Raw genomic sequence first — 288358 nt, forward strand, 5'->3', positions numbered from 1 at the left:
AGTCTATGTCTAGTTCATATCTAGAGTGTTTATACTGTTTATATTGTCTGTTTGAGTGTTTAGTCTGTGTGTAGTTCTTATCTAGTGTTTCTACTGTTTATTTATACTGTTTGAGTGTTTAGTCTATGTCTAGTTCCTATCTAGAGTGTTTATACTGTTTTTTTTCAATTATTCTATTTTTATTCTATTTTTATTTATTGCATTGCCTGTTTGCACCGTGGGTCAGAGAGGACTGAAATTTCATCTGTGCTGTATGTCGAGCATGTATAGCATATTTGACAATAAAGTTGACTTGACTTGACTTGACTTGAATTTCAATGAAATTATTGAAACCTCCAGAATGAGATGGAATCAAAACATTGGTTAAAAGCATTTTAAAAAAAAGTAATAAAATGTCAGGTTATCTGGTGGAGGGAATATAACATAGGCTGTTATAGCACGAAATGTTTGCCCTCTCATACAGGCTATTAATGGATTTCTGCTAAATTGTTGTCGAAACACAGAATATTTGAGTTCAGTGATGTGAGTCAGAACATGGAGATAAATATAGTCTATATATATAAAACGAATAATGTGAAGATGGTGGTAATTTTGGTTAGCTGTAATGCACTGTAAAGGACAACACACACACAGATAGAGAGAGAGAGAGGGAGAGGGAGAGAGTTTCGAAGCCCCGGTAAAAAAGTTTGTGAAGTGGCCTGACGTCACACTCCCACAATGCTCGCGCCCCAGAACTCTGGCGCTGCAGCCTGAGGAGAGCGCGCGACTCAGGCCCCGAAAAAAGGCAAAAATTATAGAAAAATTGTGAAAAAATATTAAAACATCCGATCCAGAGGAGAAAGCCTGGAAAAGGTGTCGTGGGATCTCCTGCGGTAAGTTAGCGCTCAGTCGGTGACGGAATGTTACCGGGTTTCCTTCTGAAATTGACTAATGCGGTGCTGGAAACTTTTTTGCTGGTGAACTGCTCACTTTTCTCTCTCTCTCTCTCTCTCTCTCTCTCTGTCTCTCTCTCTCTCTTCTGCAAGTCTTCAAAATGTGGCTGCACGCTCTGCTCTAGGATATGCATGCTCGCTTTTTGTTTGTTTATTATTATTTCCTCCCCCCACATCAGATCTAACCCTGGGCTATGAACTCATGTTAATTTGGGTTATTTTCACTCGGTACGACGTCATTTATTTGTTCGCTCGTTTTAAGCGTCGGACATTTAATTTAGAAGCACGCGACCCCGCTCGCGCTTGCAGAAAAACAACAAACAACAACTTGTTCCATGATCAAATGAATAATTCAGTCAGTAAACAGAATGCACTGGCGGCTTCATCTCTGGCTCGAACCGTGCACTTTAGAGTCTTCTGAATAATTGCTCGAATCTCCCAGCTCGTGTCTGTGCTCCGTCCGGGAAACCCACGAGTTCTGGTACCTCTCAGATAGGAGTTGAGTCTCCAAATTTGTCCAAGTCGCACTTTTAATGTCCTGTCGCTTTGCTCGAAGCCCAATCTGAAAACTGCAGTAGGTTGTTTGTTCCATGCTGCAGATCTGTAGCCACAAGTATCCTCTGTTTTAGCTGGACACTCAACTTTTTTTTTTTCTTCTGTGTGGTTCTAGAGGGGTAAATAAGTTATAAGGGATGTCAGATTTTTTTTTTTGCTGTTGCTGCTGCTCCTGGTGGGGGTTGAACCTCCTTATGCAGGAGATTACCTCATTCACTATTCAGTTGTTTTTCTTCCCTGGTGTTGCACATGGTGTGGCTATTTAGTGGTTTTTGCTTTTGCTTCAAGTTCAATAACATTATTAGAACGAAGCTGCTCTGCTTCAGCAAACAGGCTGAGGCTGGTTTATCTAGTGATCAATAAGTTAATTCCAGGCGTGCACTGCATTCAACGCCACATTAAAAGAACCAAAACATGGCTTTTGATCTCATCTGTTGCAGATTAAACGTGTCGGTTCGTTCAGTTTATCTCGACCCATTAGTCTCTCGCCTGCAGTGGCTTTATACACTGATACGGCGTGATGACAACTTTATAATCATGTAAATGTGCCTACAGCACCTGGAGATCCTTTACTCATGATGATGATGATGATGATGATGGTGACGATGATGAGCTACAAGGTTTACACTTATTATCATGTTACTCAAGTCACATTCACTCCCTTTGCTCTTCTCCCTCCCTTCACCCTCATCCCTGAACGTGAGAAGATGCTCCAGCTTTCTGAACTCGATTCCTGAGAAAAACACGGATGGATGTGTAGCAGGGTGCGAGCTCTCTTTCCACTTCCACTGCCTCGAGCTGCAGAATAAGGAAATGGAAGCGAGGCGCGTGACGAGCCTCTGCTTTTGTTACTGCCGCTTTGTGTGTGTGCTCGTCATGAGAGTCCTTAATGTGTATTACTTCAAACAAGCTGTAAAATATGTTTAATGTCTTGAAGTACCTTGGGAATTTGATATTATATGAATATATCTTTCTGTAGAACACATACTTATTTGCCTTGCACTGATTGCATCCAGAGTGTGTTTATATGGAGGAAATCTAGATTTAAATCACTTTTCGATGTCATTTCTCCGCTTCTTCTTCTTCTTCTTCTTTTGTCCATCCGTAGCTGTGCACCTCCTGAAAAGTGCAACGGTCTTGTGAATCATGCAAACATACATATGTCCAGTGATGCATAGAAAAAAGAAATTCCCCAAATCTCTCACATGGTTAACGGACAACAGTTGATACTTTCTGAAACTTTCGCTTGTTCAGGCATGGAAACTCGACTCTTATTAGTTAGAAGTTTGCAGTTCATTTTGCAAACCTGTTGTAACCGATGCACGTGTTACAGGAGTTGTGCCGAACATCGATGCCGGCTCTGGTTCGTAGCAAAACGGCATGGACATTTTAGTCACCGAAACAAGTATAAACGTTTCCCAGACTTACTTTTCCTCAGCGTGAAGCGGAGGATAAGATCATTGTGATGTTGATGTGTAAATGGTTCCTGATCTATAAATGGTTATTTTGTGTAATGATGTATGTCATATCACGGGACGTGTGAGTGTTGGAGCACTACATGTGGGTAGTGCTGTCTATTCATTCCAACAAAAACTGCCAGAACTTTTCATACTGCATCTGTCCATGTGCTCCCTGAAAAGGCAGCACATTACATGCCTGATTCAGCGTGTATGTGTGTGAGGAGAGAGAGAGAGAGAGAGCATGTGTGTCAAGAGTTTTTTTTTTTTTACTCTGAAGGCTTTGCACAATCCTGCAGCACCTCAGTGGGGAAGCAGGCTGATTAACATGAGAAAAGTGCATCACAGGGGTTAATGGGTGGAACAGGCTCTGGAGCACACAAGCGCTAGTTAATAACTGAGCATAGAATTGAATTTAGATTTGAGAGCCTGAAGAAAGATACTGGTGTTTTGGCTTTGGGTATTTAGACATCGTGTCTGTATTTCTGTGTGGGTCGGTGTATCTGGCCAATGAGAATACGTTATGTATGTCAGTTGCTATTCAAACAAGGCACTAGGGAGTGTTTATTTGGCTTAGTCCAGTGTCACTGTGTTATGAACAGTAGCGGTGACTGTTGAACCCTGTGGGTGCCCTGGGTCACCCCATAAAAGAGAGTAAAAAGGACGGAGGGAGGAGAGAAAGAGAAAAATAAAATCAGGCCAAGTTCATAAAGCCAGTGTAACTCTTCCTCATGTCAGGATTTTTTGCTTTTTGTCTCAGAGGAATGAAAATGGCATCGCTTCACCTGCAACGTGACAAATAGTATTACGATTACAGTATATATTTTTATAGTAGTATATTTTTCGAACATCTATAAAGAAATTACTTTGTGTTGATTTATTTATTTATTTTCAAAATTTCAGCATAATAAGCTTGTTAACAAGTAAACCAGTTCAGCCACATTTTATGAAGACGTTTGTGATAGAAGCCAGAGGTATTTGGGGTTTTTTTTTTTCTGTTTAATGAACCAACAGAAGTATTTATATCCACTGAGTTTTTATAAATACGTGAAAATCAGTTTTCTTTGGGTACTAATTTTCTTTATAACTTCCTGTATGTACTTTATTTGAGCACGTCAGCAAATTAAAAAGTCCGTGAAGTATGGAGCTGCGCTGCTAATATTCATCAGAGGAGCTGCAGGAAATCAGATTAGCGAACGAAATTGTAGTGTACTGAGCTTGACAATATAGCAAATATTAATACAGGAAGTCTGACATGTTTTCAATATGCATGTTATATATAAAGCTATTGAGTAAGTGGCTTGTGTCGTCACGCAAATATTCGGTTTTGGGTGATATAGCAAGAGATTTTCAAGCATTCTGTTTCGGTGCTGGCTGCTTTTCTCTCTCTTCAACAGTGTATATGTTCCAGTGTGAACCGATATACCTTTTTGGAAATAACTGACCTGGTAGAAGTCCTCGTACTCTGTCAGCAGGTTAAATGTAAATAAACAGAAGCTGTAACTGAATGAAAGCGTAATCTAATAGACACTTTAATTGTGATGATTGGCCGTAGCTGTAGGCTATAGTAATGACACAAAAGAAGTAAAAGTCTGTCCTGCGTTTGGGCTGGGACTTGAATGCAGCACATGTATGTGAATTGAGCTGTAGTGAGAACAAAATCCTGAAGTAGTTTATGCAGAAAATATCCAGTAGACCAGAACTTTATAACAAACCTATCATAACACAACTCACACTCTACAACTTCGTAACCAGATTATATGAATCATTTTCTGTGAGGCAGCTTTTAAAGGAGAACTGAAGTCATTTTTAAACTTGCTTTGTTTCTTAATTAACATGCTATTCAATTACGTTTTCGGTTTTAGTAACCTTATATTGTAACTCGTATTGGCAACTAATTCGGTTTTTAGCCATGTTGAATGTAGTTCGTTTGGTCCACGGCGGGCGTCACTTAACTGCGCGATCTTCACGAGACTTGTGCGAGACTTTGAAACGTCAAGTGTCAGCGCCGCCATTTTGAAAACTGTTTTCCGAACGAAATATTGCACAAAAACGAGTTTAAATGACGATTACTGCCTACTTTTTTTAAACTTTCCTGATTGCTATCAGAACAAACAAAACTTCCGGCTTGATTACGTCAGCATTCGAAAGAGGGCGCGCGCGTCTTTTGACAACGTCGGCAGATGTCAGTCACTTTGATTTCCGCTGTACGTTTTACTTCCGTCCTACGATGTCTCATAAGCGAATCTTGTTTACGGCCATTGCTTTGAAATATGGACTGATATATTCCATAGCATATTTCAAACACTCATAACTTGCTATAGCAGTGAGAAAATAGCGATCAAAAATGCATTTCTATATTTAATAAAATGAGATAAATAGAATTTTGATCATAAAAAATTTGCCTAATATTAAAAATGTTTTTCGACATCCAGAAAAGATTCATTAAAAAAAGAAATGATAGAAATAAGATAAAAGACTGCAAAGCTCACTGATTACAAAAATCTAGAGGTGCCTGGTCACGGCCAAATATTCTAATGAGCACATTTGATTGGCTGCCCACTGGCCAAGATTAAACGCCTGATCTGCCACTCAAGCAGAACTCCGTGTAACAGCACAAGCTGTGATTATTGAACTCTACAAATACAAACGGACTGAATTACCAAATGGTTACGTTGATGTGCATGCTAGCTTTAGCTTGGTAGTTGCTTGCTTTTGCTCGACAGGTCGCTCAGACTCAGAAAGACCGTTCTGGTGTGAATGCATAGTTTCGGTAAATGCGATGTGGGAGGGACAGCCTACATCAGCCTTGTGATTAGAGAGGATCAAGCTTAATTAAGCCTTACCCAGGAGTAGGACTGCCAGCTTGTATCAATAGGGGTGGAATTCTGGCAAGTAAATGTAGACATTGGAAAGTCACCAATTATTCATACTTTGTACATGCATATTTTGTGCCCACAAGACCACCAGTAAACTTAATGAGAAAGCGACCACAGATTTAGGCTTTAAATGCTTGAGTCCCCTGGAAACCTACACCACTTTTGTAAACAATCCTGAGTCGTTACGTTCCTTCAAAACGGTGGATTTTATACCAACATAATCCAACCACATTTATTTACATCCGTACACGATTATGTAAACATTTCGGAAAATGAGAGAATTTTTTTCTTCAGTACCGTTTACTAAAGTTAGATGGAAATTCATTCACGCTTTTTTTTTTAAACAGCTAAATTATTAGAAACAATTTAAAGACGTATACTGTTTCTGTTGTTATCGTAGGAACTTTTTAATAATATTACCTTATCAAATATAAATTGTAGAGGAATCTTAGTTTATCGATTTAAGCTTTTTTTTTTTTTTAATTTAGCCAGTGAGTAATTGAGATGAATCTTCATATTTAAAGCCTGTGTCTGAAATCACTCACTCGTTCACTGCTCCCTACTCACTACCCTGGGAGTTCTATATAGAGGACTATATAGTGAGCTCATTGGTAAAATGAAAAAACACTTCCGAACACTACTCCGCCGCGCCGTCATTACCGTCGCACAATTAAAACGTGCCAGATCAGTCGGCTGGTGGGTTTTCAAAATAAAATACATGCATGTATTTTTGTGATAAATACATATTATACTGAGCGTATTTCCCAAATTAATAAATACTTGCGTCTTTCAGTTCTTTTAAATCAAGGCTGAATACTTCCTTCTTTGCCGCTGCCTTTTATTACATCAAATTTGAGGCTTTTGATTAAGTCATCACTCTGCACTTTAACTTTTATTCTTGTATTTTATCTGTCTTATTCTATTTTCGCTTTATTTTCTATTCTCTTGCTGTTTTTAATTGGACTTCAATGTCTGTTTATAATGTGTTTCTTCCTCCGTCCATTCACCCAACACACTTTTTTCTTTCAGCGCGACTGCAGTGCATGATGGGATATATTGCTTGGTTAGTGACCATCGGTTGTACACTACTTTTCACCGTGCATTATGGGATACTATGAGTGCACTATATAGGGTGTAATAATTCTTACTGTACATTCGGACAGCACTACAAAACGGTGAACTCACTATATAGTCCACAATATAGTGAGTAGTGAGTGATTTCGGACACAGGGAAAATTTGGGATGTTTTCCCAGATCCGTATTGTTTTAGTTTTAGTCCGAAGCAATGAATGCTGGGTAATAATTATTTATTTATTGTTATACCCTTATACCATACGTTTATTTTGGCTGAATCTTCATGAGCTGAATAGCCAGAAATTTAAATACTTTAAAATTTCACTTTGCTAAATTAATAGAAAATGAAACCCCTTCTCTTTTGTAGATTCATAAAGTTATTTCTTTTTTAATCCTTATTTTCCAATAATGCCCGTGGTCTTTAAAGTTCTGATTATAACCACGGTGTGGAGATCCGGCAGAAGGGGTGAGGATCAGAGTTTTATGAGGCAGAGTGGGCCGCTGCCTCTGGAGCGGTGTTTAAACACTAATGGCCAAAACTGCAAATCTGAACCCAATTAACCTCGCTGTTATGAGGGGAAAATCTTGAAATAACATGCGCTAACTTTGGCACTGCTTCTCTTCTCGTTGACTGGTAGTGATCTGGGGGATCGAGAAATTGAGCTTTACTTGCACAACAACTTTCCTTATAACCACCTGATTGCAAAGTCACATTACCAAAAACAGTTAGGTCACATATCAGATCACATATTCTCAGCAAACACGCAGTAACAAGCACCCGAAGGTCACGTAAGCATAGCTGCAGATGCCCGCCTTCCTGGACTGGCACACATTCTGCCTGCACTTGCAGTGTGTGATGTTCAGAGGTAGGGGGAAGATGTTAGATATTCGAAGCACATCCTGAGCTGAAACCTGAATTTTGAGCACAGGCACCCATCTGTGGCAGTTTACGGGCCATAACTTAAAGGAGAACTGAAGTCGTTTTTAAACTTGCTTTATTTCTGAATTAACGTGTTATTCAATTACGTTTTCGGTTTCAGTAACCTTATATCGTGACTCGTATTGGCAACTAATTGCAATTAAATATTATACTTATCGGCCTATTCGGTTTTTAGCCATGTTGAATTTAGTTCGTTTGGTCCACGGCAGGCGTCGCTTATCCGCGCGATCTTCACGAGACTTGTGTGAGACTTCGAAACGTGAAGCGTCAGCCAGGTGTCAGTGCCGCCATTTTGAAAACTGTTTTCCGAACGAAATATTGCACAAAAACGAGTTTAAATGACGATTACTGCCTACTTTTTTCAAACTTTCCTGATTGCTATCAAAACACACACAACTTCCGGCTTGATTACATCAGCATTCGAAAGAGGGCGCGCGCGTCTTTTGACAACGTTGGCAGATGTTGGTCGCTCTGATTTCCGCTGTACGTTTTACTTCCGTCCTACGATGTCTCGCACAGGTCTCAACGAATCTTGTTTACGGCCGTTACTTTGACATACGGACTGATATATTACAGAGCATATTTCAAACACTCATAACTTGCGATAGCAGTGAGAAAATCGCTATCAAAAATGCATTCCTATATTTAATAAAATGAGAGAAATAGAATTTTGATAATAAAAAAATTTGCTTTCAGTTCTCCTTTAATTCTTCATGAATCATCATGTCAAAGACGAGTCTTACGCCTCTCCGTGTTCCATACAACTCTTTCCCTGGCTGTGATTTTTCGTCTCGGATGTAACCCTGTTGCTGTAGTGACTGGATTGATGTACTTATAATTATGGAGCTGTGCAGTTGATTCTGATACTGATACTGAAAATCTTTAGCTCTAAGTGTTTTCTGGTGTTTTATTCCAACTTTTTAAAATCATTCTGAGCTTGTAATGTGTTGTGTAATATGTTGAGAGCAGTCTAGGATTTCACAGTCTTCCATGATGCGTTTAGGAAGTAGTGCCTGCTACAAGGTTTAAAGGCGAGCTTAAGTTTGGCAGGAAACGCAAACCCAACGAGGATTTCTGTCAGAAATGTTGCAAGATGTTGTCAGGTTGAGACTGTTGCATTAGGTAATTATTCCAGTGCTCAGAATTCACAGCAACGTGACTAAAATGAAGCATCACAGATACTGAAGAAAGAGCCAATTACAGATTTCAGCAGACACTGTACTTCATCTCGACAAAAAAAAAAAAAAAAAGACTATGAGCTGAAATTTGAGCTGGGATGAACGGGAAACGAGCTTTAAACTGTTTTAGCATCTGTTTACCATTCCCTCTGGGGAAAAAAGTCATCGAACGAGCTGCAATAAGAGATCAGAGAATGGGCAATTTTAAAACAAAACCACCCAAAATGAGCAGCTCCAGAGTTACAGGAACACAGTCATGTGCTGAGAATGTGGCAGAATTCTAGTGCCCTTCTTCTGAATCATCAAGAAGCAGAAAACGGAGCGAGGAAAAGAGAACGGGAGGCAGGTTTGGGGATCATTACAGCCCCAAAGTCAGTTCGAGTCATGAGTCATTCGACAAGCAGGGAAGATTTTTGATGACTTACTTTCTGTACTTTTTTTTTTTCATAAACATGGTATCTCCACCTCACAGCGTAGTTCCAAATGACTCTGAGTAACAGCTCAAAAACCGAGAAGCCTTTTGGAGGTGATTCACAGCATCATATGCGTACATACAGGATGCTCGAAATCGAAAAAAAAAAACACCCAAACCTTAAGGTTCTAAGAAGAAGAAACCTTTATTTGTCACATCCTCTGCATTTAACACAGCTGAAGCAGTGAACACACACACTCACACACACCCAGAGCAGTGAGCAGCCATACTACAGCGCCCGGGGAGCAGTCAGGGGTTAAGTACCTTGCTCAAGGGCACTTCAGCTCAAGGTCGCCCCACGTTAACATAACTGCATGTCTTTGGACTGTGAGACTTTGAGTTACATGTTGATCCTGGGATTGAGATGCTGGCCTCTTCTGCCCCTCGGACCTGCTTGATCCATCCTGGTGCCCTGTGTCTGGTCGGAGTTTTATCGCACCGCTCCTGTGAAGGACGGCCCCATGAGGACAGTTGAGGGTTATACCTGTTAAAACTGTTAATATTATAGTCAGGCTGTCTGTTGTTGCCCAAATGAGGATGGGTTCCCTTTTGAGTCTGGTTCCTCTCGAGGTTTCTTCCTCATGTCGTCTGAGGGAGTTTTTCCTTGCCACCGTCGCCACAGGCTTGCTCATTGGGGATAGATTAGGGATAAAATTAGCTCATGTTTTAAGTCGTTCAAATTCTGTAAAGCTGCTTTGCGACAATGTTTATTGTTAAAAGCGCTATACAAATAAACTTGATTTGAGGGAAACCGGAGCACCCGGGACACGGGGAGAACATGCAAACTACGCAGAAAGGCCCCCGCTGGCCTTGAACCCAGAACCTTCTTGCTCTGAGGTGACAGTGCTAACCACTACACCACCCAGATGTGTAATGCCGTCTCATGTATAATTTGCTATTACTCCACGAAATCAAGTTGTACATGAGTTGCTAGCCGACGATGCGCGTAGCCCCAAGTCAGCTATAAGCCATGTACGACAAGATTGAGTGGAATAACTGTTTTATTTGATCCACATTCACTGGATTTTGAGAAACCGAGCATTCTTATTTTTATTCTTTGCAAATTCGAAAATCATTTCCGCTTAGAATGTAAACAACCCAGCGAAATCACAGGAGCAATTTGTGAAAAATGCTCTAATAATTCTTTTTAAAGATTTTTTTGGGGGCTTTTTTCACCTTCATTATTGGATAGGACAGTGTAGAGACAGGAAATGAGCGGGAAAGAGAGACGGGGAGGGATCGGGAAATGACCTTGAGCCGGAATCGAACCCGGGTCCCCGGATTTATGGTATGGCACCTTATCCACCTGAGCCACGACGCCCCCATGCGCTAATAATTCTTGAAAAATAAAAAAAGATACGTTCTTACCATCAAATACTTTTTTTCCATATTTTGTTGCTTTTTTTTATTTTTTGGGGGGTTTTGTTTTCAAGTCGAGTTTTTATTTCGTCCTCAGTTGTTTCAGCAGCACGCTCTGCCATTTTGTTTTTCTCTACTCACGGGATATGAGCTGATATTCTGGTAGTAGAGTAGCCAATCAGAACGCACGATTGCTCATATCCAGTCAATGTGGATAGAATATATATAAATATATATGGATTTGAGTTTGTGGAGCATAATGAGAAGGAAAGCAGTTGATATAAAAAGGGCGAATGATTATTACTGAATGATGACTGAGCGATTTAGTCCGATATGGTGCAGACACACATTTTTCAAAGTGCGCAGATTTAAAAGCTTTTTGTCATTGAAATATTTTCTTACACCAGATTCTTACACAAAATGAATTTTGTGAGTTTCGTGAATCAGACGTTAACTGTTTTTCGAGAAGTCGCACTGTGTTTAGGGACAAGGATGTGAGTAACTTTGAAACTGAAGACCGAGAATAAGAGAATACAGTAAATAGGGAAGGATATCTGGACGTCAAGCAACTACATCATACAACTCTCATACTGACTGCAGTTCACACACACGTACTTCACAGCAAAACGTACACTGATTTTGGGCATTTTCAGTGATTTGTAACACCATCCCCAAGATATTTATATGTATTTCCCCAGACTGAGACACACATGAGTATTAAATGCTCTGGCCTGAGTTTCCCAAAAAACATCGTAGCACAAATATCATCTTTAAATGGTAGCGCGAGCATCACAATGAACACTCTCTCTCCTAGTTAAGCTGCTCTTAGCGTTAAGAGGCTTTTGGGAAACCCACCACAGATGTGTACATTCTCAAAATGTGCTTGTGAATGAGTTCTTAATGAGTGTGTTATTTTAGATGTTTTCTTTTTTGTGGTTCTCTTGGGTCATGGTCCAAAATGTGGAAGGTACTCTAGATGCACGAGATACACTTTCTTTGTTTTAAAGCAGCTGAAGTCATTTTAACTTGCTTTATTTCTTAATTAACGTGTTATTCAATTACGTTTTCGGTTTTAGTAACCTTATATCGTGACTCGTATTGGCAACTAATTGCAATTAAATATTATACTTATCGGCCTATTCGGTTTTTAGCCATGTTGAATTTAGTTCGTTTGGTCCACGGCAGGCGTCGCTTATCCACGCGATCTTCACGAGACTTGTGCGAGACTTCGAAATGTGAAGTGTCAGCCAGGTGTCGGTGCCGCCATTTTGAAAACTGTTTTCCGAACGAAATTTTGCACAAAAACGAGTTTAAATGACGATTACTGCCTACTTTTATCAAACTTTTCCTGATTGCTATCAAAACAAACAAAACTTCCGGCTTGATTACATCAGCATTCGAAAGAGGGCGCGCGCGTCTTTTGACAACGTTGGCAGATGTTGGTCGCTTTGATTTCCGCTGTACGTTTTACTTCCGTCCTACGATGTCTCGCACAGGTCTCAGCGAATCTCGTTTACAGCCATTGCTTTGACATATGGACTGATATATTGCATAGCATATTTCAAACACTCATAACTTGCTATAGCAGTGACAAAATAGCTATCAAAAATGCATTCCTATATTTAATAAAATGAGATAAATAGAATTTTGATCAGAAAAAATTTGCCTTCAGTTCCCCTTTAACACATCTCAGTCGTAAGGGGTTTGAAACAGGGCTGGGCGAAATGATGATATAGTATTAATATTATAATAAATTATAATACACATTCATGAGATATTGTAGATTTTGTAATGCTATTTTTATTACATTTCTTTTTTTAATAATTAGAAACTGATTGGAGGTGACTTAATAAAATGTAATAAAAAAAAAAACAAGCAAAAAAACCCAACAACAACATTTTACAGGTTTTTAATTTTGTTCTCATTTTTAGTGTAAAATATTTTATGTTTATATTTTATATAAATAAGATTGTTAATTTTGGAATATACAGAATAAAAAAATACCTTTCTTTATTATTAATAAACAAATGTATTATTATTTATACATATTTTCTTAATGCAACACTACTGTATTACTGTCAGTTTGGGAGAAAACGTATATTCTGTGCTACATGTCATATATCATAGAAATGCCTTTGAAGATTATGTTTTTTTTTTAATCATTTTGTCCACTCCTACCTTGAAATTAGTTGATGAGTCGAGTCAGATTTGGATTATTAAATGAAAGGAAATATCTATTATTTGCTTTAATGGGCTGTAAATCAGAACGCGGTTTATGGTTGTGATTTTAAGTTAGACGTTAAAAGAAGCCGTCATTAGAGTGAACAGATTTTATTATCGTTAATACAGATTATTACAGTAATATAGTTTATACATAAACAGCGCCATGCAAGTCACGTACAGAACGTCTGTAAAGCACTTTAAATATACTTTTAAAAATATCAAAATGAAAGATTGTTCATGTCAAAGCATTTTCTCTAAAGAGCAGTAAACAGTCAAACAACTAAATCAAATGAATATAATTGTCTTTTAATTACCTTTAAAACAGCACCGGTTCTCTTCGGTACACTGACAGGCAGCTTTATACGGAGAATCAGCTGGTCGGTTGTTTCAAGCATCTCAGATAACCTGCTACATTTTTTTTTCTCTGATTGACGCTGTTTCATTGTTCCTGTATTTGCAGGCTGCATTCAGCCTTGAGGATGTTTTTATCTCAACTAAGATAAGATATACTGCTTTCTTTAACAAATGAATTTTCCAAAACATTATCTTTCTGAAACAGTCATCTATAATAATTATATCTAAGACATTTGCACAACCCAGTACACGTGTTAGACGTTAGGAAGAGCCCATACGTTTCTAATTAAATGTCGGGAAACACCAGAATGAAAACTCTGGGCTAATAATAATGGATATTTTTCATGTTTCTGTCTGCCACTAATCGTCTCAAATGCAGAACTTGTTGTTTAATAGAGTTTGGAGCGTCACCAGTAAACATGGCCAAGAACCACGTCCTTTCACAGAAAGAGGCGATTTTAACTGACACGGCAGATGAACGACCACAAACCTTTTCCCTCAGCCCATCTGCAAACATAAGATTATCTTGCTGCTCATGCTGTGATCTGTTTTCCAATCTGGTGACTGTGTCTTGCTCCAGAAAGCTCATTGTCTCAAGCCAATCAGATTCCACCCTTCAACATCCTGACGCCGCTCGTGGGCAGAAATGTGCACAAAAGATATCAAACGGAGCGTCAGAGGCTTAAAGGGGAACTGAAGGCAAATTTTTTATTATCAAAATTCTATTGGTCTCATTTTATTAAATATAGGAATGCATTTTTGATCGCTATTTTGTCGCTGCTATAGCAAGTTATGAGTGTTTGAAATATGCTCTGCAATATATCAGTCCATATGTCAAAGCAATGGCCGTAAACGAGATTCGTTGAGACCTGTGCGAGACATCGTAGGACGGAAGTAAAACGTACAGCGGAACTCAAAGTGACCGACGTCTGCCAACGTTGTCAAAAGACGCGCGCGCCCTTTCTCTTTCGAATGCTGATGTAATCAAGCCGGAAGTTTTGTTTGCTTTGATAGCAATCAGGAAAGTTTGAAAAAAGTAGGCAGTAATCGTCATTTAAACTCGTTTTCGTGCAATATTTCGTTCGGAAAACAGTTTTCAAAATGGCGGCGCTGACACCTGGCTGACACTTGACGTTTCGAAGTCTTGCACAAGTCTCGTGAAGGTCGCGTGGATAAGCGACGCCTGCCGTGGACCAAACGAACTAAATTCAACATGGCTAAAAACCGAATAGGCCGATAAGTATAATATTTAATTGCAATTAGTTGTCAATACGAGTCACGATATAAGGTTACTAAAACCGAAAACGTAATTGAATAAGACATTAATTAAGAAATAAAGCAAGTTTAAAAATGACTTCAGTTTTCCTTTAAACTAGCTCACAGCAACGTCAGTCTCAGTATATTTGATTTATCAGGTATTTATTACGGGTATTGACTGGACACTATCAGTGCCAGACTGCTTGAAGTCCATGCAGATGACTGGTTATGTGTAATATTTTATCATATTATTGTGTAATGTTTTATGAACTAAAACACCAGTAATGGTCATTGTGTGTTTAGGAACTTTTGTTCAGCATTTGTAAAACGCTAAGTATTTAATGTAGAAAGAGAGAGAAAATGAAACCATTGGAATGGTCAAGTCAGTTAGAGTCAGCAGCGAAGGCACAGATACCTGTCAATAATAATAATAATAATAATAATAATAAATAAAATGTGCCTTACCATTATTAAACTAATAATGCAGGGTGTTTTTTTTTTAAATTTATATTATTTGAGATGTAAATATCCCAGAAACTACATAGTCGAGGCAAATTAAACTAAACAGGCTTAATGTTGAGCAATATAAGATTTATTCCTCAAAATTTGAACGAGAAATTCAAAGGTGTGTGTATTCCATGAACGATTTCACAAATTTTCAATATTCGCGAACCCGCTCGAGTATCTCTTCCGATGCTGGTGGTCGTCCAGATCCTTTCGCCCTGCACACACAGCCTTCCTCTTTGAACTGTTTGTGCCGTGTCCAAATCTGCATTGCAGTTGGTGCATTTTGAGAGAATTCTCTCATAAATGCACGCTGCACAGTCTTGTTCGACTGTGTTCGAGCGTACTCTAACACACAAAACACCTTTTCTTTTCCAGTGAATGGCATTTCTATACCTGAAAAGATATAAAAACATTAAACATAAAATTTTTACCTGTTTCCACACATGCTGTTAAAATTTGAGGTCAGTTGAACAAGAATTGGCAAAGTTATTAGATTGTAAAATGATATCAAATTTTTTGAAACACCCTGTATATTGTCATATTGCCCAGCCCTAGTGTTAGCTATTTATTTCATATTGCAGTTACAACAAAACAAAAGCATCGATTACTGATTTGTAAATGGGAAATATTTGCCTTTACCAACTTTTCCATCCAGACTTATGCGCTTCACAATGATGGCTGTTTAAAGAAAATTTTCCACTCAAACAAATTATTATTTTTTCCCGAACAAAAATACTTCGAATTAGAAATACTTTTTAAAAATAACAGTATTTTTAATGAATAATATTTGCTCTCAAATTTAAAGTACTGTGCCAAAATCTTAGGCACTTTTAAAGAAATAATGCAAAGCAAAGACGCCTTCAAAATAATGAAATTACTTTTCGATATAAAAACCATACTATAATGATTATAAAGAGCTGTAAACAAAACAAAGTCAGTATTTTGGTGTGATAGCACTTTTGCTTTTTAAAAATGCATCGACAGTTGCACGTATGATTTGTGGCTTTTTTTATATAAGGAAAAATTGGTGAAATTGTTCTGAGCGTTTTGGAGAATCTGCTAGAGTTTTTTTGTTGACATCAGTTTCTGTTTTTGCAGGTACATTCGACAGCCTTTATTATGTTTTTTTTTGGTGTGTGTGTTTCATATATATTTATGTATTACATATATTTTATATTATTTTAGAAATATTTTGCTCCTAGTTTGCAATTGTACAATTTTCATTCGTATTATTTGTTTATTAGATAGACATGATTATATACGTACAGGACCTCTCTGAAAAACACCATGGTGGTGAGAACCTCCTGTATAATTAATTAATGGTCTATTATCTAATATGTTACTTTCATTCCTGACAAACATTTTTGTGTCATTTTTTTGGGTGGAAAAATAATATTTGGAAGTCTTTCTTTTTTTTTTTCCTGACTCAGTAATGCAGACGTCAGAATTTGTATTTGTATTAAAGCCTAAGACCTTTGCACAGTTCTGAATGTGGCAGAATTACTGAGGAATATTTTTAAATAAATGCAAACAAATTTTTATTCTTGAAAAATGTTATTATTATTCTTTTGGTCTCAGTCTTCAGGAACCCTGTTGTTTCCTTTAACCACATCCTGTTTCCCTTGGGTATAAATATGAGGTTGCACACATGTAAATTCCTTTGGTCATAACCATGGGAAAACCCCCCAAAAACATGCAACACAAAAGAGACAGATTGTTTTTGGCTTGCTCAAATTAAGTAATGGATATTAAAAAACCCTAAGGAGTTAAAAATACCATTAAGCACAATTACGGCCGAAACAAAACGTTTCACATGTGAACCAGTTGGAAATGTGCCAGGAATTGGTCCCATGGGCACACTGTCTCTCACATAGTGAAGAGGATAGTGAAGAGAAAGACTAAAGATCGCAGCTTGTGGTTGCTAAGTTTCAAAATGCAACTTTCATAACAGCAAGTTGTTTGAATTTGTTGCAAGAAAGAAGAAAAAGTTTCTTACTGAGAGCCTCTCACAAAACCGGCTTCGACAGCATCAAAAGAACTGAAATGTAGATGTTGAGGTGAGACAAAAGATGCCCATGTTTGGTAACAAAATGGGGCTGTATAGAAAGAAAAGCATCTGATACCCCACTATAAAATACGGTGGAGGCTCTTTGATGCCTTGGTGCTGTTTTGTGGCTGGCGATTGCGAAGACTGATGCCATCATGAACTCTGTGTGAACCACCAGAATATTTCAGACCCAAACCTGTCTGCCTCTTCCAGGAGGTTCTGACTTGACCACAGATAGAGCTTTCAGCAAACTGATGAGCCAAACGTACATCCAAATCAACATCCAAATGGTTCAAGAAACAGTAACCCAACACTTTGCGATGATCACGCCAGTCTTCTGATTTGTTAAACGTTAAAGTCCATGTGGTGCATCGGGCGGCGTCGATCTCTGTTTCCGTAGCCCTCGGCCTCTTGCCTATTACATAGCTAGGATTACAGTGGGGGGCTAGTCCTCTGGTAACCACGAGAGTTTAACTCCCCACTCGCATCTGTATTGCAGCGTGCCTTGCCAGATGGTAGTAGGTACCATTTTTATGATGGTCTTTGGTGTGACCCGACTGTGAATAGAACTCACGATCTCCTGATCGAGAGGCTGACACACTAACCACTAGGCGGTAGTCTTCTGATTTGAGCCCTTCTAAAAACCTGTGGACTGAATTGAAGGAACACACAGACTTAAACACACAGTGAAATTTAACCTCTGCATTTAACCCATCTGAAGCAGTGAACACACAAGTGAGCAATGAGCACACACACATAACCAGAGCAGTGAGCAGGCATGCTACAGTGCCCGGGGAACAGTTGGGGGTTAGGTGCCTCGCTCAAGGGCACTTCAGCCCAACCTCAGCCCAAGACCACCCCATGTTAACCTAACCGTATATCTTTGGACTGTGGGGGAAACCAGAGCACCCAGAGGAAACCCATGGATACACGGGGAGAACATGCAAACTCCGCACAGAAAGGCCCCCATCGGCCACTGGGCTCAAACCCAGAACCTTCTTGCTGTGAGATGACAGTGCTAACCACTACACCGCCATGCTGCCCGGCGGTGAAGACGGAAGTCCACGTGCATATACATACAAAGGAGCCTAAAACGTTCTGTAAGGAGGAGTGTTCCTACATCTCTCTATGTGTTTACGAGTGTCTCCGACCTTGCTAAACATTATAGACTTGGTGCTGTGAGCTTCTCTATGGGAGGTGTGGGTTTGTCTTTCAAAATTGTCTCTCAAAATATAACTGCTAATAATTAAGTTATTCCATGAAATCAAGTCGTACATGAGCTGATAGCTGACGAGACGTAGAGCACCGAGTCGGCTATAAGCCATGTACGACGAGATTGAGTGAGTGGAATAATTGTTTTATATTATGCACATTCACTGGATTTTGAGAAACAGAGCATTTTTATTTTTTGCAAATTCGATAAATAAAAACTTTGTACAAAACGTCGGACAAAATCATTTCCGCTTCGAATGTAAACAAACTGGCGAAATGACAGGAGCAATTTGTGAAAAATGCTATCATAATAATTCTTGAAAAAAAAACAAACCATACGTTCTTACCATCAAATATTCTTATTCCATATTTTGTTGCTTTTTTGTATTTTCTTTGCAGTTTTCTTTTTGAGTACAGTTTTTATTTCGTCCTTGGTTGGTTCAGCACCATTTTGTTTTTCTCTACTCAACTCACGGTATATGAGCTGATATCCTAGTAGTAGAGTGGCCAATCAGAGCGTGCGATTGCTCATATCCTGTGAATGTGGATAGAATAATTAAAGATGACTCCAAACCGACAGGTCAGAATGGTTATTTAACATCCACTGCTTGTGCAGTGTCTTGAGCGAGTCAGTATCCCATTTTCTCCTCCACACTTTCGTCTCTCCATTTTTCTGTTGCTCTTAGCGATTTAGTGGAATAAGGGGAATCTAAAGTGATGCCAATAGCTAATATTTGCTCCTACCCAGAAATTTATAAAATGTAGAAATGGGTACTAGATCTACCTGAATTAGGATTGTGGAGATTTAAAATGTAAGTGTGTAATAATTAGAACACAACAATTAAGACATCTGCTGAACCATAGACACCCGTCAGTGCAATAAATGCATTGATATCAGGTTTGAATTATTGGTCAAACCTATGCTTTGGCCAGTGCGATATCGGGTATTATTGTGCATCCCAGTGTGCTCTCTTCTTTCCTTTCTGTGCAACAGTCCGAGATTAACCACAGCTCACCCCAGTGGCAGTAGTGTGGAATCATGAAAAGGGAAGATATATGGACACCCCACTGCCCTGAGAGGGAAAAGGGGGGCTACGAATGGAAGGAACAGAGGGAAGGAAGAGGATAAGAAAAGATAGGACAAGTCCCAGTGTTAACAAATGGTCTTTCTTTCTTTCTTTCTTTCTTTCTTTCTTTCTTTCTTTCTTTCTTTCTTTCTTTCCCTCTCTCCATCCCTTTCTTCTTCACAAAATCTGGAACAACAACAGGAGGAGGAGGAGGAGGGTGGGGGGGTTGTGGAGAAGAGGGAGAGAAAGAGAGAGGGAGTGAGTAATGAAAGTGGAGAGAGGACTGTGGCTCTCTTTCTGTGTGCCCTCCAGTGCCAGTGTGAAGTTTTCAGTTTGATTGAAGGGCCCTTTTCTCTGCTGTGTGGTGTGAAAGCTGTCCTAATTGAATGATAAAGTGGCCTGAGATGGAGTTCGGTGAATAGGCAACAATGCGCAGCCTGTGTGTGGTAGAGGGGTTTTTTGGTCCTTATCCAGGCTTCTCTCTCTTTTTCTCTCTCCCTGTGCCCACCACTGCAAGAGGGGAGGCCTATTATCAAACTCTCGGCTGGATTTGGTCACGTGACCCGCCCACCCCACCCACCCCGCCATCCCACCATTCCCTTTCCTAATCTGGACGGACCAATCAGAAGGCAGCAGTGCTGGTTCTCACCAACCATGTGGTTCAATGGCCTCATTTAGCAAGTGGCTGACTCGCAGCACATGTCCCGCTCTCACCTAAGCTGTTAAGCATTGGTGACAGAGAAAAATCCATGTGCATGCACTTTCACTATGTGTGCACATGAAATGCTCTCCGGAAGGCACTGTGGTTGGATTATGAGGTGCGAAAGATGATGGAAGACACATGAAAGAATGAAACTCTGTATAGATCTTCGCATTATATATACACAACATGCTATTAACTGTATCATAAGAAAAAAAAACTAGCACAGAGAATAAGAATATTTGAAGAGAATGCGTTTGTAACATTGGCTTTAGTCTAAGTTAGCTCTGAAAACGAATATACTTTTTCTAAAACTTGAAACATTTTCAAAAATTAAGCTGAAAAAGGCACAGAAGGCGCATTCTTGCATTTGAAGGCATAGATAGAAATATACTAACCCTTCTCAACTTTGATTGCTACATTATCCATAATATACTACATGATCTTTAAAAATGAGCAATCTAAAGTGTGTAAAGTGTAAAAAAAAAAATGAATCTGGCTCGAAGGTAACATGGCTCCAAACAGTAGATGGCAGCTCTTTAGAGGAAGTAAATGACTTCAAATATTTGGGGTCATGGGTTCAGAGTACTGAGCAAGATATCAAGGTTAGAAAAGCGTTGGCATGGAAGGCATGCAACAAACTAAACAAGAAGACAGAGTCATCTGTATCCCCCCCCCCCCCCCCCCCATATACCAACTACATACCAAGTTTCAAGATATTATTTGCCACATTTTTCAAGTTCTGCTGCAGGAAACCAACCCTACCTCTTTACACTGACCTCAGCAGCCCATGGCATAAACCCACCGGACCTTTGGTCCAGGTGAGCTAAAAATGAAAATTTCTCACATTTCTTAGGATCAAAAGGCACATATACATTACTTACTCAACACATATACCAACTTTCAAGACCATACCACTCATAGTTTTCAAGTTCTGCTCCGGAAACAAAACCTACCCCTACGACTAACCTGAGAGACAAAGTCTGAAATTGTTTCCATGGAAACATGAAAAATTAAAATTTCTCAAATTTCTTAGTATGGAAAGACACATCTACATCACCTACTTAACATGCATACCAAGTTTCAAATCCGTATCATGAATAGTTTTGGATATATGCTCCGGAAGCGAACACTGATCTTAGAAACCAAGTCAAAATCTATTTTTTATGTCAAAATTGGGAAAATACTTTAAAAAAAATCCAAAATAGCAAAAGGCACCAGTTCACTTGTTGCTTGATATTTGATATGTATACAAAGTTTCATGAAGATATCTTCAGTAGTTTTAAAGATATGGCCCGGAAACGAAAACGTGACCGGACGGATGGACGGTCAGACAGACGGAACCTGTTTCTATATCCCCCGCCAAACTTTGTTTGGGTGGGGGATAATAAAATATTTAAGTCTAACCTCCTAAGGCCCCTGAAAGTAAAGCTATTCCAAGCCGCAGTTGAAAGCGTGCTGCTATATGGTTGTGAGACTTGGACCATTACAAAGAAAATCAGGAAAGCCTTGGACGGGTGGTACACCAGAATGTTGAGAGCAGTTTTGAATGTGAGCTGGAAATCACATATATGACCCAACAAATAACTATATGGTGACATACCTCATCTCACAACTAAAATTGCTACCAGGAGACTGGCTTTTGCAGGATATTGTAAAAGGGCAGAAGGAAGTGTGGTGTCAAAATTGGTTAGATGGCAGCCTACACAAGGGAGGAGAACTCAAGGGCATCCCGTGAAGACCTACATTGACTTACTACAGGAAGACACTGGCTGTGAGATCCAGGAGATTGAAACCAGCATGCAGGACAGACATTTTTGGAGAGCCATCACCAATGCCTGACAGCAAGAGTCGATAGAGTGGCGTGGCTCGAAGGTTTAAATTCATTCATTCATTCATTCATTCATTCATTCATTGTGCGTATTGATTCAGTCATTCTATACTAGTGACTCCAGTCCTACACATACATACACCAAATAAATGGTTTGATGATGGAAATAAGGATATAAGGATGGTGGAAACTGGAGAGAAATACCATGGCCTTTACAGTCGCCAGAGCTCAACCTTATTAAACATGTTGCAGTGACATGTTAAACAGTGCTCTCCAGCACCGTGATCAAAACAGAAAGAAAAATCAAGGAAATATATTTTGGAACAATGATGTTCGTTCCTTCAGGACAGTTCCAGAGACTTGGAGAATCTATGCCAAGAAGCAATCAAGCTGTTTTGGCAGCCCATGGTGGCCTAAAACCTTACTCTATACCACTAAATGGTGATTTTGTTTTCTCTTTAATTTGTCACCTGTCTGTATATATTACAGGGCTGAAACATAGATCCATTTGACAAATTTGATAGATAGATAGATAGATAGATAGATAGATAGATAGATAGATAGATAGATAGATAGATAGATAGATAGATAATTAAATTGTATAATTCAAATTATTCTATCCACATTCACTGGATATAAGCAATTGCGCGCTCTGATTGGCTACTCTACTACTAGGCTATCAGCTCATACACCGTGAGTTGAGAAAAACAAAATGGCGGAGCATGTTGCTGAACCAACTGAGGATGAAATAAAAACTCTACTCGAAAACAAAACCCCAAAACTACAACCCCGATTCCAAAAAAGTTGGGACAAAGTACAAATTGTATATAAAAACGGACTGCAATAATTTACAAATCACAAAAACTGATATTGTATTCACAATAGAACATAGACAACATAACAAATGTCGAAAGTGAGACATTTTGAAATTTCATGCCAAATATTGGCTCATTTGAAATTTCATGACAGCAACACATCTCAAAAAAGTTGGGACAGGGGCAATAAGAGGCTGGAAAAGTTAAAGGTACAAAAAAGGAACAGCTGGAGGAGCAAATTGCAACTCATTAGTTCAATTGGCAATAGGTCATTAACATGACTGGGTATAAAAAGAGCATCTTGGAGTGGCAGCGGCTCTCAGAAGTAAAGATGGGAAGAGGATCACCAATCCCCCTAATTCTGCGCCGACAAATAGTGGAGCAACATCAGAAAGGAGTTCGACAGTGTAAAATTGCAAAGAGTTTGAACATATCATCATCTACAGTGCATAATATCATCAAAAGATTCAGAGAATCTGGAAGAATCTCTGTGCGTAAGGGTCAAGGCCGGAAAACCATACTGGGTGCCCGTGATCTTCGGGCCCTTAGACGGCACTGCATCACATACAGGCATGCTTCTGTATTGGAAATCACAAAATGGGCTCAGGAATATTTCCAGAGAACATTATTTGTGAACACAATTCATCGTGCCATCCGCCGTTGCCAGCTAAAACTCTATAGTTCAAAGAAGAAGCCGTATCTAAACATGATCCAGAAGCGCAGACGTCTTCTCTGGGCCAAGGCTCATTTAAAATGGACTGTGGCAAAGTGGAAAACTGTTCTGTGGTCAGACGACTCAAAATTTGAAGTTCTTTATGGAAATCAGGGACGCCGTGTCATTCGGACTAAAGAGGAGAAGGACGACCCAAGTTGTTATCAGCGCTCAGTTCAGAAGCCTGCGTCTCTGATGGTATGGGGTTGCATTAGTGCGTGTGGCATGGGCAGCTTACACATCTGGAAAGACACCGTCAATGCTGAAAGGTATATCCAGGTTCTAGAGCAACATATGCTCCCATCCAGACGACGTCTCTTTCAGGGAAGACCTTGCATTTTCCAACATGACAATGCCAAACCACATACTGCATCAATTACAGCATCATGGCTGCGTAGAAGAAGGGTCCGGGTACTGAACTGGCCAGCCTGCAGTCCAGATCTGTCACCCATAGAAAACATTTGGCGCATCATAAAATGGAAGATACGACAAAAAAGACCTAAGACAGTTGAGCAACTAGAATCCTACATTAGACAAGAATGGGTTAACATTCCTATCCCTAAACTTGAGCAACTTGTCTCCTCAGTCCCCAGACATTTACAGACTGTTGTAAAGAGAAAAGGGGATGTCTCACAGTGGTAAACATGGCCTTGTCCCAACTTTTTTGAGATGTGTTGTTGTCATGAAATTTAAAATCACCTAATCTTTCTCTTTAAATGATGTATTTTCTCAGTTTAAACATTTGATATGTCATCTATGTTCTATTCTGAATAAAATATGGAATTTTGAAACTTCCACATCATTGCATTCCGTTTTTATTTACAATTTGTACTGTGTCCCAACTTTTTTGGAATCGGGGTTGTACAAAAAAAGAAACCCAACAAAATATGGAATAAAAGTATTTAATGGTAAGAACGCATCTTTTTTATTTTTGAATAATTATTATTTTTATAGCATTTTTCACAATTGCTCCTGTCATTTCGCCAGTTTGTTTACATTCTAAGCGGAAATGATTTAATTAGACGTTTTGTATAAAGTTTTTATTTATCAAATTTGCAAAGAATAAAAAATAAAAACGCTCTATTTTTCAAATTCCTGTGAATGTGGATAGAACAAAACGGTTATTCCACTCAATCTTGTCGTACATGGCTTATAGCCAACTCGGTGCTCCACGTCTCGTCAGCTATCAGCTCATGTACGACTCGATTTTGTGGATAACTGTTAATTATTGATATTTTTATCACCAATGTTAAACTCTTCTATTTCCTCCTTGCCAGATTTTTATATTTCAGTCCATCTAAGTTGCTCCACTAAACTGAAAAATTAGCACAGAAATCAAGATGGTGGCGGCACGGTGGTGTAGTGGTTAGTGCTGTCGCCTCACAGCAAGAAGGTCCGGGTTCGAGCCCCGTGGCCGGCGAGGGCCTTTCTGTGCGGAGTTTGCATGTTCTCTCCGTGTCCGCGTGGGTTTCCTCCGGGTGCTCCGGTTTCCCCCACAGTCCAAAGACATGCCGGTTAGGTTAACTGGTGACTCTAAATTGACTGTAGGTGTGAATGGTTGTCTGTGTGTCAGCCCTGTGATGACCTGGCGACTTGTCCAGGGTGTACCCCGCCTTTCGCCCGTAGTCAGCTGGGATAGGCTCCAGCTTGCCTGTGACCCTGTAGAACAGGATAAAGCGGCTAGAGATAATGAGATGAGAATCAAGATGGTTGGCAAAACATCCTTAATTTGGGGAAGTCATAATGCTTTGTGGTATTAATAATGAACTACAGAATATGGGGATAACTAATGCACTGTACTGTAACACATGGTAAACTTTACGGTCTCATGAAACACAGCCACTGGGCTGTTTAAGCTAGCATGCCCTCATTTATTTCAACTCAGATTGCATTTTAAATGTCTAAAGCTTTTTTCACATACAAAATCTGTTATTGTATGAGGTAAAAACAACACAGGATCTCAGTACTGTAGTCGAGTCTCTAAACCTCGAGTCTGAGTCCAGTCTCGAGTCCCCAGTGTTCAAGTCCAAGTCAAGTGCAAGTCATTAAAGAAAATTTCAAGTCGAGTCCGAGAACAAGACTCCAACCGCACTATTTAACGGTGGCTGTTGCTGTGTTTATGTGAAACCTTCTTTGCTACTGTGCTGGACTAATGTTACTGCTTGACTGCCCCATGTTAGCTAATAGGCTACGAATAAAAAGCTTGTTCATCACTCAGCAAGCCCCGCCCACTATCAACAGGGCAAATAACACAAGAGAGAGTCAACACTAGCTAGTTCATCACTCAGCAAGCAAGCCCCGCTATCAACAGGGCAATGAACATAGCGTGTCACTTCCTTCTCTGGGTGTCATCTTGCCAAATAGCGATTGAAGGTCGAGGTCGTCCCTGTCGTCTCCTCGATAGTTCTTCTACATATGGAATACGTAGCAGTGCACTTTTTCCCACTGCATGAGGAATCTGTATAAGCATAGCTGACAATCCTAGGGGTGTTCTCTCCAGGCATTTTAGCACCATTAACGTTAGTTTGTTCTTGAACATGACGGATGAACAGGTGAATGTGCATTCTTTTGCACGAAATTAGTCTCATCTCATCTCATTATCTCTAGCCACTTTATCCTGTTCTACAGGGTCGCAGGCAAGCTGGAGCCTATCCCAGCTGACTACGGGCGAAAGGCGGGGTACACCCTGGACAAGTCGCCAGGTCATCACAGGGCTGCACGAAATTAGTATAAAATTTAATGTAGCCATAAATATCTTATACCAAATTATTATGACGTTACAAAAAATAAAGAAAAAATCCAAGTCCTCATCTCCAATTTACGAGTCCGAAAGCAGTTAATGCACGAGTCCAAGTCCAAGTCATCAGTGCTCAAGTCCAAGTCAAGTCACGAGTCCTTAAAATTAGGGCACGAGTCAGACTCGAGTACTAGAAGCCTGCAGGATAGAAAACACATTTTCATTCCAACTCAGGCTTCCATAATTGAAAAGTAACAGATATTGTTTATTCTTACTTGACTGTGTTGAATGGAATGCTATGTAACACGAACCTCTGCAAGATGTGTGAACCATGCGAGACGGGATATCACATATAATTCATGAGCAGACAAGTCTGTTGTTGTGAAAAGCCCAAGCTGAGATATTAGCTAGTTAGCAGCATGGTACGAGTCAGGCTGCATCACGTGTCTGTTGAGAGTGTTCTTTTCCTGTTTCTGAATATTTGTTTTGTTCAAGCAAAAGCTATTTATCAAATTTTTTCTTAGATATCTGTGGATGTTTTGAATTTTTTGCCGGTTGCTTCACACTGAGGCAGTAATGACGAGTTCCTTTACAATATCGCTACATCATTTACATCAACATCATGACCGATCACAACACATAAATCTGGAGATTACCGTAATTGTTACTAGGACACCAGGAGATAGATTAACGTTTCGACTTTTTCATTTTGCTTCCATTCACACACACATACACACAATATCATTAGAGCCTAATAGCGGAACATATACGGATTTCAGTTTTGAGTTTATGGGGACGAGTAATCTCAGCAGTTTTGCATCTTACAATGTGGTTAAACTTGGTTTTACTAATGGCTACGTTACCACTACTCATCTCCCCTTTCGGCACAACCACAGGCGCTGTTTCCTCTTTGGGGTTGCTCACTCATGCAAGTTGAGATGTTCCAGCCTAATTCATGTTTGCATAGACGATACTGAACTCCCATTATATACCGTTATATGCAGGGGAGTCACTATTTAAGCGTGACCGTAACCAATATTCTCAGATATGTGGAAATGTGTGGCTTGTGTACATGTTTGGTGATTAGAAATATAGAAAGTTTTCCTCCTTTTTATCAATTTGCTCTGGCTTGTTGTTTTTCGGTATGGGTAATTTTTGTGACTTGCACTCCTCGAATACTAGAGAAAGATAATAATCAGTAGTGTCTAACCCTGACTCTAGAGGGGTATTTCATAGAGCTCATGTTGATGGAGTCATGTGACTGTGAAGACCGTGAACATATTTTAAAGGAGGACTGAAGGCAAATTTTTTATGATCAAAATTCTATTTCTCTCATTTTATTAAATATAGGAATGCATTTTTGACAGCTACATATTTTTCTCACTGCTATAGCAAGTTATGAGTGTTTGAAATATGCTCTGTAATATATCAGTCCATATGTCAAAGCAATGGCCGTAAACGAGATTCGTTGAGACCTGTGCGAGACATCGTAGGACGGAAGTAAAACGTACAGCGGAAATCAAAGTGACCAACATCTGCCAGCGTTGTCAAAAGACGCGCGCGCCCTCTTTCGAATGCTGACGTAATCGAGCCGGAAGTTTTGTTTGTTTTGATAGCAATCAGGAAAGTTTGAAAAAAGTAGGCAGTAATCGTCATTTAAACTCGTTTTTGTGCAATATTTCGTTTGGAAAACAGTTTTCAAAATGGCGGCACTGACACCTGGCTGACGCTTCACGTTTCGAAGTCTCGCACAAGTCTCGCGAAGATTGCGTGGATAAGCGACGCCTGCCGTGGACCAAACGAACTAAATTCAACATGGCTAAAAACCGAATAAGCCGATAAGTATAATATTTAATTGCAGATTAGTGGCCAATACGAGTCACGATATAAGGTTACTAAAACCGAAAACGTAATTGAATAACACGTTAAATAAGAAATAAAGCAAGTTTATAAATGACTTCAGCTCCTTTAAGTTGAAAGTTTTATTGCACGGATGCGTGTTCAATAATGGTTTTATTACATGCAGTAATTATCAAAGTCATTTGTAATTTCTGCATTTTATTTATCACTTTTCCTACCAAATTATTTTAGTATTATTTGATTTATGAACTGAGACATGTTCATTCATTCATCTTAAATAATTGCTTTATCTTGGTGAGGCTTAATGTGGAACAAGAGGATATTTCAGGCACTAATACTGTACATCCTCAGTTCTTCGTGTGCAACCACGTGATAAAAACAGTGTGATGTAAGCACCCGCTGCCATGTCGGATGATATACAAATCCAGAATGCAAGGACATTTACATAAGTAGGATATTTTATTAACATATTTAGATATTCTAATTATTCTTGTTTTTATATTCCAGGGTTTCCCATACATAGACCATTGTGTGGCGCAGCGCCACACAATGGATTCCTATCGCCACACAATCAGACTCGCGATTTTGAAAAAAAAAAAATCCTTTGTGTATCGTTCCGTTCATTCATAGTGCTCTTTCTTTTCATTCACACGCGCGCACACACACACCCACACAGAGAGAGAGAGAGAGAGAGAGAGAGACGAAGAGGCGTGTACACAGGCCTGCCGTTGCACATATACCTGGACTGCAAGTAGGCCTGTTAGGCTAATTAAAAATAACGCAGCCTTCCTGATTCGCCTTCCGACCCCTTATTTTAAACGGTAGCCTGCGTCGTGCTCGTGATGAGCTTTATCATAGCCTTCTTGGCTTACAGGAAACGGACATCCCTGAGTCAGGCTATAAACCAATTTTGATGCATACAGCAGCAGCTTGACGCGAGGAACCGGCCTTATTGCATTATCCCGTTTATCCCGCTTCAGCATTCATGCAAGTTATTAATAATGGCTTGACAGTCACAATAAATAAGGATTTCCCACTAGCCTAAATAAAATGTTGTTATACTCGTGGGGATGCCTAGTTGATGCTATCTATTTTATTATTATTTTGTTGTTACATTATACTATTTATTTCATTTTAGTATTGGTTGAGGTAAGTGTTGAGTTCAATATTTAAAATAAAAACCTCCAGCTTGTTTTTTGCAATTTATTCCTTGAATGTCAACTAAAGAATGATTGAAAGATTGCCACCAAAAAGGCAAAAAACTAAGGTAAAAACTAAACTTTAACTTCAATTTTGGTGAGTAATCTCATCTCATCTCATTATCTCTAGCCGCTTTATCCTTCTACAGGGTCGCAGGCAAGCTGGAGCCTATCCCAGCTGACTACGGGCGAAAGGCGGGGTACACCCTGGACAAGTCGCCAGGTCATCACAGGGCTGACACATAGACACAGACAACCATTCACACTCACATTCACACCTACGGTCAATTTAGAGTCACCAGTTAACCTAACCTGCATGTCTTTGGACTGTGGGGGAAACCGGAGCACCCGGAGGAAACCCACGCGGACACGGGGAGAACATGCAAACTCCACACAGAAAGGCCCTCGCCGGCCCCGGGGCTCGAACCCAGGACCTTCTTGCTGTGAGGCGACAGTGCTAACCACTACACCACCGTGCCGCCCTTGGTGAGTAATTTTCATAAATTTAAAAGACAGGTTTTCCACCAACATCAAGCCCAGCAAACTAATGGCCTGCCCTGTAATGTAAAGTTGGGTCGAGGAATGAAACCAGGCAGGGTTCTGGTAAAAATTGTTTTAGGTGCTTGCTGACTGCCGATATTTATTAGTTTGGTCCCGCATTTCCTTTCCTTCGCAACATAACGTCTTTTCTTCTCGCTTTCCGTTACTGTAATCAGTCTTTCACGTTTCATTCGCACACTCACGTCCTCCATTTTCCTCTCCCGTTTCAAATTTGTATCCCACAATGCCTTGCGCAAATGGGGAAAGCCCTCCATGTGATGCATGACGCAGCATCTTGAATTGGGTCATGGTGAAGCAGGAAAAAATAACGGAGAATTTAGGGCCATGTGGCCGTAATTCATTAATTGTTCCTTATTTTTTCCTTAAAGTGCATATCCTGGACCAATTTCGGGGTTTTTTTATATGAAAGAATGTCCCTTTACACACTCATCCAGAAGGGTAATTTTGCACAAGGCCATCTGTCTACAGCAGAAAAAAATAAAATAACACGCGTCTGGAAAAATCCCAAGGGAGTCTGGAGCCAGATTCGTGACGTCATCTGCGGAAGCGCCGGCAGGCTGCGCGAGCTTTGCACGGTTTCAGTGCACAGCCTGTGTAGACCAAGCGCTCCCACTTCTCTCTCATCGTCCGGTCTTTTGGGAAACGATGAGTACTAATCCCATCAAGATTGGTGTTGCTACACCCTCCTACGATACATCTGTTAACCATTTTAATAATTACGTGATAACGTTGAAGAAATTTGCAGAAAACCACCTGGTCGTTTTCTCATAAACAAACCAGCGCTGACGTAGGATTCAGAGGGAGGCGTCCCGCACGCGACGTCACGAAAATCAATGTTTCCTGGGAAATCCAAATGCCAAGTTTTTTCAGAGGCGGACCAATTCGCCTCAAATGGCTTGATTTCAACTGAATTTTTCTGGTATTGTGCAAGGTAAAAAAAATTGCACAAAATGCAAAATGTGACAGATATTTGACCAAAGTTTAATATAAAATAGGAGAACTACATTGATCTTGCTCCTGAATTTACCCGTGATATGCACTTTAAGTCTCACCAGTTCACAAGTCATATCTCTATTGCACTGCTCCAAGTTCCGTCTGGCACCACTTTCAGTGTCAGGCACAATTTCTTTTGACTCCGGTACGTCTGTAAAACAAAAGGTGTATAAGTAAACCGAAGTTGCTGGGTTACTGGAACAGTGTCGCTAATATCTCACCTGGCAAAGTTGACCCACACTATTCTCCTTGTGTATCCAAACTCGCTAAGGTTTGCGCTGCTTCTAATCTGGCTTTCTTGGCAGAGCTTTCATTTCTCCTGTTGCTTCTTGATACTGCGAGATGAGTTTTCGTCTTGATCTTATCGTGTCCTAATGTGAGTGTTGGTGCCCGATCTGGATTTATCACGTAGGTTTGCCGCTGCTCCTGCAAGGTGAGAAGCAGGGTGTTTGCGCTAAAGCTCAAAAGTTCAATTTAATCAGCAGAAAACGTAGCTTTCATTAGCAATGAACTCTTACCAGATATAAAGTGGTCACCACATACGCAGGTGCAATTAGCTTTATCCTCAGTTAAGTCCTTACGATGCATGTTTTTGAACCACAGCACACGCACGGCGTTCTCTGGACAGTTCTTCATCTGTTTTGTCACTGTTTTGAATTATTTTGGGAATTCTGAAGAACCGTTTCTCTTTGTCACGAGTAGCGTTATTACCGCAATTATATCCCACACACAAAGACAAAGAAATCAAAAGAAAATCATGAAGCGTTGCAGCAGCTCACACGTGAAGCGCTGGTTCCTGGTTGTTGTTTGTCATCCAACATGGCGGACTTCTGGGTTGGAAAATAAGCGTGACGTCACTTGTACATGAAGAATGTCAAACCATTGCATGGCAACAGAAGGTGCTTTCAGACCAGAGGAAGTTTTTCGTAGTTCTTAGAACTCTTGGAGGTCGTTCTCCTTCTTTTTGTGTGTCTCTCCACTGCAGGAACTGAGGACAATCGTAGTTCTTAGAACGTTGTTTTGAGGGACCTTTTTAGCTCCTACTTCAGGGTAGGTACTCTCTCGGCACAAGAGGAACCATGAGTGATGTAAGTGTATGTTGACTGGCTGAACATGAGCCAAAGCAGCATCTGCAACCACCCTTTTATACAAATCCATTTCAAACGTTAGCCGTGCAAACAACAGCTCTTAATGTTAGCGTTAAAAAATGAAAAAATAAAATACATGGACAAATGGCCTGACAGTAAAGTCCAGGCTTTATTGTGCGTATATGCAACATAGGAATACAGCACGATTTTGACGCGTTGAAGCAAAAATATAAAAATCTCACAAGCATTTCTTGCTAACGTCATACTGGCAATCCGGTTTACAGTGGTGCTTGAAAGTTTGTGAACCCTTTAGCATTTTCTATGTTTCTGCATAAATATGACCAAAAACATCATCAGATTTTCACACAAGTCCTAAAAATAGATAAAGAGAAGCCAGTTAAACAAATGAGACAAAAATATTATACTTGGTCATTTATTTTTGAGGAAGATGATCCAATATTACATATCTGTGAGTGACAAAAGTATGTGAACCTTTGCTTTCAGTATCTGGTGTGACCCCCTTGTGCAGCAATAACTGCAACTAAACGTTTCTGGTAACTGTTGATCAGTCCTGCACACCGGCTTGGAGGAATTTTAGCCCATTCCTCCGTACAGAACAGCTTCAACTCTGGGATGTTGGTGGGTTTCCTCACATGAACTGTTCGCTTCAGGTCCTTCCACAACATTTTGATTAGATTAAGGTCAGGACTTTGACTTGGCCATTCCAAAACATTAACTTTATTCTTCTTTAACCATTCTTTGGTAGAATGATTTGTGTGCTTAGGGTCGTTGTCTTGCTGCATGACCCACCTTCTCTTGAGATTCAGTTCATGGACCGATGTCCTGACATTTTCCTTTAGAATTCGCTGGTATAATTCAGAATTCATTGTTCCATCAATGATGGCAAGCCATCCTGCCCCAGATGCAGCAAAACAGACCCAAACCATGATACTACCACCACCGTGTTTCACAGATGGGATAAGGTTCTTATGTTGGAATGCAGTGTTTTCCTTTCTCCAAACATAATGCTTCTCATTTAAACCAAAAAGTTCTATTTTGGTCTCATCCGTTCACAAAACATTTTTCCAATAGCCTTCTGGCTTGTCCACGTGATCTTTCGCAAACTGCAGATGAGCAGCAATGTTCTTTTTGGAGAGCAGTGGCTTTCTCCTTGCAACCCTGCCATGCACACCATTGTTGTTCAGTGTTCTCCTGATGGTGGACTCATGAACATTAACATTAGCCAATGTGAGAGAGGCCTTCAGTTGCTTAGAAGTTACCCTGGGGTCCTTTGTGACCTCACCGACTATTACACGCCTTGCTCTTGGAGTGATCTTTGTTGGTCGACCACTCCTGGGGAGGGTAACTATGGCCTTGAATTTCTTCCATTTGTACACAGTCTGTCTGACTGTGGATTGGTAGAGTCCAAACTCTTTAGAGATGGTTTTGTAACCTTTTCCAGCCTGATGAGCATCAACAACGCTTTTTCTGAGGTCCTCAGAAATCTCCTTTGTTCGTGCCATGATACACTTCCACAAACATGTGTTGTGAAGATCAGACTTTGATAGATCCCTGTTCTTTAAATAAAACAGGGTGCCCACTCACACCTGATTGTCATCCCATTGATTGAAAACACCTGACTCTAATTTCTTCTTCAAATGAACTGCTAATCCTAGAGGTTCACATACTTTTGCCACTCACAGATATGTAATATTGGATCATTTTCCTCAATAAATAAATGACCAAGTATAATATTTTTGTCTCATTTGTTTAACTGGGTTCTCTTTATCTACTTTTAGGATTTGTGTGAAAATCTGATGATGCTTTAGGTCATATTTATGCAGAAATATAGAAAATTCTAAAGGGTTCACAAACTTTCAAGCACCACTGTATGTCGCTTCAGCATTCCTACTGGTGGTGCCAATGCAAACAGAAAAAAAGCCTTTAAAGCGATTAACCAGGAAATTTTGAAATTACGGGGTTATGAAATGTCATCATTATATATTCATACAAGATGTTCTAGATGAAAACAATGAAGCGGACTTTTGCTTAAAAAGCATGTTTAAGTTGTAACATCAGTTCCTTCAGCCATTTCCCAACGATTATCCGAGTACATGGATGTATTAGGAGACGAAAACGAAGGTGGCGTGGCGTGACATAGGATTCCGCACGACAGCATACCATGTCACGCATCAAACGGATGGAAGATACTCAGGTGCATATATTTTTTTACCCCCACTCTGGGGGGGGGGGGGGGGGGGTGTTATAATATATTTTTTTTTTTACCTCCGTCCATATCTCTGTATTTCTGGCCGTCCGAAACACCCTTTTTCTCAGCAACCACAAATCATAGCCACTTGGTACCAAACTTCAGCTTGGGGTTCTGTACTGTGTATACCGTTTTCAGGTCTGTTGTACATCAACTTCCTGCTTACCTACCGAATGTATTTACGAAACATATAGGGTGGATTTACAAAATTTTTGTAACACTTTTCTCAACAATTACAAATCACAACTGCTTGTTATTTGGTGCTGAGCTTCAGCTTGGAGTTCTATACCGTGTATACCGTTTTCAGGTCTGTCGCACATCAACTTCCTGTTCACCACCTGAATGTATTTACGAAACATGTAGTGTGGATTTTGACGCTATTTCAAGAAGCAAAATGCTATTTCAAAATGACAGTTTATCAGGATGCTATTTGAAATCCCTGGGGAGAACACTGCTCTTTATTTACTTGTTTCAGGGTTAATTATTTGTTGAAACATTCATAATAAGTGTCCTATTCCTTCGATTGCTTGCATTCTGATATAAGCGAGAGCGGGGGGATACGCAAGTGAGCAATGGCTCACAGTTGATCTTGTTTTGAAATAAACAGGCAATAAACTAGCCACTACTTTATTTTGATTCCTTTTCTAATACTGCATTGCTCTCATTTTTGTGGAGAAATGCAACAAATTGACCGAGAAGTCACGCCAGACCATAATATTATTCTATAGTCTAGTTGTCACAACAGAAGGACTCTCAGGCATGCTCTGGACAGCGTGTGCTCCGAACTGACTCACGCACGCGCCGTGAATGACACACACCTGCACAGGATTGAAACGCAATCAGCGATCTTAAATAAGGACTCAGAATGCAGACTTATGCCGCTTTTCCACTACAAACGCGGCTGTCGGGCTGAGCCGTGCCGTGCTGAGTCGGGCTCAGCGGGGCTGTTGGAGTTGCATTTCGACTACAACCGTGCTGAACCGTGCTGGCTGGAAGTGGGTGGACACATTGGGTGGAGTTAGCGAAAGTGGGTGGACGTCACGTGATGTCGTTAAGCAGCGCAAACAGTGACATCAGTGAGCTTTTAAGCGGTAGTCTCACGACCCGAATAGTAAACAATAAACATGGAGGACATGGAGTCGTTAGTGTTGCTGGTCTTGGTGCTGTGGCTTGTTGTCACCGACAACGCGGACAGATACTGGCAAGAGCGTATAGATGAGGCGAGGTGCATAAGGCTTCAGAAATTCTCGTAATTCGTAATTCTTCTCCTTCCGGGTTTACAGTGTTTACAGATCCCAGCGTGCTCGCGGGGTGTGTGTGGGCATGTGAGGACACTCCTCCTCACCAATCAGTGCACAGGGGAGTGTCTGCTCACGCCCCCAGCCTCACTCGGCACGGTTTGGCTCGCTTCAGCCCCACTCCAAAACGGTGCGAGTTTTAGGGGCTAAGCAGGGCTGAAGCGAGCTGAGTCGTGCTGGTTTTTGGTAGTCGAAACGCGAGCCGTGTCGGGCTGAAGTGAGCTGAAGCGAGCTGAAGTGAGCTGAAAAAGGGTAGTGGAAAAGGGCCATTACTTTGCGAAGTATTGCGTTGTTGCGACACATTACCGAGCCTTGTTTCTTGACTGATTTCCTGGTTTCTGTTTCCTGTACCTCGTTTTTGACCCTGCTTCTGTCTACGATATTCTGTTTTTGCCTCGCTCGACCTTTTGCCCGTTTTACCGTTCATTATATAGAGGATGTGCAGTCACGTGACCCGTCCGTGTTTACTCTGCCATATTGGACGGCTTCAGGATTGTTTACCTTGCGTGAGCGTAATGGATCCAGGGAGTAATCCCCAAGAAAATTCGGAAAATACCCCATCTACATCGCGCGATAACTTGTCTAAGTTTGTTCAGCATCTTGAAGATGACGTGAGGCAGCGTTACGTGGAAAAGTGTTCCAGGTTGGGGATTGCAGATCCGTACAACTTGCCGCAATCCTTGTTCAGGGAAATTCGGAGCTGCGGTGCCGGCGATTTGCCCGATCTGGTCTACCACGACATTTACAATTTTCTTGTTAATTGTGAATCGTGTTGCACTGGCAAAGCCCTCAAAGCTTACAAGAGCCTGGAAGCTTATAAATATTTTGTTGCGGGATGGGTATCCCAACTATACCTCTGGAAGGTTCTGAAGAAGAATGTCTACTTGATAACCTCACGGGTAAGTGGCATTAAGACGTTTATCATAAAGAGACTATGCAGGACGTTTTATCGTAAGAATGTTCGAAATCTAAACTCCGTTCCAGATAATGACAGGGTTGTAAATATGTATGTTTTTGTCTGAAAAAAAATCACCGACTATGCAGTTATCATTCAATCCGAAAATCAACTTAACAGATGTACTAGGAGTATTGAATTAGAAGATTACACCTACCTGATATGAAGTGTTCACTACAAATTCGGCTGGTAGAACTGGGGTACCAGTTTTCTCTTCGCACAGCGGACACCCATTTTGCGTGTCTCTCCTCGTCTGCGGGGAATCTATAAAATGACAGGTCCTGCTTTTGGCCCTGTCTATTGGTACAACCAAATGCTGAACAAGATATAACCATTCTCGAAAGATCTACTCCCACACACTTGATAATTAGAACGGGTTCGTCTAAGTTCTATGTGCGGCCATGCTGTCCAAGATGGCAGATAAACAAATATCACGTGACCTTGTGACGTCACGTGCATGCTCTCTATACGCCTGTCGATTTGGACTGTTTGCACTTTTCTTTCGAATGAAGATCTTCTGCAATTACATCCGTCTCCAACCGTCCCGGACAGAATACTGTGCCCCGCTGACACTAGTATAGCATGCACTTGTATACCTCCGCTGTGCTCGTGGAAAATTACATCACTCGCGATGGAGTTATGGCGGCCTCCCTGACAAAAAATAGTCCTGTCTATTTTCATCACGTTAGTGGTTATATCGTTCAGAACAAATTCAACATGCAGCTTTTTATAAAGGACAGACATAAAGATCGACTTTTAGCTCAGTTTGTTTATTTGTGAGATATTTTCTTTAAGGTATGTAGCTCTCAGGGGCGCTCCCCAGGGGTATTTCCGCTCAATAAGTCCCTAGAACTGTTTGGCCCAGAACCTGAAAGCGCCAATACACACACATTCACACACTCATTCACACCTAGGGGTAATTTAGTGTAGCCATACAGACACAAGGAGATCATGCACACCTCCACACAGACAGTAACCCGAGCTCCGAATGGAAGCAGGGACCCTGGAGCTGTGAGCCGCCAACACTGCCTTTCATTCACCACCATGCCGCTCTACCCTCAATCAATTTAGTATCAGTTTCCTGTCTGTTTTATTGATCTGCTTGGGTCATATGAAATTTCTCCTCTGCATTTAACCCATCTAAAGCAGTGAACACACACATGCACACACGCAAGTGAGCAATGAGCACACACACACCCCCAGAGCAGTGGGCAGCTATGCTACAGCACCTGGGGAGCAGTTGGGGGTTCGGTGCCTTACTCAAGGGCACTTTAACCCAATCTCAAGCCATTGCTGCCCCATGTTAATCGAACCTTTGGACTGTGGGGGAAACCGGAGCACCTGGAGGAAACCCACGCAGACATGGGGAGAACATGCAAACTCCGCACAGAAAGGCCCCCGTCGGCTGCTGGGCTCGAACCCAGAACCTTCTTGCTGTGAGGGGACCGTGCTAACCACTACACCACCGTGCCGACCAAATATTAAAGTTGTAGGAATGCAACAAGTTTGGTATTCCTGTATAACTGCAATCTTTTCATTTACATCAGCTAGGTGGCAGTGCTCATCTCATTTCGGATTGGACTGTGTGTGTGTGTGTGTGTGTGTGTGTGTGTGTGTGTGTGTGTACACATGTGTGTGGTGAAGTTCATCTGGTAATCAAGAAAATCTGTTCACTATTTCACCCTTCATCTGAAAGCTAAACTTAAGCACACACACACGCACGCACACACACACACACACACACACACACACACACACACACACACACACACACACACACACACACATTGACAGATCCTAGCACACAGTTCTTACCAACACTTTCTGGTTGTTTTGATTATGCATTTCTGTAATCATACTAGATATAGTATTTAATAAGTTCACACAAACTCAGAGCGCAACTATTTATCCGTATGTGTGTGTGTGTGTGTGTGTGTGTGTGTGTGAGTGAGTGCAAGAGCTGCTGGAGGACCACCCTGCGTTACTCAGCCCATTGAGCGGCCTGAGTGTGTTTTTATCTCCGGAGACTGAGAGAATAGAGGGGGAGAGAGCCAAAGCTCTCCAAAGGCGTTAATGAATAACCGCACTGCTACAGGGGCTTTTTACCCCACAGTCCTCGGGGAGTAACACACACACACACACACACACACACACACACACACACACACACACACACACACACACAAATTCATGCATTCGCACATGCTTAGCCATGCATGAAACACTTTGTCTCCCTCCATAGGATTTTGTTGGATATATAAGCGTGTGTGTGTGTGTGTGTGTGTGTGTGTGTGTGTGTGTGTAATGAGTATCCCCCTTGTTTGTGTGTGAGCTGGGTAGTGGTGAGCAGTAGTGTGGAGCTGATCCCTATCTGACATCAGAGATGCGAGTGGTAGTCGGGCATTGCTTTAGGGAGAGGCAGTAGAACACTACACTACACTACAGCCAGTCACAGAATCGCTCTCTTCTGATCAGTAACTCAATATCTGCAGCAACAGCGACGATACAAAGCCCCATTTATGTTTGTGCATGGATGATACATCCCCGAGACCATACCTGACTTATTTACTCTTTGTTGTCCATGTCTGAGTTTCTTACAACTGTACATATTCAGGCACCTGGGACCATCTCACAGCGCACATACACACACACATATGCACACACACATATGCACACACACACACACGCACACATTAGTTGGAAAAGAAACATAAAGACTGTGTCATGTTTTCACTTCCTTCTTATGCAGGAATGTTATTTTTCCAGCTCTGGACCCGACTTCAGGAACAGGTATGAACAGAAGGAAGGAGGAGGTGGGATCTGTTTCCACACTGACACTAAACACCAAAATATGAGCGAGAGGGAATTGATTGACCTGAAGGAGGCAGGGTCTGTTGAAACTTGTCCGATTTTTTTATTTTTGTGTGTAAACAAAAGGGTTGTTTTAACAATGTGAGTTGTTTCAGGCTGTGCTGACGATACTGAAGCCAGATTTTGTTTGTTGCTGACCACATTTCTGTGTCTGAGAGAGAGAGAGCAAGAGACAGAGCGAGAGACAGCAAGAGAGACACAGAGAGAGTGAGCGAGAGAGAGAGAGAGAGAGTGAGTGAGAGTGAGCGAGAGAAAGAGAATGTGAGTGAGAGAGCGAGCGAGAGGGAGTGAGTGCATGAGAGAGAAAGTGAGTGAGAGAGAGACGGAGCGAGAGAGAGAGTGAGCGAGAGAGGAAGAGTGAGAGAGAGAATGAGAGAAAGAGTGAATTAGAGAGTGTGAGCGAGAGAGAGAGAGAATGTGAGCAAGAGAGAGGGTGAGCAAGAGAGAGTGAGCAAGAGAGAAAGAGAGTGAGAGAGAAAGAGACAGAGCAAGAGACAGAGCAAGAGAGAGTGAAAGAGAGTGAGCAAGCAAGAGAGAGTGAGAGAGAGTGAGCGAGTCAAAGAGAAAGAGTGAGTGAGAGAAAGCAAGAGAGTGTGAGCGAGAGAGTGACAGGTTCGGAGAAAAAACCCTATGGAAAGGTGTTTTGAAGTACTTCTGGTTATTCCCAGTACCTGAGTAAGATATTTTTTTCTCATGTAATTTGTCGCCCATCCACATGATACTCGATACAGTAGTCTAGGAAAAACACATCACTTTGCTGTTACTGAATTTTAGTAAACAGCCAAATTAAATATTTTATTATATTTGAATATTTTATTTTCAGATTTTGGCCTCATTTGTGTTTTTCTATCTGTTACATATATTGACATTTCATTAAAAAAAACCTTTAAGAAATCTTGTGTGTGTGTATATATATATATATATATATATATATATATATATATATATATATATTACAATGGACATGAGCAGTTGCGTGCTCTGATTGGCTACTCTACTACAAGGATATCAGCTCATATACCGTGAGTAGAGAAAAATGGTGGAGCGTCAGATATACATCATAAAAGTCAGATATATCACTTTGTTTTCAAGTACTTAAAAGAAACAAAAATAGCTAAAAGAATATAGTCCCCCCCCATATTGCCTGTTCCACACTCCAGCCCAGTTGGTGGCACCAAACCGCCAAAAACCCTGAAGAAGAAGAAGAAAATGGCAGACCATGTTAGTGAACCAACCGAGGACGAAATAAAAACTGTACTCGAAAACAGCCCCCCCCCCAAAAAAAAGCCAACAAAATATGGAATGAAAGTATTTGATGGTAAGAATGTATATATATATTTTTAATTTTTTAAGAAGAATTATTATTATCGCATTTTTCACAAATTGCTCCTGTCATTTCGCCGGTTTGTTTACATTCTAAGCAGAAACGATTTTGTCAGACGTTTTGTTTATTGAATTTGCAAAAAATGAAAATAAAAATGCTCCGTTTCTCAAAATCCAGTGAATATGGATCTAATAAAAGAGTTATTCCACTCAATCTTGTCGTTCATGGCTTATAGGTGACTGTCTTGTTGGCTATCAGCGTACGTTACACCATGGAACGGAGGTGGATTGCGAAGTAGAAAATACAAATTTTGGTTGACAAAAATATTGAACTGCACAAACCTTACTGCAGTGTCCAGCTTCGTGTCTCCAGAGGAAGCAGGTTACTCTCGGGGCAACATCTAACTTCTGATGTCATCTAAAACCTGATTGGTTGAAATGACTTTCTCCCCTGTCCCAAATCTCCCCGCTCTCCCCTAAATGCTGTTATATATGCATATCATAGATTGTTATAAGTACAGATAATATACTATACTGTACATCTCAGTTTTGCTCTATTATCTCAGCTGGATGTTGATAGGCCGCGGTATTGAGCTGAGCAGGAGACGAGAACCTTCCAGGTGTTTGGAGGAAAGGATTGTACCTGTGCTACACACTGCCTCGCAATGAGAAATTCTTTATACAAGTGGTAAAAGTATTCATTATTCAAGGTTTTTCCTTTTTATCCCTAAATAATTTTAAAATGACTTTGCATTATTCTGATGGTCATAAATTGCTGATAATTCTGGATTTATTGTAGGTAAAATGTCAGCTCATTTTGAGTAAGGCATTAATCTGGCATAAGGTCAGTTCAAGCTGATGAATTATTGCTGATAACGTTTATGGCTTAATGATCTGGATGTGTAAAAGAGGGCGCACATGGCTGCCAAAAAAAAAGGGAGGGATGAATGAGAAAAGGTGATGAAAAGGAGGTTTATAAATAGAAACAAGAAGGGAGAGAGAGAGAGAGAGAGAGAGAGTTGGCAGGCTGCCAGTTGGCACGGTGCCGCAGCTCCAGAGTTCCGTGTCATAGACAGCACTTGCAGCCAGAAGGGGTTCCCCCGACTCACCTCCACATCGCCAAGCTACCCCCCACCCCCACATCCCCGCCAAACCCCTACACACACACACACTTACAGTACCACATAATAATCCCACAAAAGCAAACACTTATTTACAGAGCCACACATAAAGGCACACTGAAACAAACATGCAGACTGCAGACACACAGATTCCCCTTTTCCTATTTTTGATATGATGCTCAGCTGTTACTCATCCAATACATGACATGACATTACATTATATGGCATTTAGCAGATGCTCTTATCCAGAGCGATGTATGACAAGTGCAAAAGTCAGGTACACGAAGTGCTGAACTTCTAAACAAGAAAGTTCGAGTGCCAACTGAACAAGTGACCATGATACCGAGTGTAATATTCTGTTGAAATACCAAAACTCAAACAGCCAAGGAAACCATATAAAGTACAACTAAGAGAACTCAAAACAGTTAACCCCAGGCTAGACCATACACAGTCTGGGTTGGTCAAGACCGAAACGCAGTTACACAGTGGGCAGGGAAGCAGGGGAGGTGAGAAGAGGTGAGTCTTCAGTCTGCGCTTGAAGGTGGTCAGGGAGTCAGCAGTTCTGACCCCAATGGGAAGATCATTCCACCAATGGGGAACCAGGACAGAGCGTAGTCTTGAGTGGGCTGGGCAAGAGAGGAGAGGAGGAGGGGCCCGGCGACTGATAGTAGCGGAGCGTAGGGATCTGGCTGGCATGCATTCAATACTGACATCCTCAAAGAAACCAAGCTGACTCTCTGACATCGTAACGGCAATCTGTTTTAAGACAAGTTGTGTCCGATGTTTATGTGGAAGATGTATGTTTACAGTTCCACATGCGTTTATTGCAGAAAATTTGCCAAAGCTGATTAGATATCCATCCATTATCCGTAACCGCTTATCCTGTGCAGGGTCACGGGCAAGCTGGAGCCTATCCCAGCTGACTATGGGCGAAAGGCGGGGTACACCCTGGACAAGTCACCAAATCATCACAGGGCTGACACATAGACACAGACAACCATTCACACTCACATTCACACCTACGGTCAATTTAGAGCCACCAGTTATCCTAACCTGCATGTCTTTGGGGGAAACCGGAGCACCCGGAGGAAACCCACGTAGACACGGGGAGAACACGCAAACCCCACACAGAAAGGCCCTCATCGGCCACTGGGCTCAAACCCAGAACCTTCTTACTGTGAGGCGACAGTGCTAACCACTACACCACCAATTTGAATATTACATTAGCCTTTAGGTGTCCGTCCGTAAAGTTGGATTTACGCTCTGTGATTTTCAACCCGAAATTTTCTGCAGACACAAACTGCAACAGAATTGAAATTGGTGATGTTGGAACATATAATATGACGTCATTTGATTTTGTGCCACTGTGACCAAAGATAAAGTTCTGGCAGTGTCACAAATACTTTCTTAAAATTTCAGCACGACCACTGCTGCGAAGTTTGGCTTAAAACCACCAGCAGGAGGACGGCACAGGATTGTGCAGTACAATAGTAGCAAAGGCGAAATAGAAACAAAACACGCTAATGGGCAAAATATTATTACCTCAAGCTTATTTTGAAGAATGATTGTTTATGGAAACCAATTTTTGCATGAGCTTGGATCACTCTGACGAATTAAGCAGAACGTAGCAGTTAACTCATCTGGCCGTAAAGCCGATGAGCTGTTGCCATGGCGTGGTGCCCGTTGTCCGTCTGTCCGTCCGTTGTCCACAATTCAGTTAAATCATATCTCCTCTGTCAGTTCTCCACGGATTTCTGTTCTGATTGGTTTTTTGAAAGAGCTCATCACTCTGCACAAAACTTGGTCGTTGTTTTGTTATATTTTTTGCTAACGAGTTAGTAATTAGGCTAAATTAACAAATTTTCCAGGCCTCTCACTAGAATTGTATCTCCTCTCTCATTTCTCATCCGATTTCAGTTCTGATCAATGTTTTGGTAGATCTTTCTCATCTCATTCTCATCTCATTATCTCTAGCCGCTTTATCCTTCTACAGGGTCGCAGGCAAGCTGGAGCCTATCCCAGCTGACTACGGGCGAAAGGCGGGGTACACCCTGGACAAGTCGCCAGGTCATCACAGGGCTGACACATAGACACAGACAACCATTCACACTCACATTCACACCTACGGTCAATTTAGAGTCACCAGTTAACCTAACCTGCATGTCTTTGGACTGTGGGGGAAACCGGAGCACCCGGAGGAAACCCACGCGGACACGGGGAGAACATGCAAACTCCACACAGAAAGGCCCTCGCCGGCCCCGGGCTCGAACCCAGGACCTTCTTGCTGTGAGGCGACAGTGCTAACCACTACACCACCGTGCCGCCTGTTGAGTTTCCTGTTGTAAACAATTTGTTCATTTTCAGTTAAATCGTATCTCCTCCCTCAATTAGGGGTGGCACGGTACACAAAACTCACGGTTCGGTACGCACCTCGGTTCTGACCCTATGGTTCGGTACATTTTCGGTACAGTGCAGGAAAAAAAAAACATAACCAAAAGGCTATCCTCAAAGGCAGCTTTTTATTGTTTAAATCCCCAGCTGAGATAGCACCACACTGAATTGTCATATATTGATATACATGAATAGTCATATATTGATAGGTGCATCAGTGCAACACATGACCTTTTTGGGTACTTTAACATACAATACGCACGAGTGCCTAAACACTTTTTTACATTCACATAGCTCAGTGAACATAAGTATAAGTATGAGCGCGGCACACTATCGTCCTCTTTAATCCCTCACGCCCGAGAAGTCCATGAATCCGTGGTGAGCGCAATAGAATGGGCAGCTTTTAACCCCTGTTCCACAATTTGTCTCGTTCTGTTGTATAAGGCTGGCACTACTGATTCTCTTACATGGCTGCGGGATGGAGGAGTGTAGCGAGGTTCGAGCACATGTAATAAATATTTGAATCCCGCCTCTTCTACAGTGGAATATGGGCGCATAGCGGCTGCGATGTAAATTCCAATTGCTTCGGTAATTTTTTTTTAGGGCGGCACGGTGGTGTAGTGGTTAGCGCTGTCGCCTCACAGCAAGAAGGTCCGGGTTCGAGCCCCGTGGCTGGCGAGGGCCTTTCTGTGCAGAGTTTGCATGTTCTCCCCGTGTCCGCGTGGGTTTCCTCCGGGTGCTCCGGTTTCCCCCACAGTCCAAAGACATGCAGGTTAGGTTAACTGGTGACTCTAAATTGAGCGTAGGTGTGAATGTGAGTGTGAATGGTTGTCTGTGTCTATGTGTCAGCCCTGTGATGACCTGGCAACTTGTCCAGGGTGTACCCCGCCTTTCGCCCGTAGTCAGCTGGGATAGGCTCCAGCTTGCCTGCAACCCTGTAGAACAGGATAAAGCGGCTAGAGATAATGAGATGAGAAAAAGAGAATTTTTTTTTTTGCTCTGCATGTATTTGTGTCAAGGGGCTGTTGTAAGAGATTTGGGAGACGTAATTGGACACTTTTCTTCCGTCTCGTCCCGGTGATGGGGATGTCTGGGTGGTGTCGCCGGATGTGTGTTAACATGTTTGAAGTGTTCCCACTCACGTAATGAACAGATGTCGAACAACGACGGCAGACCGTCTTTGTTTTGTCAACCACTCGCTCTCCATTGCTGTTATAACTCACGGGGAACCCGAAGTTATCCCGCACCACTGACTTAAATGATGATGGTGGGTCTTCTAGCTCTTCGCCACTCACCATTGTTAGCCCTCTCTCGCAACAACAACAACCTAACAGCGGTACCTTCCCACAGAGCAGAGTTTGTATTTGAAGGTGGAGTTTGTCTATGGATATGTCTATGGACCAATCAGAGCTTGCAGGTGGCAGTGGTTAAATGTGTCCTGAAGGAAACTCTTGCGAAATAACAGATCCGCGTTCAGATCAATATTAAACTTCTGTACCGTGTGTATTCTCCGTGAAAATGCGTGCACCGAACCGTGACCCCCGTACCGTGACGGTTCGGTACGAATACATATACCGTGCCAGGCCTACCCTCAATTCTCAATGGATTTCAGTTCTGATTGTTTCGTTTGAAAGAACTAGTTATTCTGCACAACACTTGGTCGTTGTATTGTCAAATTTTTGCTAACGAACTGCTAATTAGGTCAACTTAACGAATTCTGGGACTTCTTGTTAGAGTTGTGTCTCCTCTTACAGTTCTCACCCGACTTCAGGTCTGATCGATGTTTTGGTAGCTCTTCCCTCGGGGAACAAAACTTGGTCGTTTGTTTATTGAATTTCTTGTTGTAAACAATTTGTTTACTTTCACTTAAATCGTACATCTCCTCCCTCAGTTCTCGCTGGATTTCAGTTCTGATTGTTTTATTTGAAAGAACTAGACCTTCTGCACAACACTTGGTCATTGTATTGTCAATGTTTTGCGAACAAATTAGTAATTAGGTCAATGTAACACATTTTCTTCTGACTAGAATTGTATCTTCTCTCTGATTTAACGTGCGATTCAGTTCTGATTGATGTTTTGGGTCGAGCGTCCCTCGTGGAACAAAATTTAGTCCTTTGTTGGTTTTCCTGTTGTACACAATTTGTCGTGGAGGTTGGTCCTCTCTCAACCTCCATGACAAGGGCGTAGTAGATGAGCTACTACGCCCTTGACATTCTGGTTTTCTTTTCAGTGCAGGTCTACCAGTGCTTGTCACATTTCAGTTCTGTTTGATGGTTCAGTACTCGTGGTTGTTTTGACGGCAAACCAGATGAGCTACTACACCCTTGACGTTCTGGTTTTCTTTTCACTGCAGGTCTATCAGGAGAGGATTTTCATCGAGAACACGTTACCTTATAGTCTGTCAAGATTTTATTGGGATCATCTCATACAGTGCGACAAGCAATAATCTTAAAAGACTGCAGTAATCACATGTTGCTTATGTATACAGGACAATCCTCATGTGTTTTTGTTTAATTTCGAAATATAACTCTGGACTTGTACGCTTATCTCTCTTCCCGAGTCCCAGATGCACTCACAAGAACTAGCAAACACGCTCATAAAACCTAATGATTAAACAAATTCCTTTGGCAACTGAAAGTTTCGCTTCACAGGTGCATGGCTGGCTTTCCGAATGCCTCAAAATGAATTTGTGTTTTTAGTCATAAATTATAATAGGGGAAGTCCCAGGGATATCGACAGCACATCTGGCAACACACACACACACAAAAACATGCACAGTTTTTCCTGTTGTACTGGATTAAGTAATGGTGCTTTTAGAAGCTGTTGAGACACTTGGTCGAGCTCCTCTTGCTTGACTAAACTCCTCTGGTTTCCTCTCCCATTGTTAGCTGATACACAGAGGAAACCACCTCTAACTGACCTTTGTTTGTGGAAAATGTTCATTTTCTAATAGCTCTTTATTTTTTCGTATTTCTCTCTCTCTCTCTCTCTCTCTCTCTTTCTCTCTCTCTTTGAGGCAAATTGTGGACAGTATAAGAATAAAAGAGAATAGACGCAAGTTTATACTGTATATATTAAACAGTTATTCCATGAAATCGAGTTGTACATGAGCTGATAGCTGACGAGGCGCGTAGCAGCGAGATTGAGTGGAATAACTCTCTTATTCGATCCACATTCACAGGATTTTGAGAAACAGGGCATTTTTATTTTTTGCAAATTTGATAAATAAAAACTTTATACAAAACGTCCGACAAAATCATTTCCGCTTAGAATGTAAACAAACCTGTGAAATGACAGGAGAAATTTGTGAAAATACTATAATAATAATTCTTGAAAAAAAAAAAAAACCAAACCATACATTCTTACTATCAAATACTTTCATTCCAGCGCGGCACGGTGGTGTAGTGGTTAGCGCTGTCGCCTCACAGCAAGAAGGTCCGGGTTTGAGCCCCGTGGCTGGCGAGGGCCTTTCTGTGCGGAGTTTGCATGTTCTCCCCGTGTCCGCGTGGGTTTCCTCCGGGTGCTCCGGTTTCCCCCACAGTCCAAAGACATGCAGGTTAGGTTAACTGGTGACTCTAAATTGACCGTAGGTGTGAATGTGAGTGTGAATGGTTGTCTGTGTCTATGTGTCAGCCCTGTGATGACCTGGCGACTTGTCCAGGGTGTACCCCGCCTTTCGCCCGTAGTCAGCTGGGATAGGCTCCAGCTTGCCTGCGACCCTGTAGAACAGGATAAAGCGGCTAGAGATAATGAGATGAGACTTTCATTCCATATTTTGTTGCTTTTATTTTTGTATTTTTTAGGGTTTTGTTTTCGAGTCGAGTTTTTATTTCGTCCTCGTTTGCTTCAGCAACACGCTCCGCCATTTTGTTTTTCTCTACTCACGGTATGAGCTGATATCCTAGTAGTACAGTAGCCAATCAGAGCGTGCGATTGCTCATATCCAGTGAATGTGGATAGAAAAATACTATACCGTATAACCTCTAATGAACACCCCCCATATTTCGGAAAAAAAATAATTCAAAATTAATGCTTTAAACGACTGACATCCATCTTCCTTATGGAGCCGCATTGCCTCCATTTTCAGCGCCTTGCCTGTGACCCTTACCCCAAGCTTCCCTCCTTTGAAAGAACCACCCAAGAAGTGTTTTTTCAATGGCCGCATACCGCAGAGGCCGACCTGCACCACTAGCCTTTTTCTGCCCGGCTGCCAAAGTTTCAATTTTGTGTTTTTGTTGGCACCATCCACAGACTCGTTTACGATCGATCTTGTAGAGTTTAGAAGCAAAGTGCTTTCCTTTCTCCTTCGCCGTTTTTACGACTTTTAGCTTAAAACTCGCAGTGTAGGATTTGTGTTTTTCAACACGTGTGTCCATCTTTACGATTAGAAACAGAATGATCGGATCAAATTATCTGGGAGGCGCGTGACTTCTGCAAAAAGATCAAAGGTGTCAAGTCATCTGACACGCGAGCTATATCTGGGCTGTTTCCTCGCCGAATGAACACCTGCATTACCGTATACACTCCAGTAAGCGCCCCGAATAATTAAAAAAATCAATTTTTAAAAACACTTAATTTGACAACTTTTCACTGAGAAAACGTATGAAAGTTAGGGAAAATTAGTAGGGCAGTTATGTTAGGGTTTGAAAAATTCGATCAACTGTGATTTTTTACCCCTAATAAACGCCTCCCTTTTGAAAAAATGTAACGCCCCCAGGGGCGTTCATTAGAGGTTATACGGTATATTCATTGATAATAATTTGATATCACTTCATTAGCTCACCCACTCCGCAAATTAGAGCGCCAGTGTGCTAACCAGCCCCATGTTTTGGTGAGCTAGCTAGTGAAATGCATTAACACAGACTCGTAGATATGATTATTGTCCTCTTCTAACAGAGTTTCTAATGTAGCGCATTGTGTTTGCGACCCAGAGAAAAAAAGTCAGCAAGTTGTTGATATGAACTTTCAGCTAAGAGATGCCATGTTTGGTCCTTGTAAAACAAGTTATTCAAGTCTGGCTCGTGGCTTTATTTTCTCCTGATATGTTTAACTTCAAGGTGACTGCATGCAGTCAGCAGGAGAGTTAAGGCCGATTTATACTTCTGCATAGAATCTATGCGTAGGTACAGAGTAGCCATAATCTGATGTGCACCTCCTCAGAACTGTAACTACATGTCACGGTGACTGTGATTGGTCCATTTGGTGGCATCACATTTCCTCCCAGCATTTCTGGCTGCTTCTTCTTCTCTGGGAAAATTCAGAGCCTCTACTATCTCCTGTGACCGCGAGTTGGCCTAGTGGTTAGCGTGTCCGCCTCTCGAACGGTTCTACTCGCGGTCGGATCATGCCAAAGACCGTCATAAAAATGGCACCTACTACCGTCTGGCAAGGCACGCTGCAATACAGATGCGAGTGGGGAGTGAAACTCTCACGGTTACCAAAGGAGTAGCACCCCACTGTAACCCTAACTGTATAGGCAAGGGGCCGAGGGCTGTGGAAACGGAAATTGGCGCTGCACCCATACACCTTAAAGAGTTGGTTAGTACTGGGACAGGAGACTGACTGGGAAGACCAGATTCTGGCATGAGAGGGGCTTTGACTATTTACCGTCTATGATAACTATCATGATATAAACCTAAATATATAAAGTGTGAGGCTCTGTAGTAGCTGTAGTTCATTATAATGGCCAGTTTAATCCTATCACACATCACATCTCATCTCATCTCATTATCTCTAGCCGCTTTATCCTGTTCTACAGGGTCGCAGGCAAGCTGGAGCCTATCCCAGCTGACTACGGGCGAAAGGCGGGGTACACCCTGGACAAGTCGCCAGGTCATCACAGGGCTGACACATAGACACAGACAACCATTCACACTCACATTCACACCTACGGTCAATTTAGAGTCACCAGTTAACCTAACCTGCATGTCTTTGGACTGTGGGGGAAACCGGAGCACCCGGAGGAAACCCACGCGGACACGGGGAGAACATGCAAACTCCGCACAGAAAGGCCCTCACCGGCCACGGGGCTCGAACCCGGACCTTCTTGCTGTGAGGCGACAGGGCTAACCACTACACCACCGTGCCGCCCCTATCACACATTTTCTATCTTTTTTCTTTTCACAGACTCCCAATAAACACAGCGTTGGTGGTGTAAACAATAACGATTCAATAAAAATAATAAAGCATGCTTCAGTCAGTGATTGATAGAATTGTGGATTTAAACACTCGTTCTACTGAAGTGCTTCGAGACGCTTGTACCGCTGAAAACAGACGAGTTAAAACACATCAGAAATGCTTTCAGTGAAAATTCGCTTGGTTTATAATGAATCACACGGGGTTTCTTTTTTTCTCCAGTAAATTTGTTTCAAAACACCATTTTGTCCATGCTATTTTATTGTTTTTATGATTCCTACAATGAAACACAGAACTTGCATTTTTTTTGTTTTTCTCGTTCTTCTTCTCCTGTCAGTAAATTCTGGTGCTTCATGTGACGCACCAGAAAGAATAAAAGATACACTGAGCTTGCACGAAAGTATTAATATTTCACCCTGTGTGAGCATCAGTGCCAAATAACGTACGATGTCTAGTGTAGCTTCTACACAGAAGTATAAATAGGTGTTTATGTGACAGCTTTGTGCTGAACTATTTTGCTTTGTTTCGTCAGTGTTTCCATATCTGCATGTTCCTGATTCAGAAAAGATATACATGTTATTTACCAGCTGGGAGGTCCGTATCGTGAAATACCGTGACCGAGGTCTTGAAAGTACTGAGCGAGGCTCTCTGGGCCGATGTCAGTATTCAAGGCCGAGGTCACGGTATTTCACCACACGGACCGACCTTAAGCTGGTAAATAATATATTTATTTTTTTCTTTAACAAATTCTGACAGAAAACGAGAGCACCCGAAAGGGAAAACCGAGCCGAGCCGCCATTTTGAATCCTCATTCACGGCTGTAATGCAAATGGCTTCCTCCTCGGTATACAAGTGCACTTCCATGGCAGGAAAAAAAACTACATTTTGCCGCCTATGTAGTCTCCTGTTTATACAAAATTGAGTCATTCAGGATTCAGCCATGTTCTTGCTCGGCGTTAACAACAGTTACAGGTTTTTAGCTTTCTCCTGAAATGTTTACTTTTATTTCTTCTTCCTCAGGGTAGTAAAACTCGCTTTCGCTGTGAACACTGTCGTTATCGCTATCCATGATGTAAAATTAATGCTATTATGCTGAGAAATGCTGGCAAAAATTTATAAGATTTTTGAGAATCTTAAAAATAAATCTTATAAAAAAAGATAAATGTTGACAAAAAAATTCTACTATGTTTGTTGTTGTTGTGAACTAGCGAGTCGCCAGAGGTCCGTAACCGGGCTCGGTATCGTAGGATACGGACCCGCTCGCCAGCCAATCAGAGCGCAGAATTTGATGGAAACCAGACCGCGAAAAAAATAAAGTCCGTTATCCATTTGCATGAAATAATTCACCTAGTAAAACCTTTTTCCCATTAGTCAGACTGCGCATTGACTGATATATGTAGTGCAGCAGGTGGTGGGATTCTGATGGTACAGCAGCAAACTGCATCACACCACAATGAAGAGTATAATGTTTAAATATACATACCAAATAAAAAACTCTGTTTTATGAACATCCGTAATAACTGAGTTTTGTTTTATGTCCAATGGACAACTGTGAATAAAAATCTAATAACCTGGAATCTGCTTGGGCTAGTGGGCTAGTTATAAAGTACACTTCCTCTTATATTTATCCATCATTGATGTCTCAGTTTTACCAACAGGTAGCGTGATGGAGCATATTCTCCACTGTTTATTTTCCCAACAGTGTGATGCGTTTGCGTTAAGCAAAGAAAAGTGAGATAAAACTGGAAGAGAAAGGGAAAGGAATTTTTGTGAAGGGTGAACTGATTTCTGTGTTTGTTTTGGCGTAATGAAGACAGGATGACCTTCGCATCCATCCACATCCTCTTTATAACTGAATCATAACCAAACATGCTTGAAATTAGTCGTGGTTTTAGAAGACAATCTGCACCTTCCAGTCTGTCATCTTTTTCGCCTCTTTTGCATGAATTTTGGCTAATTATTATATCAGTTTGAGCATGATCAACCTGTCAGTAATAGCGGTTGGGAATGATCAATAAGAGACTATTTCCTGACTTGTAAAACAGTTTGACTAAAGCTGTGGCTGTGCCTGAAACTCCACTGACTACTTTCACGTTACCCATAATGCTTTGCGCTTTGAGGGGTAACCAAAATATAAACAAACTAAAACAACATGGCGTCGCACACTGGCAGTAATCTTTTGAATTTAAATCTCCCTAGAACCTACAAAGAAGTGTCAAAACCAACTAAACCAAAGCTTAAAGAAATCTGAAAAGGCTTTTCTGTGGACTTCAAGAAATCAATCGGTAAAAAAGCGCTTGTAAATATCGTATCGAACGCTTTGAACATCTCTACTTCAGGTGACAGTCAGCAGCCTTCTTTGTCTGTCAACACGGGTGTTCCAACCCATACGAAAAAGAACAGTAAAGGACTTATAAGAGTTTACCACTGTCTTAGTAGTAAATCCTTATAAATATAAGGATAAATCCTTATAAGGATTTATAAATAAATATATATGCCATGTATGATTTACTCCTGAAAGTGGCCCATTTTGCATTTTCCTCATACAAATTTTTTATGAAAATCTAGTATGTATGAAGTGAACATTGTGCATGGTTTTTACAGATAATGTGTATGATGAATTACACCGTCTTTGTATGCTTCATGTAATGTTTGTAGTTTTAAATTATATTTTACAGTTTAAAATGTATATATGTAAATCCAACACAAACATATGTGGATTTACATATAAAAGGCATATACATTTTAAACTGTAAAATATAATTTAAAACTACAAACATTACATGAAGCATACAAAGACGGTGTAATTCATCATACACATTATCTGTAAAAACCATGCACAATGTTCACTTCATACATACTAGATTTTCATAAAAAATTTGTATGAGGAAAATGCAAAATGGGCCACTTTCAGGAGTAAATCATACATGACATATATATTTATTTATAAATCCTTATAAGGATTTATCCTTATATTTATAAGGATTTACTACTAAGAGAGTGGTAAACTCTTATAAGTTCTTTACTGTTCTTTTTCGTATGGGAACAATTACTGACCTGCAGAAGTTAAAAGATTGGCAGAAGAGCTTTGAAAGATCGACACTGATCATAGCAGAACCCACAGTAAAATCGTGTTTGTTGGGTACTGGTTACGACGAGAAAGCTGTAAGAAAATACAAAATGGTTTGTGCATGGGAACACAAGCAAGGAATTCACTCAGTCAAGTAAATACTGTAAACACAACAGAGCTGTCAAATTTATTTTGAAGTCGATTTTGATTTCCTTCACTCTGATTTTCCTCAAGCTCATACACTACCACAGGGGGTTTTCAAAGTGTGGGAGAGTCAGCCCCCCTCGGAGAGCAAATAAACAACAGCGCCCCCCCTTACAATTTTTGTTGTTGCTATACTTAATGTTCCATTCGTATTTATAAAAAATGGTTGTTGTACACATTTTTATTTTTTTCTTTTACACATTTTAAACATCTGTGCTTTTTTTTTTTAAAAAACATCTTGTTTTACACATTTTAAACATCTCATAGCATCGTTAGCTAGCACCTCTTGGCAGACAACACACTGTGGCAGTGGAGCATCTTCAGATCCAGTCCATGAAATTCCAAACTTTAAATAATCGTGGTCATACTTCCTTCTTTTTACAGTCCCCCCAGGATTTTGCGGGCCTTTTTTGTGATTGTTGCGGGCTAAAATGTCTGATGTTGCGGGGGGGTTTCCAAAACATTGTGATGAAAGTTGCGGTGTTTTTTAGGTTTTTGTTGCGATTACATTGCGGGAGGAAGTGAAAGTTGCGAGAAATTGTTGCGATTTTCTCTTTTTGTGATTAAAATTGAGTGATAAGTTATTACTGAAAAACTATTGATTAAAAAAACAAAGACACTGAGAAATGGTCCTATAAACAACTTTACCAATATAAAAGATTACCAAGACTACAAAAATGCAGAAAAATAGGCTTTACTTATCCAAATGCACCTGTTGGTTCAAAAGTTAAAGTACAGAGAACCTCACAGCACAACATGAAGTTACCTTAAAATATAATATAAATGCCTCAGCTTTCATGTAAGAAAAAAAACTATTAATACTAGTACTGTGTGCAGGCAGTCTCTCCTGAAGACTAAATTAAACAATAATTATAAACTAATAAAATAAATGGCTCAGGCTTCATAGAAGAAAAAAAAAAACAATTTGAACAGAATCTCACAGTATGATGCTGAAGCTGCCTAAACAATGGAAAATAAAATACCATTTTGGCAAAAATGTTGGCATCCATTAATTTCTTGTATTAAGTAAAAAAATAACGTAAAGTGCACACAGTCCTTCACTGTAAACATAACACACTTTCAGTAACAGAATTGAATCCTATATAAACACTGACTCGCACACAGTGTTGCCAGATACTGCTGACGTTTTCCAGTCCAAAAAATGTTCAAAACCCGCCAAAATGCACTTGAAACCGCCCAATCTGGCAACACTGCGCGCATGCTGCTTCTCTTGAACATATACACGGAAGTAAGGCGGAAGGTAGTTTGTCGACGTCACCTCAAGACGACGCCAACGATTGGTCAAATTTGCAGGAAAGTTGCGGTGATTGGATATAATTGCAACACCGCCCTGAATTTGCAGGGATTGGTTGAATTTGCGTTGAAGTTGCAAATCGCAACATCGTGAAATCCTGGAGGGTCTGTTTTTTTTGCTTGGCCCAGACTCTGTCTCCTCACTCACTGTAGCTTTAGGTACTAAAAATCGGTCCATTTTGTCTCTGGCAAAGGCTAGCTGAAGTTCGCTAAATGTCCGCAATAGTAACTTATGCCGCTTTTCCACTACAAACGCGGCTGAGCCGTGCCGTGCCAAGTCGAGCTGAGTCGAGCTGAGCGGGGCTGTTGGAGTTGCATTTCGACTACAACCGCGCTGAACCGTGCTGGCTGGAAGTGGGTGGACACATTGGGTGGAGTTAGTGAAAGTGGGTGGACGTCATGTGATGTCGTTAAGCAGCGCAAACAGTGACATCAGTGACAGTGGCGGAACAAGTCAGAGCCGGGCCGGGGGCGGGGCAAATGACCGGGCCCTTTATTAAAGCTTATCATAACATCATTTTAGGCTAAAAAATGTCCGCAACTGCGGTGTTTACCAATTTCAACACTACCGGGTGCAAATATGTTATTTAGTACATCAAGTCCTTCAAACGAACATGTAACTCAGAAACAAAAAACATTAGGATACTGTACATGGCTCATAATAAAACATCAATAGCCTACTGCGCGCATTATTTGAAGGGCATACGAATGAGCGCTCAGAGGTTGCAGCGGTGACAGGAAGAGTCAGAAATAAAAGGAGGGCGGTGCAAACCTCACTGAATGCACTGTGTTTACCAATTTCAACACTACGGGGTGCAACTATGTTATTTTGTACATTAAGTCCTTCAAACGAACATGTAACTCAGAAACAAAAAAAACATTCGGCGACATACTGTACATGGCTCATAATAAAACATCAATAGCCTACTGCGCGCATTATTTGAAGGGCATACGGCGAGCCTTGCGCTCCGCGAACTCGTCCACGATGCTCTGTATGTCACTGATTCAGTGACCTTTTAAGCGGTAGTCTCACGACCCGAATAGTAAACAATAAACATGGAGGACATGGAGTCGTTAGTGTTGCTGGTCTTGGTGCTGTGGCTTGTTGTCACCGACAACGCGGACAGATACTGGCAAGAGCGTATAGATGAGGCGAGGCGCATAAGGCTTCAGAAATTCTCGTAATTCATAATTATTCTTCTTCCGGGTTTGTGGTGTTTACAGATCCCAGCGCGCTCGCGGGGCGTGTGTGGGCATGTGAGGACACTCCTCCTCACCAATCAGTGCACAGGGGAGTGTCTGCTCACGCCCCCAACCTCAGTCGGCACGGTTTGGCTCGCTTCAGCCCCACTCCAAAACGGTGCGAGTTTTAGGGGCTAAGCAGGGCTGAAACGAGCTGAGTCGTGCTGGTTTTTGGTAGTCGAAACGCGAGCCGTGTCGGGCTGAAGTGAGCTGAAGCGAGCTGAAGTGAGCTGAAAAAGGGTAGTGGAAAAGGGCCATTATTCTGGTTTATTTTTCCTCACGTTGCGCCCCCCTCCCCGAAGAACTCTGGCGCCCCCTAGGGGAGGCGCGCCCCACACTTTGAAAAGCCCTGCGCTACCAGATTACAATGATCTTTGGGCTGTTAGAGGAAGCTGTTAGGACTACAGGGTCAAATACTACATTTGATCTACTGACAAACACTAAAAGGGAAGTACATGTAAGCTTACATACACTGCATCATTTGTGATTTGTTTTGGGAGTTGATCCTTCAATAAAGTTGTCCTTTTCAGTTCTCTGACTTGTCCTTGTTTTTCGGTTTTTGCACTTTTTATGACTAAACACAAAGACAGAGGGGTTGTAGGCTTTGTGACTTGGATCATCAGACTTTACTCCACCACTGAAGTGTGCAGAACACAGTCGCGTGTTGTCTGTCGGTGTAAAATTTTGACGGCGAATTCTGTCTAACTACGCTTTTCGACGCTTAGCCTCTTTAGGTATTCTATAAAACTTTAAATCAGGCAAAGTCATTTATCCCCCATGTGAATTCAAAGAAATGACTGAAGTTATCTGACTTAGTAAACAAACATAGTGCCTGGTTACCCCCTAAGGCTCAAAGCATTATGGGTAATGTGAAAGGAGTCAATACTGGTGTACTACTACATTGCATAGTGGCCCAGTATACGCTGTGGACTGCACGTATAGTATGCAGGTATGACAACATCCATGCCGTGTACTATAGATGAGTACATCCCTGTTGTCACAGTCTACATCACACAGGGGATTTATGCTGCGTCCATGAACTTTCGACTTCTAAAAAACGTGCGTTCACTTGACAGGGCTCTACATTAACTTTTGAAACCACTTGTCCTGTCGGGCAAGTTGAAAGGAAATTTACTTGTCCGAATGTGAAGTTGACTTGTCCGAAGAAATATTTGAGAAAAAAACCCCACAAACTATTTGTAACCCAACAATCTTTATTGCATTTGTTTCCGAATTCACAACATATGCATAATATCTATGAATCAAAAATAATCAATACATGATATACTGAGGCAAAAGTTCAAAAATATAGTAAAACAGACTGATTGATACCATAATTCACCAATTATTCTGCTGAAGTTCAGAAGCAATATATTCCAATAGAGTAGAAATTATGAACATAACATTTTAAGAGCAAAATAACTAACTATACTACAAGATCCAGAAACACTAACCATTATATACACACAGATCAGTAGTCTGCAGTTCAGTAACAAATATCACAAAAAGTAACATTATCATAAAATTTATGACTTGATGAGATATCACTAGTTTGGACAAGAGAAACAAATAACAATGCTACAAATAAAAACAACTGATAACAAAATTGACTGATTAATACTGTAAATCACTGATTATTATACACTGAAATCTAGTTATCAAATGACAAGATAATATATCTTGTTATGAAAACAAAATATTTCTTGTTATGAGAAAAAAATTGGACTCCATCAATCATTAATTTACAGTGGAGCAAAAAAGTATTTAGTCAGTCACCAACTGTGCAAGTTCTCCCACTTAAAAAGATGAGAGAGGCCTGTAATTTTCATCATAGGTACACTTCAACTATGAGAGACAAAATGAGGAAAAAAATCCAGAAAATCACATTGTCTGATTTTTAAAGAATTTATTTGCAAATTATGGTGGAAAATAAGTATTTGGTCAATAACAAAAGTTTATCTCAATACTTTGTTATATACCCTTTGTTGGTAATGTTGGTCAAACGTTTTCTGTAAGTCTTCACAAGGTTTTCACACACTGTTGCTGGTATTTTGGCCCATTCCTCCATGCAGATCTCCTCTAGAGCAGTGATGTTTTGGGGCTGTCGCTGGGCAACACGGACTTTCAACTCCCTCCAAAGATTTTCTATGGGGTTGAGATCTGGAGACTGGCTAGGCCACTCCAGGACCTTGAAATGCTTCTTACGAAGCCACTCCTTCATTGCCCGGGCAGTGTGTTTGGGATCATTGTCATGCTGAAAGACCCAGCCACGTTTCATCTTCAATGCCCTTGCTGATGGATGGAGGTTTTCACTCAAAATCTCATGATACATGGCCTCATTCATTCTTTCCTTTACGTGGATCAGTCGTCCTGGTCCCTTTGCAGAAAAACAGCCCCAAAGCATGATGTTTCCACCCCCATGCTTCACAGTAGGTATGGTGTTCTTTGGATGCAACTCAGCATTCTTTCTCCTCCAAACACGACAAGTTGAGTTTTTACCAAAAAGTTCTATTTTAGTTTCATCTGACCATATGACATTCTCCCAATCCTCTTCTGGATCATCCAAATGCTCTCTAGCAAACTTCAGATGGGCCTGGACATGTACTGGCTTAAGCAGGGGGACACGTCTGGCACTGCAGGATTTGAGTCCCTGGCAGCGTAGTGTGTTACTGATGGTAGCTTTTGTTACTTTGGTCCCAGCTCTCTGCAGGTCATTCACTAGGTCCCCCCGTGTGGTTCTGGGATTTTTGCTCACCGTTCTTGTGATCATTTTGACCCCACGGGGTGAGATCTTGCGTGGAGCCCCAGATCGAGGGAGATTATCAGTGGTCTTGTATGTCTTCCATTTTCTAATAATTGCTCCCACAGTTGATTTCTTCACACCAAGCTGCTTACCTATTGCAGATTCAGTCTTCCCAGCCTGGTGCAGGTCTACAATTTTGTTTCTGGTGTCCTTTGACAGCTCTTTGGTCTTGGCCATAGTGGAGTTTGGAGTGTGACTGTTTGAGGTTGTGGACAGGTGTCTTTTATACTGATAACGAGTTCAAACAGGTGCCATTAATACAGGTAACGAGTGGAGGACAGAGGAGCCTCTTAAAGAAGAAGTTACAGGTCTGTGAGAGCCAGAAATCTTGCTTGTTTGTAGGTGACCAAATACTTATTTTACCGAGGAATTTACCAATTAATTCATTAAAAATCCTACAATGTGATTTCCTGGATTCTTTCCCCCCATTCTGTCTCTCATAGTTGAAGTGTACATATGATGAAAATTACAGGCCTCTCTCATCTTTTTAAGTGGGAGAACTTGCACAATTGGTGGCTGACTAAATACTTTTTTGCCCCACTGTATTTATGAGAAATTGAAAACCAGAAAATTAAAATTATATATATTTTCATTTTTAAATTATAAACTTTGAATATATATCCTCCACTGATTAACTGTTGTTGTCTAATTATTCAGTGTGGCTCCTGTATGGTATTTAATGGTAAAAAAAAAGACAATTAATCATTTCAAATAATCCATAATTATATCTAAATTATAGAACCCTATGTTTCAAATCCCTAAACTCCCATTACTAATTAGTTAATTAATACAGCCGGTAACCTAATTAGCAGCCATTTGACAGCTTGGTATTTCATAGATAACTTTCCCCACTCCTACCGCACTCCCTGTCAATCCACACACATGCAGGCGCACATTCCCCGCCAGCACACCCTGCCACACACGCTCGGCTATATAATGAACACCATCAACAACAATTCAAAGATTTGGAAATTACCACACACTCAACGTAAATATACAGTTGAATAATGATTCCGCCAACAGAAATGTCAACAAATCCACGTGTATGACACGATTAAAACCAATCATAAACGACCGTTTACTTTTCAGCTCAAATACACGAAGTGGTATTGGCCGGTTTCGCAAGTGGAATATTGCGCATGCACACATCGCTCTTTCCGAATAGAAACATCCGGCGATTCATCAAAACAATATGTCGAGTGAGATGCTTCGGAAATCATGTGAATAAACGGATAAATTTGATATGTAACCCGAATATCGGCGTATTTTGGCACTTGTCCGATCGGACAAGTAACTGAGACGATGAACTTGTCCGACATAAAGTATCACTTGTCCCGGACAAGCGTTAATGTCGAGCCCTGCTTGATCAACCTGGAAAACAATATAGATGCCAGTAGCAACATCTGTCATCTCAACTGCATGGCCTCTGAAATACGCTAACTTAATACACTTATGTTTATTATTATTACACTTTCTTACACTTTATTCAAGGAATTATTTATATTTTCCCAATTTCTGGCATGTGTTACATGCGAAATTCATACCTTTGAAATCACCACTGCATCATGAGATACAGTAGATGACAAAGTGAGCTCTGGCAGTTTACTGGAAATTTTAGTAGGATATCATCCAGGGCACTAGGTTGTACTGCAAAATGTTTATTTTTTATATACTATATACAACTTACAACTTTTCCAAGATCAGTATACGAGCAGTATCCAGTACAGAGTTTCAGACACAGCCTCGAACTTTGTATCAGGCTACCCAGGATGCTTTGCACTTTACACCTCGCATCCATGGAGGGTTGTTACTGGGGTAATCTGGCGTGATTTATTAGATTTAGATTAGATTCACTTTATTCATCCCACATCGGGGCGGCACGGTGGTGGAGTGGTTAGCGCTGTCGCCTCACAGCAAGAAGGTCCGGGTTCGAGCCCCGGGGCCGGCGAGGGCCTTTCGGTGTGGAGTTTGCATGTTCTCCCCGTGTCCGCGTGGGTTTCCTCCGGGTGCTCCGGTTTCCCCCACAGTCCAAAGACATGCAGGTTAGGTTAACTGGTGACTCTAAATTGACCGTAGGTGTGAATGTGAGTGTGAATGGTTGTCTGTGTCTATGTGTCAGCCCTGTGATGACCTGGCGACTTGTCCAGGGTGTACCCCGCCTTTCGCCCGTAGTCAGCTGGGATAGGCTCCAGCTTGCCTGCGACCCTGTAGAAGGATAAAGTGGCTAGAGATAATGAGATGAGATCCCACATCGGGGAAATTCACGTGTTACAGTAGCAAGAAAAAGTCAAACAGATAACAAATAAAACTGAAATAAAAATTAGACAAACGAAGGATTAAATACAGAGGGCTATTTGCATCATCTACCGTGAAAAAGTATAGAAAAGAAAAAAATTGCCTTATTGAGAGGCTCAGATATATACATAACATTTATTTATATATACACACACACACAAAATATATATATATATATATATATATATATATATATATATATATATATATATATACACACACACACAACCATTCAAAAGTTTGGGGTCACTTTGAAATGTCCTTATTTTTGAAAGAAAAGCACTGTTCTTTTCAATGAAGATCACTTTAAACTAATCAGAAATCCACTCTATACATTGCTAATGTGGTAAATGACTATTCTAGCTGCAAATGTGTGGTTTTTGGTGCAATATCTCCATAGGTGTATAGAGGCCCATTTCCAGCAACTCTCACTCCAGTGTTCTAATGGTACAATGTGTTTGCTCATTGCCTCAGAAGGCTAATGGATGATTAGAAAACCCTTGTACAATCATGTTAGCACAGCTGAAAACAGTTGAGCTCTTTAGAGAAGCTATAAAACTGACCTTCCTTTGAGCAGATTGAGTTTCTGGAGCATCACATTTGTGGGGTCGATTAAATGCTCAAAATGGCCAGAAAAATGTCTTGACTATATTTTCTATTCATTTTACAACTTATGGTGGGAAATAAAAGTGTGACTTTTCATGGAAAACACAAAATTGTCTGGGTGACCCCAAACTTTTGAACGGTAGTGTATATATAAATATAATAATATATAAATATAAGTATGCATAAAAATAGTTTAACATAGTTTATGTTATCTGTGGGCGGCACGGTGGTGTAGTGGTTAGCGCTGTCGCCTCACAGCAAGAAGGTCCTGGGTTCGAGCCCCGGGGCCGGCGAGGGCCTTTCTGTGCGGAGTTTGCATGTTCTCCGCGTGGGTTTCCTCCGGGTGCTCCGGTTTCCCCCACAGTCCAAAGACATGCAGGTTAGGTTAACTGGTGACTCTAAATTGACCGTAGGTGTGAATGTGAGTGTGAATGGTTGTCTGTGTCTATGTGTCAGCCCTGTGATGACCTGGCGACTTGTCCAGGGTGTACCCCGCCTTTCGCCCGTAGTCAGCTGGGATAGGCTCCAGCTTGCTTGCGACCCTGTAGAAGGATAAAGCGGCTAGAGATAATGAGTTGAGAATGAGATGTTATCTGTTCTTAGTAGTCTAGTTTTTCATCGGTGCTCCTGATCCATGTGGATTTAGCTCCAAAATACAGGGTGTTAAAAAAAAAAAAAAAAGATATTTGAGATGTAAATATCCCAGAAGCTACATAGTTGAGGCAAATGAAACTAAACAGGCTTAATGTTGAGCAATATAAGATTTATTCCTCAAAATTTGAGCGAGAAATTCAAAAGGTGTGTGGATTCCATGGACGATTTCACAAATTTTCAATATTCGCGAACCTGCTCGAGTATCTCTTTCGATGCTGGTGGTCGTCCAGATCCTTTCGCCCTGCACACACAGCCTTCCTCTTTTTGAACTGTTTGTGCCGTGTCCAAATCTGCATTGCAGTTGGTGCATTTTTAGAGAATTCTCTCATAAATGCACGCTGCACAGTCTTGTTCAACTGTGTTTGAGCGTACTCTAACACAAAAAACGCCTTTTCTTTTCCAGCAAATGGCATTTCTATACCTGAAAAGATATTTAAAAAAAAACAAACATTAAACATAAAATTTTGACCTGTTTCTGCACATGCTGTTAAAATTTGATATGTGATTGATACCTTACTGTGACCATAACAGTCATTTTTTTTTATTATTATCTGTGAGTGTATCTTACTATTAAAATCATGTCCTTGTGCTCACTGTAATTACAGTACACGACACAGGATTGTCATTTACTCTGATAGTCCCACTGAATAAAACGTCATTAAAAACCTGTGAGCACGATGTGTGTAATCCTGCTGCTCAGCTCACTTACACAGATTTATGAATTTGAATGCAGTTCTCTTAAATTATAGTCCCTCATATAAACAGTAGGCAGAGATTAAAGCTTCGGATAACAGATCCCGAATTAATCATCACAGTGCAAACCGCTTCTTTTATTTCAAAAGGTTTCCTTTTGTACCAAGGTTAAGGTTCGATTTAGCAGAAGGCATAGCATTAATTATTCTATCTACATTCACTGGATATGAGCAATCATGTGCTCTGATTGGCTACTTTACTACTAGGAGATCAGCTTGTATACCGTGAGTAGACAGAAACAAAATGGCGGAGCGTGTTGCTGAACCAACCGAGGACGAAATAAAAACTCTACTCGAAAACAACACCAAAAATTAAAAAAATATATATATGGAATGAAAGTATTTGATGGTAAGAACGTATCTTTTTTTTTTCCCCAAGAATTATCATAGCATTTTTCACAAATTGTTACTGTCGTTTCGCCGGGTTGTTTACATTCTAAGCAGAAATGATTTTGTATCCAGTTTTTATTTATCGAATTTGCAAAAAATAAAAATAAAAATGCTCTACGCGCCTCGTCGGCTATCAGCTTTCCACTGCTCACTCCTCTTTTGTAGAATTTGCAAAAAATAAAAATGGTTCTACGCGCCTCGTCGGCTATCAGCTCACGTACGACTCGAGTTCGTGGAATAACTGTTCGTTACTTGCATTAATAATAGTTAAAGGGGAACAGAGGGCAATATATAGAGTAAATATAACAATAAAAAACACATTAACGAACCTTATTCAAGACTTACAAAAGTTTTTTGTTCTAAGGTTGGAAAGTTATAGTGTTTTGAAAGTAGCTCGAGCAAACTATTTCCGCAGTTTGAACAGCCCGCCATGATATTAATTTTATCCAATCAGAATGCACGTTCATTTTCTCTGCGTAACACTCATGACGCATGTATGTGCCCAGTTGTGTTGGCTCATTGAGGTTGGGAATAGCACGTGTGAATCGGAAAGTAGGATGAATTGTAAGTGATCGGCTACACAATGCCACAGTGTGTTGCTTTCGGGTGTAATAACAGGACCGATGGAAAGCATAACGATCCTCCAGACGTGTCTTTTCACTCGTTTCCGCTGAAAAACACCAAGCGAGTTCGAGCTTTCTTCTCTTCTTTCGTCATCACCGGAGTCGAGAGTACCTCTCCTAGGTTCAAACTGGTACCCTTCTAAGCCATAGCCTGCTTGCAGTGTGTCTTGCGGGATCTCTTCGTATGATTCGACAGAGCTGTCGCTTTCACTTGATGCGCCCGACGCCATGATTACACGCTTATCTCCTCCTGCAGTGGGTAGGGCTGACGTCACGGTCTTTTAAAAATGGCGACTCTTGTGCCGTTTAGCGTACCGACTATTATATTTACAATTACCAAGATATTTCATTGTTTTCTAGTATATAAATTTGATAGAATACTTAAGAATATGTTACTTTGTCACATCAGCAAATGTATATATTATATTTGGTACCTCTTTAAACAGTGTGTCTATGGGTGGTGCAGTGGTTAACACTGTTGTTTCACAGCCAGAAGGTTCTGGGTTCGAACCTCGCAGCAGATTGGGGCCTTTCTTGCGTGGAGTTTGCATGTTCTCCCCATGCCTACGTGGGTTTCCTCCTGCAGTCCAAAGACATGTGGCTTCTCTACAACTGAATACTCTAAATTGCCCCAGAGGTGTAAGTGTGAGTGGTTGTTCATGTCTGTGTTACCCCACGATAGACTGGCAACTCACCCAGGGTGGACCCCACCTGAAGGCAGCTGGCATTGGTTCCAGCTTCCCCATGATCCTGATGGATAAACGGTATAGATAATGGATGGATAGTGTGTGTGTGGCCTCAGGACGGGAGCAGCTAACGTAATCCCATATGACGTACAAAACACACACCTCTTATTGCTGTCATTGTTAAAGGAACAGTCCACTGTACTTCCATAATGAAATATGCTCTTATCTGAATTGAGACGAGCTGCTCCGTACCTCTCCGAGCTTTGCGCGACCTCCCAGTCAGTCAGACGCGCTGTCACTCCTGTTAGCAATGTAGCTAGGCTCAGCATGGCCAATGGTATTTTTTGGGGCTGTAGTTAGATGCGACCAAACTCTTCCACGTTTTTCCTGTTTACATAGGTTTATATGACCAGTGATATGAAACAAGTTCAGTTACACAAATTGAAACGTAGCGATTTTCTATGCTATGGAAAGTCGGCACTATAATGACAGGCGTACTAACACCTTCTGCGCGCTTCGGCAGCGCATTGATACGGAGCTCAGATGTCAGTGCGCTGCCGAAGCACGCAGAAGGTGTTAGTACGCCTGTCATTATAGTGCAGACTTTCCATAGCATAGAAAATCGCCACGTTTCAATTTGTGTAACTGAACTTGTTTCATATCACTGGTCATATAAACCTATGTAAACAGGAAAAACGCGGAAGAGTTTGGTCGCATCTAACTACAGCCCCAAAAAATACCATTGGCCATACTGAGCCTAGCTACATTGCTAACAGGAGTGACAACGCGTCTGACTGCGTCTGACTGACTGGGAGGTCGCGCAAAGCTCGGAGAGGTACGGATCAGCTCGTCTCAATTCAGATAAGAGCATATTTCATTATGGAAGTACGGTGGACTGTTCCTTTAAAGCAGAAATTTGCTCTGAATCCTGTTAGAATACATGAACAAAGTTGGTGCTTGGTGCGACATACCTGGGTTTAAGTAGGTTCAACGTTTATCTAAGGAGGAGTGGATCAAGGAAAGAGCTTTCAGAAGATTCAAAAATCTCACTCTTTGTGTGTGTGTGTGTGTGTGTGTGTGTGTCTGTGCGTAGAGGTTACAAGCAGTGTGGCCACATCCCGTGCTGGCAACCAGACGTATTAGGGTCTAACTGTCATGGATGTGATTTGGCAGAGCAAACACTGTCTGTGTGCACGTGTGTGATTTTGTGTGTGCGTAATGGGGGCTTTCCACTGCTCACTACTCTTACTGAGGTCCAAACAGACATTCACAGAGGAACTGAAACTTGTCCATTATTGCAAATAACACACACTACTCTCATTGGGGTTTGGGGGGTGGGGTGTTGTTGGTGTTGACGCTGGCACATGCCCGTCCTACCCAGTACCTACCCCTTCTACCCTTCCTCCGTCTGTCAATTCTTGTCCCTGTAGTCAGTAAGGCATGACTCTACGTACATCCTCTTCCCTGGTACGTAAATATCACGAACTAAGAGCTCCTCCCTCTCCTCATTTCCCCCCACTCCTTTATTTCTCACCTCTCTCTCTCTTTCTCCATCTGTCCCAGTCATCCATTTCACTGCATTCGAGTTCTCACCCTCACGGTCTCATGTAGTGTGACAAACACACCAGGGGGCTATTTTCGGTTGCTGGATTAATTTTTTTTTTTTTCAAATCACATTGTAAGTCATGTGATCAGCTCTTCCTCCACCGACCTGCTCTCAGTCCTGATGTGTTATTTGAGACGCTTTTAAAAAAGGCTGTAATTGTAGGACACTGTACGCACACTTAACCCAGATTCATAATTTTATGTGATTGATCGTTTCTCTGTGTGAAGTTTAAAAGTGGCTTTCCGCTAACTCCGTCGCATTCTAGTTTCAAATTGGCAGCGTTTTCATCTGTTTTGCATGTTGGTGCGCACCAGATGAAGCTTGATCTACCATGTCACTCAGAACTATTTCTGTCCGCTGGTCCCTCCTACCCGAGGAAGGTGGAACGTAAATGTACTCACTGACCTTAGTGGGCCTCTCTGATCGGAGGACACGAGTGCTCATCTGCATTCTGACCTCTGATTGGAGCTTTTTGGATTCAGCGTTCAACTGTTTGAATACAGTAGTAGAGTAGTGTGGGTTTGGCCACCAAATTTCATAAGGATAATCAGTATCTTGGAACAAGAATAATAATAACAGCAGCAGCAACAACAGCAAAACCTTTACACGCACTGCATGGGGAGAATGTGATGGTTGTAACTTATAGTAACCTCCCACCACCTAAACACAGAGCCGGAGCCGTGTTCCCGTTATGACATAAGATTGAAAGAACACCTCTGTTTCTATTTAAGGCGGATTATTTTGTTGAAAGAAGGAAGAAAATAATTAGTGCTCTGTTTTGAACGATGCAAATCCAGCACTGGATTATTGTTTTTATTAGTTCACTCACCGGCGGCACGGTGGTGTAGTGGTTAGCGCTGTCGCCTCACAGCAAGAAGGTCCGGGTTCGAGCCCCGTGGCCGGCGAGGGCCTTTCTGTGCGGAGTTTGCATGTTCTCCCCGTGTCCGCGTGGGTTTCCTCCGGGTGCTCCGGTTTCCCCCACAGTCCAAAGACATGCAGGTTAGGTTACCTGGTGACTCTAAATTGACCGTAGGTGTGAATGTGAGTGTGAATGGTTGTCTGTTTCTATGGCTACGTTTACATTACGTCGAATCAGCGGATCATCAGATTAACGTTCTTAAAACGATTCGCGTTTACACTAAAACCGTTAGCCGTGCACACAGCAACGCCAATACGCGGATACGCTAATCACATGACTTTAGACGGCGCGTAACATGATCCCAGTGCATTTAGGGCATGCGCAAGGCTCACCACTTGCAAGTAGAAGGATGGCAAGCCTAATACACGGATACGCTCGGCTCCGCAGGCATCCTGCGCTCCAAATCACTCCGCCCTGAACAGCGAGTGCCCTCTGGAGGGTGCGCACTCCGGCCTTGCGCAGCTCACAGAGCGCGCGAGTGAAGTGCACAAGCTGTGATTCAGACGGCGCGTAACATGATCCCAGTGCATTTAGGGCATGCGCAAGGCTCACCACTTGCAAGTAGAAGGATGGCAAGCCTAATACACGGATACGCTCGGCAGGCATCCTGCGCTCCAAATCACTCCGCCCTGAACAGTGAGTGCCCTCTGGAGGGTGCGCACTCCGGCCTTGCGCAGCTCACAGAGCGCGCGAGTGAAGTGCACAAGCTGTGATTCGGGACTGAGCCGCTGTGTGTGTGATCCCAGCGCATATCACTTAATACTTGCAAGTGGAAGGATGGCAAGCCTAAAGACAATCATAACTACACAATGGGCAGTATTTGCATCAGTATTTGCAGCACACACGGACTGGCCAGCGGGAGTTTTCCCGGTGGGCCGGTGGTTCAGTGTGGGCCGGCGGAGAAAAAAAAAAAAAAAAAAAAACAGTTGCGCGCTGGCCTTTAATATGATAAGCAATGTTAACAGCTTATCATATTAAAGGCCAGCGCGCAACTGTAATAAGCAATGTTAACAGTTTCTTAAAGAAACTGTTAACATTGCTTATCATATTAAAGGCCAGCGCGCAACTGTTTTTTTTTTTTTTTTTTCTCCGCCGGCCCACACTGAACCACCGGGAAAACTCCCGCTACTCCCGATGGCCAGTCCGTGTGTAATTTGCAGTATTTTCATACTTTTATACTCTTTAATGAAAGGTGATACAAGGCGGAAGTCCGCGCCGTTTTTCAGCAGTCGCCTCACATGACCAACGCCAGCGAATCAGGAAGGTGGATGTCACAGTGACGTTGTCCAACGCCAGCTAGAGCTCAGCACAGCGTATTCTCAATGTTTACACAGCACCGGAGCTGACACGATCTGGATTGAATACGTGGACGCTGGCGGATTCCCGTTTCCTGGCTTTTCTAGGGGGTTTAATGTAAACGGACAGTGCATCCGCGAAGAAAACGAGACAGATACGGTCTAATGTAAACGTAGCCTATGTGTCAGCCCTGTGATGACCTGGTGACTTGTCCAGGGTGTACCCCGCCTTTCGCCCGTAGTCAGCTGGGATAGGCTCCAGCTTGCCTGCGACCCTGTAGAACAGGATAAAGCGGCTAGAGATAATGAGATGAGATGAGTTCACTCACCGTCCACTTTATTAGGAACACACGCATATTCATGTGGCAGCAGCACAATAAAACAAACACACAGTTACAGGACAAGAGCTTCAGGTTGTGTTGTGGGTTGGAGGTTGTGACTGCTGTGTGTGACGTTCCCAGGAGATCAGTAGATTTTGAAACACTCAAACCAGCCCATCTGGTGCCAATATCCACACCAGGATCACAGTCACAGAGATCACACACTGTTTTCTTCATTGTGATGTTTGATATGAACTTTAAAGGAACAGTCCACCGTACTTCCATAATGAAATATGCTCTTATCTGAATTGAGACGAGCTGCTCCGTACCTCTCCGAGCTTTGCGCGACCTCCCAGTCAGTCAGACGCAGTCAGACGCGCTGTCACTCCTGTTAGCAATGTAGCTAGGCTCAGCATGGCCAATGGTATTTTTTGGGGCTGTAGTTAGATGCGACCAAACTCTTCCGCGTTTTTCCTGTTTACATAGGTTTATATGACCAGTGATATGTGAGCTCCGTATCAATGCGCTGCCGAAGCGCGCAGAAGGTGTTAGTACGCCTGTCATTATAGTGCGGACTTTCCATAGCATAGAAAATCGCTACGTTTTAAATTTGTGTAACTGAACTTGCTTCATATCACTGGTCATATAAACCTATGTAAACAGGAAAAACGCGGAAGAGTTTGGTCGCATCTAACTACAGCCCCAAAAAATACCATTGGCCATGCTGAGCCTAGCTACATTGCTAACAGGAGTGACAGCGCGTCTGACTGCGTCTGACTGACTGGGAGGTCGCGCAAAGCTCGGATAGGTACGGAGCAGCTCGTCTCAATTCAGATAAGAGCATATTTCATTATGGAAGTACGGTGGACTGTTCCTTTAAAGGGGAACTGAAGTCATTTTTAAACTTGCTTTATTTCTTAATTAACGTGTTATTCAATTACGTTTTCGGTTTTAGTAACCTTATATCGTGACTCGTATTGGCAACTAATTGCAATTAAATATTATACTTATCGGCCTATTCGGTTTTTAGCCGTGTTGAATTTAGTTCGTTTGGTCCACGGCAGGCGTCGCTTATCCACGCGATCTTCACGAGACTTGTGCGAGACTTCGAAACGTGAAGTGTCAGCCAGGTGTCAGTGCCGCCATTTTGAAAACTGTTTTCCAAACAAAATATTGCACAAAAACGAGTTTAAATGACGATTACTGCCGACTTTTTTCAAACTTTCCTGATTGCTTTCAAAACAAACAAAACTTCCGGCTTGATTACATCAGCATTCGAAAGAGGGCGCCCGCGTCTTTTGACAACGTTGGCAGGTGTTGGTCACTTTGATTTCCGCTGTACGTTTTACTTCCGTCCTACGATGTCTCGCACAGGTCTCAACGAATCTCGTTTACGGCCATTGCTTTGACATATGGACTGATCTATTCCATAGCATATTTCAAACACTCATAACTTGCTATAGCAGTGACAAAATAGCTATCAAAAATGCATTCCTATATTTAATAAAATGAGAGAAATAGAATTTTGATAAGAAAAAATTTGCCTTCAGTTCCACTTTAACTGAAGCTCTTTTGCTGTATCTGCATGATTTTATGTATTGCACTGCTGCCACATGATTGGCTGATTAGATAACTGCATGAATGACAGGTGTTCCTAATAAAGTGGACAATGAGTGTATATTTAAAATATTATTGAGTGGCATCTCATCTCATTATCTCTAGCCGCTTTATCCTGTTCTACAGGGTCGCAGGCAAGCTGGAGCCTATCCCAGCTGACTACGGGCGAAAGGCGGGGTACACCCTGGACAAGTCGCCAGGTCATCACAGGGCTGACACATAGACACAGACAACCATTCACACTCACATTCACACCTACGGTCAATTTAGAGTCACCAGTTAACCTAACCTGCATGTCTTTGGACTGTGGGGGAAACCGGAGCACCCGGAGGAAACCCACGCGGACACGGGGAGAACATGCAAACTCCGCACAGAAAGGCCCTCGCCGGCCACGGGGCTCGAACCCAGGACCTTCTTGCTGTGAGGCGACAGTGCTAACCACTACACCACCGTGCCGCCCTATTGAGTGGCATATTAGATATATTCCATTCAGCTAGCATGATGCTGAATGAGTCGAAGATGAATTCAATATCATGCTAGCTGAATGGAATATATCTGATATACCACGAAAAAAAGCCAGCCAATATTATTATTATTATTATTATTATTATACATACACGTTCCTTTCAGGTGTTCAACGCATCTTTCGCTGTCAAAATTCTTTCAAAATCTTCCGTATTTAATGAAGCAAACCTGGCGGCCATGTTTGTTTACAAATGATCACAGCCGCTCGCTAGCGTGGAAGTTTTACGTATCTGACGTGTGACGTCGTGTTGTCTTGACAACCATGCAATATCATAAACCATATTCAATGCTCATTCTCCACTGGGTAGAGTGATGTAGTACACGTAGGGATAAGTGATATGCTAACAATATTGCATGCTATCGAACCAAATTAATTAAACCTGCTAGAGGGGAATAGAACACATTTTTATTGCATCGATAAAGTGTCCTGTATGTATAATAATTAAATAGTATTGGCTGGTGTTGAGTGGTATATCAGATATATTCCATTCAGCCAGCATGATATATGTGATATACCACTAAAAAAAAAAAAGCTAGCCAATATGCTTCTTCTTCTTCTTATACATACACATTCAATGGAACAATTACAGATCTTACAAAAAATTTAGCAGAACTTTGGCAATATTTCAGCTATTGTTCTCTTTTCCAGTTTTTTGATGTCTGTTGGCATGTTTTTCTCTTGTAAATATGCATGAAGAATATCTAATGAAGTTTTGGTAGCCTTTCGAGTGTTCAATGCGTCTTTCTTTTTCAAAATTCTCTCAAAATCTTCTGTATTTAACAAAGCAAACCTGGCAGCCATATTTGTTTACAAATTGTCACAGTCGCTCGCTAGCGTGGAAGTTTTACATGTAATACATGTCTTATGGCATTTTCAATTCGCTGTGACCGTTTACTGCGGGCGCTGCCAGCGAACAAAGAAATGCTTCTGCGCATGCGCAGCAGAAAACTCTCTCATTGGATATTCGTATCAGCTCCGACATGTGACATCATGTTGTCTTGACAACCATGCAGTATCATAAACCATATTCAACACTCATTCTCTGTTGGGTAGAGTGATGTAATACACATAGGATAAGCGACATGCGAACAATATTGCATGCTATCAAACCAAATGCATGAAACCTGCTGGAAGGGAATAGAGTACGTTTTTATTCCATCGAAAAAGTGTCCTGTATGTCTAATAATCTGTTATATTGATTGAAGGACAGCATGCACACTTGTTATAGTACGTATAATGTGCACAATATGTCCGACTTTCATAAGAGAATAAAATAAATAGTTTCCAGCCTTTGTGTTACTGATTAACTAAAGCTGCATTATATGGACAAAAATACCATAACGTGAATTTATTGGTACGGCTCACTATATGAAGAAACAAAAGTGACGAACCCATATGTTCATAACCTAATCCCATAAGTCTACATTAGTTTGACGCACAATTTTGACCGACACACACAGAATGTATCAGGATTGTCTGAGGTTCGATGAATTTCTAGTCAGCGTAATCACAAAAGCAGTCAGGAAAACTTCAGTTGATTAAGGAGCTCATTTGTATTTTGCAGGACATTAACGTGATTATGGTGGTTACTCCGACTGCACGTTATCCTGCTTGCAGTTCTTGAAAGACCTTAAAATAATAGTACGTTGTTATTTTTTTAAATTTAGCCTCATCTCGAATTGAGAGTCATTTGTAGATCAATACACTTTTAAATCATATTTTAAAGGGGAACTGAAGGCAAATTTTTTATGATCAAAATTCTATTTCTCTCATTTTATTAAATATAGGAATGCATTTTTGATTGCTGTTTTGTCACTGCTATAGCAAGTTATGAGTGTTTGAAATATGCTATGGAATATACCAGTCCATATGTCAAAGCAATGGCCGTAAACGAGATTCGTTGAGACCTGTGCGAGACTTCGTAGGACGGAAGTAAAATGTACAGCACAAATCAAAGTGGCCAAGGCCATTATTAAAAAATGTTCTGTTTCCGGTCCACCGGCCGGGTGAGTGCCGTTTGTGCGGTTGAAATTTTTTTTTTTAACGCTGGTCTTTCAACATTTTTTTCGGGTTCGTAAATCTAAAATCGAACTTGACATTTCCGCATTCCCAGGGCTTTCCACTAAGGCTCATACTAGCCAGCCATGACAAATAAGTAGCCAGCCCTGGGGGGGAGTAAACACAAAATAAACTCCTGTGCACACAGTTCCCAGGATTAAATGTATTTTCCACAGACCATTTATTTATTCACTTTACTCAAATACAAAGTAAAATGGCAGTAAATCTTCTTTCTTTTCTTGCGTATTGCATCATGAGGCGTTCCTGGCTTGTAAATCTCTTATTTTCGGTGCATGACACATTCACGCAGCTGAGCATGCTATGAATTAACAACGACAACGGTCTGCAGTGGGGCTACACAATTACACACTCAGCGAACATTTCTCCATTTGTGTATGAAAATACACTCCAACCACTCAGTTTGGCTTCATTTACAACCAACGGTGTCTTTTGATGCCAGCACGTAATTGAACGAGAGAAGACTGGTTTACCGGAGACAAAATAAGCGTCATCTCTGCTTCTGTTCCCTCCGATGTCGCCTCCGCCGAGTGCGCGTGCGCACGCACCGCATGTCGGGGCCGCAGATGAGTTACTCTCCCTTGATTAACGAAGTCTGCGGGGAATTTGTGGTTATTATCGGCACAAACAGCGTGAATCACAACTTAAATGAGTGCGGTTCAGTTTGACATTATTGTCAGTCTGTTAGATAAACATTTAATTTTATTAAAATCGAAAATTAATATTTAGAGCCTGTGGGCTACAAAAATAATAGTCATTAAAGTAGCCGGCTGGACTTAATTGTGTAGTCGGCTGTATGGCCGGCAGCCGGCGCTTGTGGAAAGCCCTGCATTCCGCGCAGAATATAGAACTGAATCAGCTCTGCGCATGCGCCGTGCGGCACAAAAAAATGTCAGCCACCATGAAGGAAGGAGATCCGGAGTTTTCAAACATTTGCTTAAGTGTGAAATCGCAAAATGGTATTCTAGCGAACAACAAAATAGTAAAGATTCAGAAAAACAAATCATTCAGTGATCATTTTAATAGTGTAATTTCATCCGAACTAGGCCTAACGCTCGATTTAGAACTACAAAAAGTCCGTGTGTCGGAGATTTTAAGTACCTTTGTAAAAGTTTTGCAAATGTTGCAGTCAGCATTTAAAATGCTAACTTAAAGTTTTTGTACACGTTTCAGTTGATTAAACCGTCATATTTTATTAAATGTGTCTGCTTTTGTAATAAAAAAAGTACTGAAAGAAAAAGCAAACACAGCATTGCGATTTCTTATCCATCCATATACCGTATATATAATAAAAAAAAAATCCCTCCCTCCTGACTGAAAATTTTTTTGCTCACCCGGTGGACAGGAAACGGATTTTTTTTTAAGGATGGCCCAACATCTGCCAACACTGTCAAAAGACGCGGGCGCCCTCTTTCGAATCCTGACGTAATCAAGCCGGAAGTTGTGTGTGTTTTGATAGCAATCAGGAAAGTTTGAAAAAAGTAGGCAGTAATCGTCATTTAAACTCGTTTTTGTGCAATATTTTGTTTGGAAAACAGTTTTCAAAATGGCGGCACTGACACCTGGCTGACACTTCACGTTTCGAAGTCTCGCACAAGTCTGGTGAAGATCGCGCGGATAAGCGACGCCTGCCGTGGACCAAACGAACTAAATTCAACATGGCTAAAAACCGAATAGGCCGATAAGTATCATATTTAATTGCAATTAGTTGCCAATACGAGTCACGATATAAGGTTACTAAAACTGAAAACGTAATTGAATAACACGTTAATTAAGAAATAAAGCAAGTTTAAAAATGACTTCAGTTCTCTTTTAAGGAGCATTCGTGCAGTTATTTTGGAGCAGATTTAAACAGCGGATGTCTCACAGGGTAGAGCGTGTTAAATGTGAATGCGAGAGTCTGACCTTTGACCTCCAGGCCAAAGGAATGTGGAAACCCTTTAATCTCAAAACAAAATGTCAGATGCACTTCTGCAGTCGGTGTGCACTTCCAGATCCTCTATGCGTGTATAAAATATTTTCTTAACACGGAATTAAAGAGGAAAGGCAAATATCTGATGTCCTTGGCTGAAACATATTAATATGAACAACTATCTGTATGTGGATTTTTTATTTTATTTTTTTGCCCTTTAGGAAAGCAGATTGACTATGGTCTTAACTTTTTTTTTAAAATTGGAATTTAATTTTTAAAAATAAATGTAAACATGGGCGGCACGGTGGCGTAGTGGTTAGCGCTGTCGCCTCACAGCAAGAAGGTCCGGGTTCGAGCCCCGTGGCCGGCGAGGGCCTTTCTGTGTGGAGTTTGCATGTTCTCCCCGTGTCCGCGTGGGTTTCCTCCGGGTGCTCCGGTTTCCCCCACAGTCCAAAGACATGCAGGTTAGGTTAACTGGTGACTCTAAATTGACCGTAGGTGTGAATGTGAGTGTGAATGGTTGTCTGTGTCTATGTGTCAGCCCTGTGATGACCTGGTGACTTGTCCAGGGTGTACCCCGCCTTTCGCCCGTAGTCAGCTGGGATAGGCTCCAGCTTGCCTGCGACCCTGTAGAACAGGATAAAGCGGCTAGAGATAATGAGATGAGATGAGAAATGTAAACATAAAGCATACTGGATTACACGTGAATGATTTAATTTAAATATGGGTAAGGGTTTTATTTTCACACATTTTCCAGGATTGATTTTCTCTTCAGAGATGGAGTTGGGAGTCGCGGTGTCATGGTGTGCTGAGGGTTGGGATAGTTTGTCTGTATGGCTATTTGTGTGTGTGTGTGTGTGGGGGGGGGGGGGGGGGGGCACACGAAATACATACTGCAAGTATGATGGATTGGTTGTGTGTCACTGTGTGTATGTTTGCATGTGTGTGGAATGTGTGTGATGAAGAGGCATGACAGTGAGACAAAGCATCCTGGAGGTGCTGAAAAGGAGGAGTGTCAGCCACTTGCACCCTCCCTGCTGCGTGACGGCTACAGTCCTGCAACACAGCTGTCAGTTACCCGAATATACGCACCGACAATAAACCAGATCGTATGCTGGTTTATACAATACTGAGATTTCCTGCTTATGAACTTGAGTTTCAGGGTTTTGCACTGACCCACTTAGATCAGACTTTGCAGGTTGAGACGCTGCTGTCAGCAAAGGCATCAGACATCCAAAGCATTACTTGGAAGAGGCGTTCAATGTTTCTGACCACCGTCGTGGCTGTTTAATCATTTCGCCATTCTTAATTAAAAAGATCTTGCAGAAATGTTTTTGGGAAACGTGGTTTCTGAATTGCATGTAGTAACGTATGTTATTTGTAGTACGTCCTGAACTTTAAATAAGGGGTATTATAATATGGCATGAGGTAAAATCATGCACTCTGATCGGTTCCTTGGCGGGCAGCATTTTCACGTAATGCCTGTGGGCGATTACAGACTTTCTTTCCAAGGTGCCAGCTTTCAATGTTGCAAAGAACAAAAACAACACGACAAAAAAAGATTAAGTGCAAATCAAAAACGGCCGAAACACAAAAGACAAAACAAAACAAGTGTCACGGAGTTCTTCAGGAAATGAGCAACGAAGAGCATTCAGTTTTGAAACCGATAGCCGTTTATTCTGCATGCGTGACTCAGCTACGTTACAAATATGACGTGACGGAAAGCAGCGTCACGCCTCATTATAAGCGGAGAAATTTAAAAAAGCCATATAATAAACTCCTTATTAACCTCACTTGCTCGGTCTTTACAGGCCGTAAAAACCTTGCACCCGGTTAATAACTAGTTAATAATTACATTTTGCTGAAGACCGTGTTTGTATCCTCATCTATCACTTTACTTAGGCCAGGGGTTTTCAAAGTGTGGTAGAGTGAGCCCCCCCTCGGAGAGCAAATAAACAACAGCGCCCCCCTTACAATTTTTATTGTTGCTATACTTAATGTTCCATTCGTATTTTTTTAAAAAATGGTTGTTGTACACATTATTTTTTTCTTTTTCACATTTTAAACATCTGTGCTTTTTAAAACATCTTGTTTTACACATTTTAAACATCTCATAGCATCGTTAGGTAGCACCTCTTGGCAGACAACACACTGTAGCAGTGGAGCATCTTCAGATCCAGTCCATGAAAATCCAAACTTTAAATAATCGTGGTCATACATCCTTCTTTTTCCAGTCCCCCAGGATTCCGCGGGCCTTTTTTGTGATTGTCGCGGGCTAAAATGTCTGATGTTGCGGGGGGTTTTCCAAAAAAATTGCAATGAAAGTTGTGGTGTTTTTTAGGTTTTTATTGCGATTACATTGCGGGAGGAAGTGAAAGTTGCGAGGAATTGTTGCGATTTTCTCTTTTTGTGATTAAAATTGAGTGATATGTTAAATATTAAGTTATTACTGAAAAACTATTGATTAAAAAAACAAAGAGAAATCATCCTATAAACAACTTTACCAATATAAAAGATTACCAGGACTACAAAAATGCAGAAAAATAGGCTTTACTTATCTAAATGCACCTGTTGGTTCAAAAGTTAAAGTGCAGAGAACCTCACAGCACAACATGAAGTTACCTTAAAATAGAATATAAATGCCTCAGCTTTCATGTAAGAAAAAAAACTATTAATACTAGTACTGTGTGCAGGCAGTCTCTCCTGAAGACTAAATTAAACAATAATTATAAACTAATAAAATAAATGGCTCAGACTTCATAGAAGAAAAAAAACAATTTGAACAGAATCTCACAGTATGATGCTGAAGCTGCCTAAACAATGGAAAATAAAATACCATTTTGGCAAAAATGTTGGCATCCATTAACTTCTTGTATTAAGTAAAAAAAAAAAATAATAAAGTGCACACGGTGCTTCACTGTAAACATAACACAATTTCAGTGTTGCCAGATAATGCTGACGTTTTCCAGTCCAAAATATGTTCAAAACCCGCCAAAATACACTTGAAATCGTCCAATCTGGCAACACGACGCGCATGCTGCTTCTCTTGAACACACGGAAGTAAGGCGGAAGGTAGTTTGTCGACGTCACCTCTAGACGACGCCAACGATTGGTCAAATTTGCGGGAAAGTTGCGGTGATTGGATATAATTGAAACACCGCCCTGAATTCGCGGGGATTGGTTGAATTTGCGCTGAAGTTGCAAATCGCAACATCCTGGAGGCTCTGTTTTTTTGCTTGGCCCAGACTTTGTCTCCTCACTCACTGTAGCTTTAGGTACTAAAAACCGATCCATTTTGTCTCTCACGTTGCGCCCCCCCCCTGAAGAACTCTGGCGCCCCCCAGGGGGGGCGTGCCCCACACTTTGAAAAGCCCTGACTTAGGCCATTATTAAAAAATGTTCTGTTTCCGGTCCACCGGCCGGGTGAGTGCCGTTTGTGCGGTTGCAAATTTTTTTTTTGACGCCGGTTTTTCGACATTTTTTTTCGGGTTCATAAATCTAAAATCGAACTTGACATTTACGCATTCCCAGGGCTTTCCACTAAGGCTCATACTAGCCAGCCATGACAAATAAGTAGCCAGCCCTGGGGGGGAGTAAACACAAAATAAACTCCTGTGCACGCAGTTCCCAGGATTAAATGTATTTTCCACAGACCATTTATTTATTCACTTTACTCAAATACAAAGTAAAATGGCAGTAAATCTTCTTTCTTTTCTTGCGTATTGCATCATGAGGCGTTCCTGGCTTGTAAATCTCTTATTTTCGGTGCATGACACATTCACGCAACTGAGCATGCTATGAATTAACAACGACAACGGTCTGCAGTGGGGCTACACAATTAAACACTCAGCGAACATTTCTCCATTTGTGTATGAAAATACACTCCAACCACTCAGTTTGGTTTCATTTACAACCAACGGTGTCTTTTGATGCCAGCACGTAATTGAATGAGAGAAGACTGGTTTACCGGAGACAAAATAAGCGTTATCTCTGCTTCTGTTCCCTCCGATGTCGCCTCCGCCGAGTGCGCGTGCGCACGCACCGCATGTCGGGGCCGCAGATGAGTTAATCTCCCTTGATTAACGAAGTCGGCGGGGAATTTGTGGTTATTATCGGCACAAACAGCGTGAATCACAACTTAAATGAGTGCGGTTCAGTTTGACATTATTGTCAGTCCGTTAGATAAACATTTAATTTTATTAAAATCGAAAATTAATATTTAGAGCCTGTGGGCTACAAAAATAATAGTCATTAAAGTAGCCGGCTGGACTTAATTGTGTAGTCGGCTGTATGGCCGGCGCTTGTGGAAAGCCCTGCATTCCGCGCAGAATATAGAATTGAATCAGCTCTGCGCATGCGCCGTGCGGCACAAAAAAATGGCAGCCACCATGAAGGAAGGAGATCCGGAGTTTTCAAACATTTGCTTAAGTGTGAAATCGCAAAATGGTATTCTAGCGAACAACAAAATAGTAAAGATTCAGAAAAACAAATCATTCAGTGATCATTTTAATAGTGTAATTTCATCCGAACTAGGCCTAACGCTCGATTTAGAACTACAAAAAGTCCGTGTGTCGGAGATTTTAAGTACCTTTGTAAAAGTTTTGCAAATGTTGCAGTCAGCATTTAAAATGCTAACTTAAAGGTTTTGTACAAGTTTCAGTTGATTAAACCGTCATATTTTATTAAATGTGTCTGCTTTTGTAATAAAAAAAAAGTACTGAAAGAAAAAGCAAACACAGCATTGCGACTTCTTATCCATCCATATACCGTGTGTGTGTGTGTATATATATATATATATATATATATATATATATATATATATATATATATATATATATCCCTCCCTCCCTACTGAAAATTTTTTTGCTCACCCGGTGGACAGGAAACGGATTTTTTTTTTTTTTAAGGATGGCCTTATGGTGCCAGTTTTCAAACAAGGTTTCAAGTTTTGTTTATTTGGTACAGAAGAATCATGCTAGGAACTTTTAATGCTGAAATGTTTTTCAGGCAAAAACGATTAAATATGTGAAAATCACAAATATAAAATGTATTAAATATTTTGTAACTCAATAAGAATTTACTGTGTCTAGTTTCCTGACTTTTCTGTAGTTCCATACTAATACTATATCTGTGTTGTAGAACAGGTTGTTTAAACCATGTACTAAAAATTTGAAAGGACCACATTTCAAATAACTTCAAAATATAATACACGGTGGATGTGCTAATGTTTGTCTATGATTTCATTTTCCTGCAGAACAATCAAAATGAGCAGTACCAATATCTCCTGGACGCCACCCATGTCATTTGGGACTGGGTGAAAGAAAGGGAGAGTGCGCTATTTTTCTGGAAGTTCTGAACCTCAAGAAGGGTAAGTGGTAGGCATAAAGTGCTTAAAGCGAGACGGCCTTTCGATTTCATAAAATCGGTGAAATTTAGTCGCTTCTGAAATTCGGTCATTGTGATGTGTTTATTTCTGTAATATCTTTAAAAAAAACCCAGGCTATTCTGTGGTGGGGAACTTATTTAATTTGGGGGGATTCCCGAGCAAATAATGTGCATGAAATCACTCCCTTTGCGCAGTCAAGCAGACAGAAGAAGTCCGTGTGCACATACGCAGGTTTACCTTTGACCGTGCACTGAGAGTTCCATCATTCTGTCGCTAAACGAACAGCTGATCACACCGAGGTGCTCGCTGACCGCCGATATTTATTAGTTTGGTCCTGCGTTTCCTTTCCTTCGTATATAACATAACGTCTTTTCTTCTCGCTTTCTGTTACCGTAGTCGGTCTTTCACGTTTCATTCGCACACTCACATCCTCCTGTTTCAAATTTGTATCCCGCAATGCCTTGCGCGGACAGGGAAAGCCCACCACGTGATGCATGACGGAGTATCTTGAATTGGGTCATGGTGAAGCAGAAAAAATAGCGGCGAATTTAGGACCACATGGCCGTAATTCATTAATTGTTCTATTTTTAAAAAAACTAATAAAATTGGAAGTCTGTGATTCGAATTCAGTAGCTTTCGGTCCACTAAACAAAAATAACCGGGTGTCGGCGAAAATTCTTTTTATGACCTACACTTGAAAAATCTGAAAGGCGGTCTACCTTTAATGTAAGACAAATCATAAGGACAGTTTGTTTCATATAAAGCGATGCATTATATGAAAGACGAGCTTTAGGTGTTTGCTTATTGTCCATTGTAGATTTTTCAAAGGAGAGACTGCATAATCCCGAGAACCCACCCCTTTAAACTCCACCCCCAGGCAGGATCCAAACAGAGCCTGGAAGGTAGGACAGTCACGGCCGGGGTTCAATGGCAACGGCACCATAGTGCTGCCATGGCAGCAGCTGCCACCGATGCCCCACACCACATAACCACACTGACGCCGGAGGACGAGGACCGACGAGCTGCCCCCAAACTGTTTGGAGGTCCAGCTCAAGCGAGGACGGACAGTGAGAAAGAGAAGGAGACAGAGAAGGAGGAAAGCGGCAACGAGTGTTTGGTGTGTGGCACCCTCTTCAGCTCACAGGATAAGCTTCAAATCCACACATTCAGTCACACAGGGGAGAAACCTTTCCACTGTTCCCAGCCCCACTGCCACAAGGCCTTCAGCTCCAAGTATAAGCTCTACAGGTAGATCAGTTTGAAAGCAACCTTTGTCCACTTAGATCATCTAGGTGCCTCATTGTCTATTCTATTGAGAGTTCCTTTATACGCATAAAGCACAGGTCACATTGCACGAGGCTGTACAATAAATCTTGATAGTATGGGTGATTATAGAAAATCGCACGTGCCGATTGGTCGAGAAACTCAGACTATTTCTCAATAAATCACCTCGAGCGACTCGGCAAAATGGCAGTCAATCGCTTAGTCGCCGGAAGTGAGGAAGAATTAGAAATTGTGAAAGAAAATACTGTTCCTGAAAGCATTAAAGATGCTACGAAGTTTGGTCTAAAATATTCAAAAGGTAAAGTGGAATTGGGATTTATTTTATCCATTTATGTGACAAGTCATAGATAAGTGACAAATCTGCGCTGTGCTTTTTTTTTTTAGTAAAAAAGCCTTTATTACATTTGCATGCTGCTTTTGAAGTTTAAAATAAAAATGAAAACAAATTATGCGATTTTTACAATGTTTTTGGAAATAATCACCTGTGTATTTACACTTAAACAATTATCTGCCTCAGACTTGGTGAATATAGGCGAATAATTGTTAAATAATAGCTTATGCCATTGTATTCAGAGACATTTAGAGGTGGGTGTATATAATATACACCCAATCTACTATTATAGACTCATTTTGCCAAGCTGTGATGCATGGGTTTATAATACACAGACATTACAGCTTGGCAAAATGAGTCTATCAGGGATGCACTCTCAATACTGGAAACTGCTGGCTTGTGAAAACTCAACCACTGTATCAGACCACAACAGTAATATTAATAGTTTGGATAATAATGTGAATCATGTTTACTCAGTGTTCTTCCTCAAGTTTTTTTTTTAAACCCATGTTTACCTCCACTGTAGGCATATGGCCACACACTCCCCACAGAAGACCCACCAGTGCTCATTCTGTGAAAAGATGTTCCACCGGAAAGATCATCTGAAAAATCACCTGCAGACCCATGACCCCAACAAAGAAGCTTTTAAGTGTGAGGAGTGTGGCAAGCACTATAACACAAAGCTAGGCTACAAGCGCCATGTGGCCATGCACTCTGCCACAGCAGGAGACCTGACCTGCAAGGTATGCTTGCAGAGCTACGAGAGCACTCCTGCCCTCTTGGATCACCTCAAGAGCCATTCTGGCAAGTCTTCAGGTGGCACCAAGGAGAAGAAACACCCATGCGATCACTGTGATCGCCGCTTCTACACCCGCAAGGATGTCCGTCGACACATGGTAGTGCACACGGGTCGCAAAGATTTTCTGTGCCAGTACTGTGCCCAGCGCTTTGGAAGAAAGGACCACCTCACACGACATGTGAAGAAGAGCCATTCACAGGAGCTGCTGAAGATCAAGACAGAGCCTCCAGATATGCTGGCTCTGCTTGGCTCTGGCTCGCCAACTTGTGCTGTGAAGGAAGAGCTCAGTCCTATGATGTGTAGCATGGGCCCCAACAAGGACTCCATGATGACCAAACCTTTCCGCAGTGGCACACCTTTTTCTATGGGCATGTACAACCCACACCACCTCCAGGCCATGTCCAGCCCAGGAATGGGCCACCATCACTCCTTGGTTCCTGGGTCACTGTCTGCTGCTATGGGTATGGGTTGCTCCATGGAGCCTCCTTCAGCCTTGCACCACCATCATCCACATCACCACCACCACCACCACCCACACCATCCTTCCCCTCCACCTCCACCACACCAACAACAGACTCCACTGCAACCCCAACCCCAGCAGCAGCATTCCCAACCTCCCAAGTACCAGCTCGGATCTACCTCATACTTGCTGGATAAGCCCCTAAAGGTGGAGATGGAGAGTTACTTGATGGATCTGCAGAGTGGCTTGCCAGTCCCACCCCCACCTTCGGCTGATCCCCATTCAGCTGCCTCACCTAATAAAGATGGTCTGGAGCCACCACCCAGTTTAACGGATGAGCTGTGTGGGGATCCACTCCTATCTAAAAGCCCTGCCGTCATTGCTGAATCTCTGTGTGCTGCTAACATGGACTTCTCCCATTTACTGGGCTTCTTTCCGCTAAACCTGCCTCCCTATAGCACCCCCATGAGTTCGGGAGGCCTGGTGATGGGTTACTCCACCTCCACTGCCTCTTCTTCCTCATCGTCAGCGTCTTCGCATGCTGCCGACTCTCATGCTGCCACAGCAACAGCCTCAGTGCCTCTTACCTCTTTGCAACCTCAACCTCAGGAGCAATCAGGCTCCAGTGGAGGTCTTGGTCTTGGGCCCCTACACCCACTCCCACCAGTGTTTAGCTCCAGCCTTAGTACGACCACCTTGCCTCGCTTCCATCAAGCCTTTCAATGAGGCTCCCACCCCACCCTGGCCTGTCACAGGCTGAGACAACTGAGGTGGCCCAGGGAAGAGGGGCTTTAGGGCTCCCTCTAGGGGTGGGAGAATGAAACACTTGAACACATAGAAGCCTTAACTGAAGCGCACAAATGCTTTCAAATGAGCCTGGAGAAAACCATTTATTTTCAAAAAGGAAGTAAAACATGGGGGGGGGATAAGAATACCGTGGAGCTTTTATTTAGGCTTTTCCATCTATATTTTAGTTAAAACCTTTCCTTCAACCCTTGTCTCACCAATTCCTAGTTAGGAGGCAGCATCAGCAGGCCTTTAAGGCATGGTACCGCATACTTTATAAAGTAATAATATGATTTGGAGAAAGGCAAAGGATAGTGTATAAAAAAATGTCTTAAATGTTTTTTAAGTCTCTGAAAGAATAGTTTGAAGTTAAGCTTTTTTTTTTTGCTTTTACAAATATGAGACTTAACTTATATTGTCTCTATTCTATTAAAAAGTCAGGTATCACTTATTCGCCCTTAAACTAAAACTTCTTTGGCAGCCAGGAGAGAAAAATTAGTGGAAGAATGAAGTTGTGGGGTTGCATAAAAAAAAATATCTCTCCTCTTTCACAGCCAAAAAGCAAATTCATTATAAAATTATATTAAAAACGTCCCTGTAAAAAATGTATTAGTCCCAGTTGTTTAGATCTTCCACCCCCAGTATATGACATACTTTAACATTTATACAACACACTTTTGTATAAACAAGTTGCCCCATATAAATGCACACTGCTCTTCTGAAAGGTATTTATTGAAATACAGAGATTGTGTGCAAGAGTTACTCGTATAGAAGCAACATAAGGGATACAATAAAAGGAAGAAGGCAAGAAAGGCAGCAAAAAAACAACAAAAAACTGCACAATTTTACAATCCTGCTTTTATACACTGTGACCATTCAGCTCCAAGGACAGATAAAAGGATAATGTAAAAACCGTACAGGTTTATGTTAGTCAAAGGAAGCACTTTGTTTACAGCAGAAGGCACTTGACCTTTCTGGGTTCCCATGGTGACCAGCTGACCCTCAGTTCCCTACTTCCTGACCCAATGTACCTTTTTCTTCCCCGCCAAGCTTCTTTCACACAACCACGTCAAGTATATTTAAAATATTCTCAAGTATTTAAATCATGAAAGCGCTTCATTTGGTTTCCTTCTTCCTTCCAGCACTAATTTTAATATCTCCATGGCAAAAGTTTTATTACCTCCAGTTCCTGCCCACCTCATTCTAATATGTATGTTAGAAAACACAAAGACTTCAGGCAGGCTAATAGAGTTAATAGTTAACTGGTAATAATCACCCTGACATATGTGAATAGAAACGAAATGACAAGATAGGGAAAATATCTACAAGAGTATTTTTGCAGTGTACGAAATACCACATCGAAAAGAAAATATATAATTGCTTTTATTTTAGTAAAATGTACTTTAGATAGACGTATTAAAAATTGCTGATGGAATTTTTACAAAAAAAAAAACAAAAACAAAAAAATAAGTCAGGTTTACATAAGTATGTATGTAACCTTGGTCAAAAAATGGATGAAGTAATTGCTTTTCATTATAGTCTTCCCTGTACTATTTTATTTGTTCTTTTTTTTTTTTTTTGGTATATGGGTCAAAGGATTATATTTTGACCCAGGTGTAATAGACTATAAGTAGAATAATCAAGTAGAATGAACTACTCTTTAATCTTTAGTGTTATGTAGAGAGGCCCGTAATGTGACCCAAGTTTGATCAGAATTATTCTCTTTCAGTATTGGAACAGACCCGACAGATGTCTTTAGTGTGGCTCGCATCCTGTGGTCCCAAGACTATTATACTTATCAATTTATTGCCCAGGAGAGCATAGCAAAATCCTAAATCAAATTAATCAGCGCACTACAAAATGATGTGCTAATAATTTTGTCAAAAAAAAACCAAAACCCAATATATTTAACAGGTTATTCAATGAAATCGAGTCGTACATGAGCTGATAGCTGACATTCACTGGATTTTGAGAAACGGAGCATTTTATTTTTTGCAAATTCACTAAACGCTTTATACAAAACGTCCTACAAAATCATTTCTGCTTCGAATTGGCGGTGGCTGTCCATCACTAACGATGATGACCGCTTCATTAGGATGCGCAGAAACGTAGATGGGCCGCGAGACCCGTACCAGAGCGACAGAGTCGTCTGCAGCGGTGGCATCAACAGCCTAGTTGAGCTGCTATGGAATGTCTGGTTTTGTGAGCTCTCATATTCTCCCCTTGACGCTTGTTTTCAGGTGCAGACACTGAGCTTTTAACTATGCTTCGCCATGTTGCTCTATCCGAGGCATCCCTTTCCCACGTCTGATCGATAATTCCGGCATTCTTCATGTTCCTCTTCAAGACGTCTTTGTACCTCAGTTTCTGTCCTCCTCGTCTCAGTCCTTCGTAAAAAAAAAAAAAAAATAGCTTTGGGAAGTCGCGTGTCAGTCATGCGCCAGATGTGTCCAGCCCAACGAAGTTGGGAGGCTGTGATAGTGCCTTGCACAGTAAGGTAAGACAAACGATGTCATGCCCCCCCATCGTGTTGTCTCTCTGGACCTCCAGACCTGATGCCAAGTGGTGCACAAAAAGTGCCACAGATCTGACGGGTATGGAAGTTGCCCCGCAGTGACAACTGACTTGCTGAGTGATGCCATCTGTTGGCCATTTGAATGGCTTTTCCACATGCCATCTGGTGGTGTGCCATTGACCCTTTTGGGTTCATCTGCCACATTGCACCGAAAAGCGCCCTGCTGCCAGCGCCTTATTGGTGATGTACTATTTAACCCATAGCTGGAACCCAAGCAGGGTCAGAGCGGACCTGGGGTGCAACGATATTTAAGGGGCAACTCCACTTTCCCCCAATACTCAAGTTCTCCTGGACCGGAGACTCACCACCGGTTGCAGTTTAAAGTCATACCCAAAACTAATCCGCTTAGAATGTAATGTAAACAAACTGGCGAAATGACAGTCGCAATTTGTGAAAAATGCTATAATAATTCTTGGGAAAAAAAAATAGGTTTACCATCAGATATTTTCATTCCATGGTTTTTTTTTTTGTATTTTTGGGGTTTTGTTTTCGTGCAGAGTTTTTATTTCATCCTCGGCTGGTTCAGCAACACGCTGCGCCATTTTGTTTTTCTCTACTCACGGTATACGAACTGACATCCTAAGTAGAGTAGCCAATCAGAGCGCGCGATTGCTCACATCCAGTGAATGCGTGTAAAACAAAAACCGATGTGTTCGAAAGAGCGGCAAACGGATTCCTATAAAACGCTGCTGATGAAGGTGCCGTTTTCTCCACCGAGGTAGTGCAGAAATCCACCTTAAATAAAAGCCCGTGACAAATGATCAGACTATAAATGAATAGACTTTGCCCATTCCTAGCCTTCTAGTAAATGCGAAGGTCAAGTTGAAAGAATGAAATTGCTCAAACGCGAGGCCACACCACAAAATGAATCTGAGAAAGTTATGATGCTGCTTTAGCGCTATGGTTGGCAACAGTCATAGACCACTTCTGCAGAAATCCTCCTGCAGAGCTCTTTAAACTGAATACGTGAACTGTCTGTCCATTTCTGTTCTCCTTTAACAGCTGCTTCTTCAATTCAAATGAACATTTTTATCAAAGGGTCTGAAGAAAGACAAAATACCCAGAACAAATAAGTCACCAGACTGGTCTTTGACATTCAAAGCATGGGACAGTTGATTGGGATATTGCCTAGTCGTTTGTTGTCATATATATATATATATATATATATATATATATATTCTGTTTGTTGAAACAGGACCTCAAAACAACACAACACATCACCTCATTTAACTTTATTATACTTTTTTTTTCATACCAAAAACCTGGGGAGAAGAAACATCGTTTTTTGCACAATTGCTAAATAAAAAGCTAATATTGAGATTTTATTTTTTATTTTTGCATATACTGTGAGCTGTAAGAGCGATCGCTACGACTGGAAGGTTTTGACTGAAAAGAAGAAGAAGAAAGCCAAATATGCATTTGAATTCCCCCCCCGCCCCGCCCTTACATTCCTGCATTTACAATTGGATAGTGTGAAATCTTGTTTCAAATTTTAAAAAGACAACTTTGTGTTTGGATTGCATCAGCAAAAAGAGTTTTTTTTGTTATTTTTTAAAGCATTTATTCCCCTTTCTATCACTTTATTGGTGATTGGTGAACGGAGGAAAAAAAAAATATATTTGACAAGCACTTTGAAATATAAAAAGTTTTTTTTTTTAAACATTTAAATGTCCTAAAAGTCACATTAATGTGTAGGAAAAATGACCGTTAACAATCCTAAACAGGTCTAAAACTGCATAGGCAGTATAAGTCGTAAAGCTAAGCAAAGCTATGCATTTTTCTTAAGAAAGAAAGAAGTGTGATTTTAAGAAAACATGAGAAAAATATTCACCAACAAGCTATTGGCAACTTCTGAGTTTGTCCTCCCCGGGTTTTCTGTGAGCTGATCTGAATTCTAGCACTTTTAAACCTTTGAAGAGAGTATTTTTTTTTTCCTTGAAATATCAGCCTTATATGTCTGTATGATGATTTTTTTTTTTTAAATTTTGTATTTGACCTTGTACATGTATGTGCCATTAGTTCAATGTGTAGAATTTATTAATCTATATGTAATTTTTCCCCTCCTCTTCCAAAGGAGTAACAGTATTTTTTTTGATAGACTAACTAATATTTGCTGCATTTTGCCCCACCTCTTCTTTCTTTGCGGATTTTAGGAACAGCAAACGTGCTTGTGCTTAGCTTATCTCTGAAGCCCTTGCTGTAAAAGTCAGTTTAACACAATTCAAAGCTGCAACTTGCTATTTCTGAAAAAAAGAAGGGAGCGAGTGAGAGAACAAAACATCAGTTCCTGTCACAAGCTATTTTTTTAAAATCAGCTAAATATTACAGAAGTGACAGATTTATTTTTATAACATTTATTACCGGATTGAGTGAACCCTGTGTACAAAGATATAAGCACAAACCAGGGTGGAGCTCGGATGTCAGGGGGATTTTGGCAAAGACGGTGATGCGTAGTCGAGTTCCTGACAGAGGCATTCAAGCAGTGCAGCATTTGTATCTCGTCGTCAGTTGTACTCGAGGTAAAGAGGAAGCTTCAAAAAGGCGAAAGATTTTTTTTTTCCAGGCCAATCTCTCAGATGTGCTTCTGCGCCCTTTTAAAAAGAGGCCTCTCACCCACTGAGAACTTTTAGCCAATATCCAAGTATACTTAAGGGAGAAAAAAAAAAACCCAACAACAAAAAACCTCAAGCGGCTCCACTTTTAGTCACCTGCGATAGTTCAGAGTCCATTGGAAGAGAGGAAAAACAAAACAAAACTGTGTTGTGCTGAAGGGAAAGTTTTTGATTTCCAGTTTGATACCCTCTCTATAATCATGTATCCTGACTTCCTTTGATTTAAAAAAAAAAAAAGTCCTTTATCTCCATTGCACCTACTAGGGATGCACTTATCTTATTTCTCCCAACATGCGTAGGTGTCTAAGCTATTAAAAAGAAATTATTAAAATATCACTGATGTAAGGACGAAAAAAAAAATTACGATCCGACTTAAGGAAAGAAAGACGTTACTTTCTTGAAGAGAAAAATATGCTGTCTGTCAAAAGAGACATCAAATTGTAGTTGCATTTATTTTAGCTTAATGTAAGTCTTGCATTCCAAGCTCTTTATGTATCTTGTTTAGCAACATAGTCCTCTTATCTTTAGTATTTGTTTATTACTGCCACCCCGGGAAAGGGAAAAAAAAAAAAAAAGGCGAAAGAACAAAAATGGGACATTTTCATTTCATCCTTACACTATTTTATATAGCATGGGATTTATCAGCTACAGGGAGAATTGTATTAAAAAAAAAAAAAGTATATGACAACCAGTCCACTTTGTATCACCTACAATCAGTTGCTGCAATGTAAAGAGACAGATATGTATATTGGTTGATCCAAAGAGATGACATTACAACGAAACCTATTTACTTATTGTACAGAGCATTGTACCTTTTGACTTGTAATGTATGATGTTAAAATCATTAAAAAGACAAACCCACGGTTTTATACCTTCGTCCCCTGCCCCTGCTCCTTCTTTCACTTCTTCCTGGGGTGATTTCCTGCTGGCTGTGGTGGGAGAGGGTGCTAGAATAAGCAACCCAGTTTATTGCTGAAAACTGCCATTCGCATACCATGCAGCCAAGGCAGGAAACCACACCGCTGCACACAAACAAAATGGAGAGAGAGAGAGAGAGAGAGATGTGAAGGCAAAGTTCCAAGTGATAAAAAAGCAGAGCTTGGCTTTAAGACCTAATTCTAATTATACCGTGATACCTCAAGCCTATACTTACAGGTCCTGAGACTCTTGAAGCCCAACGTTCTTGCAAATGCGCAAGCTGGAATAAAATAGCATGCAATCATTTCTTAGATGTAAAAAGACTCGGATTTGGAGAAATTTGAGGCTTTACAGTCTTTCTCTGGAGTTTGCTGGTGTACAGCCTTAACCACAGCTGTAGGAAAGGGGGAAAAAAAAAACACACAAAAAACGTCAGAACAGAGCCAACAACAGTGTCATACATTTTTGAAAATCAGAACGGACGTTTTTCCCCATTTACAAACAAGCAAGTGTTTCGATGCACTGCATTTCGAATCGCAATGTATCGCCACTTTTATTGTTTCATACATTATAGAACTTGACATTTGTTTTAAGGAAGGAGGGCCATCAGAGATTCTTTAGAAAATAAAACAAAACAAAACAAAACATGCTTTCAGCTTAAAACAAGAACACGACCGTACAGACAGACATTCACAATGCAACGATACAAAGCCGTGTATTTACAACCACTGGAGACGTACGCAATAACGCGCACTCAACAGGCAAGAAAAAGTACATCTGTAGAAAATATTTTTTTTTAATAATCCTCAAACCCCCCACCCGACACAGATAATAGTCTCTAAGAAACGCCTGCTGTAAAATCAGCTCCAGATTAATACAGAATGTTTCGATAAGCATTAATTAATCATGTAATGGAAAACCAACTCGCACTGCTTGTAATCCTGGCTACTTTTACCTCACGGCCGTTAACTATTAATGCTGGTGGATCTCCAGAGGTACCGAGATCTGCTTCGATTCCTTAATCACTTAGTGGTATACTTTATACCAATACTTCTATCTGTGATCGATAAAAACATCAGCCGAAAGAGCAGGGAGGGAATAGAGGTCGTGTAGTACAGTACACTAACAGGGAGTCTGAATTTAATCTGGACTAAACCATTTATTTAACATTAACATTTCACTGCCTTAAGGCAAATTGAGATTTAAATTGATCACAATCTCTCTCACACAAAAAAAATATATATATATACTGACAAAAGCAGTAGCTCTCACACACCAAGCAGACAGGGATTTTAAAAACTGCTACCTCTGAGCACCCAGTGGACTTCCTGCACTTCCGCTAGCTTTAACGCACACTTCTGTTAGGTGTCGAGTGTTTCCGCTGGACTGCCCTGCCTTCATTGCTGCAACAACACCACACGAATAAGGGAACTGTCTGAAGCTACTGAAAGCTCTATACCCTTTAACAGTGGTCCTTCAGATGCTTTTTTCCTCTAGAAGAAAGAATACAAGATCGAACAATTTGGACAGAAGTACAGAGGAAAAAGAAAAACTTAGAATAAATTCACCAGAAGTCATAACTGAGATCTGCAGCTATGTAAATCAGGAATGTGCTTTCAGAATATACAGGCAGCTCTAGAATTATTGGCACCATTGGTATATAAAGATTTTACACACACACACAACTGTGCAGAAGTCTTAGGCACATGTAAAGAAATGCTGTAGACCAAAAATGGTTGAAAAATTAAATGTTTCAACATTTAAAAAAAAAAAATCTACAGAAGTAAGCCATAATAAATGGAAAAGTCAGTATTTGGTGTGTGACGACCCTTTGCTTTTTAAAAAAAAAGTCTCAGGTACAATGAGTGCAGTTTTATAAGGAAATGAGTTGTAGGTTTTACTGAGCATCTTGCAGAACCGGCCACAGTTCTTCTGGACACTTTGACCGTCACATTTGCTTTTTAATTTTGCAGCAAAACCCAGCAGCCTTCGTTATGTTTTCTTTTTTAATCTGAAAAGTGCTCTCTTATGTAATATGCTGCTCAGATACAAACCCCCCCCCATAACATTTAATTTTTGTTTGCTGTAAAACAAATATTTGGAACTCAAGTGTTTTTGTACTGACTCAATAATGTAGAAATCCATCCATTATCTCTAGCCGCTTTATCCTGTCCTACAGGGCCGCGGGCGAGCTGGAGCCTATCCCAGCTGACTATGGGCGAAAGGCGGGGTACACCCTGGACAAGTCGCCAGGTCATCACAGGGCTGACACATAGACACAGACAACCATTCACACTCACATTCACACCTACGGTCAATTTAGAGTCACCAGTTAACCTAACCTGCATGTCTTTGGACTGTGGGGGAAACCGGAGCACCCGGAGGAAACCCACACGGACACGGGGAGAACATGCAAACTCCGCACAGAAAGGCCCTCGCCGGCCACGGGGCTCGAACCCGGACCTTCTTGCTGTGAGGCGACAGTGCTAACCACTACACCACCGTGCTGCCCCCTAATGTAGAAATCATAAAATAGAAATCTATAACAAAGTTTGTATGGAAAAAAGACTTTTGCACAGTACCGTGTGTGAGATACATACATAAATAAAACACATTCAAAAGTTTGTACACACCTACTAATTTTTCTGTATTTTGACTATTTTCTACACCGTAGAACAATAGTGAAGACATCAAAACTTTGAAATAACACATGGGACATATATTGGATGTTAAACAAACAGTGTTAAACAAAATGCGTTTCATATTTTAGATTCTTCAAAAGTCGCCACCGTTTACCTTGATGACACTTTGCACACTATTGGCATTATCTTAACCGGCTTCATGAGGTAGTCACCTGGAATGCTTTTCAATTAACAGGCGTGCCTCGTCAAAAGTTAGTGTGATTTATTACCTTCTTAATGCGCTTGAGGTCAAACAGTAAATAGTAAAGAATAAAAATACAGCAAATAGCCCTATTCTACAACTGTAGTAATCCATATGTCAAGAACCGCTCAACTAAGTAAAGAGAAATGACATCCATCATTACTTTAAGACATGAAGTGACTTTTAATTCAAAAGAATGAAGAAAAAAAAACACTGAATTAGAAGCTGTGTCCAAACTTTTGACTGGTACTCTGTGTGTGTAGTTCTGTCTGTCTGTCTCACGCACACACCCCTCCATGTCCATCCATCCAATCGGCCACATGTTATAAATGAAGGCAACATTTCAGAAATTTAAAACAAGTCTAGCCTGACAAGAGGATGCAAGTGTATTTTCCCCTGTACATTTTGAAAGAGAAAAGGAGAGAAAGGAAAAAAAAAAAAACCTCTCCGAGGATCAGTTTATTTCACTGCCATACTAACAAGCTGTTTGGAAGATGTGCCATAAGAAAGCCTTCTCTTTTCTTTCATCTATCCACAAACAAACATAAATGGGAAATTTACTGTAATCCTGTTCTGGAGTTTGATGAAACAAAATTCAGATTTTTGATCCCGATTATTAATTATGGTGGAGAATGCGTCATGCTGTTGCAATTAAAGCTCATTTTTGTTTCACTGGATCACAGAAGCAGGTTACAGTCGAAGTTCTAGTAATATCTAGTGACCTCCTGGTGCTTACGTTTGCGATTCGATCAATTTACTTCTGGTAAAAGTTACATTTCTAGTGCAAGATTATTTTTTTCTGCAACCTATTTGCCCAAGTTCACCAATATCTCTGGAGCTGCCTAAGATAACTTTGAAAAAGAGAAAAGTTTAGATTCTTTATAAAAGTAAAGAAATATTGACTGGGGCTTGTTAATATGCCCATAAATGGTACAGGGAAAACACCAGTATGACAAAGTTGTTATTTTTAATCTCATATTCTCAGTGCAACATGATTTTAGCATTAACTCCCACGCCTTCTGCCTACAGACTTTTGCCTCCAGCATGCTGCACACGCACGCACACACACACACACACACACACACGTCTGTACAACGAATGAGTGTTTGAACCGAATACTCAGGAACAGGTTCAAATTACACATTATTAAGAATATTTTAAAAATGACCATGGTTTGTAAAAGGATATACTATTAATCATATTCACCATCTTTACTCTCTCATCCTCATTTCAATGACAAAACAAACAAACAAACAAACAAAAAAACCCCACAAGTTAATATCACATACTTTGGCCCTCTGATGTGTGCAACAAGAAAGTCAGAATTAAATAATAATAATTAAAAAAAAAAATATTCCAGAAGCCAAAACAATGAAATCTGTGTTCCAGTGGAGGAGCCACTGGGTGACTGGCTGAATTTTCTGTGCACAAACCACCTGTATGTTTCTCCTCCAGTCCACAGGGGGCGTAGCTGCACACAACCCGCTCCATGATACGGCCACATACATACACTCGCTAGTTTCAGTGCTTGCTCGCCAAACCAGAAGGTAAAATAAAAGAAACGAATAAAAGAAAAAGGTAACAAAATAAAGTGGGATTGCAGCTCAGTCGATTTTGACAGCAGCGTATATTTTGCGGATGAACATGTAGGCTGCGTAGAAGCCGATTGTCCCCGTCAGGAGCCAGAAGGATAAAACCATCAAGGTTGTGTAGCCAAAATACAGCAAGGAGGGAATGAACTCCACAATGTCCAGCTGGAAGACAGGGGATGACTTGAATTAAAAACTGAATTCATTAAAAACATCTAGCAAATTTCACATCGTTCTAATATTATTCATTACCAGAGCAATAAAAAGAACTAGAAATATATTTTCCTTTTTTTTTTTTTAAGAACTGAGGCCTTGTAAATACACACACATGGTTTTGTTTAAGCAATTAAAATTACACACACACACACACACACACACACACACACACACACAAGCAGAGAGAGAGAGAGAAAGAAAAATGTTCCCTGTGGGTGCATGTTAAATTGCATTACATTCATTACAGTTATAAATCCTGGCTGCTTAACAAAACATAAAACTATATAAAAAAAATTTGTTGCATTACATCTTTGTCTAGTTATTTTACTGTATTTTTTAAAAAAAATTATTTGGTTTTACAGCTTCGAAAATTGTACAAAGTCCAGTCTTTTATCTGTCACAGTAGATGATGGTATTTTCCCAGTATAAAATATACAAAGCCTGGCTCATTGGTTCAAATTAAGGCATAAACCTCTTCGAGTTCCACCCAAAATTCCATAAAGACATTAAGGCAAGAAATGAAATGCTGGGAAGACGGGGAAAAAAAAAAAGTCGTAGAGCATAACATTACAGTATTATTACCTTATTAACGAAGTAGAAAATGGCGTAGATGAGCACATAAAAGGCAGAACCTCCAGACACTATGAAAGTCCTCCACCACCACCGGTAATCCTGCAGGTGGAGGAAGGAACAAATCTCAGCACCATTACAACTCCACGCATCAGCTGACATTTTAAACCGAATTCCCTTTGTACTTCAGTGAGGTTACTTTATACACTGGCTAATACTAATTATTCTATCCACATTCACTGGATATGAGCAATCGTGCGCTCTGATTGGCTACTCTACTGCTAGGATATCAGCTCATATACTGTGGGTAGAGAAAAACAAAATGGCGGAGCGTGTTGCTGAACCAACCGAGGATGAAATAAAAACTACTTGAAAACAAAACACCAAAAAATGCAAAGGCAACAAAATATGGAATGAAAGTATTTGATGGGAAGAACGTATCGTTTTTGACTTTTCAAGAATTATTATTATTATTATTATATTACAGCATTTTTCACAAACTGCTACTGTCATTTCACTGTTTTTTTTTTTTTTACATTCTTCATCTTTAAGCACTAAAATATGATTTTAAAAAAATTTTTTTAGACTGGTTCAAAAGCAGTTTGAAAATAACAATCACTGAAATATTCAAGGAAGAATGGAATAAACGTTAAAACTATTCCATACCTCGGCACGACAGCAAAATGGCACTTTCTACAAAAAAAACCTAGTCTGGTTAACACCAGACCATATCACAAGTGAAATATGGTCTGGAATCCGCCTATTGAATTTCTCGTAGGGGAGGTGTGGTTTACGATTGTCAACGGCCGTTTATTGGACGTTGCAAATGTCTATCATTTGGCGTATACGTAGCCCATGGCCAATCATGGCAGTTGTACCCGGTGACATAGTTAGAGCAACGAAGAAGACGAAGAGGCGAAGAAGAGAAGGAAAGAGAAAGAGAAGGCAAAACAAAAATAGGAAAACAATGGCACCGAACGATTACTGCCACTCTAAACTATTCAGAACAGTGTCTAAAGCTTGATCGAAAGTTTGGTTTGTATCGCTCGCCGCCATGTTAAATGTGATCTGTAAACAGTCCCAAATAAATTACAAGCTTCCGTTTGTCGAGTAGTACGTGTCACCGTCTTTCCACCCCTCCCCACTCTCTGATTGGCTCCCTAACTCAGGCGAGCCTTTAGACCATAGTTTCCATGCTGTCTTTTCAGATCGGAACGACTGTGCAAAGCAGCATGGGATTTCCCAGGCTAAAAAAACCCACCACTACAGACAATTCGTACAGCCATTGATAGGTTAAGAAGTCCGCCTGAGTGGAAATGATTTTGCCGGACGTTTTGCATAAAAGTTATTTATTTATTGAATTTGCAAAGAAATAAAAATGCTCCATTTCTCAAAATCCAGTGAATGTGGATAGAATAAAACAATTATTCCATAAAATCGAGTTGTACAGGGTTTATAGCCGACTCAGCGCTACACGCCCCGTTGGCTAGCAGCTCACGTACGGCTCGATTTCGTCGAATAATTGTTAAGTGTTTGATGTCAAGGCAGCCCTGCATACTGATATGATCCAAATATACAATTTGGATCAAACTATCATCAAAAATCCCCCCCAAACTGTGCACTGGTGGGAAACCTGGCAAAATTAATCTATCATGTCTGAAATAAACAAACATTCAAAAGTTGACTTGAAAAATCAAAAAACATTCACTATGGACACAAAGACTCGCAAACCCCCCCCCCACACACCTCTGCACAGAGCTGGAAGTAGACCATGACGATACTGATCTGGGAACAGGACACCACCAAGATGATGAAGACCAGGAAGAGGAAGCCAAACAAATAGTAAAATTGGTTCTCCCAGATAGCCTGGTTGGGAAGAAAACACATCTCGGTGTAAAGTAGAAACATCAGACTCGCACTGCAGTACACAACCAACGCAGACAGACCAAATCGCAAATGTGTCGTAAAGTTGAGTTACCATTCTGAAAACTATTAATACAGATACAATTCCATTTCATCAGAACACAAACACTCCTGCACACTACACAGGCTGTGTTTCAGCTGCTGTGCCAATAATGAATATAAGTGAAGAATAAAATCCAAATAACTCCATCCAAATCACATTTACCTTCTATAAGCTGGAAAATCATAATGCGAGATAACGTTATGACTGCGGTACATTGCTACAGAGAAGCGTGTTTGTATATTAATGACACCAAATCACAATCAACACAGAACCGCACTGGAAATTAACTGCTGACCCAACTGCATCTGCCCTAATATTTTACTAATACTATTGTACTTTTGGGCATGAAGTGCTCCGTTTTGTCTACAGCACATATGGAACACAAAGTGGTGAAGGAGGTCACTCACAAATCACGTCTGGTAAGAACTCTAGGTTGGTCTATCTCAGCTCAAATCAAAGAAACTCTGTTCTCTCTAAATTAGGGGTGTCATGGTTTATGGAATCAGTTTTCAAAATGTTCATACGATACTTTTGAAATATCAAACAAAAACGACAAATCAAAATACAAAAAAAAAAGTCAATTTTTTTAGACTGGCAAACAAATTATTCGTGTAATCGTGCAAAATATCAGTCTATTACTCTTCAGAAACCTTTTATTTTTGTTCCGCGTCTTTCTCAGTTTTGTTTGACGTAATTTATTTTGGTTGCGATTCCAGCTTTCTCGTTTGCCCTCCCTGACTTTTTGCTTGCAGTTTTGGCACAAACTTCACGTGTGGGTGGGCTGTCCAGGAATGCATTCCTATTGGGTAACTTGTGTTTGACTGACAGCTACACTCAGCCATTCCCCGGAGGCTGTTGCGGCCATTTCCTACTCGGATTCTGGCGGACTGTTTGACGAGTGACCGATCCATTGGCGGTACACAAGGATCGAGTGGACTTCAGTGGCGACTATGATATTGAATTAATTCAACAAAGTACGGGACAAATGTGTTGTATGTGTTGCAGTAGTACACAAGTCCACTCGATCCTTGTTTGCCGTCAAAGGATCGGTCACTCGTCAAACAGTCCGCCAGAATCCGAGTAGGGAATGGCCGCAACAGCCTCCGGGGAACGGCTGAGCGTAGCTGTCAGTCAAACACAAGTTGCCCAATGGGAATGCATTCCTGGACAGCCCGCCCACACGTGAAGTTTGTGCCAAAACTGCAAGCAGAAAGTCAGGGAGCGCAAACGAGAAAGCTGGAATCGCAACCAAAATAAATGACGTCAAACAAAACTGAAAAAGCCGCGGAACAAAAATGAAAGGGTTCTGAAGAGTAATAGACTGATATTTTGCACGATTACATGAATAATTTGTTTGCCAGTCTAAAAAAATTGACTTTTTTTGTATTTTGATTTGTCGTTTTTGTTTGATATTTCAAAAGTACTGTATGAACATTTTGGCACAAAATTGATTCCATAATGGTTCGGCATTTTCACAGTATAATAAACCTAAAGATATCATGGTTTTATTAGTATTAAATCAAGCATTTAAAAACCTTCAAAAGTGAATATTAAAGGAAAAAAGCATGACAGAATCTTTGTACAAAACTCTTTTCTTTGCACATCCTTGTACACAAACCAAAAAAAAAAAAGTATACAAAAAGATCAAATCCACAAAGTTATTTCTGAAAGAGATTTTTCAGACTTCTCCATAAAAATGAGTACAACGTTAGTATTCATCATTATTTATTGTTGCTATAAGATGAAAGAAGCAGTAGCTATGAGGATATCGTTCTTCTGGGCATCGGATAGACACTGTACACGATAATGTTGTTAACATGCTGGGAGTCAGCGGCAGAGGAAGCAATATAACGTGTTTACAACAGGAGCGGATTACACAACCAAAGGACTGATGGTGCAGTGCAGTCTGCATGATTTAGGGCGAGTCCAGAGGAAGGGAGCTGTGGAAATGTTAGGCAATCACAGCCAGGCACAAAAGGGATAAGAACCACTAGAGTAAGGGTTTTCATCGGGGTTTAAGAAAAAAAAAAAGTCAGCGGAAATTTATTTTAAAGCTAGACGGCCTTTCGATTTCATAAAATCGGTGAAATTTAGATCCCTCTGAAATGTGGTCATTGTGATGCATGTTTATTTCTGCAATATCTCAAAGGAGAAAAAAAAAAAAAAACAAAAGCCATTCTGTGGCAGGGAAATTTTTTAATTTTACAGGATTCCCTAGCAACTAACGTGCATGAAATCGCTTAGACGGAGGAAGTCCGTGTGCGCATGCGCAGGTTTACCTTCGACCCTGCCTTGACAGTAGAGCCCTGCAGCGCGGGACAAATTTTGAAAGCTCATTGCGGGCGGGACCGGAAGTGCACATATGTGCGCGCGGGCGGGAGCGGTGATAAGCTGCAGTCCCGCTAACTAAAAACGTGTTTGAAATAAAATTTATAAATTATTAATTTATGTCTATCATATATAATTTGTGCTGGATATTTTATTTGGCATTAATAAAAACATTTTAAGATGCCTAAATTTGCAGAAAGAGTCAGATTGCCAGATTGAGTGAGGAATAGCATCTTAAATTTGCCATTGATCACCCTAACGGGAAATCCTTTGATCATTCTAATGACTCGCAGTTTACACCCAGCTAGCAAGAGAACCATGAGTGAAGTGATTTACTGCTTGAGTTAGTCTACAACTCTAATCAGAGAGACAGGTTACACAGTGACGGTAGGCTTGACTCAATGCTATCCCAGAAATCCTTCCTGTAATATGCAAATTTGGCTGTCCAATCAGAGGCGGCCAAAGTTGCATATTACAGGAAGGATTTCTGGGATAGCATTGAGTTAAGCCTACCGTCACTGTGTAACCTGTCTCTCTGATTAGAGTTGTAGACTAACTCAAGCAGTAAATCAATTCACTTCTCTTACTAGCTCTGCTTTGCAAAAAAAAAAAAAACATTGGTACAAAGCAAGCCCATTCACTTTTTTATGCTGATCAGAGAATTACAATGGTTTCTCATGTGATAAAAATGTGCGATTCGCGATTAAATATTTTAATCGCTTGACAGCACTAATTATTATTATTAGAGAATCTACATGCTGAATTCAGAAACGAGGTAAATAATAACAAATGTGAACGTGAGCTGTAGATATTTATGCTCAAATCCACTCAAAGTAGGGGGCGGGGCACCATCACGCTGTGTCAAGACAAGAACTTTCCTGAGAAATAACGCGAACATCTGCATCATGCAGGATTTGCGGGCGGGAGCGGGACAAAATATGGCAGGCGCGGGCGGGAGCGGGACTGAAAATCATAATTTTTTTGTGGCGTGGGCGGGAGCGGGACTGAAAATCATAATTCTTTGCGGGCGCGACTGCACAATGCGGGTGCGGGACTGAAAAATCCGACCCGCGCAGACCTCTACTTGACAGTTACATCATTCTGTCACTAAACGAACAGCTGATCACACCGAGGTGCTCGCTGACTGCCGATATTTATTAGTTTGGTCCTGCGTTTCCTTTCCTTTGTATATAACATAACGTCTTTTCTTCTCACTTTCTGTTACTGTAGTCGGTCTTTCATGTTTCATTCGCACACTCGCATCCTCCTGTTTCAAATTTGTATCCCACAATGCCTTGCGTGAATGAGGAACGCCCACCACGTGATGCATGACGTAGTATCTTGAATTGGGTCATGGTGAAGTAGGGAAAAATAGCGGCGAATTTAGGGCCACGTGGCCGTAATTCATTAATTGTTCTACGTTAAAAGAAACTAATAAAATTGGAAGTCTGTGATTCGAATTCAGTCGCTTTCAGTCCACTAAACAAAAAAATAACTGGGTGTCGGGGAAAATTCTTTTCATGACCTACACTTGAAAAATCTGAAAGGTGGTCTATCTTTAATTAGCCTTTTGAAAAATACCAATCCTATGCCATTTTGCACTATTACCGCTTGTGTGTGCGCGCGCTTTTTTTTTAAAAATTTGTTTTTGTTTATTCATGTTTACACCGCAGATCTGGGAGAAACGATATTCCAATCCCATCCGTGTCCTGTACATATAGCAGAACTGATAAAGTTGACTTGACAAATTGAGGTAACGGTTCAAGCATACACCACGACTAACTGTGAAACGAACAACTCTAATCTGCACTAACTACGAGGTAGAGTTGAGCCGGATAAAGCACTTTTGCCGAGTACGAGTATTATACGAGTAATACGATTAAATATCTGTGCTCAGACTGAATGAAAATCCTCACACAGCGACCCTCCCCTACACACACCGCTCTGCTCACTCACTCAGAGAACAGCTCTCTGTCTCTCCCTCAGTCACTCAGGTTCGCGGGGCTTTTCCGTTAACGTTTTGGGTTTCTTCAGCTTCAAGTTAGTTTTTATTTCAGTTTGTACTTACTTATAACCAGTAGAGTTCTGGTAAACGTGGGTTCGTTCAGACGTGGTGCTTGGTAGAAAGTGACTCGTGTTGCATCTCTGCCTGTTGGAGATTTTTTTTTTTCTTTTTTTAACTGTCAGTTAAAAACAGTTTTTTTGACTTCACGCACTGAGTGTCTGACACTTTCTTGCTGTAATTCATGTAAAAATAAAAGGTAGTAGTGGTACAAGTATTACAAATTAAGCTACACACACACACACACACACACACAGCCGGTTGTCGGAGTTTTTTTTTTTTTTAAACCGTCAGTTGGCTCTAACCAGTTTTATTTTACTTCACGCACTGAGTGTCTGACACTTTCTAGGTAGTAGTGGTATAAATAATATTACAAATTAAGCTACACACACACACACACACACACACACACACCTGGTGTGGAAATAAAAAAGAACCAAAAAAAAAAAAAACACAGATCATAAAAAAAAGTTAAAAAAAGAAAGTTATGTTGAGTATGAAAACTCTTGTTCATTACATTTCATAATTGCAACCGCATGTGTTGTATTCATTGTTGCAAAACTTGTTCTGTAAATAGTTCGTTTGCTACCGTGATCAAAACCATTGATCTGAAGCTCAATGCTGATGCTGTCCTGTAAATAGTTTTCTAATCAGCAATAAATATAACAATTTCTGATCAACCCATATCAATTGCATGCTTAAAATAACATACTGCTTACAGCCCCGCCCGTTTCAAGACGACCAGACCCACTTCCGGGTTAAATCACGCCCACTTCCGGGTACGGATACAGATAATTCATATGATTAACAGATACAGATAATGGTGTACTCGCTCATCCCTACTACGAGGTATCCGTTACCGTTAACTGCTGGTGTACCAACATACCAAGAGGAACAACAGTATTAGATCATATTTTCATTCCGATAATGTTAGGCAAAATGCAAAATTCGCATAAAAGCAGGTGCTCACTTGCAAGTCAAACTTACACTGAAGATGAAGAAGAGCTCAATAAACATCGCACCGAATGGGAGAATGCCAGCCATCAGGATCCTACGGAAAAGACGGCAGATAATAGTGTCAGTATAACATTAAGCCAGGTTAGTGCTTTTCAGCCCTTGGCAATTCAAGAAAGTGTTTAATTGTTTACATTGGTTTAATGTTGAAGTGTTTAATGTTACGCAGCTCTGATTGGCAAGTACGAGTAAGCTCTTCCAATAAACTTGCGCAATTTAATTTTTACACACCAAGTAGGAAAAGGCCAAACTTACCCTACAAACTTGTTCATATACCAGCGCTGCTCTGGAACCTGGCGTGGGATCTGATTGGTGCGCACTGGGTTGTCGTAGGGCTGTTTGCGGAAGCCGAAGTAGTAGCCCAAATAGACCAGAGGCATTGAGATACCAAACCACATACACAACAGAGCCAGCATTGTGGTGAATGGAACCTGAGACAGGAGCGAAATCTTACTGCCTGCATCAGCCAAATCACTTTTTTTTTTTTAGCGTTTAGGTCACACCAATTTAATTAGTTGGTTCTCGGATTTTTTCAGGAAAAATATGAAGCGAGCGTGCGAAAAAAAAATGCTCTGATGGTAAAATTAGCGGTGGAAATAGAGGGCTTTCATAACAGAGAAACAAAACAAAGACAATACATTATTGTTACACATTTCATATGGCTCTTTTAATAGCTTATCTTATTTCCACCCAGATGCATTAAGGGCTAGCTCTGGCTGCACGTCTTATCAGGCAAACCAGATAGGCTAAATAAACGATTGAATTACAGTCAATTGAACATCTACAATGCACAGAAAAAAAGATTTGACCCGGAGTAGGCTACTTCTGATGGCTAAATACTTCGAATGATTTTTTGTTTGCCCCTCACATCAATCAGTGAAATATATAAATCAAACCCACCTCCACAGAGTTGTAGTCCAAGTTGGCACATCGCAGGATAACAAGCTCACAGCATCTTGAGTACAACTAGGGCTGTGCGATATCTCGAATATACTCGATATATCGCCGAAAATTCTGTGTGCGATACATAAAATTATTATATCGTAACTATAGAGTATTTTATGGTCATCTTCCGACTTGCGTTCGTTTCGTGTTTGTTTAAAACATTTCCCGGTGGTTTTCTCCCTGTCCCTCAGGCAGTAACGTGAGAGGCTGCCTAAGGGTAAAGAAAACAATAACGTCACGCACTCGCCAACCAATCCCGGGCGACATCTCGGTGCTGAAAGGAACTTCCGGGAAGATTTTCTAGTTTCGGTTGTGTTGCCAGATTGGGCGGTTTTAAGTGCGTTTTGGCGGGTTTTGAACATATTTTGGGCTGGAAAACATCAGCAGTATCTGGCAACACTGCCGGCGGGAAGATTTCCTAGTTCTGGTTTACAGCGCTGACTCAGTTCGTGCAATCGCTGGTGCTGCATAGGCTACCGTGTAAGCTCTGTCAATTTCAGCGACACATTAAAAATGGAAGCGGACGAACTGGTTCCTAAAAGAACCAGTAAGGGGTCAGTCATCTGGCATTTTTTTGGATATCGCGAGGAGGACGTGGAACAGCAAATGCCAGTTTGTAAAGCGTGCAAAAAAACCTGTCGTCACGAAAGGCAGCAGCCGGAATTCTACACATCTGAGAGGCAGAGCCAGAAAACATTCAGTTCAAAAGTGTGCAAAGAGAAAAATGATGTTTTGCAGATCTCTCTCTCTATTGTAAATATTCCAGTATTTCTCAGTAGTCAGGTTAATAGCTTGGAGATCTACTTTTTTAAAATAATTTAATGAATGAGCACTTTTCTTATTTAGGCTAAATGTCTTTCTCAGTGTTGAGCTTGCACTTTATTGGTTTGAGCTCTGAGCAGCTCTGTATTGTTTTGCCCCTTTGTTGCAATTTTCAAGATTGTTTTTGCAGTTTGTGCCACATCTTTGTTGAATAAAAATAGTCTTATTTCAATTCAATTGTGATTAATCACCAACATGAAAATTTAAAATGTGTTGTTGAAAACCACCTGTAAAGTTAACCAAGAATGTTATTTAATCTGCAGGGATTGTAGTGAAAACAGTAAAGAGTAAACGTTAGATTTCATGGGGTCCTTTAGAGATTTAAATATATCGAGATATATATCGTATATCGTGAAATGGAGAAAATGTATCGGGATATTCATTTTTTCCCATATCGCACAGCCCTAAGTACAACTGTGCAAAGTTTTCCCCCCTCTTGAATTTCGACACACCTGTCAAAGAGTTTACGCTTCTGTTCGCTGAGTATACTAACAATCACAAACAGGCTTTGCAGGATTCCCCTCCACAGGCATGTTTCTTCCACAAGTCTTTATCTAAAGGGAAAGGGGCAATTTGATTGGTTTTTGACGTCACGTGACCTCAACCTGCAGTCGATTTTGATTTTTTTTTTTCATTTTGCATTTTCTTCAAGCGGCGATTCCGAGAACCAACTAATCGAATTGGTGTGGCCTTAAATCAGTGGGATGTGTGAATCGGAGTGTCGGAATGTACAGATACTCACAGCCCCTGAGGAGTGCTCTCCCCAGATAAAACAGTTCAGCACGAAACAGATTCCAAACACAACTGCAGGGTACAGGGTTGCAGTCTATAGGGAACACACACACACAACATCTGACATAAATTAGCTGGTTTCCCAAGACGCAGTACAGACCATGACTATCAGTTTAAAAACAGTGTTAAAATCTGCACTGAGGCACATATATACTTCACTTGCACTAAATATACAGCACGTGTGTACGCAGCAGTTACGTTCACATACCCAGTTGTAGATCTTATGTGTACCTGAAAGCGATGTCCACTAGATGGAACAGCAGAGTCATAAACATCTCTGTTCGTCTGGTTTCCAAATCAAACTGTAACGTTTACAAACTGACAAGCTCCATTTATCTTTCAAACTTTCTGCCATGGGTGTGATTATTATTGTGAGCCAAATCTCAAATCCTTTCACTGTACATTCAAAAATATTTATGAATCTAGAACATCCCAGAACACTGGCACTCAAAACGGACCTTTTGGTAGGTTTAAAGGAACAGTCCACCGTACTTCCATAATGAAATATGTTCTTTTCTGAATTGAGACGAGCTGATCCGTACCTCTCCGAGCTTTGCGCGACCTCCCAGTCAGTCAGATGCGCTGTCACTCCTGTTAGCAATGTAGCTAGGCTCAGTATGGCCAACGGTATTTTTTGGGGCTGTAGTTAGATGCGACCAAACTCTTCCGCGTTTTTCCTGTTTACATAGGTTTATATGACCAGTGATATGAAACAAGTTCAGTTAAAAAAATTGAAACGTAGCGATTTTCTATGCTATGGAAAGTCCGCACTATAATGACAGGCGTACTAACACCTTCTGCACGCTTCGACAGCGCATTGATACCGTGACTCCTGAGTGAAGGTATCAATGCGCTGCCGAAGCGCGCAGAAGGTGTTAGTACGCCTGTCATTATAGTGCGGACTTTCCATACCATAGTAAATCGCTACGTTTCAATTTGTGTAACTGAACTTGTTTCATATCACTGGTCATATAAACCTATGTAAACAGGAAAAACGCGGAAGAGTTTGGTCGCATCTAACTACAGCCCCAAAAAATACCATTGGCCATGCTGAGCCTAGCTACATTGCTAACAGGAGTAACAGCGCGTCTGACTGACTGGGAGGTCGCGCAAAGCTCGGAGAGGTACGGAGCAGCTCGTCTCAATTCAGAGAAGAACATATTTCATTATGGAAGTACGGTGGACTGTTCCTTTAAGATTTTCCTTCACTATTCGTCGCGTACGGATAGTTAACAGCAAGGATAAACCAACCCGAATTAGTTTTTTAATTATTTGTTTCAAAGATCAACAGCCAGCGTAAACTCTGCTTCCTACAGGCTTTGGCAAAACATCAGTTTGCTTTTGGTGTGGATGTTTAAACGCAACAGACTTTACCATGGTGTGATGCGCTTTAATGATGTAACCATTGCACATGCTTCAGAATCCCATCAACTGCTGCACGACGGTCACTAGACGGCCAAATTTGTCTACAAGTCTAAAGTCCTTCCTTCCGGTGCATTGGGCGGGCTCGATCTCCGTTTCCATAGCCCTCGGCCTCTCGCCTATGCAGCTAGGGTTACAGTGGGGGGCTGGTCCTCTGGTAACCATGAGAGTTTGACTCCCCACTCACATCTGTATTGCCGTGTGCCTTGCCAGACGGCAGTAGGTACCATCTTTATGATGGTTTTTGGTATGATCCGACCATGAGTAGAACTCGTGATCTCCCGATCAAGAGGCGGACATGCTAACCACTAGGTCAACTCGTGGTGCCAAATTTGCGGACACCTGATAATCACGCTCATATGCGGATCTTCCCCAAACTGTTGCCACAAACTTGGAAGCACACAATTGTATACAATGTCTTTGGATGCTGGAGCACGACTATTTTCCTTCATTGAAACTAAGAGGCACAAACCTGTTCCAGTATAACAATGCCTCCGCACACAACGTGAGGTCCATGAAGACATGCTTTGCCAAGGTTGAAGTGAAAGAACAAGTGGCCTGCACAGAGCCCTGGCCTCAACCCCAGTGAACACCTCTGGGATGAAACTGAACCTCGACTACTTGCCAAGTCTCCTAATGCTGATCTCACTAATGCTGTGGTGGCTGGTTGGGAAAATCCACTATGACGACGCCCCAAATTCTAGAGAAGATCCAAAATCCTTTTAAGAGGAGTGGAGATTAATACAACAGCAAATCGAGGACTAAATCTGGAAATGGAATGTTTATTTTAAAAAACAAACAAAAAAAAAAAAAACACACCCACATATGAGGATGATGGTCAGGTGTCCACAAATTTTTGACCAGTGTATAGTATACATCAGCTGATGTGGAAACACTGAAGAAACAGCATAAAATATAGCACAAAGCTATAATAAAGACGCTAGACTCAATGTATTTATATCTAATGTGACATTGTGATTTCTTTCAAGGGTGAATTTACAAAAAAAAAACCCAAAAAAAACAGGAGACGATAAGAACATAAACGCACATGACCAGTTCACCACGTTTTGTTTTTTTTTTTAATTACTTTTGCTGTCTCTTGACCTAGTCACAGTGATGTCCACAAGCACACAGATGGTCTGAACCGGCTACTCAATCCCAGAAAAAAATAAAAACTTGCTTTTCAACATTCAAGTGATTTATATCGTCTCCACTGCAAATCCAATTATTTCACCACGAAATTGTCTTCGACCCGGGTCTAGCATGACCGGAAGCGACGCCATATTTATTGAAAGATTCTTGCACTCTGATTGGCTGAGCCGGACCACGCCGTCACAGACGACGGTAAAGACGCAGCTGGTGATTGCTGCAGACGATTTCACTCGGTTTTCACGAAATGCCACCGAAGAAGAAACTAAAACCTTCCATGGGCCAAATAAATATAAAGTCTATGTTTTCTGCAGGTTTGTTAGTCTGGTTAACACCAGACCATATCACAAGTGAAATATGGTCTGGAATCCGCCTATTGAATTTCTCGTAGGGGAGGTGTGGTTTACGATTGTCAACGGCCGTTTATTGGACGTTGCGAATGTCTATCATTTGGCGTATACGTAGCCCATGGCCAATCATGGCAGTTGTACCCGGTGACGTAGTTAGAGCGACGAAGAGGCGAAGAAGAGAAGGAAAGAGAAGGCAAAACAAAAATAGGAAAACAATGGCACCGAACGATTACTGCCGCTCTAAACTATTCAGAACAGTGTCTAAAGCTTGATCGAAAGTTTGGTTCGTATCGCTCGCCGCCATGTTAAATGTGATCCGTAAACAGTCCCAAATAAACTACAAGCTTCCGTTTGTCGAGTAGTACGCGTCACTGTCTTTCCACCCCTCCCCACTCTCTGACTGGCTCCCTAACTCAGGCGAGCCTTTAGACCATAGTTTCCATGCTGTCTTTTCAGATCGGAACGATTGTGCAAAGCAGCATGGGATTTCCCAGGCTACAGGTTTGTACATAGAAATTGCAATTAATATTTTCATTTCTAAGAACTGTTTTCATATCCAGTGCCTCAGTTCCCATAGAGATGGGTAGTTCCTTAGCTAAGAAGAAGAAGAAACCTTTATTTGTCACATGCACACTTCAAGCACAGAGAGATTCATCCTCTGCATTTAACCCATCTGAAGCGTTGAACACACGCACACACACCCAGAGCAGTGGGCAGCCATACTACAGCGCCCGGGGAGCAGTCAGGGGTTAAGTACCTCGCTCAAGGGGACTTCAGCCCAAGGCTGCCCCACGTTAACCTAACTGCATGTCTTTGGACTGTGGAGGAAACCGGAGCACCCGGAGGAAACCCATGCAGACACGGGGAGCACATGCAAACTCCACATAGAAAGGCCCTCGCCAGCCGCTGGATTTGAACCCAGAACCTTCTTGCTGTGAGGCGACAAATAACTAAGTGGGTGCAAACATTTATGCTGAAATTAAAATTATACAATACCACACCAGAAGCACATCAAGTACATTACATATGCACCAGATAAGCTCACCCATGTAGTTATGTTACAGAGCCAGGCAGCGTACTACAGCGGGGGAACTGAGAAAGCCAAGGACACACATCTGGAGGGAAATTTCATACACATTTTGCAAGTATTTTACAGGGAAACGGTTAGTAATTTATGAGCTGAGAATGCACCAGAAGCCACGTAAATGTCAAAATTTTTGGGGTGGGGTGAGGGGATATGCCCCCAGCATTAGTGCGCCTTTGCCACCACAAATTCCAAAGCCACCTACTACTTGTTTTTTTTTTTTTTAGCCAGCAACTTCAGATTTTCTGGAGAATCCTGTAGTCAAATACGTTTCCAGGCAGCCAAAACCCAGGACTGAGCAGCACACTTGCCCAATGGACTAGCTAACAGATTGAAACAATTCGTCTGCCCGTGAGATGGGATGAAGGAGAGTGGTTTCAAGATTCAAACATCTCCCAAAACGCAAAATGGAAATACGTTCTTGCCTGTTGTAGCTATGGAAAGATTGCTTTACTGTATTAAGGTGCAGTTACTCACACAGAAAGCTCCTTTCTTCCATCTGTGACCTTTCAGCGTGCGATACAGTCGGCCAGCAAAGTAGCCTCCAAACACACTGGAGAAAATGATTAAAAAAAAAAAAAAACCCACACACATTAAAACAACTAGGAACTGATCTAAAATCTCAAACGCATGCTTCACACACAGGCATGTGGACATACACAAGCACATGGCAAACATATACACATACAGAGTTACAAACATGAGCTCATCTTACCCCATAAACATAAAGAGGAAGCAGGCAGTGGTCATCAGAGCCCCCCGACTAGATGGAGACAACATGCCTAGCATGGCCACGACTTTATCACACACAAAAACACCACTGGTCATTAGTGTTTCTCTCACTGGCAGCGTTATTATAATGCTTTCCATGGATCTTCATTAATCTGTCCTACTCACAGATAACAATGAGGATCATACAAAAGAGCTGAATCCCAGAGCCGAGCAGAGAACTGAGAATCATGGGATACTGAGGTGGGCGGAAAACATCTCCATGAACGTTCTTCCAGCCAGATTCCTCCATGGTGTCCTCCTGAAAGACCGTGACGTTAAACAGCATTAGGAAATGCAAACCGAGAAGACGACTTCAATGCGAGCACAGAGGCAGACAGGATTCTCTTACAATGTCGTCCTCTCTGTTGTAGTTCGCGATGTCTTTCCTCAAGGTCCTGATGATGATCATACTCAGGATGCCTGCAAACACGGAAACGCATTCACCGATGAAGACATCAGCTGCTGTAACAAGAAACCCTGGTCTAGTAGTACAACCCCGATTCCAAAAAAGTTGGGACAAAGTACAAATTGTAAATAAAAATGGAATGCAATGATGTGGAAGTTTCAAAATTCCATATTTTATTCAGAATAGAACATAGATGGCATATCATTTAAAGATAAAAATTAGGTGATTTTAAATTTCATGACAACAACACATCTCAAAAAAGTTGGGACAAGGCCATGTTTCCCACTGTGAGACATCCCCTTTTCTCTTTACAACAGTCTGTAAACGTCTGGGGACTGAGGAGACAAGTTGCTCAAGTTTAGGGATAGGAATGTTAACCCATTCTTGTCTAATGTAGGATTCTAGTTGCTCAACTGTCTTAGGTCTTTTTTGTCGTATCTTCCGTTTTATGATGCGCCAAATGTTTTCTATGGGTGAAAGATCTGGACTGCGGGCTGGCCAGTTCAGTACCCGGACCCTTCTTCTACGCAGCCATGATGCTGTAATTGATGCAGTATGTGGTTTGGCATTGTCATGTTGGAAAATGCAAGGTCTTCCCTGAAAGAGATGTCGTCTGGATGGGAGCATATGTTGCTCTAGAACCTGGATATACCTTTCAGCATTGATGGTGTCTTTCCAGATGTGTAAGCTGTCCATGCCACACACTAATGCAACCCCATACCATCAGAGATGCAGGCTTCTGAACTGAGCGCTGATAACAACTTGGGTCGTCCTTCTCCTCTTTAGTCCGAATGACACGACGTCCCTGATTTCCATAAAGAACTTCAAATTTTGATTCGTCTGACCACAGAACAGTTTTCCACTTTGCCACAGTCCATTTTAAATGAGCCTTGGCCCAGAGAAGACGTCTGCGCTTCTGGATCATGTTTAGATACGGCTTCTTCTTTGAACTATAGAGTATTAGCTGGCAACGGCGGATGGCACGATGAATTGTGTTCACAGATAATGTTCTCTGGAAATATTCCTGAGCCCATTTTGTGATTTCCAATACAGAAGCATGCCTGTATGTGATGCAGTGCCGTCTAAGGGCCCAAAGATCACGGGCACCCAGTATGGTTTTCCAGCCTTGACCCTTACGCACAGAGATTCTTCCAGATTCTCTGAATCTTTTGATGATATTATGCACTGTAGATGATGATATGTTCAAACTCTTTGCAATTTTACACTGTCGAACTCCTTTCTGATATTGCTCCACTATTTGTCGGCGCAGAATTAGGGGGATTGGTGATCCTCTTCCCATCTTTACTTCTGAGAGCCGCTGCCACTCCAAGATGCTCTTTTTATACCCAGTCATGTTAATGACCTATTGCCAATTGACCTAATGAGTTGCAATTTGGTCCTCTAGCTGTTCCTTTTTTGTACGCTTAACTTTTCCAGCCTCTTATTGCCCCTGTCCCAACTTTTTTGAGATGTGTTGCTGTCATGAAATTTCAAATGAGCCAATATTTGGCATGAAATTTCAAAATGTCTCACTTTCGACATTTGATATGTTGTCTGTGTTCTATTGTGAATACAATATCAGTTTTTGAGATTTGTAAATTATTGCATTCCATTTTTATTTACAATTTGTACTTTGTCCCAACTTTTTTGGAATCAGGGTTGTAGAACAGGATATTATTTAACAGTTATTCTCGAAAGGCAAAGTGAAGATATTCACTGAGCCTGAGGTGGATAATTGGTGAGTATTTAAAAAAAAAAAAATCATTTCAACCTTCAAAAGTGGCATGCAAATGTAATAACGGCACGGCGCAGACTTCTATCACTTATCTATGCCGACTCACATAAAAATACCTTGTTTTGAAATAAAGAAAATCACAATTCCACTTTACCTCTGAATAGTTTTAGACCAAACTTCGTAGCATGTTTAGCGCTTTTAGGAACAGCGTTTTCTTTCAGGGCTCCCTCATGCCTGCGTTACCTTCTGGCTCTCCCCTTTTAGTTATGCTGTCATAGTTAGTTTTGCCGGAGTCCCTGCTTGTACTCAGTGCAATATGTATACTGTTCCTACTTATTCAGGTGACACCGGGCATACCTAACAACCTGTGGGTTTTTTTCCTCCCCCCTGCCCCCCAAAATCTGTCCCTCTGAGTTACATGTCGGTCCTGGGATTGAGATGCTGACCTCTTCTGCTCCTTGGACCTGCCTGATCCATCCTGCATGGATGCAGACGGCGCGCCTTTTGGCGGATGCCGCCTTTTTCACGGCTGTCTGGGGGACTTGTGTGAATCGCGCAGATACGATGAGGTTTTTTTTTTTTTTTGGGGGGGGGGGGGGCGTTGGAGTGTCTGATTATAATTTCATCAAAGTAAATTCTGTATTAAAATTACTAAATAAGCAAATGCCGTTACAGTCCATGAAACATAGGAAGTATAAGAGAAGAAAACAGTAAATCAGAAAGCTGCGCACGTAAAGCCAATTGGCTGCGCGCCATTATCTGCTGCTGGCTGCACTTCACTGCATGCGCAAGGATTTCCATCAGTCCAACGTAAGTTACGCAAGTTACGTAATTGGCTTTACGTGCGCAGCTTTCTGATTTACTGTTTTCTTCTCTTATGGACTGTAACGGCATTTGCTTATTTAGTAATTTTAATACAGAATTTACTTTGATGAAATTATAATCAGATACTCCAACGCCCCCCCCCAAAAAAAACCTCATCGGATCTGCGTGATTCACACAAGTCCCCCAGACAGCTGTGAAAAAGGCGGCATCCACCAAAAGGCGCGCCGTTTGCATCCATGATCCTGGTGCCGTGTCTGGTTGGAGTCTCATCGCATCGCTCCTGTGGAGGGCGGCCCCACGTGGACAGTTGGGGGTCGCGCCTGGAGGATGCTCTGGACTCTTGCAGTGGTGCTTTTTGTGGCTGGGGACTGCAGTTGACTTGCTGACTTTGGGACTGCGGTTGTCGTGAACGGTTTTGCGCTCGGGTTTCCATCAGTGGGGGGTTTATAGAATCAACGAAGCTGACTTTATGTTAGGACTGTTAATGCTATAGTCATGTTGTCTGTTGTTGCCCAAACGAGGATGGGTTCCCTTTTGAGTCTGGTTCCTCTCGAGGTTTCTTCCTCATGTTGTCTGAGGGAGTTTTTCCTTGCCACCGTCGCCACAGGCTTGCTCATTGGGGATAGATTAGGGATAAAATTAGCTCGTGTTTTAAGTCGTTCAAATTCTGTAAAGCTGCTTTGCGACAATGTTTACTGTTAAAAGCGCTACACAAATAAACTTGACTTGACTTTCATCATTTGTAATTTTCCTCACTTACGCCGACAAAGCGATTGGCTGCCATTTTGCCGAATCGCTTGTAGTGATTATCGAGAAATAGTCCGAACTTCTTGACCAATCAGCACATGCGATTTTCTATAAAATCACCTGTGTATTAATACTAAACCTTTTCTTATCATCACTAGCCTTTCTGTAAGCAGTGTCTGTGGATGTGTTGCATTAGAAGCAGAACGAGCAAAAGTGATTCTGAAGCTACTATTGCTGGGTTTCCAAGTGCGGATAAAACACTGAAGCGTAGCGGTGTCAGAATAGAGGGCACCCAGCTGTATTAAAGAAATGCTCAAGCAGTTTTCCAGCCTAATCTCTATATTCAGCATCGACAGGTGACTGATTACCATAAGAATTTCAGCATGATGAGTTCATACTGACGCCAAAAACAAGTCACCTGAATGGACGTCGAATGAAAATACACAACGTTAAGCTCTCTTTCACAGAACGGACTATGTTCTGGATACAATCATGCATGGATCAGGAAGCCTTACAGAACATGCAAGTGATCAGACTGACTTTTGATTGTATTGTTCCAGTGTTGGAAAGCTGACCGAAGCTACATGCTTTAATTTGGTTGAATGTTCCTTCACATTATTCTAATACCTCACACCACCCACACAGACGCTGAATGTGAATGTGTCAGTTGTTGCTGATATGCTGTATTTCCGCACTGGGTGCATGTGTAAATGCGTAAAACATGCATTTAGGTGCATTTGTTCTGTATATTTAGTGCCTAAAGTAGTAAATTTTTTCAAAGGGATCATTAAAGTGTCTTTATATACTAGGGCTGTGCGATGTCCCCTTAATTGGCATCGACGATGTTTACAGTGCAAACATCATGATGGACAATCATATCATGGGGGGGATTTTAATACCACATTATTAAAATTTTATTATTATTATTATTAAAAGTATTAGATACTCATCCGAGGCTTTGGCACGTAAAGAAAAAAAGCGCTAGGTGATGTGGAATATTTGGCCTTGATAATGGATATGTGGTCCAGCTGCAACATGATGCCCTACATGTCAGCTACCGTACATTATGTGGACCGAGAGTGGGCAATGCAGTCCAAATGCCTGCAGACGAGTTTCATGCCAGAGACACGTTCAGCGGACAATTTAGAAGATGCGTTGCGCGAGACACTTGCCGAATGGAAAATAGAGGAGAAAAAGATCGCCTGCATAACAACGGGGCGAATATTGTCACAGCCATCAGGCAATTGAAATGGCCGTGGTTAAGTTGTTTTGGGCACAATTTGAACCTGGCCATAACCAACTTGCTTGCGCAACAGAGGGCCAGTACAGACCGAGCGTTTGGAGTTTGCCGAGCAGTCAACACTGCGTTTGCACACAGCTGGCTTCGGAGAAATGAGCTGCGCAAAGCACAGGTGGAAATGAACCTCCCTGAGCACTCACTGATCACGGTAAGATATTAATCTGCTCTAACAATGAAAGACTAGTATTCAAATTATGAGAAAAAAACTACACTTAAGCTATTACTCATTGTTTATTTACACCATAACAATTGAAGATGCGTTTCGGCCTTTAGTGCGCACTTGAACGCGCTAATTTTTCCAATTTATTAGTGTTTGAATTATTGCACCAGCTTTTTTTTTTTTACTGTCTTTACATTTATCAGAATCACCTTCATTCTTCCATTTGGTCTGACATTATGGCTTAGAGTGGACCATTTTGTGTCTGAAAGTAGGCCTATTTACCAGATTAAAGTTATTTGACTTCTGCCGAAGTCTGCACTTCACTGCCGTTTGATAAGGTGCAATATTTCCCGACTGAAGTCGTTAATAGTGGCTATTTGTTTGAACAACATGACAAATTTTACATTAAAAGTATAGTGTAGGCTAAAAAATGAAGTCAAAATGTATTATTAGTAGCATACTGTATTTGTGTAACCACATGTTATGTTCACTAGCACGTCCCTGCACCATAGCCTACGTGAACAAGCGGTAATAGGATATTACTTTATAATGATTTATATAATTATGTATTTATATACAATTATGTTAGATAATATATTTATATATTAAACAAAACTAACTAACTAAACTAACAAAAAACTAACTTTTTAGGTTAAATAGGCCCAGATGATATATACATGTTTATGACAGGAGGGGGCGTGGTATCACGATGGTGGCTCTCCATCGTAATGGATGACCACCATCGTCGATGGACAATGGCATCGTCTATCGGCACAGCCCTATTATATACACTATCTACCTTTTATAGTCTAGCTATATAGATCTCGCGTCGACACAACATTTAACGACATCTAATAGGGTGTGTTTCAAGATGACAGATTTTCTGTCTCAGTACAGGAAAACATAATTGCTCATGGACAGAAAGGATTTAAAAAAAAAAAGCACTGGATGAAATATTCCTTTGATATTCTTGCTGAAAGGAGAACTGAAGGCAAATTTATCATCAAAATTCTATTTCTCTCATTTTACTAAATAGAGATGAAAGTGGAGCAAAGAAAAAACATCCTGAACTTTTGAAAGTCAAACTAAGATTGGGGGGGGGGGTCCCCCGAAAAAATTTAAACAACATAACACGCAAAACCCTGCATTCTAGTACTTTTCACTGAAACAAGTTATAACATTTAAGCCTTTTTCTTTCATGTACATTAATGATTAACATGTCCAAAAAAATATCACATTTAATTCCCCTAGTTAATGAGTAATTTTCAGGAGTACATTGTTCTAAATTCAGAATTTTCAGTATTGGATGTCAAAACTTATTTAAAGTGATGCTGTCACATCTTATGTGCAATACTGCATATCTCATCTCATTATCTGTAGCCGCTTTATCCTGTTCTACAGGGTCGCAGGCAAGCTGGAGCCTATCCCAGCTGACTACGGGCGAAAGGCGGGGTACACCCTGGACAAGTCGCCAGGTCATCACAGGGCTGACACATAGACACAGACAACCATTCACACTCACACCTACGGTCAATTTAGAGTCACCAGTTAACCTAACCTGCATGTCTTTGGACTGTGGGGGAAACCGGAGCACCCGGAGGAAACCCACGCAGACACGGGGAGAACATGCAAACTCCGCACAGAAAGGCCCTCGCCGGCCACGGGGCTCAAACCCGGCCCTTCTTGCTGTGAGGCGACAGCGCTAACCACTACACCACCGTGCCGCCCAATACTGCATATATGTTTAGAAAATAATAATTCAACTGGTATTAAATAGTTACACAAAAGACAGACCGCGTTTTCTAAAGCACGATATTGCGATAAAATCTCGTTCACATGACATGAGGTATGTATATAAGCATATAAGGTCTCGTACACACCAGCAAGCATTGCGAGACTACAAAAATGGCGGCGCCCTGTCGCCGAACGTAAACAAGCCGAGCGATCGCAAAACCGAATTTCTATGAAACGGAACGGGAAAAATCCGAAAAATAAATTTCTTCATTCGGAAAACCGGAGATTTTCAAGAGTTTTGTCAAATATCCAATTTTCCAGGCAAATCCGGAAGACTTTCATCTATATATTAAATATAGGAATGCATTTCTGACAGCTATTTTCTCACTGCTATAGCAAGTTATGAGTGTTTGAAATATGCTCTGTAATATATCAGTCCATATGTCAAAGCGATGGCCATAAACGAGATTCGCTGAGACCTGTGCGAGACATCGTAGGACGGAAGTAAAAAGTACAGCGGAAATCAAAGCGACCAACATCTGCCAACGTTGTCAAAAGACGCGCGCGCCCTCTTTCGAATGCTGACGTAATCAAGCCGGAAGTTTTTCGTGTCCGAAAACGCTCCCTACTCACTATATAGGGCACTACATAGTGAGGACGCCGTTTTGTAGTGCTGTCCGAAACCTTAGTGAGGATTATTTACACCCTATATAGCGCACTCAAAGTATCCCACAATGCATCATGAAAAGTAGTGTACAACCGATGGTCACTAACCAAAGCAATATACCCCATCATGCATTGTGGTCGTGCTGAAAGGAATCAAATTAAAAGTCTCAAATTTGATGTAATAAAAGGCAGCGGCAAAGAAGAAAGTATTCAGCCTTGATTTAAAGGAACTGAAAGATGCAGGTACTTTGTATTGATTAATGTGGGAAATGTGCTCAGTATAATATGGATTTATCACAAAAATACACGAATGTATTTATTATTTTCAAAACCCACCAGCCGCCTGATCTGGCACGTTTTAATTGTGTGACAGTAATGACGTAAATACTAGGGCTGTAACAATATGCGTATCGAAATCGAAATCGCGATACGCAGAGCCACGATCCGTGTCGCGATACAAGAAGGCAGAATCGCGGTACACCCTTTCAAACTTCTCCTCAGCCCAAAAACAGAGGTGCTTCCAAACTTCAATTTATGAATACTTTACTTTTTATTTAAATTACATTTTAAACTTACTTAAATTACTTTTATTTTTTATATCTATTAGTAAGTCGTTTTTTCGCCGACCTGCGACAATCTTCTGCGAGTCACGCAACGTCCACACTCGCCACTGGCAGAGCATTCATTTCTTTTAAGCGGTCGCCATTCTGGTTGCGACGCAGGGAGCGAATCTGTAAACAAGCAGCTCATTGGCTGGCTAGGTGTGCCACAAGCCAATCACAATCACTTGACCGGAAAGGCATGCAGTGTTGCCAGATTGGGCGGGTTTAGGTGCTTTTTGGCTGGTTTTGAACATATTTTGGGGTGGAAAACGTTAGCAATATCTGGCAACACTGAAGGCATGTCTGCTTGGGCGGAAGCCTTCTGCGGCAGTTACATTTTGACACGCGAGCAATGTTTCACCATAAAAATTCCGCAATTTCCATCTGTTTTCCGCGATCACAGAAAATCATTGGCCCTATGAGAGTGAGACAGTGAGAGAGCTATCCCCCCCCCAAAAAAAAATCTTAACGGATTTACATGATTTGGAAAAATGACTTTTTCAGAACCGAAAAAAACAGAGCTTCCGGCTCAACAGTATTATTTTGAGAAATAAAACAGTCTTTGGATGTACATTTGTTCATTTTTGCATACATATTACTCATTCTCTGCAGTGGTCTGAATTATTTGTTATTGAATAGTTAATGTAAGTAAGTAAATGTTAATAAGTCAAATTTACTACTTTAAAAATGCATTTAAAAAAAATCGTGGGTGTATCGAATCGTGGGTCAAAAATCGCGATACGAATCGAATCGTGAGTTGGGTGTATCGTTACAGCCCTAGTAAATACCAGCACGACGGAGTAGTGTCCGAAAGCGGTTTTTTTTTTCCTTTTTCCATTTAACCAATGGAAAGTCGTATGGAATAATCTCATCACTGATGAAGCTGGCAAATCTCGAAATTAATCTAAATTGGAACGACTTGGTGATCTGGCAGCTGTGTAAAGTTTTCAAAATGGCAGCGCTGACACTTCATGTTTGAAGTCTCGCACAAGTCTCGTGAAGATCGCGCAGATAAACGACGCCTGCCGTGGACCAAACGAACTACATTCAACATGGCTAAAAACTGAAAAGGCGTAGTTCGTTTGGTCCACGGCAGGCGTCGCTTATCTGCGCGATCTTCACGAGACTTGTGCGAGTACGTGCCAATATGAGTCACGATACAAGGTTAATAAAACTGAAAACGTAACTGAACAACACGTTAATTAAGACATAAAGCAAGTTTAAAAATGACTTCAGTTCCCCTTTAACAGCACTGTTACTGTCACAATGACTATGAAAGGGATGAGAGTGGTGCTAAAAGGAAGGCAAGAGGCCCGTTAACCCAGGTTTTGGACGTCTACTGTAAATTTTCATTACATTAAAATCCCCCAGAGAAATTCAGACAGAAATTCATAACTAGATCTGTTCCATACATTCATACCACAAATAGTGATGCCACAAAAAAAAAAAAAAAGCGCCCACCCACACACCCAGCCCTACATTTTTAGCTTTTAGAGCTAGCGATAACGTTGCAATAGCTGTGCAGTCTGGTTAGTCAAATGACTTTCTATGGATTTGCCTGCCAAGTTGCCGTAGCCTTGTCCAAACTGCTTGCTGCAAACTAGCAGCAGTAGTAGCGATGATAATGAAACCTACATAATGTTTGCATTGCTCATTAGGTCAGGTGTTAATGAAATTTGAAAACCAAATTCTGTTTGAAAAAAAAAAAAAAAAGTTCATTAAGGCCATGTACACACGTAGCCGGGTATTTTTAAAACCGAACATTTCCCCCCCTCCGTTTATAAAAATGTTTTATCCACACCACCTCGTCTTCGAAAAAAATCCCTTCCACACATAACCGAACATCTGCGTTTTCAATCACATTCATAAGCATTCCAAACCTGTAGATGGCATTATTTCCCCAAACCTCATCTCATCTCATTATCTGTAGCCGCTTTATCCTGTTCTACAGGGTCGCAGGCAAGCTGGAGCCTATCCCAGCTGACTACGGGCGAAAGGCGGGGTACACCCTGGACAAGTCGCCAGGTCATCACAGGGCTGACACATAGACACAGACAACCATTCACACTCACATTCACACCTACGCTCAATTTAGAGTCACCAGTTAACCTAACCTGCATGTCTTTGGACTGTGGGGGAAACCGGAGCACCCGGAGGAAACCCACGCGGACACGGGGAGAACATGCAAACTCCACACAGAAAGGCCCTCGCTGGCCACGGGGCTCGAACCCAGACCTTCTTGCTGTGAGGCGACAGTGCTAACCACTACACCACCGTGCCGCCCTTCCCCAAACCTGTAGATGGCATTATTTCCCCAAACCTGTAGATGGCATTATTTCCCCAAATCCTACCCCCTAATCACATCAGAAAAGCACCTGCACAATAATTAACGCTTTCAAGGCACTACTCCGATCCATTACTCTTTGTCCATGCTTAATCTGGCTTCTGCAGTAAACAAAGGTCGCACGTTTGACGTCAGGGCAGATTTGTTGTCATTTTTTTGGCGCAGATTGTGACGTTCTAAAACGCAAAACTCCGGTTATCTCCGTCTACACGAAAAGGCATACACGGAGTTTTCAAAAATCTTCACTTTGCCCGGAGTTTTTTTAAATATTCGTTTTTGATGCGTTTTCATGTGGATGACAGGCCAAAACGTAGAAAAATTTCTTCGATTTAGCAGATACCCGGCTACGTGTGGACGGGGTCTGAGATCTCCTTTTGAGTTTCAGTTTTACACAAACTTTATTATTTGTACCTGACAAGAAGAATACGACCACCACCGAGTTGACTATGGAGAACCAGTGAATCTGCACATCGCTCATCGTGAGGTACGTGTCCCAGCGTGACGCCCACTTCACCTGACTCTCCTACACACCGGTAGAAGACACAGAGACATTAGGGATGTACAGGACACATGGACAGTCTGTTGAAAAGGTGGCTGAAGTCTCACCTTCCAGTGCACAGAGTACGTGAAGAGCACACTGTTCTCTTTGGATGGATCGATCTCCTGAGGAGCAGAACTGCTCGCCTCCGGTAACGTGCACGCGCCATTCGAGTCAACTTTCAGGTCTAAAAGACATTTAGAGGTCAGATTTCACTCATTTGTCAGTCTGAGAGAAAGACTGCACACACAGACCGAGAGAGAGAGCTAGAAAGAGAGAGAATATAATTGAAAACCTAAAAACATTTATGCACACTTGCAGGGGTGGACAGGAACAAAGTACATTTACTTGAGTACTGTACTTAAGTACACTTTGAGCATCTGTACTCTGAGGATTTTTTTTTTGGAAACTTACAGTATGACTAACTTCACTACATTTGAAAAGACAAATATCATACTTTTTACTCCACTACATTTCTATCAAGGTCCTTGTTACTGTGAAGCAGCTTTGAAAGTGGATGTTTTTTTTCCTTTTCTTTTCTAAAACGTGATTGGTTTTTCTGCAGGTGACACTGACAGCCGATCAGTAATCACTAGGGTCACGTAACATCCATAGACTGTATAAAATCAAGTTCAGTGATTTCTCCGCAGCATTATTTAACACGATCAGTTGATGGCAGAATGGAAGGACGCGGTTCTTCTGGGGAATGCACACACTCATGGCCATACCTAGAACCCATGTTTCAGTTTTCAGAAAGGATTAAAGATTCGTTTCGTTTTAAATGTTTGCTGAAAACGAAATCACATCACGTGCCATATATATATATATATATATATATATATATATATATATATATATATATATATATATCTCCCTGCACACTTTGCGTGCATTATGTCTGCTGCTGGCAGACATTTTACCATTTTGCACCCTGCTGTAAATTATTTGTACCCTGCTATTCTCCCAAACTTTGAAGCCCCTGCATTTCTGTCTTTGGTAACAGCATTAGGTTTTGTAAGCGTTGTGGCAATAATACAACTATGCGTTGACAGAAAATGTAGTTTCAATACTTACCATAAGTATTTTTAAAAGCAAGTACTTCAGTACTTTGACTTAAGTAAAAATTTGACTGGACAACTTTCACTTGTATCGGAGTAACATTTGACCAGCAGGATCTGTACTTTGACTTAAGTAATGAAGTTGGGTACTTTGTCCACCTCTGCACACTTGTTTAAAAAGGCTTCTATTATAACCATTTTTACAACCAGCAATCTCGTCACTTCTTGTCCTTCATTTGCTGCTTTAGTAGAGAATCATCTCTTAAATTCTCAATTATCATCCTAGTTAGAGATACACAGTACAAAAAAAAAAAAAGATTTTTTTCAAATTTCAGACGAGAATATATATGACTGCATTCCCCAATTTATATGGAACTATAATCCTGGTGGGGGGTGGGGGTGCTGCTGAAAGACTCGTATTTTACAAACTTCATGACAAAATTTTGAATTTCCTGTTTGAACAGTAAATCGCAAAGAAACAAAATCACTGATTGAAAAATAAATAAATATTAGTGCTCAATGAACCAGTTCTGTGCCTCAAACTACTGATGTGCATTGGGAGTGGGACCCCCCCCCACAGAACACAACAAAAAGAAAAGCTGGGGTACTGGGCATTTTTAATTTCGTATTCATGGGAGCTTCGGATATGAAGCTTGCAGGACAAAGAAAGGCCATTTTTATTCAAACGAAGGTTCATATATTGTTTGCGTGGCATTGCTTTCATTAATTGATGAGTGGTTGCTTAATCCTGGTCAGAGTGGTTTAAAGTACTAATCTGTTTATATTTTAACAAACAGAACCAACTACATTCATCGAAAAAAATATCGTGGGCAGGTGCAAACAATAATAACCAAGAGGGCGGGCTGGGCTGGTCAGAATTTTTTTGGCAAGAGGCAGCAATAATTTTTTTTTTTAATATATAAAACAAACCAGTCCTGTGCACACCTCTACCGCAAACCCATCTGACACTGCAATAAATCGTTCTATGTTCTCTGGTCAAAGTCACTGCGGCCAGGGGCTCCCCTTTTAATCCTGGAGGTTGTGAGGCTCTTGTTTGTGCAGAGGATACAAAACAAACAACCTTAAAATACTCGCTCACAAACTCGGACACCCTGCAGTTTCAGGGAAAACACAGTAGTTGACTTTGCAGTTTCAGTCATCCATGGATATGCCGCGAGTTGGCCTAGTGGTTAGCGTGTCCGCTTCTCGATCGGGAGATCGTGAGTTCTAATCGTGGTCGGGTCATACCATCATAAAAACGGTACCAACTGCTGTCTGGCAAGGCACGCTGCAATACAGATGCGAGTGGGGAGTCAAACTCTTGCAGTTACTAGAGGACCAGCCCCCCACACTGTAACCCTAGCTATGTAACAGGCGAGAGGCCGAGGGCTACGGAGATTGGCACCGCCCTATGCGCCACATGGCATGGGAAGGACTTTGATTGTTTGATGGCTATGGTATTTGGAAATTTATACGATTTGGGGTGGGGGGGAGAACCCTACCAGTACCCAACCCACTACTAAGTTTTATTTTATTATGCATCCAGGATGTTTCGTTAGTGAAGGAGTTACCTTCTAGCTTGACGCTCTGTGGCACCACCTCGAAGCGTACAACACGGAAATTATGCTCCTCTTCCTCCTCCACCTTCTCTTTGTGGTAGTACAGAATGAAGGACAGGTGGTTGTGCAAATAGAACTGCAGGAACCAGAAAACATGATAATTTACTAAACATTACAAGGACACAGATGTACTACAAACACAACACCCAGCACCAATCTCCTAGTACACCATCATGACCATAGGACTCCAGGCAAGAATTTCAGAGCGCTTGTTTTGCTTCAAATCTCTAAGCCTGGTACTCACCAAATCACTATAAAACGATATGATTTAGGAATTGCAAACAACAAAGCTACACCATCAGCTCTTACCAAAGGCCCTCTGAGTTACTGTTAGGAAACCGATACGAGGCCTAAACCTTATATACAGTGCCTTGAAAAAGTATTCATACCCCTTAAACTTTTTCACATTTTTCCACCTTACAACCACGAACTTCAAGTTTTTTATTGAGATTTTATGTGATAGACCAACACAGAGTAGCACGTAATTGTGAAGTGAAACAAAAATGATCTTCAAAATTTTAAACAAAAATCTGAAAAAATGCGATGTGCATTAGTATTCAGCCCCCCTGCGTCAATACTTTGTAGAGCCACCTTTTGCTGCAGTTACAGTTGCAAGTCTTTTATGGTATGTCTCTACCAGCTTTGCACATCTAGACACTGAAATTTTTGCCCATTCTTCTTTGCAAAATAGCTCAAGCTCAGCCAGATTGGATGGAGAGCGTCTGTGAACAGCAATTTTCAAGTCTTGCCACAGATGCTCAATGGGATTTAGGTCTGGACTTTGACTGGGCCATTCTAACACATGAATATTCTTTGATCTAAACCATTTCATTGTAGCTCTGGCTGTATGTTTAGGGTCATTGTCTTGCTGGAAGGTGAATCTCCTTCCCAGTCTCAAGTCTTTTGCAGCCTCCAACAGGTTTTCTTCCAGGACTGCCCTGTATTTAGCTCCATCCATCTTCCCATCAATTCTGACCAGCTTCCCTGTCCCTGCTGAAGAAAAGCATCCCCATAGCATGATGCTGCCACCACCATGTTTCACAGTGGGGATGGTGTGTGCAGGGTGATGAGCAGTGTTAGTTTTCCGCCACACATAGCGCTTTGCGTTTAGGCCAAAAAGTTCAACTTTGGTCTCATCTGACCAAAGCACCTTCTTCCACATGTTTGCTGTGTCCCCTACATGGCTTCTTATGCCTGTCTTTCAACAATGGCTTTCTTCTTACCACTCTTCCAAAAAGGCCAGATAGTTGTCCTGTGCACAGATTCTCCCACCTGAGCTGTGGATTTCTGCAGCTCCTCCAGAGTGATCATGGGCCTCTTGGCTGCTTCTCTGACCAGTGCTCTCCTTGCTCGCTCTGTCAGTTTAGGTGGACGGCCATGTCTTGGTAGGTTTGCAGTTGTGCCATACTTTTTCCATTTTTGAATGATGGATTTAACAGTGCTTCTTGAGATGTTCAGAGCTTGGGATATTTTTTTATAACCTAACCCTGCTTTAAGCTTCTCCAGAACTTTATCCCTGACCTGTCTGGTGAGTTCTTTGGTCTTCCTGATGCTGTTTGTTCTTCAGTGTTCTCTAACAAACCACTGAGGCCTTCACAGAACAAGTGTATTTATGCTGAGAGTAAATTGCACACAGTAGGACTCTATTAACTGATTAGATGACTTCTGAAGGCAATTGATTGCACTGGATTGTATTTAGAGGTATCAGAGGACAGGGGGCTGAATAGTAATGCACACCACATTTTTCAGATTTTTATTTGCTTAAAATTTTGAAGACCATTTATCATTTTCATTTCACTTCATAATTATGTGCTACTCTGTGTTGGTCTATCACATAAAATCTCAATAAAAAAAAAACTTTTAAGTTCGTGTTTGTAAGGTGGAAAAATGTGAAAAAGTTCAAGGGGTATGAATACTTTTGCAAGGCACTGTACACCATCCTCCTCAAAATTATAGTTTAACTAGAAACACACTCGGAGGAAACGGCAAACATGAGTCAAACAGGTTTGCGTTACGTAAATGTCACGATTTGGCCTTAACAGAAAGAAGCACATTCTGTATAATAAAGTGATAAACAATTCGTAAATTCACTTTAGTATGCATTTGGGAGGAATTCTTTACGAGGCACTTAGAAAACGAACGAGTACTTTCGGGCAAATACTTTTCAAACCAGCTCTAGTGACAGAACACAAAAGAAGGGCAGAGCAGGATACGATACAAACTGCACTCTCAACAAATATTTGAAGATCCCACCCTGAGTGTACAGGACAAACATTCAGGGTTTGTTCCCCCCCCCTTGTCCATCAGAAAAAAGAAAAAAAAAAAAAAGTTATAATATATGGAGTTTAAATTCAGGAAAATGACAGGATTTCCAAAACAAATATTTTTCTCTCTTTTTATGCATTTCAGATAGAAGTAAAAAGTTAATCGCATTATGAACTTGACTTATCTCCACAATTAACACGAGTGCTCTGAGAGCACAATATCCCCCGCTGGCAGCTATATCTATGCTATAAGTGCTTAATACACCCTCATGAAATTGTCAAAGTACAAGTTTGGTAATCAAGGGATGTAACTCTGGTAAAATGCGACTGAATTAAACGAAATTGCAATAGGCGTATGACCAACATATAACAGAATCCTGTCAAGTTTCGTGAAATTCCTCCAAAAATTGTGAGAGGAGTCGATTTCAGAAGGCGAGTACCCTTCCCAGGACGGACAGACAGACGGATATCGCCACGACATAATCCCCCTTCGGGCCTTTCGGCCAGCAGGGGATAAAAAAGGAGAAACCTATGTTTAAAGGGCATATCACGGGTAAATTCAAGAGCAAGATCAATGTAATTTTATATTAAACTTTGGTCAAATATCTGTAACATTCTGCATTTTCTGCAATTTTTTTACCTTGCGCAATACCAGAAAAATTCAGCTGATCTCAAGCCATTTGAGGCGAATTGGTCCGCCTCTGAAAAAACTTGGCATTTGGATTTCCCGGCAAACATTGATTTTTGTGACGTCATCTGTGGGACGCCTCCCTCTGAATCCTACGCCAGCGCTGGTTTGTTTATGAGAAAACGACTTGGTGGTTTTCTGCAAATTTCTTCAACGTTATCGCGTAATTATTAAAATGGTTAACAGATGTATCGTAGGAGGGTGTAGCAACACCAATCTTGATGGGATTAGTACTCATCGTTTCCCAAAAGACCGGACAATGAGAGAGAAACGGGAGCGCTTGGTCTACACAGGCTGTGCACTGAAACCGTGCAAAGCTCGCGCAGCCTGCTGGCGGATCCGCACGTGACGTCACGAATTTGGCTCCAGACTCGCTTGGGATTTTTCCAGACACGTTTTGTTATTTTATTTTTTTCTGCTGTAGACAGATGGCCTTGTGCAAAATTACCCTTCTGGATGAGTGTGTAAAGGGACATACTTTCATATTAAAAACAAAACAAAACACAAAATTGGTCCAGAATATGCACTTTAAGGACTCAAGACACCGGCACAGTGATTGCCTAAAAGCAAGTATTAATAGATTTCATTTGGATTTAACTCAATATGTATTAAATAAAATACACAACTTATAATAATGAAAATGACATGCATTTTTACTCCTAGCTCACAGACAGACAGACAGACAGACAGGCTATTCACCAACAGTCATCTATTTATAGAAAAACAGCATTAATGATGCTAAAGAATGATATAAGCTCACCTGCGGTAGTTTACACACTTGTGCTGTTTAAAAAAAAATCGTCTCTTGGTGCTTGACTAATCGCTGTTTGCTCTTATAGAGATACAGAAACAATCACTGTGTAATTCAGTGAGTTCATCTGATAATCGAGTTTAACCATATTTTTATTAGGTCGCTTAAACATGGCAGGACTTTGTTCTCTGTCAACTGTACAGAGTACCGTCTGGACTCCAAGTCCAACTGTAAAACGTTTAGTGATTTCATGCACAGAAGTCACTAAACACACTGAGAAGCTCCGTTTCTCTTTACAACTTTCCACTGTAGTCAGTAGGGCTGTAACAATATGCGTATCGAAATCGAAATCGCGATACGCAGAGCCACGATCCGTGTCGCGATACAAGAAGGCAGAATCGCGGTACACCCTTTCAAACTTCTCCTCAGCCCAAAAACAGAGGTGCTTCCAAACTTCAATTTATGAATACTTTACTTTTTATTTAAATTACATTTTAAACTGACTTAAATTACTTTTATTTTTTATATCTATTAGTAAGTCGTTTTTTCGCCGACCTGCGACAATCTTCTGCGAGTCACACAACGTCCACACTCGCCACTGGCAGAGCATTCATTTCTTTTAAGCGGTCGCCATTCTGGTTGCAACGCGGGGAGCGAATCTGTAAACAAGCAGCTCATTGGCTGGCTAGGTGTGCCACAAGCCAATCACAATCACTTGACCGGAAAGGCATGCAGTGTTGCCAGACTGGGCGGGTTTAGGTGCTTTTTGGCTGGTTTTGAACATATTTTGGGGTGGAAAACGTTAGCAATATCTGGCAAAACTGAAGGCATGTCTGCTTGGGCGGAAGCCTTCTGCGGCAGTTACATTTTGACACGCGAGCAATGTTTCACCATAAAAATTCCGTAATTTCCATCTGTTTTCCGCGATCACAGAAAATCATTGGCCCTATGAGAGTGAGACAGTGAGAGAGCCACCCCCCAAAAAAAAATCTTAACGGATTTACACGATTTGGAAAAATGACTTTTTCAGAACCGAAAAAAACAGAGCTTCCAGCTCAACAGTATTATTTTGAGAAATAACAGTCTTTGGATGTACATTTGTTCATTTTTGCATACATATTACTCATTCTCTGCAGTGGTCTGAATTATTTGCTATTAAATAGTTAATGTAAGTAAGTAAATGTTAAGTCAAATTTACTACTTTAAAAATACATTAAAAAAAATCGTGGGTGTATCGAATCGTGGGTCAAAAATCGCGATACGAATCGAATCGTGAGTTGGGTGTATCGTTACAGCCCTAGTAGTCAGGACTGGTGTTATGAGCCGGGTCTCAAATTGAAAACTGGAATACCTTGCTAAGAGAACTTAAGTCATGTGTAAACAGTAACACTTTTAAGAAACAACTGAAAATCTCCCTATTTAGCTTATGCTTCTTAGACTCTGACTTGTTTATTAAATTTTAATGAAATTTTTTTTTTATTCTGGAGTGACTTCAAGTATATTTATCCTTGACTTGCAAGTGACATCAAAGCAAAATAGAAACCCGGATGTTGGCCATATTGGTGGATATACAAATGCAGGGTCAAGCGACATTCCGTACAAAACAGTCACGCGTGCGCAACTCTCTTTGTTTTTCCACTGCTTTAAGCGTTCTTTTAGCTATGCCATATCTTTGTGCTGTATACGGTTGAGGTCACAACAGTTGAGCATGTTCCGATTTTTTTAGAATTCCGTCCGTGACTCGGAAAGTGGGCGAGGAAACTCTGAGGCTTAGTACGGAGAGGAGACGAGCACGGCTGAACAACATCGGCAGGGCTGATCTAACAGAGGCGAAAACCCAAACAGCTCGTGTTTGCAGTGATAATTTTCTCTCAGGTGAGATTCAACAGCTTTCTCAATAATATCACGGAAGAATTTTATTTCGTGTTGCTAGAATTTTGCTATAAAATTAGCGTTCTCCTGTTGTAGTTCACTCGGATGTTGTTATATTTTTAACGTGTATTATCATTTGACTTCTAGGAGCGCCAGCAAAATTATACGATAGAAACAATCCAGACTGGGCACCCGCTCAGAAAATGGGCTATGTTTCATCCAAGGTCAGACTCGATTCTTCAGCAGCCGAACCAGAAAGAACGCGATATCTGGGTACTCGATGGTCGGTAGAAGCGTCTTATCTTCAGAAAAGTCTGACTTTTTAAAATAATATGGGTCAAAACCCACACATACTGTATCTATCTTCTCTTTGTATCGAATCTTTGCTCGACTGTTCAAATTGTGGCAATACTGAGAAAATTCAGTATTGTTTACAGACACACTTTCAGCGGCTGCCACCCTAGTTGCTTTGTATATCCACCATCATGGCGGACGCTCATAACGTAGCACATTTTGATCACGTGGTTGCAAGCCATATATTGTTAGTTTGCATTTTTTTGAATTGTAAAGCGCTATAGAGTGTACATATATAGCACTATATAAACGTAATGCATTATCATTATTAACTAAGCTAGAAAATCCAGAAGACTAGATTTTCCAAAAGACTGGAAAACTGATATTTCAGTCGGAAGCTTCCATCGGAGGTTTTGAAAATTCAAAGACTAACTAAAATAGGAAAAGCAATTACTGTTAGTACTCAGTGATGCTCTACAATAATACATACACGTGCAATTTGGGTGGCATAGTGGTGTAGTGGTTAGCACTGTCGCCTCACGGCAAGAAGGTCCGGGTTCGAGCCCCGTGGCCGGCGAGGGCCTTTCTGTGCGGAGTTTGCATGTTCTCCCCGTGTCCGCATGGGTTTCCTCCGGGTGCTCCGGTTTCCCCCACAGTCCAAAGACATGCAGGTTAGGTTAACTGGTGACTCTAAATTGACCGTAGATGTGAGTGTGAATGGTTGTCTGTGTCTATGTGTCAGCCCTGTGATGACCTGGCGACTTGTCCAGGGTGTACCCTGCCTTTCGCCCGTAGTCAGCTGGGATAGGCTCCAGCTTGCCTGTGACCCTGTAGAACAGGATAAAGCAGCTAGAGATAATGAGATGAGATGAGACGTGCAATTTGAGACAGTGCATCTGTTTGTTTGGTCATGTACATGTAATATGCAGAAGCATTATTTTCTGAGGATTATTTCCTAAAGAAGGATGTACAATTAACAATTTGACAGAAAATACTAATTTAAAAAAAAAATAAAATAATGACTTTCGCTAACGATGTGGTCCATCGCAACGGTCTGTTATACAAAAATAATGCACTGTAGAATGCTGTAATTGACCAATCGGGATCAAGTGTTCGAACGAGCCGTGTAACAAATCCGTTTAAGTGACCGAGACAGTAAGTGCACTTACCTTGTTATTGTCAGTGAAGCCCAACCTGTAGCCATGTTCAAACTGGACATCTTTTACAACGTCTTTCTTCTGTTCCTCGTCAGTCCCTGCCTCTCTGTTTGGGTAAAACTCCAACCTGGTGGCCACTGGAAGATTATCTGCAATACTGTTCATACCCATCAACAGGTCAGAGGTATGGCTTTTAACATAATGGAAAACACATGAGAGGTCCACTGTCCTCACCATTTATGAAAAGTAATAGAATATTGGACTCCATTATTATATTAGCTTTTTGACCATTTCTAATTCAGTAATATCACATGAGAAAGCGTACTGCTCTACATGAACATCAGCACAGCTGTGATCCGGTCGTAGAAATGACGCTGCAGGCCGAGTGCTGAGGCTAATCACAGCCGGGCTGATGTTCAGGACAACAGCACAACCTCGAGTGCTTTTATTTAACAGTTCTATAAACAAGAACTTAATATCGATTAAGTGACATTTTAGCCTCAATATGGACGAATGTACCATTTATTTTGCTTCGTGAGTGGACATGGATCCTAAAAAGCCACACTCACTTTATAAACCGCTCATCCATCGAGAGCCTGCTGACGTGCTGTATCACAGTATGGTACGGCAGCTGCACTGCTGTAGACAGGGAGAGGCTCTAGAGGGTAGTTAAGGCAGCACAGATCATCATTGGCTGCCCTCTCCCCTCCCTGATGGACATTTACACCTCCCACTGCCTTAGCAGAGCTAAAAACATTATCAAGGACAGCTCCCACCCTGGCTTTGATCTGTTCGACCTGTTGCCCTCAGGAAGGCGCTACAGGTGCATCAGGACAAAAACAAATCGATTAAATAAAAAACAGCTTCTTTCCAAAAGCCATAACCACCCTGAACTCGGATATGCTCCGACTTTATAGTCTATTTATTTTACTATTTTACTAATTTATAATGTGCAGTACTTTATAAGATGACTCTCTATGCAATACTTTTATAATGCGCAATACCACACTCCATAATGTGAAACGCAACATATTCACCTCAGGACTGTGCATCTTACACACAGCACATACACCTCAAGCCTGTGCACCTTACCTTGCAATACTTCATAATGTGTAATATTTTATCTTATAATGTGACTCTCTCGTGCAATAATTTGTAATGTGACTGTCTCTGTGCAATACCTCACTCCATAATGTGTAACACAACACATACACCTCAGACTGTGCACCTTACCCCCCCTTTTTTTTCCTCCCCCCTTCCTCTCTCTCTCTCTCTCTCTACACGCTGTTTGCACTGTTATTGGAGATGCTTTAATCTCATTGTACATGTGTATAGTGACAATAAAGGCATTCTATTCTATTCTACATTCCCATGTAAAACTAGCCTAGTAAACTAGACCCACCCGCCTAGCGGCCAAAAATATTTTTGCCTAGCGAGTGGGTCTAGCCTCGCACCATATAAACAAAAACACCCTGGGCATCAAATCGTGCCCGCCAATCACAACGCAAGGTTTTTGTTTGGATTCTTTGGGCGGGCTTTTGCAGGAGTGATGACAAAGCTGCACGACGCTGGAGAAAGCACAACAGGAAAGATGGCTACGGCTAGTGAACAGCGCGCGTTTGACTCCGCTTTGGAATCAGTTTTAGAAGAATTAGACTTGGAGTTTTCGTTGAAACATGAGCAGGAAGAGGCTCTCTGCTCATTCCTTTTCAAGAAGGACGTTTTCACTGTTTTGCCGACTGGCTATGGCAAAAGTCTGATCTACCAGCTGGCTCCGCTCGTAGCCAAAAGGATGGGGCTAGTTTGTGCAGTACGAAGAATTAATAAACAGCTTTGAAACATTACTTTTTGATTGTTTCTTATTTTCCCGTTATTTTAAATTTAAGGGAAATTATTTCACCAAACACCACTAAATAAAAACTCTCAAAAACAGTTTAAGCAAACCCTTGAAAAACACTTGAAAAAAATGTGTATGTGGTACAGACTCCAAACTTGTGGTCATTATCTCCAAACTTCTTAATATCTAGAACCTGTTTATTAATTAATACGCATTTTGAAAAATTATTTATTTCAAGGCCTCCCCCACTGCTTTCTATCGCTCTGACTACGTCACAGTCACTGTTGCGCTGATTGGTCAGAGCGTTGGCCTATACGCACAGAGACAGTTTGAAAGACAGCGGTTTGTTCCTCCTACCCGCTTCGGAAATGTCTACGGATCGAGGCCAGACTAAATATTCACATTTAGTTTGGCTTGCCAGGCTAGTGTAAAACTGTCTTCCTTTTCATCTTCATCTGCCATGTCCTCTGATGATGTCACTAACATCAACTGGTTAGAACGAGGACGTGGACTTTTACATGACAAGTGGAATAATGCACACAATGAAATATCAGCATTCCTGGAATGCTGACTGACAAAACAAGTTCTTGGGCCATTGTTACATTACATTAATGGCATTTAGCAGACGCGCTCATCTTATCAGAGTGACGTACAACATACCCAGAGCAGCCTGGGGAGCAGTTGGGGGTTAGGTGCCTTGCTCAAAGACACTTCAGCCATTTCCTGCTAGTTCAGGGAATCGAACTGGCGACCTTCTGGTCCCAAAGCTGCTTCTCTAACCATTAGGCCATTGCTAAGATATGTTCCACATCTGGGGCATGTCTATAAAATGACTGACAAGAAGCCATTCCAAAATACATCCTGGATACATTTTTTTTTTCAGCTACATCATACTAATCACTTTGAGACAATTACTTAAAAGTAGACGGCCTTTCGATTTCATAAAACTGATGAAATTTAGTTCCCTCTGAAATCTGGTCACTGTCACAAATTTATTTCTGTAATATCCAAAAAAAAAAAAAAGTTATTTAATTTGAGGGGATTCCTGAGTAAATAGTGTGCATGAAATCGCTCGCTTTGCACAGTCAAGCAAACAGAAGAAGTCCGTGTGCGCATGCGCAGGTTTACCTTTGACCGTACACTGACAGTTACATCATTTTGTCGCTAAACGAACAACTGATCACACCGAGGTGCTCGCTGACCGCCGATATTTATTAGTTTGGTCCTGCGTTTCCTTTCCTTCGCAACATAACGTCTTTTCTTCTCGCTTTCTGTTACCGTAGTCGGTCTTTCACGTTTCATTCGCGTCCTCCATTTTTCTCTCCTGTTTCAAATTTGTATCCCACAATGCCTCGCGCGGACGGGGAAAGCCCACCATGTGATGCATGACGTAGTCTCTTGTATCACGTCACGGTAAAGCAGGAAAAAATAGCTGAGAATGCAGGGCCACGTGGCCTTAAATTCATTCGTCGTTCTATTTTTAAAAAACGAATAAAATTGGAAGTCTGCGATTCGAATTCAGTAGCTTTCGGTCCACTAAACAAAAATAATTGCGTGTCGGGGAAAATTCTTTTATATGGCCTAAACCTGAAAAATGTGAAAGTCAGTCATAGTCAATAAACTATTACATTTTATAATTTCTACATAATTATCCACATTATTTATACTAGTAAGAAAAGAAAATATTGACCACTGCACCTTTAAAGGAACAGTCCACCGTACTTCCATAATGAAATATGCTCTTATCTGAATTGAGACGAGCTGCTCCGTACCTCTCCGAGCTTTGCGCGACCTCCCAGTCAGTCAGACGCAGTCAGACGCGCTGTCACTCCTGTTAGCAATGTAGCTAGGCTCAGCATGGCCAATGGTATTTTTTGGGGCTGTAGTTAGATGCGACCAAACTCTTCCGCGTTTTTCCTGTTTACATAGGTTTATATGACCAGTGATATGAAACAAGTTCAGTTACACAAATTGAAACGTAGCGATTTTCTATGCTATGGAAAGTGCGCACTATAATGACAGGTGTACTAACACCTTCTGCGCGCTTCGGCAGCGCATTGATATCTGAGCTCCGGATCAATGCGCTGCCGAAGCGCGCAGAAGGTGTTAGTACGCCTGTCATTATAGTGCAGACTTTCCATAGCATAGAAAATCGCTACGTTTCAATTTGTGTAACTGAACTTGCTTCATATCACTGGTCATATAAACCTATGTAAACAGGAAAAACGCGGAAGAGTTTGGTCGCATCTAACTACAGCCCCAAAACATACCATTGGCCATGCTGAGCCTAGCTACATTGCTAACAGGAGTGACAGCGCGTCTGACTGCGTCTGACTGACTGGGAGGTCGCGCAAAGCTCGGAGAGGTACGGAGCAGCTCGTCTCAATTCAGATAAGAGCATATTTCATTATGGAAGTACGGTGGACTGTTCCTTTAAGGTTCCCAAAAAAAAAAAAGTTATGGATTTCTGACATCAGTTAAAACCTATTGATTAGTGGGTAAACCTATCAGCGGGGAAAAAAAAGTGACAAAATGATAGTAGAGGAACTTACAGGTGAACATAGTACTCCTCTTGGATGCGCTCGGCGATCAGCTTGCTGTTGGCCACGCTGAGTTTAGTGGGCTCTGATGGTTTTGCGCACACCAGTTCACAATTCCTGCCCTGGTTCATGCGCACCTGGTATGGCGTGTTCACGATACGATCACCTCGCAGAACCTCGCCTGATCACCCACCACCATCATCATCATCCCAAAAAGACAAGCAAAAAAAATTAACTCATTAGCAGTGATCCGACTGGGGCGCGTGCTCGTTTCTTACACGGACACGTTTCTGTTTCCCCCCCCATAACTTACCCAGGTTCTCTGCCTTGTACACAATGCTCATGGGTTGACAAAAAGGAAGAGAGTAGTACTCATAGGGTAGCTGAGTCCTGGAACTGGTCAGCTTTACTGCCTGCACATGACAAAACAGGTGTAGATTTATTAATTACACTATATGCAGGTTCACGTACATAAATCAACTATGCTAAAGAGCCGCAGCACGAAAACCTTTACAATTCTTGTGCTTAAAAAAAAAAAGTTACTTGGAAACTAGGGCTACATGATCTAGACAAAGTACGTGGCTATGTGAGGTACCTTGGTAAACCTCTGAGATGATGTAAATATATTTTTTCCTTCCCAAAATTACAAGGTGGGCTGTGAAAACACATCACATGGCTGAAGAGATGATGATGATGAGGCTCGTGTTTAAATGCTCAGAGTGACTTTTACCCCAAGTCCTGAGACACGGACTGATATGGATACTGCTGAGGATCGTTACTCATTTCCCAATGTAAAATTAGCATTTCTGCACATTTGGCAGTTTTCCCATAAATATATAATGTTCTAAATGTAGAGATATAAATGCTGGCATCTTTCAGCAACACTGGAATGAAATCTTTGAATGCAGTTTTCTCCCGTCTCACTTTCTAGGGTTACCACATCTTATTAAAATGCTATAAATTGACTTCCGGTTGAGACACGTTGCACAACCACCTGTAGCTTTCAGGCCTACAGTATGTACAGTAGAAAATATCAGACTGTGACCACGTGATGTGTTTTCTCAGGCCCTCACAGTTATTTCTGTTTGTTGTATCAAATTATTCAGACAGCACTCGTACAGACTGTCCAAGATGCTCACTTCAGTTATTTGCAGTTCTGCCACGCCTTGTTTAGATAGTGAAGCCTTCTGCACGGTCAGTACTGACTAATACTGGCACAGTGGTTAACAGTCAATACCATGCAGCCCAGTTTAGAAGTAAAACAAACTGTAGTGTCGTTTATTTTGCAAAGCTGAACAGGCAACCATTCGCACCTTGATCTCCACGGGGTCGTTCTGATGGAAATCCTTCGGGGCAACACCAGGCACGTAGAACGGTTTGACTAAAGTCAGTCGAGACAGGAGCAGCAGCACGACCCACGTCTCCTGCTTAAACACAAAACCAACCCCAAAGTGAAACTGACTATAATCATCACATCACTCGCCGCAGAAAATAATAACTTATGGAAATCATAATGTCGAGGGGACTGATAACACCGAGCAACACGCATCCTTTAGCATGGATTAGCACTAAACTGACAAAATGGCGACAAAAGGCGTTCATCCAAAAGCTTCGCCTTCCAAAACATCATTGCTAAAAGGATTCCTTTGAAGAAAAATTCCAGCGATTTTCAATACTATTTTTAGACTGACTTCTTACAATTATCAGACTTCTGTTTTCTTGCCTTTTTTTAATGTTATTGACTGCATTTGCCACACATCAATGCAGAGAAAAAAGGAAAATGTAAAGATGGCAGATTTTTAACCTTACTGTCTTGAATCTATACAAAACATTCAATCATCTCATCTCATTATCTCTAGCCGCTTTATCCTTCTACAGGGTCGCAGGCAAGCTGGAGCCTATCCCAGCTGACTACGGGTGAAAGGCGGGGTACACCCTGGACAAGTCGCCAGGTCATCACAGGGCTGACACATAGACACAGACAACCATTCACACTCTCATTCACACCTACGGTCAATTTAGGTGGTGTTTACATTAGACCGTATCAGCGGATCATCAGATTAACGTTTTTAAAACGATTCGCATGCACACAGCAACGCCAATACACGATTCGCGTGCACACAGCAACTCCAATACACGATTCGCGTGCACACAGCAACGCCAATACACGGATACGCTAATCACATGACTAATTAGACGGCACGTCACATGATCCCAGTGCATATTGGGCATGCGCAAGTCACTCACCACTTGCAAGTGGAAGGATGGCAAGCGAACACCTTCTCCAGCAGATAAACACACCTGGCTGTGATGTTCATGTTCTCACTGAGTTTAAGCGCCTGAAGGAGGTAAATAAGTTGAAATATGTAAATAAACCTCAGTGCGGCTCAGCGCTTCATCCTGCGCTCCAAATCACTCCGCCCTGAACAGCGAGTGCCCTCTGGAGGGTGCGCACTCCGGCCCTGCGCAGCTCACAGAGCGCGCGAGTGAAGCGCACGAGCAGTGATTCGGGACTGAGCCGCTGTGTGTGTGATCCCAACGCCAGCGAATCAGGAAGGTGGATGTCATAGTGACGTTGTCCAATGACGACGTCAGCTAGAGCTCAGCACAGCGTTTCCGCGTTCTTCAATGTTTACACAGCACCGGATCAGATACGAACTGGGTTGAATACGTGGGCCCTGGAGGATTCAAACTGTTCCGCCTGTGGAGTTGTTTCCCGGCGTTTTAATGTGAACGGACAGTGCATCCGCGACGAAAACGAGACGGATACGGTCTAATGTAAACACCACCTTAGAGTCACCAGTTAGCCTAACCTGCATGTCTTTGGACTGTGGGGGAAACCGGAGCACCCGGAGGAAACCCACGCGGACACGGGGAGAACATGCAAACTCTACACAGAAAGGCCCTCACCGGCCACGGGGCTCGAACCCGGACCTTCTCGCTGTGAGGCGACAGTGCCAACCACTACGCCACCGTGCCGCCCCGGCAATATATTGCAAACAAAATTGCAATATGCAAATTAAGGTCCTATAGCAAAGCCTTTTGCCAAGTTTCGTGAAACTCCTCCAAACATCGTGAGAGGAGTTGATTTCAGAAGGTGAGAACCCTTTCCGGGACGGATGGACGGACTTTGCCACGACATATGCTTAGTTTACTCGTACCTGGGTATGTATAGAAACGGATAACCCTGCCTCTCCGTTTTCAAAAATATCCACGATTACACCAGACCGTTCTCCAAAATATCTGCATTTACACGGATCCGCATAGATACGCGGCTAAGCGCTATTAAGAGCATGCCAAACATATAGGTGGCAGTATAAGGAGAAGTATAAAAGCCATACTAGCCTATCGGAATCATGAAAATACAAATGACATGACGGCGACGTTGGTAAGCAGCAAACCTTTGTCTTGTGGGAGGAAAAGTGCCTGAAAAACTGCGACCCTCCTCGCAGTCCTTCTCCTCTGCTCCTCATCAAGCAGTTGTAGTCCTATTTGCAAATGCAAACAAACCAAGTGTTTGCAAATATGTAAAAAGGACGACTACCCGTGTTGCATCCATGAGACCATCAAACCAAAATACTGAGTGCCTGAGGCAAATATTGTTCTGTGACGTATACCTAAAGCTCCGTTTTCCACTATTTACACGCAGGCATGAAAACAGTTTTTTCAGAAATCTCCACTTTGCCCGGAGTTTTCAAAGATATCCATTTTCAGTGACTGAAACCTCCGTTTACATGTAAATGAGAGGTGCAACCGCATAAATAAATATGCATCTTCATAGATATCCGGCTACGTGTAAACGGAGCAATAATCCCCCTTCGGGCCTTTCAGCCAGTGGGGAATAAAAAGCTAGAAAACATTCCTGCAGAGCAAGAAAATTATAAAAGATTTATAAAAATAGTTGTAGCAATGAGTTATGGTTGAGATATAGTTCTTCCAAATGTATCTTTGAAGGGTTATTTTCACGCGAGATCAGAAATTCAGATATTAGACTAACAGCATCTCGTGTGTGTGTGTATATACTGTATATTATATATAAATAAGTGGCCAAGTTTGTCTTGAGCCAACATTGCCATTTCTCAACGGATTTTCACCAAATTTGGCAGGTAGGTCCAGGGATGACCCAGAATTTTGCAGATATAAACAAAATTCATGTACGAGGCACAACATCCATCCATCCCCTCCTTCAATGCCTTTCACGTTACATTTATCAACACAAACTCTTGACAGATCTTCACTAAACTTGGCACGTAGGTACAGGAGAACTCAAATTCCATATTTGGGCCCCAGGGGGTCTCCAGTGGACCCGTGGGTGGTGGATGTTTGGATTTTTGTTTATCTTGGGTTAACATCACCCTTTCTCAATGGATCGTCACCAGATTTGACGTGGAAGTCTGGAGGCAACCCAGAATTTTGGAAAACCCGGGCAACTTGCTAGTGTATGTATGTCCACAAAGATGATGTTTCCTGTATTTTTATAAGGGTTGTTTTACAATCAGGGTACAAAGTTTGTGTCACAGGGGTCCAAAATTCAAATTGATTTAAACTGGTTCTTGTACCAGTTTTTAAGTGAAGGACAAGTTAAAGAACAGATTTCAGGTAATTTTTTGACATATGTGTATGGTAGTTTTGTGTAATCTGCTATAAGATGGGAGAAACAAATGAAGTAATTCTCGGAGAGGACTTTTTTTTGACAATTCAGAATCCACTACTTCCATAGTGCTTTTAAATATAAGGCTGTAAGCTTTGTGTTAATTGTCTCTAATATTTATGTCCCAATATCTTGACCACATTTTAGGATGAAAATAATCATTTTAGATATGTTATTTTATATTGAAAAATTAGCTGTCTCGGAGAGGACTTTTTTTTGACACAATTACATACTAATTTGATCAAAATAGTCTGAAAACTTACTGGCGTTCAACATTAAAACTTAACTATGTTTCCAATGATATGGAACCAAATATTTGTTTTATGGTATAAAGAATGATTTAAGTGCATCCCTTTTGGAGCTACCTGTGGTCAAAAAAGCACTTTTTCTAAATGACACGAGTAATTTTTTTTTTAAAGATATTTTTTGGGCTTTTTTTCACCTTTATTATTGGATAGGACAGTGTAGAGGCAGGAAATGAGCAGGAGAGAGAGACGGGGAGGGATCGGGAAATGACCTCGGGCCGGAATCGAACCCGGGTCGCCCGGATTTATGGTATGGCGCCTTATCCACCTGAGCCACGACGCCCCCGATGACACGAGTAATTTTGCTAAATATGACATATATTGCCATACATTCACCAAATGTTTTTTGCATGGTAAATAGAGCTATCACAGGGCTACAATAAACAACCAAGTTTATTTAGTCAAGCCTTTTGATATTGAAGATCTCATCTCATTATCTCTAGCCGCTTTATCCTTCTACAGGGTCGCAGGCAAGCTGGAGCCTATCCCAGCTGACTACGGGCGAAAGGCGGGGTACACCCTGGACAAGTCACCAGGTCATCACAGGGCTGACACACAGACAATCATTCACACTCACATTCACACCTACGGTCAATTTAGAGTCACCAGTTAACCTAACCTGCATGTCTTTGGACTGTGGGGGAAACCGGAGCACCCGGAGGAAACCCACGCGGACACGGGGAGAACATGCAAACTCCACACAGAAAGGCCCTCGCCGGCCACGGGGCTCGAACCCGGACCTTCTTGCTGTGAGGCGACAGCGCTAACCACTACACCACCGTGCCGCCTGATATTGAAGTGTTAAATGTGATTTTTCGCTTGCGTACCCTGATTGTAAAACGGTTTAATAGGTTTTATCTTTAATAAATGATGCCATATTGCTACAGTACAGTATTTTGTTGCAGTATTGCACAATTCTGTACACATACCTGACACAGGTTTATCTGTATACAAGGTTATCTATGACTATGACAACTCCATGTTGTTTTTAACATCTACTGCATCATTCATGTGCTCGAGCAAAATACGAATTTTACTGTAGAAGAAAATAAAGTTCCTGAATCTGCAATCTCTCGGGTTTTTCCACAGTAGGTCCAACAGGGCACCGTTTTCTTTTTTTAATTTAGCTTCTGTTTTAACTCCCAAAGCAGCTGAGACTAAAGAGTGGAACAAAATGCACATGAAGGCAAAAGATTGTCAGGAAGTGTTCAATTTCACATAAGCTGCTGAATCCGGGATCATCAAATTCATCCCTATGAAGTATTCTGGCACTGACAGGAGCTACAGCGACCTGAAAACCGTGTCATTTCTACAAACCGCTTCCTCCTCGTTAGGGCCAGCAGCTGGACACCTCGGCTCGGTTAACCGGACTAATCTCTAACTGCTACTCGGTTTAAGCAGCTAATCTCCAGCAATAAGAAGCTAACTAGCTAATTATCTCGCTTGCTAAGCGGCTAACTCAATTCCGCGGCTGATTTTAAGAGAAACAAACTTTCAAAACGTATAAAATAACTCTGTGTTATAATTATTCTCAAATACAACGCGCCCGAATCCATACAGAAGAGTATTATTTTTCAAAACAGAGTTGTCGTTTCAACTCACCACCGCGGCCGCCATCTTGAATACACGTGTCATTCGTGACCTCACCGGAAGCTCGTTGGGACGAAATCATGACGTCTTCGACTATTAGAGACTTGTTAGTGTTGAGTGAGTGAGTGAGTGAGTGTTAGTGTTTCCATTCTTTTTCTTTGTCAGGATATGCTTTCACCTTGTAAAACAGTTGCGTGCTGGTTAAACGCAATTTAATGTTTGTTAAATTAAAGGTTAATTTTTGTGGGGTGTTTGTGTTTTAATCATAACGTACAGTATTCATTAGGGGCCAAGCAGCGGAGCTACAGGCACCTCTAGTGTTTCTATGGTTTATTATTATTATTAGGGCCCGAGCCCTATGGGCGAAGGCCCTATTGTTCTTGTAAGAGTTCACTATTATTATTCTTCCGTCTTCTTCTTCTTCATTTTTCTCCGCTGTTGGGCCATTTTCGGGGCACTTGCCATGGGCGAAAACGCACGAAATTTGGCACCAGTTCCGAGAATTGCCACCGCTACTCAGAACCAGAAGCCCAAACTTGGCCGGGGCTCAGGGCCTCTATAGCGCCCCCTAAGTCGTTGTGATTTTGGCCTCCCGCATTAAGGTGCCTGGTTGCCATGTAGTTTGTAGTAGTGGCATGCCATTTGGTACGCATATGTATCTCACTAAGCCGGACAAAAATGTAATGCCAATGCATTAGCCACGCCCAACAGGAAGTGAGGTAATTTCACTTTTGTGCAAAATGCATGGCCACGAAGACGGCGCAACTCCTCCTAGACCGTTCATAGGAATGTCACCAAACTTGATACACATCATCTACAGACATGGCTGACAAAAGTTACTAAATACGTTTCACGTAGGATAAACCGTTCAGAAGTTATACGTCAATCAATTTTCAATGCAAAATTTTACATGCTTAAAAATTCATAACAAATCTTCTAATTGCTCAAAACTGCTCATACTTCGCACGCACATCACTCATTGGGCTTCTGACATGTTACCCAATTTCTGTGATATTTCGCCACTGGGGGCGCTATTTTTGGGCAAAAAATCCAATCTTTCCTCAAATTTGGTCAAACTTCACGGCCACCCTCTTACTACCTCCCATGTCATGTATACCACATTTTGGGGATTTTCGTCCATGGGGGGCGCTGTTTTTGGCCGACGCATTTGCTCCAAAACGGGTTTTTGGTAAATAATTCCATAATGCTTTTCCTTCACACCACTACCTTGTGATAGTGCGTTGCTGTTGTAGACACTTATTTTTCCAACTCATAATCACTCATGTACAGCATAGCGCCACCTACTGACATGGGAAAAACCAAAAAATGTATTCTTCAAAAATCTATATCTCATCTTCTATTTACTCAATTGTCACCAAACTTCATACGCAAACTCTTCATAGCTCACCTGACATGTACGCCAATTTTTGTGCACTTTCGCCCCTGGGGGTGCTGGTTATGGCAGAAATGATATTGCAGCTTCTGATTTGTCAAACTTGGCAAGCAAACTCTTTACAAGACCCTTATTGGGGCGCTTGCCATGGTCGACATCGCACGAAATTTGGCTCCTTTTTCTTAGACTGCCACCGCTACTGAGAACCAGAAGCCCAGATCCAGGCGGGCCTCAGGGCCTCTATAGCGCCCCCTAACTCGTTGTGATTTTGGCCTCCCGCATTAAGGTGCCTGGTTGCCATGTAGTTTGTAGTAGTGGCATGCCATTTGGTACGCATATGTATCTCACTAAGCCGGACAAAAATGTAATGCCAATGCATTAGCCACGCCCAACAGGAAGTGAGGTAATTTCACTTTTGTGCGAAATGCATGGCCACGAAGATGGCGCAACTCCTCCTAGACCGTTCATAGGAATGTCACCAAACTTGATACACATCATCTACAGACATGGCTGACAAAAGTTACTAAATACGTTTCACGTTGGATAAACCGTTCAGAAGTTATACGTCAATCAATTTTCAATGCAAAATTTTACATGCTTAAAAATTCATAACAAATCTTCTAATTGCTCAAAACTGCTCATACTTCGCACGCACATCACTCATTGGGCTTCTGACATGTTACCCAATTTCTGTGATATTTCGCCACTGGGGGCGCTATTTTTGGGCAAAAAATCCAATCTTTCCTCAAATTTGGTCAAACTTCACGGCCACCCTCTTACTACCTCCCATGTCATGTATACCACATTTTGGGAATTTTCGTCCATGGGGGGCGCTGTTTTTGGCCGACGCATTTGCTCCAAAACGGGTTTTTGGTAAATAATTCCATAATGCTTTTCCTTCACACCACTACCTTGTGATAGTGCGTTGCTGTTGTAGACACTTATTTTTCCAACTCATAATCGCTCATGTACAGCATAGCGCCACCTACTGACATGGGAAAAACCAAAAAATGTATTCTTCAAAAATCTATATCTCATCTTCTATTTACTCAATTGTCATCAAACTTCATACGCAAACTCTTCATAGCTCACCTGACATGTACGCCAATTTTTGTGCACTTTCGCCCCTGGGGGTGCTGGTTATGGCAGAAATGATATTGCAGCTTCTGATTTGTCAAACTTGGCAAGCAAACTCTTTACAAGACCCTTATTGGGGCGCTTGCCATGGTCGACATCGCACGAAATTTGGCTCCTTTTTCTTAGACTGCCACCGCTACTGAGAACCAGAAGCCCAGATCCAGGCGGGCCTCAGGGCCTCTATAGCGCCCCCTAACTCGTTGTGATTTTGGCCTCCCGCATTAAGGTGCCTGGTTGCCATGTAGTTTGTAGTACTGGCATGCCATTTGGTACGCATATGTATCTCACTAAGCCGGACAAAAATGTAATGCCAATGCATTAGCCACGCCCAACAGGAAGTGAGGTAATTTCACTTTTGTGCGAAATGCATGGCCACGAAAACGGCGCAACTCCTCCTAGACCGTTCATAGGAATGTCACCAAAATTGATACACATCATCTACAGACATGGCTGACAAAAGTTCCTAAATACGTTTCACGTAGCATAAACCGTTCAGAAGTTATACGTCAATCAATTTTCAATGCAAAATTTTACATGCTTAAAAATTCATAACAAATCTTCAAATTGCTCAAAACTGCTCATACTTCACACGCAAATCACTCATTGGGCATCTGACATGTTACCCAATTTCTGTGATATTTCGCCACTGGGGGCGCTATTTTTGGGCAAAAAATCCAATCTTTCCTCAAATTTGGTCAAACTTCACGGCCACCCTCTTACTACCTCCCATGTCATGTATACCACATTTTGGGAATTTTCGTCCATGGGGGGCGCTGTTTTTGGCCGACGCATTTGCTCCAAAACGGGTTTTTGGTAAATAATTCCATAATGCTTTTCCTTCACACCACTACCTTGTGATAGTGCGTTGCTGTTGTAGACACTTATTTTTCCAACTCATAATCGCTCATGTACAGCATAGCGCCACCTACTGACATGGGAAAAACCAAAAAATTTATTCTTCAAAAATCTATATCTCATCTTCTATTTACTCAATTGTCATCAAACTTCATACGCAAACTCTTCATAGCTCACCTGACATGTACGCCAATTTTTGTGCACTTTCGCCCCTGGGGGTGCTGGTTATGGCAGAAATGATATTGCAGCTTCTGATTTGTCAAACTTGGCAAGCAAACTCTTTACAAGACCCTTATTGGGGCGCTTGCCATGGTCGACATCGCACGAAATTTGGCTCCTTTTTCTTAGACTGCCACCGCTACTGAGAACCAGAAGCCCAGATCCAGGCGGGCCTCAGGGCCTCTATAGCGCCCCCTAACTCATTGTGATTTTGGCCTCCCGCATTAAGGTGCCTGGTTGCCATGTAGTTTGTAGTACTGGCATGCCATTTGGTACGCATATGTATCTCACTAAGCCGGACAAAAATATAATGCCAATGCATTAGCCACGCCCAACAGGAAGTGAGGTAATTTCACTTTTGTGCGAAATGCATGGCCACGAAGACGGCGCAACTCCTCCTAGACCGTTCATAAGAATGTCATCAAAATTGATACACATCATCTACAGACATGGCTGACAAAAGTTACTAAATACGTTTCACGTAGCATAAACCGTTCAGAAGTTATACGTCAATCAATTTTCAATGCAAAATTTTACATGCTTAAAAATTCATAACAAATCTTCAAATTGCTCAAAACTGCTCATACTTCACACGCAAATCACTCATTGGGCATCTGACATGTTACCCAATTTCTGTGATATTTCGCCACTGGGGGCGCTATTTTTGGGCAAAAAATCCAATCTTTCCTCAAATTTGGTCAAACTTCACGGCCACCCTCTTACTACCTCCCATGTCATGTACACCACATTTTGGGAATTTTCGTCCATGGGGGGCGCTGTTTTTGGCCAACGCAATTGCTCCAAAACGGGTTTTTGGTAAATAATTCCATAATGCTTCTCCTTCACACCACTACCTTGTGATAGTACGTTGCTGTTGTAGACACTTATTTTTCCAACTCATAATCGCTCATGTACAGCATAGCGCCACCTACTGACATGGGAAAAACCAAAAAATTTATTCTTCAAAAATCAATATCTCATCTTCTATTTTCTCAATCTTGATCAAACTTGATAGGCACACTCTTAACAGGTCACCTGACATATGTGCCAAATTTTCTGAACTTTTGCTACTGGGGGCGCTGTTTTCAGGCAACAATTTATATCTCGGCTTCTGATTGGTCAAACTTGATCAAACTTGACAAAACAACTCTTCATAGGTCCCTTGACATGTATACCAAATTTGGTGAACTTTCACCACTGGGGGCGCTCATTGCGCTGTAGCAGTTGCAGGAGAGGTCTTTACAATCATGAGGCACCAGGAGTATGTTGTTTTGGTTGCCTTAAACACACATGACTTGTGGGGAATGGGTAGGCAGTCGGGAGCAAGTGTTGTAGCATTACATACAGACTAATAGATGTCTAACAGAAGACAATCCTATGTAGCTATAGCTTGGTGACTGATGAGGTAAATACATTAATTTGGTTGGGAAGCCATGGCATAAAATCTTCTGTCCATGACAACATCTCAGCGCACCGTGTACTCTGTGTCCAATTCTGTGCTTTGTCGCCATTGTGGGAGTAATGTCTCTTGCCGAAGAAGCTGTGGAAGGTCTTTCGCGGGGACGCATGCCCCCGCCCCCCTTGGCCGCTGGCGCGAGGGCCCGTCGAGGCCGCTTGCGGCTTTAATTATTATTATTAGGGCCCGAGCCCTATAGGGCGAAGGCCCTATTGTTCTTGTAAGAGTTCACTATTATTAGGGCCCGAGCCCTATAGGGCGAAGGCCCTATTGTTCTTGTAAGAGTTCATTATTATTAGGGCCCGAGCCCTATGGGCGAAGGCCCTATTGTTCTTGTAAGAGTTCACTATTATTATTCTTCCGTCTTCTTCTTTATTTTTCTCCGCTGTTGGGCCATTTTCGGGGCGCTTGCCATGGGCGAAAACGCGCGAAATTTGGCGCCACTTCCGAGAATTGCCACCGCTACTCAGAACCAAAAGCCCACACTTGGCCGGGGCTCAGGGCCTCTATAGCGCCCCCTAAGTCGTTGTGATTTTGGCCTCCCGCATTAAGGTGCCTGGTTGCCATATAGTTTGTAGTAGTGGCATGCCATTTGGTATGCATATGTATCTCACTAGGCCGGACAAAAATGTAATGCCAATGCATTAGCCACGCCCAACAGGAAGTGAGGTAATTTCACTTTTGTGTGAAATGCATGGCCACGAAGACGGCGCATCTCCTCCTAGACCGTTCATAGGAATGTCACCAAAATTGATACACATCATCTACAGACATGGCTGACAAAAGTTACTAAATACATTTCACGTAGGATAAACCGTTCAGAAGTTATACGTCAATCAATTTTCACTTCAAAATTTTACATGCTAAAAAATTCATAACAAATCTTCTAATTGCTCAACACTGCTCATACTTCACACCCTAATCACTCATTGGGGTTCGGACATGTTACCCAATTTCTGTGATATTTCGCCACTGGGGGCGCTATTTTTGGGCAAAAAATCCAATCTTTCCTCAAATTTGGTCAAACTTCACGGCCACCCTCTTACTACCTCCCATGTCATGTATACCACATTTTGGGAATTTTCGTCCATGGGGGGCGCTGTTTTTGGCCGACGCAATTTCTCCAAAACGGGTTTTTGGTAAATTATTCCATAATGCTTTTCCTTTACACCACTACCTTGTGATAGTGCGTTGCTGTTGTGGACACTTATTTTTCCATTTCATAATCACTCATGTACAGCATAGCGCCACCTACTGACATGGGAAAAACCAAAAAATTTATTCTTCAAAAATCTATATCTCATCTTCTGTTTACTCAATTGTCATCAAACTTCATACGCAAACTCTTCATAGCTCACCTGACATGTACGCCAAATTTTGTGCACTTTCGCCCCTGGGGGTGCGGGTTATGGCAGAAATGATATTGCAGCTTCTGATTTGTCAAACTTGGCAAGCAAACTCTTTACAAGACCCTTTTTGGGGCGCTTGCCATGGTCGACATCGCACGAAATTTGGCTCCTTTTTCTTAGACTCCCACCGCTACTGAGAACCAGAAGCCCAGATCCAGGCGGGCCTCAGGGCCTCTATAGCGCCCCCTAACTCATTGTGATTTTGGCCTCCCGCATTAAGGTGCCTGGTTGCCATGTAGTTTGTAGTAGTGGCATGCCATTTGGTACGCATATGTATCTCACTAAGCCGGACAAAAATGTAATGCCAATGCATTAGCCACGCCCAACAGGAAGTAAGGTAATTTCACTTTTGTGCGAAATGCATGGCCACGAAAACGGCGCAACTCCTCCTAGACCGTTCATTGGAATGTCACCAAAATTGATACACATCATCTACAGACATGGCTGACAAAATGTCCTAAATACGTTTCACGTAGAATAAACCGTTCAGAAGTTATACGTCAATCAATTTTCAATGCAAAATTTTACATGCTTAAGAATTCATAACATATCTTCAAATTGCTCAGAACTGCTCATACTTCACACGCAAATCACTCATTGGGCTTCTGACATGTTACCCAATTTCTGTGATATTTCGCCACTGGGGGCGCTATTTTTGGGCAAAAAATCCAATCTTTCCTCAAATTTGGTCAAACTTCACGGCCACCCTCTTACTACCTCCCATGTCATGTACACCTCATTTTGGGAATTTTCGTCCATGGGGGGCGCTGTTTTTGGCCAACGCAATTTCTCCAAAACAGGTTTTTGGTAAATAATTCCATAATGCTTCTCCTTCACACCACTACCTTGTGATAGTACGTTGCTGTTGTAGACACTTATTTTTCCAACTCATAATCGCTCATGTGCAGAATAGCACCACCTACTGACATGGGTGAAACCAAAAAATTTATTCTTCAAAAATCAATATCTCATCTTCTATTTTCTCAATCTTGATCAAACTTGATACACACACTCTTAACAGGTCACCTGACATATGTGCCAAATTTTGTGAACTTTTGCCACTGGGGGCGCTGTTTTCAGGCAACAATTTATATCTCGGCTTCTGATTGGTCAAACTTGATCAAACTTTACAAAACAACTCTTCATAGGTCCCTTGACATGTATACCAAATTTGGTGAACTTTCACCACTGGGGGCGCTCATTGCGCTGTAGCAGTTGCAGGAGAGGTGTTTACAATCATGAGGCACCAGGAGTATGTTGTTTTGGTTGCCTTAAACACACATGACTTGTGGGGAATGGGTAGGCAGTCGGGAGCAAGTGTTGTAGCATAGCGCCACCTACTGACATGGGAGAAACCAAAAAATTTATTCTTCAAAAATCAATATCTCATCTTCTATTTTCTCAATCTTGATCAAACTTGATACGCACACTCTGAACAGGTCACCTGACATATATGCCAAATTTTGTGAACTTTTGCCACTGGGGGCGCTGTTTTCAGGCAACAATTTATATCTCGGCTTCTGATTGGTCAAACTTGATCAAACTTTACAAAACAACTCTTCATTGGTCCCTTGACATGTATACCAAATTTGGTGAACTTTCACCACTGGGGGCGCTCATTGCGCTGTAGCAGTTGCAGGAGAGGTGTTTACATTCATGAGGCACCAGGAGTATGTTGTTTTGGTTGCCTTAAACACACATGACTTGTGGACCACTGGGGGCGCTCATTGCACTGTAGCAGTTGCAGGAGAGGTGTTTACAATCATGAGGCACCAGGAGTATGTTGTTTTGGTTGCCTTAAACACACATGACTTGTGGGGAATGGGTAGGCAGTCGGGAGCAAGTGTTGTAGCGTTACATACAGACTAATAGATGTCTAACAGAAGACAATCCTATGTAGCTATAGCTTGGTGACTGATGAGGTAAATACATTAATTTGGTTGGGAAGCCATGGCATAAAATGTTCTGTCCATGACAACATCTCAGCGCACCGTGTACTCTGTGTCCAATTCTGTGCTTTGTCACCATTGTGGGAGTAATGTCTCTTGCCAAAGAAGCTGTGGAAGGTATTTCGCGGGGACGCATGCCCCCGCCCCCCTTGGCCGCTGGCGCGAGGGCCCGTCGAGGCCGCTTGCGGCTTTAATTCTTCTTCTTCTTTATTTTTCTCCGCTGTTGGGCCATTTTCGGGGCGCTTGCCATGGGCGAAAACGCGCGAAATTTGGCGCCACTTCCGAGAATTGCCACCGCTACTCAGAACCAAAAGCCCACACTTGGCCGGGGCTCAGGGCCTCTATAGCGCCCCCTAAGTCGTTGTAATTTTGGCCTCCCGCATTAAGGTGCCTGGTTGCCATATAGTTTGTAGTAGTGGCATGCCATTTGGTCTGCATATGTATCTCACTAAGCCGGACAAAAATGTAATGCCAATGCATTAGCCACGCCCAACAGGAAGTGAGGTAATTTCACTTTTGTGTGAAATGCATGGCCAGGAAGACGGCGCAACTCCTCCTAGACCGTTCTTGGGAATGTCACCAAAATTGATACACATCGTCTACAGACATGGCTGACAAAAGTTACTAAATACGTTTCACGTAGGATAAACCGTTCAGAAGTTATACGTCTATCAATTTTCGCTTCAAAATTTTACATGCTAAAAAATTCATAACAAATCTTCTAATTGCTCAACACTGCTCATACTTCACACGCTAATCACTCATTGGGCTTCTGACATGTTACCCAATTTCTGTGATATTTCGCCACTGGGGGCGCTATTTTTGGGCAAAAAATCCAATCTTTCCTCAAATTTGGTCAAACTTCACGGCCACCCTCTTACTACCTCCCATGTCATGTATAGCACATTTTGGGAATTTTCGTCCATGGGGGGCGCTGTTTTTGGCCGACGCAATTTCTCCAAAACGGGTTTTTGGTAAATTATTCCATAATGCTTTTCCTTTACACCACTACCTTGTGATAGTGCGTTGCTGTTGTGGTCACTTATTTTTCCATCTCATAATCACTCATGTACAGCATAGCGCCACCTACTGACATGGGAAAAACCAAAAAATTTATTCTTCAAAAATCTATATCTCATCTTCTGTTTACTCAATTGTCATCAAACTTCATACGCAAACTCTTCATAGCTCACCTGACATGTACGCCAAATTTTGTGCACTTTCGCCCCTGGGGGTGCGGGTTATGGCAGAAATGATATTGCAGCTTCTGATTTGTCAAACTTGGCAAGCAAACTCTTTACAAGACCCTTTTTGGGGCGCTTGCCATGGTCGACATCGCACGAAATTTGGCTCCTTTTTCTTAGACTCCCACCGCTACTGAGAACCAGAAGCCCAGATCCAGGCGGGCCTCAGGGCCTCTATAGCGCCCCCTAACTCATTGTGATTTTGGCCTCCCGCATTAAGGTGCCTGGTTGCCATGTAGTTTGTAGTAGTGGCATGCCATTTGGTACGCATATGTATCTCACTAAGCCGGACAAAAATGTAATGCCAATGCATTAGCCACGCCCAACAGGAAGTGAGGTAATTTCACTTTTGTGCGAAATGCATGGCCACGAAAACGGCGCAACTCCTCCTAGGCCGTTCATAGGAATGTCACCAAAATTGATACACATCATCTACAGACATGGCTGACAAAAGTTCCTAAATACGTTTCACGTAGAATAAACCGTTCAGAAGTTATACGTCAATCAATTTTCAATGCAAAATTTTACATGCTTAAAAATTCATAACATATCTTCAAATTGCTCAAAACTGCTCATACTTCACACGCAAATCACTCATTGGGCATCTGACATGTTACCCAATTTCTGTGATATTTCGCCACTGGGGGCGCTATTTTTGGGCAAAAAATCCAATCTTTCCTCAAATTTGGTCAAATTTCACGGCCACCCTCTTACTACCTCCCATGTCATGTACACCTCATTTTGGGAATTTTTGTCCATGGGGGGCGCTGTTTTTGGCCAACGCAATTGCTCCAAAACAGGTTTTTGGTAAATAATTCCATAATGCTTCTCCTTCACACCACTACCTTGTGATAGTACGTTGCTGTTGTAGACACTTATTTTTCCAACTCATAATCGCTCATGTGCGGCATAGCGCCACCTACTGACATGGGAGAAACCAAAAAATTTATTCTTCAAAAATCAATATCTCTTCTTCTATTTTCTCAATCTTGATCAAACTTGATACGCACACTCTTAACAGGTCACCTGACATATGTGCCAAATTTTGTGAACTTTTGCCACTGGGGGCGCTGTTTTCAGGCAACAATTTATATCTCGGCTTCTGATTGGTCAAACTTGATCAAACTTTACAAAACAACTCTTCATAGGTCCCTTGACATGTATACCAAATTTGGTGAACTTTCACCACTGGGGGCGCTCATTGCGCTGTAGCAGTTGCAGGAGAGGTGTTTACAATCATGAGGCACCAGGAGTATGTTGTTTTGGTTGCCTTAAACACACATGACTTGTGGACCACTGGGGGCGCTCATTGCACTGTAGCAGTTGCAGGAGAGGTGTTTACAATCATGAGGCACCAGGAGTATGTTGTTTTGGTTGCCTTAAACACACATGACTTGTGGGGAATGGGTTGGCAGTCGGGAGCAAGTGTTGTAGCGTTACATACAGACTAATAGATGTCTAACAGAAGACAATCCTATGTAGCTATAGCTTGGTGACTGATGAGGTAAATACATTAATTTGGTTGGGAAGCCATGGCATAAAATGTTCTGTCCATGACAACGTCTCAGCGCACCGTGTACTCTGTGTCCAATTCTGTGCTTTGTCACCATTGTGGGAGTAATGTCTCTTGCCAAAGAAGCTGTGGAAGGTATTTCGCGGGGACGCATGCCCCCGCCCCCCTTGGCCGCTGGCGCGAGGGCCCGTCGAGGCCGCTTGCGGCTTTAATTATTCTTCTTCTTTATTTTTCTCCGCTGTTGGGCCATTTTCGGGGCGCTTGCCATGGGCGAAAACGCGCGAAATTTGGCGCCACTTCCGAGAATTGCCACCGCTACTCAGAACCAAAAGCCCACACTTGGCCGGGGCTCAGGGCCTCTATAGCGCCCCCTAAGTCGTTGTGATTTTGGCCTCCCGCATTAAGGTGCCTGGTTGCCATATAGTTTGTAGTAGTGGCATGCCATTTGGTATGCATATGTATCTCACTAAGCCGGACAAAAATGTAATGCCAATGCATTAGCCACGCCCCACAGGAAGTGAGGTAATTTCACTTTTGTGTGAAATGCATGGCCACGAAGACGGCGCAACTCCTCCTAGACCGTTCATAGGAATGTCACCAAAATTGATATCCATCATCTACAGACATGGCTGACAAAAGTTACTAAATACGTTTCACGTTGCATTAACCGTTCAGAAGTTATACGTCAATCAATTTTCACTTCAAAATTTTACATGCTAAAAAATTCATAACAAATCTTCTAATTGCTCAACACTGCTCATACTTCACACGCTAATCACTCATTGGGCTTCTGACATGTTACCCAATTTCTGTGATATTTCGCCACTGGGGGCGCTATTTTTGGGCAAAAAATCCAATCTTTCCTCAAATTTGGTCAAACTTCACGGCCACCCTCTTACTACCTCCCATGTCATGTATACCACATTTTGGGAATTTTCGTCCATGGGGGGCGCTGTTTTTGGCCGACGCAATTTCTCCAAAACGGGTTTTTGGTAAATTATTCCATAATGCTTTTCCTTTACACCACTACCTTGTGATCGTGCGTTGCTGTTGTGGACACTTATTTTTCCATCTCATAATCACTCATGTACAGCATAGCGCCACCTACTGACATGGGAAAAACCAAAAAATTTATTCTTCAAAAATCTATATCTCATCTTCTGTTTACTCAATTGTCATCAAACTTCATACGCAAACTCTTCATAGCTCACCTGACATGTACGCCAAATTTTGTGCACTTTCGCCCCTGGGGGTGCGGGTTATGGCAGAAATGATATTGCAGCTTCTGATTTGTCAAACTTGGCAAGCAAACTCTTTACAAGACCCTTTTTGGGGCGCTTGCCATGGTCGACATCGCACGAAATTTGGCTCCTTTTTCTTAGACTCCCACCGCTACTGAGAACCAGAAGCCCAGATCCAGGCGGGCCTCAGGGCCTCTATAGCGCCCCCTAACTCATTGTGATTTTGGCCTCCCGCATTAAGGTGCCTGGTTGCCATGTAGTTTGTAGTAGTGGCATGCCATTTGGTACGCATATGTATCTCACTAAGCCGGACAAAAATATAATGCCAATGCATTAGCCACGCCCAACAGGAAGTGAGGTCATTTCACTTTTGTGCGAAATGCATGGCCACGAAAACGGCGCAACTCCTCCTAGACCGTTCATAGGAATGTCACCAAAATTGATACACATCATCTACAGACATGGCTGACAAAAGTTCCTAAATACGTTTCACATAGAATAAACCGTTCAGAAGTTATACGTCAATCAATTTTCAATGCAAAATTTTACATGCTTAAAAATTCATAACAAATCTTCTGATTGCTCAAAACTGCTCATACTTCACACGCAAATCACTCATTGGGCATCTGACATGTTACCCAATTTCTGTGATATTTCGCCACTGGGGGCGCTATTTTTGGGCAAAAAATCCAATCTTTCCTCAAATTTGGTCAAACTTCACGGCCACCCTCTTACTACCTCCCATGTCATGTACACCTCATTTTGGGAATTTTCGTCCATGGGGGGCACTGTTTTTGGCCAACGCAATTGCTCCAAAACAGGTTTTTGGTAAATAATTCCATAATGCTTCTCCTTCACACCACTACCTTGTGATAGTACGTTGCTGTTGTAGACACTTATTTTTCCAACTCATAATCGCTCATGTGCAGCATAGCGCCACCTACTGACATGGGAGAAACCAAAAAATTTATTCTTCAAAAATCAATATCTCATCTTCTATTTTCTCAATCTTGATCAAACTTGATACGCACACTCTTAACAGGTCACCTGACATATGTGCAAAATTTTGTGAACTTTTGCCACTGGGGGCGCTGTTTTCAGGCAACAATTTATATCTCGGCTTCTGATTGGTCAAACTTGATCAAACTTTACAAAACAACTCTTCATAGGTCCCTTGACATGTATACCAAATTTGGTGAACTTTCACCACTGGGGGCGCTCATTGCGCTGTAGCAGTTGCAGGAGAGGTGTTTACAATCATGAGGCACCAGGAGTATGTTGTTTTGGTTGCCTTAAACACACATGACTTGTGGACCACTGGGGGCGCTCATTGCACTGTAGCAGTTGCAGGAGAGGTGTTTACAATCATGAGGCACCAGGAGTATGTTGTTTTGGTTGCCTTAAACACACATGACTTGTGGGGAATGGGTAGGCAGTCGGGAGCAAGTGTTGTAGCATAGCACCACCTACTGACATGGGAGAAACCAAAAAATTTATTCTTCAAAAATCAATATCTCATCTTCTATTTTCTCAATCTTGATCAAACTTGATACCCACACTCTTAACAGGTGACCTGACATATCTGCCAAATTTTGTGAACTTTTGCCACTGGGGGCGCTGTTTTCAGGCAACAATTTATATCTCGGCTTCTGATTGGTCAAACTTAATCAAACTTTACAAAACAACTCTTCATAGGTCCCTTGACATGTATACCAAATTTGGTGCACTTTCACCACTGGGGGCGCTCATTGCGCTGTAGCAGTTGCAGGAGAGGTTTTTACAATCATGAGGCACCAGGAGTATGTTGTTTTGGTTGCCTTAAACACACATGACTTGTGGACCACTGGGGGTGCTCATTGCACTGTAGCAGTTGCAGGAGAGGTGTTTACAATCATGAGGCACCAGGAGTATGTTGTTTTGGTTGCCTTAAACACACTTGACTTGTGGGGAATGGGTAGGCAGTCGGGAGCAAGTGTTGTAGCGTTACATACAGACTAATAGATGTCTAACAGAAGACAATCCTATGTAGCTATCGCTTGGTGACTGATGAGGTAAATACATTAATTTGGTTGGGAAGCCATGGCATAAAATGTTCTGTCCATGACAACATCTCAGCGCACCGTGTACTCTGTGTCCAATTCTGTGCTTTGTCACCATTGTGGGAGTAATGTCTCTTGCCAAAGAAGCTGTGGAAGATATTTCGCGGGGACGCATGCCCCCGCCCCCCTTGGCCGCTGGCGCGAGGGCCCGTCGAGGCCGCTTGCGGCTTTAATTATTATTCTTCCGTCTTCTTCTTCTTCTTCTTCTTTATTTTTCTCCGCTGTTGGGCCATTTTCGGGGCGCTTGCCATGGGCGAAAACGCACGAAATTTGGCACCACTTCCGAGAATTGCCACCGCTACTCAGAACCAAAAGCCCAAACTTGGTCGGGGCTCAGGGCCTCTATAGCGCCCCCTAAGTCGTTGTGATTTTGGCCTCCCGCATTAAGGTGCCTGGTTGCCATATAGTTTGTAGTAGTGGCATGCCATTTGGTACGCATATGTATCTCACTAAGCCGGACAAAAATGTAATGCCAATGCATTGGCCACGCCCAACAGGAAGTGAGGTAATTTCACTTTTGTGCGAAATGCATGGCCACGAAGACGGCGCAACTCCTCCTAGACCGTTCATAGGAATGTCACCAAAATTGATACACATCATCTACAGACATGGCTGACAAAAGTTACTAAATACGTTTCACGTAGGATAAACCGTTCAGATGTTATACGTCAATCAATTTTCACTTCAAAATTTTACATGCTAAAAAATTCATAACAAATCTTCTAATTGCTCAACACTGCTCATACTTCACACGCTAATCACTCATTGGGCTTCTGACATGTTACCCAATTTCTGTGATATTTCGCCACTGGGGGCGCTATTTTTGGGCAAAAAATCCAATCTTTCCTCAAATTTGGTCAAACTTCACAGCCACCCTCTTACTACCTCCCATGTCATGTATACCACATTTTGGGAATTTTCGTCCATGGGGGGCGCTGTTTTTGGCCGACGCAATTTCTCCAAAACGGGTTTTTGGTAAATAATTCCATAATGCTTTTCCTTCACACCACTACCTTGTGATAGTACGTTGCTGTAGTGGACACTTATTTTTCCATCTCATAATCGCTCATGTACAGCATAGCGCCACCTACTGACTTGGGAAAAACCAAAAAATTTATTCTTCAAAAATCTATATCTCATCTTCTATTTACTCAATTGTCATCAAACTTCATACGCAAACTCTTCATAGCTCACCTGACATATACGCCAAATTTTGTGCACTTTCGCCACTGGGGGTGCTGGTTATGGCAAAAATGATATTGCAGCTTCTGATTTGTCAAACTTGGCAAGCAAACTCTATACAAGACCCTTATTGGGGCGCTTGCCATGGTCGACAACGCTCGAAATTATGCCCCTTTTTCTTGGACTGCCACCGCTACTGAGAACCAGAAGCCCAGATCCAGGCGGGCCTCGGGGCCTCTATAGCGCCCCCTAACGTGTTGTGATTTTTGCCTCTCGCATTAAGCTGCCTGGTTGCCATGTAGTTTGTAGTAGTGGCATGCCCTTTGGTACGCATATGTATCTCACTAAGCCGGACAAAAATGTAATGCCAATGCATTAGCCACGCCCAACAGGAAGTGAGGTAATTTCACTTTTGTGCGAAATGTATGGCCACGAAGACGGCGCAACTCCTCCTAGACCGTTCATAGGAACGTCACCAAAATTGATACACATCATCTACAGACATGGCTGACAAAAGTTACTAAATACGTTTCACGTAGGGTAAACCGTTCAGAAGTTATACGTCAATCAATTTTCAATGCAGAATTTTACATGCTTAAAAATTCATAACAAATCTTCTAATTGCTCAAAACTGCTCATACTTCACACGCAAATCACTCATTGGGGTTCTGACATGTTACCCAATTTCTGTGATGTTTCGCCACTGGGGGCGCTATTTTTGGGCAAAAAATCCAATCTTTCCTCAAATTTGGTCAAACTTCACCGCCACCCTCTTACTACCTCCCATGTCATGTAAACGACATTTTGGGAATTTTCGTCCATGGGGGGCGCTGTTTTTGGCCGACGCAATTGCTCCAAAACGGGTTTTTGGTAAATAATTCCATAATGCTTTTCCTTCACACCACTACCTTGTGATTGTACGTTGCTGTTGTAGACACTTATTTTTCCAACTCATAATCGCTCATGTACAGCATAGCGCCACCTACTGACATGGGAAAAACCAAAAAATTTATTCTTCAAAAATCTATATCTCATCTTCTATTTACTCACTTGTCATCAAACTTCATACGCAAACTCTTCATAGCTCACCTGACATATAGGCCAAATTTTGTGCACTTTCGCCACTGGGGGCGATATTTTTGGGCAGAAAATCCAATCTTTCCTCAAATTTGGTCAAACTTCACGGCCACCCTCTTCCTACCTCCCATGTCATGTATACCACATTTTGGGAATTTTCGTCCATGGGGGGCGCTGTTTTTGGCCGACGCAATTGCTCCAAAACGGGTTTTTGGTAAATAATTCCATAATGCTTTTCCTTCACACCACTACCTTGTGAAAGTACGTTGCTGTTGTAGACACTTATTTTTCCATCTCATAATCGCTCATGTACAGCTTAGCGCCACCTACTGACATGGGAAAAACCAAAAAATTTATTCTTCAAAAATCTATATCTCATCTTCTATTTACTCAATTGTCATCAAACTTCATACGCAAACTCTTCATAGCTCACTTGACATATACGCCATATTTTGTGCACTTTCGCCCCTGGGGGTGCTGGTTATGGCAAAAACGATATTGCAGCTTCTGATTTGTCAAACTTGGCCAGCAAACTCTTTACAAGACCCTTATTGGGGCGCTTGCCATGGTCAACAACGCACGAAATTTGGCTCCTTTTTCTTAGACTGCCACCGCTACTGAGAACCAGAAGCCCAGATCCAGGCCGGCCTCAGGGCCTCTATAGCGCCCCCCGAGCACCGTTCAGTGCGAGACCCTATTGTTGCCGTGTGTCCATTTCTGTGGTTTGTCGCCATTGTGGGAGTAATGTCTCTTGCCGAAGAAGCTGTGGAAGGTATTTCGCGGGGACGCATGCCCCCGCCCCCCTTGGCCGCTGGCGCGAGGGCCCGTCGAGGCCGCTTGCGGCTTTAATTATTATTATTATTTCAAGCATCTTTCTTCCGTATAGGATGTCTATGGCAGCCTATAGAACCGTATGGTAAAAAGTTATGAAATTTAGCACACTGATTCTGGACAGTTTCATGATTCTTCTCAGTAAATTTCATGTTGCCACCTCAAACTCGCTAGCGCCACCAACTGGTCAAAGTTTGACATACATTTTTGCTCATAACTTTTGAACCGTACATCCGATTCTCAAAAACTTGTGGTGCGTTCATGTGCTATGGGTAGGGTGACCAGACGTCCCGGTTTTACCGGGACAGTCCCGATTTGGGGTTGTGTGTCCCGAGTCCAGACAAAAGTCTGTCGGGACACGGATATGTCCCGGTTTTCACCACTCGCGACGTTTGCGACTGAGCAGCGTGGAAATCATTAGCGGAGAAATGTCTGCATTTACTATTTTGATGAATTGACCGGTGTGGCAGCGGGGGCGTGGTCAAGCGTCGGTCTGTGACCGGAGGGAGGAGTCAGGGAAGGTAAGTGGCAGAATCACTGCACCTGATGTGAATTAATGTGTTTGTGTGTCTTCCCCAGTGACCGCGCCCTATTTAAGGAGAGAGAGCTCTCCCCAACCAGACGACTGGAGTGTGTGCGTTGGCTGGGAGAGTTAAAAGTTTGCTGAAAAGTGAAAATAAAAAGAGTTTTGTGAACTCAGTTCTGGCCTGCCGTCCTTCTGTGCTCCACCCACCCATACAAACTGTCACAGTGGTGCTGAAACCCGGGACCGAGCACAGAAGGACGGCAGGCCAGAACTGAGTTCGCAAAACTCTTACGCTACGTTCACACTGCAAGGCTTAATGCTCAATTCCGATTTTTTTGTGAAATCCGATTTTTTTGTGAGGTCGTTCACATTAACAAATATATGCGACTTGTATGTGATCCTCAGTATGAACGAAAAGCGACCTAAAAGTGTTCCGCATGCGCATTGCAGGATACGACGACGTCACACGCAGTGAGCATGGCCAGTGTTTACGGAAGTAAAACCGCCCGGTTGCGGTATGATCCATCCAATCTAGCTTGAATAGCTGCATCCCCCCAAATGGAAATCAGCTCCCTAACCTCTGCGTCCTTCCATTGAGAAGATTCAGAACCTTCACAGCCCGAAGCGTCCCTCGCATTGATGTCATGCGCAGGGGCGCAGATACGTTTTTTGAACTGGGGGGGACAAATAACTGGGGGGGACAAAGCTGCCAGCAAACCAACCCCAACCCCGATATGCCTGTCAAACTTGTTGTGGGTTACCATAGCAACCAAGCTCGAGCTCGCAACCTGTGCAGTCTGTGCAGCTCAACCAACCGAATATCAGTCTTTGTTTTATGTGAGTTGTTGCAACTATGTATACACTGCTGTGCACCTCAATAAACCGAATGGTAATTAGTCTTTTGATTTTTCCGTGAGGTTTGCCTTATGCAAAGAAAGACAGCATAGACGTTTTTTCCTCCCTATAAGTGGGGGGGACCGAACGAAGTGAATTTAAATCTGGGTGGGGCAAGTCCCACCCTCTGTCTGCGCCCGTGATTATGCGCCATGTTGTTGTGACTTTTTTTGAGAGACCCGCCGCCTACTTCAGCGCAGAATAGTGACGTTTGTGGCTTGTTGATGACGTGTAAGTCGGATGAATGCGACCTGGCGGTTCAGACTGAAGTTGCATATGAAAAGAGCGGATAGGAATCGGAATTAGGACCACATATCCAAACGGCCTGGGTCGGATTTGAAAAAATCGGATGTGTCGTTCATATTGTCAATAAAAGATCGGATACAGGTCACATATGGGCGAAAAGATCGGATTTGAGTCACTTCAGCCTGCAGTGTGAACGTAGCCGCAAACTTTTAACTCTCCCAGCCGTTGTTTTATTTCATGTGAGATGCTGATAAATATGAGCTTCAACAAAATGATAAGAGCACCTCTCTGAGTGTCACGTTTACATAAAAAAAAAGGTGTGCGTGCACGAGCATGGTCGCGCGCAAAAGTGTCCCGGTTTCAGACTAGGGAAATCTGGTCACCCTAGCTATGGGAATTATGGTAAATACCAAACGCCGACATGGAAAGCACACATGAACGCCCCCTCTTGTGGTATTTTCCACTGGGCAACTCGTAGAAAATTTTGATACACGAGTTGCCGAGACGAGATGAACTTTAACCTTTTCAACATGGCGGCGAGCGGTACAAGACTAGCTTATGAACCAAGAAAGAAGTGGTTTTCACCTACGGAAAGCTGACTCTCACCTTTTAAACGAGTCATGTTATGTATATTATATTATTATAATACGTATATTATAGCCTAATACAAAATATTCTGTGGCTGTCCAAAGAACGCCAACAATGATCTAGATACTGGCTACTCTCATTGTGGCTACAGCCAAATTTCCAAAAACTGCGTGGCATTCAATGTGTTAAGAAAATCTCTACTGGTCATGATCAGGAAATATTCAGCATTTTTTGACTTTTGATAACTCATATTCCTGCTGCAGCTGATGAACAAGGCAATCTATAATTGTTTTAGCCAAATAACAGGCCTGATTCTGAATCTGGTCCACCATCTTTAATTTGTCAACAACAACAAAAGCATGTGAACACAACACACTGGTAAATACCACTTCCCAACTGGAAAATATCTTCCCATAGTACGTGAACGCAGCATTGGTATCCCTGGAATCCTTGGGCCAAGCCGATTCCAATGCACCCTATGACGTCATTTTCCGTCTGGGTAGATTTTCCGCCATTTTGGATTTTGTTAAAATTGAATAAAATGCTACTTCTCCTACATTTTTTGACCGTTTTTCATGAAAATTGACATGGACCATCTTCAGACTATGGTGCATATAGGGTCTATTTTTTTTGGAGCGATTGATAAAACTGTCACTGCACAGCAGCCAATCAAATTTAGTGGCGAAGACACCAAACAGGAAGTGAGCTCATATCTCGGCAGCCGTTTGACATATCTCAACCAAACTTAACAATATAAAGCCACACCCCTCCCGAAGGGTCCACACCAAATTTGGTGCAAATTGACCAATAGGGGGCGCTATAATTTGTAAAAATGTGTTTTATCTCATCTCATCTCATTATCTGTAGCCACTTTATCCTTCTACAGGGTCGCAGGCGAGCTGGAGCCTATCCCAGCTGACTACGGGCGAAAGGCGGGGTACACCCTGGACAAGTCGCCAGGTCATCACAGGGCTGACACATAGACACAGACAACCATTCACACTCACATTCACACCTACGGTCAATTTAGAGTCACCAGTTAACCTAACCTGCATGTCTTTGGACTGTGGCGAAACCGGAGCACCCGGAGGAAACCCACGCGGACACGGGGAGAACATGCAAACTCCGCACAGAAAGGCCCTCGCCGGCCCCGGGGATCGAACCCGGACCTTCTTGCTGTGAGGCGACAGCGCTAACCACTACACCACCGTGCCGTGTTTTGGCTCATATCTCATGTAATGTTTTGGTTAGAAACAAAATTCCAATGCCTGATCACACTGTTGGATGCCCCATTGAAGGTCATTTAAAAATTTCAAGGTCAGCACAAGTTATGACCATCTCTCCAACATAATATCAATCTCTTAGCATGTGGCTGCTTGGCCCCGCATTGCTGCTTGCAGCTACAGTGGTGCTTGAAAGTTTGTGAACCCTTTAGAATTTTCTATATTTCTGCATAAATATGACCTAAAACATCATCAGATTTTCACACAAGTCCTAAAAGTAGATAAAGAGAACCCAGTTAAACAAATGAGACAAAAATATTATACTTTGTTATTTATTTATTGAGGAAAATGATCCAATATTACATAACTGTGAGTGGCAAAAGTATGTGAACCTCTAGGATTAGCAGTTGTTTTGAAGGTGAAATTTGAGTCAGGTGTTTTCAATCAATGGGATGACAATCAGATGTGAGTTGGCACCCTGTTTTATTTAAAGAACAGGGATCTATCAAAGTCTGATCTTCACAACACATGTTTGTGGAAGTGTATCATGTCACGAACAAAGGAGATTTCTAAGGACCTCAGAAAAAGCATTGTTGATGCTTATCAGGCTGAAAAAGGTTACAAAACCATCTCTAAAGAGTTTGGACTCCACCAATCCACACTCAGTCAGATTGTGTACAAATGCAGGAAATTCAAGACCATTGTTACCCTCCCCAGGAGTGGTTGACCAACAAAGATCACTCCAAGAGCAAGGCATGTAATAGTCAGTGAGGTCACAAAGGACCCCAGGGTAACTTCTAAGCAACTGAAGGCCTCTCTCACATTGGCTAATGTTAATGTTCATGAGTCCACCATCAGGAGAACACTGAACAACAATGGTGTGCATGGCAGGGTTGCAAGGAGAAAACCACTGCTCTCCAGAAAGAACATTGCTGCTCGTCTGGAGTTTGCTAAAGATCACATGAACAAGCCAGAAGACTATTGGAAACATGTTCTGTGGACGAATGAGATCAAAATAGAACTTTTTGGTTTAAATGAGAAGCGGTATGTTTGGAGAAAGGAAAACACTGCATTCCAGCATAAGAACCTTATCCCATCTGTGAAACATGGTGATGATAGTATCATGGTTTGGGCCTGTTTTACTGCATCTAGGCCAGGACGACTTGCCATCATTGATGGAACAATGAATTCTGAATTATACCAGCAAATTCTAAAGGAAAATGTCAGGACATCTGTCCATGAACTGAATCTCAAGAGAAGGTGGGTCATGCAGCAAGACAACGACCCTAAGCACACAAGTCGTTCTACCAAAAATAGTTAAAGAAGAATAAAGTTAATGTTTTGGAATGGCTAAGTCAAAGTCCTGACCTTAATCCAATCGAAATGTTGTGGAAGGACCTGAAGCAAGCAGTTCATGTGAGGAAACCCACCAACATCCCAGAGTTGAAGCTGTTCTGTACGAAGGAATGGGCTAAAATTCCTCCAAGCCGGTGTGCAGGACTGATCAACAGTTACCGGAAACGTTTAGCTGCAGTTATTACTGCACAAGGGGGTCACACCAGATACTGAAAGCAAAGGTTCACATACTTTTGCCACTCACAGATATGTAATATTGGATCATTTTCCTCAATAAATAAATGACCAAGTATAATATTTTTGTCTTATTTGTTTAACTGGGTTCTCTTTATCTACTTTTAAGACTTGTGTGAAAATCTGATGATGTTTTAGGTCTTATTTATGCAGAAATATAGAAAATTCTAAAGGGTTCACAAACTTTCAAGCACCACTGTATATTTTCATCATCATGTACAGTACAGCTTTCATTTAATCATCATCTTCATGGATACATTCAGGAACATTACTGCAGATTATTATTATTAGGGCTGTCAAACTATTAAAAATTTAATTGCGATTAATCTCAGAATGTCATATAGTTAATCGCGATTAATCGCATTTTTTTTTAAATCTATATAAATGAATAAGGCTTTTAAAGTGAAATGTTACAATTAAAATGGTGAACACATTTTTTGCTAAAAGTACTTGTTAAAAACTGCTGGGACAAGAGAAAATGGTAAGGGAGTTTATTCACTCACATACTAGGCAGTACTGAACATACAAAACACAAAATTGGATTTTAGGGAGCTGTAGTCTCAAATATAAAACGTAGTCACATACTACTGTGTCTCAGTTCAGACATGTGTGACAAAAGAAAATAAAAATGAAATAAAACTTCAATTGTGCTGGAGTTGTACTCAGTCACAGCCTATAGGACTTCACAGTGCTGTGCAAACAAAAATAAATTGCATGAACTACGGGTGACTCGCAGGGCCAAATTAGAATTTGCATTAACGACACTATTTTTTTTTAATTGCAATAAATTGAGATCGTGTTAATGCGTTATTATTGCGTTAACTTCGACAGCCCTTATTATTATTATTATTATTATTATTATTATTATTATGGGGCGGCACGGTGGTGTGGTGTTGTGGTTAGCACTGACACCTCACAGCAAGAAGGTTCTGGGTTCGAGTCCAGCGGCCAACAGGGGCCTTTCTATGTGGAGTTTGCATGTTCTCCCCGTATCTGCATGGGTTTCCCTCAAAGACATGCAGGTTAGGTTAACTGGTGACTCTAAATTGACCGTAGGTGTGAATGTGAGTGTGAATGGTTGTCTGTGTCTATGTGTCAGCCCTGTGATGACCTGGCGACTTGTCCAGGGTGTACCCCGCTTTTGCCCATAGTCAGCTGGGATAGGCTCCAGCTTTCCTGTGACCCTGTAGAACAGGATAAAGCAGCTAGAGATAATGGATGGATAGTGTTGTGTGTGTGTGTGTGTGTGTGTGTGTGTGTGTGTGTGTGTGTGTGTGTGTGTGTGTGAGTGTTAGTGTTTCCATTCTTTTTCTTTGTCAGGATATGCTTTCATCTTGTAAAACAGTTGCGTGCTGGTTAAACGCAATTTAATGTTTGTTAAATTAAAGGTTAATTTTTGTGGGGTGTTTGTGTTTTAATCATAATGTACAGTACAGCTTTCATTTAATCATTATCATCATGGATACATTCAGGAAGATTACTGCAGATTATTATTATTATGGGTCGCAGGCAAGCTGGAGCCTATCCCAGTTGACTATGGGCGAAAGGCGGGGTACACCCTGGACAAGTCACCAGGTCATCACAGGGCTGACACATAGACACAGACAACCATTCACACCTACGGTCAATTTAGAGTCACCAGTTAAACTAACCTGCATGTCTTTGGACTGTGGGGGAAACCGGAGCACCCGGAGGAAACCCACTCGGACACGGGGAGAACATGCAAACTCCACACGGAAAGGCCCTCGCCGGCCATGGGGCTCAAACCCGGACCTTCTTGCTGTGAGGCGACAGCGCTAAGCACTACACCACCGTGCCACCCAGGTCTATCATTATTATTATTATTATTATTAGTAGTAGTAGTAGTAGTCAACCAAATAGAAAATATATAGACAATGCATGCATAACAGAGAAGAAAACAAAGTGTACATTACAATACAACTGAACAGTTCTGGTTTACATAGAGATGGAGACAGCATGCGGGTCAGGGTCCACACAAGTAAAGTAATTTCCTGTTGCCCGGACGCATGTGAACCCTCATATACTGTTCCAGATCAACAATTAAAACAACAACAACAACAACAAGAACATTATATTGCACAGAATAGAAAATGAAATGAAATTAATCATGTAAATAATGGACAGAACAGAGAGTTAGATGTAGATATTACAAATTAAGTATTTAGAAACAGATTGATACCAATCCATAGCTATAGTTACAAATTATGGATAATCAACTATCCATCCATCCATCCATCCATCCATCCATCCATTATCTGTAGCCACTTATCCTGTTCTACAGGGTTGCGGGCAAGCTGGAGCCTATCCCAGCTGACTATGGGCAAGAGGTGGGGTACACCCTGGACAAGTCGCCAGGTCATCACAGGGCTCACATATAGACACAAACAACCATTCACACTCACATTCACACCTACGGTCAATTTAGAGCCACTGATTAACCTAACCTGCATGTCTTTGGACTGTGGGGGAAACCAGAGCACCCGGAGGAAACCTACGTGAACACGGGGAGAACACGCAAACTCCACACAGAAAGTTTCATAGGGGCCCTCGTCAGCTGCTGGGCTCGAACCCAGGACCTTCTTGCTGTGAGCCGACAGTGCTGCCCCTACGTATAATCAATCATCTAATAATAATAATACAATTAAACAAGTCCTAAATTAATTACAATTTACTGCATATTTATCACAAAAATGATAAATTTTTCTAATACTCCATTTATTAGAAAATATTTCCATACAAATTAATATTTCCAAAACATTAAATCTCTTTGAGAAATTTCAAGAAAACCTAAATAACATCAGGCAATATCTATTTATAACTATATCATACAAAAATAAACAATAAGATCAATATAACAATTCACTTTAATAAAAAAGCCAATGTGTATTAAAGAAAATGAGATGTGAGATATTAGTGTGAGTACTGAATAATCTGTAAGTTATTGAACTCTATCAGGCTTGATCCATGTGTGATGTGAATTATGTGACCAATAAATACTGTTCAGACATGATTGTGAGAATGAAGTGAAAATGGAAAACAACTAGAGAATAATCCTGTTTCAACAACTGCCCTAAATAGAAAGGAAGAAGAAATATACGGAAGAGAAAGATGCACTGTATCAGAGAAAAACTGAAATAATCTCTGTAAAAATAATTATAGTCGTAAATGAGCCGTTCAAAAAATTGTCAGAGACTGAAGTGGAAAAGGGGGAAAACCAATAACAGGGCAGAGGAGCACTATAAAGATATTTATATCTTTTGATGTGGGTAAAGTTGAGAAAATAAAAGGAGATAATGAAAGGGAATAAAAAGTCAGGAAATACTTTTATTGGGACAAATTTGATCGGATACAATGGTTTAACACATAAACCAAATACACACGATGTGTGTGTTAACATGGCGGCCAGATGGCTCTTCACTCAGCTGTACAGCGGGTTTGGACATTGAGCTCTCCAGATATTTTACATAGAGATCAGTGGCTATTAGCTTAAAGAGGTACCAAATATTATATATACAGTTGCTGATGTGACAAAGTAATGTATTCTTAAGTATTCTATCAAATTTATATACTAGAAAACAACGAAATATCTTGGTAATTGTAAATATAATAGTCGGTACGCTAAACGGCACAAGAGTCGCCATTTTTAAAAGACCGTGACGTCAGCCCTACCCACTGCACTAGGAGAGAAGCGTGTAATCATGGTGTCGGGCGCATCAAGTGAAAGCGACAGCTCTGTCGAATCATACGAAGAGATCCCGCAAGACACACTGCAAGCAGGCTATGGCTTAGAAGGGTACCAGTTTGAACCTAGGAGAGGTACTCTCGACTCCGGTGATGACGAAAGAAGAGAAGAAAGCTCGAACTCGCTTGGTGTTTTTCAGCGGAAACGAGTGAAAAGACACGTCTGGAGGATCGTTATGCTTTCCATCGGTCCTGTTATTACACCCGAAAGCAACACACTGTGGCATTGTGTAGCCGATCACTTACAATTCATCCTACTTTCCGATTCACACGTGCTATTCCCAACCTCAATGAGCCAACACAACTGGGCACATACATACGTCATGAGTGTTACGCAGAGAAAATGAACGTGCATTCTGATTGGATAAAATTAATATCATGGCGGGCTGTTCAAACTGCGGAAATAGTTTGCTCGAGCTACTTTCAAAACACTATAACTTTCCAACCTTAGAACAAAAAACTTTTGTAAGTCTTGAATAAGGTTCGTTAATGTGTGTTTTATTGTTATATTTACTCTATATATTGCCCTCTGTTCCCCTTTAATATGCAGGCTCAGCATTGATTAGCTTTAGCTTTAATGAAAATAGAAGGTCCTGACATGGATAATAAGACAAACGTGTATGTGTGTGTGTTTGAAAGTTTTGTTGCATAGTGTAAAGATAAACTATATTACACAGTACGGTAGTGTTATTATTACCTCACCCAGGACAGAGTCCACCGGGGGCGAAGTATTGTTTTTGGTGGGGTTTGTTTGTTTGTTTGTCAGTCAATGATATTACGCGAAAACGGCTGGACCAGTCTTCATGAAACTTTCAGGATAGATGGGCATTGGTCTCAAATAGAACCTCCAACATTTTTTACTTATTTTTTATTAATCAAAAACAGAAATTACAGACAGTCAGCGACCATACAAATACTAAAGAGACAGTAGACAAACACGTAGACCATAAAACCAAAACAGAAACCAAATCCAAACAACAAAACGGGGGGTGTCTGCTTTTCTCAAAACATCATAAGCAATACAGGAGTCCATCTCTTCAGGAGCTTCTCTTTCTGAAGCCTTAGGTTGTGAGTTATCTCCTCCATCCTATATATTTCCCATACTCTATCTTTCCATGATTGAAATGTTGGAACAGTGGGTTTCAGCCAATTTACAGTGACCCCTTTAACAGCTGCTACTAGGAGGATTTGTAAGAGGTATATATCATCTCTACATTCAAAGCCCTGAGGGACTGCTCCTAACAACACATACAGGGGCTCTTTAGGGATATCTGTATGAAAAATATCAACCAGTGCAGAAAATATATCATCCCAGTATTTCCTCAGCTTTACACACGACCAAAAGATATGAAGAAAGTTCGAATCACTCTCACCACATTCCCTCCAACAAGAACTAGTGGATGAAGATCCACACTTCCCTGTTATGTATGGGGTCCTAAAAAATCTCATCTCATCTCATTATCTCTAGCCGCTTTATCCTTCTACAGGGTCGCAGGCAAGCTGGAGCCTATCCCAGCTGACTACGGGCGAAAGGCGGGGTCCACCCTGGACAAGTCGCCAGGTCATCACAGGGCTGACACATAGACACAGACAACCATTCACACTCACACTCACGGTCAATTTAGAGTCACCAGTTAACCTAACCTGCATGTCTTTGGACTGTGGGGGAAACCGGAGCACCCAGAGGAAACCCACGCGGACACGGGGAGAACATGCAAACTCCACACAGAAAGGCCCTCGCCGGCCATGGGGCTCGAACCCAGGACCTTCTTGCTGTGAGGCGACAGCGCTAACCACTACACCACCGTGCCGCCCCCTAAAAAATCTAACAACCATTTTCCATCTGAATTCAAGTCAAGTCAACTTTATTGTCAAATATGCTATACATGCTCAACACACAGCACAGATGAAATTTCAGTCCTCTCTGACCCACGGTGCAAACAGGCAATGCAATAAATAAAAATAGAATAATTGAAAAAAACAAACAATATAAACAGTATAAACACTCTAGATAGGAACTAGACATAGACTAAACACTCAAACAATATAAACAGTATAAATAAACAGTATAAACACTAGATAAGAACAAGACATAGACTAAACACTCAGACAATATAAACAGTGTAAACACTAGATAAGAACTAGACACAGACTAAACACTCAAACAGACAATATAAACAGTATAAACACTCTAGATATGAACTAGACTCAGACTAAACACTCATATATATACACATACATATACACACACACATAAATTGGTTCAAATAACCAAACAGTCAAGGGCACTTGAGGTATAGCAGGTAAACATGAAACATGAAATAAGCAGTATAAACAAACTACCAGCTGTTAAGATGAGGTAGTGCGGAATACTGCAAATGAGCGAGGTAAAGTGAGATGTCCGGTCCCTGAGTTCAGTGCGTTAATGAATGATGAGATGTATGTGTGTGTGTGTGTTGGGGGGGAAACTGTGAGGATGACATGTCAGATGCTGAAGGGGGTTGTGCAAGCAGAATCTATGGCAGGGGGCAGAGGGGGGAGGAGGGGCAGAACAGGGAGGGAGTTGAGCCTCCTGACTGCCTGGTGAAAGAAACTGTTCTTGAGCCTGCTGGTTTTGGCCCGGAGACTCCGCAGTCTCCTTCCTGATGGCAGCAGGCTGAAGAGGCTGTGAGATGGGTGGGTGGGGTCACCTGCAATCCTGATGGCTTTGCGGGTGAGGCGGGAGTTATAAATATCCATTAGAGAAGGGAGAGAGACACCGATGATCCTCTCAGCTGCTCTCACGATGCGCTGCAGAGACTTGCAGCAGGACACGGTGCAGGCGCCGTACCACACGGTGATGCAGCTGGTCAGGATGTTCTCGATGGTGCCTCTGTAGAATGTGTGCATGATGGGGGCCGGGGCTCTTGCTCTCCTCAGTTTGTGGAGGAAGTACAGACGCTGTTGGGCTTTTTTGGCCAGTGATGCGGTGTTGTTGCTCCAGGACAGGTCTTCAGAGATGTGCACACCCAGAAACTTGGTGCTGCTCACCCTCTCCACTGCAGCACCGTTGATAGATAGTGGAGCATGCTGGGCGTGCTCTCTCCTGAAGTCCACAACAATCTCCTTCATCTTCTCCACATTCAGACGGAGACTGTTGTCCTTGCACCACATGGCCAAGTGGCTCACCTCACTCCTGTAGATTGTCTCATCGCCATTGTTGATGAGACCCACCACAGTCGTGTCATCCGCAAACTTAATGAAGAGATTTGAGCTGGATGTTGGTGTGCAGTCGTGGGTCAGCAGAGTGAAGAGGAGGGGGCTTAGCACACATCCTTGGGGGGCCCCCGTGTTCAGTGTGATGGTGCTGGAGGAGTTGCTGCCGACCCGTACAGTCTGTGGTCTCCCCGTCAGGAAGTCCAGCAGCCAGTTGCACAGGGAGGTGTTGAGTCCCAGCTGGTCCAGTTTGTGAATGAGCTGCTGAGGAATGATTGTGGTGAATGCTGAGCTAAAGTCTGTGAACAGCATTCTGACATACGAGTCTTTTGTCTCCAGGTGGGTGAGGGCTGAGTGGAAGGCGGTGGAGATGGCGTCATCGGTCGAACGGTTGGACTGATATGCAAACTAGAAAGGATCCAGGGCAGGGGGGAGGGCAGACTTGATATGCCTCATGACTAGCCGCTCAAAGCACTTCATGAGGATGGGAGTGAGTGCGACAGGGCGGTAGTCATTGAAGCAGGAGGGAGACGGCTTCTTCAGGACCGGGATGATGGTGGTGGTTTTGAGGCATGTGGGGACAACAGCCTGGCTCAACGAGATGTTGAAGATGTCTGTAAAGACATCTGTGAGCTCCTCGGCACAGTCTCTCAGGACACATTAGAATATGTCACCTTGTGTGCCTGTGTACAAATTTCAGCCCATGTGTCTGGAGAAATATCTAGCTGAAGCTCTGTCTCCCATTTTAGTTTAATATATAGTGTATCACAAGTTTTCATACTCTGGAGGCAATTGTATAGACATGAAATAGTCTTCTTACAAAAGACACCAAGTTGAACCCCAATAAAATTGGGCATTGGTCTCAAATAGAACCTCCAACATTTTGAGGGTCATCCAGTCAAGGTCACTAAAAAGGTCAAAATCATTTTTTCGCAATATCTTCGTTCATGTTCATTCAGATGTGTTCTGATTGGCTGAGAGCAGTGCGGTGTGTTCTGATTGGCTGAGAGCAGTGCGGCGTGTTCTGATTGGCTGAGAGCAATATGGCATGTTCTGATTGGCTGAGAGCAGTATGGCGTGTTCTGATTGGCTGAAAGCAGTAAGGTGTGTTCTGATTGGCTGAAAGCAGTAAGGTGTGTTCTGATTGGCTGAGAGCAGTGCAGCGTGTTCTGATTGGCTGAGAGCAGTACGGTGTGTTCTGATTGGCTGAGAGTAGTATGGTGTGTTCTGATTGGCTGAGAGCAGTAAGGTGTGTTCTGATTGGCTGAGAGCAGTATGGCGTGTTCTGATTGGCTGAGAGCAGTATGGCGTGTTCTGATTGGCTGAGAGCAGTAAGGTGTGTTCTGATTGGCTGAAAGCAGTAAGGTGTGTTCTGATTGGCTGAGAGCAGTACGGCGTGTTCTGATTGGCTGAGAGCAGTACGGTGTGTTCTGATTGGCTGAGAGCAGTACGGTGTGTTCTGATTGGCTGAGAGCAGTACAGCGTGTTCTGATTGGCTGAGAGCAGTCCGGCGTGCGAATGAGAATCAGAATCAGAACCATGTCTATTGGCCAAGTATGTTCACACACAAGGTCAAAATCAAAATCAAGGTCACCAAAAAGGTCAAAATTGTTTTTTTCGCGATATCTTTCTTCATGTTCATTATAAGTGCTACCAGGTGAGGTTTGTTTTGCCTGGCAACACTTGTTACTATTGTTTTTAATCAGCTCTATCATTCGGTTTACACTCAGAACAATGGTACACTAAAGCTAGCTTACACTGGAAGGTTACATGTTTAACTGTGGTTCTATGATCCATGCCAGGGGCTGGTGTTTTAACACCTGGATACGAACACATGTTAAGAATTTCACTGTATGACGTAGCGTTTCCTATAAAATACACTTTATTGCCAAAAGCATGTGGACACCCAACAGTCCCTCTTACATGGTTGTTCTCAAAACTGTCACCACAAAGTTGGAGGCAGACAATTTTCTAGGATGTCTTCGTATGCTGTAGAATTAAGATTTCCCTTCACTGGCATTAAGGGGATTAACCCAGACCTCTTCTATTTGAGCATGACAGTATCCCTGTGCATAAAGCAAGGTCCGTAAAGACATCATTTGCCAACCTTGGTGTGGAAGAACTCAAGTGACCTGCACAGAACCCTGATCTCAACCCCACTTAACACTTCTGGGATGAATTGGAACACAGACTGCATGCCAGCCTACCCAACATCAGTGCCTGACCTCAATGATACTCTTGAGGCCGAACGAACACAAATCCCCAAAGCCATGTTCCAAAATTGAGTGGCCCAGAAGAACAGAGGCTGGTTTAGCTAAAAATGGTGAACCAATTCCATATTAATGCACATAGTTTTGGAATGGGATATTAAACAAGCACATCTGCATGTGATGGGCAGGTGTCCACATACTTTTGGCCAGCTAGTCAACAGCTGTCATTCCCTTGAACCTTCTCTCAGAGTTCCTACCTCTTCAGTATTGGTTCTGAGTGATGGGAACCCTGGCAGTTATCTGGCGTTTAGAGGCATTTGGGTTGGAGATAAAAGAGGAATGTGAGAAAATAGATCAGAATTTCAGCTTCCATTTCCTGATATCAACATCTAGGTGTATATTCATCTTACACCCAAGTGTCAGTATTCACTGTATAGAAAAACAAACCTAGAAGGGCACTTGGCAGAGTGCACACCTCTGCCAACCCACATAATAGAATATCCAGATGTTTACTAAGTTTACATACATATCCAGATTTGCATCAAAATCTAATCAAAATCCATTCACTGGGAACACACAAAGAAACAAACGGAGGCAAAAACATAACCTTCTCCAACAAAGCTGGCGTAGGTAAGAACAGACTTTGCCGTTCCAATACTTTCAGAGGGGATTCCTCAAATCAAGTGCAAGATTTTTGCACCATGATCTTTTTAATTCTGATACAGACAAACATTTAAACGAATAAACATTTTTATTTGTTTTGAGAAGGAAAAGGTTGAATCTGAACTGCTGAACGAACAAACCTCAATTATACTGAACAGAAAAAGGACACTTGTTAAATTAGTTCACACATATAACCTTGGCCATCAGTGGAAATACATAAAATAAAATACACAAAATTCAATATCCATTAATTTAATAAGCACATAGAAAAAGGTATAAACACATACAAAATCTAAAGCCATATCATTTTGACTGTCTTGAATAATTCTTCAATATTTATCTAATTTTGATTAAGCTTCAAGCTTAAATTGTCCTTGACTTAATTTAATCTCTGTGAAGCACTTTATTTTAATACAAGCAGGTTATAAATGAGATGCAGAATTACCCCAAAACTATTACAAATATACAGTACAGCAGATATTTAGGGAATATACCAGGTTGATATTTTAAAATTAATCTTAAAAAGATTAATATCACTATTTGGTATTATTGCACAGATGTTTAGGGAAAGTCACTTCATGTAAAAAACAAACAAACAAACAAAAAAAACCCAACAAACCAAAAACCCACCCTTAAATGAAATAGCTATGCTGACTACACTACCAGAAGTATTCATTAATTCACAGGCATACATTAAAGCAGGACAGCTACGAAATGTACACTACCGTTCAAAAGTTTGGGGTCACCCAGACAATTTTGTGTTTCCCATGAAAAGTCACACTTTTATTTACCACCATAAGTTGTAAAATGAATAGAAAATATAGTCAAGACATTTTTCTGGCCATTTTGAGCATTTAATCGACCCCACAAATGTGATGCTCCAGAAACTCAATCTGCTCAAAGGAAGGTCAGTTTTATAGCTTCTCTAAAGAGCTCAACTGTTTTCAGCTGTGCTAACATGATTGTACAAGGGTTTTCTAATCATCCATTAGCCTTCTGAGGCAATGAGCAAACACATTGTACCATTAGAACACTGGAGTGAGAGTTGCTGGAAATGGGCCTCTATACACCTATGGAGATATTGCACCAAAAACCAGACATTTGCAGCTAGAAGAGTCATTTACCACATTAGCAATGTATAGAGTGGATTTCTGATTAGTTTAAAGTGATCTTCATTGAAAAGAACAGTGCTTTTCTTTCAAAAATAAGGACATTTCAAAGTGACCCCAAACTTTTGAACGGTAGTGTACATCATGGTTCATGGCAAAAAGATATAATGAGGAAATGCTGAAGAGTGAAATACAAACAAGTTCATTTCAGGTGGTTTCAACCTAATATAGGCTGCAGTTTTGAACTATTATGTGTAAAACTTTCCAACAATCCAAACTGCAAATTCATAATTCATTCACACAACGTAATTTGTATGAACGGTCATGAAGATTTTGCTTAGGGGTGGGGTTAAAGTATCATTTGTATGAAACGAAACCAAGACAAATTGAACTGCAATACTTCAAATTCATAATGTTTCTTGATTTTTTTTTTAACGAATCAGTTCCACTAAGCATGTCAAAGCATGGAGCTCAACTTTCAGAAATTCACACCGTTACAACTATTAAAGAAATGAGAACCAGTAGAACAGTTAAAAAAATAAAATGGCAAAAGATATTAATCCTCAATAATCCCATACATAAGTTATGACTTTGTACAATTTTGTGCACATATGCTACACTCAACATAAGGTAAAAGGCTTTGCATGGTTAAATTAAGACTGCATTCTTTAATTCATCGTCATTAACTCACACTGCACATTTGCATTGGATATTAATGCATATGCACTTGCTGTATGTGCCTAGCCCAAGGGTGTGTGTGTCTCAGGGCTGTTGTTGGTACTGGCTCTCTGTGGCCGTGTAGAAGTCCTCCAGCACGCTCTGAAGGTACTCAAAGGTCGGTCTGTCTTCTGGCTTGTTCTTCCAGCACTCTAACATAATGTCATACAGCTCTTGAGGACATGAGTCCAAGCGCTGCATGCGATATCCTCTCTCCAGAGAACGAATCACCTCTGGGTTCGTCATGCCTGGGCAACACACACAAGCACACATGCAGGATGACAGTGAAAATGAAAGGTTTGCACAACACACACACAGTGGAACATTTGATGATCTTATTGACCCATTTGATATATTTATCAATCCAGAACAAACTGTAACCATACGTGTCCTAGCCAATGACTGTAAAAACCGGACAAGTTGCCTCCGCTGATTCCTGTTGTGCTTCCTTTGAAATTTTGAAGAGCTTTGATCACTTTAAGTCTTGAGTTAAAACGTTTTTGTTTCGGGCTGCTTATGGATAAATTTTATATCCTACAACTGATCACATTCATGTATCATTACTATATTTTATTATGAGATATTTCCCTGATTTTCTTTTACAGAAACATTTTATTAACTGATTTTGCAACTGCAATATTTATACGAAGATAAAGATGAATGATTTTTCAACAGTAAGCAATATAAATTTGTTTTGCTTTAGATATTTTATGTTTTATACAGGATTTTTAAAATATATTTTTGTATATAGACAATGTTTTGTAATTTGGCTATTTATTAATGCCTGTACATGTTGGTGTACTGGTTAGCGCTGTCGCCTCACAGCAAGAAGGTCCTGGGTTCGAGCCCAGTGGCTGATGGGGGCCTTTCTGTGCAGAGTCTGCATGTTCTCCCTGTATTTGTGTGGGTTTCCTCCGGGTGCTCCAGTTTCCCCCACAGTCCAAAGACATGCAGGTTAGGCTAATTGGTGGCTCTAAATTGACCGTAGGTGTGAATGGTTGTCTGTGTCTATGTGTCAGCCCTGCGATAACTTGGCGACTTGTCCAGGGTGTACCCCGCCTCTCGCCCACAGTCAGCTGGGATAGGCTCCAGCTCACCTGCGACCCTGTAGAACAGGATAACCGGCTACAGATAATGGATGGGTGGATGGATTAATGCCTGTAATATGATCATATTTAAATGTTAATTTGCGCAAAATAAGTATTATTATTATTATTATCCTTTTGCAAAGCCACAGCTTGTGCAGTCGGTATCTGACCATATTTATTAAGCAGCCACAGTTGAGTCAATAATAAGTGATGGTCTGTGAGTACACAGATTGACTGTATTAAAGTAGCTTTGATTAAATCTCAATGTGCAGATTTTCTGCAGAAGCAAACGTTAATGTCTCAGAAGCATCAAATTGTATGTTTTCTCCTGAAAAGCAGCTTACTATGCACATGAAGCACCTTAAATTGACATGTTTAATTAATTAGTTGATTGCCTGCAATACTGAATATTTCACTACTGTACATACACACACTTGCTTTTAGGCCTACTGAAAAGAAGAGTGTGCTGGAGCATGCAGGATGCCACCTTCCAAAATAAATACCTCAAAAGAGGTTAAAAATGTCTTCTTTACAGTGTTCTCATAATCCAATAGACACCGAATATTTTATTATAATAATATTAACTGCGGGCGGCACGGTGGTGTAGTGGTTAGCGCTGTCGCCTCACAGCAAGAAGGTTCTGGGTTCGAGCCCTATGGCCGGCGAGGGCCTTTCTGTGCGGAGTTTGCATGTTCTCCCCGTGTCCGTGTGGGTTTCCTCCGGGTGCTCCGGTTTCCCCCACAGTCCAAAGACATGCAGGTTAGGTTAACTGGTGACTCTAAATTGACCGTAGGTGTGAATGTGAGTGTGAATGGTTGTCTGTGTCTATGTGTCAGCCCTGTGATGACCTGGTGACTTGTCCAGGGTGTACCCCGCCTTTCGCCTGTAGTCAGCTGGGATAGGCTCCAGCTTGCCTGCGACCCTGTAGAACAGGATAAAGTGGCTAGAGATAATGAGATGAGATGAGATATTAACTGCTGATATACTGTTCAAGTGTTAGGTTCAAGCTGCTTCATGCAAGTTACGCTTGATTTACAGTTAATTTGGATTGGGTTAAAATAGTCCTGTTACCAGCCACCAGAGGTCATCAGAGACACTGTGGCTTCTGACTGATCGCTTCCATTCCATAATAAAACGTTTCTATCTTAATGGGAGCGGTTCCTCCCAGGATGGCAATGCCCCTATCCACAGAGCACGAGGATTCACTGAATGGTTTGTTGTTGATATGAGACGGATATCACTTTCTCAATCAGCACATCTCAACTCAATTAAACACCGATGGGAGATTTTGGACCGATGTATCGAACAATGCCTTCTACCAGCATCGTACCATCATTAAGATTCCAATTGAGGGAATATCATTTACTACGATGTTGTTTCTTTAATTTGTCGCCCATGTGTATATCCAAAGACTTTGTTCCCAATGTAACTATGTGCTTTGCTCATCTCATCTCATCTCATCTCATCTCATCTCATCTCATCTCATCTCATCTCATCTCATCTCATTATCTCTAGCCGCTTTATCCTTCTACAGGGTCGCAGGCAAGCTGGAGCCTATCCCAGCTGACTACGGGCAAAAGGCGGGGTACACCCTGGACAAGTCGCCAGGTCATCACAGGGCTGTGTGCTTTGCTCAATTTCTTTTATGATGAAAAAAACATTATTTTGAGCCAATTGTACAGAACATGAGGGCTAAGCTTGTACATTATAAAAGGTACTGGACTAACAATAGACATTCTATGAGTAAGTTCATTGGGGGGGAGGTTTCAACTTTTCTGGACATAAACCCCCTCTATTTGTTTAATTTGAAAAAAAATAAGTTGTTGTTCTTCCTCCAGTGTGGATATTTAACAGTTATTCCATGAAATTGAGCCGTACATGAGCTGATAGCCGATGAGGCGTGTAGCGCCGAGTTGGCTATAAGCCATGTACGACGAGACTGAGTGGAATAACTATTTTATTATATCCACATTCACTGGATTTTGAGAAAATTCGCTAAATAAAAAACTTTAGACAAAACGTCCGATAAAATCATTTCCGCTTAGAATGTAAACGAACCGGCGAAATGACAGGAGCAATTTGTGAAAAATGCTATAATAATAATAATTCTTGAAAAATAGAAAAGATACGTTCTTACCATCAAATACTCATCTCATCTCATCTCATCTCATTATCTCTAGCCGCTTTATCCTTCTACAGGGTCGCAGGCAAGCTGGAGCCTATCCCAGCTGACTACGGGCGAAAGGCGGGGTACACCCCGGACAAGTCGCCAGGTCATCACAGGGCTGACACATAGACACAGACAACCATTCACACTCACATTCACACCTACGGTCAATTTAGAGTCACCAGTTAACCTAACCTGCATGTCTTTGGACTGTGGGGGAAACCGGAGCACCCGGAGGAAACCCACGCGGACACAGGGAGAACATGCAAACTCCACACAGAAAGGCCCTCGCCGGCCCCGGGGCTCGAACCCAGGACCTTCTTGCTGTGAGGCGACAGCGCTAACCACTACACCACCGTGCCGCCCCACCATCAAATACTTTTATTCCATATTTTGTTGCTTTTTTTTGTTTTTGAGTAGAGCTTTTATTTCGTTGGTTCAGCAACACGCTCCACCATTTTGTTTTTCTCTACTCACGGTATATGAGCTGATAGCCAAGGAGTAGAGTAGCCAAACAGAGTACACGGTTGCTCATATCCAGTGAATGTGGATAGAATTTTGTACGTTGTACAATTACATTCTTGAGTGGTGTTTGAATGTAGCCTACATCTTTATCCCACCTTGAAAAGTGTTCATGCGTACTTCGGGGGAGGTTTAAAAAACAAAACAAAAAAACCCCTCTTAAATCTGAATGTGGAATGGCAGTGCTGACCTGGGTATGGCGTTCGACCGTAACTGATAATCTCAGTGAGCAGAATACCGAAGGACCACACGTCTGATTTGATGGTGAAGGAGCCATAGTTAATAGCCTCTGGTGCAGTCCATTTAATAGGGAATTTGGCACCTTAAACAGAAGAATAGTGAAATCAGTGGTTAGAATTTACAGTCTCATTCAGTAATCAGCTTAGCAACACAACAAAAAACTAATAAATAAAGAATGAACATGAACAAGTATGCTGATTTGAGAAGCATGAAACGACTCACCCTCTCTGGCAGTATATTCATTGTCCTCTATGATACGGGCGAGACCAAAGTCAGCGATCTTGCACACCAGACTCTTATTAACCAGGATATTGGCAGCCCTCAAGTCTCTGTGAATGTAGTTCCTTCGTTCGATGTAGGCCATGCCTTCTGCTGTCTACATAGGCAGAGACAATTAGAATCTCAAATACAATCTCGAGTAAGAGTCGTTATCATCACACATCAATGTGCCATGCCCTGTATCTGTCCTTGACTGCCTCTGTTGCGTCTCAAGTGGTACTTTTGCTTCACTTTAGCCTGTTCTATGCTTTATTTTGATCTACTGAGGCTGATAATTAAAGGGATCAAGATTTTGGATTTTCTCTTTGGAACCCTTTGATTTCAAGGATTAAGTTTTTTTTTTCTTTTGCAAGTCCAACAGAAATTCTGTAACTAATTTCTGAAGAATAATTAATGAAAATAAAAGTCTGTTGGGCTTACTGCGTGATTAGAAATGTAATCATTTCGGATCCACCTACACGCACTCACACAGGGTACAGCGTACATAGTTACCGTTGCGCACACACTGAGGTACTTGTTGCTTATCAGATTTGAATATTAAAATTCAGCCACTAACAGGACAAACCCGCTTTGTGCATCAAAGGCAAATACATCATGGTACATTCAGTTCCACGTCTAAAAAAAGCTCTACAGGAACTGCAAAATGATAGAAAGGAGCAGACAAAGACAGACTCACCTGTGCGGAGAAGTCTATCAGTTTGGGCAACTGGACACGATTTCCTTCGTCACTCTTGAGGAAGTCCAATAAACTGCCTTTAAAATGCACACATGGGCATATTTAAAAATGGACTCTCTTCACCTTTTATCTAGAAAATATTATATCTGCTCTCTCACTCTCTCTCACCTTTCTCCATGAACTCTGTGATGATGTAGATGGGCTCTTCCTTGGTGACTACAGCATTGAGGCGGACCAGCTTGTCGTGTTGGAGGCTCTTCATAAGGTTTGCTTCCATCAGGAAGGCCTCCACAGACATACTGCCTGGCTTCATGGTCTTCACAGCCACCTTGGTGTGCTTGTTGTATGTGGCTGAAAATGAGGAGCCAAACTACACTTAAAATCATACATATCCTTTGGTATTTTTTTGTTGTTGTTGTTGTTTTGGTTTTCATGACGAATATATAGTACTTATTCTATCCACATTCACTGGATATGAGCAATCGCACGCTCTGATTGGCTACTCTACTACTATGATATCAGCTCATATACCATCAGTAGAGAAAAACAAAATGGCGGCGCGCATCAAGTCAGATATATCATTTTGTTCTCAAGTATTTAAAAGAAACAGAAATAGCTAAAAGAATATAGTCGTGTCCCCCCCCCAATATCGCCTGTTCCACACTCCAGCCCAGTCAGTGGTGGTAATGCACTTATGAGTTGGTTTGCCAACCGCCAAAAAACCCTAAAGAAGAAGAAGAAGAAGAAAATGGTGGAGCGTGTTACTGAACCAAGTACGAAATAAAAACTCTACTCGAAAACAAAACCCTAAGAAATACAAAAAAAAAAGCAACAAAATATGGAATAAAAGTATTTGATGGTAAGAACATCTCATTTCATCTCATTATCTCTAGCCACTTTATCCTGTTCTACAGGGTCGCAGGCAAGCTGGAGCCTATCCCAGCTGACTACGGGCGAAAGGCGGGGTACACCCTGGACAAGTCGCCAGGTCATCACAGGGCTGACACATAGACACAGACAACCATTCACACTGGTAAGAACATTTTTTTTTTTTTTAATTTTCAAGAATTATTATTATTGTATCTCATCTCATTATCTCTAGCCGCTTTATCCTGTTTACATTCTATACGGAAATGATTTTGCCGGACGTTTTGTATAAAGTTTTTATTTATCGAATTTGCTAAAAATAAAAATAAAAATGCTCCGTTTCTCAAAATCCAGTGAATGTGGATAGAATAAAAGTTTGTCTTTCTATCAGCTCATGTACGACTTGATTTCGTGGAATAACTGTTAAATATACACTGGGATTCATATGTGCAAAAACTTAAAAGCACTTGACTATCCGAATCAAATATTGTTGTGAAAAGCCACAAGGACTTTTCCAGACAAATCAAGTTGTCACTGAATATTAAGAGGAAATTGGTGTTCGACACTCACCCATCCAAACTTCTCCAAATTGTCCAGCTCCCAGCCTTTTCTCCAGCTTGAGGGATTCTCGTGGGATTTCCCAGGCATCCTTTTCCCATGGCTTCTGGGGTTTAGCACTGATGCAGGGGTTAGTGAGTGCCTGACACAGTCCATCACCCTGCTCTGTGAAAATGACAGAGACACATCTCACTTATGAATCTGTCTCTGTACAGTATGTCAGTCAAAAGTCTCTGTCCTGCTCTAATGCAAAAACCTGATACACACGCAGGAAAAGACTTTCAGTTAGTGGCTGTGACAATGCAGACTGTCTTTCTTGATAACACTGAGAAGATATATGAAAGAGGAATATGTTTTTTAAGCAATTTTATACTATGCAAGTCAAACTAAGGACACTAGAAAAGCTTCTCACATCTGAGTGTATATTGCCATAGACCACACAGTGTTCACAGTGATTTTATATGGAGAAAGTACACTCAGTATCAGGAAAAAAAAAAAAAAAAGAGTGCGAAGGTTCCTTTAGTTAATGCTAAGATGACTTTGTCTCGCTCTTACTCTTGTAATGGTTGACAAGTTCTTGCAGGGTGATGAACGTGATTCGAGGTGAAATGTAGAAGCCTCCGCTGTCTAGTGTACGGATCTTGTAATGCTTCACTGTGTCACCTGTCTGAGGGTCATGGTCTCTTACTGATAATGAGTAACTTCCTGTGAAAAAGAAACACAAATAAGTGTGGATTTCTTCTTTAACAACAACAACAACAACAACAATATTGTGGTGCAAATTAAGATAATAATCTCATCTCGTTATCTCTAGCCACTTTAATAAACGAAATGTTTCAAACGAACCCTGAAATGAATAGATCCAAGTAATCTTTATTTGATCATAGGACCCTATTTGTACTTTGTGAGTCACTTTTGACAAGAACAAATATCTCATCTCATCTCATTATCTCTAGCCGCTTTATCCTTCTACAGGGTCGCAGGCAAGCTGGAGCCTATCCCAGCTGACTACGGGTGAAAGGCGGGGTACACCCTGGACAAGTCGCCAGGTCATCACAGGGCTGACACATAGACACAGACAACCATTCACACTCACATTCACACCTACGGTCAATTTAGAGTCACCAGTTAACCTAACCTGCATGTCTTTGGACTGTGGGGGAAACCGGAGCACCCGGAGGAAACCCACGCAAACACGGGGAGAACATGCAAACTCCACACAGAAAGGCCCTCGCCGGCCACGGGGCTCAAACCCGGACCTTCTTGCTGTGAGGCGACAGCGCTAACCACTACACCACCGTGCCGCCCCAAGAACAAATATCTTTTAGAGAATAAAATATGCGTAATTAATTATTAGATACACAGGACACTTTTTCGATGGAATAAAAACGTGTTCTATTCCCTTCTAGCTGGTTTCATTCATCTGGATTGATAGCATGCAATATCGTTAGCATATCGCTTATCCTATGTGTATTACGTCACTCTACCCAACGGAGAATGAGCGTTGAATATGGTTTACGATACTGCATGGTTGTCAAGACAACATGACGTCACACGTCGGACATGTAAAATTTCAAGCGACTGTGACAATTTGTTTACAAACATGGCCGCCAGGTTTGCTTCGTTAAATACTGAAGATTTTGAGAGAATTTTGAAAGAGAAAGACGCATCGAACACCTGAAAGGAATGTATAATAATAATAATAATAATAATAATGGCTTTTTTCGTGGTATATCAGATATATTCCATTCAGCTCCTCGTCTTCGACTCGTTCAATATCATGCTAGCTGAATGGAATATATCTGATATACCACTCTAAGCCAGCCAACATTATTTAATTATTTAAGTACATCCAGTTGGATTTCGCATATATGTTTAACTCACGGCGTCACGGTGGTGTAGTGGTTAGCGCTGTCGCCTCACAGCAAGAAGGTCCGGGTTCGAGCCCCGTGGCCGGCGAGGGCCTTTCTGTGCGGAGTTTGCATGTTCTCCCCGTGTCCGCGTGGGTTTCCTCCGGGTGCTCCGGTTTCCCCCACAGTCCAAAGACATGCAGGTTAGGTTAACTGGTGACTCTAAATTGACCGTAGGTGTGAGTGTGAGTGTGAATGGTTGTCTGTGTCTATGTGTCAGCCCTGTGATGACCTGGCGACTTGTCCAGGGTGTACCCCGCCTTTCGCTCGTAGTCAGCTGGGATAGGCTCCAGCTTGCCTGCGACCCTGTAGAACAGGATAAAGCGGCTAGAGATAATGAGATAAGATGAGAATGAGATGTTTAACTCACCTTTGGTGGTCTCACTGTCTCTGATCATGAAAGAGCCCACCTTATTCCCAGAAACCAGGAGCTGTCTCTCTGCATCTTTCCTGCTCACGCCTTTGAAGAACCAACTGAAAGACACACACAATGTACAATATTTCAGAGCACTGGTGTGCATTAAACCGAGGATCCACATGGGCCACAGGAACAAACAAACAAACAAAAAATTGCTTGTGTGAGCCTTGGGTCTCGTGCGAGTGGGAGGTCAGACATGAAGCATGTGGGACAAAGAGAGATATAACCTTTCCAATAATGTTAACTGTTATTTTTGCGTTGTAGCCATTTTGGTAGCCATTAAAAAAAAAGTCTATTGTATTATAAAATCCTAGCTGCCATTTACTCTTCACCCATCACTGTAAGACCATGAGAAATAGCAATTAGCACTAACTGATATATTATGCTAAATATTTACAAGTAAATCGGCTTAAATTATTTCAATCACTTGTCACTGTACAGAATGTCCTATTTGTTGTCCCTATGTATGTCAATTGCTTTCTATTACTTATTGTCCCTATATGTCTGCACCTTGTACCAAGAGACATTCCTTGTAAATGCAAATGTTCTTGGCAAAATAAAGTGTTTCTGGTTGTGTACACTCACTGGCTACTTTATTAGGAATACCCATCCACCTGCTGTTTTATGCACTTCGCTAATCAGCCGATCCCTTGACAGCAGCACAATGCATAAAATCATGCAGATATATATCAAGAGCTTCAGTTAATGTTCACTTCAAACATCAGAATGGCAAAAATTGTGATCTCAAAGTGTGACTTTCACTGTGACATGGGTGTTGGCGTCAGACTGGTTTGAGAGTTTCGGAAACTGCTGATCTCCTGGGGTTTTCACACATACACACCAGTCTCTAGAGTTTACACAGAATGGTGTGAAAAAATAAAAAACATTCAGAAAGCAACAGTTCTGTGGGTGGAAACAAATGCCTTGTTGATCAGAGAGGTCAGAGGAAAATGGCCAGATTGGTTCGAGCTGCCAGGAAGGATATAGTAACTCATAGCAACTCTTTACAACCGTGGTGAGCAGAAAAGAAGACCACATTGGGTTCCACTCCTGCCAGCCAAGAACAGGAATCTTAGAATCAAGAACAGGTTCCTACTAAAGTGGCCGGTGAGTATTATTTTGGGAAATGCAACCAGCCAAGTTCATGAAGAAAATACACTGGCTTGTCACATAGAATAGCTAAATGAAGCTGAGTGAACAAAAGCTGTTTGTGCCACGATGTTGATATCAAGCTAAAAGGCATCAATAGAAATCAACATGATTTGTCCACATTGTGCTAATGATGAACCTGGATTCCTGCATTATGAGTTTCAGACATTCACTGGATATGAGCAATTGCGCACTCTGATTGGCTACTCTACTGCTAGGATAACAGCTCATATACCGTGAGTAGAGAAAAACAAAATGGCAGACCGTGTTGCTGAACCAACCGAGGACGAAATAACAGCTCTACTTGAAAACAAAACCCCAAAAATACAAAAAAAAAAAAAAATCAACAAACTATGGAATAAGAGTATTTGATGGTAAGAACGTATCTTTTTAATTTTCAAGAATGATTGATTATTATATCATTTTTCACAAATTGCTACTGTCATTTCGCCGGTTCGTTTACATTCTAAGGGGAAATTATTTTTTTTCAGGTGTTCTGATAAACTGTCCTACACGTCAATGCGGCGTCATTTGAATTGTAAGAACGTCCTACACTCATATTTTAATGTAGAAGCATATTCTGAAGGGGTCTTTTGAATTGTCAGAACATCCTACATTCATTTATTAATGTAGAAGCATATTCTGACGGGGTCATATGAGTTGTGAGAATGTCCTGCGGCGTCATTTGAATTGTAATAACGTCCTACACTCATTTTAATAGAGCAAATGGTACTTGTGAATAGTGACAAAATTAATTCTACATATTCTGACAGGGTCAATTGAAGAGTCAGAGCGTCTTAGATTCATATGAATGTAAAAGTATATTCTGACGGAGTCGTTTGAATTGTCAGGACGTCCTACATTAATATATGAATGTAAAAGCATATTCTGACGGAGTCGTTTGAATTGTCAGGACGTCCTACATTCATATGAATTCTGACAGGGTTGGTGGACGTTGTATCAATGTAAAAGCATGCTCTTTGCAGAGGGAAAAACCACGAACTATGACTAAAAGTTAAAGTTGAATCACACTGTAGGATTTCCTGCAATGTAGGACTGCTCGACAGACATGTCTGACATCCCCTCCTACCGTAGGACGCTTCGCGGATGTAGGACCGTTTATCAGAACACCGGACATTTTGTATAAAGTTTTTATTTATCGAAGTTGCAAAAAATAAAAATAAAAATAAAAATGCTCTGTTTCTCAAAATCCAGTGAATGTGGATAGAATAAAACAGTTATTCCACTCAGGGCCCGTTTACACGAGGACGCTGTCGGGTAAAAACGACTAAATATTTTATCGGAAGTGCCTTTCGTTTACACGAGGACGGCGTTTCCGAGGCTGAAAAACGGATAAAATTGAAAACGCCTTCCAGAGTGGATAAGTTAAAAACGGCCCCTGTTGCATATCCGTCTAAACTACCCAATACGCGAAACTCTGCTCGGATCTGCTCACGTCGGGTACGCGTTTACGTCATACATATGTCATATACTGCACATGCCAGCCCGGGAAGTAAGAAAGTAAGTAAAAAAATAAGAGCATGTCTGATTACATCGATCTAACGGACCTTCAAGCTGCTCTGTGTTTTAATGCAGTAGATGTGTTTTCCTGCTCACCCGCCCAGCTGGAGCTCCTCAGTTTGGTGTCGCCAAGTTACACACACACGCACGCGCGCGCCGCCTATTCAAGCCGCTCGTGAAACCATAAACCCGAGACTGAAAACAAAACTAGCAGCCGAACGGGTTTATTTTGCTGAGATGGACACTGCCTTTTCTCTTCTTCACCGAAACAGGAGTGAGTGTTACTTAATAAAGGCAGATTAAAAGAGTTTCGGTTTGCTCCTGCTCCTCCCTCGAGCACTACAGTACCTCAGCCGGACCGGTGTTCTGTAAAGTTATCCTAGCAAGTTCTCATACAGACCGTTTTATTATACAAAACAAGTAATTACAAATTATTTGACTCGGCCAAAGACTCGACCAATACGCACAAAACATAAAAATCGGCAAATGCGTGAAATTCTCACCGATTTTCTATCAGCCCAGCTGATCGGTGGGACAAAACTACTGTTGAATTTTCCTACCCTCCTGGATTTCGCGCATGCGTAGTAGGCTGGGTAGGATAACTTGACAGAACAGCAGCGCAGATGTGCAGATCAGACAAGACAGAAGACGTTGCGCATGCGTGCAGACATAGCGGAGACATTTATGCGTCACCGTATAGACGCAGATTTCCTCCTCGAAAACGGTCGTGTAGACGCGGAAAAAAGTGAGAACGAAAACGGACTTTTGCGTTTTTGTTTTATACCGTCCCCGTGTAAAGTGGGCCTCAATCTCGTCGTACATGGTTTATAGCCGACTCGGCTATCAGCTCATGTACGACTCGATTTCTTGGAACAACTGTTAAATGTCTGTATGTTATATAATATTGTGTATATTATACACTCACTCTTCAGTTTGAAGTGTGTCTTTAGCTACATAGTTACTGGGGATGTAGCCCTCCTGCCCGGTGCTCAGAGACCTTGCTTTCCACCATTCACCTGACCTGCAGAGAGCCAAAGCATGAAAAAAAAAACATTATGCATGAATGAAAGTATATCAAGGAACTATATCACTTTTGAAAGCTTCTGTTCAGGGGAAACTTACTCTTCTAAGATTTTTAACTTGTCTCCTTTTTTAAAGCCCAGGTCTCCATCGTGCAACGCATCATAGTCAAAGAGCGCTATGGAAATGTTCTCGACATCTAAGAAGCATGAACAGACCAAGGACTTTAGACAGTTAGTTAGGTCTAATCAGTGCAACTATTATAAAATTATACATTATAAAATACATAAAGCTAACACCTTAAGTGCTGAGAATTCACCGTTCTAGAAATACTAGTCAAGTAACAAACAGGAAATGAACTTGGCACCATACTGCTGAAAAAATGTAACATGAATTAGGGCTTGTCTATCTTCTTTGCAAATCAACAGTGTAGGAAAGTATTATATTAATAGCTCAGCTGTGAAAAAAAAAACATGATGTGAGCAGTGACTTCCTCTTTTCGTGTGCAGTGAACATTTTATGAACCAGTGTGCCACGTAAACTGGACTGAAATGATTTGTTTCACGTTTATAAGCCACTGAAGTCACCCATCTTCCTTTTAACTGTACACCTGAAGACAGTTCTCAAACGAGAGATGAGCAACAGTTGATCATTTCAGCAGTACAAAGTTTGCAACAAATATTATCACTCGTGATTTTATCACTCACCGTCTGTGCTTGAAGGAGGAGGAATGGGGCAGCTTTTATTCTGATAAGAGAATAAAAAAGTGATTTTTATTGCTTCATTTGATCTGGGGTTTCCCCAACATGTCATAGGATTATAACACTGAACCTGAATAATAGAAGCTAAATGTCGTACAACTTGGTCACTTAGTTGAATGGTACCTGTGTGCTGTAGCAAAAAATATGAGGTAACATACAGGTACGGAATAAATAAGAGTTGTGTCAGTTTCACACTTTTGATCCACTGCTACAGAAACAACTTCAGACGTGTCTGTGATAGCTGTTAGCGCGATACAAAAGCAATATGTTGATAAAAAGTAAAGGCTTTAATCCATAAAACTCCTACACACACACACACACACACACACACACACACACACACACACACACACACACACACACACACACACACACAAAATGTCACCTTTCCACCAAAAAAAGTAGTTTGCAGCAGCAGCACCTACAGTATTTGCACTAGTGAAGGTTTTTTTTTAAAAGAGCTTTACTTAGAGACTGGAGTTGAGAGTTTCTGCACTTGGGACTCACGTCCTGCTATTGTGGATGGTCCCACATGGATACCCGAAAGACTTGCACTTCCAAAAAACAGTTTATGACTCAGTCTTACCCTTTCTTCAGTGGAAACCTGGATACTGTGGACATGTACGGTACTAAAGAACTGCTGCTGTAATCACAAAACCTGTCCTGTGCTTAGCCCAGGATTCTCATACTGAACAACACAATTAGTACTCTTTTACTTTATAATTGTAGAGGAGGAATTGCTTATAATTGCACTATCTGGTGTCACCCAGAAGAGGATGGTTCCCTTTTGAGTCTGGTTCCTCTTGACGTTTCTTCCTCATGGCATTGTTTTTTTTTTAATGATCTTTATTGAGGATGCCAACATCATAGAAGTGATGTACAGAAGTGTCCTAAAAAAAAACCTATCAAAATAATACAGATAAAATTGTGCAGTTATGAAATTGTGCATTTAAAAAAAAAAGTCTTTTCTGACTAGAGAACTACTTTGCAGAGGCCCTTTAAAAAAAAAAAAAAAACTTTCTTAATGATGTCACTTCCCTCAAGGACTTCTCTAACTTGTTCCAAGTGTCTACAGCAAAATTCGTACCGTAGATGTCCACAGGTTTGTGGACTTGAATGTTTTTGAAGAAACTGACCCCAGTTTATTCAAAAACATTGGCTGCTGTTTTTCGAATATTACTGTTAAATCTAGTGTTATAGTTATGATAAGCCTTACTGAAATTCATTTCAAACTTATGAGCAAACAGCTGCTTTAGACACTTGGAAATGAAAGTAGCTTGATGTTCAGCACGTCTGTGGCTGAGCGGTTTCCTCTTAAGTTTTTTTAAGACCTCCATTCCTGATGAAAAAAAGATAAATCCAAAATGATTCTGCTTTATCGTGGAGAATTTGAAGTTGCGCCGTAAGAGCAGAGTTTCCCCTGTCGCCCCATATGATAGCTGCATAGTCGAAAATAGGCAAGATATCACTTAAAAAAATATTCAGGCTTCTAGGGGTAAACAAGCTTTGATTCGCCTGAGAAGACCCAGCTTCTTATTTATCTTGGTACTTATGTAATCTGTATGATCTTCCCAGCTCAAGTTGGTATTGATAACAACCCCTAAAGCCTAGGTCACAACCGGACGTACGATTTTTTGGCCGTGCGATTTTTGGCATTTCCCATATCGCTGCGTTTTTTTTGTTCGTGGAGAAAGACGCATGTTGGCCGTAAGTTTGTCTTGCAACCTGAAAAAAACGTAAGCGCCCGTAGAGTTTGTTTGACATGACAAAGAACCTCTGCCGTGCGATTTTTGGCATTTCCCATATCGCTGCGTTTTTTTTGTTCGTGGAGAAAGACGCACGTTGGCTGTAAGTTTGTCTTGCAACCTGAAAAAAACGTAAGCGCCCGTAGAGTTTGTTTGACATGACAAAGAACCTCTGCAGCCGGTCTGCAGCCAGTCTACGGCTCGAAAATCAGCACGTCACACGCGCGCCCTCCGTGCGTTTCTTGCGTTTTTTGCATGTAGACCGGCCGTAGGAGCACGTACGGCCGGTTGTGACCGAGGCATAAATAACTAAATGAGGTTACAGCTTCTAGAACATTGTTGCTCACAGAAATAGAAACAGAACCCACTTTACGTAAAGCTAGACGGCCTTTCGATTTCAGAAAATCCGTGAAATTTAGTTCCCTTTGAAATTTGGTCATTGTGATGTATGTTTATTTCTGTAATATCTAAAAAAAACCAGGCCACTCTGTGGCTGGGAAGTTATTTAATTTGAGGGGATTCCTGAGCAAATAATGTGCATGAAATGGCACACTTTGTGCAGTCAAGCAGATGGAGGAAGTCCGTGTGCGCATGCGGAGATTTACTTTGATCTTGCACCGACAGTTATATCATTCTGTCGCTAAACGAACAGCTGATCACACCGAGGTGCTCGCTGACCGCCGATATTTATTAGTTTGGTCCTGCGTTTCCTTTCCTTCCTTTTTCACATAAAGTCTTTTCTTCTCGCTTTCCGTTACTGTAGTCGGTCTTTCACGTTTCATTCGCACACTCGCGTCCTCCATTTTTCTCTCCTGTTTCAAATTTGTATCCCACAATACCTTGCATGAATGGGGAAAGCCCACCACGTGATGCATGGCGTAGTATCTTGAATTGGGTCATGGTGAAGCAGGAAAAAATAGCAGAGAATTTAGGGTCACGTGGCCCTAAAGTCATTAATTGTTCTATTTAAAAAAAATAATAAAAAAAATTGTAAGTCTGCGATTCAAATTCAGTAGCTTTCGGTCCACTAAGCAAAAATAATTGGGTGTCGGGGAAAATTCTTTTCATGACCTACACTTGAAAACTCTGAAAGGTGGTCTGCCTTTAAGCGTTGGCTACTCCCTTTTAGATGAACCTAGACTTCTTAAAGTGGCATTCCACCATTGGATGTATTTTTTTGGCATAAAATACAATATATTTTATGACAACATGACTAGACAGAGAAATCTTTTAGCTTCAAAATGATATATCAAACATAATTTTTTGACAACGACAAGTATATTAATTTTGCGACCAAAGTCACCTACCCTTTTAATTTCCGCGCGTGATGTCATCGGCAGGTTCCCCTTCTTGTGTACCACGTGACGTGGCACATATTATCAGCAATGGCGGATAGAACGCGATAAAAATAATACCAATAAATCTAGCTAATACCAATAAATCTAGCTAACTGAAAGATTAACTCAAAATTTTTCGCAATTTTTTTGGCCCCCATATATGAGGAGAAATGACTCTCTCACTTTGGGGGTTTCCTGGTCTAAAAATAGACCGACACGTGGTACACAAGAAGGGGAACCTGCCGATGACATCACGTTTCACTACCGCGCGGAAATTAAAAGGGTAGGTGACTTTGGTCGCAAAATTAATATACTTGTCGTTGTCAAAAAATTATGTTTGATATATCATTTTGAAGCTAAAAGATTTCTCTGTCTAGTCATGTTGTCATAAAATATATTGTATTTTATGCCAAAAAAATACATCCAATGGTGGAATGGCACTTTAATCTCTTTTCTTGCCACTGTCGTCATGCATTTGCTCAGCAGGAATCTAAAACCCAAGTTCAGTAAGGCTGCTTTGTGACAATGTCTGTTCCTAAATTCAGTTGAATTGATGAGCGATAAGTTTTGGCTTTGTGTTTGGAGTGGAAGATGAGTTAAAGTGATGTGTTCACAAAGTAAATGTTACATTCAAATGAAGGGGCGGTGACACAGTGTTTAACTGTTCCCTGAGTACAGGGATTGATAGCTCATTTCTTGAATGAAGTACCAAGCAAGTTATGAATATTTGTTTATACTGTCACCACAAATAACTTCGTGGTCGTAATAAGAGGACAACACAACACTAATGTCCCCAAAGGCAAAAACAGGAAGTGAACGCAGGCCATCAGCTCAGTTTGGTTATTATTAAAATCAGACAGAAGTAGTTTTAAGCTCGCCGCAAGCTGGCCTAATGGGTAGTGTGTCTGCCTCTTGATCGGGTCATACCAAAGACCATCATAAAAATGGTACCTACTGCTGTCTGGCAAGGCATGCTGCAATACAGATGCGAGTGGGGAGTCAAACTCTCATGGTTACCAGAGAACTAGCTCCCCACTGTAACCCTAGCTATGTAATAGGGCTATAGAAGCGGAGAAGGGCCTGGTTAGTACTGAGACGAGACACTGCCTGGGAAGACCAGGTCCTGGCGCAGGAGGGACTTTGACTTTGAGTTATAAGCTCAAGGCAGAACATTATCTGGTTTTAGTGAAAAGTGTCTTCTCTTTAGTAATAGAGAATATATGGATATTAGCTCCTGTATCTACTTCTCTAAACCTACTAATAGTATACACTGACCGAAATGAAATTATGTACTCTCACCCCTCTCAAAACTAATTCAGAGGACCTTTAACTAATGTTTAAATATATATGTCATCCTGCGAGATAAAAAATCAAGTTCCATGATATCGTTCGAGTTTTCTGATGAGTTTTGATGACACACAAATGATAAGTATCGTTTCAGCACACTATCATGAGCAATCTGAGCTTCAAATCTTTAATTAAATAATAAAAGTACAAAAAAAATTCTAGTAAATTAATTAAATTTGTTTAAGTTTATTTCTGAATTCCTCCACTCATTTTACATGACTTGGCAAGTTCTCACGGCTCGACTGAGGACAAATAACAGAAACGCAAATCACATTTTTCATGAACAAGGTCAGTGTTATTACCTTTACAGTACTACTGTACGATACAGCCCATGGCACTTGACTGGTTCTGTATATTCATGTATATCACTATTTTTTTGGAAATACTGTTATACTTTTATAAATACTTTTATATTTTAGTAAATTTAACCGAGCATCTGCTGGCTTGTTCCAAAAGTCATCTCACTGTACTTGTACAGTGACAATAAAGCCATCTTGTATCTTTACAAACATATTTTATTTATGACCAAAACAACATGGGTTTCAACATGCTTTCAATTTAGGGAAGATTACTCTGCCTGTTTTGCGGATGTGATGCCTGATTCTAAGAAGCTAGTTTATTGCTCTACTCAGTAGGCATAACTCAAATAACCTAACGCAAAACGTTGCCTTACTTTTTTTTTTTTTTTTTAGTTTAGTTTTGTTTATTTGATTTGTCACATGGTTTACATAAAAAAGAATAAGTTAAGATATAGCAGAATAACCTTTTTTTTGCTGATCTGATACTTTATATTTTTTTAGAGTGTACTAAGCTCTAGAGCAGACTGAAATCCGTCGTGTATGTAAAGTTACTACCTATATGCAAGCACAGCATTAGGTCTAAACTACTTTAGCATCCAGCCAAACATTTAAAAAACCTAATGCTAATCATAATGAAGAAAGGAGTTTCAACGCTTGTCGGAAAAAAAAAAAATCCTTCAGACATCCGTGAGACATAGCCATGCTGTCTTTTTTCTTCAAATTTTCTTACAGTGATGGAAATCACAACTCATCATCATCATCAAAACTATCTTTTATTATGTTCGCCAAGTTGACGCTCGGAAATCTACTCGACTGTTCATTCATTCAAAACCTCGATAATTGAAAAACACGCAGGCCTACAGATAATGCGAACTAATAAAATGCGTTCTGTGAGTAGAAATGTCAGAAATAAAATAATCCAAGCAAAAAAATAAAAAATAAATTAACGATACACGTTTCAATTGTAAATAATGATTATGTTATAAATGAAAGTGGGCGGCACGGTGGTGTAAGTGGTTAGCGCTGTCGCCTCACAGCAAGAAGGTCCGGGTTCGAGCCCTGCGGCCAGCGAGGGCCTTTCTTTGTGGAGTTTGCCTGTTCTCCCCGTGTCCGCGTGGGTTTCCTCCGGGTGCTCCGGTTTCCCCCACAGTCCAAAGACATGCAGGTTAGGTTAACTGGTGACTCTAAATTGACCGTAGGTGCGAATGTGAGTGTGAATGGTTGTCTGTGTCTATGTGTCAGCCCTGTGATGACCTGGCGACTTGTCCAGGGTGTACCCCGCCTTTCGCCCGTAGTCAGCTGGGATAGGCTCCAGCTCGCCTGCGACCCTGTAGAACAGGATAAAGTGGCTAGAGATGATGAGATGAGATGAGATGAAAGTGTAATTTGACTGACTTGTTTAAGTCCAGTGAGCTTGAGAGACTGGCTTAAAGCACAAGGAGTACTCGGCACACTTAAAATTAAAGGTTAAAACATGAGAAAAAGGTTTCTGTGTAACAAGGCTTTCAGCCATTAGTTTATTCGTACTGGTTTAGGTGTAAGGTGCTAAAAGTTAAACGTGACAGCAATGGATATGTGTTTTCTTCAGAGGCACTGCTCTGTTTTAGTGGTAAATCTATTGTTATGAAATTGGAAGACCCAGCTGAAAGTTATTTTAGATTAAAAGCATGCTGCTACAAAAAGATACCGTTTTGGACTCTTCAGTCTCGAAATAATGTATACTGAATAAGGTTAACTTACAATAGGTCTCAAACTGGGATACTATCACAGTCATTAGCTGTGTCTAAAACGGTGTCTTGTTCCCAACAATCAGCAAAATGCATTTAGAGCATTCTTTGCTCATTCGGGTTGGTTATTTGTACACTAACCTACTGGATTCGGTACACAATAGGTCGTGGATAGGGTGTGGTTTCCGGAAGATTGTCACGTGACTTTCCGGCTTATTTCAGTACAATTTCCTGGAGTACACGGGTCTTCTGTGCCATCACGCATGTTCAGTAATCAGGAAGAGAAAGTACACTCAAGCAAGCTGAATATACTAAAATATTCCATGTTGATGACCTTGCAAAACACCGGCGACACACTAATGTATAATCATCAATTTTTTAGGTCAAAGTAAGATTATGAGAAAGTCCCTGAAACACTTCTTCTTGCTTGCTTGCTGTTTTCCCACTAAACCCAACGAAACCCTGGTGTTGAACGCCACTTACAGGCTTGCTCCCTGTCGTAGGGTCTTTGACATAGTGTGCTGTCTGATTGCGGTTTCCCATGTCGTTGTTTCCCACTGTTTTGCCACCTGAATCCTGGTCTGGCTTGGTGCCAACACAGCCCATGATAAAAATGAACCTGCAAAAAAAAAAAAGACATACAAATGAGTCCATAAACAATATACACTGTTGCCTAGCAGTGGTGGAACATGATAGCTGGAGTTGTGGCCTAATCTTGAAAAATCATTGATGGAATGATTTGATTCATTTGCCTATGCTGGAACGGCTTTGTTTCATTCTGCTCATGACCTGACCGAAACAGAATTACCATTAAAGATGAGATACTCATTAATAATAGAACAAAAGTGCATGTGGACTTGCCTTTTTTAAAACAAGACGTATAGAGATGGTGGTCCCGTGGCGTACATGTGCGAGAGTCAATAAATAGAAAGTCAGCTATCAAAAGGAAGAAGTCAGGGGAAGCTATGAGACACCCAACCAACTCCCTCCACACACCCACAAACACACACACAAACCACAGCTACATCGTGTACATCCACTACAGATTATGCTCGCAGTGCCAGCTGTTTCAACGGTTACTTGACATGGAACAGAGAGCCCACAGTATATTCCATGAAAAAGTAAAAATGGCATTTCAGTCTGAGTTTCCACTAGTTACTTTTCTTAAAAAAAACAATTCTTAGATCATCATTCTGCAAAAGACATCCAGGGTAAAAGCTGCATTTAGGAGTGAAACTGTCTTTGAATTTAAAATGAGTCAAAATGTTTACAGCTCCAATTTTAGGGCATCATAACTCTGTAGACACACTGATATGATAATGTGATGATGTTTGTAGTGTCTCATCTCATCTCATTATCTCTAGCCGCTTTATCCTGTTCTACAGGGTCGCAGGCGAGCTGGAGCCTATCCCAGCTGACTGTGGGCGAAAGGCGGGGTACACCCTGGACAAGTCGCCAGGTCATCACAGGGCTGACACATAGACACAACCAACCATTCACACTCACATTCACACCTACAGTCAATTTAGAGTCACCAGTTAGCCTAACCTGCATGTCTTTGGACTGTGGGGGAAACCGGAGCACCCAGAGGAAACCCACGCGGACACGGGGAGAACATGCAAACTCCGCACAGAAAGGCCCTCGCCGGCCGCAGGGCTCGAACCCAGACCTTCTTGCTGTGAGGCGACAGCGCTAACCACTACGCCACCATGCCGCCTGTTTGTAGTGTGATTTTTTATTTTATTTTTTAGGAAAATCAGAAGTTTCTTGCTGGTGTAAACATGCTGTGCATTGCATACATACATCATTGGATTACAGGCCAATCTCTCTCTCTCTCCGACACACATAGAGCCTTGTGGTTTGTCTCACACTCTCACTTACACAGACCTACATACATAACATACATAACCTACTGGTAAAACTGTCATCATAGATGAACTGAACTTCAGGTCTGTTATAAATAAGATGGCATAAAGTCAGAGAAGGTGAACTTACATGAGGCTCTACACCACGCAAAACATGCTACGTATTTTTATATAGACATGTAGGCTTATATTTAGACAGTTTGATTGTAGATATATCAATAACATAATGACATCATATAACATAACATCTTGTATTGAGGGTTTGCCATTATACACTGTTATTTGATGTTATATGCTTGTTTTATGTCGATGTCTGTTGTATGTGATGTGTGCTGTTTTATATTTTATATTACACTTATTTTATATTAGCCTTTTTTAAATTTAAAATGTGTGCTGTTGGCGGCACGGTGGTGTAGTGGTTAGCGCTGTCGCCTCACAGCAAGAAGGTCCTGGGTTCGAGCCCCGGGGCCGGCGAGGGCCTTTCTGTGTGGAGTTTGCATGTTCTCCCCGTGTCCGCGTGGGTTTCCTCCGGGTGCTCCGGTTTCCCCCACAGTCCAAAGACATGCAGGTTAGGTTAACTGGTGACTCGAAATTGACCGTAGGTGTGAATGTGAGTGTGAATGGTTGTCTGTGTCTATGTGTCGGCCCTGTGATGACCTGGCGACTTGTCCAGGGTGTACCCCGCCTTTCGCCCGTAGTCAGCTGGGATAGGCTCCAGCTTGCCTGCGACCCTGTAGAAGGATAAAGCGGCTAGAGATAATGAGATGAGATGAGATATATATATATATATATATATATTAGACTTTTATTTTTATATTGGATGTACCACTTGAGGAGTTGCACTGAAATTACGTTGTACAGCTGTGCAACGACAATAAAGGCATTGAAATGAAATGAAATTTTCCTGCAGAATGACCCGCAGCGTTCATGGAAAATATATGCTGCAGAACGTCGCTGTCAGGCTATACAACAGATAAATCCTATACTGATATCGAAGGTAGATAGGAAGGGGAAAATATGGCTAACGTAGTGCTGGGATTAAATTCCGTAGTAAATTCCATAGTAAACAAGTAGAAAAGGCATATGCACGAGATTATATGAGAGTATAAACTCGCTAAAATCTTTTTTTTTTTTAAGGAAAATGAAAGCAGCTCATGTATAAACATAACTAACTGTTTCATTTCTCTTTCGTTACTTTTCACACGACTATAATTGAAATACCTGTGTTTTGAAGTGATGAATTCAGGCACAAATTTTCATTTGATCAAAAGTTATCCAAATGTGAAAACTGAACATTTCTACTGAGCCCCTGAAAGGGCATTTCCTGTCTAGCACGTACAGACCAGATACTAGCGCGATAGTGTCTGCTACACGTGATAATTACCCTCAAAAAAATGACTCCATCTACTTTTAGGGGCATTTCATACAGGTTTTTTTACATTGAAAACTGCCAACAGGATTTAAACTACAACACGTGAGTAACATAACCGACGTGTGAGCCTCAAGCAGACATTACTATGAACATATGAACATACTTACCAGTTTTCATTCTTCATTATGTATTTATCATCTGGTTCTGCAATCCATAGCTAATCCATGAATGTGCTTTGTGAGAGAAGAAAACGCCCTACTAAGCTCTGCAGAAGAAGTGTTGCTTTATTCTGTATGCTATACCTTGTTAGATTATGCAAAGACTGCAAGGTGATGGGTTTTTTTCCTCTAGTCATAAACATGAGCACTGTACACTCACATAAAAAGAGGTCAAAGACTAGTGAATCAACTTAGAATATACAGTGAAACTCCACCCCATGTTTGTTCAAAGCAGTTCTCAGAGTCGTAAACAGACTGAAGATAGAGTATATACACTCACCAGCCACTTTACGAGAAATACCCATTCACCTGCTGTTTTATGCACTTCTCTAATCAGCCGATCCCTTGACGGCAGCACAATGCATAAAATCATGCAGATACAAATCCAGAGCTTCAGTTAATATTCACTTCAAACATCAGAATGGCAAAAATTGAGATCTCAAAGTGTGACTTTCACTGTGGCATGGGTGTTGGTTTGAGCCAGATGGACTGGTTTGAGTATTTCAGAAACTGCTCCTGATCTCCTGGGGTTTTCACACACAACAGTCTCGAGAGTTTACACAGAATGGTGCGAAAAACAAAAAACATTGAGTGAGCGACAGTTCTGTGGGTAGAAACAAATGCCTTGTTGAATAGAGAGGTCAGAGGAAAATGGCCAGATTGGTTCGAGCTGCCAGAAAGGATATAATAACTCATATAATCACTCTTTACAACCGTGATGAGCAGAAAAAGCATCTCAGCATGCGACAGCAGAAGACCACATTGGGTTCCACTCCTGCCAGCCAAGGACAGGAATCTTAGAATCAAGAACAAGTTCCTATTAAAGTGGCCGGTGAGTGTGTGTGCATATATATATATATATATATATATATATATATATATATATATATATAGGCTAAACCTGTGCTAAGATTATGTTTGTGCACTCTGAGGATTGCCAGGACACAACAGTATTCAAATGGCATATTCAAAGTGCCTTAAACAGAAGAGCAGGAAGGCAGAGTCCAGTTAAGAGAAAATATCCCGTAATCACTTCCTCTAGTCACTTTATGGTGGGAAGTGTGGTGAACTGTTATTTACAAAGACATAAATTCAATTAAGCTACACTGCTTAGAAGAATTCCCCCCCACACACCCACCCACACACCCACCCACACACACTGAGAGCCCCATCTGAATTGCGAATAACAGGGCTACATAACGAAAATGAAACTCTACCTGCACTGAATATGTTCTGTAGAAGGTCTTTTTTTTCTCTAATGAATGGAACAACATTAGAAATAATTCATTTCACCATAAAACATTAAGTACGTGGATGTCACTCGATGGAAAAATCCTTGCTCTTTTTATACCACTGAGATTACGTGTAACACTTTGATATGAAAGCAGCACGGTGAAATAAAAACGGAAACATTTATCGCCACAAAATCTGTCTCATTCTTTTACTGACATAGTCTCTCATGAAAATGGTACTAAATCATTACTTTCCTCATTGCTGAGGTGGTACGCTTATCTTTTGTCCCTTTAAAATGTAGGCCTGTATTTCAACTGGAAATGTGAATATATTGTCTCATCTCATTATCTGTAGCCGCTTTATCCTGTTCTACAGGGTCGCAGGCAAGCTGGAGCCTATCCCAGCTGACTACGGGCGAAAGGCGGGGTACACCCTGGACAAGTCGCCAGGTCATCACAGGGCTGTGGATATATTGTACCTTTGGGAGAAAAAAAACTGGACCACAATCACCATGTACAGTAAAACTTTGCACTATGTGCACCTTTCTAGGCGAAAGATACATCATAAAGACAACAAAAGTGTATGCTTATGGTTCACATCCTACTAACAAGAAGTGGTACAGTTAGTATTTAGTAAAAAAAAAAAAGTCTAAACACACACACACACACACACACACACACACACACACATATATATATATATATATATATATATATATATATATATATATATATATATATATATATATATATATAAAAAAACAGTTATTCCATGAAATTGAGTCATACATAAGCTGATAGCCAATGAGGTACATAGTGCCGAGTAGGCTATAAGCCATGTACAACAAGATTGAGTGGAATAACGGTTTTATTCGATCCACATTCACTGGATTTTGAGAAACAGAGCATTTTTATTTTTTGCAAATTCGAGAAATAAAATCTTTATACAAAACATTTGATAAAATCATTCCCGCTTAGAATGTAAACAAACCGGCGAAATGACAGGAGCAATTTGTGAAAAGTGCGCTAAAAACAATTCTTGAAAAATAAAAAAAAGATACGTTCTTACCATGAAATATGTTCATTCCATATTTTGTTGCTTTTTTTAAATTTTTTGAGGGTTTTGTTTTCGAGTAGTTTTTATTTCGTCCTCGGTTGGTTCAGCAACACGTTCCGCCATTTTATTTTTCTCAACTCACAGTATATGAGCTGATAGCCTAGTAGTAGAGCAGTCAATCAGAGCGCGCGACTGTTCATATCCAGTGAATGTGGATAGAATATTTTATATATATATATATATATATATATATATATATATATAGAGAGAGAGAGAGAGAGAGAGAGAGAGAGAGAGAGAGGGCACGGTGGTGTAGTGGTTAGCGCTGTCGCCTCACAGCAAGAAGGTCCGGGTTCGAGCCCCGTGGCCAGCGAGGGCCTTTCTGTGCGGAGTTTGCATGTTCTCCCCGTGTCCGCATGGGTTTCCTCCGGGTGCTCCGGTTTCCCCCACAGTCCAAAGACATGCAGGATAGCTTAACTGGTGACTCTAAATTGACCATAGGTGTGAATGGTTGTCTGTGTCTATGTGTCAGCCCTGTGATGACCTGGCGACTTGTCCAGGGTGTACCCCGCCTTTCGCCCGTAGTCAGCTGGGATAGGCTCCAGCTTGCCTGCGACCCTGTAGAACAGGATAAAGCGGCTAGAGATAATGAGATGAGATAGATAGATAATCTTTTGGTTGGTTCTCATCTCATCTCATTATCTCTAGCCGCTTTATCCTTCTACAGGGTCGCAGGCAAGCTGGAGCCTATCCCAGCTGACTATGGGCGAAAGGCGGGGTACACCCTGGACAAGTCGCCAGGTCATCACAGGGCTGACACATAGACACAGACAACCATTCACACTCACATTCACACCTACGGTCAATTTAGAGTCACCAGTTAACCTAACCTGCATGACTTTGGACTGTGGGGGAAACCGGAGCACCCGGAGGAAACCCACGCGGACACGGGGAGAACATGCAAACTCCACACAGAAAGGCCCTCGCCGGCCACGGGGCTCGAACCCAGGACCTTCTTGCTGTGCGGCGACAGCGCTAACCACTACACCACCGTGCCGCCCCTTGGTTGGTTCTATATCTTGCAAATAATATTTGAAAATCTTTTGTGTCATATAATTTTTTATTATTATATAAATATCAATACCAGAAGAGACAGTCTGAATTAAAGGGTCATTCAGTGCTGTCTAATGAGCAGTCCATAAAGATTAAGCAAAGTAGGAGTTCGTATTCCAGCTGCTTGGACACTGTTACACACACACACACACACACACACACACACACTGAAGCTGTCCTCTGTAGCCGGAAGGCACTGAAGCACAATAAAGGCAAACTAAAACCTTGCTTCCTCATTCCGCTCTCACTGGTTCCTCTTTTGCTCTATTCATATTACTGTGAGGCTATATCTGTCTCATTTTTACTACTGCTTTTTTGTTTCTGGAGCTGGAACTTTTTAAATATTCAGCTTTTTTTTTTTTTTTAAATCTAATCTGCAATTTACCACCAAGTCTTAACAGTGTTTGAGCTAGACCAGCTTTCAGCCATTTCCAGATGAATAAAGTGACTGGGCACCTTCACTTCTTTAAGTAGGACGGTAACCAATAAGGACTGTGTGGACAAATCCACACAGAGAGTTTCATGTTCTCCTGTAAGCCACGCAGAACAAAGAAACATCCAGCTCTGTGTTAAAAATGGACATCAGAGACTCATAGCACGTTCTGACTTCTGAACTCAGAGCAAGGGGGAAGTCAGCAAAAGGCCTTCTTCAACAGGAAGTAGGGTATTTTATGCAAAAAGGGGGTATTTGAAGCTTAACTCTTTCTTACTGGAACAACTATGACCTCCAGCTCATGGTATGACATTAATGTAGAATGTGTAGCCACATTTTTTGTCTTTTGCCATGCCGGTATTTTTGGCCCCCTTGTTCCTGTGTTGTTGGCAGTTGTCTGCATGATTAACCTTTTGGTGTCAAATTATGTACGTAATTTGCAGTTTGAATTCTTTCGCTTTTAAAAATTGTATCAGTCACTGTTAGGGTGTCTCAGTTCCTCGAGTTTATAGCACTCTTGGGGACTAGCGCTTTCTTTTTCTGTTCTCCATCTCACACTTGTTTATGGTCAGTCGATGGAAACTTGGTTTTGTGTTGCTGGTTTTCTTGTCACGTTTCTTTCCTCTTCTTGTATTTTTTTTTTAACAGCTTCATGCATGGGTTCTAAGACTCAAACGGACTTCTCAGTTGCTTTGGGTATACATGGCAGCAGATAAATGAGTAAAATGTGGTGGACATGAAATTGGATCCCCACCCAAAGAGAGAGAGAGAGAGAGAGAGAGAGAGAGAGAGAGAGAGAGAGGATCTGAAAGGAAAGGGCAGAGCTGGCCAAACAGTGTCACACAGTTTCCTAGATGAGCTTTGAGCTTGCTAACAGAGATGGCATCTTTTCTCTGTGAAAGGTTGTTAAGCAATGATAGATAATGCTTCATCAGATTGGGTGTGCCTCCTAATAACTACGCCAATCCGACCGACACTTATTCTGAAGTTATCTTCAAATAAAGACGTTCAACCTTTCAACCAAGCATATCAAATAGATTACACTTGTTGGTATAATAATAATTATAAAACCCACTTTCACTTCTGGCCCAAGTAAAGTGAAAGTCTATAAAAGAGACTGACCCAGACTTGTTTGGTTTGTTTATCTGGTTGCTTTATAGCATTGTGCTGTTAATGGTATTGTCTTTTTCATTTTCTACTGTATAACAATAGCAGTGATGAATCTAAATTCACTTGTGAGAAATAAAAACTGCAAATATGATGTGTGTCAGTTTTATGAAGATTCGACAGCAAAGTGAATCAGTTCATTACTGCTTCAAGTCATAACTTGACCATTTAAAACACCAAAACAAATCAAAATAACAATTTAGTAGAGTGTGTAAGGGTGTGTGATATGAAACTAGTCTACTGGAGCTGTGGTGATCAAATATACAAATGCAATAATGTTCTGAAATCAATCCATCAAATCCATCAAATCCATCAATACTTACCCAGATCAAAACTAATTTAATCCACGAGTGTCTTCAAAGTGTCGACCATGAAATAAGTGTGTTTCAGCACTAAAGCACGGTGTCTAAGCCGGTTCCCTCATGTCTCGTGGCGGGGCTGGGTCTGAGAGCAGAGGCTGCCGGTGCAGATGTGCAGTGCAGTAACTCAACTGAATGAGGAGGAAGTTCAGCTACCTCGGCTGAGTGCGCGCGCGCGCGCAGTGTCATGGGCTGCGTTCCAAACCGCGCACCAGCCTACTTACTTCAAAGAGTGTCAGACTCAACGCGGTACGTCATCAAGGGCAGGAGGAGGAAGGAGGTGGCGTGAAATTTCGGTGTGCTGTCATGAACGGTAGTTTGCGGTTGGGGATGTACCCAGCTTTATCCGCTCGTTTCCTGTGACCTCATAACTGAATCCACAGAGAACCACGGTGTCAGATTGAACCAGAAATCCTTTACAAGCACTAACCGTAATGCCCGGTGTGTGTGTGTGTGTGTGTGTGTGTGGGGGGGGGGGGGGGGGGCCTAAAGAAATAATCTCATCTCATTATCTCTAGCCGCTTTATCCTGTCCTACAGGGCCATCACAGGGCTGACACATAGACACAGACAACCATTCACACTCACATTCACACCTACGGTCAATTTAGAGTCACCAGTTAACCTAACCTGCATGTCTTTGGACTGTGGGGGAAACCGGAGCACCCGGAGGAAACCCACGCGGACAACATGCATACTCTGCACAGAAAGGCCCTCGCCGGCCACAGGGCTTGAACCCGGACCTTCTTGCTGTGAGGCGACAAAGTACAAGCTTGTTAATCAAGGGCTGTAACTCTGGTAAACTGTGTCCGAATTTAATGAAATTACAATATGCGTATTACCGACATATAACAAAGAATCCTGCCAAGTTTCGTGAAATTCTTCCAAAAATCGTGACAGGAGTTGATTTCAGAAGGCAAGCACACCTTCATCTCATCTCATCTCATCTCATCTCATCTCATCTCATCTCATCTCATCTCATCTCATCTCATCATCTCTAGCCGCTTTATGCTGTTCTACAGGGTCACAGGGAAGCCGGAGCCTATCCCAGCTGACTACGGGCGAAAGGTGGGGTACACCCTGGACAAGTTGCTAGGTCATCACAGGGCTGACAAATAGACACAGACAACCATTCACACTCACATTCACACCTACGGTCAATTTAGAGTCACCGGTTAACCTAACCTGCATGTCTTTGGACTGTGGGGGAAACCGGAGCACCTGGAGGAAACCCATGCGGACAACATGCAAACTCCACACAGAAAGGCCCTCGCCGGCCACGGGGCTCGAATCCGGACCTTCTTGCTGTTAGGCAACAGCGCTAACCACTACACCACCGTGCCGCCCAGCACACCTTCATGAAATTGTCAAAGTACAAGCTTGTTAATTAAGGGCTGTATCTCTGGTAAAATGTGACCGACTTGAACAAAAACAAAAACCAGTATGCGTATTACTGACATATAACAAAGAATCCTGCCAAGTTTCATTAAATTCCTCCACAAATTGTGAGAGGAGTTGATTTCAGAAGGTAAACACACTCTCATAAAATTGTCAAATTATAATTTTGTTAATCAAAGGCTGTAACTCTGGAAAAATGTGACCGAATTTAACGAAATTACAATAGGCGTATTACTGACATATAACAAAGAATCCTGCCAAGTTTGGTGAAATTCCTCCAAACACTGTGAGAGGAGTTGATATCAGAAGGCGAGTACCCTTCCTGGGACGGATAGACATCACCACGACATAATCCCCCTTCGGGCCTTTCAGCCAGCGGGGGATGATAAAAGTTGTGAGGGAAATTGATTTCAGAAAGCAAGCACACCTTGATGAAATTGTTAATAATCAAGGGCATAACGCTGGTAAAATTTGCCCAAATTAAACAAAATTTCAATATACGTATAACTGTCATATAACAAAAACTTTTGCCAAGACGGACAGAAATTGTCACGTCACGACATAATCCCCTTTGGGCCTTTCGGCCAGTAGGGGATAAAAAGCAGGCTGTTGTTTTGAGGCAGTAGTAATCATACTAGCCTACAAGTAGCAATAATAATATTATACTAGTATAATAATAGCAATATATAATAATAATAATAATAATAATAGTGGCGGCACGGTGGTGTATTGGTTAGCGCTGTCGCCTCACAGCAAGAAGGTCTGGGTTCAAGCCCCGTGGCCGGCGAGGGCCTTTCTGTGCAGAGTTTGCATGTTCTCCCCGTGTCCGTGTGGGTTTCCTCCGGGTGCTCCGGTTTCCCCCACAGTCCAAAGACATGCAGGTTAGGTTAACTGGTGGCTCTAAATTGACCGTAGGTGTGAATGTGGGTGTGAATGGTTGTCTGTGTCTATGTGTCAGCCCTGTGATGACCTGGCGACTTGTCCAGGGTGTACCCCGCCTTTCGCCCGTAGTCAGCTGGGATAGGCTCCAGCTTGCCTGCGACCCTGTAGGACAGGATAAAGCGGCTAGAGATAATGAGATGAGAAAATAATAATAATAATAATTCTAATAATAATAATAATAATTATTATTATATATTGCTATTACCTGGCGACTTGTCCAGGGTGTACCCCGCCTTTCGCCCGTAGTCAGCTGGGATAGGCTCCAGCTTGCCTGCGACCCTGTAGAACAAGGATAAAGCGGCTACAGATAATGAGATGAGATATATTGCTATTATTATACTATTATAATATTATTATTATACTACACAGTAGTGTAGTGGTTAGCACTGTTGCCTCACAGCAAGGAGGTTCTGGGTTCGAGCCCAGTGATCGATGGGAGCCCTTTCTATGTGGAGTTTGCATGTTCTCCCCGTGTTTGTGTGGGTTTCCTCCAGGTACTCCAGTTTCCCCCACAGTCCAAAGACATGCGGTTCGGTTAACATGGGGGAGCCATGGCCTGAAGATTGGGCTGAAGTGCCCTTGAGTAAGGCACCTAACCCCTAACTGCTCCTCAGGCTGCTCTTGGTATGTTGTCCGTCGCTCTGGATAAGAGCATCTGCTAAATGTAATTAATTTAATAACAATATCATCAAGTTTATTTATGTACAATTTTTTCAACAATTACCAGGCTGTTTCACAAGCATGGTTGTCTTTTTGAATAATACCAACTAACTCCTGTGACTAGGTCCAGTATACATACACTGGAGTTTCTTATACTTTATTTAACAGGAACAAACCAGGACTACCTACAGCACTAATTTCTCTTATATAAGTTCTTATACGAGTCAAATGCAGGCTAGTTTTGACCTTGTGGTCATTTCATTTAACTGTACTTTAATTATTACACTTAGATTTTACTGGTTTAATTCCGAATTGTGTCTTTTCACACTAACTCGGTTTTACTTTGGGATGTATACTGTACTTTCATTCACGATAGAAAGATATTTAAGTGGAAGTTACTTTTTTTTGTAAACTAAATGCCGCTGACAGTAACCTTTATCTGTCAAAAATGTCCTCTCCAGAAAATACTCACTATATGATGAGGTTGTAAATTATTTTTAAGAAAATATTTGTCTCGTTTGAAGCAAAATATTCTGTTGTCGCACAGTGAAAAAAGCAACAAAACAACAGGACATGAAGCAAACGAAAGACACGTTTGCAGCAGAGCTTCATATGTGGGTGAAATGTGTGACTGTCAAAAAGTGTCCTCTCCAGGAACCCACAAGGATCGACACAACTTCAGTTTTTATTATTACTACCGTGTACAAACATCGCTGCACAGTACCTGAAAATTTGCACTTAAAATCACATCCAATTCAACAATTTTTCACTTTGTATACCTTACTCTTGTGGACTATAAGAAAGTGGGTCAGTTTTAGAAGTACACTATTGCCGCTTTTCCACTACCAACGTGGCTGAGTCGGGCTGAGCCGTGCCGTGCTGAGTCGGGCTGAGCGGGGCTGTTGGAGTTGCATTTCGACTACAACCGCGCTGAACCGTGCTGGCTGGAAGTGGGTGGACACATTGGGTGGAGTTAGCGAAAGTGGGTGGACGTCACGTGATGTCGTTAAGCAGCGCAAACAGTGACATCAGTGAGCTTTTAAGCGGTAGTCTCATGACCCGGAGAGTAAACAATAAACATGGAGGACTTCGTTAGTGTTGCTGGTCTTGGTGCTGTGGCTTGTTGTCACCGACAACGCCAACAGATACTGGCAAGAGCGTATAGATGAGGCGAGGCGCATAAGGCTTCCGAAATTCTCGTAATTCATAATTATTCTTCTTCCGGGTTTACGGTGTTTACAGATCCCAGCGTGCTCGCGGGGTGTGTGTGGGCATGTGAGGACACTCCTCCTCACCAATCAGTGCACAGGGGAGTGTCTGCTCACGCCCCCAGCCTCACTCGGCTCGGTTTGGCTCGCTTCAGCCCCACTCCAAAACGGTGCAAGTTTTAGGGGCTAAGCAGGGCTGAAGCGAGCTGAGTCGTGCTGTTCTTTGGTAGTCGAAACGCGAGCCGTGTCGGACTGAAGTGAGCTGAAGCGAGCTGAAGTGAGCTGAAAAAGGGTAGTGGAAAAGGGCCATATATGTTGTCTTCTCACCACAAGTAACACGCCCAGTATATGACCTGTAGCTCTGAAATTCTGTGCAGTTCATTTCCATCTCAAAAAATTTTGCAAGCAGAGAAACCCGAAAAGCTGAGGTTTGATTTTTGGACCTGAAAAGTGTATTGTCAAACAGCCCTACCAAAAGCAGCAGAGAAATGTGTGTGTGTGTGTGTGTGTGTGTGTGTGTGTGTGTGTGTGTGTGTGGAGTCACAAGATTGCCATAAAAAAGAACAAACCTGGAAAGCCCACCCAAAGCCAGTGGATTGACAGCTTAGACACTCAAGCTCATGAAAAAACAACAGAAAAAAGAATGTCTAATTCTTTTATGTTTGATTTTATTTCTGAATTTATTTTCTTATCATTTTATTCTTTGATTTTTCTCATTCTTTGATTTTTATTTTATTTCTACATTTATTTTCCTTTCCTTTTTCTTTTTGTATTTATTTTCCAATTCTTTTATTTTTTAATGTTATTTCTGCATTTACTTTCCTATTCCTTTATTTTTATTTCTGCATTTATTTTCCTGTTCTTTTTTTTTTATTTTTGTATTCTTTTAGTTTTAAATTGATCCATTTTGTCATTCTCTTTCAACATTTATTTTCTTATTCTTTTGCATATTTATTCTTTTTATTGCACTCCTGTGACTCCATGGGGAGGGTTTAGTAAACAAACAAACAAACAAACAAACAAACAAACAAACAAACAAACAAACAAACAAACAGTATGAAATATACAAATTAAGCAGAAAATAGCAGTAATAGACAAGATGATGGCATAAACACAACAGAGACAACAACAACAACATTTGTTGTTGTTGACATAATTATTAATAATAAATATTGTTGTTGTTGTTGTTGTTGTTGTTGAGACACCAAGCACACACTGTATGAGGATACAACCAGTATTCCTGTAATCCTTTATCAAATGTGAGGATTAAATAGCAACTTCCTCCACAGAGAATCAGAAAGAGAGAGAGAGAGAGAGAGAGAGAGAGAGAGAGAGAGAGCATCAGTAAAGGATCAAATGAATAATAGAGGACGGGTTATTGCTCTTTGGACTTGAAGTTCCCCGTGCGTAAAATCTGACCATCTGTCCACTGTTAAATGAAAAGGCATAAGGCATGAATGCACTGCACATAGTCTCACACACACACACACACACACACACACACACACACACACACACACACACACACACACACACAGCACAAATCACTTGTATGGGCTCATAAAATGCAAATACCATGAAGAGGAGGAAGTCAGACTGTAATCGCTGTGAATAATTAGCCAAACAATTAAACTATGTGTTCACAGGCCACCATACGTTAACTTGGATTCACAAACCAGAAAAAACATCACCTTACACTCTGAGTGCAAGTGCAAGCAACAGGATTGTATTTGTGTTATTTTTAATGTAATTAATGGCTAATAAGCTTTTTAGAAACATTTAGGTTTATAGTGTAAATTATAAATTTATTATTGCCATTATAGATGGAAAAAAAAAGAAAGTACACACCAACATTTGAATTTTCTTTTTAAAAAAATCTGATAAAATTGTATTGCATTTCTGTTCCTGTGAAAAACAGTAACATTGAATTGTACCACATCGGACAAAAATGGTAACGGCAAAGAAAATATATAAACAAAAAAAAATGGTTGAATGTTTAAGTCACTGTCTTCTTCTTTCAGCTGCTCCTGTTCGGGGTCACCACAGCGGATCTGTTCCATATATTTGGCATAGGTTTTACACCAGATGCCCTTCCTGACGCAACCCTCCCCAATCTATCCAAACTTGGGACCGGCGCCAAGTATACACTGGCCTGTGTAACCCCACTGGCAGGTATTTTTACTTAATCTGCTGGTCTTTGAACTGTGGGAGGAAACCAGTGTGCCCACACGAAACCTACACAGACACGGGGAGAACATGCAAATTTCACACAGAAAGGCCTCTGTCAACTATGAGGTTTGAACCTGGAACCTTCTTGCTGTGAAGCGACAGTGCGAACCACTGCACCACCGTGCTGCCCTTTTTAAGTCACTGTGTCATTGTAAAAAATACTTAAAAGCACAAAAAATAAAATTATAGCATTCTAAACTTTATATCATTTTGACACTAGCATTGTCATGTACCTACAGTACCAGTCAAAAGTTTGTACACCCCTACTCATTCATAGGTTTTTCTGTATTTTGACTATTTTCTACATTGTAGAGCAATACTGAAGACATCACAACTATGAAATAATATACAGTATGAAACATGTAGGGAATTATGTGGTAAAGAAAAAGTGTGTTTTAAAAAAGTTCAATATTTTAGATTCTGGGGCGGCACGGTGGTGTAGTGGTTAGCGCTGTCGCCTCACAGCAAGAAGGTCCGGGTTTGAGCCCCGTGGCCGGCGAGGGCCTTTCTGTGTGGAGTTTGCATGTTCTCCCCGTGTCTGCGTGGGTTTCCTCTGGGTGCTCCGGTTTCCCCCACAGTCCAAAGACATGCAGGTTAGGTTAACTGGTGACTCTAAATTGACCGTAGGTGTGAATGTGAGTGTGAATGGTTGTCTGTGTCTATGTGTCAGCCCTGTGATGACCTGGCGACTTGTCCAGGGTGTACCCCGCCTTTCGCCCGTAGTCAGCTGGGATAGGCTCCAGCTCGCCTGCGACCCTGTAGAACAGGATAAAGCGGCTACAGATAATGAGATGAGATTTTAGATTCTTCTAAGTATCCAGCGTTTACCTTGATGACGCTTTGCACACTATTGGCATTATCTTAACCAGCTTCATGACGTAGTCACCTGGAATGCTTTTCAGTTAACAGTTGTGCCTCGTCAAAAGTTAATTAGTGCAATTTCTTGTCTTCTTAATGCGTTTGAGATCAAATGGTAAACAGTAAATTATAAAAATACAGTAAATAGCCCTATTCCACAACTGTAGTAATCCATATTATGTCAAGAACCGCTCAACTCAGTCAAGGGAAACAACATCCGTGATTAGTTTAAGACATGAAGTGACTTTTAATTCATAAAAATAAAGAAAAAACATTGAATTAGAAGCCGTGTCCAAACTTTTAACAGGTACTGTATGTCACAGCACATATTGTGAAAAAAATAAATGAACATCCCGGTAGTGAAATATTGTTTCCCGTATGCACTGTCAGAGGAAGTGTGTCCACACTGCTGTGTATTTCACTGCCTGTACTGTGACCCCTTCTGGAGTCGCTGCTAAAGAAACACACCACTCATAAAAATAGCTCATATGTGTTTATTCAATGTACACTGACACATATTTTATATATTCTGTCAAGCCTTTCAGATACTACTATAAAACACCTCTCACCTTCTCTCAGTGACTCATGAGAACAGTTCTACTGATTGTAATGAACTGCATTGAGCAAGTCTGACATGGCTAAAGACATTTTAAAATTAACACGTTCTTTTTTTCTGTCACTGTTACACCCCCCTCCCTTTTTTTTTACATGCTTGAAATGGGCACAGCTGCTGCAAGTGGAAAATTCACTCTTACAAAATGTGTGCCTTCACAAAAAGCAAAACCCAAAAGGGGAAGGGGAGGGTGTTTCGTTTTTGTCACACTTGCAAGAGACAGGCCTGTTAAAAAAAAAAAAATTAAAATAGCCTGGCGAGCTGACAGAAAGTTGCTTTTGTGAAAGACAGGCTTAAGCTTGTCAGGGAAGTGAAAATGGAAACTGATGCACATGTCCATGTATGAAGAGAAAGATGGACAGAGAGAGAGAGAGAGAGAGAGGTGATTCAAATGAAATGATAAAAAAAAAGATTTTTGGTGTCAAGTCAAATTTATTCACAGTCTCAGGACAGGAAGTACAGTAGTCTCTCGCTTCCTGTCTACTACAGGCAAAGAATGCTGAGAAGTCTTCAGGCTAGTCTTTGAGAAGTGGTGTGCACAGAAGAGCAGCTGATCTGCAGACTGCATGCCTTGCAATCTCCAAAACAAGTGTAATATTCAGAGTGCTAAAATTAGATTTTTTTTGTCTTTCCTGTGTGATTTCTGGTCTGCCTGCTGTTATCGTGCAATAGATGAGGGGCAGGCTTTTTTTCCCTCTCTCCAGCAATTCAGAAGAACATCAGATGAATCTTTGATGCATAGGTGCTGAAGGACATGCACTAGGATTTTTGTAGACCGTACTGAAAGACGATATCTGCAAGACAACAAAGCAAATCCATTAATCAGCAAGAAGATATAAAACCTAGTATGACGCTAAACGCCAAATACCAATACTAAATACCATGGACAGCTAAGAGAAGAAATGAAAGTGTGCTGGAAGAAGCCAACAAACAGCTGTGCCTCCTACAAAAAATAAGAAGACTCCAAGCAAAATTTTTCAGACATTTTATGAGAAAGCATAGTCTGGAGCACACAATTACATGTGGGAAGATCAACGGAAAAAGATCACGGGGAAGACAAAGAGAGAAGAACCTGGACGGCCTAGCAAAATGGATGGGGACAGACAAAGGACTGGACCTGATCATCCATCCATTATCTGTAGCCGCTTATCCTGTTCTACAGGGTCGCAGGCAAGCTGGAGCCTATCCCAGCTGACTACGGGCGAGAGGCGGGGTACACCCTGGACAAGTCGCCAGGTCATCACAGGGCTGACACATAGGCCAAGTTTACATTAGACCGTATCTGTCTCGTTTTCTTCGCGGATGCACTGTCCGTTTACATTAAAACGCCTGGAAACGCCGGGAAACGGGAATCCGCCAGGGTCCACGTATTCAATCCAGATCGTGTCTGGTCCGGTGCTGTGTAAACATTGAGAATACGCGGATACGCTGTGCTGAGCTCTAGCTGGCGTTGTCATTGGACAACGTCACTGTGACATCCACCTTCCTGATTTGCTGGCGTTGGTCATGTGACGCGACTGCTGAAAAACGGCGCGGACTTCCGCCTTGTATCACCTTTCATTAAAGAGTATAAAAGTATGAAAATACTGCAAATACTGATGCAAATACTGCCCATTGTGTAGTTATGATTGTCTTTAGGCTTGCCATCCTTCCACTTGCAAGTGGTAAGTGACGCGCATGCCCGATATGCACTGGGATCACACACACAGCGGCTCAGTCCCGAATCACTGCTCGTGCGCTTCACTCGCGCGTTCTGTGAGCTGCACAGGGCCGGAGTGCGCACCCTCCAGAGGGCACTCGCTGTTCAGGGCGGAGTGATTTGGAGCGCAGGATGCCTGCGGAGCCGAGCGTATCCGTGTATTGGCGTTGCTGTGTGCACACAAATCGTGTATTGGTGTTGCTGTGTGCACGCTAATCGTTTTAAAAACGTTAATCTGATGATCCGCTGATACGGTCTAATGTAAACCCCACCATAGACACAGACAATCATTCACACTCACATTCACACCTACGGTCAATTTAGAGTCACCAGTTAACCTAACCTGCATGTCTTTGGACTGTGGGGGAAACCGGAGCACCCGGAGGAAACCCACACGGACATGGGGAGAACATGCAAACTCCACACAGAAAGGCCCTCGTTGGCCGCTGGGCTCGAACCCGGGTGTTTCTTGCTGTGAGGCGACAGTGCTAACTACTACACCACCGTGCCACCCCGGACCTGATCATCACATCTGAAAATAGAGATGAGAGGAGGGACATGGTCGCCAATGCCTGTCGGCATGGCACATGATGATGATGATGATGATGCTAAAACATTTCTTTCTATTTAATTTTTACCTTATTTTCTCCCAGTTTCATCATCTGCCAATCCCCAACCAACTAGCTAGATATTCTCTACCATGTGATCTCTACCAGTGACAGGGCTCACCAGCATTTGCTTCCTTCAAGACACTTGAAACCAGCACATCTTTCTTATCTCCATGCCACATCAAGAGCAAATGAAAACACTCAAAGGAATTTGCTAACTGCCCTCTTTAGCATACACAAGGACAAGTAACATACACCCACAGATGGCTGTGGCATTGTCAGGATTTTGAACCCGTAATCTCCCGATGAAGTGCTTTTCTGTTAATCAACTTAATTTGAACGGGAAATGGGTGCCTATACATGAGAAATGATGAGATTTAAACGAAGAAAAGCGCTAACTGACCTTGTACATGACACTGAGCTCAGTCCTGCTCTGAGTCTCCATGGTTGGTCCCCTGTGGCAGTAGTGTTGTCCTCAGTTTCTTTTCTTTTAGTGGGCACCATGGAAAGGCTATGCCCAGAAAACAAGAGAAGCAAAGTACAAAAGAAACAATGAAGGAATGAATGAAGATATGGATGAATTGTTTGAAGTCAAACTGCTCAGAAATGGTTTTAAAGTTATCATATGGGAGGTGTATGGGTGAGGGTTGAACAGACTACCTTTTGGTTTTGTTGATCTTACTAGTGGTGGGTCAAAATTCAAACCAATTTGATTTTCACTGTATATGAACAGTATTGCTTCTGGTATTGAACACTGTAAGCATTATTTGTATATGTATACCTGGGCTGTGTGTGTGTGTGTGTGTGTGTGCAGGGCCGTTGACAGCTTTGGCTGGGCCCGGGACAAAATAATCTGAGTGGGCCCCCCCCCAAATAATCTGAGTGCCCCCCCCCCCCACACACACACACACGCGCGCACGCACATCGCCACACAGCAACCACCCACACCCAACCCCTCTTTTCACAGTCTCCATTCACTCCAACCCTTAAATAACAGGTATTCCAAGCCCATTATAACAGTCAACCATTTTATTTCAACATTTCAACATATTTACAGTTTGAACATTTCCTTAGTCTGCAACTATTCAGGTGCGAAATGCAATGCGCCGGACTTTTGCTGTGGCAAAGTCGTCAATAAGGTCATTGAAGTCCAGCTTCTTTGCAAGTTCGCGCTCTATAGAGAGCATAGCCAGCCCATTGAGCCTCTCCTGTGACATGTTTGAGCGCAGGTAGTTGATAAACCAAAATGATTGTTTACGGGATGGAACTGGGCCTCAATGAGAACGGAGTTATGGCTTTCCCGAAATCTGAACATAGAAGCATCACCACTAGTGATGTGTACAGTGAGTTTTTCAGTGTATTTTTTTGTCTTGTTTTTCATAAACGTCCTTTCCGTACTCGATTTAGAATGTTACAAAAAAAATTGACACCCTCCCAACCACGTAACATTAGCCTATCTGACCTGGGGGCTGACACGTTTATTACGGATAAACCAAAAGGATTACAACGTTCCCTGGATATAGAACTGGACCGAGAAGATTTCAAAATCTTAACGTGTAAGCAACAACAATAAAACAGAGGTTGTTTTATTCATTTAGGGCTTATTAGGCTACTTTCATTAATTGCGCTTTTCATACAGGCCTATCATTTTTCACTTGAGCAAGGGAATTGTTTGAAGAGTATCCAGTGTAAGCGAAAGTTTAATGTTTTGCAACAGACTAACCTCAAAACACCCCATTTATAGCCCATTCATTACATTAAACTCTATCTAGCTGGCAGTTTCACATGCCGTCGTATCTACACGGGATGATTTCCAACAAAATAAGGTTTAATTAACAAGAGGCAGCGTTCCACGGGCTTTCAGCTAACCGGAGTCCAGCTCAGCAAGCGTGCCTAAAACATTTGGATATGATTGCCACATACATATACACATACAAATAGCCACTCAAATCTCCACTGCCAAGCCTCTACCTCTCCAACGCCAGATCCATGTAAACAACACGGACGATTTGGAATTACCTTATTCTATTCTATAATCGGCTGGTCAGTGCTATACTCAATACTTAAGTGACTTACCCATCCAGTGAGGATTATTTTGTTTACAAGATGCCACATCTGAGTCGCTGACAAATCCTGAATTTCTGTAAAGATAACTGTGCAGAGGTTTATAAACACGCAGTGCTTCACCACTGAACAGCGAGGGAAAGTTAATGAGGTAATTATACACGTCCGGGTATTCCGCTGGCAGTTCAAAATCCGGTCGTGAAAACTCCGCCCGGAAAGCCATAAGGGTCACTAATCTGTAGGTCGTTTATTTTAGACATGTATCTAGTTATCTGTTCATTAGAAAAATGAGCCGTGTTGTCCGTCGGTTGAAATTGATCCATTCTGTACACGAGTGCAGCAGTATTCAGCGGTGTTTTTGACCGACAAGATGGCGGTTGTGTACTTTCCGGTCACGTGACTGCAAGATCTCTATAGTGCCGTGTTATTTGGCGCCTTAATCAAAGACCAAACCATTTCTGCATTAGGGGTGGTACGTGGGTTCTTGAATCTATTTTCGAAGACAATAAAGGCAAAAGAACCAGAAATCATTCATTGAATGCAAATATAGCACATTTTTCTCCCCCAAATCAACACATTTTGAAATGAAACAGAATGATTAATGGCATCTTCATGAGGGACCAGTTCTGGGCCCCCCCTCATGCCTGGGCCCGGGACAAAATACCCGGTTGTCCCCCCCTGTCGACGGCCCTGTGTGTGTGTCTTGTGTGTATGTATGTGTGACGAGATGATACTAATTCCCTGCATTAATTCGCATCATGCTCACAAAATGGTGTTAAAATTATGACAACGATTGTGAAATTATTAAATTATTCTAAATAATAATACTTAAAAAAAGCTCATGGTGGTGCAGTGGGCTAGGACCTGGATTAAACAGATACTGAAGAAAAAAAAAGAATAAAAAAAAAACTTGATATTTTGAACCACTGATTATAATGGTTTACAGATTAGCATCTCTTCTGCTGACACCACTGAGCAGGTTTCCACGTATAAATACTCAGGCCTTTGGTTAGACATGGTTCATGAGTTGAGAAGAAACTGATTATTACATTGAAGGTCATACTGGTCATAGTTTTCAAACTTTTTAGGACAAAATAAAGAAAAGAATGAAATGCTACATATAACAACATATTTATTCATTAAAGAACTGAAGGCAAATTTTTTATTATCAAAATTCTACTCCTCATTTTATTAAATATAGGAATGCATTTTTGACAGCTATTTTGTCACTGCTATAGCAAGTTATGAGTGTTTGAAATATGCTATGGAATAGATCAGTCCATATGTCAAAGCAATGGCCGTAAACGAGATTCGTTGAGACCTGTGCGAGACATCGTAGGACGGAAGTAAAACGTACAGCGGAAATCAAAGTGACCGACATCTGCCAACGTTGTCAGAAGAGGCGCGTGCCCTCTTTCGAATGCTGACGTAATCAAGCCAGAAGTTTTGTTTGTTTTGATAGCAATCAGGAAAGTTTGAAAAAAATAGGCAGTAATCGTCATTTAAACTTGTTTTTGTGCAATATTTTGTTTGGAAAACAGTTTTCAAAATGGCGGCATTGACACCTGGATGACACTTGACGTTTCGAAGTCTCGCACAAGTCTCGTGAAGATCGCGCGGATCAGCGACGCCTGCCGTGGACCATTCATCTCACCTCATTATCTCTAGCCGCTTTATCCTGTTCTACAGGGTCGCAGGCAAGCTGGAGCCTATCCCAGCTGACTACGGGCGAAAGGCGGGGTACACCCTGGACAAGTCGCCAGGTCATCACAGGGCTGACACATAGACACAGACAACCATTCACACTCACATTCACACCTACGGTCAATTTAGAGTCACCAGTTAACCTAACCTGCATGTCTTTGGACTGTGGGGGAAACCGGAGCACCCGGAGGAAACCCACGCGGACATGGGGAGAACATGCAAACTCCGCACAGAAAGGCCCTTGCCAGCCATGGGGCTCGAACCCGGACCTTCTTGCTGTGAGGCGACAGCGCTAACCACTACACCACCATGCCGCTGCCGTGGACCAAACGAACTAAATTCAACATGGCTAAAAACCGAATAGGCCGATAAGTATAATATTTAACTGTAACTAGTTGCTAATACGAATCACGATATAAGGTTACTAAAACTGAAAATGTAATTGAAAAAACACGTAAATTAAGAAATAAAGCAAGTTTAAAAATGACTTCAGTTCCCCTTTAAAGTAAGCAAAAGGAGTAAAAAAAAAAATGCTCAGATAGGAGAAAGGCCATGATGAGTTCCTAGACAACTCTGTATAAATTACCATCTCCATGCGTGAGAAAGTTTCCACACACAGCCCCTCCATGTCTCAAATCTAATTCCATGCACTCATACCTTCAAAAGTCTGGCCTGGTCTCTTCTTCACTATCACTTGTTTGCTATCTTCTTTTTCGTCCTGGTCTTTTGGGCTGCTGTCTCTCTCCATGTCCTGCTCTTTCTGCAGCTGCACAGTATTTACAGCATACAGAATGAGAACACTGTCAAAACACCAACAGTTACAGTGATAAGACACACAACAATTCGAGCCTGAATTTAAACGTTACCTGTCCTGTTGATTTTAATGACTCTAGGACCACAACTGTGAGGACAAACACAAGCACATATCATGTATTCAGAGATATTTTCTTTCAATTTGCATAATAAGAACAGTAATTATTTCAAGGCTGTACCTGGACGAAGTGAAATGGTCAGAGTGGGGATTTTGAGGTTTTCTGTGTCTACATTCTCATTCTTCTCACTTCCCTCCTCTCCCACTTCGTTATTATGTCTTTCTCCAGTCTCTTCTCTCTTCCAAAAGAGTGCAAATTTAAAAATTAGTTTTAGAATGCAATTTTCGACTGCATACTCATATTCAAACTGCCAGATACACACAAATACACACGCGAGCTACATCTTCCTGTCACATGACAGTTACCAATCTATCTACAGATTAGTTGATGCTCTGAAACAAAATTCTGATGGTCTGTGTTCTTGTTAGTATACAGTGCCTTGCAAAAGTATTCATCCCCCTTGGTGTTTGTCCTGTTTTGTCGCATTACAAGCTAGAATTAAAATGGATCCTTGGGGGGTTAGCACCATTTGATTTAAACAACATGCCTACCACTTTAAAGGTGCAAATTGATGTTTTATTGTGACACAAACAATAATTCAGATGAAAAAAACAGAAATCTGGAGTGTGCATAGGTATTTACCCCCTTTTGTATGAAGCCACTAAATAAGAGCTGGTCCAACCAATTCACTTCATAAGTCACATAATTAATTGATTAAGCTCCATCTGTATGCAATCAAAGCGTCACATGATCGGTCACATGATATCTGTATAAATCAACCTGTTCTGGAAGGACCCTGACTCTGCAACACTACTAAGCAACATGAAAACCAAGGGGCGCTCCAAACAGGTCAGAAACAAAGCTATGGAGACGTATAGATCAGGGTTGGGTTATAAAAAATATATCCCAAACTTTGAATACAGGGCAGTTCTGGAGGAAAACCTTTTTGAGTCAGCCAGAGGTTTGAAAATGGGATGAAGGTTCACGTTCCAGCAGGACAATGACCCTAAACATACTGCTAAAGCTACACTGGAGTGGTTTAAAGGGAAACATTTAAATGTCTTGGAATGGCCTAATCAAAGCCCAGACCTCAATCCAATTTAGAATCTGTGGCATAACTTGAAGATTGCTGTACACCAACGCAACCCATCTAACTTGAAGGAGTTGGAGAAGCTAATAGAGACCTACCCCAAGAGACTTGCAGCTGTAATTGCAGCAAAAGGTGGCTCTACAAAGTATTGACTTTGGGGGTGAAAACCTATGCACACTCAAGATTTCTGTTTTTTTTTCATCTTTATTGTTTGTGTCACGATAAAAAACAATGTGCACCTTTGAAGTGGTAGGCATGTTGTGTAAATCAAATGGTGCTAACCCTCCAAAAATCCATTCTAATTCCAGCTTGTAATGCGATAAAACAGGACAAACACAACGGGGGATGAATACTTTTGCAAGACACTGTAATAATACCATTATGTTCAGATCTCTATTTTCAGGCTGTCCATCAAACAAAGGGGTGGAGAAGTAATGAAAGGAAGTATTGGTACATGGAAGCATGTGGTTTTCTTTCTTCTAGTTTCTTCAAATAAAATATTGGCAAGCTTTGACAGAGACAAAGATGTTGGGTGTCACATCATCTGAGGTAGATGATATAGAATCTCATCCTCTGAGCATCAGCTGCTCTTGGGCAAGATATGTTAAAATGCTAGTTACGTCTGGAATTATGGGTTGTTGGTTGGTTTTTTTTTTGAACCCTGACATTTTTTTTTGAACCAGTAAAAAAAATCTCACCTGGATACCTTGTGTGTGTATGTATGCGGAGTCCTTCAGTTTCCTTCAAACATTGTTGCCAATGTCTGGCCAGATTGTTTTAAAATGACAGTAAACCCTGATGGCTAGCTGAGATATATACAACCACAGTTGCATGTGGAACTAACTGTATGTGTTACTATTGTGAAATGAAAGTACCTAGGATCAAGTACAGCTCAACCACGAAGCAATAGACCATCCAAACTCACAGAGCAGGACCATCGACCGCAGAAGCGCATAGCATGGAAAAATCACTTATCCTCTGTTGTATCTCTCGCTACAGAGACCTAAATTGCCTCTGAAAGCAACATCAGCACAAGAACTGTGCAATTAGAGCTTCATGAAAAGGTGTTTCCAAGGCTGAGCAGCTGCACACAAGCCTAAGATCACTATTCGGAAAGCATTGACTGGAGAGGTGTAAAACATGCTGCTGGACTTTAGTGGAGGAGGCATCTGAGGCAAGTTTTTCAGGGGTTGGGTTCATCCTCTTAGTTCCAAAGAAAGGTAATGCTAATTCTACAGCATACTAAGACATTTTAGCCAAGAGGACAAGCCAAGAAGCCTTTATTTGTCACACGTACACTCAAGCACACAGTGAAATTCCTCTCTGCATTTCACCCATCTGAAGCAGTGAACACACACATGCACACACAAGTGAGCAATGAGCACACACACATACCCAGAGCAGTAAGCAACTATGCTACAGCACCCGGAGAGCAGTTGTGGGTTAGGTGCCTTGTTCACGGGCACGTGGCTGCACCATGTTAACCTAACTGCATGTAAGATAATTGTATACAAAGTTGAAATGTTAATCTTCCTGTTGACCTTGTAACATTTATGGAACTCTTTTGTTTCTAGTGGGAATTGTAACCATCAGATTTACATGTTGTGATGTAAATGATGGTGGAGTGATATTACGATGGCACTACTCATACTGCCTCAATGTAAAACCACCAGTGGTGAACTCAAAACAAAACGCAAACATCGGCAGATACAGTGGGACCGTCGTATTCACAAGGGATACGCGCCAAGATCTAACGTGGATAGATGAAACGGTGGACAGGAGCAAACCACATATATAAAGCTTGTTTTTTCATGTAGATACATCTCATCTCATCTCATTATCTCTAGCCGCTTTATCCTGTTCTACAGGGTCGCAGGCAAGCTGGAGCCTATCCCAGCTGACTACGGGCGAAAGGCGGGGTACACCCTGGACAAGTCGCCAGGTCATCACAGGGCTGACACATAGACACAGACAACCATTCACACTCACATTCACACCTACGGTCAATTTAGAGTCACCAGTTAACCTAACCTGCATGTCTTTAGACTGTGGGGGAAACCGGAGCACCCGGAGGAAACCCACGCGGACACGGGGAGAACATGCAAACTCCGCACAGAAAGGCCCTCGTCGGCCACGGGGCTCAAACCCAGACCTTCTTGCTGTGAGGCGACAGCGCTAACCACTACACCACCGTGCTGCCCATGTAGATACATATCTATGATAAAGTTGGTGCTACAGTGGTGTAGTGGTTAGCACTGTCGCCTCACAGCAAGAAGGTTCTGGGTTCAAGCCCAGCAGCTGATGGGGGCCTTTCTATGTGGAGTTTGCATGTTCTTCCCCTGTCTGTGTGGGTTTCCTCTGGGTGCTTTGGTTTCCCACACAGTCTAAAGACATGTGGTTGGGTTAAGGAGCTACTCTAAATTACCTATTGGTGTGAATGGTTGAGAGGAGAAAACCTCTATAATAATCTAGTAGAAGGCAATGGGAAACCACAACTGTAATTCCTCCCTAGGAACTTTGACGGCTGGAGCTGTCAGAACAGCCTGCACTGCAGTGATATACCAAATAGAGAGAGATGATAAAGTTTAATTTATGAACTACACACAATATGACATGAACAACAGGAACTAATAATAAAATAAAAGTAATAATGTACTGTCATACGTTATGTAAACTTGGTCTCTCTCTCTCTCTCTCTCTCTCTCTCACTTTCTCTGGATATTTTTCCACTTTATATTTTTATCATGGGGCGGCACGGTGGTGTAGTGGTTAGTGCTGTCGCCTCACAGCAAGAAGGTCCGGGTTCGAGCCCCGTGGCCGGGGAGGGCCTTTCTGTGTGGAGTTTGCATGTTCTCCCCGTGTCCGCGTGGGTTTCCTCCGGGTGCTCCGGTTTCCCCCACAGTCCAAAGACATGCAGGTTAGGTTAACTGGTGACTCTAAATTGACCGTAGGTGTGAATGTGAGTGTGAATGGTTGTCTGTGTCTATGTGTCAGCCCTGTGATGACCTGGCGACTTGTCCAGGGTGTACCCCGCCTTTTGCCCGTAGTCAGCTGGGATAGGCTCCAGCTTGCCTGCGACCCTGTAGAACAGGATAAAGCGGCTACAGATAATGAGATGAGATGAAATTTTTATCATGGGATCATGCTTGTATGCTTGAGTGGCGGTCCCATTGGAAAAATGCAAAAATGTTATAAATAACATTTCCTTGAACAACATAAATACTCAAACAGGAAGACAACTCTCTCAACAGAGCTGTGATGCAGCTCAGCTCGTACCATGTTACTATCAAGCTACACTGTCAAAAATAGAGGTCCAGTAGGAGTCAATTTCTGTCCCCCAAAGTACAATCTACACTAATATACCCCCTAGGGCTCATTATTGGACCTCAAGGTAACTATGTGGACTTTTTAGAGCCAAAAAGGTAAACGTATGTTCCCAATCAGTATCCAGTGGTGCTTGAAAGTTTGCGAACCCTTTAGAATCTTCTATATTTATGCATAAATATGACCTAAAACATCATCAGATTTTTATACAAGTCTTAAAAGTAGATAAAGAGAACCCAGTTAAACAAATGAGACTCTGTCTGCTTGACTGCGCAAAGTGAGCAATTTCATTCACATTATTTGCTCAGGAATCCCTCAAATTAAATAACTTCCCAGCCACAGAATGGCGTGTTTTTTTTTTTTAGATTTTACAGAAATAAACATATCACAAAGACCAAATTTCAGAGGGAACTAAATTTCACCAATTTTATGAAATCGAAAGGACGTCTACTTTTAAGTAAACAATAAGAAACAATAAGTACTTGGATCAATGTACTTGGATAAGCATATCAGTACAACCATGGTGTCATTACTACTTCGGCAGACTACATATTGTGCCTTATGAGGTTTGGGATGCAGCCTTGTACTGTCTTCTATCTGATGCGTGTTGATTTGGACACTTACAAGCATGAGATTAATGTGAGTGGTGTAGATCCAGGGTATATTGTAGGGAAAAGAATGCTGGAGATGAAGTTGCCAGGAAGAAGGAAAAGACAAAGACAAAAGATGAGATTTATGGATGTGGTGAAGGAGAACATGAGGACGGTTGGTGCTACAGCAAAAGGTATGGAGGACAGGAGGAGATGGAGGGACATTATCCACTGTGGCCACCCCTAAAGGGAATAGCCAAGAAGAAGAAGAAGAAGAAGAAGAAGTGTAGAACAGTGTAACTTCTTGCTTTAGCATTTTTCGACCAGCTAGGACAATTCTAAAAGTATTACATTCAACACTTTTAACATACGAAAACAAGATTGTATTTAGTACCTGTAGCTTTGTATCCCCTGTTTGGAGATCACTCTGAGGACTAGAGGCATACTGAGCTGAAGATGGTGAAGAGAGTGGAGCTGGAGGTGATGAAGATGACACCGAATTCATCTCTGTTTCTTTGACTTTGGGGCTGGCATTGGACAGATCCAAAGGTGCCTCTTCATCTCCTTCTCGTAGATTTTCACCAAAGATCCTCTCATACTGGGAGCTTGTCCAGGAGCTTGGAGGTGTTCTCTTTTCTTTGGTATCTGTTGCCTCAAGGAGGTTCTTTGGGTATGGGCAGATGGGTCGTGGGTGGGCAGGGCTTCGAGATGGTAGGTGGGACTCAAGGCCTGGTGGAACCAGGCTTGAAAAGCGAAGTACAGGAGAGCCAGAGTCATGCTTCGGGTTCGGACTGACCACCACGCCACCGCTGGTGCCAGTGTTCACCACTGACACCCAATCTGACCGTTCAGGCAGGGGCCAGGGCAGGTTGGATGGGGTGGTTTTGATTGGATGGGGTCGCAATGGAACAGACACAAGGGCAGGCCGGTCCTCAGAGTGCCTGGGTGAGAACAGGGGGTTGTGCTTCAGAAGACGGAGGTGAAGAGGGATGGAAGGTGAAGTGGGGGATGGACGAGTCTCCAAGGAGTCCATGCTAACTGCTCTGTAGAGAGAAAAATTCAAGAATTCAGAAGAAAGTGTGAATAGTTGGTTGTGCTTCGAGCTGCTCCTTTGCCATCATCTATTTTTTTTTTGCATTCAGTATTGAAAATGACAGCCACCTTAGCATCTGGCAAAATTCACCTCAATAGCTGTGGCTAGTTGCTATCCTAAAGACTACTGCATGACATGTAATACGTTTGCGCCCAGTCTTTAGTCTTGAAAAGAGTGTCCCTTGAAATCCATCCTTTTTTTTTCATTTTGAACCTCACCTTCTCTCTTTCCATGCTGTTTGGTTTGTTGCAAAAGTTGGCTGTCTACTTGACTCCTGAAAAGTATTGACACCCGACCACATATGAAAACAAAACAAAAAATATGAAAACGGTACCTGAGAGACAAATGATGTGTGGAAAAATTAACAAATTAACCAAATCATTATTTTTAAAAAGCATTGCCTAATACAGACATGTCCCAAAGCCTTGAACTTAATGTGAATCTGTATGATGGCTTACCAAAAGGTGTGTTAAACTCCACCCTTGTAACCGTTTGTGCTCTTTGTCTGTATATGTTGAGAGACAGAATATAAACAGGCATTGAATGAGTAAGGAATGAGCTGCATTGTGAGAATGTAGAGTATAATGAGTGAGAGGTTACCTGATGTCTCCTGTCTGTCACCTGGAGTCTCTAGGCTTTGGTTGTGTTCAGGCTCATGCTTCACAATGGCTGCTGTTGTAATGGCGCCCCCTGGTGCTGAGTGATCATTCTTCAGGACAGAGGAGGCCATGGACAGAGATGTGGCTGTAAGGTCAGGAGAGTGCTTAACTTCAGGGCTTCCTGCTCTCTCTGAGTGACCGTTCTGCTGCCTGAAAAGTCAAGGCCAGCATATACACATAAATGACAAATATGAATGAAGAATATCATTTTGTTGTCAGAACTTAAATCTAAGTATCACTTATCTTTCTCTATATTTATATATTTATGGGTTCTTAAAAACCCTTTACCAAGCAAGGCTTGTACATTTAACAGTTATTCCACGAAATTGAGTTGTACATGAGCTGATAGCTTACGAGGTGCGTAGCACCGAGTCGGCTATCAGCTATGTATGACAAGACTGAGTGGAATAACTGTTTTATTCTATCCACATTCATTGGATTTATAGAAAGATAGCATTTTTATTTTTAGCAAATTCAATAAATAAAAACTTTATACAAAACATCTGACAAAATCATTTCCGCTTAGGCGGACTTCTTAAAAACATATCATTGGCTGCACGAATTGACTTTAGTGTTGTTGTTTGTTTGTTTTTTTGTAGAAAGTGCCGTATTGCGGTCATGCCAAGGTATAGCATAGCTTTAGATATTTATTTAATTCTTTCTTGGACTTTTCAGTGATGCAATTTTCAAACTTCTTTGAGCTTTTGAACCAGTCTAAAAAAAAAAAAATCAACAAATTTTAATGCTTAAAGACGAAGAATGTAAACAAACCAGCAAAATGACAGGAGCAATTTGCGAAAAATGCTATAATAATAATTCTTTAAAAATAGAAAAAGATATGTTCTTACTATCAAATACTTTCATTCCATATTTTGTTGCTTTTTTGTATTTTTGGGTCTTTTATTTTCGAGTAGTGTTTTTATTTCATCCTCGGTTGGTTCAGCAACACGCTCTGCCATTTTGTTTTTCTCTCCTCATGGTATATGAGCCGATATCTTAGTACAGTGCCTTGAAAAAGTATTCATACCCCTTGAACTTTTTCACATTTTTCCACCTTACAACCATGAACTTAACAGTTTTTTATTGAGATTTTATGTGATAGACCAACACAGAGTAGCACATAATTGTGAAGTGAAATGAAAATGATAAATGGTCTTCAAAATTTTAAACAAATAAAAATCTGAAAAATGTGGTGTGCATTACTATTCAGCCCCCTGTCCTCTGATACCTCTAAATACAATCCAGTGCAATCAATTGCCTTCTGAAGTCATCTAATTAGTTAATAGAGTCCTACTGTGTGCAATTTACTCTCAGCATAAATACACTTGTTCTGTGAAGGCCTCAGTGGTTTGTTAGAGAACACTGAAGAACAAACAGCATCATGAAGACCAAAGAACTCACCAGACAGGTCAGGGATAAAGTTCTGGAGAAGCTTAAAGCAGGGTTAGGTTATAAAAAAATATCCCAAGCTCTGAACATCACAAGAAGCACTGTTCAATCCATCATTCAAAAATGGAAAAAGTATGGCACAACTGCAAACCTACCAAGACATGGCCGTCCACCTAAACTGACAGAGCGAGCAAGGAAAGCACTGGTCAGAGAAGCAGCCAAGAGGCCCATGATCACTCTGGAGGAGCTGCAGAAATCCACAGCTCAGGTGGGAGAATCTGTGCACAGGACAACTATAAGTCGTACACTCCATAAATCTGGCCTTTTTGGAAGAGTGGCAAGAAGAAAGCCATTGTTGAAAGACAGGCATAAGAAGTCCCGTTTGCAGTTTGCCAGAAGCCATGTAGGGGACACAGCAAACATGGGGAAGAAGGTGCTTTGGTCAGATGAGACCAAAGTTGAACTTTTTGGCCTAAATGCAAAGCGCTATGTGTGGCGGAAAACTAACACTGCTCATCACCCTGCACACACCATCCCCACTGTGAAACATGGTGGTGGCAGCATCATGCTATGGGGATGCTTCAGCAGGGATGGGGAAGCTGGTCAGAGTTGATGGGAAGATGGATGGAGCTAAATACAGGGCAATCCTGGAAGAAAACCTGTTGGAGGCTGCAAAAGACTTGAGACTGGGAAGGAGATTCACCTTCCAGCAAGACAATGACCCTAAACATACAGCCAGAGCTACAATGAAATGGTTTAGATCAAAGAATATTCATGTGTTAGAATGGCCCAGTCAAAGTCCAGACCTAAATCCCATTGAGCATCTGTGGCAGGACTTGAAAATTGCTGTTCACAGACGCTCTCCATCCAATCTGGCTGAGCTTGAGCCATTTTGCAAAGAAGAATGGGCAAAAATTTCAGTGTCTAGATGTGCAAAGCTGGTAGAGACATACCACAAAAGATTTGCAGCTGTAATTGCAGCAAAAGGTGGCTCTACAAAGTATTGACGCGGGGGGGCTGAATAGTAATGCACACCACATTTTTCAGATTTTTATTTGTTTAAAATTTTGAAGACCATTTATCATTTTTGTTTCACTTCACAATTATGTGCTACTCTGTGTTGGTTTATCACATAAAATCTCAATAAAAAACTTTTAAGTTCGTGGTTGTAAGGTGGAAAAATGTGAAAAAGTTCAAGGGGTATGAATACTTTTTCAAGGCACTGTAGGAGAGTAGCCAATCAGAGCGCACGACTGCTCGTATCCGGTGAATGTGAATAGAATAATATATGATTTATAAATGAAAAGACACGAATCTATCGTGATGAAAAGTCACACTGACACATACTGCATGAGAATGACACTTACTCTATCCGTCTTCGTAGACTTTTCACCTCCTCTTTCAGTCTTTCATTCTCTTTCATCAATGTGTTGATCTCACCCACTACATGAACAGGAAAGGAGCAAAAGGAAACAGAAGAACATGGCCGGGAAATTATTAGCTAATAAGTTATTATTAGTAGTCAGTAGTCTATGCAGTATCAGGAATTCACTGGTTTCATTCCAACCATTTAGAAATGAATAAAAGTTTTCATTTTTCCTGGTATTCTTTTTAGCTGAATGTTGTCTGTTAAACTACATTGTGGGGTCAGAAACTATTCATATACACTACCCAGTCAAAACTTTGGACACAAAACTTTGAACATATCTCATGTTTTCCATTTTGATAAAGACTTAGGGTTGAAATTTGTTTCAAAGACATATGTGAATAGTCAGGTTAATGCCCATGCACAGATTTATTTCTGAATCAAAATGCACTTAAAACAAGATTTTTAAAAATTATTATTTAAAAATGTCATTTGTTTCCCTAAAACAACTAGTTGTCATTTATAACTTAGGATAACTTAGGATATCATCTCATTATCTCTAGCCTACAAGTGTAATGCTTATTTGGGAACTATTTTGGAGAAAAGATGGTGAAGCTGACTGAGATACCCAGAGTGTGTAATGCTTCATGAACTTCACAGTTTTTATTTGGCTTGGGAAACAACCATTCACACCTATGGGCAATTTAGAGTAGCCAGTTAACCTAACTGTATGTCTTTGGACTGTGGAGAAAACCAGAAAACCCACAAAGACATGGGGAGAACATACAAACTTCACAAAGAAAGGCCCCTGGGCTCAAACCCAGAACCTTCTTGCCGTGAGGCAGCAGTGCTAACCACTACACCACGTTGCCACCCACCATTTCATTTCACAATGTTGATGCCTTTATTTTAAAAAACAACAGAAAAATAGTTCAAATGAACAAAACACTTCTACATGTTGGTGTATCCAAATTATCATCTCATCTCATTATCTCTAGCTGCTTTATCCTGTTCTACAGGGTCGCAGGCAAGCTGGAGCCTATCCCAGCTGACTACGGGTGAAAGGCGGGGTACACCCTGGACAAGTCGCCAGGTCATCACAGGGCTGACACATAGACACAGACAACCATTCACACTCACATTCACACCTACGGTCAATTTAGAGTCACCAGTTAACCTAACCTGCATGTCTTTGGACTGTGGGGGAAACCGGAGCACCCGGAGGAAACCCACGCGGACACGGGGAGAACATGCAAACTCCACACAGAAAGGCCCTCGCCGGCCACGGGGCTCGAACCCGGACCTTCTTGCTGTGAGGCGACAGCGCTAACCACTACACCACCGTGCCACCCCAAAATTATCATACTGACCTCAACTGCTGGTAAATCTAAACAAGCTCTTTTACTTTTCAATTTAAATCATGATACTCTTCCAGAAACTTCATGAAAGTTCAACTCTTGGATGTAGTCATCATTTAAGTCCCAGTTGTGCTAGTTCTAGATATGCACCTACAGTATACTGAATCCTGAATTTCATGATATGTGACTTGTCTCAATTATATATGACCTGAGACTCTGGACACGAGCCCATGACACTGGGACTCTGACTTGGTCTAATCAGCCTAGTTATATCATTAATTATTTAAAAATGATTTAAAAACATTGATTTATTTAATATTCATTAAATAAATTAATAAGTGTATGTATTGCCTTATTGTAATGCTTTAAAATTAATATATATCATTAGTAACGACCAAAATGAATTAATAAAGCAGGGGGAAAATAATATTAATTACTTGTTATTTTATTATCAAGCACTAAACTTTCAATAAATCGCTGCTTCCAGATCCCGGAAAAAGGAAGCCTTGCCCCAGGGCAAATCTTGCATGACATCACGCGTGGAACCCTGGTTATCTGGGTCATTTCGGTTCATCTGACTCCATGCTTGTTTACTCACTGAAATTGGATATTGTTGTTGGAATCTTACAAAAGTAACAATGGGAAAGCGCTGCGTTGCATTTGGATATTCAAATCCATATACGGTACAACAGGACATTCGGTTCACGAATTTCTGAGAAATGACACTAATCTAAAGTGACAGTGGGTGAGGTTTAGTGCAAACGAAGCAGGCAGATTTTGTGTCGCTTATTAATAATGAATCTGATTCATCAAGTGTTCGTCACCACCAGAACGACCACATGGGAATTATTGGCGCAAAAAAGAAATCCAATTATTTAATAATAAATGACATTTGATCTGACATTTGGACAGTTCGTTGATCCCCCTATTATCACACACACATACACACAGAGTGCACCAGACGCAGGATTATGAGCAACATTTACACGCTCGCGACATCCGATCTTATCATATCTGATGCACTTTAATAGGAAAAAAAATGCATGTGCGCAATCATCATCATTCATTATTAACTGAAACGTGTTAAATGGGGCGGCACGGTGGTGTAGTGGTTAGCGCTGTCCCCTCACAGCAAGAAGGTCTGGGTTCGAGCCCCGTGGCTAGCAAGGGCCTTTCTGTGCAGAGTTTGCATGTTCTCCCCGTGTCTGCGTGGGTTTCCTCCGGGTGCTCCGGTTTCCCCCACAGTCCAAAGACATGCAGGTTAGGCTAACTGGTGACTCTAAATTGACCGTAGGTGTGAATGTGAGTGTGAATGGTTGTCTATGTGTCAGCCCTGTGATGACCTGGCGACTTGTCCAGGGTGTACCCGGCCTTTCGCCCGTAGTCAGCTGGGATAGGCTCCAGCTTGCCTGTGACCCTGTAGAAGGGTAAAGCGGCTAGAGATAATGAGATGAGATGAGACGTGTTCAATGCTCTCAGATTGCCATATTGCAAGACTCGATTTGTTTTTAGTTTTGTTCAGGGAAACATGATGAAAGGTAACCACTGCGTGCACGTCTCTCTATCTCGTGCACACTACAGAGGAAGACTGTTGTGAACTGAGTGAACTGGCAGTTTCTCATCTTGGGGGCTTGAAAAGGTAACCATTTACTCTGGAATATCCTTGATAATCATCTGCCCCTTCATCCGACATATAAGAATCCCAATCACTATCAGAATTCTCTCCAAAACGTGATTCCATATCAAGACTGGTCTAACCATTGCTGCACACAGGAACGAAATTGATACCTGGATCTTTGTTACACGTGTGACGTCACACACCCCTTTGGGATCTTTCGGTTCAGTCTTGGGAGATTCCGTGAAAATCGGCTGATCTTATTGATTTTTCATTAATTTAGAGCCTTTTGGATCAGCTATGGTTCGAAAACACATGATCAGTCAAGATAATGATTGTTGCTTTGTACAAGGAAAAAAGTGTGGTTTAGGGACATTACATTCACAAGCGAAAGGTGGCAGCAATGAGATGGAAAAGACGTGTACCCATAGTCTTCGAAGCTCAGTGTAATGTGCTGCAGTAAAAGAATAGATGCACGTCTCATAAATACTGTACTTGGCTTCCTTATTTCCTTAATTCCTTCATTCCAGGTTGTCATTGTACCCATAATGGTTCTGCTTTAGTGACCAATCACAAAATAAGCAATTTCAGCCGAGTCCTCTGCTTTAACACACTCAGTTGTTTTATATATATACATTTCACTTGTTTTTAGGTATTTTTTTATAGCACATCATATTTTCTCGCAATCTAAAGTGATATGTAAAATTGACAAATATGTGGCGTTAATCATGTCTACTATTTCAGGACAAACTCGTTTCTTTCTGGTCAGGTTGAAACCCAAACTACTTTCTGTGTTTTTTTCTTACCAGCTCAGTCCATTGAAATTTGTGTTTAAACAGTTTCATTTCTGTTTCACAATCAGAAAGAGCTCCAAGTAGAACTCTTTCTTGGACACGAACCTGAATGAACCTTTGAAGATCTCTTTTTTGGTCTAAGAGTGTACTATAGAAAATGGTTGCGGTTGTTGTTCTACTTCTTGCTTATGTTTTACTCCTCTGGATTAATTCCTACTCTTCACTAAGGGCTGCTCTGAGAACATTTACAACACATTTTAAGATTAATTCTCAGAACCATTATACTGTACATATTAGTGTTGTAGTCAACATCACCTAAACTGAGACCAAGACCAAAGTGCATCGAAACCAAGACTTTGAGGGCTTGAGATCAAGTCAAGACCAAGACCAAGGCAGCGCGAGACCGAGTCAAGACCAGGATCAGACCAGTGTGTGTGTGAAGGGGATAGGGGAGGGGTGACATCCGTTAGCAGGAAGAAACATTTTAAATTAGCAATGAGTCACATTACTGGTTGCATTTGAAGCAGAAAATTTTACATTGAATCACAGTAACAATGCTGACGCATAAATCAAACAATGCACAGGCAATTTATTGAAATACCGACAGCTGTGGTCTTGACTGGTCTTGAAATAAAATCCTGAGTCCTCTACGTCTAAGATTGAGACAAGACTGAGTAAAGATGTGGTCGATTCTGAGATGAGACCTTCAAAAAGTGGTTTTGAGACCGGTCATATACTATATACTGACCCGTTGGAGCTATTACTAAACACTTTTATTTTTTTTTTTTACATTTTGGTTACCTGATTGATTCTAAGAACCACGTGTTTGCATATGCATAACCTACCCATTATGGATATGTGCTGCAGACTCTGGAGGTGGGAGGATTCATACTCTTGCTGTCTTTTCTTAGCCATCTCTTGAGTGACTGTACACCTGTCACACAACCCAGCTCGTAACCTGTGGGGACACACACACACACACACACACACACAGAGCACCCAGGTATTCAGAGAATTACAGTGGTGCTTGAAAGTTTGTGAACCCTTTAGAATTTTCTATTTTTCTGCATAAATATGATCTAAAACATCATCAGATTTTCACACAAGTCCTAAAAGTAGATAAAGAGAACCCAGTTAAACAAATGAGACAAAAATATTATACTTGGTCATTTATTTATTGAGGAAAATGATCCAATATTACATATCTGTGAGTGGCAAATGTGTGTGAACCTCTAGGATTAGCAGTTCATTTGAAGGTGAAACTAGACAGGGACACTCTAACGAGTGCAAACCCCGCCTTTTCCCTATTAAAATACATTGGGCGAAAATTTCGAAGTTCTGCCATGACCTTGACCTTTGACCTTTGACCTCCAAAATTTAATGGTTTCCTTCCTGGGTGATTGGCAACACATCTACAAAATTTGGTCCAAATCGATCCATTGGTTCTTGAGATATCTTGCAGACACACAGACAGACAGACAGACAGATACACACACACACAGACTGACGCAGGTGAAAATAATAACCCCTCCGACTACTGTCGGCGGGGTTAATTAGAGTCAGGTGTTTTCAATCAATGGGATGACAATCAGGTGTGAGTGGGCACCCTGTTTTATTTAAAGAACAGGGATCTATCAAAGTCTGATCTTCACAACACATGTTTGTGGAAGTGTATCATGGCACGAACAAAGGAGATTTCTGAGGACCTCAGAAAAAGCGTTGTTGATGCTTATCAGGCTGGAAAAGGTTACAAAACCATCTCTAAAGAGTTTGGACTCCACCAATCCACAGTCAGACAGATTGTGTACAAATGGAGGAAATTCAAGACCATTGTTACCCTCCCCAGGAGTGGTCGACCAACAAAGATCACTCCAAGAGCAAGGCGTGTAATAGTTGGCGAGGTCACAAAGGACCCCAGGATAACTTCTAAGCAACTGAAGGCCTCTCTCACATTGACTAATGTTAATGTTCATGAGTCCATCATCAGAACACTGAACAACATTGATGTGCATGGCAGGGTTGCAAGGAGAAAGCCACTGCTCTCCAAAAAGAACATTGCTGCTCGTCCGCAGTTTGCTAAAGATCATGTGGACAAGCCAGAAGGCTATTGGAAAAATGTTTTATGGATGGATATGACCAAAATAGAACTTTCTGGTTTAAATGAGAAGCGTTATGTTTGGAGAAAGGAAAACACTGCATTCCAGCATAAGGACCTTATCCCATCTGTGAAACGTGGTGGTGGTAGTATCATGGTTTGGGCCTGTTCTGCTGCATCTGGGCCAGGATGGCTTGCCATCATTGATTGAACAATGAATTCTGAATTATACCAGCAAATTCTAAAGGAAAATGTCAGGACATCTGTCCATGAACTGAATCTCAAGAGAAGGTGGGTCATGCAGCAAGACAACGACCCTAAGCACACAAGTCGTTCTACCAAAGAATGGTTAAGGAAGAATAAAGTTAATGTTTTGGAATGGCCAAGTCAAAGTCCTGACCTTAATCCAATCGAAATGTTGTGGAAGGACCTGAAGTGAGCAGTTCATGTGAGGAAACCCACCAACATCCCAGAGTTGAAGCTGTTCTGTACGGAGGAATGGGCTAAAATTCCTCCAAGCTGGTGTGCAGAACTGATCAACAGTTACCAGAAATGTTTAGTTGCAGTTATTGCTGCACAAGGGGGTCACACCAGATACTGAAAGCAAAGGTTCACATACTTTTGCCACTCACAGATATGTAATATTGGATCATTTTCCTCAATAAATAAATGACCAAGTATAATATTTTTGTCTCATTTGTTTAACTGGGTTCTCTTTATCTACTTTTAGGACTTGTGTGAAAGTCTGATGATGTTTTAGGTCATATTTATGCAGAAACATAGAAAATTCTAAAGGGTCCACAAACTTTCAAGCACCACTGTATAACCCATAGTGTGAAAGATTTAATGCGCATTGTGAGAACGTTCTATTCGCATTGTATTCACGTGTGCAAGTATTATAGAAGTGTTGTCAGACGCAGCCATCAAATCATCTGAGTACACTCCCACAATACCAAACATACTTACAGACACATAATAACACACATACATGTTTTCTAGCTGTTTTATGTTTTCTGTGAGTATCTTGTGTTGCTCTCTCAGTTGCTGGTTCCTGTTGTACAGCTCCTCCAGTCTCTTTGCATCACTACAATAGAATAAAATAAAGAAGTCTCTAAGATACAAAAAGTTTACACAGAGTATGGTCTAGGAAAGCTATGGTCAGTCAATACAGTACCAGTCAAAAGTTTGGACCAGAGGTGGACAAAGTACCCAACTTCATTACTTAAGTCAAAGTACAGATCCCGCTGGTCAAATGTTACTCCGATACAAGTGAAAGTTGTCCAGTCAGTTTTTTACTTAAGTCAAAGTACTGAAGTACTTGCTTTTAAAAATACTTACGGTAAGTATTGAAACTACATTTTCTGTCAACGCATAGTTGTATTATTGCCACAACACTTACAAAACCTAATGCCGTTACCAAAGACAGAAATGTGAATTCACAAAATGAGCGCATGCTGTGCCATCATGGTGGTTTAACGTTAAGCTAGCTAGTCAGTGAAACTCCACCTGACATGCTAGCAAACTCTTTTCAAACTCGAAATCATACTGGGCAGTTAATGCTACTAGAAAAGAAAAATTTCTACATTTTGTTTATTTGGCAAGATTATGCTAAAACATTTCTGAAAGCACTCCAGATAAGTTAACGTTATTCATGTTAGTGTAACTCCGTGTTTACATGCTAACTAATAGTGTCCACGTTAACTAGCTATTTGTTAATGTTAGCCATGGACAAGGCGATAGCAACTTGGCGGGCAAATCCATAGAAAGTCATTTGACTTACCAGACTGCATACAGCGCCCTCCACAATTATTGGCACCCCTCATTAAGATATGTTCTTAGGCTTCTAATAAATTCATTTTTTAAAATAATATAGGACAACAATGCAAAAAAAGAGAAAAATCCAACCTTTAATTCAAGTGCATTTATTCAGTGGGAAAAAAATCCCACATTAAGAAATAATTCTGTTACATGAAATCATGTGTGCCACAATTATTGGCACCCTGATGTTAATACTTTGTACAACTCCCTTTTGCCAACAAGACAGCACTTAATATTCATTTTCATTATCTCTAGCCGCTTTATCCTGTTCTACAGGGTCGCAGGCAAGCTGGAGCCTATCCCAGCTGACTACGGGCGAAAGGCGGGGTACACCCTGGACAAGTCACCAGGTCATCACAGGGCTGACACATAGACACAGACAACCATTCACACTCACATTCACACCTACGGTCAATTTAGAGTCACCAGTTAACCTAACCTGCATGTCTTTGGACTGTGGGGGAAACCAGAGCACCCGGAGGAAACCCACACAGACACGGGGAGAACATGCAAACTCCACACAGAAAGGCCCTTGCCGGCCACGGGGCTCAAACCTGGACCTTCTTGCGTTGAGGTGACAGCGCTAACCACTACACCACCGTGCCGCCCCACTTAATATTCTCCTATAACATTTCACAAAATGGGAGAATACAAAGAGAGGAATATTTGACCATTCCTCTTTGCACAATCTCTCTAAATCATCCAGAGTCCTGGGTCCTCTCCTTTGCACTCTCCTCTTCAGCTCACCCCACAGGTTTTCAATTGGGTTGAGGTCTGGGGACTGAGATGGCCATGGGAGGAGCTTGATTTTGTGTCTGGTGAACCATTTTTGTGTAGATTTGGCCACATGTTTAGGGTCATTATCTTGCTGAAAGACCCAGTGATGAGCCATCTTCAGCTTTCGGGCAGAGGCCACCAGATTTTGATTTAAAACGTCCTGGTATTTCAAAGAGTTCATGATGCCATGCATCCTAACAAGGTTCCCAGAGCCTTTGGAAGAGAAACAGGCCCACAGCATCACTGATCCTCCCCCATACTTCACAGTGGGCATGAGGTGCTTTTCCGCATACTCATCTTTTGTGATAGAGTGTTTGTTGCCAAAAAGCTCCATCTTGGTCTCATCTGACCAAAGCACACGGTCCCAGTTGAAGTCCCAGTACCGCTTAGCGAACTCCAGACGTTTACGTTTATGCTTGTAAGTGAGAAAAGGCTTTTTCCGTGCATGCCTCCCAAACAGCTTGTTGGCATGTAGATAGCACCTGATGGTTGTTATGGAGGCTTTGTGACCCCAAGATGCTACTCTTTGATGTAGTTCTCTAACAGTGAGCTTTGGAGAACTTTTTACTTCTCTTACCATCCTCCTCACTGTGCATGGTGGCAAGATAAACTCACATCCTTGTCCAGGCTTGTTTGCCACTGTTCCAGTTGTTTTAAACTTCTTGATGATTCCTCTGACTGTAGATCTGGGCAGGTGTAGGCGAGCGGCTATTTTCTTGTAGCCATTGCCTGACTTACGAAGGTCGATACACATCTGCCTTACTTGAATGGTGTGTTCTCTTGTCTTTCCCATGTTGAAGAGTGGATAAGAGAAATAGGGCTCTGTGTCACATCATATTTATACCCCAGGGAAACAGGATGTGATGAATTACTAATTAAAGGTTCCTAGATACTCTGATCAACTTTATAAACTACAGTAGAAATGACAGAAATGCTTCAGTTACATTTATTTTCTAGGAATTGTTATGGTGACAATAATTGTGGAACAGGTGATTTTATGAAAAATAATTATTTCTTAGTCAGGGATTTTTTTTTTAAATTCACTTGAGTTAAGGGTTACATTTTTCTACAATTTTCAGTGTGAGATTATGCTTCTGCAATAAAAATTGAATTTATTTTAAGGCTTTTAACACATCTAAACCAGGGGTGCCAATAATTGTGGAGGGCGCTGTAGCTATTGCAACATTATCGCTAGCTCTAAAAGCACAGACAACTTCATTGCAAGTTTTCTCTTGGAATAAAACGTTTATATACCTCAATATGCTTCCACAGGTTGGACGGCAAGTTTTTGTAGGCCGTGATGTGGTTCGTTTTCGGCAAACAAAGCAAATGTTTAAAGCGAAATGAATCTTTAATCCATTCAGAAAACTGAAACATGGGTTCTAAGTATGGCCATGGGTGCGTGCATTCCCCAGAAGAACCGCCTCCTTTCATTCTGACATCAACTGATCGTGTTCAAATAACGCTGTGGAGAAATCACTGAACTTGATTTTATACAGTCTATGGATGTGACGTGACCCTAGTGATTACTGATCGGCTGTCTCAGTGTCACCTGTGGAAAAAAACAATTATGTTTTAGAAAAGAAAAGAAAAAACATCCACTTTCAAAGCTGCTTCATACTAATGAGTAATGAGGACCCTGACAGAAATGTAGTGGAGTAAAAAGTACAATATTTGCTTTTCAAATGTAGTGAAGATAAAGTCATAAGTTTCCAAAAAATATACTCAAGTAAAGTATAGATACTCAAAAAGTGTACTTAAGTACAGTACTCAAGTATAGGAATGGGAATCGAAAACCGGTTCTTGTTGAGAACCGGTTCCCAGTGTTTCAATTCCATGGAATCGTTTGCCAGATTTGCTAACGATTCCCTTATCGATTCCCGTGGGCACGACTAACGTCATGTATATTACGCAAGTTACGCAACGTGCGTAGCGACATGCAGTAAGCAGTAAACATGGCAACCAAGCGGTTTAAACGCTCAAAAGTTTGGCTGCATTTTTCAAGGAAAGATGACAACTGGCCGACCTGCAGCCATTGCAAAGTAGATATTACATCGTCGGGAGGGAACACGAGTAATATGCAAAAACATTTGCGCACACAGCATGCGACACTTTTAAATGAATGTCACGTTTTCGACACGCTTCGGACTGGTGAATCTGTGTTACTCCTAAACTAAACAAAGTTGATGCTAATCGACCTGTTTGTTCTCCTCTTTTTTCAAATGAGAATCGATAAGAGAATCGATAAAGAACCGAATCGTTAAGCAGAATCGAAAATGGAATCGGAATCGTAAAAATCTTATCAATTCCCATCCCTACTCAAGTAAATGTACTTTGTTACTGTCCACCTCTGGTTTGGACACACTTACACTTATTTTTGGGGTGGGATGTGTGGGTGGGTTGTGGAGGTATTTGGAAAACCTGTGCAAATGGTTTGTATATTGCAACCAGTCTTGAGCTGACCATATGTTTTCCATCACCTAAACCACAGGTTCCTAACCCTGTTCCTGGAGTACCCCATGTACTGCACATTGTAGTGTTTTCCCTGCTCTCACACAACCAGGGTTGGGAACCTGTGATCTAAACCTTTCCCTTATCCTTGCACTTGTCCAAATTTTAACTTTGGGCTCAACCAAGATTCTGATATTAACACTAATCCTGGCTCGATAAAAAAAAAATCATCGACAAAACAGGCCTGAAATGCTCCATGGATTGTTAGACAAGATTAAACATAATTTTTATTTGATCCACTAATGTATTTTATTTTGACACAGAAATGACTCAAACCATCCATGTGAACACAGGACACAACTTGGCTTAAAACATGTTGCCATCAGTATCAGCTGCTGCTCACACCTCTGATATCAGTATTATATTGGGAATGGAAAAAGTTGGAACAATAGAACTTATGTCTCTCCACTGAGTTTTACTCGAGAGAATAGTATTAATCTGAACGTTTGTAAACTATCCAAAAGACTGTTTTGTTATGAAGACTCAAAGGAAGAAACTGTAAACCAATGTAACCAAGGAGACAACATGAAGGACTTACCAGTTTTTCTTATTGGTTAGTTCGAGCACCTTCTGCTGCAAACCTATTGAATGTGAAAAAAAAAATCTAAACTGTATGGCTATAAAGGATATAAAGGATTATAATACTTTAAAATATATGTTTATGAACAATCAAGAGGTCTCTGTGTGTGGGGGGGGTAAATAATAGGTGCGATTATTTTCTGACGATTCAGATACTTGATTCTGAATCATAAGGCAACAATTTGAGATTTGACGATACCATTGAATCTTCTATAATACGATATGATTTGATAATGTAATCTTTGGTGGCACGGTGGTGTAGTGGTTAGCACTGTCGCCTCACAGCAAGAAGGTCCTGGGTTTGAGCCCAGCGGCCGGCGAGGGCCTTTCTGTGTGGAGTTTGCATGTTCTCCCCGTGTCCGCGTGGGTTTCCTCTGGGTGCTCCGGTTTCCCCCACAGTCCAAAGACATGCAGGTTAGGTTAACTGGTGACTCTAAATTGACCGTAGGTGTGAATGTGAGTGTGAATGGTTGTTTGTCTCTGTGTCAGTCCTGCAGTGACCTGGTGACTTGTCCAGGGTGTACCCCGCCTCTCACCTATAGTCAGCTGGGATAGACTCCAGCTTGCCTGTGACCCTGTAGAACAGGATAAGTGGCAACAAATAATGGATGAATGTCACCTCTGATCGATTTTTAAATAACTTTCTTCAGGAATCTGGGGTCAGAGGGGAACCATCAGGGCTTTCTAGGCCTTCAGAGAAGGCCCAAACATATCAGCATTTCAAATGTTAGATTTCATTTCTTTCTCATCTCATCTCATTATCTGTAGCCGCTTTATCCTGTTCTACAGGGTCGCAGGCAAGCTGGAGCCTATCCCAGCTGACTACGGGTGAAAGGCGGGGTACACCCTGGACAAGTCGCCAGGTCATCACAGGGCTAATTATAATTATTCTCTTCTAATTCTAATTTGGCCTCATTTTCTATCAAATTTGCTTCAGAAATGAAAGGGTTACTGTCCAGAAAATATTAAAATAGAGTTATCCAATGAGATTTTTTTTTGTTTGTTGTCTCTAGGCTGAAAAGAGTTTAGAGCTGGCTCACTCATTGGTTAAGACTTCATTGCCGGGACAGAAGGCCATGGCAGTGTCTGTTTATGTAGGAAGTGACAGATGAATTAACCAATCAGATTTTGATTTATAGTGGGAGGGACCAAACATTTATCACCCTAGGCTTTCTTGAAGGCCAACGCTAGCTTAACCATGAGTCAGCATCGTCAGCAGTGAAGTCATCTTCCAGCCGGTGTAGCGTTCATCAGTAGTGTTAGCGAATGCTAATAAAGCAGTCAAGCCAGTGCTATCAAGAGCAAGTAGCACAGGCTAACGACCGAGAAACTAAAATTTCTGTCTCCAGACTCTTCTTCCATGCACACTCGCCTCAGTATTTTTCACTCAGACTTACTGTAAGTATCCATTTCCCTATTCAACTTACTTAGTTACTTTTAAAATCAATATCAACAACTACACACAGCAGAGCTACCTGGCACCCTGCCGCTAATCCCTTGCAAAATCCTCCGACCTGTTGCTTTTTTGTGTGTCTGGCTAAGTTTTGGCTGAGCTCAAGTCCCAGCTCTAATAATAATGGTTCACCACTGTCTGGGGTAAACCAACTCTCTGCCCATACACTCATCTTCCCCAAAGCTAGGCAGACTTACTGCAGACATATTATTAAAGCTGTCGAGTTAGTTGACAGTTGTGAGTCCTAAAAATAGCCATGCTTATGATTTACATTCATGATGATAATGTCAGGTGTTTTCTTACATGTGAATGGGACATGAGAAAGTTGGATATGACAACGACACTCTGTGCTGCCTCTCATGGACTCATTGTTCAGAAGTAATCAGGCAGTGTGTGTTCATGTGTTTTGGAGGAGTGGCTTTGGAGGGAAGGCTGAAAGGTGGTGGTAGGATTTTTCACTTGGATATTTTCAAAATTTAAATTACTCTTGCTGGTTTCTCCAGAATTACACATCCTAGCTTGAAATGGATCTAAATCAGTGGCTTTGTTTTGTCTGTAACCACATATCCCATGCAGGGGGCAAGCTGGAGCCTATCCCAGCTGACCATGAGGCAGGGCACACCCTGGACAAGTTGCCAGCTCATCGCAGGGCTGACACACACACAAACAATCATTCACACTCACTTTAGAGCCACCAATTAACCTAACCTGCATATCTTTGGACTGTGAGAGGAAACCCATGCAGACACAGGAAGAACATGCAAATTCCACTAAGAAAGGCCCTCATCGGCCGCTGGGTTCAAACCTGGAACCTTCTTGCTGTGAGGCAACAGTGCTAACCACTACACCACCGTGCTACCCTTCAGTGGCTTTTATGGCTCTAAATATAAGTGTAATAGTGTGGGAGGTGAAGTGTTTGAAACACTCCAGTGATGAGAGGTTCAAGCTCACCTTCCAGCTCCTGCTCATGGACCTCTTTCAGCTTATGTAGCAGTTCAGTAAAACTCTCCACAGCCATCCTCCTCCTACAGAGCACAGAGGAAGGGAGGGAGAGAAACCTAAATTTACATATAGTCCCAAACCGTTCTCCCATGCTCTGATTAGTCCATAAGTTATACCATTAGTAGTAAAAAGCATAATAGTTGCTTTGTGAAATAATCTTAGAAATATAAGATGAAGCATGGCTGCTAGCATGTGCTCAGAACAAAGCTTTTAACAATGGATATGAAAGAATGCACGAGATTCACAAGAGATCACCTAAATACACAATTCACACAAAAAAGTCAATAGGACAAATTTAATCACAAATATTTCAGAAATGCACTATTATCATTAAGCTTGCTTGTTTTGCTAAACTAGCAGAGGAAACTTTGTAGAGGAGATATTAAGAACAATTATAATCGACCCTGGTCAGACTGGTTTCACCACAGTGCTTCAGGCATAACTTTATTTGTGTATATGTGTGCCCTGTGTACCGTATACAGTATTTGAGAAACAGAAATGTGTGTGTGTGTGTGTGTGTGTGTGTGTGTGTGTGTGAGAGAGAGAGAGAGAGAGAGAGAGAGAGAGAGAGAGAAAGCACAATGGCATTCTGTTTTTTTGTAAATTATGGGATTGCAGAAAAAAAAGATGAGATACATATTTAGCATAGATACACTAATAAATTATGAAGAGGAACATAACCGGGCACACAACAGACGTGCCAGGAGTCAAATGCCATGCCATTCGGCTACATAATGAGGCTCTGGATCTTATCTCAGACATCCTGAGGAAACTGTCTTCCAGACTGGACTGTCATGTATGGCCTACAGGATAACGTGATTGTGAAATTTGAGGTTTAAAAGATCAGATCAGATTACTAAACAAACATCCTCAGGTCACCCAATAGCAACTGCCTGATCAGACAAGTTCAGTTCTGCTGACTGTATGCCCTGAAATTGAAATAAGCACAGAGAGAAAAAGAAAGAGAAGTTGACTCACTCGGATAACCGATCCGAAATCATTTAGTCACTACCAGCAGTGTAGAAAACTATTTCGGATTATTTGCATATACAGTATATCCAGGTTGAACTTGCAACACATCTATACAGTGCAAAGAAGAAGAAGAAGAAGAAGTGATTCACACTTCTGTAACACAATAATATCGTAATCGAATATTTTGTGAGCTGACTCAGGAGAGCACAGATATGTGCAGTGTGTGGGCTCACATGGACTGCAATTTAAAAAAAAAGTATTTGGTGACCTTATTCACACTAGAGCCATCATAGATATGCCACAGCAAGCGTTTTCCATAAACATTTGTATAAAAGGAGCAAACAAGTTTCACAGTGTACGCTGAGGGCGCTCCACAGGGTGTGGTCCGGGCTGCCCCCCTCCTCTGCCAGTCGTCTCTTGGCAGCAGTGAAAATGTGCTGCAAATACTCCACTTTTTTTGCTTAAAGTAATTAACATCTAGCACGTTCTGACTCTTCACACAGTTCATAGCAGTACCAGAAGGCCTGTTATGTCTTGTGTATACATCCTAAATGAGTATAAGAACAATGTAGTCTTTGAGAATACTATACTGAGCTTCATTTTTTGAAGGAAAAGATTAATATATATATATAATTAACATTAACATACTTCGATACAGCAGCTTTTTTTTTTTATTCGTTACACTGTGTACTCATTTGAACTTCCCTTTAAGTTCGAGCTGGGACTTAAGGAAGAGTTTATAACTTTTTGCAGCTGTTTTTTTTTTACGAGTTTGGAAGAGCACTCTGTCCCTCACTCCCTCAGTCTGTGTGCATGTTGGGATATGTCAGCTCAGTGTGCTGCATTAGCAGGCAAGAGCAAGAAAGAACCTGTCTTACCAAGCAAAAAAATCACTGACGTACAGTTGCAAACATACACACCCACATATACACAGATACCTGCACAAATATGCACACATGCATGCATGAAAATTCAAACACACACAAGTGTGTGTATATATATATATATATATATATATATATATATATATATATATATATATATATATATATATATATATCACACCATGTGCATTCATGAAATCACATGCTTGCACACACTCATATTCAGTATGCTGATTATGCTCTATAACATAGGATAAATATGATGAATATAAATCTGACGCAATATCTGATAGAACTGCATTTAAATATAACTTGTTAATATAATAATCTAAGTTAATACAATTTAAGTGCATCAATCATATTGTGGGCATGCCTTTCACTCCAAATGACTGTTGAATCCAATCATTTATTTTAAATTATTGTTGAATTGGTACATCAAAACACAAATAGAGTGAGACAGATGTTCGTGATGTGAGTGCATACAGAAAAACAGCTGCATTATAATAATTTGACTCTAATTAAATAAAATAAAATAAATGTATTTAAATGACAGACAATCCTTCACGTTATATCCTATATGTTTCACCACAAGTTTAAAGAATACGCATATGTGATCAGGACTCTGCTGATTAACATGAATGAATGGTCATATTTGAGTGCTACACTTCCTTTGTGGTTTTCTAGTGCCAGATATAATTGCGTAATATAGCAGTTATAAACAATCTGGGTAACATTTTACATTAAAGCTCTCTTTATGTAAGTAGAAGAAGATGAACTAAATTTCGTTGTACATTTGTGCAGTGGGAATAAAGGCCTTCTTCTTCTACTTCTTTATATAACTAACATTATTTACTGCATTAGTTAACAATAAGAAAGCATGAACTTCAACATTAATAAACCTCAAGTAATGTTAATAAGGTTATAAAGTTATAAAATAAGCTAACAGATTGACATTTGTTTCAATTTGCTTCAGTGTTTAAAAAATTACACCTGAATTAACTATCATGGCTAAAATCAAGTCCATTTACAGGACGATACTAAATGGAGATAATGTTCTATGTAAATATTAAAACTTGCTGTTCGGGTCATTTCTGAATTTTGTCAGTTCACGACCACATACGTGTTCATTAAGGGGTTTTATTTCAAATTGGGTCAACAGGAGCTTATGTTTATTCATTTATGGTATGAGCATTAGATAATAATGGTGTTGATTTGGTTCATTTGCATTCACTCCATCCAGGCATTAATGAAACAATTGGAACAGATCATACTGCTGTATTTGGCTGTAAGCCTTTTTACCTCATGCCCTTATTATAATCACATTTGATAAGGCCACAAATAATCAGACTTGCTATACAAGCAAGGCCTTTCTTTCTCTCAGTCTCTTTTTCTCAGTTGCACACACACACACACACACACACACACACACACACACACACATGCTATCTTCTCTAGCCCACTTAAGATTTCAAGTAGGTCAGAACTGTAGTCCTGTCCCTCCAATAAAACAAAACTCCGAACTCACCCTTGGCCACCTGGTGGAATTCAGATCTCAGATCCAATAGCTGGCAATCACCTTTTCTACCAATCACATGCAGCCCTCCGGGTCCTCATTAAAGCACTTTTCCTGCCGCTGGCCCTTTATCAAATTCGGCTTGATTGCAACGTTATATGAAACTGGGAAAATCCAAGAAAATGGTGAGAGGATAGGAATGGAGCAGAGGAGTCTTTCACACCGCTCTCTTCTCCTTATGCTTCTCCCTCCATCCTCCCCCCCCACCTCCACTGGCAGAGCAGAACAGGTTGGTGCAGTTCCCTGCTTGAACACACAAACACCAGTTCTCCCTGGATAAACCGGTCCTGCTGAAATCTCACTGAACCTGACTGACCAGATTTGCTCAACAGAGAGAGAGAGAGAGAGAGAGAGAGAGCAAGAGAAGAAAAAAACCTAGAAAGGATACAGAGAACCTCAAACACAAAAAGCAGCTTTATTCTGCAATGATTTGGTGATTAGGGAAAGGAAGAAGTGAAATATCAGTGAAAGGGATCGTCTCTTTATATACGTTGTGACTTACTGAACATCAGAATATACCCATGAAAGTGTATTGGAATTTGAGGAATGTTTACGGTGTTAAGCTTTCTATGGAGCTGGTGAAGTCTTTCCACAGACTTTGCTTCGAAAAATGCTATGATGTGATCTATATGGTGGGTAAAATTGATACAAAAATGTTCATTTATACGGTTAGTAACTTGCGCATGAAAAAAGTAAATAAGATGCAATGTTTTGTGAACCTTGCACACACACGCATTCATAAAGATTATTTTCATACAGTCTGCAGGACTGAACTAAGCTCTCTTAACTCAGCCTATGAGAGATGCTTCCCTAAAGTGCAACATGAGAATGGAGTCGAAAACACATGCAGAACCAGACAATAAAGCACACTGTGTTGGAAAACTGCCCACAGGTTTTAAGCAGACCCTTACTTCCTTAACTCCATCACTCCAAAAAGCACAAGGCTCTCATTTCCAGCAGGTCATGTACTAGCTCGCCACAGACCCACGTGAAGACAGAAACTTCGCAACACTCATAATGCTAAGGGAAATTAAGAGTGAATTTCTTACATGACTGTTCTTTGCTGGCTGCAGGTTTCCTTATTCTTGAGTAACAGGCGGACTGGGTGTGACCAGCTGGCACCTCTGCCTTGATAAAGCCTCAATGATGAGGACAGACCAAAAAAGAAAAGCAGATTAATTCCCATAACCGCACCACCAGTGTAAGAAATGTATCATCACTAAAGCATTACTCAATATTAGGACCTACCATTAAGATGTCTCATCTCATCTCATTATCTCTAGCCGCTTTATCCTTTTACAGGGTCGCAGGCAAGCTGGAGCCTATCCCAGCTGACTACGGGCGAAAGGCGGGGTACACCCTGGACAAGTCGCCAGGTCATCACAGGGCTGACACTGTTAGGGTTTTGCTGGGATTCGAACCTGGTTCGTTGGTGTGATAATCCAGCAAACCCCCACTAGGCCACCAGGGGGATGACTCAAATGCAGAGGCGTGAGGCGGAAGTAGAAAAAGAATCAAAAGGTTTATTTAAACTATATACACTATATACAGGGCAAAACAAAAGACAAAAAAAAACCAAAGAGTATAATCCAAAAGAAAAGCAAAGTGCAAAAATACAAAAGCTAAGAAGATCAAAAAACACAGTACAAAGGAAACTGGAGATAAACATAACAGCACAAAGACTCCGTGACAAGAGGACTGAACTCAGGGGTATAAATAGACAAACTAATTAAGGACACAGGTGAAGATAATTAGGCAATTAACACAAACACAAAACACAGGAACAGTGGCGGCCTCTAGAGGCCAAAATAAACACGACATGAAAAGGAAATAACAGCGGCCTCTAGAGGCCAAAACAGTCCTAGTCCTAACAGGACCCCCCCCTCTAGGAGCGTCTCCTGACGTTCCCAGGGCGATCCGGATGGGCCGAATGGAAGTCCCGACATAGTTCTTTATCAAGGACATCCCGAGCAGGAACCCAGCAGCGCTCCTCAGGACCATAGCCCTCCCAGTCCACCAGATATTGCAACCCGCCGCGGACCCGGCGGGAGTCAAGCAGGCGATTCACAGTGAACACAGTCTGCCCCTGGAAGATGCGGGGGAGTGGGGGGTTCCTAGGGGCAGGGGCATACGTAGACGTCAGTACGGGCCGTAACAGGGAAACATGGAAAGTGGGGTTGATCCTCAGAGTCCGGGGCAACTGGAGCCGGTAGGAGACAGGGTTCACCCTGCGCACCACCTTGAAGGGGCCAATGTAGCGAGGAGCAAGCTTGCGGTTCTCCACCCGCAGTGGAAGGTCCTTAGTGGACAGCCAAACACGCTGCCCAGGGCGGAAAGCGTGTGCAGGTCTTCTATGGCGGTTGGCCTGAGTCTGGTTGGTTCTGGAGGTCTGTATGAGGGTCTTCCTGACCTTGCTCCAGGTCTTGCGACACCGTCTCACATATTGGTTGACCGAGGGCACCCCCGCGTCCTCCTCCTGGTCCGGGAACAGAGGTGGCTGGAACCCGAATTGGCACTGGAATGGCGACAGCTTGGTGGCCGATGACTGCAGGGTGTTGTGGGCGTACTCCGCCCATGGCAGCCAGGTGCTCCACGATGTCGGGTTATCCATAGCCAGGCCTCGCAGGGTGGTTTCCAGGTCCTGGTTGAGCCTCTCCGTCTGACCATTGGACTGTGGGTGAAACCCAGAGGAGAGGCTGGCAGTGGCTCCGATGACCTTGCAGAACCCGTGCCACACTCGGGAGGAGAACTGGGGCCCTCGGTCTGAGACGATGTCCTGTGGAAGACCAAAGACTCGGAAGACATGATTAAACAAAAGTTTCGCAGTTTCAAGAGCAGAGGGGAGTTTGCACAGTGGTATGAAGCGGCAGGCCTTGGAGAATCTGTCAACTAAGACCAAAATGACCGTGTTACCTTGTGACTCAGGGAGACCCGTGATAAAGTCGACTGCCACGTGGGACCAGGGACGCCGGGGAATGGTCAGAGGATGCAGGAGACCCTGGGGACGCTGTCGTGGGTTCTTGGTTCTGGTGCAAACCTCACAGGACAGGACAAATGACCTTACTTCCTTCTCCATGTTAGGCCACCAGAAGCGTCTTTTCAGGAAGTCCAGGGTCCTCCGAGCTCCCGGGTGGGCGGTGAGAGGGGAAGAGTGACCCCACTGGAGAACCTTGGCCCGGGCTTGATGTGGGACGTACAAGAGGCCTGGTGGCCCCGTCCCAGGACCGGGGTCCTGGCGTTGGGCTCGTCGGACAGCCTCCTCAATACCCCAGCGGACAGGGGCCACAATCCGGGACACAGGGATAATAGGCCCGACTTCATTCTCCCTGTTAGTGGCAGAGAACAGTCTGGACAGTGCGTCAGGTTTGGTGTTCTTGGAGCCGGGGCGGTATGAGAGGGTGAAGTCAAACCGACTGAAAAACAGGGCCCACCTAGCCTGTCGAGGGTTCAGTCTCTTGGCTTGCTGGAGGTACTCCAGGTTCTTGTGGTCAGTCCAAACCAGGAATGGATGTTGTGCTCCCTCCAGCCAGTGCCTCCACTCCTCAAGGGCCAGTTTGACCGCTAGCAGTTCTCGATCCCCCACATCGTACCGGGACTCAGCAGGACTCAGGCGGTGGGAGAAGTAAGCGCAGGGGTGCAGCTTTCCTTCCGAACGTTGAGAGAGCACCGCGCCGACACCACTGTCCGAGGCGTCCACCTCCACGATGAATGGTTGGGAGGTGTCCGGGAGAACCAGAATGGGTGCCGTGCAGAAGCGGTCCTTGAGGTCTTTGAACGCCTTTTCTGCCTGAGGAGACCAGCCATAAGATCCACCTGTCCCTTTGGTGAGGTCTGACATGGGTGCTGCCACAGAACTGAAGTTCCTGATGAACTTGCGGTAGAAGTTAGCGAATCCTAAGAACCGCTGAACCTCCTTAACGGACTTGGGAGTAGGCCAATCCCGGACGGCCAGGGTCTTGGCAGGGTCCATTTGGAGTTGGCCTGTCCGTACAATAAATCCCAGAAAGGAGACCTCGGGAACATGAAATTCGCATTTCTGGGCCTTGGCGAACAGATTGTTCTGTAGCAGCCTCTGGAGAACCTGGCGGACATGGTGGCGGTGCTCCTGCACGGTCTTGGAAAAGATAAGGATGTCGTCGAGGTAGACAAAAACGTATAGGTTAATCATGTCCCTTAAGACGTCGTTGATTAGGGCCTGAAAAACAGCTGGTGCGTTGGTGAGTCCGAAGGGCATCACCTGGTATTCGTAGTGCCCAGACGGGGTGTTAAAGGCAGTCTTCCACTCGTCTCCCTGTCGGATACGGATGAGGTGGTATGCGTTCCGTAGGTCCAACTTGGTGAAGACGGTGGCGCCTTGGAGCAGGTCGAAAGCTGTGGACATCAGCGGAAGGGGATATCGGTTGCGCACAGTGATCTTATTCAGGCCCCTGTAATCAATACATGGTCGGAGCCCCCCATCCTTCTTGCCGACAAAGAAGAAGCCGGCTCCAGCAGGTGAAGTGGAGGGTCGAATAAACCCAGAGACCAGGGCATCTTTGAGGTATTCCTCCATGGCCTTGCGTTCTGGCTGAGAGAGTGAAAACAGTCTGCCACGAGGAGGGGTAGTCCCAGGGAGCAAGTCGATGGCACAGTCGTAGGCCCGGTGCGGAGGAAGAACGGCGGCCCTGCTCTTGCTGAATACCTCCTTGAGATCCCAGTACTCTGTGGGAACTTGAGATAACTCGGTGAGATCAGGGGGCTCGGCAGGAGACACAGGAGAGCTAGAGAGCAGACAAGAGGCATGGCATGCAGGGCCCCATTCCACAACCTGGCTTGTTACCCAGTCTATGCGAGGGTTGTGGCGAGTAAGCCAAGGAAGGCCTAGAATAACTGGGAACTCAGGTGAAGGAATCAGGTGCAGGGATATTTCTTCCTTGTGACCTTGAGACTGGAGGAAAACTGGAGACGTAACTTGGGTGACTCTTCCATCACCTAACGCTTGGCCATCGAGGGCAGACACAGACAGTGGGACTTCAAGAGGTGCAGTCGGAATATTGATGCTTTGGGCGAAGTGAATATCCATAAAGTTCCCAGCCGCCCCTGAGTCTATCAAAGCTTGACAAGAGTGGACAGACTCACCCCAGGAGATGGAGACCGGGATGTAGATTCCTTGGCCAGGGAGTCCGGGAGAGAGGGTAGGCCCCGTCACAACCCTCCCTCGGCTAGACGGGGCGGTCCTTTTCCCAAGAGTTCGGGACATGATGCTCGGAAGTGACCAGGCTTGCCACAGTAGATGCAGCACTTGTCCCTCCTTCTGCGCTCCCTCTCAGATGCGGAGAGGCGAGTACGACCCACTTGCATGGGTTCTGGACAGTCACTGAAGGAGGTAGACGGTCTCCAGGTAGAGGTAGGGAGGCTGGGGGGGCTCAAGGCTTGGTGGCGTTCTCTCATCCTGTTGTCCAGACGAATAGCATGTGAGATGAGGGTTTCGAGGTCACTTGGGCATCCAATAGAGGCCAGACCGTCCTTGATGGGGTCAGACAGACCATGGTGGAAGGCTGACACCAGGGCAGTCTCGTTCCATCCACTTACTGCTGCGAGTGTTCGGAACGAGATGGCGTAATCTGCGACGCTTCCTCCTTGCCGGATGGACATGAGCTTTCGGGCTGCGTCGGTACTGATGTCTGCCTGATCGAAGACCCGAAGCATCTCTTCAGAAAACAGCTGGAAATCAAAGCACTCAGGTCCCTGTCTTTGCCAGATAGCAGTAGCCCAGGCTCGCGCCTTACCAGCTAATAAGGTGATCACAAAGGCAATCTTGCGGCGATCCATAGTGTAGGTGGTAGGCTGAAGCTCAAAGGTGAGTTGACACTGGGTAAGGAACTCTCGGCACTCACTGTGCTTGCCATCATACCTCTGTGGTGCAGGAAGGCTGGGTTCGCGAGGTGAAGAAGGCAGCATTGCAGGAGGCACTGGAGCAGGAGTGGGAGCTGGATCAGGAGCAGGAACTGGATCAGGAGCAGGAGATGCAGGCAGAGATGTCAGCTGTGCCAGGGTTTTCCCAATTTGCTGAAGCAGTTCCTCGTGGCGAGCGAGGGCCTCACGTTGGCTGGTGAGCGTACGTCCATGAGCATCCATGGTCGCTCCGAAGCGTGTCAAAGCTGCCATAATTCCCTGAAGGTTGGCCGGGTAGACAGTTGAAGCAGCCTCTGCTGAGTCGGTCATGACGGAGTCTTTCTGTTAGGGTTTTGCTGGGATTCGAACCTGGTTCGTTGGTGTGATAATCCAGCAAACCCCCACTAGGCCACCAGGGGGATGACTCAAATGCAGAGGCGTGAGGCGGAAGTAGAAAAAGAATCAAAAGGTTTATTTAAACTATATACACTATATACAGGGCAAAACAAAAGACAAAAAAAAACCAAAGAGTATAATCCAAAAGAAAAGCAAAGTGCAAAAATACAAAAGCTAAGAAGATCAAAAAACACAGTACAAAGGAAACTGGAGATAAACATAACAGCACAAAGACTCCGTGACAAGAGGACTGAACTCAGGGGTATAAATAGACAAACTAATTAAGGACACAGGTGAAGATAATTAGGCAATTAACACAAACACAAAACACAGGAACAGTGGCGGCCTCTAGAGGCCAAAATAAACACGACATGAAAAGGAAATAACAGCGGCCTCTAGAGGCCAAAACAGTCCTAGTCCTAACAGACACAGAGACACAGACAACCATTCACACCTACGGTCAATTTAGAGTCACCAGTTAACCTAACCTGCATGTCTTTGGACTGTGGGGGAAACCGGAGCACCCGGAGGAAACCCACGCGGACACGGGGAGAACATGCAAACTCTGCACAGAAAGGCCCTTGCCGGCCACGGGGCTCGAGCCCGGACCTTCTTGCTGTGAGGCGACAGCACTAACCACTACACCACCGTGCCGCCCCCATTAAGATGTAAAGAGCTAAATTAAAAAAAAAGAAAAAAGTGGTTTTCATTTCAAAGCAAAGTTCACATTAAAATGTATTGGAATTTTTTCTGGAAGTATTTTTGCCTAAGAAAATTGCATGTAGTTATACTATAAACTTACTTATAGAGTTATTACATGGTTACACTTTATTGTTGGTAGTTACTACCTACCTACTTACCGAAGCAAGCTCGCTTGGAACCGATCATTGACTAGCTGCCTCCATGAATTCCTATCTTCCATCGCTTTCATCAAATTTCTCCTGTTCAAATTTGTCTCTTCTTGGAGCTGATTAGTGTAGTTTTTTTCTTGGTCTGCCATGACTTCTCCTTCCAAGAGTTGGCTCCCACATCACCAGTTTGTGAACTACTTCATCCTTTTTTCTCCAACAGTGACCTGTAAATCTCAATATACGCTTGCAGATGGTTTCACTAAGAGGTGGTAGATCTTTCTTTAATGCATTGTTTGTGAGTTTTTGCCACCACGATACATTTAGAACAATTCTGAACATTTTTGTGTAAGTCCCATTGAGCTTTCTCTCAAGAGCTTCTGTTAGTGTCCAGCATTCAGCTCCATATAGCAATATGCTCTCTACTACTGCTCTGAATAAGTCTAGTTTCACTGCTTGACTCAGACTGGACTTCCATATCAATGACAATTTATTCATGGCTGCCCATGTTAGTGCAGTTCTTACTTCATTGTCTTTACTGGAGCTGCTAATTCAAGACCCCAGGTAATTAAAGTCTTCAACACAGTTCAATAGCTGGCCTTTTGTTGATGTTAAATTACCTTCAGGTTGACTGAATTGAGGTTTTTCACCCACGTGACCAAGTCATGTGATGCATCGTTAGGCTGCCATTTTGGACGTCACGGCTCGAATCAGTTTGAATGCGAGGAAGGCGACAAACAAAAAACATAAAAGAAAAAGGAGCGAGATGCAGAAAACACCTTCACTATCCAGCGACGTAGGGCATTTACAGGGCGAGCAGAGGGAGAGGTATTTGCAAAAATTGAGGTTAGCAGGCTTAGAGAACGACGTTTACCTGCTTCCACCAGGATTGTTCACTGACGTACGGAAGTACACGAAGCCCTCGTCTTTACCTGACTTCGGCCCACATGATCTGTATACCTATGTCGTTAAAAACCCATCGCCATACACAGGTATTGATCTGAAAGCGTATAAGAGTTTGGATGCCTACAAATATTTTGTGTCAGGCTGGGTAACATGCCTACATCAGTGGGTCGTCCCTGGAGCTGGTGGTCGCCATCTTATTACAGCTAAGGTTTGTTCACATTTTCATTTACTTTCGGTCCTCAGGATAAACAAAATGTTATTAAATGTCATTGAAATAACTTCTTAGTCTGTTGAGACATGGCCTGTTATAAATTTGCTGTTACCAGGCAATGACCAAGAACTGTATTATTAGGGTCGGTGTCTGTGTTGTAGCAGTGTACTAGCAGCTAGCTGTTAGCACTAGCTAATGTCAACAACATAGCTAGTATGTTACTGTAGCAATGTTTACGTTCAGTCATTTGGATGACTGTTAAAACCTTTCAGTCTCAAGTTTTTTCTTTACTGTATTTACTAGTTTACTGTAATTATGATCCGGCAGCTATTTACACCGGATCCAGTGTAAATAGCTGCCGGAGAGCGCTCCGGCTTGCTCCCCTTCAAATTAAGCAGCGCGCTCCGGCTTGCTCCCGGAGTGCGCGCTGCTTAATTTGAGGGGGAGCAAGCCGGAGCGCGCTCCGGAACCTCGGCCGGAGCACTCCGGGAGCAAGCCGGAGCGCGCTGCTTAATTTGAGGGGGAGCAAGCCGGAGCGCGCTCCGGCAGCTATTTACACTGGATCCGGTGTCTGTAACACGTTTTTTTTTCAAGCTGGTTCTCCCTCTCTGTCTGCAGCGTTAGTATGTAGCTTGACCTTCAAAATGGCGGACACCGGGGCGTCACGTGACCCTGTGACGTCAGGTGAAAAACCTCAATACCATGTATTCTGTCTTTCAATCATTGACATGAAGACCCACAAGTTTTGCAGTCTCTTCTACTTTAGGAAGGAGTAACTGGGCTTCAGCAATGGTATTAGAAGTCAGTGCAATATCATCAGCAAAGTCAGTATCTGTCAAAATCTCTGCGGGATGTCTGCAACTTTGTCTTGGATTAAAGCATATATGCAGAACCATGGCCTCACTTTTGTTTATAAATGCCTTGAGACCTCAAGAATGGCACAGAAATAGTTTTAAGCATTAACAATAAATCTAATATAGTAATTTTTATGATTAAAGTGATTCATATAGGTAGCGGTCTGAGTGAATGACCTTGACATCCGCGACATCACAGCAGGAAGTCTATCGGTCTCATCGCCATTTCCGCTATACTAAAACACAGAGCTGACTGCAACTCTGATCCTCCATTTTGAACTAATTTATCACCATGTCATGTAGATGTGTTACTGGCGGGTGCAGCAACATGACAGAAGGTGGATTTACGTTGCATTCATGGCCCAAGAATGTTCAAACTGCAAAGATTTGGACGCGTTTTGCGAGAAGTTCATGGGCACATTGGGCGCCTATGATTTATGAAGTGGTCTCTCCTCTGCTCTGCACATTTTACTAAAGACTTGTACGAAACCTCTGATCTGTTGAGGAGCGTTGGCTATAAGCCCGTATTGAAATAGGGTGCAGTACAAACAATTAAAGGAAAAGAAAACTACAAGAAAAGGAAAGTATTTCTCATCTCATTATCTCTAGCCGCTTTATCCTGTTCTACAGGGTCACAGGCAAGCTGGAGCCTATCCCAGCTGACTATGGGCGAAAGGCGGGGTACATCCTGGACAAGTCGCCAGGTCATCACAGGGCTGACACATAGACACAGACAACCATTCACACTCACATTCACACCTACGGTCAATTTAGAGTCACCAGTTAACCTAACCTGCATGTCTTTGGACTGTGGGGGAAACCGGAGCACCCGGAGGAAACCCACGTGGACACAGGGAGAACATGCAAACCCCGCACAGAAAGGCCCTCGCCGGCCATGGGGCTTGAACCCAGACCTTCTTATTGTGAGGCGACAGCGCTAACCACTACACCACCGTGCCGCCCCCCAGGAAAGTACAACCCCGATTCCAAAAAAGTTGGGACAAAGTACAAATTGTAAATACAAATGGAATGCAATGATGTGGAAGTTTCAAAATTCCATATTTTATTCAGAATAGAACATAGATGACATATCAAATGTTTAAACTGAGAAAATGTATCATTTAAAGAGAAAAATTAGGTGATTTTAAATTTCATGACAACAACACATCTCAAAAAAGTTGGGACAAGGCCATGTTTCCCACTGTGAGACATCCCCTTTTCTCTTTACAACAGTCTGTAAACGTCTGGGGACTGAGGAGACAAGTTGCTCAAGTTTAGGGATAGGAATGTTAACCCATTCTTGTCTAATGTAGGATTCTAGTTGCTCAACTGTCTTTGTTCTTTTTTTGTCGTATCTTCCGTTTTATGATGCACCAAATGTTTTCTATGGGTGAAAGATCTGGACTGCAGGCTGGCCAGTTCAGTACCCGGACCCTTCTTCTACGCAGCCATGATGCTGTAATTGATGCAGTATGTGGTTTGGCATTGTCATGTTGGAAAATGCAAGGTCTTCCCTGAAAGAGACGTCGTCTGGATGGGAGCATATGTTGCTGTAGAACCTGGATACACCTTTCAGCATTGATGGTGTCTTTCCAGATGTGTAAGCTGCCCATGCCACACGCACTAATGCAACCCCATACCATCAGAGATGCAGGCTTCTGAACTGAGTGCTGATAACAACTTGGGTCATTCTTCTCCTCTTTAGTCCGAATGACACGGCATCCCTGATTTCCATAAAGAACTTCAAATTTTGATTCGCCTGACCACAGAACAGTTTTCCACTTTGCCACAGTCCATTTTAAATGAGCCTTGGCCCAGAGAAGACGTCTGCGCTTCTGGATCATGTTTAGATACGGCTTCTTCTTTGAACTATAGAGTTTTAGCTGGCAACGGCGGATGGCACGGTGAATTGTGTTCATAGATAATGTTCTCTGGAAATATTCCTGAGCCCATTTTGTGATTTCCAATACAGAAGCATGCCTGTATGTGATGCAGTGCCGTCTAAGGGCCCGAAGATCACGGGCACCCAGTATGGTTTTCCGGCCTTGACCCTTACGCACAGAGATTCTTCCAGATTCTCTGAATCTTTTGATGATATTATGCACTGTAGATGATGATATGTTCAAACTCTTTGCAATTTTACACTGTCGAACTCCTTTCTGATATTGCTCCACTATTTGTTGGCGCAGAATTAGGGGGATTGGTGATCCTCTTCCCATCTTTACTTCTGAGAGCCATTGCCACTCCAAGATGCTCTTTTTATACCCAGTCATGTTAATGACCTATTGCCAATTGACCTAATGAGTTGCAATTTAGTCCTCCAGCTGTTCCTTTTTTGTACCTTTAACTTTTCCAGTCTCTTATTGCCCCTGTCCCAACTTTTTTGAGATGTGTTGCTGTCATGAAATTTCAAATGAGTCAGTATTTGGCATGAAATTTCAAAATGTCTCACTTTCGACATTTGATATGTTGTCTATGTTCTATTGTGAATACAATATCAGTTTTTGAGATTTGTAAATTATTGCATTCGGTTTTTATTTACAATTTGTACTTTGTCCCAACTTTTTTGGAATCGGGGTTGTATTTATTTTATTTTATTTTATTTTATTTTATTTTATTTTATTTTATTCATTTATTTTTAAAGAAAGTAAGCTCAGTTGCACCAGTTATCCTGGAGAGTGTGAGCCAAGAGTTGTTGCTAAAACCTGGGACGGAATGGGACGTGACATATTCAAGATTCAAGATTTTTATTTGTCATATACACAATAACAGACACAGCGGTTTATTATTGGGTAATGAAATTCTTATTTTGCAACTGCCCGACCAAACTACGCTTACCAGTATAAAAAGAAATATATAAATATGAAATATAAAATATAAAGTGCATATGGAATGCAAAATATAAAGGTAGAGTGAAAAATGAAGATAACATTTAAAAAAAAGAGGCAAACAAAACAGTGTGCAAATATAGAGGTAGATATACTGTGCAATGTCTTGTGCAAAATTGCTACTATAATCCGTGGTTCAAAGCCTGATGGAAATATAGAGGTAGATGGTGATTATAATCCGTGGTTCAAAAGTCTGATAGCCTGAGGGTAAAAACTGTTTGTCAGTCTAGTAGTCCTTGCTTTCACACTCCTGTAGCATCTGCCAGATGGTAGGAGCATGAATAGTCTGTGTTGTGGGTGTGTTTGGTCCCTGATGATGCTCTGTGCCCAATTATCGCTCAGGCAGTGACCTCCCTGTGGTTGTTGCTAAAACCGGTGATGTCCCGTCCTGTCCTGGGTTTTAGTAATTGCCTGAGCTGAGCAGTAATGGCGGAGTACTCGAGAAAATGGAGAATGAGTGGAGCAACCGTCTGATTTCTCCGCTGGATATTGCTGCCATCTCGACCTTATGTGGAAGAACAGAGAACTGAACAAACAACTGAAAATCAGATTGTTTCAAAACAATCAGCCACAAGATCAGCTTTCAAGAAGCGAGAACACAGACGGGTAAGCTCTGACTCTGATTTGGATACAAAACAACAAAAACACCACATTGTTTACCTGCATTTAGATTAATACATGTAACTTGTATTGTGTGTTTAAGTTACCAGTATAAGATTACTTAATTTGCTTCAGAATGTGATTGTCCCAGTTCATCTGATTATTTAATTAGCCTTTATGTTTTATCAGTGAAAATGCATGCATGTACATGTATGTTGCATAAGTTATAACACCTATCCTGTTTTAATGAGAGTCAACCCACAATCAGTGAAGTCAAATCAGTCTTAGTTGAGCAAGTCGGTAACGGTATTTCTTACTTTCAGCATAAATTTTTATTTATATGACTTTGGTCTATAGCTGTAAAAGGCCTCGGCCTTAAAACCAGTTACTGCTGTGACATCACGCGCTCAGGGCTGGCTGGCTCAGTGGGGCAGCCTGAATGCCAACTTTGTGGTCGATTTTAACTCTCAAAAATATATATATTTTTATTCCCATTTATGCAGCATACAAGAGTCAAGGATGGAGATACTATCCACTCAGAAATGTATTTAAAAATAAAGGCTCTGCGTATATCCTTTAAGCATGAATCTGGTGTCTTCACGTTTGTCAGTAGCGATTCTCATTGCATCATCAAGTGCTATAATGAAGAGGAAAGGAGCTAAGGTATTTCCTTGCAATACACCAGCAAGTATCTCGAAGAATTCCATGTCCCCATCAAGTGACAGAACTTGAGCTACTGTGTCTTCATATGCATCAACAATTTTTTCTGGAACACCATATGCCTTGAGTATCTCCATCAGCTTTTTTCGGTGTATTCAGTGAAATGCTTTGCTACAGTTGACAAACAGTAGTTACCAACAATTACCAATAGATGGTGCCTGGATAAAATCACTGTCTTTTTTCCCTATCTGTGGAAACAAAAGCCTTATTGATGAGAGACATCAATGGAGAACAACTCGACTAGTTTGAGCTGATGGAAAGGCAACAGTAAAAGTCAAAGTCCCTCCCCTGCCAGGACCTGGTCTTCCCAGGCAGTCTCTCGTCGTAGTACTAACTAGGCTCTTCAGCTAGTGCCAATCTCTGTTTCCGTAGCCCTCGGCCTCTCACCTATTACATAGCTAGCGTTACAGTGGGGGCCGGTCCTCTGGTATCCGTGAGGGTTTGACTCCCTATATGCATCTGTATTGTGGCATGTCTCACCAGATAGCAGTAGGTGCCATTTTTATGATGGTCTTTGGTACAACCTGAACACAAATAGAACTCACAATCTCCTGGTTGAGAGGCGGACATGCGAACCACGAGGCCAGCTCACAGTATAAGCAACAGTAACTCTCTGTAAAATTGTGGTGAGCAGAAAAGCATCTCAGAATACCCAATAAACCTTGAGGTGGATGGGCTACAACAGCAGAAGACCACGCTGGGTTCCGCATCTGTTCGCCAAGAACAGAAAGTCGAGGCTGCAGTGAGCATAGACTCACCAAAACTGGACAGCTAATGACTGGAAAGATGTAGCCTGGTCTGATGAATCTCAATTTCTGCTGAGGCACACAGATGTATCACCAACAGCATGGACCCAACCTGCTTTGTGCCAATAGTCAAGGCTGGTGGAGGTAGTGTAATGGTGTGGGGAACGTTTTCTTGGAACACTCTGGGCCTGTTAATACCAATCAATCATTCCTTGAATGCCACAGCCTATTTGAGTATTGTTGCTGACCATGTGTGTCCCTTCATGGTCACAATTTACCATCTTCTAATGGCTAAATCCAACATGTCACAAAAAAAGTTGTTTTTCTGGTTTCATGAACATGACAAGGAGTTCAGTGTTCTTCAGTGGCCTTTCCAGTCACTGGATCTATATCCAATAGAACACCTTTGGGAGGTGGTTGAACGAGAGATTTGCAGCATGAAAGTGCACCTGAAAAATCTCGAGGAATTGTGTGATGCAATCATGTCAACATGGATCAGAATCTGAAAGGAATGATTACGACGTCTTGTGGAATCCATTCCATGAAGCACTGAGGCTGTTTCGAGAACAAAGGAAGGCCGGCCCTGCCCAGAGTTATTATTGGGTTTCTAATAAAGTGCTCTGTGAGTGTATAGTATGCAAATTATTAAAGGGGAACTGAAGGCAAATTTTTTATTATCAAAATTCTATTTATCTCATTTTATTAAATATAGGAATGCATTTTTGATAGCAGCGGCACGGTGGCGTAGTGGTTAGCGCTGTCGCCTCACAGCAAGAAGGTCCGGGTTTGAGCCCCGTGGCCGGCGAGGGCCTTTCTGTGAGGAGTTTGCATGTTCTCCCCGTGTCCGCGTGGGTTTCCTCCGGGTGCTCCGGTTTCCCCCAAAGACATGCAGGTTAGGTTAACTGATGACTCTAAATTGACCGTGAATGTGAATGGTTGTCTGTGTCTATGTGTCAGCCCTGTGATGACCTGGCGACTTGTCCAGGGTGTACCCCGCCTTTCACCCGTAGTCAGCTGGGATAGGCTCCAGCTTGCCTGCGACCCTGTAGAACAGGATAAAGCGGCTAGAGATAATGAGATGAGATTTTTGATAGTGATTTTGTCACTGCTATCGCAAGTTATGAGTGTTTGAAATATACTATATAATATATCAGTCCATATGTCAAAGTAATGGCCGTAAACGAGATTCGTTGAGACCTGTGTGAGACATCGTAGGACGGAAGTAAAACATACAGTGGAAATCAAAGTGACCAACATCTGCCAACGCTGTCAAAAGACGCGCGCGCCCTCTTTTGAATGCTGATGTAATCAAGCTGGAAGATTTGTTTGTTTTGAGAGCAATCAGGAAAGTTTGAAAAAAGTAGGCAGTAATCGTCATTTAAACTCGTTTTTGTGCAATATTTCGTTTGGAAAACAGTTTTCAACATGGTGGCACTGACACCTGGCTGACACTTCATGTTTCGAAGTCTCGCACAAGTCTCGTGAAGGTCGCGCGGATAAGCGACGCCTGCCGTGGACCAAACGAACTAAATTCAACACGGCTAAAAACCGAATAGGCCGATAAGTATAATATTTAATTGCAATTAGTTGCCAATACGAGTCACGATATAAGGTTACTAAAACTGAAAATGTAATTGAATAAGACATTAATTAAGAAATAAAGCAAGTTTAAAGATGACTTCAGTTCTCCTTTAAGGATACCACTGATATTGACAAATACAAACTTTTCATTTCATTTAGTTTGGAAAGATCATATTTATCATAACGTTTGCCGTTGCTCGTTTACACTCTTGTTCTCATTCATGCATCATTCTGATGCATAGTGACTGGAAGGAATGTATAAAACTTTAAATGGTTTAGCTCTGGAATATCTTACTGATCTCCTGGAATAAGATAAGATAAGATAAGATAAGATAGCCTTTGCTGTCATTGCACAGTCACCCATACAACAAAAATGACGTGCCACAACTGAAGGTGTCTTACACATCTTAAAGCACTTAAATCACCTGACACAGAACTACTATTAATTCCCAAGATCAACCATAGCTCACCTGGTGGTAGATATTTTTTTTTTGTTAATCTTACCCATGAACTCTGGAATAGTGTTCTACAATACGTTAGGAACAGATTATAGACCTACCTGTTCAAACTGCTTACAGATCCTGTAATTAAACATACCACTTGTGACTATGATACTCACTCCAGCTTGTCCCCCTTACATGTATGGGGTTGCTGCCATATTAATTGGAGCATAGCTTTACGCCAGATGCCCTTCCTGCCGGAACCCTCCCATTTCCAGGCTTGAAATGAAAATCAACCATCATTCAGTAGCCAGTTAATCTAACTGCATGTCTTTGGGGGGAAACCAGAGCAGCCAGAGGAAACCCGCACAGACACGGGGAGAACATGCAAATTCCACACAGAAAGGCCCCCACTGGCCACTGGGCTCAAACCCAGAACCTTCTTGCTGTGAGGCAACAGTGCTAACCATTATACCACTGTGATACCATCTACACCACTGTGATACTCTTTTTAGATAATAGCTGTTTTGGTTGATATTGGGGCAGTATGGAGGTGTAGTGGTTAGCACTGTCACCTCACAGCAAGAAGGTCCTGGGTTCGAGGGCCTTTCTGTGTGGAGTTTGCATGTTCTGCATGGGTTTCCTCCGGGTGTTCTGGTTTCCCCCACAGTCCAAAGACATGCAGGTTAGGCTAATTGGTGGCTCTAAATTGGCCGTAGGTGTGAATGCGAGTGTGAATGGTTGTTTGTCTCTGTGTCAGCCCTGCTGACTTATCCAGGGTGTACCTCGCCTCTCGCCCATAGTCAGCTGGGATAGGCTCTAGCTTGCCTGCAACCCTGTAGAACAGGATAATTCAGCTAGAGATAATGGATGGAGGGTTGATATCTGTAAATTGTTTAATTGATTATGTATTGTTTTATTCTTTGTCTAACTTTTAATCTTTTATTTAAAGCACTCTGAAGTTTTGACCTCAAAATGAAATAAAGATTCTAAGTTATAAATAACAATTCTCTTCTTCTTCTTCTTCTTCTTCTTCTTCTTCAGTAACTGCTTTATCCTAGTCAGGGTTGTGGAGTTAAGGTGAGGGAGGAACCCTGTGAACCTATATGGAAAAGCCATGGCCTAATGGTTAGCGAATCAGCTTTAGGCCCAAAAGGTTGCTGGTTCAATTCCCTACACCAGCAGGAATGGCTGAAGTGCCATTCTAGACTGTCGTAAGACTTCTTGAGCAAGTCACCTAACCCTCAGGCTGCTCTGGGTATGTTGTACATAGCTCTGGATATGAGTGTCTGCTAAAGGCCATTCTTCTTCTTTATTTGCCTTGTCTGGAGCAGACACTGGTGGTCATGATCTTCCATTTTCTTGGTCATTTGAGGTCCTTATGAATGTGTTATTGTCGATGCTATTGTTAGTAGCCCAGTTGTTAAGGCTCTGCACATATTTTATTCTTTGCCTTCCTCTGCTTTTCTTTCCATGGATTTTACCCATCATATTGAGTTATTCTAATCCTCCTTTTCTGTTTACATGTCCAAAAAGTTTTATTTCTCTCTTCCTTATTGTTTTAATTAAGCTCCTTTTTACTCCTGCAAGGATTAAGACTTCTTGGTTCGTCTTCATCTCATCTCATTATCTCTAGCCGCTTTATCCTGTTGTACAGGGTCGCAGGCAAGCTGGAGCCTATCCCAGCTGACTACGGGCGAAAGGCGGGGTACACCCTGGACAAGTCGCCAGGTCATCACAGGGCTGACACATAGACACAGACAACCATTCACACTCACATTCACACCTACGGTCAATTTAGAGTCACCAGTTAACCTAACCTGCATGTCTTTGGACTGTGGGGGAAACCGGAGCACCCGGAGGAAACCCACGTGGACAACATGCAAACTCCACACAGAAAGGCCCTCGCCGGCCACGGGGCTCGAACCCAGACCTTCTTGCTGTGAGGCAACAGCGCTAACCGCTACACCACCGTGCCGCCCCCGTCTTCATCTCCTTCCAGGATATTTTCATGATTCTTCTGAGGAACCACATCTCTGCTGCTTCTAATTTCTTTTTGATGTCATTTGTAATTGTCCAGCAGTCACATCCATATAGAAATACTGACCAGACATATGCCTTTAAAACTCGTATTTGGTATCTATTTTGATGTTTCTGCTTGTCATTATGGACTCTAATTTCTTGAAGGTTTCCTTTGTCAATGCAATTCTCCTTTTCACCTCTGAGATACATTTCCCATCCAATGGTAGCATGTATGCAAGGTATTTGAATTTGCTCACTTGTTTGATAAGTTCTTCTTTATTGCTTACTGTACAAGGTGGAGGCTTTGCTTTCTTGGTGACAACCATGCATTCTGTTTTCTTAATGTTTAGTTCTAATCCTTTACATTGACTTTCCTTCGCCACCAAATCAAGTAGTGTTTGCAGGGTAAATTCCAAATCTACGATAAGAACGATGTTGTCTGCAAACCTGAGATTAATAATGTTTTGTCCTCCAACTTTAACACCATCGATGAGTTCAATGTTCCTTCATATTATTTCGCTGTATAGATTGAATAGATCTGGTGACAATACACAACCTTGCCTTACTCCTCTTCTGATTGGTATTGGCTCTCTGTATTCACCCTGAATCCTAACAGTTGCCTTTTGTTCCCAGTATAGGTTCCTAAAGAGTCTAAGGTCTTTTCCATCAATGCCCAAATGACTCGGTGCCTTAAAAAAGGCCATTAATGTAATGAATATACTGGTGACCCATTCCTTTCACACAACAATCTTAACATACAACCCTGATTCCAAAAACGTTGGGACAAAGTACAAATTGTAAATAAAAACGGAATGCAATGATGTGGAAGTTTCAAAATTCCATATTTTATTCAGAATAGAACATAGATGACAAATGTTTAAACTGAGAAAATGTATCATTTAAAGAGAAAAATTAGGTGATTTTAAATTTCATGACAACAACACATCTCAAAAAAGTTGGGACAAGGCCATGTTTACCTCTGTGAGACATCCCCTTTTCTCTTTACAACAGTCTGTAAACGTCTGAGGACTGAGGAGACAAGTTGCTCAAGTTTAGGGATAGGAATGTTAACCCATTCTTGTCTAATGTAGGATTCTAGTTGCTCAACTGTCTTAGGTCTTTTTTGTCGTATCTTCCGTTTTATGATGCGCCAAATGTTTTCTATGGGTGAAAGATCTGGACTGCAGTCTGGCCAGTTCAGTACCCGGACCCTTCTTCTACGCAGCCATGATGCTGTAATTGATGCAGTATGTGGTTTGGCATTGTCATGTTGGAAAATGCAAGGTCTTCCCTGAAAGAGACGTCATCTGGATGGGAGCATATGTTGCTCTAGAACCTGGATATACCTTTCAGCATTGATGGTGTCTTTCCAGATGTGTAAGCTGCCCATGCCACACGCACTAATGCAACCCCATACCATCAGAGATGCAGGCTTCTGAACTGAGCGCTGATAACAACTTGGGTCGTCCTTCTCCTCTTTAGTCCGAATGACACGGCGTCCCTGATTTCCATAAAGAACTTCAAATTTTGATTTGTCTGCCCACAGAACAGTTTTCCACTTTGCCACAGTCCATTTTAAATGAGCCTTGGCCCAGTGAAGACGTCTGCGCTTCTGGATCGTGTTTAGATACGGCTTCTTCTTTGAACTATAGAGTTTTAGCTGGCAACGGCGGATGGCACGGTGAATTGTGTTCACAGATAATGCTCTCTGGAAATATTCCTGAGCCCATTTTGTGATTTCCAATACAGAAGCATGCCTGTATGTGATGCAGTGCCGTCTAAGGGCCCGAAGATCACGGGCACCCAGTATGGTTTTCCGGCCTTGACCCTTACGCACAGAGATTCTTCCAGATTCTCTGAAACTTTTGATGATATTATGCACTGTAGATGATGATATGTTCAAACTCTTTGCAATTTTACACTGTCTTAGACTTAGACTTAGACAAAACTTTATTTATCCCCGAAGGGCAATTAGAAGGGCGAAGAGCGTTTCATTAAAAGAGCAAGAAAATAAAATCACAAAAAGAATAAAATCACAAAACTGGGTGGGAAAAAAAAGCGTATTATGTACAATACAATGGCAGGCCTGTTGCCAGTAACAAAGTAAAAGAAAAAATTAATTAATTAATTAAAAAAAGGCAGCAGATAAAATATGACGAATAAATAAAATGACGCGTGGATAAAATTAAAATGACAATATGATTAGAGTGGCATTGTCGTTAAAGTGACAAGGTGATATTGTAATATTGCACATCAGGACATCGAACTCCTTTCTGATATTGCTCCACTATTTGTTGGCGCAGAATTAGGGGGATTGGTGATCCTCTTCCCATCTTTACTTCTGAGAGCCGCTGCCACTCCAAGATGCTCTTTTTATACCCAGTCATGTTAATGACCTATTGCCAATTGACCTAATGAGTTGCAATTTGGTCCTCCAGCTGTTCCTTTTTTGTACCTTTAACTTTTCCAGCCTCTTATTGCCCCTGTCCCAACTTTTTTGAGATGTGTTGCTGTCACGAAATTTCAAATGAGCCAGTATTTGGCATGAAATTTCAAAATGTCTCACTTTCGACATTTGATATGTTGTCTATGTTCTATTGTGAATACAATATCAGTTTTTGAGATTTGTAAATTATTGCATTCTGTTTTTATTTACAATTTGTACTTTGTCCCAACTTTTTTGGAATCGGGGTTGTACATTGATACAAAAAGTACCTTAAAATGGAACTATTCAAGAAAAAAATAAAAGGATTTTCAGAAAATAAGTGATTCATAGGGGCGGCACAGTGGTGTAGTGGTTAGCGCTGTCGCCTCACAGCAAGAAGGTCTGGGTTCGAGCCCTGTGGCCGGCGAGGGCCTTTCTGTGTGGAGTTTGCATGTTCTCCCCATGTCTGCATGGGTTTACTCCTGTTTCCCCCAAAGACATGCAGGTTAGGTTAACTGGTGACTCTAAATTGACCGTAGGTGTGAATGAGAGTGTGAATGGTTGTGTGTCTATGTGTCAGCCCTGTGATGACCTGGCGACTTGTCCAGGGTGTACCCCGCCTTTCGCCTGTAGTCAGCTGGGATAGGCTCCAGCTTGCCTGTGACCCTGTAGGACAGGATAAAGTGGCTAGAGATAATGAGATGAGAAGTGATTCATAGTTCTTATATGCACCCTTTAGTATTCTAGAAATCCACGTGTCTCCACAAGATGGCGGAATAACACATCATTCATAAAAGAGCCAAAGATCTCAGAAGCTAACAACAGGCAGATAGGGAAATTAAGAGTTTATGAGTGCCACAAGGTCTGAGTTTGTTTGACCTGAGTTTTCAACAATAAAAACTGCATGTTTATGAATTTTCTTGATTATTTTGTCTATTGGGTAAATGTGGCCATCTTGCTCCCTTTGCTGGATCTCAGTAAACACAAACTGGGTAAGATGGGATACGTGCTGGGAAATTTGACATTGGTTCTGTTCTGAATATATTTAACAAAGTGACACCACCCACTGTATACAGGCATGTCTGTCTGTCAGCTTGACACCGAGTCAACAGCAAGTGCAAACACAGAAGTGGCATTTTACAATCATATCAGAGAAACACTGTAGGTGTGTATATGCACTACACTGTGTCCTTTGTCTACGAGTGTCAATGACAAAAGAGAGACCTTATTCTACTTCTGCCTGTCTGGCTGCACAGTGAATTCGTCTTGGAAAAATGTGTTTGCGCACTTTCCCTGTCTATGGTCTGAAATTGTAGTCTGCAGGAACGTGACCATGTTCTTCACACAGTGATGTGTTGTATGACCTCTTGTACAACTGCAGGAATTTCTAATCAACTTTAAAAGTCTAGTTAAATTCACACGATTTTCATGTACACTTGAATGGTAGAGAAGGGGCTAGTCTTGCTGCCTCATAGCTGCAGGGTTCTGGGTTTGATCCTGAGCTTGGCTTACTCTCTGTGTGCGGTTTTGCATGTTATTTCTGCATCTCACCTCAGCTTTGAGGTTCTCTGCTTTCCTTCCATCTCCCAAAAATATGAAGATAGGTGGAACGAGTGTGTGTATGGTGTCCTGCATCCCATCCAGGGTGTATTCCAAGCTCATGCTCAGTGTTCCCAGGACAGGATCCAGATCCACTGTGACCCTCAGCATGAGGATAAACCAGTTCCTGCAGATGAATGAATAAATATGTTTTTATTTATAGTTATTTCACCAGTGGTCCTGTGGTCCTGATGGTCTCACATATATTACCATATATTAAAATATACACTCACCGCCCCCTTTAATAGGAACACATGATTGGCTGATTAGATAACTGTGCAGGTGTACAGGTGTTCCTAATAAAGTGGATGACAAGTATCTCATCTCATTATCTGTAGCCGCTTTATCCTGTTCTACAGGGTCGCAGGCAAGCTGGAGCCTATCCCAGGTGACTACGGGCGAAAGGCGGGGTACACCCTGGACAAGTCGCCAGGTCATCACAGGGCTGACACATAGACACAGACAACCATTCACACTCACATTCACACCTACGGTCAATTTAGAGTCACCAGTTAACCTAACCTGCATGTCTTTGGACTGTGGGGGAAACTGGAGCACCCGGAGGAAACCCACGCGGACACGGGGAGAACATGCAAACTCCACACAGAAAGGCCCTCGCCGGCCACGGGGGTCGAACCCAGACCTTCTTGCTGTGAGGCGACAGCGCTAACCACTACACCGCCCTGCCGCCCCGATGGGAAGTATTTAACTACAAAATAGGCTACAGTGGTACAATATGAATGAAGTTTTCATTTTTAAGAGACTGTTCTTTGTATTAATAAAGTATTTATTATAAATATTTTGCATTTATTTCATATTTATTTACGGTCCAAATGGCACATTTGTTTAGGAGTTAAAGTGCCTACTTTTTAAATATTAATTCAAAACTTTCAATAAATCAGGTAATGCAATGAACACAATTATTCCTGTCTTACTATTGATCAAGAGGTGATCTGGTCCAGCTGGATTTGGGTTTTGCTCACCATGAACTATGGAAAAAAAAAGCTATCAGAAATATATCTCATGCATTTTATGTCTCATATTATTTGATTGTCTACAACAAAATGACTGAATGAGAAAGCTGACTGACATCCAGACACACATCCAGAGGATATTGTCAACTGGAAATCTAAGCGATCCTTATGAGTCTAGTTAAAGTTTATGAACCTTCACTGTGAAGATAAAAGATCGAGATAACAGGAAAGAAAATTGAAGAGGAGGTTAAACAAACATAAGGCTCCACAGGTTTAATCTATAATAATGATCATTCAGAATATGAATGATCAGTGCCCTTAAGCGAAAAATATGGTTAACTGCGATGAGGCCACGGATATATGACGCATGGGTCACACACGTGTACATATGTAATGTTGGCGGGATCTTATGGAAGAACCTGGATTCCATAAGATCCTTCCAACTTTATAAGCAATGTCGAGATAAGACATCAAAGAGTGAGGCAGATTTACAAGACACAGCAAAGCTGCTTTAAAAATTACTGCTTTGTAAATGTTTATGCAACTAAAAATGCCAAGAAGAGAAATGAGAGAGAGAGAGAGAGAGAGAGAGAGAACTAACAAACAAATATTAATTTCCATGACTTGAATTTGCAAGGTAAAACTCAAAGTTAGATCTCAGCAGTAAAGTTCTACATAGGCGCTATTACTTTCAGTTAATCCCACTGAAAATGTGTGGTAATTTCTGTAGAATTAATTGTTCATGAAACCATTGCTTTGAAGTTTTGTGAATTTCGTTACTTCATGCATCCACAGTATTATTACATGGGATGGATGGTGGATAGGGCTTGGATTTAGTATCTATACAGTGTCCTCCACAATTATTGGCACTCTTTGTAAAGATTAGTAAAAAAAAAAAAAAAAGGTTCGAAAGAAATCGACCTTTTGGTGAAGTTGCTTCATCTCATACTGAAAAAATGAGAAAAACTCAACTTTTAATAGAAATACATTTATTCAGAGAAAAACAAATCCCTCATCAAGAAATAATTCTTTTCAACAAAAACATCTGCCACTATTATTGGCATCCCTGCATTTTATAAGGTTGGAGATACAGAGCAGGGCATCTGAGACCATTTCTCTTTACACAATCTCTCCAGATCATCCAGGGTCCGAGGCCCTCACTTGTGCTCTCTCCTTTTCAGCTCATCCCACAGGCTTTCAATGGGGTTCAGGTCAGGGGACTGAGATGGCCATGGCAGAAGCTTGATTCTGTGATCAGTTAACCATTTTTATATTGATTTGGACATAAGCTTCTGATCATTATCCTGTTGGAAGATCTGCTGATGACTTGGTTTCCTGGCAGAGGCAACCAGATTTTCATTTAAAATGTCCTGGTATTTCATGGAGTCAGTGATGTCATGTACCTGGTTTCCAGGGCCTTTAGAGGAAAAACAGTTGCAAAACATCACAGAACTTCTACCACATTTTACAGTTGGGATCAGGTTCTTTTCATTATAGCCAAACGTCAAACCCACCTTGAGTGTTTATTGCCAAAAAGCTCTATTTTTGTGACATCAGACCATAGAACTCGGTTCCGGTCAAAGTTGTAGTAGCATTTTATGAACTTCAGGGGCTTACATTTGTGGTTCACTGACAGAAAAGCCTTTTTTCTGGTGTACCTTCCAAATAATCTGTTGGCATGGAGGTGGCATCTGATGGTGGATTTGGAGACTTGGAAAACTCAGGATTTTACTTTTTCTTGTAATTCACCAACAGTGACCCTTGGGGATTTTTTTTTTTTTTTTACATCTTTTACCCTCCTCCTCACTGTATGTGGGGGCAAAATAAACTTGGTTCCTCTTCCAGGCAAGTGTGGAACAGTTCCAGTTTGTGTCCACTTTTTTCTTTAATTTAAATTATTGCTCTAACAGTAGAAACGGACATTTTCAGGTATTTTTTAAATAACCATTCCCTGACTTATGAAGGTCAACACATTTCCTTCATAAGTCAACATCCTTCATTTGGTTTCTGTGTTCTCTTATCTTTCCCATGTTGATGGATGACTAAGGGAATTTGGCCTCTGTGTCACCTCATATTTGTACCCCAGTTAATCAGGAAGTCATGGATTACAGCTCGAAAGTTCCTACACACTCCAATCACCTCAAACATGTACAGTTTAAATGGGAAACATGCTTCAGTTACATTATGTTCACTTTCATTTCCAGGGGTAACAATAATAGTGGCATATGTGTTTTTGTTGAAAATAATTATTTCTCGATGAGGGATTTGTTTTTCTCTGAATAAATTTATTTCAATGAAAGATTTTTTTTTCATTTTTTTCAGGCTGAGATGAAGATACTTCACCAAAAGGTCGATTTTTTTAAAAAGCCCTTTTACTAATGCTTACAAAGGGGGCCAATAATAGTAGAGGGCATTATACCCCAGAACAGTGTTTTCTAAATTTACTTTGAATTGTGTTTCATTGCAACACATTCCAAAAAAAGTTGGGACGGGGGTAATTTAGGGCTAGTAATGAGGTAAAACAATTAAATAATGATGTAGTTTAAAACAGGTGATATCAACAGGTGATTGTAATCACGATCTGGTCCAAAATCAGTATCCAGGAAAGGCCTATCCTGTGTCTGAAATCACTCACTCGTTCACTGCTCCCTACTCACTATCTAGGGAATTACTATATAGAGGACTATACAGTGAGCTCATTGGTAAAATGAAAAAACGCTTTTGGACACTACTCCGTCGTGCCGCTATTTACGTCGTTACCGTCGCACAATTAAAACGTGCCAGATCAGTCAGCTGGTAGGGTTTCCAAATAATAAATACATACAAGTATTTTTGTGATAAATACATATTATACCGGGCGGCACGGTGGTGTAGTGGTTAGCGCTGTCGCCTCACAGCAAGAAGGTCCTGGGTTCGAGCCCCGGGGCCGGCGAGGGCCTTTCTGTGTGGAGTTTGCATGTTCTCCCCGTGTCCGCGTGGGTTTCCTCCGGGTGCTCCGGTTTCCCCCACAGTCCAAAGACATGCAGGTTAGGTTAACTGGTGACTCTAAATTGACTGTAGGTGTGAATGTGAGTGTGAATGGTTGTCTGTGTCTATGTGTCAGCCCTGTGATGACCTGGCGACTTGTCCAGGGTGTACCCTGCCTTTCGCCCGTAGTCAGCTGGGATAGGCTCCAGCTTGCCTGCGACCCTGTAGAAGGATAAAGCGGCTAGAGATAATGAGATGAGATGAGATGAGACATATTATACCGAGCGTATTTCCCAAATTAATAAATACAAAGTACTTTGTCTCTGCTGCAGCTTTCAGTTCTTTTAAATCAAGGCTGAATACTTTCTCCTTTGCCGCTGGCTTTTATTACATAAAATTTGAGGCTTTTGATTAATTCCTTGCTCTTATTTTTGTATTTTATCTGTCTTAATCTATTTTCGCTTTATTTTCTATTCTCTTACTATTTTTAATTGGACTTGAATGTCTGTTTATAATGTGTTTCTTCCTTCATCCATTCACCCCAACACACTTTTTTCTTTCAGCGCGACTGCAGTGCATGGTGGGATATATTGCTTGGTTAGTGACCATCAGTTGTACACTACTTTTCATGACGCATTATGGGATACTTTGAGTGCACTATATAGGGTGTAATAATTCTCACTATACATTCGGGCAGCGCTACAAAATGGCGAACTCACTATATAGTCCACAATATAGTGAGTAGTGAGTGATTTCGGACACAGGGCTATAGTCTTTGAGGAGCAAAGATGGGCCAAAGATCTCCAGTTTGTCAACAAATGTTTGAGAAAATTATGGAATACTGGTCAAAGATTATTTACAATTCATGAAAATGTATCACTATTTATCTATTCATCTTCAGTAACCTCAGGTTCACGGTGGAATCAGAGTCTATCCTGGCAACACTGGATGCGATGCAAGAATTCACGCTGAATAGGAGGCCAGGCCTTTCCATGGCACTATGTACACACACATTCACTCCTCGGGCCAGTTTAGACAATCCACTTATATGCACGTGGAAGGAAACTGGAGAATCCAGAAGAAACTCACACAGACACGGGGCTATCAAGCATAAAAAGTGCACACAGACACTGTGCCACCTATATCACTGTTCAGTTTGGTAGAAACTTAATCTCACCCACTTACAGTATATTGCAATCAACAAGGTGTTAGAAATCTTCATCCCGCATCCCGAATATAAATATTTATGAAACCTAGTTGTGTTTTGGTGACTGACCCCTTGAAAATGGTTCCTCCAGGAACGATGACGTTTCAGTTGTCAAGACAACGGAAAAACTAAAATACAAAAACAGAAAGATACGTCACAATGCTCTTGTGCACAAAACAAAATGCTCTTGTATTTGTATTTGTATTTTAGTTTTTCCGTTGTCTTGACAACTGAAATGTCATGGTTCCTGGAGGAACCATTTTCAAGGGGTCAGTCACCAAAGGGTTAAATAAAACTGAGGCAATACGCAGAGATGAACGTTTAACAATACCTTTATGTTCTGTGGATTTGCAGATTATGGTAGCTTTTAGGTTTTCATATTATTTTTGTCTCATGTCGTCATTAGTGATGGAAAACATTTCATTTTTGTGTTCCATTACATTCTGCCATTAAAAGCTGATCAGACTCTTCCAATTTCAGATTCCCTTATGAGGGAGGAATGGGGCATGTATGACCTTGCTGTCCCAGAGACACTCAGCCCTCCAAACGCTGTCTCGAACTTACATTGACCATCCTGACTTGTGCTTTAAAAGCTGAGAGTAACTTCTTCTCGACCAAACACATTCGTGCTGGCATTGTTGGTCACATGGTAAGTCACACCATTACATTAAAACTGATGTGATTAAGTGGACCTACTAGATATAAAGGTGACACGGTGGTGTAAGTGGTCAGCACTGTTGCCTCACAGCAAGAAGGTTCTGGGTTTGAGCCCAGCAGCCGATGGGGGTCTTTCTGTGTGGAGTTTGCATGTTCTTCCCGTGTCTGCGTAGGTTTCCTCCACAGTCTAAAGACATGCAGTTAGGTTAACATGGGACGGCCTTGGGTTGAAGTGCTCAAGAGTGGTGGCGCGCACGTATGCAGCGGCTTTGCTCTCCTATGATGAACTAAAATTTCGTTTATTTGTGCAGTGACAATAAAGGCAGTCTATTCTATTCTATTCTATTCTATTCTATTCTATTCTATTCGAAAGTGGCACATAATTCTAATTCTCTCAGACACTAGAGGGTGCTATAGAGTTCAGTGTAGAATGGCACCTGTGGCCACTTACCAGAAACAAACAAACCGCAGTTTACCAAATGACATCATGTGGGTTTTTAATTTTTATTATTTTTTATTTATTTATTTTTAATAATTCAGGCACCACTACTGTTCCAGGGCCCAAATCCATGCTCCCCAGATTGCGGTGTTTGGTAAGGAAATTAGACACGATGATAATTTTCCTTCAGATGTGGCTCTGATACGGGATGAAGGAGTCAAAGAATGTTAGTGGTTTATAAAGTAAAGCACTTATGGCAATCTGGGTTCTGGTTTCTGTGTGTAGGGGATTGAATGCACCTGACTGATCGAGTGAGCACAGCAGAGCCAGAAACAGCCATGATGAAGCATGCAGTCAAGTCCAAGCCCACCCACAGTTTGGCCTAACGCGAGGAAATGACATAAACTTGCAAAACGGCTATCAACATATTGACAGTGATGGAAAAGAAGGAGTCAATGTGTCGGCTTCTTTTAATATAAACTCTACTTTAATCTCAATACTTAGATTAAACCACTATTTCTAATGAAGGAAATATACTCTGGCCTGAAAAAAAGCACACCATAAATCACTTAATGTGTAATTAAAGTGTAATCCAGTAACATATTTCATTTTCAGAGCACTTTATGTGTTTCAAATTAGAGGATCGTAGGAGAAAGTGTCATGATTGGACTGATTAATTTTTGTTTGCTCTCTCGTCTAAGTGGTACAGAGTGCACTTGGGATTTTTATGTGAGAATATGTGTGGGTGGAAAGAATGTTTGTCCAGCTTGTGATACAGTGGTACCCTAACCTCTATCTGCAAGTGGCCAGTATTACTGCCAGCTACACCCTGTAGACAAATACTGATCTACTCAGCTGTATATGGAGAATAAAGCAGGTGGATACGATACAATTTTCAGTGTGACACACACACACACACACACACACACACACACACACACACACACACACACACACACACACCTGATCTCATTAGTACTTTGTACCAGTTTAAATGAGTGGGGGTGATGTGTTTGGATTCCATTTCATGTCATCTGGAAAAATTGTAAGGAAAAATACAAACCTTAGCCCTGACGATAACCTTTGTAATTTTTTATTTTAATGTACTTAAATGTGCAATGGGCGGCACGGTGGTGTAGTGGTTAGCACTGCCACCTCACAGCAAGACAGTTGTGGGTTCGAGCCCACTGGCCGACGGAGGCCTTTCTGTGTGGAGTTTGCATGTTCTCCCCGTGTCTGCGTGGGTTTCCTATCACAGTCCAAAGACATGTGGATTAGGTCGATTGGCTACTCTAAATTGCCCATAGATGTGGATGTGTACGCACCACCAGATGAGGGTTTGGATCCCTCTGGTGTGCTATAATCACCCAAGAAAATTCCGGTAAGCTAGTTAATAGCTTCCTGGCTCGCTGACCTTCAATTGTGAGGATGGCAACAGACAGACAGAAATATGCAATAGTCATTTTTTAAATATCTTGCCAGTACAAATAACCTGAAAAACACCCAGCACAGCCAGATGCTGTTACTGTGAGCAACAAAAGAAAACAAAAAACACTGCTACAAAAAGACCTAATGACAAGAAATGCTGTAAAATCAGAATAAACATTGGTCATGTTTTTGCAAAATTGATGATAATTTTATTCCTGGTTAAGGCGATGACATTGGATGTGGAATTAGCAACATTTCTCCTTGACATGTATGCAAACCATCTATATAATGCATTTGAATGGCTGAATTTACATAACAAATTCAAGTCTATCCATTTTTATGATTCAGAACGTTTTTTTTTCTTCTTCGCACCATTCTTTTTCCACTTCCGGTTGAGAGTATGTCGTGTGCATTCTGGCTGCCGCTTCTCACCAGAGCTTTTTTAATTTTATTTTTTCTTTCTTTCTTTCTTTCTTTCTTTCTTTCTTTCTTTCTTTCTTATGTATTTATTTATTTATTTATTGTGTTTGTGTAGTTTGATGTTTGTTTTTGTTTAAGTGTTTTTATTCGCTGGTTGTGGTGTAGCTCCAGACCCAGTTTTGGGCGTCGGTTCCCTCCAGGCCTTGGTTTGCCGTGGGTGATGCCTGTGCTCGTCGCTATGGACTGTAGTGAGCTCATTGCTCATTTTAACATCGTGGTTGTCTAGTGCTCTGTGCAGCAGTGCTTTAGTGCTTGGTGTGATGTTCCGAGCAATGTTGCTCGGTGGCATTGTGGTGGCTGTGCAGGTGGTTTGGGATGTACCAGTGCTCTGCATGGTGGTGCTTCTGTGCTCGCTTTGTGGATCCATGGCATGGTGTTCCGAGTGACGTTGCTGGCGGCATCGCGGCGGCTGTACTGGCGGTGTGGGACTTGTTTTCATGTGCCTTTTGGTGGGACTGTGGCTGCTACACCATTAGAATAGCATCCTGGCCTCTATTTGGTGGACTTTTTAATTAATTAATTAATTAATTAATTAATTAATTAATTAATTAATTAATTAATTAATTCCCTTTAATTGTAAATCGACCTTGGGTTTTGAGAAAGGCGCTATATAAATTGAAATTATTATTATTATTATTATTATTATTATTATAGACAGACATGATTTTGATGAACCACTTTCACAGCAAAGTATGTAATGCTAAGTCACTAACATTGGGATTGATGACAAAGAAAGGAACCCATGACAAACAAAAACAGGACAGTGAAGACACTCGACCGCTCACAGCAGCAAATCAATATGAGCTTAATTTCATGTTTGTATTCATTGTAAAATTAATAACTTGCTGATCAAGCAGCTGTATGGCAAGACCACAGGCCAAGGTGAAATGCTGACATGATCACTCACTCACTACAAAGAAGACACAGGAGTTTGATGCCTGCTCTGGCAATAGCACTTCTGTAACCAGATGAGAACATGGGTTGCATAATTAGAAAATAAATCACTCCAGATAAGTGAAATGTAATGGCATGTTTTAAATTACAAAGTGCAATAAATGGACACCTGCAGAGAAGAGAGCAGCAGTGTAGCCCTCTGCTGATGGTTATCTAGCGAAGATTTCTGAAAGCAAACACAACCACCTTGATATAAACTAGCCTGTAGTCACATTATTGTTGTGAAATTTTTGGTTTATGCTAAGGTCACACATAGCCGGTTGATCCATGAGAACTGTGGCTGGGGCTACCAGATCCATTCCAGCAGATTTTGGAGGTGATCTGTCGCATAAATTTGGGTGGAGTAAATATGCAAATAAAGCCAAAGTAACCACGACGGTAGTGATGGAAGATGCCAGTAAAACCAATGGCAGCAGTGACTTTTTGCGACATATGGCCTTACAGTAGTGACGGCAGTGTGTATGTTTTCTGCGGCTGCAGTACGGCATAGCCATGGCAAGACAAAATAATCCATGCCCCCTAGGCAAACTTTTCACTTTCTGCAGAATGTTGTTCTGTGAACATTTTGAGCTCAGTGGTTGTTATGGAATGCTATGGTATCCCCCAGTAGCCCACGTAAGCCTCACAATATGCCTCAAGGATGCTCATGGATGCCTTCATGGTTGTGACGGATGAATTCCTCCAGCGCTTAACCTATGGCAATTTTCAACATGATGAAACTTTCTGGGGATGGAAGCCATGCCCTCCTGGTTGTCAAGGTAGCGTCTCAGCTCTCTTGTATTCCGATGGAAGGGCCTGGAACACCTGCCAGTTGACCCCTGGAAGGCTCAAAATTGTTTACCGGCATCTACCGTGAAGTGATTCTGGCTATGTCTGACCTTAGCATTAACTATGAAAGAGGACAACTGTCAACTATTCTAATCAGACGCAGACTACAGTATATTGAGCATTTGGTCTCCAATCTATTATCATATATTCTAGTACATTAGCATTGTGTTAGCTAGGTATTTATCTACTGGTGAGGTAGGTATCTTCCCTAATGTAGGACAATAAATGTTAGGCCACACCACCAGAACAGCTTCAATGCACCTTGACATTGATTCTTCAAGTCTCTGGAATTGCATTGGATGGATGTGACACCATTCATCCATTACATTAATGGCATTTAGCAGATGCTCTTACCCAGAGTTATGTACAACATACCTAGTGCAGCAGGAGGGGATTAGGTGTCTTGTTCAAGGGCACTTCAGCCATTCCTGCTGGTCCAGGAAATTGAACCGACAACCTCTTGGCCCAAAACTGCTTCTCTAACCATTAGGCCATGGCTTCCCTCCCAAAAGATATTCCTCATATCATCCAAAAGATATTCCGTCAGTTGGACAAATGCGTACATGTCGACCTTTAGTTACCCATGCCCTTACAAAATCTGTACTTTTCCCTTACATACACCCATGAGCCCTTATACATGAGAAAAAATTCCAATATATAATCCAAAGCACCGATTGTTTTATTCCACATTATACACGCCTATTGTAATAGGCATATTTATCACACTGCATCAAGTTAAAGGGATCAAATAAGCATGTACTGAATAAAAAGAAATGTTAGATCCCAGAGAAAACAACTGAATTAAAAAGGACTATATGTCCAGTCAAGTAAACAATTATCTACTAAAGAGAATGACTGAACTATAAACTTAGTTATTTAATATACATTGCATCAGTAATACCAGAATTATTGATGTAAATTTTGCAAATAAAATGTATTAATATTAAATAGTTCATAAAAATTACACAAAGTTCTATTTGAGAAGTGTTGACATCACCTACAATATTACATTCCACCAAAGAAAATTACTTGAAATATAACAGCAGTACTAAGTAGGTATGTTAATTAAAATAGTAGGTTACATGTAATAAATTATATAATCATATCAAACAGTAAATGAAGGTTAGTAAAAGTTCCATTTGAAAAAAAAGTGTTGACACCACATGAAGTGTTAGAGCCAACTAAAGATGACTGAACCACATCAAGTATATTATGTAAACAAGAATAAGTGAAAATATTAATAAATTATGAAGTTAAATTGAAAATCTTCCCAGTAATTTATAACAAGAATTTAAATCTTATTCCTTTTCGGAGTGTTCTTTGCTGTCCAAAGATGTTGCAGATTTGGCACTAGCTATAATATCACTGCTTGGGTCGCAGCTGTAGCTCCTCATCACAGTTCATTTTAATTTGCAGATATGCAGTTAATGTGTCTGCAGCCAGATTTTTTCTGTCCTCAGTATAAATTTTCCTAACCAATGAAAAAGCCCTCTCACTATCTGCATTGCTATGTGGGAGGCACAGTGAAGCAGGAAAAAGTTGTTTCAGCATTGGAAACCTGGCAACACCCAGAGCAGTTTTTACATCGAAGACCTTTCCCCGATATACATCTATTATTTTCCTGGTCAATAAAAGAAAATCAGAGCACAGCAAACATGTAGATGGTGTTAAATTGCTTCCATCCCCTACTACACATTTTAGAGACAGGTTGCCAACAGTCGTTACCACCATTACTCTTCATTCAATACTTTTCCAGTTTACTGACGACTGATGGTAGTAACGAGTGTTGGTCATCTGTGTCTACATATAATGTCTGTCAGCAATTAAAGTATTTAGGGAAGCGAAATCAGAACTCGCCGGGTAACTACAGTTGCCGTTGTATAAATGGCGACTCCCAGTATCGCCTCCCAAAATTATCATGATAATGGAGGAAGCTTTCCTACATGCAAACAGTAAAAACTTTAAAAAAAAAAACCCACAAATGCTTACCTGTGCAGTCTTTGAATCGAGAAACATTGTTTTTTTCGCTAGTTGCGAAAAATGGTCTGCCACAGTCGGGGGGATTGTTGTGTTCCATGAGAAATTGGCAGAATGTAACTTCTGCAGCCGTCACAGAAATCTGGGCAGTCTGAGCCGATGTACTTAAATGACCGAGAAAACCACGTGCAACCAGAGGATTTTTTAAATAGTTACTGGGAGACCAAATGGCCTCCCAGTGGCCAGATTTGGTCTCCTAGTCAATGCCAAACCAGCTTCACTGGGAGACCAAATTTTAAACCAAGTTATGGCTTATCATTTGGTTCAATCAGTTGCAATTAATTAACCACGTACCATGTAAGTATACATTTAACAAGGAAAACTTGGCACTGCATTAACTATGTTGATATTATGCTGGCTGAAACGAGGATTCGTAATGCGGCAATTTGCATCACAGAATATGCCGCAGCGGTGCAGCCGCATGGACTCTGGGGCCTGTGATTGTATTGCCCAGACCAGTTGGTCTCCTAGTGGAAAATCCTTAAAAAATGCTCTGCGTGCAACTATAAAACCACATAAATTGAAAATAGTTCCATTTCATTGGACATGCGTGTTTGAAAAATAAATGGTGGATGCTAAGAAAATTTTCTTGGAGTAACGGAAAAAAATCTCTGATACAAAATGTAATTTTCCCATATGAAAATCAGTGTACGCCGTATTAGCCAAAAAATTGCATTTTCCCATACAAAATATGGGGAAACTATAACTTGATATGTATGCAGATGGTGGTAGAGAACACTGTTTAAAATGTCAGTTCAAAATAACACTCACATCAGGATACTGATTTGCAGTGACCCTTCCTTCTAAGAGAACATGTGGCTCCAAACCATACCAGCAAAGTATACCAGAGACATTGTTTTTCCTTTAATTTGTCACCCATGTGTCTATTGGTACATATGATCTGTAAACAAAGAAAGAAAGAAAGAAAGAAAGAAAGAAAGAAAGAAAGAAAGAAAGAAAGAAAGAAAGAAAGAAAAGAGGGAAGGGTGATACAAATAATGAGGACAATTTCAGGAACACAAAATGCATTGCGGTAGCACCAGAAATGAATCACCGTGGAGACTTGACGGGGTCTCAGAGTACTCACTGAAAGGCCTGGTGGGCGTTTTTTGAAGGAAAGGACACAGGAAGTCTGGTGGCATAAAGAGGAAATTTGCAAAAACAAAACTAAAAAAAAAAAACCCTCAGCTAACCAGTTATAAAAACCAAACCAAAAAAAAAAAGGCGCCAGCTGTCTAAACCGTACACACATCATCACTTTCCTGTAATAATGTGTATTGAGGTTTTGTTTTTCTTTTTAATATATGTGCTTAAAGTTATATTTCTGGACATGAGTGCTGCAACAATCCATAGCCAAGAAGAAGAAGAAGACAAAAAATATAGTAAGCCAAATCTTCTGACTGGTTGGGGGGGGGGGGGGGGGGGGAGGGGGAGGAAGCTAAAGAACGGCACTATAAACTTAGTATCTCAGTCTCCACCCATCCCCATTAATAACCCATCAACACTCATAAATAACTTTACAATATGAATGAGACAAGAGAGAGGGTGTGCTGGGTGTGCATCATCATTTGGGTTAATAGAGACAGAGAAATGGGCTGATGAGTTGAGGGGGAGGGGGGATCTCTGTCAATGCAGTAGATTAAGTAGGTGGATGAAGGGTTTGTAGAGGGCGCAGTTTGACATTTGACCTTGGACCCTCTGTAGTCCAAACTCAATCCCGTTGTGTTACTCTCCCACACTATTGTGTGTGGAAGCCCCTACTTGCTACTTTAAAGACCTTTCTTTTCCATCCATCTCATATTTTTCCACCTTTATTCTTCTTGTGTTGGTTGAAGAAGCGATGTGTGTTTGTGTGTGTATGTCTGTGTCTGCATGTATTATTGATGAGCTGAACTTACTTCGTGACTAGTCTGGCTTATGGGAGTGAGTCATGGCCCCTATAGCATCATCCTACTACACAGCACACACCAGACACACACTCGCACATACCAGTCAGTGAAAGCTCATAAGACTTGATTAGCACTAAAGAATGCGGCGGCCTATACCTCACACAGCTCACCCTCGTCTGGCCCCATTGGCTGTCAGCAGAAACATCCATCCTCAGTTCAACCAATGGTGGATGAGGCCTTCTCATGCCTCAGCCAATAACAAGTTGAATAGCTTTGACCGGTAGAGAGATGTTTCTAGGTGTTTCTGGTCTCCTGCTGGGTTGATGCAAAGCAGAACCCTTGATGGCAAAATAAAGCAATTAGCCAATTACACCACACCAGTCTATTAGAAAGACCACATTGGCATGTTTTCTTAGCTTCTATCCTCAGCGATAAGCCCAGAGAAATGAGGGAAGGATGGAAGAGATCATGTAGCAGTGAGAGTGAAAGAGAGAAAAGTGATGGGTATGACGGCTGTGGAGAAGATTAGAAGTGTGTTCTCAGGGAGTCTATCTTTATTTAACATAAGACAAATGAACTGAACTCTGAATAACTCTCCAGCTCAAAGATAGAGACACAAGGAGAGTGAGGTGATGTATTGAAATACAACGGGGAAAGTGTAAGCAGTATTAATCTAAAAATTATGAGGAAATATGGTTTATCATACAAAGCATTTAAAACAGACCATGCTGAGGTTAAACTGCCGCACGACGTATCATAACAAAAATCACCTGTTTATGGAAGACCTGTGGGGAAATGTTTAACATTCCAGGTCTGGATGAACAGTTTGATGGAGGAAACTTGAGTGAGATATGTGAACCCTTGGGGGGGATATCAACATTTTGTAATCTAATGGTATCCAGGTACTTTTGTTAGCATCTGAACTGCCATGTTTAGTTGAATCAAAGTATTGTGTCAATATTTATAAAACCATTACAAAAACTTGGTCTTTCTGGGACGTGCAGAGACAGATTTAAATTTTTTTTTTTTGTGATTCTAATTTTATGCATTCATTGTTCTCCCAACCTATTTCAGTGATGACCAATATGGCTATGACTAACTGATACTGTGGTGCTCTGGGCTACTGATCAAAAGGTCTTGAGTTCAAGCCACTGCATCAGCAGCACCAAGCTGTCTCTGTCAGGCTTGAGCAAGGCCCTTAACCCTCTCTGCTCTATGCCTAACCCTGCGCTCTGACCCCATAGTCAACCCTGTGACCATGTTTCTTCTAGCAACCACTTTGTCCTTTGGAATGGATAAAGTTTAGTAAATTTAGGATTTTCTTTTAGGTATAATCTGTCCAGACAAATTACTCTTACGATACTATATATACTTTATACACTATACACCTCACATACTTATGTACTATATACACCTTACTCCCACACACTGGTCACCTCACTGACAGCTCACGGACACTCATGGACAATCTTTTCACGTGTTCCTGTCACTTTGGGCATCTTGCAATATTTTTAAGGAGATATTACCACTTTACTATGAACTCAGTCTTGTCTGTGTGAAATATATTGATGGGTGTCATGGTGGTGTAGTGGTCAGCACTGTTGCCTCACAGCAAGAAGGTTCTGGGGTTGAGCCCAGTGGCTGACAAGGGCCTTTCTGTGTGGAGTTTGCATGTTCTCCCCGTGTCTGTGTGGGTTTCATCCAGGTGCTCCGGTTTCCCCCACAGTCCAAAGACATGAAGTTAGGTTAATATGGGGCAGCCTTAGGCTGAAGTGCCCTTGAATAAGGCATCTAACCCCAACTGTTCCCAAGGCGCTGTAGCATAGCTGCCCACTGCTCTGGGAATGTATGTGTGCATGCATGTGTTCACTGCTTCAGATGGGTGAAATACAGAGGATGAGTTTCACTGTGCTTGAGTGTGCATGTGACAAATAAAGGCTTCTTCTTCTTCTTGATCATATTTATTACACAGTACACATACTAATACCATACATCTAATTTATTTACAATTTTTAAATACTACTTTGTACTGCTGGTTCATCTGCTTTTTATACTCTTCTATGTTTATAGATGACTGCTCAGACACTGCACATTGCACACAGTTATGATTTAATTTACTACTTTTTGCACTCTTGTTCATGTTCACATACCCTGACTGCACTCCAGTGTTTACAGTTAACAGTGAGGATCTGCACTTTACCTACATACTTACTATGCACACGTACCAGTTCCCTAATATAACACACACACACACACACACACACACACACACACACACACACACACACACACACCGGCCACTTTAATAGGAACTTGTTCTTGATTCTAAGGCCCCTGTTCTTGGCTGGCAGGAGTGGAACCCAATGTGGTCTTCTGCTGTTGCATGCCGAGATGCTTTTCTGCTCATCACGGGTGTAAAGAGTTGCTATGAGTTGCTATATCCTTCCTGGCAGCTCAAACTAATCTGGCCATTTCCCTCTGACCTCTCTTATCAACAAGACGTTTCCATCCACAGAACTGTCGCTCACTCAGTGCTTTTTGTTTTTCACATCATTCTGTGTAAACTCTAGAGACTGTTGTGTGTGAAAATCTCAGGAGATCAGCAGTTTCTGAAATACTCAAACCAGTCCATCTGGCTCAAACCAACACCCATGCCACAGTGAAAGTCACACTTTGAAATCACAGTTTTTCCCATTCTGGTGTTTGAAGTGAACATAAACTGAAGCTCTGGATTTGTATCTGCTTGATTTTATGCATTGTGCTGCTGCCAAGGGATTGGCTGATTAGAGAACCAATTAGATAACTAAGTGGCCGGTGAGTGAGTGAGTGAGTGAGTGAATATATCTCATCTCATCTCATTATCTGTAGCCGCTTTATCCTGTTCTACAGGGTCGCAGGCAAGCTGGAGCCTATCCCAGCTGACTACAGGCGAAAGGCGGGGTACACCCTGGACAAGTCGCCAGGTCATCACAGGGCTGACACATAGAGACAGACAATCATTCACACTCTCATTCACACCTACGGTCAATTTAGAGTCACCAGTTAACCTAACCTGCATGTCTTTGGACTGTGGGGGAAACCAGAGCACCCGGAAGAAACCCACGCGGACACGGTTCTCCCCGTGCAAACTCCGCACAGAATGGCCCTCGCCGGCCACGGGGCTCGAACCCAGACCTTCTTGCTGTGAGGCGACAGCGCTAACCACTACACCACTGTGCCGCCCCAGTGAATGAATATATATACCGTCCCAACTTTTTCATGGGGTTGTATTTTAGTGTAGTAAAATGTGTGAGGGTAGATTGACAAAACATGGATTAATTAATAGATTTTTATCTGTGGGCATGCAGTCATATACTTACATGAATGTGTCTGACAACACTTCTATAATACTTACACATGCTAATTCAATGCTAATAGAACATTCTCACAATACTCATCACCATAAATCTTTCAGACTATGATTTTTTGGACACTTGGGTGGTCTTTGTCTGTCTGTCTGTCTCTCTCTCTCTCTCTCTCTCTCTCTCTCTCACACACACACACACACACACACACACACACACACACTGTTCCTCTCCTTCTCTGTTCCTCTCTGATTTTCTTAGAATCTCCCATCGTCAGGTCATTACCCGATCTGTTCTTCTTCCGTTGTTCTGTCCACCAACTCTACATCCTTCCAGAATCCCAGTTCGGACCGCAGCCCCAAGAATCCCCTTCCAGGAAGTGCATCCATATTAAAGTCTCTACTCTCTCTTGGTAGGAGAGTGTGTGTCTAAAGAGTGAGTTGCCCAGACAGTCCCAATGTCCACTAAAGCCATTTCAAAACTAATAAACAATTGTCAAGTAAGAGGGAAAGCAGAAAGCTCTCCGGCCATTCTAAAAGCACATCAAAGGGCTTGGGCTAAGAGCCGGCCAGATGAGAAACGCGGACGACCTCTCCAACACACTCACACACACGCGCAACACAAATCACATATGCACCCCACAAATAACGCAAAGCAGCATAACTCCAGGCATTTGGATGAAAGTATTTGAGAGCGAAGGGGAGAACTGTGTCATTTTAATGGAGCCGTTGCTACTCTGAATGACTATATAAAGCTGTGTATGGAGGATGTGACATGTGATGCCTGATGATCTTGGTCACATGCTGCAGTACATCTCTTCTCAGACCTCTGTAGAGGAGAGGAAGACTAGCCAGACTAGCTTGTATCCAACTTATAGGACAGAATCAGACAGAGAGAGCACATCAACAGTGATGCTAAGGCCTACACTCTTAGAGAAGAGGGGAACGGTTAATGGTTCTAGCATTAATGTACTTAGAACCTTTTCTGAAAGGAAATTGTTGTAAGGTTCTATATGTACAGACCTGTCTTTCAGAAGGAGGAAGAGAAAAGTTAAGACTAGGAAAGCAAGGGAGAAGGGATGAGAGGAGATGAGAACAGGTTAGGCTTTGACTATAAATAACGAAACTTTGACAGTGATAAGATTGCACTTGAGTATCATTTTACTGCCAACATCACCTTCTTTCGCACACACACACACACACACACACACACACACACACACACACACACACACACACACACACACACACACACACACACACACACACACAGAGAGAGACCTGGTCTGGGTGCTGGGCTAGAGGAGCCAGGCTGGCTGAGCCTCAGACGCAGGGAGCCACCCCCCCGTGTGTAAATGTGTGTGTGAGATTGTGTGTGTGGATGAAGAGGAGATAAGTAAGCTTCACAGCCCATGACATAAATCACATCAAGACATGACAGTAGGACACTGAGCAGGACCACAGATAAAACCAGCAGGAGGGAGAGAGAGAGAGTGCGAGAGAGAGAGAGAGAGAGAGAGAGAGAGAGAGAAAGCAAGTGGGAGCAGTGGAGGAGACAAAGTTTGGGAGTGTGTTTTTGCATTGCGGCTCCTCCCGTGTGTGGAGATGATCCAAAGTGCACAGCCTAATTTCCAAGTTCATGAATGAATCCCCCTGTTTTGCCACAACTGTCTAACTAAATTAGGCTGGGTGAAGGAGGATGCACCTCCAGCCTTATTTTCAGAGTGATACGATTTAGACCAGTCAACTTTCAAGCAAATATTATGATTGCTTTCACTATAACTAGAAGCTACATCGTTAAGCAGTCACTCAGTTATTAGCAAAATCATATTTAAAACAAACAAAAAAAAGGCCATGACATGATGAAACTGGCTCCCATTGCTGTCCTGATCATAAGTCAGACAGCCTTTTCACACCTTTTCATAGGATATAGTGCTTGTTATTAGCTTAAAAATTAGCTGACCACAACTGATCATAGAATTGATCAGAAATACTGCGTTCACGAAGGCTATTTTGCCTTAACCCTTGGATAGATCTCTTATTATTCTATCCACATTCACTGGATATGAGCAATCATGCACTCTGATTGGCTCCTCTGCTACTAGACTATCAACTCATATACAGTGAGTAGAGAAAAACAAAATGGCGGAGCATATTGCTAAACTAATTGAGGATGAAATAAAAACTCTACTTGAAATCAAAACCCCAAAAATTATCAAGTATTTAAAAGAAACAGAAATAGCTAAAAGAAACCCCCCAATATCGCCTGTTCCACGCTCCAGCCCAGTTGGTGGCAGTAATGCACTTTTAAGTTGGTTTGCCAACCGCCAAAAAACACTAAAGAAGAAACACACACACACACACACACACACAAATACAAAAAAAATAAAAAAGC

At 41.7% G+C, this 288358-nt stretch overlaps 4 protein-coding genes and 1 long non-coding RNA gene across 7 annotated transcripts; 1 reads left to right on the forward strand and 4 right to left on the reverse strand.

Annotated features, from left to right (window-relative positions):
- The first annotated feature begins 756 nt into the window (after positions 1-756).
- Positions 757-90384, forward strand: plagl2 (pleiomorphic adenoma gene-like 2). Of its 2 annotated transcripts, XM_060938037.1 has the most exons (4): positions 757-872; positions 80537-80650; positions 81486-81916; positions 82810-90384. In XM_060938037.1, the coding sequence occupies exons 3-4, from the start codon at positions 81621-81623 to the stop codon at positions 84266-84268; spliced, it is 1755 nt and encodes a 584-aa protein (XP_060794020.1). In that variant the 5' UTR covers positions 757-872; positions 80537-80650; positions 81486-81620; the 3' UTR covers positions 84269-90384. The 2 variants fall into 2 exon arrangements, with proteins under 2 accessions (XP_060794020.1, XP_060794021.1); XM_060938038.1 differs by lacking the exons at positions 757-872; positions 80537-80650 and having other exon boundaries at positions 81744-81785.
- LOC132896886 (uncharacterized) lies at positions 88340-92743 on the reverse strand. Its single transcript, XR_009656196.1, has 3 exons — positions 91740-92743; positions 90669-90827; positions 88340-90537 (listed from the first exon to the last, which is right to left on the reverse strand). It is a non-coding gene; the product is annotated as an uncharacterized LOC132896886 (long non-coding RNA).
- Positions 92744-93475: 732 nt separating this feature from the next.
- Positions 93476-142140, reverse strand: tm9sf4 (transmembrane 9 superfamily protein member 4). Of its 2 annotated transcripts, none has more exons than XM_060938036.1 (18): positions 142092-142140; positions 136847-136957; positions 135847-135946; positions 135546-135714; positions 131169-131313; positions 124083-124206; positions 121522-121640; positions 121327-121438; positions 110746-110816; positions 110523-110655; positions 110341-110422; positions 110103-110178; positions 105571-105654; positions 103317-103492; positions 103035-103098; positions 97438-97557; positions 95704-95793; positions 93476-95070 (listed from the first exon to the last, which is right to left on the reverse strand). In XM_060938036.1, the coding sequence occupies exons 1-18, from the start codon at positions 142122-142124 to the stop codon at positions 94921-94923; spliced, it is 1959 nt and encodes a 652-aa protein (XP_060794019.1). In that variant the 5' UTR covers positions 142125-142140; the 3' UTR covers positions 93476-94920. The 2 variants fall into 2 exon arrangements, with proteins under 2 accessions (XP_060794019.1, XP_060794018.1); XM_060938035.1 differs by lacking the exon at positions 142092-142140 and adding an exon at positions 138935-139021 and having other exon boundaries at positions 136847-136960.
- A 32510-nt stretch (positions 142141-174650) lies between these two features.
- hck (HCK proto-oncogene, Src family tyrosine kinase) lies at positions 174651-205004 on the reverse strand. Its single transcript, XM_060938039.1, has 13 exons — positions 204819-205004; positions 196522-196657; positions 189530-189569; positions 188925-189021; positions 188728-188823; positions 185085-185188; positions 183360-183509; positions 182817-182969; positions 181548-181730; positions 181380-181456; positions 180647-180800; positions 180375-180506; positions 174651-176655 (listed from the first exon to the last, which is right to left on the reverse strand). The coding sequence occupies exons 2-13, from the start codon at positions 196642-196644 to the stop codon at positions 176453-176455; spliced, it is 1512 nt and encodes a 503-aa protein (XP_060794022.1). The 5' UTR covers positions 196645-196657; positions 204819-205004; the 3' UTR covers positions 174651-176452.
- A 7624-nt stretch (positions 205005-212628) lies between these two features.
- On the reverse strand, positions 212629-246857 carry rbbp8l (retinoblastoma binding protein 8-like). The gene is made up of 15 exons (XM_060938040.1): positions 246603-246857; positions 243171-243244; positions 240726-240768; positions 236070-236165; positions 233832-233944; positions 229221-229296; positions 226406-226614; positions 226264-226310; positions 226024-226079; positions 225107-225755; positions 219829-219946; positions 219703-219737; positions 219494-219602; positions 215472-215579; positions 212629-213555 (listed from the first exon to the last, which is right to left on the reverse strand). Exons 2-14 carry the CDS (start codon positions 243235-243237, stop codon positions 215491-215493), a joined length of 1707 nt encoding a protein of 568 aa, XP_060794023.1. The 5' UTR covers positions 243238-243244; positions 246603-246857; the 3' UTR covers positions 212629-213555; positions 215472-215490.
- Positions 246858-288358: the final 41501 nt, after the last annotated feature.

This window comes from Neoarius graeffei, chromosome 13 (genome assembly GCF_027579695.1).
Source record: "Neoarius graeffei isolate fNeoGra1 chromosome 13, fNeoGra1.pri, whole genome shotgun sequence".
Classification (NCBI taxonomy): Eukaryota; Metazoa; Chordata; class Actinopteri; order Siluriformes; family Ariidae; genus Neoarius; species Neoarius graeffei.

Coding starts and splice junctions, on each gene's coding strand:
- rbbp8l (XM_060938040.1), bottom strand. CDS start 243,237: ATGGCTGTGGAGAGTTTTACTGAACTGCTACATAAGCTGAAAGAGGTC. Junction 240,769..243,170: donor CCATGAGCAGGAGCTGGAAG/GTGAGCTTGAAC, acceptor CACATTCAATAG/GTTTGCAGCAGAAGGTGCTC. Junction 233,945..236,069: donor ATAAAACAGCTAGAAAACAT/GTATGTGTGTTA, acceptor GTGTCCCCACAG/GTTACGAGCTGGGTTGTGTG.
- plagl2 (XM_060938037.1), top strand. CDS start 81,621: ATGGCAGCAGCTGCCACCGATGCCCCACACCACATAACCACACTGACG. Junction 81,917..82,809: donor TCCAAGTATAAGCTCTACAG/GTAGATCAGTTT, acceptor CCTCCACTGTAG/GCATATGGCCACACACTCCC.
- hck (XM_060938039.1), bottom strand. CDS start 196,644: ATGGGCTGTGTTGGCACCAAGCCAGACCAGGATTCAGGTGGCAAAACA. Junction 188,824..188,924: donor AAGTTAAAAATCTTAGAAGA/GTAAGTTTCCCC, acceptor GGCTCTCTGCAG/GTCAGGTGAATGGTGGAAAG. Junction 180,801..181,379: donor TGATAGACTTCTCCGCACAG/GTGAGTCTGTCT, acceptor CTGCCTATGTAG/ACAGCAGAAGGCATGGCCTA.
- tm9sf4 (XM_060938035.1), bottom strand. CDS start 139,006: ATGAGGAGCAGAGGAGAAGGACTGCGAGGAGGGTCGCAGTTTTTCAGG. Junction 136,961..138,934: donor TTTCCTCCCACAAGACAAAG/GTTTGCTGCTTA, acceptor TTTGTGTTTAAG/CAGGAGACGTGGGTCGTGCT. Junction 135,947..136,846: donor ACGACCCCGTGGAGATCAAG/GTGCGAATGGTT, acceptor TGTCATGTGCAG/GCAGTAAAGCTGACCAGTTC.